This window comes from Oryza glaberrima, chromosome 7 (assembly GCF_000147395.1).
Source record: "Oryza glaberrima chromosome 7, OglaRS2, whole genome shotgun sequence".
Taxonomy (NCBI): domain Eukaryota; kingdom Viridiplantae; phylum Streptophyta; class Magnoliopsida; order Poales; family Poaceae; genus Oryza; species Oryza glaberrima.
Window position 1 is genome coordinate 23,883,368 of NC_068332.1, and position 238,922 is coordinate 24,122,289.

The window sequence follows — 238,922 nt, forward strand, 5'->3', positions numbered from 1 at the left end:
AGGACCACCGTTTGCCGAACAGCAAACAAGTTCAATTATACTTGGAGTATATTCCAACTGCAAAATGTACTATTAGTAGTACGATAATTAGGATTAATACCACCCATGAATATCTTTGCATATATACATGGACTTGGTTAGTTTTTTTTTCATGCGGTTTGACTTCGTGCATCTTCTGCTCAACACACAGTAATGGACGCCTACGGTTAAAAAAGATCTGTAGAAGCAGTCGGTCAAACATGACATCCAACTATCCGAGAAGCAAAGCAATGCTAGTACTCTGCTTTGACCAAAAGAAAAAAGAAAACGAAATAGTGACCATTGATCAAGGCAAAACCAGATGCAAAAATGCTGGAATACCAGTACAGTATATTTCAGTACTATATTATTATACTTCATCTATTTTAAAATATACTAGTAATACAATTAAACATTATCGAGTATAATGAATTCAGATTCGTTGCAATAATAGTTAGGTTGTGTTTAGTTCACGTTAAAATTAAAAGTTTGGTTGAAATTGGAACGATGTGACGGAAAAGATTGAAGTTTATATGTGTAGGAAAATTTTTATGTGATAGAAAGTTGAAAGTTTGAAGAAAAACTTTGAACCGGTGTTAGTGTCTAATACGGTGTTAGATAGGAGTAATTAGGAGTCGTACTACAGTGTTGTATAAATTGATCTTTTTACAGGGAAACGAACCACTGCATGAAAAAGTGGGAGGAGGCCAATTATGGCGAGGAGTAATTACTGCTGCCGGTTGTCAAATTTGGGCCTTTTCTAGGTTGACTGACCGCTAGCAGCTACTCCTACTCCCTACTACTGGTCAGCTCACGCCGTGAACCCAACCAACCTGACGTCATCCCCCGTGCCACCGCCACTGCCACCCCCATCCCCTCCCCACGTCAGAGCCTCAGAAAAATCGAGCGAGAGTGCAGTGGGCCACTCGCTGCAGCTTTTTGGTTGGCCGGCCGCCGGCCCAAGCCCAAACAAAGTGGCGGTGGCGGTGGTTTTTTTCGCCGGGGGAGCAAACAGCAGCAGCCCACATGTCCGTCTCCCTCTCCGTCTCGCTCGCCGCACGCGCACGCGTACGTAGGGCTCGATCGGCTACGCGCTGCTGCTGTGGTGTGCTGTGGCAGACTGGGTCGAGGTCGGCGGAGGCGCGTGCGTGCGTGTGATTCTTGTGACGGTGCGACACCGGGGATGGGGTCAAACAGGGGAGGGGAGGGTCGGAGGGAGACGCGTGTACGGGAGAGTCCCGGCCAGACAGGCTAGGCTGCCATGTTTTCTGTGTCTCCCCGCCTAATGTGTTGGGTGGGTCTACAGTTGCATCAATAGTGTCATGGAGAGAAACCTTGTCACCCGAGGTTTCTCTCCGTGCCTTGGCTGGCCCATATGCTGGCATCACTACTTTCACTACAATAGTGAAGATGGGCTCCTTCTTGTTTACTGCACTTCTTGACAGTGGTAGCACAACTTCCTTTGTGTCCCCTAAAGTGGTCCACAGAGCTCAGTTGAACATTGTTAATCACTCCCCATTTCAAGTCACTATTGCCGATGGTGGAACCTTAATCACTGCAACTCAATGTATTGACCAACCATATGAAATTCAGGGCTATTCTTTTATTACTACCTTTCGAGTTCTTGATATCAAGGGGTATGATATTATCCTTGGTTGCGACTGGATCTGTCAACACAGCCCGGTCACACTGAATTTTCATACAAGAGAGTTAACTCTACACATATGGGGACAGGGAACTTATTCTCTCAGATATTACTCTACCCAAGAGTCACTTTTTGGTGGACTCCTCTCACATGGACAAGCTCATATCACACCAACCAATTGGAGCAGTATTGCTGATATCCCTTGTGCAAGGTGTTACAGTCCAAGTACCCACAGCACCACATCCTGCTCTCTCTTCAGTCTTAGCTGATTTTTCAGACATATTTGTTGAACTAAAACAGCTACCTCCTCAGAGGGACTGTGATCATTCCATTCCATTGATACCGGGCTCCAAACCAATCAATATTCGACCGTATCAACTTCCACATCATAAAAAGAATGCCCTTGAAGAGCTTATCAAACAACTCTTGGAATCCCAAGTGATCCAACCCATTGTCAGTCCTTTCTCCTCCCCTGTAATATTGGTTAAAAAGAAAGATGGCTCCTGGAGATTGTGCATAGATTACCGCCAACTCAATGCTCAAACAATTAAGAATAAGTATCAAATTCTTGTCATAGAGGATCTTTTGGATGAATTGCATGGAGCTCAATATTTTTCCAAGATTGATTTGAAGTCCGGCTATCACCAAATTCGTATGAATCCTGCTGATATTTATAAAACAGCCTTCAGCACCCACATGGGTCATTTTGAGTACATTGTTATGCCTTTTGGCCTCACTAATGCATCGGCTACATTTTAGGTCCATTCCTCCGCAAGTTTGTCCTGGTTTTCTTTGATGATATTCTCATCTTCAGTCCTACTCTTGAGGCTCATGTCACACATGTTCAGACTATACTTCAGTTGCTCTGCACCAATGACTTATTTGCAAAGCCTTCCAAATGTACTTTTGGCCAAGACCAAGTGGATTATTTGGGGTATATTATCTCAGCAGATGGAGTTGCTACGGACCCTGCAAAAATTGTGGCAGTTCAGCAATGGCCTACTCCTGTGAATGTCACACAGTTGTGTGGATTTTTGGGGCTAGCTGGTTATTATAGACAATTCATTAAAGACTTTGGCATTATTTGCCGTCCTATGTTCAATGCTCTCAAGAAGAATGAATTTCAGTGGGGACTGGACCAACAAACAGCCTTTCAAACAATAAAGAATCACTTATCCCAAGTTCTCGTCTTAGCTCTTCCCAACTTTACACTTCCTTTCACCTTGGAAACTGATGCAAGTGGATTTGGTATTGGAGCTGTCTTGATGCAACAGGGCAGACCCTTGGCTTATCTCAGTAAATCTTTGGGACCTAAAGCTGCTGGATTTTCAACTTATGATAAGGAAGCAATAGCTATATTGGAGGCTTTAAAGAAATGGAAGCATTATTTTTTGGGATCTTCTTTGATTATCAAAACTTATCAAGCCAGTCTTAAATATATCAATGAACAACGTATAACTGATGGCATCCAGCACAAGCTGCTGATTAAGTTGATGAGTTTTAATTACAAAATAGAATACAAGAAGGGCAAGGAAAATAGAGCAGCTGATGCTCTTTCTTGCATTCCACAGCAGGTTGAATTGCAGGCAATTCAAGTAATCATTCCCGAGTGGATCACACAAGTCCTAGCCACATCTCCAAACGATGACAAGTGCAAACTTCTCCTCACCAAATTGAGTGTCAATCCTCAGGCTCAACCACCATTCACATTACAAGGGGGCATTATCCGCTACAAAGATAGAATCTATGTAGGTACTGACACAAATCTTCAGCAACAACTCAAGGAGTCCTTTCACTCTTCTGCCTTGGGGGGGTCATTCTGGTGAAAGAGCTACTTATCACCGTTTGAAGCTTCTCTTTTATTGGCCAGGGATGAAGTCCGATATTTCTACCTTTGTCAAACAGTGCCCCACTTGCCAAAAGAACAAGTCTGAAAACAAACTTACCCCGGGTTTCTTGCAACCACTACCCATCCCTGAGACGGCTTGGACCCATATTACAATGGACTTCATTGAGGGCTTACCGAAGTCTGACAACAAGGATGTCATTTGGGTTATTGTTGATCGCTTCACTAAGTACGCTCATTTTATTGCCTTGAGTTATCCTTTTACATCTAAAAATGTGGTCGAACTCTTCAAGACACAATTCTATCTCCTTCATGGGTTACCATCTGTGATAGTCAGTGACCGTGATAGGCTGTTCACCTCTACTGTCTGGAAGAAGGTTTTTGAGGATGCTGGAGTTAAATTACATTTTAGCAGTGCATATCATCCCCAAACAGATGGTCAATCAGTGCCTCGAGACTTATCTCCGCTGTCTTACCTTCACTAAACCCAGGAAGTGGCATTCTTTGCTCTACCAAGCAGAATGGTGGTATAATACCAATTTTCATACATCTCTTAACATGACACCATACCAGGCGCTTTATGGTCAGAAGCCCCCTTTGGTTGGTGAAGCCCTGTTTTACCATCTTCTCTACTGAAAGGAGTCCGAAACAGAGATCAGGCTAAAGCAGCCCTGCTTGATTCAGTAAAAGCAAGTCTAGATAAAGCTCAATCTCACATGAAACACTATGCTGATACCAAGCGTTCTGAACGCACCTTGCAAGTAGGCGATATGGCCTATATTAAGATGCAGCCCTACCGACACAATGCCCTCGGTTTGCACAACTCTCTCAAACTCCATTCTCGTTATTATGGTCCATTTTCGTGTGCTGGAGAAGTTTGGCTCTGTTGCTTATAAGTTATTGATGCTCGCCTCGTCGCAAATTCACCCGGTCTTCCACATCAGCCAACTCAAGCTTCACATTGGCCCAAAAGCTATTCCAGAACCGCGATTGCCCCTGATTGATGCTGATAGTAACATCCTTACTGCCCCAGCTGCTCTTCTTGAAAGACGCATGATACCTCGCAACAACGCTCTAGTCGTTCAGTGGAAAATCTTGTGGGAGAACCTACCACCAGAAGCTGCTACTTGGGAAGATGCTTCATTCATCTCTAAGACCTTTCCTTCTTTTTCCCCATGAGGACATGGGTCTTTTAGGGGGGGGGGGGGGGGGTATTGTCAGATTCCTGATGCCTGACGAAACTGAAGAATGGTGAAGGAAGTATAATGAGATAGGTAACAAGGAGGATGCGGAAATGAAGGGCTCAGATGCACCGATACCGGTTCAGTTATGAAGATCGATCGGTGGAGAGTCACTTTAGTAATTACTGTACCTGTCGAGGTTTTGTCTTAATTCCAAATCATTAGCGCGTGGGGCTGGCTGAGCTGTCCTGACCAGCTACTCTGTATGGCGGCGTACTCCATATAAGCCGGCCGATTCGATGTAAAAGGGGATCGAGAAATATAAACCCTAGTTCTACATTTGCTCTGTCTTGCGGCGCCCTTAAGTTCCTCCATATTTCTTCCTTTCAATTTGCTTTAGGATTCCTAATAGGTAACCACTCAGCTCAAATTGCTTCAATTCCTGCAGATTCTGGAACAATTGGCCCCAGGATCTGACAGAGTCCCGGCCAGGCAGGCTAGGCTGCCAGGTGTTCCGTGTCTCCCCGCCTTATGTGTTGGGTGGGTCTACAGTTGCATCAAGCACCACGAATCTGGGAGTTGCGTTGCGTTGCACAACTGACAAGTTTGTTAACCCATCACGAGTCCCCCCCTCTTACCTGCCCAAGAAAGTTATGACCAGAGAAGAATAATGGAGTGGCAAAACAAGCTACTGAAAGGCCACATTTAGGTCCCTTTGAATCGTAGGAATAAAAAAGACAAAGGAATAGAAAAAACATAGAATTCTGGCAGAAAAGTAAGTGTAAAACAGAGGATTATAAAACACAGGAATGATCATTTGATTGGACCACAGAAAAAACACAGGAATCGGATGAGAGAGATAGACACAAAGGAATTTTTCCAAGAGGTTGGACCTCTTGTTAAGTTTTCTCCAAAACCTATATGTAATAAACCATTCCATAGGAATATTGTAGGATTTGGAAAACTTCAATCCTTTGAATCAAAGGGCTACACAGTAAAATTTTCTATAGGATTTCAATCATATGAAATTCTTTCATATTTCCTTTGATTTAAAGGGACCCTTACGATGCTACTTCTCCGTTTTATAATACAGTAATTTAGAATAGAATAGGATATTTCATAGTAAATAGACATCCTTATGTATTCATTATATTATAAAATGTTTCATCCGGTGTTAGATTACTATAATATGAGACGGATGGAATATATATAAACTGCTCTAGGGAATCACTAGCTCTGTTCTTAGTACTACTTTATTGTGCTTGCCATTAGAGTAAGTTATTCCTGCAGGGGACCGGGCATTGCTTACCTTGGCAAGGAAAACAAAACATGCATGGAACACGTTAGCAAAATGGACCAACCAAAGGACGTGCGTGCGTGTCGCCCACGTGGTTTCCATGGAACCTATCTCTTTCGGTGGAGATGAAAGTCTAGTAGGAGTAGCTATTATTCATTGTCTGCTCCCGCACGAGTACGGCTACCCTAACTCCCTAATACCATTTTTAACCCAATGACTAGGATGGTGTCTATAGCATTAAATAAGTTGTCACCTAAGATAAAAAATGATGTGGCAAGTGAATAAATAAGGAAAGAGAAGAAAACTATGTCTTACGTGAGACTTGGTTTCTACACAACATCCAAGACATCATGTGAGATAAGTAGTATTAAATTTAAGTATGGAATAGTGGTGTTTGTATTAGAAGAGTAGTGTCTAGTACTAGTTTCTTGATGATGTGAAGTTTATAAAAACTATGTCTAGTGTCTTGGGTTGAGAATGACTCAATGTATTCGTGGAATCCGCTACTCCTACGTACCACTGCGCGTGTGATCCGCCGCCGTTTACGCCCAACGGTTCGTTACGCTTACTACGGAGTATAAACAAAACACAAGGAACCACAGTTGCTGAGCTGCTGCGTTCCGTGTACTGCCACTACTGGTCTGCAGTTTTCAGTTTTTCTTTTATAGGGTTTGCAGTTGTAGTTAGTTGAGCGCTTGAGCGACACGGAATTTGCCAATCTTTGACTAAGAGCCAGGATAATGGTGGAGCTTACTTTCTACTATTAATTCATTTTAAAACCAACATATATAATAAATTAGCTATAAGTTTGGCTATAATTTTTTTATCCTTTCTCTATCTCTTACTTGTACATTTAATATACTTTTTTTGTTTCATATATATATATATATATATATATATATATATATATATATATATATATATGTATATATATATATATATATATATGTATGTATGTATGTATGTATGTATGTATGTATGTATGTATGTATGTATGTATGTATGTATGTATGTATGTGGGCAATGCTAGAAAGTCTTACATTATGAAACGGAGGGTGTACGTATTTGTCTTAAAGCTTGTGTTAAGCTAGCTCTTGCATGAGAGCCAACAATTTTAATTTTTTCTCTCTCTTTTCCATATAAACTTATAGTAAGCTTATAGCTCACTATAATACTTGCTCTAAATTTTGCTTACATTCTAGTAAATCATATCCTCTAATATTACAAGTAATAATGTAAGCTGATTTTGTGTCGCAATAAACATAGCAATGCCCCCATTCCCTGAAACGACGCCCAGTCCCGGGGACCAGGCGTAAAAACTCAATTGACATGGACGGTTCGATGCGGTTTTGCCGCCAATCTCCTCGCGCTGCATGAGCAACGCTTCGGCGGCGGAAACGCCCACGGCTCGGCTCGGCTCTGCGGAAACCGGGAAAACTTTCGGTGTTATCAAAGGGGAAAGATGCGGTGGAATCTTTAGCCTGCGGCGGTGGTGTGAGTGTGACCAGGAAGAGAGAATAATCACGATGCGAATGCGATTGGGGGTGGACGAGCCGGAGCCGTGTGTCCATGGGTTCGATTCTTCTATTCAAGGTTTTAGATGGGCCTCATCGAAGCGAGGGCCCAGAGAAAAATTAGGAGTATCATGGGCCGAGAGCCCGAGAGAGCAATGGGCTGGGCTCTTTCGTCCTGTAGATTCAACTGAAAAATTAGGAGTTTAAGTCTGGACGCAAGTTTTTTTTTTCCCTTTTTGCAACTTGAAATTTTCGATGAGTAGATTAGTAGTATAGTTCGCACTTGTCATAGAGTAGGTTCCCTCTGAAATCAAGGTTTACAAAGGTTTACACTTGTCACGAGGAAAAATCTGTATAAGTTAGAACAAGGCCTTAGTACTACACAAACGACGCAAGAACCCAGCCAGTGTTGAAACCTGCTCACCTGGGGCACTCAAGCACATGGTCTCAACCCCAAAGCTCTAATTTTTCTCTTGTCATTTTGTCATTGTTTTGTCTTTACGGTTAGATCAATAGTGGTCCTTGGGTTAGGATGATATAAAGCTTGTCTGCTCTTATTCTGACCATTGGAGCTACTGCTATCCTGCATCAGGTTTCCTTCCAACTTCCCCCTCTCTCTGAAGCTCTGGGACTTTGGATTGCTAAGAGATTGCAGATTTGTACTAGCAGTAAAAACGCAAATTAGTTGTATTGGACAAATTAGGAGTACACACGGTAGGGCATAGGAGTAGAGAAGGTTGTGTTCACTTCCAACCAAAGTTTGGAATTTGGTTGAAATTGGAGACGATGTGATTGAAAAGTTGTGTGTATATGAAATGTTTGATGTGATGGAAAGTTGGAAGTTTGGAAAAAAACTTTAGAACTAAACACACCCGAATACTGGTTCAGAAAAAAAAAACACTCTGCACGGCATTACCGATTATCATGTACCGATTGTCAATTATAGCACTGTAATAGAGAATACTGGTTCATAACACCTGCAAAGGTACTACTACTACTGTACGTCTGTCACATGCATCACCCCTCAGGTGAAAACTGAAAACCATCTTGGTACTACACTGAAAACCCTCTGATAGATTCAGAAATTATCCTTTCACTTTCTTTTGTCCCACATTGATCTGCCTTTGTTGCCATTATTTAGGGGGTGTTTAGATATATGGATGTAAAGTTTTGACGTATCACGTAAAGTATTATATACGGGGTTATATGGGGTGTTCGGGCACTAATAAAGTAAACCGCAAGACAAATTTATTAAACATAATTAATCCGTCATTAGCAAATATATTATATTTTATGCAAGTGTATAAATATTCGATGTGACCGGGTGTAAAATTTTAGGGTGGGATCTAGACACCCCCTTATTTATGTAGTACTACCAAGGTTGGAGTACATGATTTGCTTGAAGTTGAAGTGTTGAATTCAGCTCAGCCAGAAAGATACAGAACCTGAATCACCAAATACTAGTATGTAATTAGAACTTATGATCGTTATCAGTTCAGGACATCGTAGATAATGGACATCCATGACTTTCTCTTCAAGGGATAATCATCCTCTTCTTAAATCCTCGGCCATTTATGCATGATTGCAGACATGACAAGGATTGCTCCTTGATTATTCGACTTGAGTCGTAACATGGCTAATCAGCTAATGTACTAGAGATGTACTCGATTAAAAAAAAAGGGCAAACTGCTATAAATTTGGACAGAGTTTACTTTTTTTTTGATTGAGAGATTACTCGTACTAGAACCTGGAATGCTTGTCTAGTTTTTCTCTAGAATTATACTATTCTTTAGGGGACAAAGAGAGGATATGCTCGTAGATTATAATATTATTGGTAAAAAGCAACTGAAGCATTTTATAGTGATTGGCTACTCTAGTACAGCTAGTAGTAGTTGTATGTCTTGTGTCGAAGAAATGCGTGGTCGCTGTGGTGTGACTGTTAGTGATATGCCCTAAAGGCAATTATAGAGATTATTGTATCACACACTATGTTTACATATTTATCTGACTTTGTTTCTTGAAATAGATAAATTCATTATTGGTTAATGAATATGTGATTCTTTCATGAGACTCTTTATGTTGTGTGTTGCTATTTCTAAAGGATCCCTGATCAAATATCATATGTGTAACAAATATGTTTAGATGATCAGCACACGTATTAATTGATGATTATGTCTCATGGATCATGGTATAGAGATACCAAATTAATAATGTGGGCACATGTTAGTGAACATGTTGTTGGATAGACCCAACATGAGACACTGCAAGAACCATATGTGTTGTGTCATCAGTGATCTCATTTAGTGTTGGTGTTGAATCCTTAGACCTAATATTATCATGGTTCCCAACATGTGTAGTAGCTTACTTAGGGACTGCTAAACGCTACTCCGTAATTGGGTAGTTATAAAAGTAGTTTTCGGGTATGCTATGAAACATGTAGTGAGATATGAATAATCAAGATGGGATTTGCCCCTCCTATGGAGAGATATCTCTGGGCCCCTCGATGTTGTAGATTATGGAAGTGCATGGCCATGCCAAAGATGATTGAGGAGTCAATCACAAGTTATATAATCTATCAACAGGTTCGAGTGAATGATTGAGCTATTAGAGGATTGCACATATCTAGCCTTGAGCTTAATCGATATAGTGAGGCAAAGGGATTCATACAAGTATACACTAGAGGTTCAGCCAATATGATCTTTATGTATGCACGGTGGGTCAATACGTTCTGCTAGGGGCCGCTATTGACGCGTGGACCGAAAAGGAGTTTTCGGATTACAGCCGAGTATACATGAACCTACAGGGTCGCACGCTTAATGGGCCGGAATAAGGGGATTGGATGGAGATCCAATATGAGCTTAATTCGGATAGGGATCCGAATAGGAGTCCTACGAGCCTTGGAGGCCCGAGTGATGGATCTTATATATTCGTGAGGGGTGTGATCGGCGGAGGAATTGCATCACATGAGAAATCCTAGCCGTCACTTCCCTCCCTGAGCAAAACCCTAGCCGCGCGCGGGTGCTAGCACATCTGCACATGGCATTTCGTCCCTATACGTGTGGATACCGGTAGAGGCGCCGTTGGTTTGCAGTGCTGATCGGCGTGGGAGTACGGTGAGGAGAACGCACAAGGAGGAGAAGGTCGAGCCGGTGCAATCGACTACTTCCTCTACATCGACGCGCGCTACTTCGCGAGAATTCCTTCGACTTCTCAGCGTCTTCTTCCGCTGCACAGCGCGTCGAGTGGTAACGATCTATAATCTAATACTTGCATGGTTCCTGGTTTACGCGATAGAAAATTTTGATTTATACTATCGTAGCCTATGCGTATCCCAACAGTGACATGGATGGATCGATCGATTGGATCAACACCAGCAGCTGGCGATTGGCGAGCATGGCGGCTTCATGACCCCGGCGTTTGGATTTATCAGCAGCGACATCTCGAACACATGGTTAATTTCTAAAGAGATATTGTTCATTTACTCTTAAGCTAAATCTATAAGATGTAGTTAAAATTTTAATTTTAAAACTGATTTGATGGTTTTTTAATTATAATTTTTTTCTTTTAATAAGTGTTATAGCTTATAATCGAGTGCAGGCGAAGCGATTGGGCTACCACGGCATTCTCGGAGCGAGTACAATAGCAGGATATAAGTCAGCTGTAAACACATGTAAAGCAGAGAAGGAAAACGAGCTACAGATTTGTAGCCATCTGCACCACAAACTCCAATATATTAATAGTTTATAAATAATTATTATATAAACGAACTATTAAATTAGCTATAGATGATTTAAAACCAGCAGTTGACTATACTATTAAACTTGCTCTTACTTAGGTTAGAGCGAGTACAATATTAGACTGCAAGTTAGCTGTAAGCACATGTGGAAGAGAGAATAGAAGAGAGTGAAGCTACAACACGAACTCCAATAAGTAATGTATATAAATTAATAGTTTATAAATTAATTTATGAAAGGCGGGACTATAAATTAATGGTTTATAGATAACTATTATATAAATGGACTATTAGATTAGCTATTGATGATTTAGAGTAAGTCAAAGCCGAGCACATTTGCAGATACCAACCGCGCTAGCTACATGTATAGCCCGCTGTTCCCGGGATCGATTCAATCAATCCTGCGAAGTCAAAGCCGAGCACATGCGTAGCACCAACGAGATGCAGCTGCTACCCACATCTAGTAGTTTACTCGTGTTTGAAAAAAAAAAGAGGAGAAAAATTTAAAACCATGTGATTGACGATGCTCTCATCAACTTATCCCTTGACGATGCTGAGAGGCGACGCAATGCCCTTCTTATTTTTGGTGAACCCTTCAGCTTTATAATAACCACACATGTGGCTTGTGAAGACTGACAACACAACTGAACAAACAACTTTCTATTAGCAAGTTAGCAGTTAGCACTACACGAGAACCCTGTGAAAAATCATGCGTCCCAAGCGCCCTGAAATCAAATTGAATATTCCAATTTGCAGATGAAGTTCAGCTCCCCTGAAAATTCAATCAAAATGAAAAAAAATAAAGAAGAAGAAAAATTCGAAGTGCAGACAGAAACAGACAAAGATTATCCCAACTGCCTACTCCTACCGGTGGAAGGTGTGGGGTCCACGACGCGCCCCGCGCCATCAACGGAACGGTGGCGAAACCCCTTCCCACTATCCTCCGCCGTCCGATCGAGATCCTACGGCCCGCAGCGCCGCCCGGAGGGAATCTCGGGGGGAGCGGAGTCGTCGTGTCCGGATCGCACTTGCGCCTGTGATGACTCACCTGACCCGCAGATCCTCCGGTGGGCCCACTGACATGTGGGCCCCACATTTCCCGGGTTGGGCCCACCCCCGCGTCGCCACTCGCCACTGCCATTCAAAGCTCGCACCCGCTCGCGAGAGAAGAAGAAGAGAAGGCGAGGAGAGAGAAAAGAAAGGAGAGAGAGAGGCGAACCCGCTCCAAAATCTCTCTCTCTCTCTCCCCCCAGATTTGCGCCACATTTTCCTCGCCGAATCAGCCTCGCCGCCGTGGGTGCAGCTGCCGCGGGATCCCGGCGAGCGAGCGCCATTTGAGCCGGCTGCCGGCGGGTTTGCGTTCTGGAAGCTCCTTGGTAAGACCTCTAGCTCCCTCTCCTGTTTTCTCTGTGCGTTTTTTCTTTTTTAGTTTCTCTCTCTCTTTTTCTTTTGTGTGTGTTTTTTGTTTGTTCATCTTTCTACTTACTGCTTTTGAATGGCTGGACGATTGGGAGGCAGATTGGCAGAAGGTTATATTTTTTTTCTCTCTCTCTGTTTATTTTGCTAGTATGAGTCTGCTATAGTGCATTAATTGATGAAATTTTAAGCAAATTATATATTTTTTTGAAACAAGAATTAGAAGGAAATTAGTACGGAATTGCACTCGCATTTGCGTGGAGTGGCGAGGTGGTTAGCGCATACTCCTACTAGCAATGATTTGCCAACGAACCTAATATAAAACATGTCCCGATAGTGAATTGAATTCATACGCCTTTACTTCAGTTTTAATTTTCGTACGAGTGCCGTGTAGCCAGAAGCCCAGAAGAACTGTGCATGAATTGAATAGCTCTGCTATGTCTAAGCTTAAGTTTACCCATGAATTCTGAACTGTGTTGTTTAGTTTCATTTGTAATAAAATTGCAGAGGTCTTTCAGCTCCAAATTATTTTTGTTGCTCGCAAGATTAGAGCAACTATTTTTTTGGCGGATGCCAGCTACAATGTTTGAAAATTTTCAACTGTACTTGATGCTACCTGGTGATTGGTTAACCTTTTGTTTCCCACCGATCACTTTAATCATACATGAACGTCCTTTTTCCCTATTCCACTGACAAATTTGCACTAGTAGTTTCTAGCTTTACCATCTAGTACTACTAACTGTCCTTCATAGTGGAATTCAAGTGTGACAATTACTTGGTCTGTACCATCCAATACAGATTTGTAACTTGGAGTTTACTGACCAGTATTGTTTATACTTCAATACCTGCGACGCATGAGGTTTGGTTAATCGGTTTGGTGGTAGCACTTGCGTGCAGTTAGATGATACTATGATATCCAGCGCTTTTTTTGTTTGAAACCGACCAGCACTTGCTTTTGTCTTATATTTTTATTATCTATGGACACTGCATTTTATTTATGCTCTTTCCTTTTTTTTTAATGGTGTTGACTTCCCCTAATGATTATGGATGCACATTTTAAACAAACTATAATTATCGAGCATTTCAACTAATGATAATTTACTGTGGCCAGTTGTAAACTATTGAGGGGTAAAGCCTGCTATTTAGTCAAGGTTGAGGGTGCTGTATAAATGACGCGGGCATCCACAATTGATTTTGGGCGGAAGACACATAATGATGTCCTCTGGTCAGGGCCGTTGCGTCCTGCAAACTTCATCAGAAATAAATTCCCTACATACAAGAAGAGTTTGAATGGGATAGTTATCAAATTAACAGATGATCAAGAAATGCCATCGCTGAAAGAGGCTGTTGCCAAGGAAACAGCAGACCTACTTGATCGGAGTCAGCGCCTTTCAGTCCGTGAGCTCGCTATGAAATTTGAGAAGGGTCTTAACACTGCCACATTGTTGTCTAATGAGGTATGGAACTTTTACCTGTTTTAGGTCCTGCCCTCCTGAATGCTCTTGGACGATTGGCCCAATACTTGAATGAATGGAGTTATATAATCAAAGTTGTCTATCTAGCCTCACCTTGAAATCTTGAACTCTCAGGTTAAATGGAGACAAGCTGCTTTATTGGAGCGAGACATCCTTCTGAAAAATCTAAAGAATGTATTAGAATCGCTGAGAAGTCGAGTTGCAGGGAAACATAAGGATGAAATTGAGGAATCCCTTTCTATGGTTTGTTTCTTGTTATGAACCATATTTTGATTTTTCACCAAGGATTGTTGCTACTCAATTTGTAACTTTTCTAATGGTGTTGCTATTTATCTTTAATTGTGTTGCATGTGTTTTAAAAAGAGGCTACTATTCTGTCCTTTTTTTTCCCTCCAAGCTCCATATGCAAAAATGGTGCCTTTTCTGTGGGCTCTTTTAATAGTTTGGTACTTTCTATAGGTGGATATTTTAACAGTTCAGCTGTCTAAAAGAGAAGACGAGTTGCTGCAGCAAAAGGCAGAGGTTGCCAAAATTGCAACCTCATTGAAACTGGTGCGTCCAAAATTCCTTGTAGTTCAGTAGTGTATGCATGCTATGAACATCAGTCAACATACTGCATCTTGTGACATTCACTTTTGATTCTTTATTGTTATAGCAAAATGTCAGGTTCCATTGTTTTAAGTGTTCCCTGTTTCGCTAAATTGCTAGTAAGGAAAGTTGAGTTCTTCCTATGAACAATATGCAGTACTAATGAACAATGGAATGCTTCTTTTGTTGAGACTGTATTATACTATGGAACTGAACTATTGAAGTACTAATGGTTTCCCTTCCAAAATACTGTGTGAAATTTCAGCACATGTAATCACAGCTTATTGAATAACACGTTTTAGGACTTCCACCTGATTTCCTCAATACGGTTCAGATATAAGCATGCTGACAACAATCGCTGCTTTTTTCACCGGCTTCTTGTAGAATCGTGTTTAATATCACCTTGGGTAGATCTGTCCATTGGTATACCTTCATGTGTTCATCCCTTTTCAATCATTGCTTGTTTTTCTGTATTTTCATACAGGCTTCTGAAGATGCCCGGAGAATTGTTGAAGAAGAAAGATCCAACGCTCGCATAGAGATAGATAATGCTAGAGCTGCTGTACAAAAAGTTGAACAATTAGTTAAAGAGCAAGAAATTGATCCTCAAATAAATGGGAAGCAGGTAGGTGGTAGGAACACTATGTTCTTTTATTTTATTGAAATAACTCAGAGATATATGCAACATTAAACATTGATTTTTGATTGTATGAAGTCATAATAAATCATTTTTGTTGGTAGATGTCTTCTTCTTGTTACATTTATTGTCATTTCCTACATGTCCTAGGCACTTTCAACCCTAAACCCCTAATTTCCAGCTGCCTGTGTCTTGTGATTCATTTATGCTGAGAGATTTCCATATTTAGAGTTCCTCTAGTTTCAAGCTGAATTGTGCATTTTTTATTACCATTTCTTTTTGAAACCTTGTTAGGATGAGGATGAACTTAAGGAAAAGGCTCAAGAAGCACGGAGAGTGAAAATGCTGCATTGTCCCAGCAAGGTAGAATGCACTTATTATGTCACTCTACATGTGAAATTGCAAGCCTATGTTGCATACTTGATCGTATGGTATTCTGGTTTCTAAATGACTAATCTCAAGTTTTTAATTATCTTTTAGGCAATGGACATTGAAAATGAGATTGAAGTCCTACGCGAACAATTAGCTGAGAAGTCCTCAAATTGTGTTCATCTTTTGAAAGAGGTATGGTTAACACATGCTGATTTTGGCAATTTCAGTTGTCATTTTTACAATAAGGCCAGATTGAAACCAGCTATTGCAATATGAATTTGCGGTGAATCAGACCGTGCACTGTGGAGCATGTTGAAAACAAAAGACCGCAAGAGCTCACCAATTCTATGTCAAAGTTTGTGAAGATGGAATCATATATGAACTCTGTAGCTTGCTTTCTTTCTTTAAAACTTTTTGTGCAAATAAGCAGAACGATGCCAAAGAGCATGTAGTGGTTTGTTATTGCTGCTTCATGCCTACTTTTAGTGTCATTGTTTTTCTATAGGAGTTATCTTGCTACTTGGATGATCAGCCATAAAAGACAAATAATAGTGTCTTTAGATCGAATCATATTCTATGTTGCTTCTCAAATCTGTGAAGTTCCCAACATGAATAATTTTGGTATGTAGAGATCAAGATCTGGTATTAATTTTGATGCATGATTGGCTGTCCTTTTTATCAGTTACACCTGCATCAAAGCTATGAGAAAAATGATGTGTCCTCGTATGAGCTGGAGGGCCTTGAAAGCTTAGGCTCAATGTTGCGCATAGTTTCCCAGAGTGATGGATTTGTTGATTTATCAAGAAGTACAATACAGTGGTTCCGTGTGCAGCCTGAAGGAAACAAGAAAGAGATAATTTCAGGTGAAACTATTTCCATCAAGCAAAACGATCTTGTTTCTACATATGATGTAACACTGATGGCTGTTGCTACTTGCTACCGATCTTTTATAGGTGCCATAAAGCAAGCATACGCTCCAGAACCACATGATGTTGGGCGGTATTTGCAAGCTGAGATCAACCATTGCGGTGAAATCTCTGTCGTGAAGACTGCTGGCCCTGTAGATCCTGGTTAGTTTTCCTGACTGATAACATTAATGTGCTTTTATGATTATGACATGGCTAATATTATTTTGTCGAGCAGCTGCAGGATTGGTCGATTACGTAGAGACTCTTCTAAGGAATCCTGAAACTGAATATAATGTAATGATTTTCCTTATCCATTTTTGTTTCTGCATAATAATAGTACCTACATAATTTGTTGTAAATCTTGCTATTTACTAAGTCTTGTTGTCAGATATTTTGGTTTTCATGATTTCCCAGTTGGCATGTCATCTGCTGCTTTTATGTCAAGAAATCAGTCTATTGGATGCTTCTACCAAATATTCAGTGTCACTAAAAATAATAAAAGAACTGTGTATTTACTGCTCACGAAGTCAGCTTTATCCACTGTTACTAGTCATTCTTTAAGGACACCTATTTTTGCCCCTTATGGCAGGTTGTTGTTCTTCAAGTGAATGGAATTAAACAACCTACTGATTCAATTCATGTTCTTTCCGTTGGGAAACTGCGGATGAGACTCGCAAAAGGGAAGACAGTAATTGCAAAAGAATTCTACTCCTCAACGATGCAGGTATTCTACACAACACTTTTTAGCGCTCATAAGATGATATAGTTGGTTTAGAAACTTGCTTCCATCTCATTGATGATAGCTTTCATTCCACATCATTGGACTATGATACAGTCTAAAATTTGTGTTGCATTAATGCTCTTCATTTCATCAGCTATGTGGTATGAGAGGCGGTGGAGACGCTGCACCCCAATCAATGTACTGGCAACCGAGGAGAGACCTGAGCCTGGTGCTGGGCTTCGAGACGGCCAGAGAACGCAACTCTGCAATCATGCTCGCTCGCAGATTTGCCATCGATTGCAATGTAAGCAACCTGTCTTGGAGAGAAAAAAAAAAACAAGAAGTTGTCGCACTCTGTTGCTCCAGCTAGAGGAATTTTGTTTCTTCCCCAACGATTTTTTTTGGACTGTGTTATGCGCAATGATCACGGAGTAATTGACTTTGCTTGTCCGAATGCAGATCATACTTGCTGGTCCTGGGGATAAAACTCACTGGTGATTGATGAAGACGAACTGTACCAGCTAACCTCTTGTACGAGCTCAGACCCTGTGTTTGGAATCATTGTACATTTGTGTCGTTGTAGTTAGATACTCTAATACATATCTGATCTGTGAGGTGTATTGTAGTGAGGGGTAGTTTAGTAGTAGTAGGTTCGCCAAGGCATCGTTTTTACTGCCTTGCGGGTCAGTCTAGTTTAGTTGGTAAATTATGAGTATTTCTCATTTCTGAGAGAGAGACACCCACGCATGTTGTAGCTGTGTCAGCACTCCAGTGTATGTAACTATGTTCATGAAACTGTTTACCAAACATAATGGACTATCCCCCTTTCTGCTTATCTTGGCTCTGTGTTTGGAGAGCTTATGGTAGATGGAGCTTCTCATACAATCTCGACCTCTCTTGAATAACTCAGTTTTTTTAATTCTCACCAGCTGTTTTTCGAAATGTAAAGCTCTCTTAAGAGCAGGTACAATAGTAGACTATTAGCCAGCTGTAAATATATTTTAGTGAGATAAAAGATGAGAGATAAGAGCAGCCGGCTACAGATCTGTAGCCGGCTACAGATCTGTAGCCAGCTACAGCACGGACTCCAATACGCAATTTGTGTATGACAGGTGGGACAATATATTAATAGTATATTAAACAACTATTATATGAATTTACTATTAGATTGGCTATAGATGAACTAGAGCTAGTAGTGGGCTATTCTATTAAACTTGCTCTAAAAAGGATCCTTGTGTTCCTCGGGACACTTTTGTGGTGCCGTGCAGCGCAGGGCTCAATACTGGATGAGTTGGCCCTTGGCCCGTCCTCGGCAAGATGCCAAGATGACCTTGGGCGGGCTAGACTGCCACTTTGTTGTGAGTTGTGACTGTACCTTGGAAGCAGCTGCCTTAAGCTGGAAAATAATCCTAGGAGAGCAGGTAAAATCCATACTTGAAAATAAACTGGTCTCATAGGACTATTTTCTCTTTTAAGGCCTCGTTTGAAATAAAGGAATGAAAACATATGAATAGAAAAAAAATGTAGGAATATGATATAGTGTAAAGTTGATAACTAAGAAATTCGAATGAAAACATATGAATAGAAAAAAATGTAGGAATATGATATAGTGTAAAGTTGATAACTAAGAAATTCAAAACACATGATAGAAGTTTAGGCTGTTTACATGAAAAAAAATTGAGAGAGAGAGAGAGAGAGACGGATGGTAGGATGAAGCAAAGGGAATCTTCCTTTGGATCAAAGTAGATATTTTATATTTCCTAAAAAATCATTTAAAAAACTATGTTCCAAACAGGGCCCGCTTATTACTCACTGATCAGCAGGGAGCATCTTCCTTCAGATTGCTCGTCTTCCATGACTCCTCTAGTCCTCTTGAACGCAGAAATTTTACAGGAATTTCGCATAAATTAGTTCTGCACCCACGAAAATCCTCAAAATTTCTACTTTCCGAGCTCACTGACTTATTCCCAGTACAGCCATTTAGTATCAAATAACTTGAACCTCACATCTATCAAGCAAGCAAGTCAAAAGCAGGGGAACCAATTGACTTCCTTTTCCTCCACGGACAGACAAAACTGTCACAAACAAGACAACATGTAATAACAGCAAGCTTTTGGGAGCTTTAAGAAAACACTCAGTGAGCAACAGCCTTTTGAGCCTTGTTTGGGAGGATGTTGTCCGGGAGGATAAGCTCTGGTGGGATCTCACGGATCACCCCGAGCATCGAATCATACTCCTCGTCTTTGTGCGCAAACTTCTTCCTCAGCATCTTCTCGAGCTCAATCTCATCGAAGGTCTTGGCGTTCTCGGCTGCATGGACTTGAGCCAAATTGATATAGTTCGTTGCTGACTGTGCAATGAACGTCATCTCCTCTTCAGTAAGCTTTCTTAGGAACTTGGCAGGATTACCAACCCAGACCTAGCAATGTCAGGAAACCATATGGTTTAATAAAGCCATGTAATATATTAACTTGACCATAAAATATAAATACAAAGCATATTTAACTCTTGCAGCTGTTCACAACAAGTGTGGAACATAAAACATGGACATCAGCATAAACATGCAGCCAGCAGCTTTATTTGGTAATCCTTCAGTCCCCAGTTACAGTTTTATAAATAAGGAAGAAAAACTACATTCAAGATTCATGCAAAATATGTGTGAACACATTATTACTGTAAATTAGGGGGGAAAATGCAGACTAAACCTCTACCTCAGAATCATACAATTGCATTATCTAAAAACAATTAGGTATTTTTCCGAACAAAGAGCATGCCAATTTTGTAATCATATACCAGCATCTCTGAGAATTACCTCATTACAAAATGTTGGCAGTTGAGTGCATATTTCTCATATAGCAAGTGAAAAAAAACTTGCTTAGCAAGAAAATAGGAAGGTAACCTCTCCAGAAGGAATCCTGGTGTTTTGCTTAACAAGGGATCCTGCACCAACCATGCTGTGCTTTTCAACCACCACTCCATCAAGCAGAGTGGCACCCATACCAACAAAAGCTTCATCTTCGACGATGCATGCGTGTAGAACAGCACTGTGACCTGGCAGAAGCTTTATTGTTTAGGTAGGTGCATAGCACAGTGTCGCAGTGAATAGTCCATGCGAAATGAAGCTCAGAATTTTAACTCATAAATCAATCACAAAGCAGCAATGGAAACCATATTTTTACGATTTTATCATGTATAAATGATGCCATGTGGTTAATGTCTTCCAGAAAAGCCAAATCACAACTTCAATAGCATATCAGAGTGTATATTACGAAATAAGATAGGACGTGCTCTACTGACCTATTGTAACACTGTTTCCAATTATGGTTGGGAGAACCTTCCCACTGATATTAGCTTTTGAAACATGTACAAGGGAATTGTCTTGTATATTTGTTCCAGCTCCAATATGAATGCTGTTGACATCACCTGAGGACAAACGAATGAAAAGGAGCTAAAATGGTTATCATCACTGCACCGTGGAAGTATTTAAAGCACAACTTCAACTTCAACACTATAGTTACTGAAATATCAATATGCTTGGGTTAACCCAGTATGTATGACAGCACAAATACCTCACACCATGATAAAAGATCATATGGTGTAGGAGGAACGTTATCATGTGAATGAAGCCGCTTGAATCCTTTTTCTACTTGGATTTGGTTGTAAAAGAGACCATACAGGCATTGGTCAAAACCATTCTCACCATGGTGATGAGCATTGGGTTCCTTTAACAAACCTAATTGTTTTTTTAAGAGCTACTAGTATGTTAGTACTTGATGCTTTATTATCGCATAACATCATCGTTGCAGGTTAAAAACTTAAACTTCATGTGAAAGGTCAGTTGAGAGCCCAACAATGAAAAGATGAGTGTACTAGAGCTGTTTGATAAAACTGTGCATCTCTTTACGACTGGTGGTTGTGTCAGTTGTCTATATAGTACCATTTATCATAACAATGAGTGTAACTGCAGCCAGAAGCAAGTTTATTCCGAAAACAAAAATGTACAGTAAACATGGTGTAACCAAGAAAGAAAGGGGAAATAAATTATCAAGACAAAGCCCATGCTTACTCACATGTGTAGTACTACAGCGTAATATTGACCAAGAGTTTACCTCTTAAAATGGAGCCATACCAGATTGAGGATCCATGTTCAATCTCAACATCACCAATCACAGCTGCACTGGGAGCAACAAAAACATCCTTGTGGATTCTGGGCTCTTTCTCAAATATGTTCATGATTGTGCGATGCCTTGACACTGACAAAGGCATACAAAACGGTAACATGTTAGTCAGGCTCAAGCATGAAGTTTATGTACATTTGCTAAATTCATTGGCTCATGGTTATTCTAAAATGACCTATCAAGACATAATACCAAAAAAAAAAAAAAAGCACACCCTTTTTGATACAGTGTCCAATTTATGCTAATTCAAGGCCCTCTAAAAGATGCAGCATGGTGGAAATCAATCAACACCAGCTACAGCACCACACCTAACTAGAAGGTGGAACAAATGGCATTCTTCATGATGCTAAGCAACGGAAAATAGATACATAACCACGCGAAAATCAGCATGCCAATGTGACCCTCCCAGAATGGGCAGTATGACCGCAATAAACAATATGTGCAATCCTTGATTTACTTGCTGCTGTTTTGACACACGAGATCAAGTCACTAGTTGAAAACCTGAAATGCAGAACTTCACAAATCACTGACGATAAATTAGGCTCATTTCGAGACTCGAATCCCGTAACCCCCCTATCCATTCCTACCATATTCCTTTTCAATAACAATTGTCAATTGTCACGAATGTGCGTGCCTGCCAATCAATCAACCTGATCCGACACTAATAACAGTTGCAAGAGCGACGAGAGAGAGAGAGAGAGAGAGACGGCGGCTGCTGCTGCTTACGCTGCTCCTCGATGCGGAGGCCGCCCTGGATGGTGGATCCGAGGCGGTCCATGGCCTGCCCCGTGCCGCGGATCCACTTCCCCACCGTGTAGATCGCCCGCCCTAGGGTCCCCATGCCTCGTTCTCCCTGCTTGCTCCCTCCTCTGTCCGGAGCTCGCCGCCGGCCGCCGCCGCCGTCGCCGCGCGCGGGAGATGGGGTTTAACGGCGAGGTGAGAGGTGAGGTGAGCGAGGCCAGCGAAAGCGTGGAGGAGGTCAACAGGTTTATGGGCCGTGATGTGGGCCTCGATCCGGCCCTTTCGTAGAGTCCTCACGGCCTATTGAGATTTGGGCCGTAGGTTGGGATTCCCAATGAAAGCACTGTTATTCTTTCCAGTTTTGAATAGGAAAAAAGTACACCCAAGGTCCCTCAACTTGTCATCGAGTCACAAAGTCGTATCCCAACCGCAAAACCAGATATCCGACGTCTCTTAGCTAATTAAAACCGGTCATAATAGATCCTTCGATGGTTTTGATCCCAGTTTTATCCTACGTGACGGCTGAGTCAGCGTGGGACCCACGTGAGCCCCTCATATCAGGCTGAGTCATCTCTCCCCCTCTTTTCTTGGTTCCTCCTCTCTCTCTCTAGGCCGGTCGACAGGCGAGGCGAGACGGGAGAGGAGGAGGGCGGCGCCGCGACGGCAGCCCGGCGGAGCTCCACGGCGCGGGCATGCAGCGGCCGTGCGCGGGAGTCGACGAGGAGGCGCGGGCGTCACGTGTGACGGGAAGGCGCGAGCGTCGTGGGTAAGCCGACCAGCGGTGTACGTTTTCCCTTCGAATTTGATTCCGTTTTCTCAGGGCCTAGCTAGAGTCGGCCCACGGTTTTCTACAGGGGAAACCAAACAACGCGTCGTCTTCTTCCTGAGGGAAACTAGGCGCCCCCAGTGTGAGTCGAGTCGGTGTTGTGCTGGAGTGCTCGTTGGCAACGCAGGCATGGCGGAGGCGAAACCGGCGGCGTTCCCGCGAGCCCTGCGGCGAGGCCATGCCTTTCCTCGCTTACGGCGTGCCGACCTTGTGTGCGCATGTACCAGACCGAGGAGAGCATGTACAACGCGGCGTATCTCTTCGACCCGGACATCTTCGCCGACGGCAGGTTCTCAGTGCGGGGCATTGACGCCGTGCTGTTCCCGCCGGTTGAGACGAAGATGAAGGCGAAGCCGGCCACCGGCGTCAGCAAGATTAAACACCGGAGTGGTTAGCCAATGTCTTTAGATCTGAACTTTGAATTTCCTAATCAGTTTAATCGTACGAAAATTTCCGCAGAAACGGGCGTCGCGCCGCGACTGTTCCTAATCATGTCTGGTAATTTCCTAATCCGGAGCGAGCTAGCTAGCTAGAGTCCCATCGGCTCGGTATTTCATTTGGCTTGGATTGCTTCGCCGCGTCGAGGTCGACGGTTGAGGGGGACGACCGCCGCAGCCATCCGTGCGACGGCAGCCATCAGCGGCGCCGCCCATCGCATCGGCCCTCCTATCCGCCGCGCTTTTCCCCCGCCAGCCGCCGGCCATGCCATCCCTCCTCCCTGCCGCGTCGAAGACGCCGCCACCATCCACGCCTAGGGCAAAAATGAGAGAGGAAGGGAGAGAAGAGGAGGAAAGAGAGAGAGTGTGGTGACGTGGACAACCTTATACGTGGGGTCCACGCTGACTTAGCTGCCACGTCAGACAAAACCAGGGTCAAAACCACCCCAGGACCTAAAGTGAACGGTTTTGTAAGTTGAGGGATACGATATATCTGGTTTTACGGTTGAGGGACGATTTCGTAACTCGATGACAAGTTGAGGGACCCTCGGTGTACTTTTTCCTTTTGAATATGAGCAAAGTTCAATAGAGCGCACTCAACCGTCGATATGATGTCCACATTCGATTGGTTGATGGCCTGGAGAGAAAAATGGAGGGGGGAGAGAGAGAGAGCGCGTGCGTTAATAGACGACAGATTAAGCCCAATGTATAATGTGCATACACATCTTAAGGTGGGACTCATAAATAGCTAGCCTTTGTTATGTTATGATATACAATGTATATGGTTTTTAACATGGGTCTCACTACAAAATAAAAAATTAAGATGACTGCCAACTCCCAACTTCCTTGAGATAGAAGGGAGAGAGAATGTAAAGGAGAAAAAAAATACTTGTTTATTCACTATGGCTAGTTATAAGCTTGAGGTGTATCACAAGAAACTTTTTCCTATTGCTAACTTGTACAATGTATAAGGTGTGTCTAAGAATATATTTATTCCTTAAGGTTACCTTTTTACATTGTGGTTGCCCTAATCGTCTAGCTGCACACATGCTCGAGCATACACTCCCTCTGTCTTTAAAAAAATTAACCTTGTACAAAAATGTATATATCACATCATAATATAAGATCAGTTCTTTTTTAGGAAGAAGTATGTGAGTCAGTGCGCTTCAGGTACGGTTGAGAGGCAGCAAGAGGGACCAAGGGAGTGATAGGCTGTAATAATAAAACAAATACTATATTGTTTTTGCTTGGGTTGCACTAAATATATTTGTATCACATATCATTTGTTTTTTCTTCTATCTATGGTTGTTTGGTTGGCATATCTTGATACCCACGTTGCCAAAGCTTGCCATATTTCTAATATCTAACATGTAGTCAACAAATTAAAACCACACTTCAACCATAAAAAAACAAGTTTGTCTCACTTTTACGTGCCAATGACATATAGAACCCACATCGTGATGAAGCAATCTTGCCATAAGTGTAGCATGAACCAAAGGGACGTCTCGCTTGATTAAACCTGCCTAACTTGAGTTGTGGCATGGTTGTAGAATTTATAGCTGCTATAATTGTCTTTTCACCTTGAATCCTAATAAATCCCTTTGCAAGGCCAGAGACAGTAGCACAGGCAGCACATTGCAAGCCTTTGCATTGGTGAATTCAAAGATAAGGTACTCGATAAATAATAGAGAAAATCTCTTATATGCCACTGAAACTTTATCGGTTTCCCCTTGAAATTGCTCTTCCTTTATATGTCATTATTTCAAATTTACATATACCTCTCATGCCATTACCATCACTCCACCTTGCATTGATTAAAGTTAGGCTTTAGTCAACTGTTAGTTGTTTTTTTTTTGCATAAATAACCAAAATAGCCTTAGTACTAGTATCAGCGAGATGGTTAGGATTATTACGCAACTCTCCTGCTACACGAAGTAGTCCAAGAGGGTCCCGTAATGTCTACAAGAATAGAGACACATGATATAGGGGTAGGACTTTCTTTCTCATTCATTCTCTCCTCTTCTTCTCCACTACAAGTACAAGTACACAATAAGCAGCCCCCCTCCTTCTTATATAGCCATATTGCATATATGGTAGGTTTAGGTGTGGGCCCAACTAATGTATAGAAGGTAGGTTTCTATATTGCTTATATGGAAGGTTTCCTAACACTCCCCCTTGGGCACTCACCGCATGATGTCTATGCCTCATCAAAACTCCACAAAAACCCAGTGGGAAAAATTTGGAGAAAGAGTACATAGCATGCGCTTGCAATGTCGCATGAATTGCCTCGTTAAAACCTTGATAAGAAACTGCTGGGAAAACTTATCAAAGGGAAAAAGAGTACAATTCACCCAATTCTTCGTTCAATCTTTCTAGATTGATTTTGGGTACTTGATTTTCTATTTCAAGATTCTAGCATGAGTCAGCGAAATTATCCCCCTGAATTTTGCATTTATCTAAGTCTCATTATTCCGATTTCTTGGACACACCTATTCAAGATAAGATGTAAATAATGAGTTAGTGGATGAACCTGCAAGACTTCCACATGACTTAGTTCGTTGCTTCTATATAATTCATGTACATAGAAGAGCTTGGGGGTTCATATGCTTAGTGAGTTTGCTTCTCACATAACTCATATGTGAGATATATGCTACTTTAATTTCATAAATGGTGGGGGTTAAGATAGTTTTCAAATCGCGATTGCTGTCGCGGATAACCATCTCTCAAAGCCATACTGAGGCTCTGAATAGTTCAACGATGCTTAGTTCGGTTTAGTTCAATTAGCCAAGTATTCATGTGCTGCTATGACACTCGTTTTTAGGAATTCCGTCCCATTTTGGCGATAATTGACTATTCTAAAGCCATGCACCATGAACATTTCTAAGTGCAGTTGGACTGATGTACTAGGCTTCCATCTGTCGCATGCTTTTAGCTGCAAGCGTAAGCATGATTTGGATTCGGCCAAATATTTCAAATCAAACTCAAATTCAAAACGAACGAATTTGTTTTCTTCAATTCTTTTCTGGTTTATTCTATTCTTTTATATTGGCTCGGGACCTAGTACTTCTTCATGTACTATTATGCAAGTGTCCGATCCAAGCTCCTGAAATGCATTCATTGATTCTATCTTCAATGCTTATCCATATTCAGGTTGAGTTCTTCTTTTCAACTTCTAGTTCATTTATTCAACTCCTGGTTGACTGCCAATGAGTTTTGCTGTCTAAAAGAGACACTACCCATAATAGGTCTCATTGCCAACTTCTATTGGTTGCATGAGGTTCTATGCGAGTATCCATGGATATACGAGGAGATGCATTTTCATATGCTTCTTCTTCTTTTCTTATTTCTTAATACTTCTTGATGTGGGCATGTACCAGCGTTAGTGTGCACTCCAACAGCTGGTTTTCTTCCTTGATGGGAAGGTGCGGTACGCCTATTCTAAGGTTCCGTACCGTTTGCTAGATCTCAACTGGCTCCCCTTCTATTCGGTGGGGGTACTTTTTGTGACTTTGAGTATGATAGTCCCTCTTGCCCTGTTTTCACCAGACGTCTCTGGTTACTTTAGGGGCGTGAGGAGCCGGAGTTTCTTGTCTAATTCTTTTTGTTCGAGGCCTCTAGACAAGATGAGGGGTACCTTTACTTTCTTCGGTATCACCCTACTCCGGTGCATTTCATTCATGCAACTTAGTCAAACTCTTCGAAATCACAAAAGTATTTACAAAGTGATTTGGCAGTTTCAATTCTTTATACAAGCTGCATTCACTAGTGCGGTGTAATATGCATTAGTCCCTTTCTACTATCATATTTCCTGACATTTCCTATCTAGGGGTTCATTCTCTCCCCCTAAATGACTGGAAATAATTCTTATTTGTCAAGGAATTTTAGGCTTCATAACTATCTCCATAAAAGGTTTGTGGCCTTTGGAGAGAGCCTTTTTGCAACGCATTATGATAGTAGGATATGCACTTAAACCAAACAGATGCAATAGCACTAGTTACAGGATGGATGTTCATGCCGATGGTCTGAATTTTCTTTCAGAGTCTGCTTTTCTACTGCGGGTATTACAACAATGATATAGCATATATTGCATTTCATAGCTTTATACTTAGTCCGCTTCTGTGAATATTTGGTACTTCGTGCTGCCAATTCACCAATCATCAAATGCCGGATCAGTCTTGGCAAAGACACGGTGTCTAAGAGACACTGAATGTTTGCTGCTTTGGAAGCGCATTTATCCATACAGTACCAAATGGAACCGCAAATATTCCTCGCAATCCAGTTCAAGGATGCTGGAACTATACCTTCGTGGTATGTGGTTTATGCATTAATCTCCTGTTGGTGCATACTGGCACACAATATGATTTAGGAAAATTATGCATATATGAGCTTCGATCATACGAGTTGTAATATTTATTCTTATAATTCTAAGACCGAAATGGCTGAAAAATCCGTTGCTAAAGGGTGTAGCCCAAATCATCACACTTTTAGAAAGTTCAAGGGGGGGTTGATGGACAATACATGCTTCTGTAATGTGCATAATTGTTCCATAGATAATATAACCGTGGCATTTTCTAGGCCAACAAATTTGGTTGTTGCTCCTAGCGACAGTCATAATATTTCCAATTCTATGAGTCTGGAAATACCTCTTTCGCTTAAAGTGTTATTTGTGGTTATGCAGACCACAATTCATTCTTCTTTTATGTTTGGGCGCTACACAAGATTCAAAGCATTATAACTATGTGCTAGAAAAGAGCAACAAGATAGTAAATGCCTTAAATATGCTATTTTATACTGGAAATAATTCTTTATTGCAAGGAAAATATGTGCTCTACTTGGGCAAGGACCATTTCTTTAATGCAATGTTCTTATTAAAATTGCAACAAGTGATGACGAAGCATATTGATTCAACGAGGTATTCCAGTACTTCGGATTCAATTAACTTCATAACGAGCTTCTTGCTCAACAACTATGGCAATGATATACTATTCTGACATGAATTTTAGGGCTGATCCGATCTAGCATAGGAGATTCTACGTCCATAGCCATGCAAATAGGCAAGGAGTTCTCCCCCTCAATTCATAGTGAGTGTGCTATTAGGATTGTCCTTTTCTTTTATAGTTCTAGATTGTTTCACCTTGACCTGTGTTCTACTCCCCCTTTTCCTCTTCTCCGTTAAGGTAAGTGCACCAGGCTAGCTGCTAGTGTTGAATTCGTTATCAACTGTGCTAGTTAGTTTTGGAAGATAATGCTCTTCTACTGAACACTATCCCGAACGTTACGCAATTCCATTATCAACTGGTTAGGCAAACTTCTAGTATGTGTACTAGTGATACTTGCGTGCGACTTTCGTCGCGTTCGGCTAGAACATTAAGAGTTTCAGTGGTATTCAATGCAAATTCGATGCATCGTGTTACCATACTCTTTCTGGGTCATCTGCTCGGTGAATCTAGTCGAAAATACCCATTCTTGCTTATAATTCTTGCTCTACGAGAGGTAGGGTATGTACCATAATCTTCTAAATGCTAACGCGCTTATTCTTCTAGCCTACTCATTAATGAGAGTAGCTTGGAGGCACTGGTGAGAGTTTGAAATGCTAGATCAAACTCATCGAGTCAATGCTGATGGCGCGATTGGATTAACGGTACCATGGAGCTTCTTGCTCTACTGTAATTTCAACATCAAAATATGTCAGAGTTATTATAGATTCAGTGAATTTTCTAATCCGCGATGCTAGTCATCTTTCGTTATTCAAAAATATGTGCAAATTAAATGCTGGTAAAATGCACAAGTGTTGCAATATAATGGTACACAAAATTCCCGCAAATAATTCTAGTATATACTATGCAATTCTATACATTTTATCGCAACGATATTAATTAAAGTAATAAAAGCATCACAAATAATCAATAATCGTAAATACGATAATTGAATTTCATAATCATAAACATCAGCAATAAAGGTACCTCAAATGCAAAGTCGGGGTCGAAATTCAATGTCCCGTGGCGCTTTTATGCGAGAATATGATTTTGGTGATATTTGCAAATTCCGAGTGCCAAATATCCCAAATGCAGAGGGTTATTTGTGTGTTTTATGGAAAGTTTAGGGTTTAGAACGCAAAGTTTCCAATGCAGAGGAACATATGCTTAATTTCCAAAAATAACAAGGGCATTTTTGCAAAATCACAGGGGAATGTTTCCTTTTCTTTTTCTTTTCTCTTCCCCTTTTCTTCTTCCTTCAATTTCGTAGTTGCCTTGTGCAGGAGGCGCGGTGGCCGGGCGGCGCCGGCGCACAGCGACCAGCGGCGCGGCGGCCACGGCGGCGTGCGGCCGGGTGGCGCGAGCGGCAGTGTGGCGGCGGCCGGTCTGGGCGACGCCGCGGCCGGGCTGCGGTAGGGCGGCAGCGGCGCGGCGGCCGGCCTGGGTGGTGCGGCCGCCGGGCTGAGGTGGCGGGGCGGCGAGGCCATGCGTGGCCGTGGCGGCGCTGCTTGGCGGGGACGCGGCGGCAGCGGCCGTGCGGGCGGCGCCGTGCAGGGCACGTCCGGCAGCGGCGCGCGGCGGCCCGGGCGCGGCCAGCGGTGGCCTTTCGCTGGCGCGGTGACGGCGGCGACCAGCCGTGCGGCGGCGGCGCTCGGTCAGGTGCGAGGTGGCGGCCTGGATCGGCGCGGCGACGCCGACGGCCGGGTGGGCACGGGATGCAGCGAAGCGGCGGCTGGGGCAGCTTCGCGCGGGATGCGGCCGAGCGGCGGCCGGGCGGCTCGGCGCGACACGGTGCTGAGGCCGGCGCACGAGCAGCGAGGCGGCCCTGCGGAGGCCGGTGAGGTGCGGACGGCAGTCCTTTCGTCTGCTCCCCCTTTTTTTTCTTTTCTTTTGCTTTTCTCTCGTGGACGGCGGGGCGCGACCGTGCGGCGTCGTGGAGCTTGGCCGCACGGCGGCGGAGCGCTGCCTTGCATCGGCAGGACGCGATCGGTGCGACGGGATGCAGCCGGACGGAGTCGGCATGGCCGTGTGGCGGCGAGGTCGGGCGGCGGCGGAGTGGCCACTCGGCGCGAGTGCGGCAGCCTCAGCGCCGGTGCGGTGGCCAAGCATATGCGTGATGACGGCGGCCTGCGCTGCCTCTGCTGCTTTCATTTTCTTGTTTTCTCGATTTCCTCTTTTCCTTTCTTACTCTTGCCAGAGTGGTGATGCCATGGCGCACGGTGGTGCGGCCATCGCCGACGTGCAAGTCGTGCGTGAGGCCTTGGTTCGAGATCCGGCTGAAGGACGATGGTGGTGATTCCGGATCGACCACATAGCACGTCATACCCCCAATCGGCTTATTGCCGGCGACTTCAAGTCTGCAGTGGTGGTGTTTGCCGGAAAACCGGATCAAGAACGAACAGAGGAATCCATTTTCGCGATTGGATCAGCGAGATGCAAAATGGATGTGCGAGTTCTTACCTTTCTTCTTCCTCGGTCTCCGGTAGAACGTCGTGATGATAACGTATTACGCAACCCTCCTACTACACGAAGTAGTCCAAGAGAGTCCCGTAATGTCTACAAGAATAGAGACACAGGATATAGGGGTAGGACTTTCTTTCTCATTCATTCTCTCCTCTTCTTCTCCACCACAAGTACAAGTACACAATGAGCAGCCCCATCCTTCTTATATAGCCATATTGCATATATGGTAGGTTTAGGTATGGGTCTAACTAGTATATAGAAGGAAGGTTTCCATATTGCTTATATGGAATGTTTCCTAACAAGGATCTCTACACGCGCTGTGTGGACGAGCGTGGGTGTGGACTATGGAGGTAGTAAACCAAAAACCAGGACACTTAACCTAGTATATACCGAATCATACTGTAATCAAGTATACTGATATGAGAAAGTAGTACGTAGTATATACTTCATTAATTGAAGATTGTAGTATATACTGACCAAACAAAAAAGTTTAGTACAAACTACAAACTCTTTCAACTATGAATGTAGTACTGTACTATATACTTAAAAAAAAAAGGCATACTGCTCCAACGAAGAGCGTAGGAGATACTTGCATCCTAAAAGAAAGGCGCACAGTATAGAACTCACAGTAAAATACTGATTACGAATAAACAATTGCACAGCTACCTTTTTTTAAATTTCCCATGCAGACATGCAAAGATCAATTATTGAATAAATATTTTTCTACCAATTTCAAATTAAATAGCTGTCATATTATTAGGTGGTAAATCTAAATGCGTCTTTTTATTATGGAGGTAACTGCCGCACGGTAGTGACATGAGACTATGCAAATTTGAGACAATGGCATATAAAAAGGAGTTAATTTTGAGTGACATATAAAGAAACCGATAAATTTTCAGTGGAAATAAAAATATAGGATCTTGTGATTCTACACTTACCAATTAAACTTGAGCAGACATATGTCACTCACAGATTTCACACCCATAATATTTACGAGTACAAATTTTGCTGAATAAAAAATAATTAATTAAGTTGAAGGTAAAACTTCCTATAAAAAAGTTAAAGGTAAACCTCTATCAAATGCTTCGGACAACAGTCCTCCCCTGGTTTGCCAAGCTGAGTCCGGCCTTGAGCTCTATGATGTACTCGAACATGGAGAGATATAAAGGACGGACATGACTGTCACCACCTGCCGTCTACATCACTTTCTGTGTAGCACACAACAAACGAAGGTAATTTATAACCTAGACACTACGTCTAAGTTATTAATTATTACTCTAGCCTTGCGCAAAAACTTTTCTTCTTTATCCAGAGTTCTAGTATTAGAGTACTCAGTTGCACATTAAGCGACGAACCCACACCGATGATAATATATCTTATCTCACTTAAATAAACTAATACAAGAATATAAAGAAATTCGAAGACTTACTTAAATAAAGGATGCATCTGTTGAGGTACAAGCGAGAGAAGAAGGCCGACAATCCCGGCTTTCTCTAGCATTCTGTTGGAAGAATCTCAACACTCCGACACTCCTTCGTAAAATTCTCAAATGAACCACGATATTTCGGGGCACTCCTTCCGGAGGTTCCCCTCACACTGTACCAAACTAATATACTAAATATGAAACTACAAGTGGATTGTACTTTACTTGAGCTCAAAGTTGTGTGTAAATGAAGTGTAATGGAATTCTCTTTTGTCCAATGACGGTTGAGAATGGCGGTTTCTAGCCACCCACCTCCCATAACCGCCATCAGGAACCAATCAGGGAACACCACGTGGAAGATGGCAGTTAGTGGAGCCAGCAGGGGTTCGGCCAAACCACCTCCACCGCCTATCTCCATCAAGTTTGGCTGGTGGATGACAGGTGGGCCTCTTAGTCGGTTTCTAGGTGGTTGACCCACTTTAAGTCAGTTTGAGCTGACTTGTAGGTCCCTCAATCCATGTGCTCGCACGTGATTGGTCGAAGGTTTATTTTTGTCGCATGTCGGGTGTATTTTCTCCTTAATTAACCCTCATACATATATTTACCAAAATTAGTGGAAATGGTAGTAGTGAACTCATACCACTAAGTTTTGATAGTATATTTGATATCTTTTATGTAGGAGTTGACAGTTAAAGTTTGCACTTAACGACCATCAACAGTAGCATCGAGTCCAAGACTGTGGTGGTATCAGAGCAAGAGAATTGAACATCGGAGGAAAGATGGGTCCACTTTGACTGATCATCCATGATGAGTAGTAAGTCAGGAACACAAAGCTTGTGTTTAACACTCTATGATATGATAATCATATGGAATAAAAACAAATATTAGGGTGAATTGGTCACTTGTCATAACTTACATGAATTTTTCAATCAAAAAAATTGTCTTGTGACTAGCTAATTACCAAGCAGATGATCGTGATGAGCTTAAGATCACACTTAAGAGCCTCCACTCTACTCAGTTATGAACAAGGAAAACACCCACACAAAGGCTTGAATGCTTCCCAATCATTTCGAGTGTTGGGAAGAGATAAGTGGATCTAGGATATAAATATTGGGGCATTGCCCGCAGTCATTTTATCTTCTTATTTATACCAAGTTTATTGATAAAGGTAGTAACATTTTTTCAAACAAATCAAATGTAGTATCAAGGTATATTCAATCAATGTTAGATTTAACAAAAAATAATTTTGTGTTGTAGATGTTGCTACGTTTCTCTACAAATATGATCAAACTTTTAAGGAATGATTTTAAAAAAGTAAAAATATCGTATAATACGAAACTGAGGTTAGCTAGTGTGCTGTCGTACTTGCTAGGTCCAAACACAGAGAAAAATAATGGTCCTGCGAAACAAATACTAGTACATGTTTTTCTAGCTAGTTGTAATTTATGATAGCTGCGGCAAGATGTGACATGTTGAAGCAAGATATATCTACTCTCTCCGTCTCAATACGTAGCAATCTAGGATGGGATTAGACCCAGCTATATATTGAGACAGAGTGAGTATTTGGTTATAGGAATAGAATGTGTCACATCCAGTACTAACTTGGTTTTTTATGGGACGGGGGAGTATCTACTTGGTTATATATGAATAAATTAGATAATTTGATAAATAAACATAACAAATAAGAGTAGCCAAAGCATTGTGGCAAATTTTTTAAAAAATATATATTTAGCGAAACATGGAGCAAATAATCCATTTTAACCAAGTATATAAGAACTAAGCAACAATGGTTTGGAAAATTGGAATCTTATTATCATAATATTCCTCGCTTAAACTTTTGTGACGTTTGCAGTGTATTGCCTGAATCCGACAATGGCCAAGACCCAAGCCTCTTTCAATTCACCTGCATATATCTACAATGAACAGGACTGGGGAAGCACTGGTTTGACTCTCCCCCGAGCTAGCAAAAATGGAGGAAAATTGGAATGAGGAACATTTTGTGTTTATCAAAATAGATCAGGAGAAATACTAACAGAACAAAAACTACTTTATTCTGAATTCAGTGATGTGTCATTTAAACGCAAGCAGCTACTCCTTCCGTTTCATATTATATAAGACTTTCTAGCATTGCCCATATTCATATATATACATGTCTAGAATCATTAACATATATATGAATGTGTGCAATGCTAGAAAGTCTTATAATATAAAAAAAGGAGAAAGTAGCTTCTACATGGGCAGAAAAGATGCAAATTATTCCAATCTACCGACGTCCAAAATTGTTTTATTTGTGAACCACACATATACCCCTTCCATCCCACAAAAAATCAACCAGACAACGAATCTGGACATGAGGGTAGATTGGTTTTTTTGGACGGAGGGAGTAAGTTAATACAATATGAGGTATGATTACACTAAACTAACTCATATAGTGGTGATACATTCCAATTTTCCTCCACATGTTATAGACACATGATGACCCACATGTCATAGAGAATGAGTGACAAATAATTAATTGCTACATCTTAAATATGGCAAAAAGGTAAATACCCCTATAGTGACAACCAAATGATACCCGAAGTCCATGTGACCATTTTCTGCGCAAAGGACTCAACTTTTGACCTTATTTTCGGCGAGATTTCCGTCTGGGCTATCCATGAAGCGCCCTATCCTGAAATGCCGGACCTCCACTCCGGCCTCCGCCGCCGTTCTGGCCTCGCCGTCCATGGCCATCTCGGCGAGGACCCTCCCAACGGCCGGCCCCATCTTGAAGCCATGGCCGGAGAACCCAGCACCCACGACCACGTCCTTCCCCAACTCCCCGCCGACGAAATCGATGATAAAGTCCACGTCGGGGGTATGGAGTACATGCACGACTGCCGGATGACCGGCCCGCCGGCGGTGTCGACGTGGCCGGGCATGAGCTCGTCGATCCACCGCGCCACCGGCGATGCGCGCCACCGGGTCGACCAGGGCATCGCCGGTGGCGCACCAGTCCCTCCTGTCCGGGTCGCACGGCGCGCCGCCGTGCATGCACACCTTGATCAGGCCCGGGAACTCCATCGACGGCGTGCTGTAGATGCAGGTGTCGCCGTAGCAGCAGAACGCCGGGAAGCCGGCCTCCGGGGTGAGCTCGTGCTCGCGGCCGGGCCTCACCTTCCACTAGCAGATGAGGGTGTGCAGCGGCTGCACCGGCAGGTCGATGCCGGCGACCGACTTGACCAGCTTGCTGGCCCATGCGCCCACCGTGATGATGCACTTGGCGCCATGGAACTCCTCGCCGCTCGATGTCTTCACCACGATAAATCCTTTCCCTGACTATATAGGTTATACATGTAAATATGATTATGATCATAAGGTGCATAGATAAATTTTAATGGAGAATTACAAAAAAAAAGAGAGATTATTTTATAATGCATTAATTAGTCTCAATTATATTAAAAAAAGAGTAAATTTCATAAAACTACATGTTTTGTGGTCTAAGTTGCAGAAAACCACATACACTTTGACACTTGCCATTTAAGTACATATATTTTGGTCGTGTAGTTTCACAAAACCACACTATCAATGAATGGATTCACTTGCGAGATGATGTGGTTGTTTCACATAGTACGAGGACATGGCATCATATTACTAGCCATCGCATAAAATTAACAGGATGCCACGTCTCTATCCTAGATGGAACAACCACGTCATCTCACGGGTGAATCCATTCATCGATAGTGTGGTTTTGTGAAACTAAACTACCAAAATATATGTACTTAAGTGTCAAGTGTCAAAATGTGTGTGGTTTTTTGCAACTTGCACCATAAAATATGTAGTTTTGTGAAATTTACTCTAAAAAAAACAAGACGAGTTGCTAGATCATCGGTTACCTTGCTTGGCGACATCGACTACCTCCATCCTGTCCCTCAGGACGGCGCCGTGCTTGACGGCGAGCGACTGGAACATGGCCACCGCCTTGGTTGCCTTAATCACGCCGCCGAGCTCGCTCGTCGCCGCCGTCCACCCCTGGGGCAGCCTGAACACCCCGGACCACGGCCACGACGCCGAGCCGGAGGCCACCTCGGCGGCGCCGCCGTTCTCGATGGCGGCGCGGAGATCGGGGTCACCGCGCGGGCCCATGTCGAGTTGCGGCGTCGGGGTGAGCACGCGGTAACCCGCGTCGCGCTGGGCGTCGTCCCAGAGGCGCGCGGCGAGGCGGACCATGGGCGGGTAGCGAGCCTGCGGGTACGTGGCGCGGATGCCGCGGGACTCGCCGTGCGACGAGCCCCGGTGGTGGAGCAGGTCGAACTGCTCCAGGAGCAGCACGCGCGCGCCGCCGCGGCGCGCGCCGCCGCGGCGTACGCCGCGCAGCTGCCCATGATACCGCCGCCCACCACGATGACGTCGAAGAGGCCGCCGTTGTCCACCGCCGCCATGGCGCTGCCGTACTGCTCGCTCTGCTGTTTGATGTGTTGACCTGTATTTATTGGAATTATAATTTAGAAGATTTAGAGATGAACTGACCTAGGCGGCGAGGCTGTAGCTCTCCGATTGTTATTAAACGATAAGCGTCATTGATCGGATAAACATTCTTGGTCGAATCCGTTTCTATCCGGATTCCGATCGAATCTGTTCCGCATGCATGCGGATAGGTTTTGCATGGATGAAAGAAAAATCATACTACCACTATATTTTAATGTATGACGCCGTTGATTTTTATCCAACGTTTGACTATCCGTCTTATTAAAAAATTACGAAATTATCATTTATTTTATTGTGACTTGATTCATTATCAAATGTTCTTTAAAAATAGCATAAATATTTTTATATTTTCACAAAAATTTTAAATAAAATAAATGGTCAAACGTTAGTCAAAAAAAATTAACGGTGTTATACATTAAAATACGCAAGGAGTATTATAGCCGGGCTCGTATTTTCATCAATCAAATAACGGCCGGCTTCAAGGAGACATCAAGCTTCCTTGGTAGAGTAGGATATCCTGCACGAGATCGCTAATTAGCTATGGATCGCCTTGTTTTTTTCCACCACTCTCTTTTTTTTTTTACCAACCACATAGTTCTTCTTTTCAGGTAAGTTTATATACCTAAAGTTAATACATCTAAAGTTTACACACCTAAAATCTATAGGTCAAAAATTTATATACTCAATTCAAATTTATATTTAGATTTAAATATTTTTATATATAATATTTATATAAGTCATAGAATGTTTCATTGAAGAATACCGAATTAGGTTATCGTAAATCAGAGCCTGTTCACAATATACATAGGTTCGAGTAGATTCATAAAGCTTATTGTGTAGAATGCTGGAATGTTAGAGTTTATACATACGGAGTTTACGTTATATATTTATAAGTATAAAATCTATGCACATAAATATATTTTTAAGGGTATTAGATTTTTTTTTAATTTTTAACTTGTTTTTTGTTATGAAATTTATGATGCAACAGGAACGTAAGAAGAGGGAGCGGTTAGGGGGAGGGTCCCCTGCACATCGAATAGCTAACACAAGATTGGAATAAGTCCACTTTGACTCTCTTAAAATAGATACGAATCAAAGCAATGACCCTAAACCGCAAAACGGGATATCTCGATCCTGAACTATTGAAACTGGTGTAATTTGACTCCCTTAGTAATTTTGGAGGGCAGTTTCGCTGATGTAGTGCTGACGTGGCGGTGTTGACCTAGTCCGTGGGTTGACGTGGCGCTTAGGTAGCATTTGAATTAAAAAGTATACGTGAGACCCGGTTGTCAATCACACACATAAAAATTGTGCGGCCCACTAACATCTGGGCCCCACATGTCATCCTCTCTCTCTTTCTTCTTCCTCCCATCTCCCTCCCTTCTCTCTTTCTTTCTCTTTGTCTTCTCTCCCCTTCGGCCGGCCGAGGGGAGCACGGGCTGGAGCGGCGGCGGGCGGGGGCCAGAACGGCGGCGCCGGGGACCTGCAGCATCCGCCGGCTCATGCTCCCGCGATACGACGCCGCGTCGGCTGCGCCCACTGGTGATGTCTGGTTATAGCAGCCGCCGCCGCCAGCGCCGGCGTGCGTCGGCGACGTCGTGACGAAGAACACCCGCGCGCTCTTGGGGTCCACGTTGCGCTCCAGCCACCGCGTCACCTGGTGCAGCACCAGCCTGTACGCCTCCTCCGCCTCCATCTCCACGATGTCCTTGCTCATGTCCTCGTCCGCGCCTTTCCTGCCAGCCAAATCACACACAAACAATCTCACGAACGAATCCATCGATCGTTCACGCCATGGATGAATCTGTGTTTGCTAGCTAGCAGCTTACAGGATCTGGATCTTTTCGCCAGTCATCCACCAGAGGTAGGAGTTGAAGGCGAGGATGTCGGCGCCCTTCCAGAAGGTGGAGTGCTTGTTCATGGGGGCGCCGCGGATGAGGCGGCCGTCGGGGACGACGGGGCCGTCGGAGTTGGACTCGGTGAGCATACGCACCTAGTAGAACTTGATGGTGGCGTCGTAGTCCTTGTCCCTGAAGATGATGAGTGAGTCCACAGTTTCGACGGATCTGGACCTGCCGGCGCCGGGAGCGCCACGGTGGAGGAGGTAGAGCAAAGAGGCATACTGCCCCTGGATCGAGCAGCGAGTCCCGAACTTCCAATCTTGCCGCCACCGCTCTGGCCCCCGCCCACCACCACTCCAGCCCGTGCTCCCCGCGACCGGCCGAAGGGGAGAGAAGAGAAAGAGAAAGAAAGAGAGAAGGGAGGAAGAGGGGAGGAAGAAGAGAGAGAGAGTATGACATGTGGGGCCCATATGTTAGTGGACACCACAATTTTTATGTGTGTGAATGACATCGGGTCCCACGTATACGTTTTTAATTCAAATGCCACCTAAGCGCTACGTCAACCCCACAGAGTAGGTCAACACCACCACGTCAGCGAAACCGCCCTCCAAAACCACCAAGGGAGTCAAATTGCACCGATTTCAATAGTTCGAGGGTCGAGATATCCGGTTTTGCGGTTTAGGGTCGGGTCACTTTCAAGGGAGTCAAAGTGGACTTATTCCCACGAGATTTGGTGCAGACACGCTTCCGGCCCATGAGGCCAACCCGAGGTACCCGCGAATAGGAATAAGTTCACCGGAGGTCCCTCAACTTAACAGCGAGATTTTTTGAGATCCCTTAACCACAAAACTAGAAATTTTTACCCCTAAACTTACTCAAACCGTTCACTCCAGGTCCCATGGTAGTATTTTTGCCCGATTTTGCTGACGTGGCATTCTAGTTAGCAAAAAATAAAAAAATAAATATGTGGGACCCACATGTAAGTGACACAAAAAATGTGGGGCCAACCATCCTAGTCAGCAAACTTATTCTCAATCTCTTTTTTCTTTGCCACAGAGGGGGAGCAGCGGTGGCACGCTGCCGGAGGCAGGTGGAGCGGCGCGTCGGCGGGCGAGCGCCGCGGCGGCCAGCGCGTATCTCCTCCCTCGGGAGCAGGTGGCGATGTGGAAATTGTTGTGGTGTCCCGACGAGCCATGGTGGCCACCGCCGTGGCCGGAGAGGGAGAGGAGGCCTCCATGGGTGCCGTCGTGGCCGTGGTGGTGCTTCTAGTGGTGGATGATGCCCTGGACGCGGCGGACGTGGTCGACGCTACAGGGGATGGTGATGGCGCCCTTCTGCTTGAATCCGTACTCCTCACCAGCCTCCTTGAGGAGCCCCTCGAACCTCTCCCCCTCCACTCCTCTGCCACCGCCGTCGGGCCACACCGTGCTCCTCTGCGAGCTCGCCATCGCGCTTGCGCTGGCCGTTGGCGTGCTCCGGGAGGTGTCCCCTCGCTGGAGGTCGCGCATTCGTCACTACATCGCCCACCCTTCTCCCCGTGCCCCGTCGGAGAGGGGAAGAGGAGGCCGGGTGGAGTGGGGGGAGATAAGACCGGCGGGAGTGGGGGAAAGAGGCGATGCCCCGCCACCGATCACTCGCCGGCGCCACGCTCGCCCACTGACGCCGCCGCTCTGCCTGCTCCGGCCGCGCGCTGACGCCACCCCTCTACCTGCTAGCCGCTGCTCGCCCTCCGCCGCAGTCGCGCTCGCCCACTGACGCCGCCCCTCCTCCTGCTCCGGCTGCGCGCCGATGTGTGCTACAGCTCGCCCTCTGCGGCCGCGCTCGCCCGCCGCTCCGCTTTCTGCCGCCTGCCGCCGCCGATGCTCTGCAGCCGTGCTTGCCCGCCGACACCGCCGCTTCGCCTGCCTCGCGCCATGCACCGTTGCCGCTCCTCCTCTCAAAACGAAAGTGAATAAGAGAGAAAGGAAAAAGAGAAGATTGCTTACTAGGATGGTTGGCCCCACATTTTTTTTGTCACTTACATGTGGGTCCCACATATTTATTTTTTTATTTTTTGCTGACTAGGATGCTACGTCAGTAAAATCGGGCAAAAATACTGCCATGGAACTTGGAGTGAACTGTTTAAGTAAGTTTAGGGGTAAACATTTCTAGTTTTGTAGTTAAGAGACCTCAAAAAATCTCGCTGGTAAGTTGAGGGACCTCTGGCGAACTTATTCCCCACGAATACACGATGCCTCGCGTGTGTGGCTTACACCCTCTGTCCAAAAAAAGGGGATGAACCGTGGACGAGTGCTGGTTTACATTCATCCCTAGAAATTATTTTTTTTAAAATAAAGGTTGTATAATAAACCTTTTTCTGACGGGTTAGGTAAAAATACATCAGATGTAGGTGTATTCCTGAGTCAACTTTTTTTTTTTTAAAAAAAAAGAAAAGAGCAAAATTTTTCTACGAGAATTTAAAACTTTGAACTCAAAATTTAGAAAGTTTATTTCAAGTCACATTTTTAAAACTTCCATCTCAAAATTAAAAAAACTTTCAACTCACAATTTAAAACTTTTATCTCAAAATTGAAAACTTTCAAATTTTAAAATCTTTCAACTACAAAATTTAAACTTTCAACTAAATTATGTATGTATTTCTTTTAAAATAATAATGCTAAGCACTATCATTAGTGCTAATAGCGCATACTTGCACGAGTGTCGTTGGGCGTGCCAACTAGGAATCCTCAACATACCCACTAACCCACCCAGTTGTGAGCATCTGACCGCACGCCTCACGAAGGATGATAGATCGAGCAGGAGCATTCCTAGTTAGGGGTGGATAGCGAGTCAGCTCAGTCTAACTCGTTACCATAACGAGCTAGCTCGCGCCTCGCGGCTCAGCTTGTTAAGGCTAACTAGCTGGAATGCTAACTTTGCTCCACTTGCTTGAGCTGGCTCGTTGAGCTCTTTAACAAAATGAACCCATCTATGAATCATTGTGTTATCCAATTCAATATTCCACAACGTCCAGCATAAAAAAGCTAGTAGGTAATGGATGATCAACCGTGGTAAACAAATGTCTAAAGGAATAAAAAATAACATAGGATTACAGATGTACATATCATTAGAATATAGAAAGCACACTACGGATAAAAAAAAAAGGATCACACATCATAGATCACAGATCATATAACCAGCTTAATAGTTTATATTGCATCCACTGATGACTGGTCCATACTTTCCAGCAGCCATTCATAATCCATAATATCCATTGGTCCGTATGTAAGTGCAGGAAACACACGGACATAGTACAACCATCCCAAAATATTACTGATCTGGAAGCTTATATTGAATTGTTAGCACGGTACACACAAAAGAAAACGCCCTTCCAAGTTGCAACTATTCAGTTTTGACAGCCACCCAAAAGATCTTGTCAGCCTCAGAAAATGTCTTGACAGCCAGCACACCGCGCGGCGCGGGGAGGCCCTCTTGCCTCTGATATGAGAATGGCATGGCCACGGCACTAGGCCAAGCCCGCTCGATTTCGCTAGGAGTTTCTCCACGGAATCCCAATCCAAGATCAACCGGCCGGGCGGCCCGGGCCGGCTCACCGTGTATAAATCATGCTTTATAGTGCGGAGAAAGTTCACTTTTTTGTTACTAATGTTTCCGACGAGTTTAAATCATATCCCTAAATCATAATACCGCAAATCTTGACCATTTACTCGTAAAACAAGGTTAAATTAGGTTCCATAGCAGCATGGGTGGCTGATTTTACTGACGTGGTCAGTTGACTGCAGTAGATTTGGCTGAGTCAGCGTGAGATCCACGTAAGCCTCACATGCTAGGTGTCAGGGTTACGGATAAGGCATATCCTCTACTCTTGGATATACGCTATACGGCGATATGGTATATCTGCATGTGTACGGACGTTCTCTGTATATGCTAAGGAATTTCATCACGAAGTCCACCGATGGAAGGATTCCTACCCATATAGGACTGGGTCGTTACTGTATCGTGCAGGGTCCGATGTCTCCGAGTCCTACTTGGAGACCACCTGACCTGCGATATAAAAGGGACCCCCCGGGAGGACCTGAGGATCGAATCTCATAGCCAACACAACCACCACAGCCTACGGAGTCGGAGCCTACAGGAGCCAAGTCGCCGGGTGATCTAGTCGAACCAACCCGACTACGATCTCGTCGGTATCATCGAGTTCTGTTGTTCCCTTTGTAACCTGTGGTTTTCACTATATAATCTCCTATCAACTGGATTAGGGCTATTACCTTCCGAGGGGCCTGAACCAGTATAATCCTTGTCTTTTGTTCTCTTGATGTCGTATTACGTAGATCCTCGTACCAGCGTACCCCAATACCCTCTATATCCGGTCTACGGGTATCCCCCGTCGACACTAGGTTCTTATCTTCTTCCTGGCAAGCCGCTGTCAATGCGATATATAATGATAACGTCCGATCGACCAAGGGCAAAGGGGCTTGTCAATTGGCAATGGTGGTGCAGATCGGGACTCCTCGAGCAGTGGTGGCATAGATCGAGCAGCCGTGGTGTAGGTCGGTCGATGACAGAGCTCCTTGAATAGTGTGGCACAAATCAGTTGATGGCAATGGTAGGCCTCTCATCTCCCTCACCCCACCGCAGTCGTTCTCTTCCCCGTGCCGCACTGTTGCTTTCTTTGCAATCTTCGATTGGGGAAGGTGGGGATTAGGATGGTGGGGGGACCTAAGGGCATGAGTACGGTGGCCCTTCCAAGAGAGAGGAGGAACAGGCCTACCCAGGCCGCCTCCCCGAGTTCAGCGGTGGAGAAGAGAGGAGATGATGTGGCGTCGGTCGAGCCCGATGAAGGCGAACCCGCTGCCCGCTCTGCTCATGAGAGAGGATGGAGTAGAGACAAGGTGGATGCTCGAGCTTGGTGTCAGCATTGCCACCGCTCGGAAGGAGACGAGGTTGCTGACACGTTGGTTTATCTTCCACCGGCTACCACGTTTTAGACCATTGGGCGCCTCCACTCACAGCAAGTTGTCGCTGTTGTTGACGTATCGTACGGTCGCGACACTCTGTGTGTGTGGGGGGGGGGGAGGGGGGAAGGTGGGCACAATCGTGCAAGGTGGCGGGACCGCACCCGCCTTCGTATGGACGCATGCGGGTGAGCTGCTGCAGCCATCTTGTTTCGCAAAGGACAGCGGCACTCCCACCTTCACTACAAGAGGAAAGAGGGGGAGAGATAGAGAGAAAAGAGGGAGGGTGAGAGAGAGGAGGGGAGGAGAGTGAGGATGACATGAGGGGTCCATTTCTTGTTTTTCTCATGTAAACGCCTAGTCAGCATGTGAGGATTGGGTCAATTTGCCACTTCAACGAAACTAGTCATCTTCTATACTGTTAGAGACCTTATTTAACAATTTGCCACTTCAATCAAACCAGTCATCTTCTATACCGTCAGAGACCTTATTTAACCTGGTTTTGCAAGTTGGTAGATCAAAATTTCTAGTATTGTGGTTTGGGAATGCAATTTAAACTCAATGGAAGGTTGAGGGACATAAAATGGACTTATTCATTATAGTGCAATGCAGTGCTAGAAAGTTAATTGGAAAAATGCTCTAGCTGGCCACAGACATTGCGTTTGGCAATAGGATTTGAATTTCCCTACCTTGAAGTGTTTGTGTTAGGTATAGCTTGTAGCAATAGGATTTGGTGTTCCATTCCTAAGTGCTGGGTAGTTTTTCAGTTCCAGGTAATAGTAGGGTGTGCTGTATGAATTATCTGGTTAACAGTTTAACACTCAACATAGTAGACTCAGCAAGAAAGTGTTGGGAGTCTTGGAGAAGAAAAGGTAGTTCTATAGTAGTAGTTGGATGAACTAGTAATCCATCTTCCAGCACACTTTCTTGGTGTTCTGTTAGAACTAGTGGAGGATTCTTACACCGTTGCATATATGCAGTAACAACAAACACACACACACTTGTAGTTGTTGCAAAAGAAAGAAGAACGTGTTGCTAGATGCGCCAATGTATCGAACGACACGATATTAAACTGCCATCACTAGCGTACAACAACATAATGAATCACGGGGACAACGTATATAACAGACAATCAGAAGCTAAATAGAACACAACGTATACCGTAAAAGTCCTCTATTTTGGGTGTGTTTAGTTTACACCAAACTTTCCCCCAACTCCCAACTTTCCATCACATCACATCACATCCAAAACTTTTAACACACATAAACTCCTAACTTTTTTTTAAACTACCAACTTTCCCCAAACTTCTCCCCAATTTCAGAAACTAAACACAGCCTTTACATGGGAGGCACGCACGACTATGACAATGTGTCGGAGGGCACATACAGATTTTTGAAGCCAACCCATCATTTTTTTTTTGCCAAATTTTCTTCCACACCCTCGTTGAGATTCTTCATGGAAGAACTTCAATGATAGACACCGGGCCTATTATCGGCATTATGTTGTAGTCACTCAGTCCGGCTCGTAAGAAAACACTTTCCCATTCCTTCTCCTCCCGCTCAAATCCACTCCCTCGCATCATATACATATCGGTTAATACCTGGGCCTCTTTGGTGGTGTTGTCTGGTGTCCCGTGCCCAATCACTACATTTAAAATTAATATTTTGCCTCCAGCTTGTCTTGTTGGAATTGCTCGCTTGCACTGTTGAAGTATCTTAATGCAGGAGTCATCGTCCCAAGAATTCAAAACGGCCTAAGATATACACATATACATAATATAGGTCATCAACATTAATGTGCCATATATAAGAGAAAATGCAGGGGTAGTGTTATTCTAAAAAATAAACCTAACTAATGCGAACTGAAAGTAGGTAATAACACAGAGTATAGTACCTTTAGTAAAATAGCATCCGCAGTTGGAATAAATTCAAACATGTCACCAACAATATACTTTACCAATTGACTGGTGGGTGCTTTGCTGATTACTTGTTCGAGGTCCAGCACGCTGCAAGTGATGTGCGGATGGCCCCCGCCGACGTCGATCAGCGAGCTTAGCCCGTGGAAGATGCCATGGGCCTCTTTCAACACGATTTCCATGACAAGATTGCTGTCCGCAACGCAAGCATGGCTCATGGCGTCGTTGGTCAAACTCCACGGAGACATGCCGTGCGCCATCTCGAAGGGTGTGGTAGCAGCAGGATCTCTGAACCACGCATCCAGGTTGAAGAATGTGGAGACCGTTGTGTCGGGGGCGTGCGAAGAGGAGCAGCAGCGCGGACGAGTTGTCATCCTGGACAAGGAGGCGAGACGTCGGATTTAGTTTGTAGACGGTCTGAATCTCACCAACAGCCGACGATGACGACGACTGATCGAAGATTCCACAAACGGTAAGCACACGCATGAGCCGACGGAGGTAAGTGAGCTTGGTTGCGTGGAGCCCAGTTTGGGTGATAATGTCCGAGATTGTTGCCACTCCGCCGCAACGGTCGATGGCATTGGGGATGCCTAGTCCAACAGCACACCTGAGTGCCGAGGACTTAAGATGAGCGAGCCCACAGTTGTGGAGCTCTGCATAACCTTGTATCTTCTGCGTGTTCAGGATCACTCCACCTTGTTGCTCCTTCTGTGCAGCCACAGTAGCAGCGAGCTTCAGCTCCTTGCCTTTGCCCCAAAGAAATGCATATAGCCCCAAGACAACTAACACGGTCCCTAATATGCTACATATACAGATATAGAGATTCATCAAGTACTGCTAAACTCAAGTAAAAGTAATAAGTTATTTGCTGATCCCTATAGTTGCATGAGGGTAGTAAATCAAGAGTAGCTTAATTAGCTTGCTCACCTCCCAAGGTAGATGTTTGTGCCGAGTAACAATGAATCCAAGACCATGGTGAGGATCAGAGACAACGAATTGAACATAGAAGGGTAGATGGGTCCGCTTCGACGGATCACCCACGTGATGAGCAGGAACGCAAGGCCCGTATTGAACACGCCCTAATCATCATATAGAATAATTTGGATATTAGAAAGAATTAATTGATCACATCTTGCATGAATTTGTCTATTGAAATGGTCTTGTGACTAGCTAATTACCGAGTAGATGACCGTGAGGAGCTGAAGGTCCCACTTGAGCCTCCATTCTGATCTGTCATGGACGAGAAAGACACCCACCACAAAGGCTTGCAAGCTTCCCAATAGGCTGGTCAGCACCGTCATCAAGTATGTTGATGGGAACACCTTCACAAGCCTTGCCTGAATGTTTCATCCCATCAGTTCGCAAATGAGAAACGAAGACTGTACATTGTGGTAACCACAAAAAATATAACTCCCAAGCAAGTACCTGCACGATGAAGTAAATGGCATAGCTCAAGCAACTACCACACAGCCAAAGTATACCTACGACCATGTCATGGCGAGGGCCGGTAGGGTTCGCTGGTGCCTGGGTATGGGATTTGAGCAGGTTTGTAGGCCATATATGTAGCATCTTACCTTTCACTAGGTTCACCACCATAGTGCCGCCTACGCACAACAACACACCCAACAGCATCAGCTTGCCAGACCAATTTCCCAACGCCAGCTTCTCAGCCCTAAAGCACATTTGCATTTGAAAACATATTAGGGTTAATAGTGGTATGTGCCAATGATATTGCGTGGTCTCAAGTTTCGATCATATACCTTAGCACTATGGCCATCAAGAAGGTGGCAATGGGGATCAAGTTCATGAAGATGGAAGAGTATGTGGCGCTGGTAGTACGCAGCCCATAGAAGTACAACCCCATTGCTAGAACATCTCTGCAATACAAGAGATAATGTTACTATTAGATCAGTGACAAATGTATGTAAATGAAGTAAAAATAGTGAAAACAACAATATAGAAAAGGGGAGTTTTCACAGTATATACTCCCTCCAGTCAACTTTATGACATGTTTTTGAAAGGGGCAATTGCTTATTTGACCCTGTTTTGAAACCTAATTACCAGATTGATCCTATTTTTTTAACTTTGCTTATTTGACCCTGCTTTTCGAAAACGAACATGCTATATGACCCTACTCCGTTAAGGTGAGTTAACAGTGTTAAGTTAGGGACAAATTGTCCCTTTTGCCCTTGCTTATTTGACCATGTTATATATTTTGCCTATTTGATCCTATTATGTTAGAACATATATATATATATTTGGATCTGTCGACAAATTTGTAATAAATTAATTTGACCTATTTTTCACATTTGGATTCAATTTGATAAATTTAACTAAAATTTGATAGAATTTTGATGAATTGAAGTGAACAAGTCAAATTGACAAATTTGACATCAATTTTCACAGATTATTGACACAATTATGGCAGACTTTTTAAAAAAATTTGACAGCATATTATCGTTTTTTGTGATCCCAAATTGCATTCAAGGAAGCATATACACAGTTGTAGCCAAATCCAACAACAAATTCATGTCCAAAAAATTCAACGAAGCAGATACACAGCCACATCCGCCCTCCCACCACAGCCGCCACCACGCGTAGCCGCAGCCGCAGCTGCCTCCCGCCGCCGCCGCCACACGCAGCAGCAGCAGCCGACTCCCACCGCCGGCGCGGATCCCCTCTCTCCACGGCCCGCCGCCGCTACAGCAGCAGATCCGCGCCCCGGCGCCGCCGCAGGTCCCCTCCCTCCACGGCCCGCCGCCGCCGCCACGCACAGCAGCAGCAGCCGCCTCCCGCCGCCGCCACGTGCAGCAGCAGCTGCTGCCACCGCACGCAGTAGCAGCAGCCGACTCCCACCGAAGGCACGGATCCCCTCCTCCCCGGCCCGCCGCCGCTGCAGGTGCTCCCTCCCTCCACTAGCCGGCGTCGCTGCTTACCACCGTGGGCATCGCCGCCGCCATTCGCCGGGAGAAGAAAAGAAATATGAGCCGGGAAAAGAAAGAAGGGATACAGCACATATGTGGATAGGGTTGGAGGGTATTTCGGTCATTACGAAAAGTTGTTACATTTCTTTTTTTAAAAAAATGAATTCTTAACGGTGTTATAGAAACAGGGTCAGACGGAGTGTTCGTTTTAAAAAGCAGGGCCAAATAAGCAAAGTAAAAAAAGTAGGGTCAATTTGGTAGCTAGACTTCAAAACAGGGTCAAATAAGCAATTGTCCCTTTTTGAAATGTCATTTAAATATGACCAGAGGGAATAATTCGTAAGTGTTTATGCATGACAAAGAGGTACTACATCTTTGTACTGCACTAGTTTTGAAATCTAGAAGAGAAAAGTACATTTTACCCCCCTAAACTGTTGTGGTTGATCGAAAAACCCCGGCCCCCCCCGAACTCAAAAACCAGTCATTTCGTACCCTCAACTAATAAAATTGGACACTTAACCCCCTTGACCATACTTTTGGGCGGTTTTAACCGGAGACTTGCGCACGTGGCAGTCCAACGTGGCAAGATGGGCGCGGTTGGGCAAGCAGCGGCGGGCGCAGCTCAGGTAGGCAGCGGGCGCGGTAGGGAGGACGAACTGGTCGGCGGTGAGCGGCGACGGGCACGGATGGGTGCCTCTGGTCGGCTCACCCCTCTCTCTCTCTCTTTTCTCTGTTTGCCGTTGGGGGATGCGGTGGGCGTGGCAGGGAGGGCGCGGTGAGCATGGACGCGACTCACGGGTGTCGGCGGCCAAGCCCGAGATGGAGGTGCTAAGGAGGCGGTCCGGGCGGAGAAGGCGACGGCGTCGGCAGTGGTCCGGACGGACAAGGTCGCGGCGGGGTAGGGCGGCTGGTGGGCGCGGCGGGGAGGGCAGGCGGTGGACGCGGCGGGGAGGACCAAGAGGTCGGAGAGCGCTTTATGCCTCTGCTGCCGGCGGCCCGCTCCGCCTCCGTCTCAGCTGCCCGGGGAGCTCCGCCTCCGCCGCCGGCCGCCCACTCCGCCTCCGTCTCAGTCGCCCGCTGTTGCCGCCAGCGCCCGAGCAGCTCTGCCTCGCCCGCCCGCCACCGGTGAGGGGAGGGAGAGAGAGAGAGAGAGAGAGAGAGAGCAGACGGACCGCCGCTGGACACCCGGGCGAGCTCCGCCTCCGCCGCCCGCCGTACGAGCGAGCACCGCCTGGCCGCCGGCCGTCCAAGTGCGTGCGCCTCCTCCTCCGCAGCCGGCCGCCGCAACTGGCCGTCCAAACGAGTGCCGCCCGCAGCCGCCTCCGCGCCCGCCCACCGGCCTTGGCTCCTCCGCCGTCCCTTCCGCAGCCCCGAGCTCCGCCGCCCCCTTCGTCGCCTCGAGCTCTGCCAGAGAAGAGAGAGGACGCCGTCCTCAAGGTGAGGGAGAGAGAAGAGAGAGGATTTTGGAGAGAGATAGAGAGGTGTGGGGTAAAAGAGAGGGTGAGAGACTGACATGTGGGACACGCTGATTTAAAAAGAAAAGAATTGCTGACTGGGCTACCACGTAGACCAAAACCGCTTGCAAAGCTGCTCAGGGGGGTTTTTCATCCGGTATCGATAGTTGAGGGTGAGAAATGACCGGTTTTTGAGTTCAGGGTGGGGGGAGGGTTTGGTCAACCGCAATAGTTCAGGAAGGTAAAATGTACTTTTCTCAATCTAAAATTAGGTAGTGAAAATGGTATAAACTAAAAGTGGAGAGGATTTCTAGCTAGGTTTAACATCTTTGTACATTGCAGAATGTAGAAGCTAGTATATATTTGATGACAACTGAAAATTTTGTTCAGATTATGACACTAAACTCCTTTTGCCTCAAATTTGGGTTCATAACTTCTTTTCCAGTGCAAACATGCTTAGCTACTCCTATTTATTCTTACTTTTATCCAACATCTAGCGTGTTCTGTAAGAACCAACAAGTAAAACTACCAAAATCCAATGTAGAGAGTGAGTACATACCCAAATGCAGCATTTGCAAAAATCCAGCCCACAACAGTACCAATTCACCTTTTTCCACATTTCCCTGCAACAGATAAAACAAAAGAAAATAGCAAATAAGAAAGACATCTCTAATATCGAATTCAGTGCTAATTCTCGGTCGTCCGATTGAGACTCAATGGTACGGATGGTGCAATGGACCTAAATGTAAAAAATGAACTTCCAATTGGGTCTAATGTAAAATGTGGTATCCTATCGAGAACACCATCGAAGGAATGAATCATTCCCGCCTTCTTTCTAGTACTGTCGTCGCCTCCTCTCCCTTCTCTCAACCATCGCTAGCTGCTCAATTCTTCCCTACCGCTGCCCGTCTCCCCTCCACCACCGCCACCGTCCTCTCCGCCTTCGTCTCGTCCTCGGCCCCCCGCTCCTCTCGCCTCCGCCTTCTCCTCCCTGACATGCCGCCACCACCTCTAGATATGTTTGTGCAAAATCTGGGTTTAAATACTTCCCCCTACATCGTGCTCCTCATATTCTCTCCGATTCTTAACTCCGCTGACGCCATTCCTCCTCCAACAACGACGTGGACGTTGTTGCCGACCTACATATCCCAAGCCAACCCAGCTTCAATGTAGATCGACCTTAATTAGTTATCTGTATTTATGTAGCTGGTTTATGGTTATCTGCACTTCACTCTGACACTTCTATTAACTTCAATCCTATAGATTATGTTCATATAAGGTCAAATTTTGATTGCAGAGCAATTTAGACAGAATGTCTTAGCTTTTGCTCCAAATAATCTGTTGCAAGTTATAGCAAACATTACTTTCTATTTAGATAAATACAAATAAAAACATAATAATGCTATAATCTATATCAGCTGTGACTAAGATTTTGTGTAGTTAGTTATTTATAAATTGCAGTTAGACTGTATATGAAAATTACCAGAATAATATTGTACATTTTTTTAGCATTTTCATCATTGTTTATGTAGATTAATGATTATTCCGAAATTACTACCATTACACTATTATTTCTGAATTAAACTATGGATAAGTGTAAAACTATAGTGCACCATGTGATGGTGTGGAACTCTGTAACTGTTCCATGTATCCATAAAAAAAAGAATCAGAATAATGCACATCCACAATTCAGTGAAGCCTTCAAGATATTCAGAGCATGGAAGTTGAGCCATATAATTTGTACACAACCACTATGTCAGGCAAAAGAGCTTATGAAGATCCTAACAATAATGATCAGGTAAACAACTGCACGTATTGTACCGTTTGTTTTTCAATCATACTATTAACACTTAACAACATATGGGCAATTAATTAGCTTCAAACACATTTTCTAAAGATTAAAATCACTACAAAATTATCATATTTCTTTCTCACAGATACAGTGATTAATAATATCATGTACATATCATGTTCAGCACTACATTCCTATATATGCTGAGTAATTGTACTGAATTCGAATGTACATTCCTATATAAGGTGAATTTATATATTCTAAAGCATATATTTACTTACATAAAGTTTGATTGCGCACTCTATAGTGATAACTATTTTCCCTATATATGCTGAGTAATTGTACTGCATTCGAATGTACATTCCTATATATGGTGAATTTATATATATTCTAAAGCATATATTTACTTACATAAAGTTTGATTGTGCACTCTATAGTGATTATTTTAACAGGAATAAGGAGCATATAGACCAAAGCTGTAATATTATTACTTAATTTGAAATAATTATTCCTACTACCTATACTGTGTTCACACCTAAGCATTACAGTCATTTTTAGAAGTGCCAAACTGAAACAATATTTGTTTCTATGGTTACATTTCTAAGTATTTACTCTCAGTAAGAATGGCACTTCTAACTATTTTATACAAGCGTTATAGTACACAAGATATGCTAATTAATATGACTTGATTTTGCATAACCTCCCAATTTCTATCTTTGCTAATAAATATTTTTGCTCTCATGGCAGCTGTCTTAACTCTGTGAGCTCTTGCTTTTAATGTTGTATAATAAACACATTAATGTTCATTTACATATTTGTACATCAATAAACTTTATTACTACCTCCGTCCCAAAATATAAGCATTTTTAGCATAGTACCAAGTCAAATATTCGTAACTTTGACTATTAATAGCAAAAAAAATAAAAAAGATCAATTATGTAAAATTGATGTTACTAGATTTATCATTAAACAAACTATCACAATATGCAACTCTTTTTATTTAAAATATTTTACTTTTATAGATATCGATGGTCAAAGTAGCATCTCGAAGACCGTATCGAGATCTAAAAGTGCTTATATTTTGGGACGGATTGAATAACTTCCACCTGTTATTATTGCAGCAAATGATAACATTGAACATTGTTTGATTCAAGCAAAGGGTAAAAAGAAGCACGCTACTTGATAACTTGTCCGTCCAAGAATACCTTATCTTGCTGTTATATAACAGCTCCATTATATGTACATGGAGAAAAGCATCACTACACTTCATAACTTATCCGTTCAAGAATACCTTCTTTTGGTATATTTTGTGTGTGTGTACGTGTTAAAAAAACAGCGGTTTAGTACTACATCCATAAGAGAGAGAGAGTGTGTGTGTAATTCAGATAGAGCTCTATCAAAAGCTTTGATCAATTAAGCTCCTGGACAATCTATATATGTTTATATAATGCACATTATGGAACTACTGATCCGAAGACCGAAGGTAATGAACTAGTACTGTCCTATTTCCAAACACGAGCAACATATTCTTTGAACATATTTGGTGAACGTGATAGTGCATCTATTGGGGTTATGCACATGTGGAGAATTCAGATTTTGAGGGCATGAATAAGGAATTCCTGAAATCGTAAACTTGCAAGTGTATAACCTTATATGGGGAACTCTTTTAAAACAATATTGCTTGATAAAACTAGAAATTTATAGTTAGTGTCCGTGTCATCGAATCAATTTTTATTTTTATTTTTTAGTTTTGCTGATTGAAGTTTTGTATTCAGCATAACTGAAATTTCTATGGTTTTCGACCACTAGTGGCAATTAATGAGAATTAATATCCTTCAACTGTTGAACGACCATAAGATCCCAAGAAAAAAAATTATTGATGCTGATATAAACTGGGCTAGTAGCAAACTGAAAGCAGCAGGAAGAACATTTCAAATGAAAAGCTTCATTGTGTTTTTAATTATGTTTTCGTTAGGACAAGAGAGCTTTGTTCCTGTGGCCGTATACATCACCGTTGGTGTAGAAGCTGGGTTTTATAAATAGATTCCCATTATCTAAAGAAAAAGAGAGCTTTGTTCCTTGAGCTTGTTATTGCAGAAAGGGTTGTCAACTGGAAAGCTAGCTGTTGCAAACGTAGGAAGAAGTCTTTTCATCCTCCAATAAAATTCATAGCAAATTGATGTTAGTACGTACATAGTGAGGTTCAAGTGCATGGATTTACAATTTAATTGATTGAAATACAATTATACAAAGTATGTCACGAGAAAAATATTAACTAAGGTTTAAGTGGGTTTACAGTTTAGTGAGGACGTGCTAATACATAGCCTCAAAATGTCTTGATTTGTGGGACATAGTGACATACTTTCAAGAGGCAAAATATATTACAAATTTGCAATTTATATAAGCTCTAAAGTTTTGCGTCGAAAGTATTGAGTGAATGAAGAACAATTGAAGGTGGGCTATGGTCGCATAAGGCGCGACTTAAGTGGCTAATCTTGTTGAAGAAACCTTAAACCTTCAGGTTTATTTTAGTAGTACGTACTCATTAAGTCATTACAACACGGTACTACATGTAGACAAACACCACTTGTCAAAAATGTCTAATCTCAACATACAGAAAACATCAATTCTCCCCGCAAAAAAAAAACAAAAAAAAACATCAATTCTACAGCGCAAGAATAAAGATAGACGACTGCGTCACATATCAGTTGACTGAGACTTTGGAAAACTCAATAGACTGGTCTGGGCGTTAAAATCAAATCCGACGGTCTACTTTTTTTACTTGAAACTACTCTGTTTATCGGCTAAACGTTTCTCTTTCTCGCTCTATCTCCATCTCAACATCTCCAATATATAATATAGTTAAGAAAGCGAAAGCAGTAAGGACGAAGCGATTAATGAAATAATTAAGTGCTAGGTACCTCTCAAAGATGACGGCGAGCGGTGCAACAACGGCGGAAGCGATTAAATTCCGGTAGACGATGATGACGAAGGGGCTCATGCCGTCGTTGAGAGCCAGCTTGGAGAGAAGAAGCGCTCCAACCGTGATCAGCTGCACCAGCAGCATGCTCAGCGGCAGCATGGCCACCTCCCGCGCCGTCGTTGTCTTCGGCGCCACCCTCACCTCGCCCTGATCCCTTGGTTCGTTCGGCATGTCCATCTGCGCCGCGATCGAAGATTGTGTGTGCAGTAGAAAAAAAAAACGCAAATATTAGAAAATGACGTAACATCAAATACTAATTAGAAGGGGATAAGGTTTTAAACTCTGTCATCTAACCCACAACCTTGTGAAGCTAGCCGGAAAATCTCTACACGTTTCTCGTGAGTGCAGTAGACAATCGAGGCATTGTACGTGTTCTCCTCGATCGATCGATCGATCGGGCGCACGGCGCGTTCCTCGCTTAAAATCAGCCGTGCTCAAGAGACCCAGCGGCCTATATATGGTGTCTTTCACAGCTCTTGCTTAATCTTCTCCTCTCACAGTCGTCACACCCTTTCTGTTTCTTGCTAAAGACCAAGGAAAAAGAGCGTGGATTGAGGGAGTCGGTTTGTGAGGGCCTTGCTTGTTTCTCTGCATGCAAATCTCATGATCTCATCCCTGCACTTGCAGCGACGGACGGCCATCTCTTCTGTTCTGCACCGACGAAACCAGCCGCTGCGCATATGCGTCGCAGTACGTGTCCGTGTAAATTCGACGTCGCGTACGTACGCCTCTACTGTTCAATGACAGGTTAGTATGTACATTGTCGCTACACTTACACTAACAACAGCTTTGGAGTTTGGACCCAAATTCTATCTATGGGCCTGTTTCCGTCCAAAGGAATAAGTTCACCGGAGGTCCCTCAACTTAACATCGAGATTTTTAAGGTCCCTTAACCACAAAACCAGAAATCTCCACCCCTAAACTATACAAAACCATTCACTCAAGGTCCCTAGGCAATATATATGGGTGATTTCGCTGACGTGGCATCCTAGTCAGCAAAAAAAATATTAAAATAGTATGTAGGGCCCACATATCAGTGGCACATCTTTTTTCTTTTCTTTTCTTCTCCTCCTCTTCTCTTTTCTCTCTTGTCTCTTCTCTTCTTCTTCGAGTGAGGCCGACGGCAGGTGGGAGCTAGAGAACTCGAGAGCGTTGCCTCCGGAGCAGGCTGCGGCGACAACGCACCGGGGGGGGAGGGGTGGCCGGCTCGTCTTCAACTACCGCCGACACGTCGAGGGAGAAGAAATCCGCCGCGGGGATATCGACGAGCGCGTCCCCAGCCGCCGTGATCTCGTTGCGGAACACGGAGTAGGTCGCGGTGGCGTCCTCCACCTCCTCCACCGCAGCCGAGGCGGAGGTCGACGTGCTGTCCTATCTCTCGCCGGAGCGAGCAGTAGCGCGCGGCCGCCTCTGTCCCCCTCTCCGCGCCGCCTGGTGGATGGACCAGCGCGCCCGCTTCGCGCCGCCCGCCTCTCCCGTCGTCGCGAGCGGTCGCGCCGGCCGCGTCTCTCCCCATCTCCGCGCCGCCCGTCTCTCTCCCCCTCTCCGCGCTGCCCGGCGGATGGTCCGGCGCGCCCGCCTCTCTCGTCGTCGCGTGCGGTCGCGCCGGACGCCTCTCTGCCCCTCTCCGCGTAGCTCGGCGGATGGGCCGGCGCGCCCACCTCTCCCGCCGCTGCTCGGCTGCCGCGCGGACCAGCCGCCGCCCGCCGACCTCACTCGAAGAAGAAGAGAAAGAGAAGAGAGAGAAGAGAAAAGGAGGAGAAGAAAAGAAAAGAAAAAAAAGATGTGCCACTGACATGTGGGCCCTACATACTATTTTATTTTTTTTGCTGACTAGGATGCCACGTCAGTGAAACCACCCATATATACTACCTAGGAACCTTGAGTGAACGGTTTTATATGATTTAGGGGTGGAGATTTCTGGTTTTGTGGTTAAGGGACCTTAAAAAATCTCACTGTTAAGTTAAGGGACCTCTGGTGAACTTATTCCCCGTCCAAATCACACATACATCACACTCACAGCCCATTGAACTTCAGGTTTTATGGGCCGTATTATGGGTCTGTTCAGGCCCAATCACACAGATCTGGCCTTTTTTAGCTTTGCCATCCAAACAGTGGGAAGAAATTTCTCTGTTTCAAAAATAAAAAGAAAAAAAAGTCCCTCAACTATTAGTCAAATTTGATTCGAATGACTTAACCGTAAAACCGAGTATAAATGTGCTCCTAACTTTTTAAACAAGTGTAAATATACTTCCTTAACAGTTTTGAGAATGGTTTCAACTGACATTGCGAGGACGCGGAAGCTTGCCCTCACACGAATGACTTCAGGGGGAACTGGATCCTGCTTCCTTGCGTCGACACAAAAACAGAAGCTTTTAGAGCAGCTATCAATCGTTCACTTTTCTTTCGGCAGGTTCTTTTTGCTATAGCTCTAGATCTTACATCAATAGTACATTTAAAGTTTGTATGTTGAATTACAGAGATTTAAAATTTTATAATTAATCTGAACATATGAAAAAAATTATTTTTTATCTAAATATTACCAATATAATCGTAGATGTAAATACATGGATTTATAGAAATAGTGAAATACCCAACTATATAAAATCTTAGATCCGAAAATGTGTCAGGGAGACCTCCTAGTACAATTTGGAAAGTGCAAAAAAGAAAAAATAAAACAAAATAAAAGAAATTGGGACATACACGAGAGTATACAAGTATACAATTTGTCCTTGAACAACAGAGACGTTACGCAATGTCGCAAGAGTCGCAGATATAAGCAGTTAAGCTACAACGCAGCGGCTGTACTCATTGCGTTGGCAACGAGATTGCCGGCGTTGACATGACGCGCCGCCGCCGCTCGCCGTCGCTGCCGTGCGCGGTGCGCGTGCAGGCGGCCGGCTTCGCGCTCGGGCACCGCCGGGACGGCAGCGTCCGGCGCCTCTTCTTCTCCCTCTTGGACATCCACGTCAGGGCCAAGCGCCGCCGCCCCGACGCCGCTGGCGTCCGCTCCGTCGACGTCACCATCGACGCCTCCCGCGGCCTCTGGGCGCGCGTCTTCTCCCCGTCGCCGACGAAGGGAGAGGCGCTCCCGGTCGTCGTCTTCTTCCACGGCGGCGGCTTCGTGCTCTTCTCCGCCGCGTCCTTCTACTACGACAGGCTCTGCCGCCGCATCTGCCGCGAGCTCCGGGCCGTGGTGGTGTCCGTCAACTACCGCCTCGCCCCCGCCCACCGCTTCCCCGCCGCCTACGACGACGGCCTCGCCGCGCTCCGCTACCTCGACGCCAATGGCCTCCCGGAGGCCGCCGCCGTCGACCTCTCCAGCTGCTTCCTCGCCGGCGACAGCGCGGGGGGGAACATGGTGCACCACGTGGCGCAGCGCTGGGCGGCGTCCGCCTCGCCGTCGTCGACGCTCCGGCTCGCCGGCGCCGTGCTGATCCAGCCATTCTTCGGCGGCGAGGAGCGGACGGAGGAGGAGCTGGAGCTCGACAAGGCGGCGCTCACGCTGTCGCTGGCGAGGACGGACTACTACTGGCGCGAGTTCCTGCCGGAGGGCGCCACCCGGGACCACCCGGCGGCGCACGTGTGCGGCGGCGCCGGCGGCGAGCACGACGTCGAGGTGGCGGAGGCGTTCCCGGCGGCGATGGTGGCGATCGGAGGGTTCGACCTGCTCAAGGGGTGGCAGGCGAGGTACGTGGAGGCGCTGCGCGGGAAGGGGAAGGCGGTGCGGGTGGTGGAGTACCCGGGCGCCATCCATGGCTTCTGCTTGTTCCCGGAACTCGCCGACTCCGGCGAGCTCGTGGAGGAGATGAAGCTGTTCGTCCAGGAGCATAGAACCAAGCGTGTGCAGTAGATGGCTTGTTGGCCCAACGCTGTAATTGATCCAGTGATTATGATGATTCCAGCAGAATTTACGAGATTATTTTTCGATTACACGGAAGACTCATATGTATGCACATGTACTCCCCCGTCCAAAAAAAAAATAAATCTAATTAGAGATGGGATATTACCTAGTCTAGCATATCTAAACAAACATATGTCTGGATACGTTGGACTAGGTAATGTCCCACCTTTATAGGTTGGGTTTTTTTTTTTAACGGGAGGAGTATATGACAACACACATAACACCACAATCATACGCCACCAATACTGTGAAGAGGCACTACACAAGAAATAAATTTTATTATTCATTCATAAGGGAATACTCGATGGGATGATTATTCATGTAATACTTTAGAGGCTGAGAAATAAATAACAACCTTGAAGATGAGTAAATATCATAGAGCAAGTTTTATGTCATTTAAGCGATATGCAAGAAATGAAGACATCCCATGGGAGACAAAAATCCATCTGCGGTTATTTGCTGCCTTTTGTTATCATAATGGTTGCCACCTGCTATTCGTTGCCTTTCGTCGATATACGATTATATTACTATAGTGAAGTGTGTGTCGATGGGTTATACCTCAATCACATGATTCGTTCATATATAAATTGTTTGGAGGACGTAGGAATCGACTATTAGGAGGATACAAACAAATCTGTAAACGGAGCAAGGGGAAAGGGATTTTTATATAGGTAGACCCTTGATGACGAGTAATAGCATTATTTCTGTTGACCGGAGCTGGTGTTGCCATCGTATATCAATCTATCACAAGTACAAAGTAGAGAATAACCTAATCTAGCGTACCAGCATATCAATGTAAAGCTCGAGTATGGTTAGTCGTTGGTTAACTATTTTTGGCTTCCTCGAGAATCCATTCGGCAAGATTGGAGGTTGCTCTATATTTTTTTTATTAGGCTTGTCCTTCACTTTTGGGATCTTGTACTTATACTTTTAGGTGTTTTCTTTTTAAGTACAACTAAGAAGATAAACATAGATACATCGTCGGTTTCGAGGGCTCTGTATTTATTTTATGTGACTCATTTCTTATCTATTTAGGACTTCCGCTATATGCACGAGAGTTGTTTCCGTACAAATGGTATATGATGGTCTTGCAAAGCTAAATACATGTGTATAGGGTACTACATATTTAGAGCACTCACGGTCTAAATTTAAAGTACTTTTGGTTTTGGCATATATATTTATCTATTCATTTTATTTAAAAATTATGTAAATATGCGAATATAATAAATCATACTTAAAACAACTTCAATAAACAATACAAGTCATAACAAAATAAATAATTTTGTAACTTTTTTTTTAAAAAAAGTATCAAACATACATTCAATGTCACTGGCGTCCTAGAGTCTCAAAGGTCACTCTAATCTCAAATATTCTTTTCAGCATAAAATATATAGTAAACTGAGACCGAACATGATGTATCCTTTTACAATGAATACGAATGTGAATAAAAAAAATCTATCCAGATTCATGAAATCATTATGTATCTCATCTAATTTCATGTTGCCATATTTTGAGATCTCCTCTACGTCTTCGTCTCAATCTCCTTGCAAGCGACTACTACCAGAATGGAAAGACTCTACGTAGTCCAGGACACTGCGTGTGATACACTTCTTGTCTATCAGGTGGGTAACTGGGCACGCATGGCAGATAGTTGCTGCCTAGGACTCGCCAAAAACGTGCCACACAGGAGTTCAGAGAAATTCATCTGGAGAAAATGGCAAAACGGTAAAAACAAAAACGAATACGAAACTCACAACTCACAAGGAAAAAGTCTATGGCCTGTTTAGGGGAGCTTGTCCCAGCTACAGCTTTTTCTAAAAGCTGATTCTGCTAGAAGCTGTCCCAAACAGTACACAACTTCTGAGAATCTATAGTTACAGATTCTGAAAAATGAAATAAAAAGTCAGAAGCTGGAGAAGCTGAGTTTTAGAGCTTTTCTAGATTATCAAAAACTAGCTACCAAAAACTAGCTACCAAATAGCTCCCCAAACAGTCCCAGGAGTAGTATCTCTCTCATGATTCATTACTTGACACATACAGAAATCATACAACCCCACTAGTTAGTTTATTTAAGTCTATTGCATACTACTCTGTCAAAAAAAAAAAAATCCTACCTACAAACCTAAAGCATGTGTCCATGTTTATAAGTAGGATTGTTTTTTTTTTGGATGGAGGAGTATGTATCTGTAAATATTTAAAATTTTCTCCAAAATTATGCAGAAGCCAGCATGATAGCGTCGAATTCTGCATGTGATTCGATCAATTGGACACTTAAAAAAAGAACAAATATAATTAAGCCATACGGTTGGAGCTATGCTCCTGGACGAACAGCTTCATCTCCTCCACGAGCTTGCCGGAGTCGGCGAGCTCCGGGAACGCGTGGAAGCCATGGATGGCGTCCGGGTACTCCACCACCCGCACCGCCTTCCCCTTCTCGCGCAGCGCCGCCACGTACCTCGCCTGCCATCCCTTGAGCAGGTCGAACCCGCCGATCACCACCATCGCCGGCGGGAACGCCTCCGCCAGCTCGACGCGCTCGCCGCCGCACACGCGCGCCGCCGCGTGGTCCCGGGTGGCGCCCTCCGGCAGGAACTCCCGCCAGAAGTAGTCCGTCCTCGCCAGCGACAGCGAGAGGCTCGCCTTGTCGAGCCCCACCTCCTCCTCCGTCCGCTCCTCGCCGCCGAAGAAGGGCGATATCAGCACGGCGCCGGCGAGCCGGAGCGACGCGGGCGGGGACGACGGCGACGAAGCCCAGCGCTGCGCCACGTGGTGCGCGATGTTCCCGCCCGCGCTGTCGCCGGCGAGGAAGCAGCGAGAGAGGTCGACGGCGGCGCCGAGCTCGGCGGCGGCCTCCGCGAGGCCGTTGGCGTCGAGGTACCGGAGCGCGGCGAGGCCGTCGTCGTAGGCGGCGGGGAAGCGGTGCTCGGGGGCGAGGCGGTAGTTCACGGACACCACCACGGCTCCGTCCCCGCGGGAGATGCGGCGGCAGAGCGCGTCGTAGGGGCGCGACGCCGCGGAGAAGAGCACGAAGCCGCCGCCGTGGAAGTAGACGACGACCGGGAGCTTCGCCGCCGCCGTGTTCGTGGGCGGGCAGAACACGCGCGCCCAGAGGCCGCGGGAGGCGTCGATGGTGACGTCGACGGAGCGGACGCCGGCCGCGTCGGGACGGGGGCTGGCCGCGGCGTGGAGGTCGCCGAGGTAGAAGAGGAGGCGCCGCGCGCTACCGTCGGAGCGGTGCGCGGCCGAGAGCGCGGCCAGCTGCACGCGCACCGTCCACGGAAGCGGCGGCGGCGACGACGACGACCGGCGGCTGCGGTCAACGCCGGCCATCTCTTGCTGCACCAAGTGTGGAGGAGAGTTTTTTTTTTCTTTTTGAGTGAATTGCAGGAGTGATGTGGTGCTTAGATCTTCGATGTGACCAATGCGACAAATCTGTCGCGTCATTAATTAATGTTTAAGGACAAGTTGTTCGCAAGTTGCACACGGCACAGGGGCTGTGGAGTTATATTTTATTTCAATTTGTTGTTTAGTTTTACTACTAGTATAAATTATTGTTTGATAAAGCTCAAACTGTAATAAGAGTGCCAAAGTACTGAAAGTGCAGATGACTCAAGAGTTGCAAATTTCTGCCATATCTAAAAGCTTATGTTCTTTGTTGTGTAAATAGATTTGGCCCTTCTAGCTCCACATTTTATTTTGCTTTTTTTAATTTGGGTCCTCTCTTCTTTTGTTTAGTGTGTTCAACTTGTCTTGAACTACACTCTCTTCTAGAGTGGATCTTTGTAATAATTGGTTGTAGTTTTTTTTAACAAAGGCCGGGATATTATATTCCATTATCTATAAAAAAAAAAGATAGATTTGGCCCTTGAATATTTGAACCTTGGTAATGGTAATATGATGTAATCCTAGTTGGCCAAAATCATGTCCAATTAGCTCAAATTCTCTGTCCATATTCCGCATATTCTCAAATTTCCTTCGTTTGTTCAGTTGGCTCCTATTCATCTTCTCCATCATCATCGTCATCGTATCCACAGTCGCCGTCCGTTGTACTCACAGCCTTCCTCTTCGTCTTCTCCATGACCGGCGTGTGCGCAGCCGCAGGTGCAAGGGTTGTCGCTGTCATCGTCGATTTCACACTTGACGTAGCCATGGGCGGCGAGCTCCGCCTTGACCCACTCCTGTTGCTCCTTCCGGTACTCGTTCAGGTGCCGTAGGGGTGTAAGTGGGCAAGCCCGCGAACCCACTACTGTAAGTGGGTTCGCGGGCCTGCCCACTTGCATCGTTAAGGTGCTGTATATATGGCCTCCGCACCGTCGACGTCCAGCTGCCGGAGCGCCTCCTTCTCCGCCACGCTCGCCTCCAGATCTTCACTCTGTAACGCGGTCGCGGGGCGGGCAGCGGCGCCCTTGACAGGATGCGCAGTCGATCTGCTCCTACGGCATCCTCCAGCGGCGCCCTTCGGTTTGCGACGACCATCTCCGTCACCAGTAGAATCTGGATTTCCTGGGATTTTTCTGATGGGTTCGTGGATTGCTACGGGACCTCGCCATAAATGGGCCAGAATGCCCGTGTTCTACTCGGCCTCGGGCTCTATTAGTTTTCTTTGCGAATTTTTCGCCGCGCCCACCAAATACTTCTCTGTGACTTGTGAGGAGGAAAAAGTACACCAGAGATACCTCCTCTTATCACCGATTTACAAAATCATCCCTTAATCGAAAAACCAAATACAGCGTATCTTCCAACTTTCAACCAGTGCAAACGAGGTCCCTCGATGTTATTATCCCCAGTTTTAGCTAACAAGGCGCCAACGTGACTCCTTTAACTAGGTTTTCATCCCACGTGGCGCTTATGTGACGGTTTCATCAAGAAACAAATTATAAAATAATAAAAATGGGTGGGCCAATTGATCAGATCCCCTTCTTCCTTTTCTCTCTTCTTCCTCTCTTTCTTGTGTCACACATGGAGGAAGGGCAGATGAGGACGACGGCGAGTGATGCACCTTACCCTTCCCCATTTCTCTCCCAAGCTTCTCTACTCTTCCGCCGATGACGCCGCCCATCTCCTCTGCGCCATCCAGCTCCTATTCGCCGTCGCCGCCCTCCTCATGATATGGTTGTGTGGCTGCCTCCTCTCCTGCCTCACCTCGCCAGCCTCCTTCGCACCCGACGCTTCCCTCTACCCAAAGTCGTTGTGTCACTCGTTGTCGGCCGTCAGACCTCCTTGACTCCGCACCGGCCAGCCGGCCCGCCCAAATGATGACAAGAAAAGTGAGAGAAGGGAGGAAGGGAGAGAAGAGGAGAAAGAGAAAGGGTAATGTCGTGGTCACCTTGACATGTGGGGTTCACGTGGGTTCCATGGTGGCTCAGTCGTCACGTCGGACAAAACCAGGATCAATACTGCCTAAGGATCCAGAATGATCCAGTTTTGTAAGTTGAGGGTTCTTATATATCTAGTTTTTTTAGTTGAGTGATGATTTTGTAATTCGGTGACAAGATGAGGGGCCTTGTATGTACTTTTTCCGTATGAGGAGACCTTGTCTCCATATGGCCCATCAAAAGCCCATCACCGTCGTTCTCTTCCTTCTTCCCACCAACGCATCCTAGCTCCCTATTCTTCCCCAACGTTCTAAGTTCAAAGTTCAAACAAGTAGCCATGGCTACCATGAAACCTCCAATCATGCTGTTTAACTATTAAAATTGGTAGACAGCAGGCTAGTATTAATCACACATAATCATATTAAAAAAATATATAATGCAGAAATTATCAGTGATCGAGGTTCGAGCCGTCTAATTTCCCGAAGAGATTTTCTTCTCTTCAGTTTCGTCTTCATAACAACCGTCGTCTCCTTCTTCCTCTTCTTCTTCTTCTTCTTCTTCTTCATGGTCGGCAGCATAGGCGCAGCCGCAGGTGTTGTCGTCGTCGTCGATCTCGCACTCGACGTAGCCATGGGCGGCGAGCTCGGCCTTGACCTACTCCTGCTGCTCCTTGTGGTACCGGTCTGTTGGATAGTATAGGGAGAGATGTATACTGCGTATATGGACACATTGTATTGAGCCTCAGGGGCCGGTATATATATAGGAGTACATGGGGAGGAGATAAGAAAGGATTAAAAATATGGAAGGAGTCCACACAAATCAATCATATCCTAATATTGACTCTAACTACCATATACTCTAACATCCCCCCGCAGTCCAAGCATGAGCAGCGCGGACACTTGGACTGGAGAAGAAACTGGTAAGAGTACCCAACACAATGATAGCCCTTTGTGCCGTAGTCGATGTAGCCAAAGCGAAGGAGCCGAGAGAGCCGTGGTTGATGAAGCCGTGCGCAGAATAGCTGTGGTCGATGTAGCCGAAGTCGGGGAGTCGATGATGTCGAGGTAGCCGAGCCGCAAGGCGCGCAGGGGGCGTTGTAGAGTGGTTGTGGACGGACGGGAGGTCGTCATGGACCAATGGTACGCGAGGACGCGCTGGAGACGATGACGGTGACACAATCGCAACGGTCGTTGAGGAAGGTGACGCCGAAGAGCCGATGTAGTCGAACCGTGAAGGACGAGATGTCACGCCGGGTTTGCCAGACCTGGGGACAACTCGAGACGAACGCGCGTAACGGTGTTGCCAATACCGCACGAGCGAGGCAGGGGACCACCATGAATCATACGCCAATGTTGGAGGAGAGCAGAGAAGGCCTCCGAGACAGTCGTGGCGCGAGAACGGCATAGAGAGAGAATTGCCGGAGCAGCACACAGTTGCCGGAGAAGAGCGAATTGTAGTCGAGGAAGATACGACGTTGGCGATGAGGCATGCTAGACGAAGAAGAAGGCGAAGTAGCGGGACCAACGGCCTGGACGGCGACGTCAGTAGCTATGTAGAGGTAGCTGGACCACCGGCCTAGAGCGGCGACAGTGGCAGCTTGGAGATGCGGCGGCGATGCTCGAAGTAAATGAAGAAGACCCAAGTGGCTAACGATGACCAGTGCGGACGATGAGGGTGTCGAAGCGCGAACGGTGATGAAGACGACGAGAGGGGCAACACCATGACCCGAAGGGGCGACACAGGTGCAGCTCGATGTCAATGCAGCGGCGAGAAGTTCACCAGTAGGGAGGCCATGCTGAGGAGGGCGCCTCTCAGCGTGCCAACAACCAGTGGAGGTGGACCACGGGCGGCAGCACTGCAGCCCAAGGGGGCGACGCAGCGGCAACCCAAAGCTTAATGGCGTAGACACGTGCTCGATAACGATCGGTTGCAGAAGTCATTGTAGCCGGACGCCTGAACGGGTGATCAAGCTGAAGATGCGCGGGGCTGAACGATGAAGTCGATGCCGATGTCGGAGACGTGTAGAAGTCGACGAGGCAGTGGGCGATGCAAACCCGATCTCTGATCGGGAAAAAAAAACACACAAATACAAGCAGCAGCAGAACAGTAGTATCTTGCCTTCCTCAATGATCCCGATCCATAGACCAAGTCCAGCGACTTCTCTGCCTCAACGGTACCAGCACCAATGACGCATGCACATCTGTCCTCTCCCGACCTCCACAGCCAGAGCCAGCCATCCATGAAACTCCATGCCTACACTTCTCTCTCTCCTCCCTTGCAGTCGAAGCAAGTTCACAGAAGAGAAAAAAACAGGACAGGGTGTCACGTGTCAGGCCCGGCGGTGCTGACGGCCGACGTCAGGAGAGGGCGCAGGTGGTGGAGACGAAAGGCAGAGGAGTCGGAGGGCACGGCGGTGGTCGGCCTCGCCGGCGGCGCGCCGTAGCGGAGGGGCGAGGACGAGGTGCGCCAGGCGGCAGTCGAGGTCGGAGGGGGCCCGGCGACGCCTGCTGTGGACCGTGGCGCGGTGAAGAGGCAGGCCGTCCCACCAGGTGGCGGCGTAGACGGATCCCTGGCCCCCTGGAGCAGCGCCGACGACGGAGGCGGAGGCCACGGACGCCAGCCAGTGGAGGTCGGTGCCGGCCTGCCGGCGGCGGGCAGCGCGCCAGCGGTGCCCGTCGTAGCCGGCGAAGTGGAGTCACAACGTCATCCCCCCGGCAGCGGCAGAGTCCAGACGGTGTCATCGTGGAAGGCGGAGGCGACATCGACGGTAAACTGACGGCATGTTTTTGCTGTGCTTGACTGGACGACGCGAAGACTGACTCGACGATGCCGAGGAGATCGAGATCGATCTCGGCGGCGATGCACGACGAGAAAAAGAAAAACGGGTTGGCCGCCCCCGGGAGATCAAGGCGACGAGTGGAAGCGTGAGCGGCTGCGGCTCTAGGTCGCCTGCTCTGATACCGTATTAGATAGTATTACCATGTTGGATAGTATAGGGAGAGAGGTATACTGCGTATATGGACATATTGTATTGAGTCTCAGGGGCCGGTATATATATATATATATAGAAGTACATGGGGATGAGATAAGGAAGGATTACAGGTATGGAAGGAGTCCGCACAAATTAATTCTATTCTAATATGACTCTAACTACCATATACTCTAACACGGTCCATCTCCCGCTTGGCCACCGCGTCCTCGGCGTCCACCCGCCGCAGCTTCTCCTTGAGCGCGTCGCTGATCTGCAGGCCGCCGATGTCCACGTCGTAGCGCGGCGGCCGGACTGGCTCCGGCGACCACGACAGGATGAGATCGATCTGCTCCTGTGGCATCCTCCACTTCCTCAGCTTCTTCTCCTCCTTCTTCTTCTCTTCGCCGGCGTTGCTGACCTCGTCGGCGGCCATCTCCGTCGTCGCGGCGGTGGTTCGATCGATGCTGGATTAATCTTGGATTGCTTTGGGATTTTTTTTCTGCCATAAATGGGGGCAGAAAGGTCTCCATGTTCTTATCGGGCTCGGGCTCTCGGTTTCCTTTGAGAATTCGGATTCGGCCTCTCGAGCAAATGCTATTATGTGGGCCTTGTGTTGATATGGGCCGGTATCTCGGCCCATTAAGAGCCTGTAATAAAAAGGATTAATGAAACTGTCTGTACGAAATGTTCTTCAAAATGCACTACTGTACTTTTGAATTTAGTTTTTCTATACTCGTGTAAGTCGATCGCGCTCGTCTTAATACTGATTTAATTCTCGTCCGGTTTCCCTTTTTTTCTTTTTTTTTCAAGTCTGAATTGTGCCGCTGTGCTCGTGCTCCACATGAATAGATTTGTGTAGTTTATTTTATCCTTAAGAGTGTCACTTTTAGATGTGACAATTAACTATTTGGTATTGGACCGACATATCATGGAGGGGAGGGGCCACCGCGCACCACTCTCCCCTCTGTTGTTGCCACGCCGCCACCGGCCTCATCCTCTTCGGCCAAATCAAAACGAGGGAGGTGAGGGGAGAGAGTGGGGTAGCCGCCACCCCCGGCCTCCTCCCCTTCGGCCAGATCTGGGAGGGGAGGGGGAGTGGGGCGCTGCCACAGACGCTCCATCTGCTGCCTTGCTGCCGTCAACCTCCCCTCCTTGACTCCACCAGGCCGTCACCCGCGAAATTCACCGCCGCCGAATCCACCGCACGCTTGACTCGCCGTCGCCGGATCCGCCACCCACTTGACTCGTTGCTGCTGGATCCGTCGGTGGGGACGAAGGAGGAGAGGGGTGTGCACCGGTGGGGAAGGAGGAAGGAGGAGGAGGGGTGCACGCCGGTGGGCATCGGCAGGGAAGGAGAAGGAGAAGGGTGGGGAAGGAGTGCGAACCGATAGGGAAGGAGAGGGAGTAAAGAGTTAGGTGCGGTGGAGAGAGTTGATCTTTTAATATGGCGGTCCTCTTCAACCGCCAGCGGAAATCGCTAAAGTGAACCGCCAGCAAAAAGATACACTTTTTCGTTGGCGGCCCTTTTAACTGAGCCGCCAGCAAAGATCCATTTTTGATGGCGGTCTGTAGCCCCCACCCATTGTTACATTGTCGCTGGCAGTTTTCACGTATGGCCGCTGGAGAAAATAATAGGGTGATGCCATGAAAAATCGATTTTGTAGTAGCGTACGTTCCTAAAGCGTTCGACTTTGGCACACGTGAAAAAAAATTCAGTAAACATCTGTTTTATACAAAACGCCCTCTACTTAATTAGAAAATATCATTAAACAAAAGAGTGTGTTTCATTTTGGACCATGAAAAGTGTTCTTCAAAATAGCTTTTGAATTTAATTTTTTTCTATCGACGTGTAATGTGTCGCGTGCGTCTCAAAAGCCAGACTGATTTTACTTGTCTCAAAAGTCTCTCTCTCTCTCTTTCTCTTGTCGCGTCAAAAAGAAGTAAGAAATGTGCAGCTGTGCTCGTGCTCCGCGTGAACAGAATCGTATAGTAATTAGTAGGTTAATGTCTCCGTCAGCATCATGGGATCCATGCGATGAAATCGGAATAAAGAAATATGCTGCTAGTAAAATCTATTTATTAACGTAGTAATTCATCATCGCAGAACTTGGGGCCGTGTTTAGTTCCATTTTAAAAAGTTTACACATGTTTGGTATTAAACGTAAATTAACAAAACAAATTACAGATTCCGTCCGTACACTATGAGACGAATCTATTAAACCTAATTAATATGTAATCAGCAAATGTTTACTGTAGCACTACATTATCAAATCATGGCGTAATTAGGTTCAAAAGATTCGTCTCATAATTTACATGCAAACTGTGTAATTGGTTTTTTTCGTCTATATTTAATGCCCCATGCATGTGTCCAAATATTTAATGTGATAGAAAAGTTGAAAGTTTGAAAAAAACTAAACACACAGTGATCAAATTTCAGCAAAATATATTAAGTAGCAGACTAGCAGTACTTGGGCGGCGCGTTGCGCTCCATGAACGCCTTCATCTCCTTGATGAGCTCGCCGGAGTCGGCGAGCTCCGGGAAGACGTAGAAGGAGTGGATCGCCGCCGGGTACTCCACCACCTGCACTGCCTTCCCCTTCCGCCGCAGCATCCCGGCGTACCGCCGCTGCCAGTCCTGCAGCGTGTCGTACCCTCCGACCACCACCATCGCCGGCGGGAACGCCTCCGCCAGCTCGGCGCTCTCGCCGGTGACGTGCGCCGCCGGGTGGTCGCGGTCGGCGCCCTCCGGCAGGAACGCCCTCCAGCACCAGTCCGCGCGCGCCATGCTCACCACCGGCCCCACGCCGTCCAGCCTCAGCTCCGCCTCCGTCCGCTCCTCGCCGCCGAAGAACGGCTGCAGCAGGACGACGCCGGCGAGGCGGACGCGGCGGCTCGAGGAGGTGGTGGCGGCGGCCCATCGGTGCGCGACGTGGTGGGCGATGTTGCCGCCGGCGCTGTCGCCGACGAGGAAGCAGCGGGTGAGGTCGACGGGGACGGCGGCGGCGACGTCGGCGGGGAGGCCGACGGTGCCGAGGTGGCGGAGCACGTCCATGCCGTCGTCGTAGGCGGCGGGGTAGCGGTGCTCGGGGGCGAGGCGGTAGTTGACGGAGACGACGACGGCGCGGAGCTCGCGGCAGAGCCGGCGGCACAAGGCGTCGTACTGGCTGGAGGCGGCGGTGAGGAGCGCGAAGCCGCCGCCGTGGAAGTAGACGACGACGGGGAGCGGCGGGGACTCCACGGCGCCGCTGCTCGCCGGGGAGAACACGCGCGCCCACAGCCCGCGGGCGGCGTCGACGGTGACGTCGCCGGAGCGGACGCCGTGGGCGTCCGGGCGCGCCGCGGCGGCGCTCTGGCGGTCGGCGAGGGAGAAGAGGAAGCGGTTGACGGTGCCATCGCCGCGCTGCACGAGGTCGACGGCGGTGACGAGAGCGAAGAGCTGGAGCCGCACCGTCCACGGCAACGCCGGCGGCTCGGGCCGCCGGAGCTCGTCGCCGGCCGTTTCTTGCTCCTTCTCGTGCCCCATTTCGCGGGTTTCTGTGCGAGCCAATGTCAGTGTGTAGAGGATACCATATATAGGTGAACCGATCAATTATTTTAGTAGAAAATAAAATTCTCCCTTGATTTTGACGTGAATATTCCAATTTGGTAGAATTTTTGAAATATCATGTACTACTCGTACTAACTACTTTCTCCGTTCCGTACCGTAAGACTTTCTAGTATTACACATATTTATATAAATATTAATGAATCTAGACATATATTAGCATTAACATCTATATAAATATAAACAATGCTAGAAAGTCTTATATTGTGAGAAGGAGGAAGTAGAATTTAAGTCCCCTGCGCAGAATTTAGCCTAAATTGGCATTCATGAGTCTTGACCATATCGTCGATTAACCAGTGAACTCTTGCTGCGTTCAAATTTGACAAATTGGCATTGATAATCTGGCTAGATGTAGATCAGTGTCTCCCACCTCTCATAATCTTATTTACAGGTATTTCAATGCAATTCCAACCGACCATAGCTCCGTTGCTTCTGTTTGTTTTGAGTATAATTAGTTCGTCTTCAACTGAGCTCTGCCTATTCACTGAAGAGGTGCCACAATAGAGAACAAAAGGTAATTACAGCATTTTGGGCATCATCATACACGCTTTGCACATGTTATTAATGGAATAAACCACCTGTGACACCGTGCCATAATCACCATTAAAACTTCTTGTATTTCTTTCAAACCAAATACCCCATACGGTGTACTACTCCGTTTCAAAAAAAAAAATTCCTAGCTACGAAACTCGACACACGTCTAGGTTACGGAGGGGTAGATGATAAGATCATTAAAGTTTCGTCTTTGTTCTTTGATCATTTCTCTTTGGCAAGGTTCCCACCAACCTATCATGTCACAATTGAAGAGGGAAGTTACGGGCATAGGCCCTATTTAGTTTCAGGGGTGAAAAGTTTTTACGTGTCACATTTGATATATGGACACATATTTAAAGTATTAAACGTAGTCTAATAATAACAAAAATTACAGATTCCGCCTGAAAACTGCGTGACGAATTTATTAAGCGTAATTAATCCATCATTAACAGATGTTTACTGTAGCATCATATTATATTGTCAAATCATGACGTAATTAGGCTTAAAAGATTTGTCTCATAATTTACATGCAATCTGAGTAATTAGTTTTTTCTATATTTAATACTCTATGCATGTATCCAAATATTTAATATGATATTGTGAAAAGTTTTTGTTTGGTAATTAAACGGGTCCATATTGAGGCCAAGTTTTGCTTAGATTGTAGACCAGTCCATGAAAAGATGAAGAGTTGTTTTTGGCTCTACTCCGCAGAGGGAGCAGGTTAGGGTGTGTTTAGTTTCATACTAAAATTAAAAAGTTTAAAGAAAAAAGTTGAAAGTTTACGTATGTTTAATGTGATGGAAAAGTTGAAAGTTCGAAGAAAAAGTTAGGAACTATTGCCCCAGCATGAAAGATGAAGCTTATCAGACGCGTCAGGCTGACAAGCTTCAGTGCGACATGTACAACCCAATATCTTCAATGCGATATGATTTTGATCCCATCTTATTACTGTGTACTACACCCTCCGGGAAAAAAAGAAAGATAAAGCCTGGATTTTCATAACCAACGTTTGACTGTTTGTTTTATATAAAATTTTGTTATAATTGGTATTTTTATTATTGTTAAATGATAAAACATGATTAATACTTTATGCGTGACTTGTCTTTTTAATTATTTTTATAAATTTTTCAAATAAGATGGAAGATCAAATGTTGAAACGGAAATGTAGGATTTGTGTTTTTTTTTTGGGGGGGGGGGGGGACGGATGGAGTATTGCTCAACTGATGAGCACGTAGCCACACGTTTGTACTTTGTAGCGATTTTTCTTTGTTTGATTGAAGGATATAATTAATTAATCCAGTAGCCTGATACGTACGTTTGTGGTTGTGGTTAACGTCTCGCAACGTCGCAACGACCAGGCTTACGTTGATGTCGATGGCTGGCTACTGCCTAGTGCCTACTGGCCTACAGCTGAGCTACCATTCTGTGGATGTTTTTGCTGATATAAGCTAAAACATTTTTTTTCATTCACTTTTTTTTAATTATAAAAATTAAAGATGTTTTTGTCAATAATTTCGTACGCCGTTCTTGTAGCGCGCAGATGTTTTTTTTCAATCTGATTTGATCCCTCCCCAAATCGCGTCCTTGTCTTGCAATTTTTCCATATGATTCCATCCGAGATCGCACCCTCCCTGTCCGTATCACAATTTTTCCATTCGATTCCCTCTAGATCGATCACCCTCTCTCCCTAGATCGTGTCAGTTCAGGCCCATGTCACGCTCAGATCCTAATCTGAGCGTTATAAGAACAGACCATATTACATCCGAACAAGTAAAAGAACGTTGCATGCATCTTTATTATATTACCAGCAATATATACCCGTACGCTGCCACAGGTGAAACTAATGTAAATATTAACAATGAATAAATACTACTAATTAAAATTTAAGTACAACAACATAATGATAAGCGAAAAAAAATAAGTTTTTCGCCTAAATTTTTTGTTGGTTCTATTTAGCAAAAAAACGAAATAAGGTGCAAACATATTTCTAAATCAGAACTCCGTTGGGTCGAGACGATAGAGGAACTAATTAAATATTCTAACTCCTGTTGGTTTCATTTTAGTTAGGAATAAATTAAAATGCACAAACAAAATTTACTACAATTTCATAGCTTAAAATGATGGGTCAAGGTGACCAAAATTAATTATTAATTAAGTAAAACAATAAGTGATTTTCAGGTGACGCTGGTGAACCACTCCCCCGCCATGGTTCTCCTCCTTAGTGTAGCGGAAGCCACGGCCATGGCGAGTCTCAGTCTCGCGCGACCAACTTAGGTCCGAGCGACAGAGTCGAGCCGATATGACGTGGATGCGTGATGCAGCATGGCTCGGTCCCAATCTGGTGAGTTAAGCCCCAAGTTCCTTAGGGTTTGCACTGATTTGGGGTCTTGATTCAGGATTTGCTATTTTGGAAATTTAGGGGGTCTCGATTTGGGAAACTGAAAATTAGGGTTTTGAATTTGGGAAATTTGGGGGAAATTGCTTGATTTCAATCCTAATTTGTGATCCCCTCCTTCTAATTTCTACCTAGGCGGTGAATTTGAAGGCAAGATACAACTTAAACAGAGCCGGCTTAACTTTGTTCTACTCTACACCCAACTTTTTATTTAGTTATGCAAGTTCTCCTAGTGTAATACGTGAGAAACTTTGCTGAAACCGATTGGGTGTATACGACATGGTGTGCTACGGTTGAAACCAATCCGGTGTATATGATGTGGAGTGCTAAGATGGGAATACGAAGCGAAGCGCACGATAACGCAAGCAACGGACGAAAAATCAGTGTGACGATCAGAAAGTAACAATTTTTTAAGTAGTTTAAGATATCATATTTTTAAGGTATATACTTTTTAATCAATTTTTAATTATTAAACATACGGTCCGATTAATACAGACATGTGTGCCTAATCTCTTTCATTAGATCAATACAGATCACATATGGGTTCCATATAAGACTATGTGTCTATACCTGTTGCAACGCACTGGTATTTAGCTAGTTTCTTTCTAGTTAAAAAAACAAGTATAGTAATTACTCTGATAATTTCCAACGAGGTATAGTCCCCATTGGTTGGCAAGAGCTTAGCAACAAAAAAAAATAATTAATGATTGTTTTTATATATCCATTATTTATCGACTTAAAGGCTAGAGCTCCACTAGTCACATTTTTCTTCTTTTCTTTTCCATTTTACTTTTCGATAGAAATATGAGTAATGCCAGCGTAATGAATAACCTCTGACCGATCTAGCCGGAAAAAAAATATAAATAACAAAGTTATATCTAATCAATGTATTAGTATAATGTCATCTCTATTGATAGTATAATATCACTACATTAGTATACTGACAGTATAGTACCGGAGCATCACTCAAAAAGCTAAATATAGAAAAAAAACTACATTCAGAAAACTTTAAAATTAACTTTTAAATCAACTTTTAAAATTTTATAGATAGGGCAAATGATGAGGCCCTCATCACTAAGCAGTAGGCTGCTTGGACGCGATGCATTCTTCCACGAACGCCCTGATTTCACCGACGAGCTTCCGGTGATCGTCGGCGAGGAACTCCGGGAAGAAGTAGAAGGCGTGGATGGCCTCCGGGAACTCCACCACCCGCGCCGCCTTCCCCTTCCGCCGCAGCATGGCGGCGTACCGCCGGTCCCAGTCCTGCAGCGGGTCGAGCCCGCCGACGACCACCATCGCCGGCGGGAACGCCTCGTTCAGTTCGGCGTCGTCGTCGTCTCCGGTGACGACGTGCGCCGCCGGGTGGTTCCGGTCGGCCCCCACCGGCAGGAACGCCTTCCACGACAGGTCCGACCGCCGCGCGTTCAGCACCGGCGCCACGCCGTCGAGCGCGCGCTCGGATTCCGTCCGCTCCTCGCCGCTGAAGCACGGCTGTATGAGTATCACGCCGGCGAGGTGGACGACGGGGTTATCGATCGTCGTCGTCGTCGTCGTCGCCGTGGCCGTCCATCGCTGGGCCACGTGGTGCGCGATGTTGCCGCCGGCGCTGTCTCCGACGACGAAGCAGGTGGAGACGTCGACCGGGCCGACGTGGTCGGGGAGGCCGGTGGCGCCGAGGTAGCGGAGGACGGCCTCCCCGTCGTCGTACGCGGCGGGAGCCCGGTGCTCGGGGGCGAGGCGGTAGTCGACGGACACGACGACGGCGCCGGCGGCGGCGACGCAGAGCGTGCGGCAGAGCGCGTCGTAGGCGCGGGAGGCCGCGGAGAACAGCGTGAAGCCGCCGCCGTGGAAGTAGACGACGACGGGGCGCGGCGACGGCGACGGCGAGTAGAAAACGCGCGCCCAGAGGCCGCGGGACGCGTCGACGGTGATGTCCGTCGAGCTGACGCCGGCGGCGTCCGGCCGCGGGTCGGCCGGCGCCCGCCGGTCGAACAGGGAGAAGAGGAAACGGTTGACGCTGCCGTCTCGGCGCTGCGTCGCGTCAATGGCGGCCTCGAAAACGCAGAGCCTGAGCCTCATCGGCCACGGCAGTGCCACCCGGCGGCGCCGCCCGTGCGCCGCCGCCATTTCTTGGCTTCTCTGCTCGGAGCGTTCTACTCCTATTGCCTCCGTTCAGTTTGGGAGACTGATAAAAAATGCATGTTTAGAAACAAAATTCAGGCAGCCACAAAATTCAGAGAAGTTCTGGAAGTGTGTCTTTCGGTGAGTGTTCAGGCAGCCACAAAATTCAGAGAAGATCAGGAAGTGTCTTTCAGTGTTCAGGCAGCCACAAGATTCATAGAAGTTCAGGAATTCAAAGTGATGTCAGTAAGAGACGAAATGATATGAAATTGATGTTCTAATTGAATCGCCAATTCGCCGTTCCTGAAGATAACGCAGACGCTAGCTTTGCGCTCTCACGCCGTAGTATTGTTGTGAGCAAGCAACACATACGACGTGTGACTATATGAGGTCACAATTTGTTTGCATGCTTATCACATCTCACTTCCTTTTCGCAAGGCAAATTCTGGTGATTCTTGACTGAAGTATTGAAAACTGAATCTTTTTTGCTGATCCAATAAGTTCAGTGCGTAATATAGCTTAGTTGACTGAACATTTAGAAGCGTCTGACATGGGATTTTGAAGTTTAACAGGAGCAATATCCTGCAAATTCCCCAATTCCCAGATAGTATTAGGCTGATCTTGAATTACGCTAGGCAGAAGTTGGACTGTTGGATCGCCAATTGCGGTGTGTAACAACAACTCTATTCATCTAATATATTGACGTGCAATCCTTTTATACGTTCGCGAAAAGTTGGACTGTTGGATCGGTATCAAAGATCGCCATAGAAACTTCGGCGAGTATGAGTAAGGATGGGTAACTGTTGATGGTATGTTCTCTTACGAGTCGACTCATACAGAATTTCCATACCAAATGCTTTTTTTTTTCGCTAAACATGGTACAAACATAAGCACTTACATACACACCCACACGAGTACTGGCTCAGTTCGTTTCCCCTTGTTCCCAACTCTCATTTCTCGTTTTTCATGCGCACGCTTTTCAAACAACTATTTTGGTGCGTTTTTTGCAAAAAGTTTTTATATGAAAGTTGTTTAAAAAAATCATATTGTTCCATTTTTGAAAAAAAAAATTAGAGGAGTTTGGTTCCAAACCATCCCAAACGAACACAGCCGTAGAACACAACCACTCCTTACTGTCTTCAAGGACTGCACCAGTATACACTCGCTTCCTATCTCTATGAGCATCTCCGAAGACTAATCCGACATCTTCCACTATAAACGGGTATGACGCCTAACTTAGCTATAAATACGAACACTCTTGTAAGGGTGTGTTCGAAAGTGTAGGATGGGAACCCATCACTCCTGCATGTAAAACGGAGTAGCCTTTTAACACATGATTAATTAAGTATTAGCTATTTTTTTAAAAAAATGGATCAATATGATTTTTTAAAACAACTTTCGTATAGAATTTTTTTTAAAAAAAATGTCCCGTCAAGTAGTTTGAAAAGCGTGCGCGTGGAAAACAAGATAGGTGGGTTGGGAGGATGGATTGCCGAACTCAGCCTAAAGTCTATGACTTGTTAGGGTGAGCATGTTTCCAATACAAGAAACCTAACTAATTGATCTTACACTCGCTTTGTATGAAATGCCAAAATTTTCATCGTCAGTGGCACCGCATGATCATACAACTTTCATCTTAGTTCATACAACTTTCACATGACACTTAGCGACCTCAACTTTTCATTTTGAATTATAAACCGTTCAAATTCAGAATTTAAAACTTTCATATGAAAACTAAAAACCTTCATACTCAAATTATACAGTTTTCAACTCAAAATCATACGAAACTTTTAACTGCGGCCTTAAACTTTCACCTTGAATCACAGAAATCCCAATTCAAAATCTCAAGTATATGAAGTGTAGGACGACGCGTGTACGAAGCAGATCAAACTCTCGAATCTCAATTCAGGCGGTGGCGCGCGCCGCCCTGTTGCTCTGGACGAACACCTTCATGTCCTGCAAGACCTTGCCGGCGTCGGCGAGCTCCGGGAAGCCGTAGAAGCCATGGAAGGCGTCGGGGAACTCCGCCACCTCCACCGCCTTCCCCTTCCGCCGCAGCACGTCGACGTACCTCCACTGCCAATCCTTGAGCGGGTCGAACCCTCCGATCACCACCATCGCCGGCGGGAACGCCTCCGCCAGCTCGGCGTTCTCGTCGGTGACGTGCGCCGCCGGGTGGTCGCGGTCGGCGCCCACCGGCAGGAACGCCTTCCACGAGAAGTCCGACCGCCGGAGGTTCACCACCGGCGCCACGCCGTCGAGCGCCAGCTCGGAGGGCGTCCTCTCCTCGCCGCCGAAGTACGGCTGCACGGGGATTATCCCGGCGAGGCGGAGGTTCTTGGCCGTGGGCTGCCACGTGGCCGCCCAGCGGTTGGCCACGTGGTGCACGATGTTGCCGCCGGCGCTCTCCCCGGCGAGGAAGCAGCTGGCGAGGTCGACGGGGACGTCGTCGCCGTCGAGGCCCGGGATGCCGTTCCCGTCGAGGAAGCGGAGCGCGTCCACGCCGTCGTCGTAGGCGGCGGGGTAGCGGTGCTCGGGGGCGAGGCGGTAGTTGACGGAGACGACGACGACGCCGACGTCGCCGCAGAGCCTGCGGCACACGCCGTCGAACGGCGCCACCGCCGGCGAGAACAACGCGAACCCGCCGCCGTGGTAGTACACCATCACCGGCATCGGCGTCGCCGCCGGCGCCGCCGCCGCGGGCGCGAACACGCGCGCCCAGAGGCCGCGCGCGGCGTCGATGGTGAAGTCGAAGGAGCGGACGGCGCCGGTGGCGGCGTCCGGGGACGGGTCGGCGCGCACGCTCATCAGGTGTTCGACGAGGACGGAGTAGAGCGCGCGGTTGACCGTCCCGTCGCGCCGCTCCACCGCGTCGATCGCCGCCGAGAGCCCGATCAGCTGGAGCCTGAGGCCCAGCGGCATCGGCGGCGGCGGCGGCGGGCGGCGGTTGCTCTCGCCGCCCGCGGCCACGTCCTTGCCCATGTTCCCTCCCATTCGCGAGCTTGACGAACACTCTCGTTTCCTTCTCTCGCTTTTTCGGTTGTGGATTTGTGAGTCGTGATCACGCAACGCTGTTTCCGAAATGGGCACGTTATCGCCGTCCCGAAAATGAGGAGTACAGTGACTGTACTAACGTGTCGCTGTCGGCGATGGGACACGTTCCAAAATAAATTTATTTTTCCATCCATTTCACATGTATCAATACAAATGCAAAATCAAAAGAAAAACTAAAATACTCATCACTTTATCAAATCCTAATACAGTTATTTATCTACTCCTAATACATTTATTCTTTACTCCCTCCATTCCATTTTCAATCTAGCCATGATTTTTTAGTCCAACTTTGATCGTCCGTATTATTGAAATTTTTTTTAAAAAAATAAAAACATAAGTCACGAGTAAAGTGCTATTCATGTTTTATCATCTCATAACTAAAAAATATTAATTACAAAAATTTTTCAAATAAAACGAACGATCAAAGTTAAGCGCGGAAACTTATGGTTGCACTTAAAATGGGACGGAGAGAGTATTTTTCATAAATTTCGGTGTGCTACGGTAAACGGGAAAATTGAAGTTTGGAATTCAGAAAAAAGAACTGAAGCCTTATTTTGGGATAAATGGGAGAGAAAAAAAATTGTCCTCAAACAGTGGAAGTACTAGTAAGAAATTGTTTTAGTAGAAAATTGAACTCGGAATTGTTAGAGGACAGTGGCTGTTTAGGTGCTGAACCTGTCCAGTCAGTCGTGGCTGCGCCTGCGCCGCAAGTTCATCAGTCAATTGCGGCATCTGGAAATCCATGGCAAGAACAGAGCTAACACTGCCAAAAGCCCAAAACACAACTAGAGCATAAAACGGTGGGGTTCGGAGGATGAAACTCCGAGTCCCCTTTGATCTCTCTCTTTCAGCTTATTTTCTGCAGTTTTCTTTTGTTCGTCGTTCAGGTGCCCAGACGCAAAATTCATACCGTTTAAATTAAAGCCGTCTGATACGGATGAAATGATCTGTTAAAAGAAAGAGGAAATGCAATTTTCAGTGTTATTCCAAGATGAGAGTAGATCACTGAACAGAAGAGCAGAGGAATGAACTCAAATATGGATTCTGATTTCAGAAACTATGAGGGCATATGAATCCGTAGAGGGTTTAACTGAAGATCTCTGAATATTAACAGGTGAGTAGGTGACTGACAAGATGACGCCGCCGGCTGTTCTTTTGCGCTGTCGGTGGTGAGCAATCATTTTGTGCATTAGTTTAAAGCTTGCATGTGAATCATTTTCATCTTATATAATACTTCTCCATTATTCTTGGGATAAGATAATCCACTAATAAATTGGTCGTTGAGGATCGTGCCTGCGCCGCAAGTTCATCAGTCAATTGCCCGATAAACTGAGAACCGCATGATCACTTTCAGATAGCACTTTCATTTCGGCAATTTATTTTGGGTGCATCTTTTTTTCTTACTGAAGGACTCAAAACAAACTGAATCAAAGTTCAGTGCAAACTTTGCTGAAAGCTGAACCCAAGTTCAGTGTATAATGCAGAGTAGCATGATTTACTGAACATTTAGAAGCATCTAACATTATATTGTGAAGTTCAACAGGAGCATTCATCCAGCCTGATTCATTACATTGAGAGTGCTCCTGTTGATTTATTGCGAAGAAAATTAACATTCCCCAACAGTGGTACCAGGCAGTTCTGAAACCATGAAACATCATCTGCCATTTACACTTTTGGTCTTGCCATGATTTGAGATTTTAATTCTTTGAACGCTACAGATCAACAAACGAGAGGAAACCATCTGCTGCTATGAATCAATGCTTATCTTTGACAGTTTGATGATTATTTTTAAGATGGATTTCGCTGCTTTGCACTTGGTACCCCTGCAAGGAGACGCAATCACGCAATATGTGATAGGAGTGGGGTCATCTCCTTTTTTTTTTCAAGGTAATGTTCTACAATTTCTTTTCATCATTCTGTGATCAGACGCAAATTGAACATGTTGAAATCCGTCTGATAAGGGTGAAATGATCTAATAAAATAATTTAATAAAATGCAATTTGCAGTTATTCCAACAAACGGAAGGAAAAAATAAATTGATGATTCCTTTTCAGATGGATTTCGCTGCTTTGCACTTGGACAACACCTCCAATCTGAACTTCTCTACAGGATGATTAAGGAACAACGAAAGCTAGGACGGAGTTTGTGATAGGAAAGGGGGTCGGAGTTTCAAACTCCGACACCCTTTGGTCTCCCTTTTTTTCAGTTAATGTTCTGCATTTTTTTTCTTCGTTCATTATTTTCATCAGACGCAAATTAATCCTGTTCAAAGCCGTACGATCTGTTAAAACAGAAAACTTTTTTTCCAAGTCATTCCAGATGAGGCTAAGCAACAAACTTCGAGGAGTGAGGAATAGAGGAATGAACTCAAATATCGATTCTGATTTCAGGAACCATGAGAGGGCTAAAGGTACAGGGAATAGTTTGCATGGATCAGTAGAGGGTTTAACTGAAAATCTCAGAACTTAATGGCCAAATATTTCAAGTGAAATGCTGTTAAGTACCAAAAACTACAAGTTTCAGAATTTAATTTGTTTGTCAATTGTAATTGGTAGTTGAAATTGAACTCGCCTCACAGGAGAGGGTGATACTTTGCACGGAACTCTTGTAATCTTTTACTTTGCTTTAGATGACGTAGCACCTCTAAAATTACTTCTTTTTGGGGAATACGCTAGAAGTGTATTTTTGCATTAAGAGGAGTATAAAACAGACATTTACAACCAAAGGCAAAAGCAGCAGGGGACAGGGGAACCGGACAAGAGAAAACACACCCCGCCACGTGCCTACACACCACCACACCGAGAGGAACACACGACCACCTCCAAAACGATGCCTTCAAGAAGGTCACGACATTTAAAACGCCGCCATCGCCCATCCCGAAAGGATGAGGTTTTCACATAGAGGATCCTTGAAGAGGGGGAGGGAGGCACCTCAACAACACCCTCAAGAGGGTTGCAACTCCCAAAGACGTCGCCATTGCCGCCCAAGAATTGGGACGGCTTTCGCCTAGCACCTGCCAATGCCCCTCTTGCCGCTACCTCACCGACTCCCAAGCAATGTCAACACGTGGCCTCTACAGCAACGACGCCCCTCTGTCGGCTAGACTCCAAGCGACCTAACCTGCTGCCAGCGCGACCCCCACAGCTACACGTTGGAACGAGCACGACCAAACCACCGCTGCACTTCGGTGACCAGCTAGCCTTCCTCCCATGCCGTCACCTCCAAAGAGAGTGCCCGCCACCGCCCATCACTATCGATAACAACCTGGGGCAACTTTGCCGCCGCCTTCACCGTCTCGCAAAGGAGCTCCCCACGACCAGGCGGTCAAGAAGGGGAGGAGCTCCAAGGAGATGAGAAGGCACCCACATGGCGTCCCCTCGTCATCGCCGGTCGTGATGGCAGTGCTGTGCGGCTGAATCCGAGCTCGACCCCAGATCCGGCGGCATCTCCATTGGCCAACACCTGCAGCGCCGCCACACGAGCGACGCGCAACGACCCCGCCGCCGCCATGCAAGCCGGCGTCCTAGTCGGGTCCCCCACAACGCAGCCATCCATCTGGCAGCAGCCCCCACCGGCGGTCATCCACGAGGTCCGGCGGCAAGCATCGCCGGCGCCAGCCACTGCCGCGTTGGCCTACTGCACGGCGCCGTACGCATCGACCTCGACGCCGGCGTCCTCCCGTCACACATGCGCCGTCCTCCCATCGCCGGCGACGCCGGCCATAACGACCCTGGCCATCCGGGAGTTGGATCCGGCCGTGGGGATGCCGGATCTGGGCGGGGCGCCGCCGGAGCCGCCGCCGCCTTGCCAGGTGCCGCTCCCAGCCGCCGGGCCGCCGCCGCCGCCCCCAGCCGCATCGCGCCGCCGGGCCACCGTCGCCGCCCCCAGCCGCGCACCACCGCCGGGCCGCGCTGCCGCTACCGCGCCAGATCCGGCCATGGGGGTGCCGGATCCGCCGCCACCCCACACCGCCCCGCCGCCTCCACTTCTCCCAGCGGTGGGGTACCTCATCGGCGTCGCCCCGTCCACGTCACGCCGGGAGGGAGCTGCCAAGAGGAAGAAGGACCTCGCCGCCGCCTTCCCTGCTCGTTGCCGGCTTTGCCGCCGGCGAGCTCCGGCGGCGGCGAGGCGGGGGAGAGGGGGAGGAGGCGTGGGCGGCTAGGGTTTTCGCCCCCCGAGCCGCCCGCGCGAGAGTGACGCGGGGTCGTCCCCCCTTCTAAAATTACTTCTTACAATTTATGTGGTTTGTTTTAACTTTTAATTCAGCTGGCCATCTTTTTTAAGGAGTTGGGGACCTGTCCCATCACACGATACTTTTTTGTCGAGCAATTTTGTAGTCCTTGAGGGAGCCAGGTACCGAATCTCAGCCGTTGATCGGGCTTGATCGGATGGCTGAGATTTCTCAGTACCTGGTGGTACCGGGACCCCAGTCCGCGCAGTACCTTGAGTCCTGAGGGCAAAAAAGAACTTTCGCGTGTGAGCAGATGGCGTCAAGTACGTCCGTCCTTCCAGCAAGTTTCTCATTGAAAAAAGTCCACTTTAACTCCCTTAAAAATATGTCGAATCTAATTCGTAACCACGAAACCGCCATGCGAGTGGTTCGTCTGCGACGAGCCGACGAGGCCGACACGTACTCGCTGCTTCGTAGGCTTCGACTTGTCGTCTCCTGGCAAACCAACCTTCTCTTCGATGAGGTATTCTTCTCCTCGAACTCTCGAACAGATTAATTAGCAAGAGAGAAGTAAAGCTAATTTTGATAACGTCTCCATCAATCTTGTTCAGGATACAAGGTGCTGGTGCACAGGGGCATCTATAGGCAGCGAAGGGCATGGCATCGAGATGAGCAGCTGATGCCGCGAAGATTGTGGCGCCCCTAGCGGCGGCGCACGGCGAGCGTGCATGGCTGCGACTGAGTACTGACGGGCCACTCCCTCGATCGGCAGCAGGCAGATTAAATAAAATGTCTAGGAAGAAGACGATCGAGCTCCCATGGCTGGAGCCAGCTCCCGGTGCGACGCGGCGGCGAGCGTCATGGTGCACTCGAACTCCTCCCACGGCAGCATCTCCAGCGCCTGCGGCTGCCTCCGCCTCCCGCGTACGGTTGCGCCGCACCGCGCGGCGCAGCGAGCTGAGGGGGCCGACGCCTTGGGCCCCTTCTAGCCTCCACTATTCCCATCACAAGGCCCCAAAGTTGGAATGAAGCCGCCTGTAGATTGCACCCCTGGCGAGGAGGTGCGCGAGCTTCGTTAGAGCGGCACGCGCGCCCCCAGAGTCGCAGACTGGGATGAAATCGTTTGGGATGGCGTGATGCGGAGAGAAAAGAAACGAGAAAGAGGCGCGGGGAGAGAACAGAGCGTGTGGGAGCATAAGGGTATCCACACGCCCAATTCCGATCGTACCCTCCGCGAATGAACGGCCAGACGAAGTTGGTACCTCCCAATCTCCTCAAGGACCATAAAAAATCTTTTTTTTTCAACTCTAAAACTTATTATTGGTTGTGTGCGTGTATGCAGATATCTGACATGTAAATAATTTTCATTATTAAAAAAAATTTAACCACCCCCTAATAATTGAACAGTACTAGGCAGTTCTGAAACCCTCAAACACTATCTGTAATTTACACTTGTCTTGCCATGGTTTGAAAATTTTGATTCTTTTAAATCCTACAGACCAACAAGCGAGAGAAAATCATCTGCTGCTATGAAACATGAATCAACACTTCGCTCTTCCAGTTTGATGATTCTTTTTCAGATGGATTTTTGCAGCTTTGCACTTGGAGTGGGGGTCGGAGGACTCCGACCCCCTTTGATCTCTTTTTTTTTCAGGCCATGTTCTGCATTTTGTTCGTCGTTCATGTGAGCAGACGCAAATTTATACCTGTTGAAAGCCATCTGATACGAGCGAAATGATCTGCTAAAGAAAACAATTTGCTGCATGTAACTGAAGAGCAGAGGAATGAACTCAAATATGGATTCTGATTTCAGAAACCATGACTGGGCTAAAGTGTAGGGTGGTGAGGTCAAATAAACCAATAGTGGGTTGAACTGAACTTTGTGACCAAATATTATCAGTTGAAATATACTGATTAATATCGGAAATTAGAAATTTCAGGGTCAAAATTACTGTTAATAATAAGGCAACATATCAGGTGCACTCAGCACATGCTGTGCACTCCTGTACTCCTGCAATCAGGTCCTTCCGATCTCAATCTGATGGCTAGGATCCAGGTAGGGTAATTTTACAAAAAAATCGCCCGCCTCTTACCTTATACATTTGCAAAAATCTCCCTGGCTTGGGGTTCCTGTTCTTTCGCCTTAGCCACCCCCAAATCTCTTCGTCTCTCCCACAAAGACGGCGACATGAAGCTGCTCGATGAGGACGATGGCGGCACCCACCCGCAAGAAGGCTGATACAAAGCGACAAATTAGGCCATAGAAATAAGGAATTAAGCGCTAGATATCCACTCTTACATTCCTAAAATTCTTCCTAGTCCTATTTGTTTTCTCTAAAACCCAAATCTTTAATTCCTCTCTGCTACATAGAATGGGAGATAAGGTCCTGTTGAGGGATCAACTCACACGAACAACATTAAGCACCTCCAAAATCACCGTTTTGCTTTAATCAGAAGGAATCGAGGGAAACAAAAGTTTGGTTCAGAGGGAATTTTTGGATTTGTCGCAGCGTCATGCTCTGAGCCTCTAACGGAGTCAGGAGGATGAAGACGGACAACCAGGGGTTAGGGGGATTTCAGCAAGAGTACAGGGTAGGAGGCGGGCGGTTTTTTTGTAAAATTACCTTACCCAGATCCTAGTCATCGGATTGAGATCAGAAGGACCGGATTGCAGGAGTGCATGAGTGCACGGGATGTGCTAAGTGCACATGATACGTTGCCTAATAGTAATTGGTACTGTTGAACTTATTAGCGTGCTCCCCCAAAAAATCCATTAGACCCCTCCCCCTGATGAAGCAAATCAGATTGATTGGTCCGCAACAAGGAAGAAATTAAGGCCTGATCTCACTAATGATTTCGACTGCATGGGCTTTTGTGGAAGCACGTGTGTGGCGTTTTGCAGAAATTAACCAATCAAGCACTTGCTAGGATAATTCCTTTGTTGTTTTCTTCCTTTAGGTGATCCATCTTCTTTGTAACATTTCTTATCTTTCATGTAATTCACCAACTCTTCTTATAATATATATATTTTTTTGGTAACCCTCCATTGAAGCCTCTTGCAACCTCTATGTTCATAAAAGTACGTACAGTAATTAACCTGTATGAGCATCAGCATCAGATCATCATCGGAATCAAAGCAATTTTCAAGCAACAACCCCAAGAAAAGCGAAGGGAATAACAATATTATAGTGGTGCCTCAGCCCCTCTAAGGTTTGCCTCTCAGCCACCCTAAAATTTAAATATTAAAATTTAATTTTGAAGTTGATTTTAGAGTTTGTCATAGTAGTTTATTTTTGACACCGGCTTTCAAATTATTAAACATGCATATATATAAAAAATGTATTCATAAACTATTTTTTTCTTTAATAAATAGTTGTAGGTGAAATGATGGTAGTCTCACTATCCCTCTTGATCCAAACAACTCCAGCTTGCAAAGACATTTTGCCAGATAATAGGCATGCATGCATGTATCATTTTCAATGTTTTAAATAGCGGGATAAGACATTTAGCGGTTAGCTTCTAAAACAGCTATAGCGGGCTAAATGGAGTTATAGCGGCTAAATTTTACATGAAAGAAAATAGCTAAAACCCTCTCAAACAGGTATAGCGGAAGATTTAAAACCCTGACCATTTCTCATCTCTATAAATAGAAGTGCAAATCTCGAGCTCCTAATCACAGGCAGCTGCAGCTAGCTAAGCTTGGATAACAGTGCAAGGCCGGACGGCTACTCGGTCCATGGCGTCTCTGACGATCGTCTTCGCCGCCATCTTCCTGCTCAGCCTCACCTCGGCGAGCGTCGTCCATGGCCGGAGCAGCAGGAGGAGGTTCGTCAGGAGCTACGACGAGCCGTGCATGGAGATGAGGCTGTACCTCCACGACATCCTCTACGACTACAGCAACAGCACCTCCAACTCCACGTCGGCGGCGGCCACCAAGCCGACGGCGCTGGCCACCGCCGTGCCGTCGACCGGCGGCACCTTCTTCGGGCAGGTGGTGGTGTTCAACGACCCGATGACGGAGGGGAGGGCGCTGCCGCCGTCGCTGGAGGAGACGGCGGTGCGCGCGCAGGGGGTCTACCTCTACAACAGCAAGGAGGCGTTCAACGCGTGGTTCGCCTTCTCCATCGTGTTCAACTCCACGGGGCGCCGCGGCACGCTCAACCTCATGGGCGCCGACATCATCGCCGAGAAGACGAGGGACATCTCCGTCGTGGGCGGCACCGGCGACTTCTTCATGTCGCGCGGCGTCGCCACCCTCCGCACCGACGCTTTCGAGGGCTTCACCTACTTCAGGCTGCAGATGGACATCAAGCTCTACGAGTGCTACGTATGATGCATCCATCCAGGTCGTATAATATATACTCCATCCGTTCTAAAATATAAGTATTTCTAGCTATGAACGCTTATATTTTAAGACGGAGGGAGTACCAAACACTATTCATTATTGTCGATGCAAATTTCAGTGAAGATGTGACATCTTTGGTCAGGGAGACAAATGATCAGCCAATTGACAAGGTGATCTGATGCTCCTAGCTTCGTCTACCTATAGATTTCTTTGTTGCTGCTCCCATCATCAGATCAGACCACCAGCTGTATGAGTATATACACAGTTTGTATGCTAAATTCTTTCTAAATAAACATCCTTATGCAAATGTGTTGATAATGAATCTATTATATACTAAAAGTCCATTAAACTCCCTATAAACACTCTAAAGCCGCCACGTGAGACTCCTACAAACGCTCCTAGATTGCCACATGGCGCTTTAATAAATCTTACAAATTCTAAGAAAAAAGCAAAACATCTAGCCGTTAATTTTCATTTAATTTGGTGGACCCACCACCAACTGCAGCCGCCGCCCCACCACCTTCAATCCTTGCCGCCACCACCACCAACTGCCGCTAGGGGTGAAAACGGTAACGGTAATTACCGGCCGACCGGCGTTCGTTTTCGACTTTCTACCGGCCGAGCCATATGAAAAAGGTAATCGACTGAAACAAAAATGGAAATGGTAAAAAATATGGAAATGGTTTTGCTGTTATACCGATCATTTCCGTATTTATCGTATTCTTGTGGAAATTACCGTTTCTTATAATGTGGTAATTACCGTATTCTAAATATGTCGATATTTATAGAGCATGTCTATACTTGACCTACAACTTACAGATTGACTGACTCTTCAATCAAATCTCTAAATTTTGTACATGGCTAAAATGAAGTTAATTTATATTTTATATAGTATAAGCTTGAATTTATGTATACATATAACATACTTATGTAAAGTTAAATATATATTTTTATAGTTTAATATTTTCGTATTTGTTACCGGCTTCCGATCTGTACCGACATGTTTCCGTCCGTATTGTTCCGTTTCCGGTTTTCCGATATCTTCGATATCGTTTTTGTTTCCAACTTTACCGTTTCTGATATTGTTTCCGAGAAAAATATGGTTACGGAAATGGTTGAGGTTGTTTTCCGATCGTTTCCGACCATTTTCATCCCTAACTGCCGCTGCCACCTCACGCCGACCCTCCGCCGGTGGCCTCCCCACCAGATCCGGCCGCGGCGGCCCGGATCTGGGCGGTCTTCACTGTCTACCGCGCGGCCCCCCACCGCCGATGGGAGAGGGAGACGAAGATGACGAAGCCCCGCCGCCGCCGTCCTTGCGGCCACGCGGCTTTGCCGATGGCCGCTCGGGCGGCGGCGATGCGGCGGAAGGAGGAAGGGGGGGGGGAGCGGGCGGCGCCGGCGGTTTCTGCCTCCCGTGTCGCCCGTGAGGGAGGACGACGCGGGAGCGGGCGACGCTTTTTGAACTACGCCTTCTTGGTAGCATGTTTAATCAAAATAAAAATCTTCTTTTCATTAAACAATAAAAGTTGACAAGAACATTGTATATAAAAAGGAGAGATTTAATTAGATTGTTTATGAGATAGGATTTTGTAGGATTATTGCAGGAATGACTCCAATTTTCTCCTAAACAGTTAATTTATGCCATTGGAATGATTTTGAAAATAACATATTATAATAGTATATGTCTTACGATTGCAAATTTTGTTCCCATTTCTACTTTTAGAATTTCTTATATACAAAACATAATTGTATCTATGAAAATAAAAATTATAGTTAATTATATACATATTATTATATTCTGTTTTTAAATCTGGTTTGGCGCAAATTAAATTGCATGGGGAAAAACTTGCTAATCTCATCAATGATTTTTGACTGCTCAGATTTGCTAATCTTCTAGACAAGCTCTCCTCCGGGATCCGGCGATTATGCCGGGGTTGCAGGAGATTAAGCGATTGGCTAGGCGTAGATCACTTTTCTTCCTTTACGACTTTAAGCACTCCCTCTTCTATAGATACATGTAACATCGATCTCATTAATTCACCCACTCTAATTTCTTATAATATCTTAATAGACATGCGACCAGATCTGTCAGAATTTTTTTTTTCTGGTAACCCTCCCTTGAAGCCTTTGCAAACCTCCATACTGCTCATAATAACATGTTACAATACCCTGCATCAGCATCAGAAATTCAGAATCAAGCATTCGAGCAAACAGTCCAAAGTAAAGAGAAGGGAATAACAATATAAATATATAAATATAATAGAGTAGCCTTTGCTTATATCTCACTTACTCTTGATCCAACCAACTATAGGATATGAGATTTGCTCCGACCAAATATAGGATATGAGATTTGCTCCGGTCCAACAAAAAGTACTTTGAGTTACCGGTACCTCACGATACCAAATTATTTTCGATCATTGGATCTAACAATATCCATTCTGTCTAGCTAGATTCAACCTATAACAACACATTTTGCCAGGCATGCACATGCATATATTATTCCATTTCACACCTCTATAAATAGAGATGCAAAACTCGAGCTCCATCACAGCTGCAGCAAATTAAGCCAGCAACACTTGCTAAGTGGAGTGGAGTAGCTAGCTTCTCCAGCTAGTTAGTGAATTAAGCTCATTAAGCTGAGCTAATTGCACTAACTCACTACTCCAAGCTAGATAGCAATGGCGACTTGGTACTCCAAGGCGTCTCTGATCGCCGCCGCCATCTTCCTCGTCATCAGCCTCCTCAGCTCGGCGACCTTCGCCAATGGCGGCCGCAGCGGCAGGAGGCTCGTCAGGAGCTACGACGAGCCGTGCAAGAAGATGACGCTCTACTTCCACGACATCCTCTACGACTACAGCAACAGCACGACCAACTCCACGTCGGCGGCGGCCGCCAAGCCGACGGCGCTGGCCACCGCCGTGTCGCCGAACGGCACCTTCTTCGGCGAGGTGGTGGTGTTCGACGACCCGATGACGGAGGAGACGAGGGCGCTGCCGCCGCCGTCGCTGAGGGAGACGGCGGCGGCGCGCGCGCAGGGGGTCTACCTCTACGACAGCAAGGAGGTGTACGACGCGTGGTTCGCCTTCTCCGTCGTGTTCAACTCCACGGGGCGCCGCGGCACGCTCAACCTCATGGGCGCCGACCTCATGTCGGAGAAGACGAGGGACATCTCCGTCGTCGGCGGCACCGGCGACTTCTTCATGTCCCGCGGCGTCGCCACGCTCCGCACCGACGCCGTCGAGGGATTGGTGTACTTCAGGCTGCAGATGGACATCAAGCTCTATGAATGCTACATCTGATCATTACATGCATGTTTTTTTAAAAAAAAAACAAATTGAATTTCCATTTTTTTTTTAAAAAAAGGTGAATTTCCATCTCGGTATATAGTTGCTTGATTTGCGTGACGAGTTATATGCACCGACGAGTGTGCAAAATGTATCCCAAACACAGTTTTATTTCCCCCCTAATTTGTGTGTAGAATGTATCAAACTATTATCGCACTTTTATTTCATTCAATAAAGACTAACCACATAATCGTGTTTTGCGCGACTTTTTATCCTGTTTAAGAACTTTTGTATGTGGTCTATTAGTTTACCTTAGCTCTTAATAAGGTTTTGATATAAGTTAATTTATTTATAATGTATCTATTATCCTAGCCAACAATAGAACTTCCTCCGTCCCATGATATAAGGGAATTTGGGTGGATGTGACACATCCTAGTACCTCTCGAGGGTCGGCGCCGACCCTGGGTGCCACATCGGTGCACCAGATCGACCAAGAGGCCAGGGTGGCAGCGGGGCAGATGCCAGCATTCGTTGCTGCTTGCAAAAATAGTTCCACAAAAAAAATGATAAGTATTCCACAGGTTGAGTTTTTATATCTTAACAAACATACTGTTTGAAACACCAGAATCCAACAGATTAAATTCTGGAGCTCTGTCTCCCTATTAACCATCTGCAGGGAAGTCTTATTCTACCAGTCGTCACAAAAGTTGATACAAGCTCGAAAGTCGAGATCAAACAAAAAAGAACCAACCGGTCCGTAGATTCGCTACATAAGTAACTATAGTTGCCATGAAAGTAAAAGAAACACAACAGCAGAGGACATTTGCACTTTGAGATCGGCAATATCAACATCATGACCTCCTTCAACCAAGCCCCATCTATCAACCTGGGGGAATTAAATACCATAAGACAAGAGAAAAGTAAATAGCCTTAATAAAGAGAAACAATGGTTGCAGAATAACCTGGTGATCTTCTTCAAGTCTGATCAATTCAATTGCCTGTTCAATTCCCAGCTTCCCTCTGAATATTGCGAGAGGGATTACCAGGGAATGGGCTGCTGCTGCCATAGCATCAATAGATGCCAACTCAAAGTCAGTGGTATTCTTCAAAACAGTTTCTACAGCATTAGCTAACCCTTCATCTTGCTTTCCACCAAAAAAGCTTGTGTATACAACAGGCTTGAACCCAAACTCAGTGTTTACCCAGTCTAGTATAGGGTCAATTTTCTCCTTCTGTCTTTCTGCACGCACACACACACACACACACACACAAGAAGCATAAGAAAGACATTGCTGGAGGGAAATGAAGAGAAGACATCGCTAACCAAAATGTATGGAGTTATATGCTCACAACACTATGAATTCATATGGACGTCATTGCATACACAGTCAAGAGGAAACAACTTACGATAAACTCCTACAGTCAGCTCATTATCATCAGGTGAACGGCAGAATACCAAATCCTGGTGGAATTTCTTCATCAAATTATCAATTATTTTTTTTCGTGTCAATGGAACTCGTTCCAGTGCAGTGCAAGCAAGCTTCATAAGAGGCATTGTAAAAGGCCGGATTCCATCTGCTTCCTATGATGTCAAGAAAGTTTGGTATCAGTATATGTTGCATAAGAAACTAGAAAATCAAATACATAAAGAAGAGGCTTGCAAAGAAGTTAAATTCAAATATAATTCTGGGCTGTGTAGATGAGAAGCACATCAAGTAAACAGAATTCGTTGTAACATCTCCGGTCACTTGTAAAATAGATGAAGTTTGATTGCAGCAATTCAGCCATGAACATATGTTACAGTTGAAGGCAGTAATCAATATTAATTGGATGCACACCCGTGATGCTAATATAACCAAAGAACAAACAAAATCGATTACTTATGACATGACAGATCTTTTAATTCACATATGCAATATGGAAGTATAGAGCAGCTGACTACTTCCTAAGTTTACCCACCGCAACATATAAGTACAGACATACATACATTTTAAGGGTTGCCATGTGAATATGTGATGCAAATGCAAAGGCGCAATTGCCTTATGAAGTTTGCTTTTACTTAGCTGCTGGAATCAACCTGATAAATTTGAATACAGTCCATCTTGTGGTAGTACTATTATAGGGATGATAAGATAAGAACCAGACAAGAAAACAACTCTAAATGCTTCATTCTTCATATCCTACTGAAACAATAACTCTATAATACCAGTATCCGAATTAATTAGAAGTCCTGGTCATCTTCTTTGCTACTTTCTCCGTTTCACAATGTAAGACTTTCTAGCATTTCCTACATTCATATAGATGTTAATGAATCTAGGTATGTATATGTGTCTGGATTCATTAACATCTATATGAATATAGACAATGCTAGAAAGTCTTACAATATGAAACGGAGACTATTCTTTAAAGCTGAACAATATTTGTAGTTATTCTAGCTGCTCTAGCCGCAACAGGGAGAAAGAAAAGAAATGTAATGCCAAAACCACCTCTAATTGCACGATCTAAATCATCGAAGCCACTGCCACTGAATAGTACAGTATGACAAGCGAGATTCACTGATTGAATAGATTTAAATTGCACAAAATCCTTCCGCAACTCATTACAGTTCTGGGTTAAACTGAACTTACAAGATTAAGATCGACCTAAGCGCTACTAGTCACCCAATTTCCATTTCGAATCATTTGATTTACCATCTTCCATCCGAATTTGAGTAATCTTACACTACAGTTGAGCAGCATAACCAATCGAGGGCCAATCAAACAGAAGATGGGGATCATGACCTGGTACTCCCACTCGGCGGCGATGGCCATGGCGAGCGTCCGCGACTGCAGCTTGAGCGGCCGCTTCGCCGGCGACTTGAGGGTGCGGTAGTCGAGCATCACCGACCACCCGTTGCCGTCGTCGGCGCGCCGCACGGTGGCCTCGCGGTAGAACCGCTTCCCCACCACCGACCCCGTCATGAACGACATCGGCATCGCCACCGACGTCTCGTCCCGCGTCGTCACCGCCGCCGCCGCCGCAGGCTTCTTCAGGTAGATCTCATCTCCCCCTCCCCCGCCCGCCTCTTCCCTCCCTCCCGGAGAGGAGGACGCCTCCGCCGTCGTCCCCAGCAGCCGCCACCTCCCCCCCGCCGCCGCCGCCGCCGCGCATCGCTGCAGGATGAGGCGGCGGCCTGCGAGTGTCGCCGCCATGACTGGTCTCGCTCCGCTGTTTGGGCCTAAGCTGCTGGTCTAGTGGAGACAAATAAGTTTGTTTTGTCTCCCTCATCTATTACTACTGTTAAATCGTCTCCCTCACCTATAGAACCGGGTATAGGGTCACTCCCGGAAAGCTTCTCTGTCTTTGAAAATCAGTGAAAATCAATACCTTTGATCGTTTTAGAAGTGGTTTCTACTGATATGACAGTTTGACCACGGTTTAACTTGCTAAGTCAGTAGATAGGATCTACGTGTCAGCGACTTCAATGTCACCTCATCTTCTTCATCACCTCTGCCCCCCTTCTCTTGTCTTTCGGGCTCATTCGGTTTAATAAAGGGCTTTATATGATTATTGTAGGAATTCAAACATTAGGATTTTTTTTCCTTATGCCTCATTCCTTCCATTCCTATGAAATCCTATCAAATACCTAAGGATTATAGCCTTACAAGGTTATTCCATATGATTCTTATTATCATGAGATAAGACCTCTTAGAAAAATTCCTAAGAAATGAGATGCATCTAACATCCTAGTAATTCTTTACCTTCCCTGTACCTTTGATTTGGGAATCCTATAAACCGAATAGGGACCACCTATACATTTGTCGACAAATTTTCTTCTAAAAATTTGACAGATGTAATTATAGTACAATCGTAGTATAATTATACTGTAACTTGTATGTAATTACACTGTAACTTGCATGTAAGTACAGTGTAACTTCGAATAAGCCTTCCGTCTGTCCCTCTCTCTCTCTCTCTCTCATCAGGCCCAATACTAGGCCCATCTGCAAGTTTGGCCCAATGTTTGAGGCCCAACTAGGCCCAGAGAAGGTTCGAGACGCGTGGAGCAGCTTCGTCTCCGCGGCGACCTAAAATCGCGAGGACTACGACCAAATCACGCATCTTCTGCCTCTTCTTCCATTGCAGAGCCCGCACGCTTCCGCAACCACCACCGCGTCCGTGATCCCATCCACCTCCATCGCCGCCGCCGCCGCCGCGTATGCGCCGCCGGTGACCGGGATCCATGGCGGAGCCGGACCTACTCGCGCCCTTCGCCGACCTCCCCTTCCCCCCCGGCGACGACTTCCCCGACTTCCCGGCCCTCGGGGATGACGCCTTCGCGCTGGAGGATTTCGATCTCGAGGATCTGGACTTCGACTTCGATGTGGATCTCTTCCCGCCGGATGCGCCGCCGCCGGTGACGACGTCTTCGTCCTCGGCCGCCGGATCGCCGGAAGCGGGGACGTCGTCGACCGGCGACGGGGGTTCCAAGAACGAGGAGTCCGCGGATTCGTCGTCGCCGTCGAGGAGCGGGAGTGACGGCGGCGGCGGCGGCAGCGGCAAGGATGGGAAAGATGATGAGGCGAAGCGGCGCGCGCGGCTGGTGCGCAACCGGGAGAGCGCGCACCAGTCGCGGCAGAGGAAGAAGCAGTACGTTGAGGAGCTGGAGGGGAAGGTGAAGGTGATGCAGGCCACCATCGCCGACCTCACCGCCAGGATCTCCTGCGTCACGGCCGAGAACGCCGCCCTCAAGCAGCAATTGAGTGGCACCGCCGGTGCCGGTGCCGCCGCGCTGCCGCCGCCAATGCCCATGTACCCTGCGGTTTACCCATTGCCGATGCCATGGATCCACCCAGCCTACGCAATGCGTGGCTCGCAGGTGCCGCTCGTGCCGATACCCCGGCTGAAGACGCAGCTTCCTGCGTCCACACCGGAGCCACCGGCCAAGAAGGCCCGGAAGACCAAGAAGGTTGCAGGTGTTAGCCTACTCGGATTGCTGTTCTTGATGATGGTCTGCGGGTGTTTGGTTCCTGCGGTAAATCGGATGTATGGTGCAGCTTACACTGGGGAAGGCGCTGCGATTGTTCCGTCACATCATGGGAGAATTCTGGCTGTTGAAGGGCCACAAAATAGTGTCTCAAATGGTGTTGATCCGAAGGTACCGCAGAATGGTAGCGAAACGCTACCAGCATTGTTATATCTACCAAGGAATGGGAAACATGTGAAGATCAATGGAAATCTGGTTATTAAGTCCATTGTTGCGAGTGAGAAAGCCTCTTCCCGTTTGTCTAACTATGGTGGGAAGGGTTCTGGAAACCAAGAAAAGGAGGAGACTAGCTTAGCAATCCCTGGCTATGTAGCTCCGTTAGAAGCTGGAGAAGTCATGGATTCTGCTTTTAATGAACTGATGGCTCTGGCTCCTGGAGATGGAAGCATATACAGGGAGGATGATGGGATGCTGCCACAGTGGTTTAGTGAAGCAATGTCAGGTAAGAATGCTGCATAATGTCGCACCACACACCCTATTTAATTTAAATGAACAATACTGTATATGCCTTGTTGGTGTTTGTATGACAATGTGGCACTTAGTGCGATGAATTGTTTGGAGTATAACACTTACTATCTGCTAGAGCTAGCGATCTTAATAGATGAATGTAGTGCTTATTCAGTGCTGGAAGTAGAAGATATCTGCATATATTACATGTTCTTTGCAGTGGTAAAGGTGTAAACTTATTGTGGGTTTAGTATGCCACTCGGGTAGATGATTACCAATATACCATGATACATAGGAGGCGATCATAGACTTTTGGGTCAGTGGTTCATTGTTTAGTCACCATTGTGAAAAGCTCAATGTTGTAGTTTTTTCCGTTGCGGTATGCTATTGGAGAAGTTGCCATTGCAGCATATATAATTAACTGCTCAATGCATATATTTTGTTGACTGGAATGTTATGTTCTGAATTACTGCTAATTCTGTATATTTTATGATATTTAATTTACTATTGTACAGTATACTATTTATGTACATTAGTTTGACGAGTAAATTGCATTGCCAGTACACGAACTTGTAAAATGCTCGTTTTGGTGCTTGAATTTGTCTGGTGCATGCGGAGGAAGGCAAAAAGGACACAACATGGCTAATCTTATTAATTTAGGGGCTCATTAGGATATTATGTAAACATATATCTGAGAAGGTTTGCTATTAGACATACACCTCTTCAATAAAAATAGAATGGATATAGTGATCGTAGAAAAAGATAAAAAAAACGAACAATGATATAAGGGTTAGAAATATATGAAATTCATCACTTTCATGATGAAGGATAAAGTAGAGACCACATTTATAAATATTGCATGTCTTATATACACTCACTACACGTATGCACGTCACATCCTAATCAACATTAGCTTCGTAAAATTAACATTGCCAAGCTATTTTGGTCCTCATTCGCACGAACTAGACAAGTTTGTGTATCGAAACAAGCATTTCACAAGTTTATGTACTAAATTGCACCCACCTAACAAGTTTGTGTACTACCAATGCAATTTACTCTTAGTTTGACCTTATAAACTTCCTCTGGACAAAAAGTCACTGATCGAATGAATTGATTATATCCTTAGCTGCCTCTGTATAGTTGAATTCAACCTTACATGTATAACCATCACAAGTAGGTATTTCCTTTGTTTGCTGAAATTCTTCCATTACACATGTCCTGTTTAAGGACATATGGCACAATTGAATAATATACTGGTTTTTCTAAATTGTGTAGTGAGGTAGTACTTAGATTTGTGCATATGTGAAGCACTTATTCTCTTATTTGTTGATGGATTAGTAGAGTGATGAAACATTTGTGCCTTGTGATGTAGCTTTGACCCTAACCTTTTAATTCCTCGGCTGATAGTTGTTATAAGTAGTTTGATGACTTGGTCCTTCATTTACTGAAGTTAACCCTGTCTATTGATTACTTTCCAGGTCCCATGTTGAACTCCGGGATGTGCACTGAAGTATTCCAATTTGATTTATCTCCAACGACAGCTGATGCAAATGGCATTGTGCCTGTCTACTCTGGGTCGGTGACTAACACGTCACAAAATTATACTGAAAATCTTCCTTCTGGCCCTGTTCAGAAGGTGAAGAACAGAAGGATTTCGTACTCAGAAGCCATCCCTTTACGAGGTTTGATATCCAATGACACGGATCATTTCAAAGCACCCCCCAAGAACCATAGTCAGAGCCATGCTGGTCGTAAGCCAGTTTCGTCCGTTGTAGTCTCTGTCCTGGCTGATCCAAGGGAAGCGAGCGATAGGGATGGTGAGGGGAGGATCTCCTCAAATTCTGTGTCCCGCATCTTCGTTGTCGTTCTTATAGATAGTGTAAAGTATGTAACATACTCTTGCGTCCTTCCTTTCAAAAGCCATAGCCCTCACCTGTAATGTAAGCTAGTTTTACAACGTAGTCTGTAACAGAACGGATCTCCAAATGAGCTGACTTTATTGTGCGATGTTGATAGAGACATATAGAGCCTTTTATTTTTCTTTTTACTGGATTACCAGTTTATTGACAGGAATGAGTGTTGGTTCCTTGTCTCTGTGCTTGTGTCTCCATGCCTTTGTGATACATGGTCTTGTTTGGAATGATGGGACGTTGAAATTTCTCTGAGGTTTTCGCGTTCCAAGGAGGCATAATTCATTGTTGCATCACCACATGGCTCTCTGGTTCTTGTAGATTGCTGCCAGTTGGCAGTAAAAAGTACTTTCTTTTTATTACTACAACATAACTTACATGTACTCCTTTTCCTTTTGTTATCTGTCTTTCAGGTAGGTGATTTGCGTATTTTGTTCTCATGCCATGCTACTCTTAGCAAGATGTCAGGGATATCATTTTCATGTCGATGTTTATGATCACTACCAATTGTTTGTTTCACAGATGTCCTCACCACTTACTTTTGTTGGCTTGTTTCTGTTAGTTTTTGCTTGTACATATCGTAGACCTGTTTTCATTGATAGGAAGCAAAACCTACAGAAAATTGTTGCTTCCTAAGAGGATTTAAGCATTCGCAGTTTTTGTAATCCCGAGTCTGAATAAAGCAAAGGTAACCTTTCTACTTCCATCATGGACTCCCTTGAGGTGTGGTTAGAGAGTCTCGACCAATGCAACCCAGGCCCTAGAGCTGCTGACATTATCCATCCTGTCAAGTCCTGAATACACTTTTATCTGCTCCTTTTCATCAGAGGCCTGGTTTAGTTCTAACTTTTTCTTCAAACTTTCAACTTTTTCATCACATCAAAGCTTTCCTGCACACATAAACTTTCAACTTTTCCGTCACATCGTTCCAATTTCAATCAAACTTTTAATTTTAACGTGAACTAAACACACGTATTACCTACATACTCCCTCCGTCCCATAATATAAGGGATTTTGAGTTTTTGCTTGTAACGTTTGACCATTCGTCTTATTCAAAAATTTTTGAAATTATTATTTATTTTATTTGTGACTTACTTTATTATTTACCGTACTTTAAGCACAACTTTTCGTTTTTTATATTTAAAAAAAAATTGAATAAGACGAGTGGTCAAACGTTGCAATTAAAAACTCAAAATTCCTTATATCGTAGGACGGATGGAGTATTTTCTGTGGCTTCTCCAAAAAGAGTATCATGTTGCTTGATCTGTGTGTAGCGTGTGTTGCTCACTTGTGTCTGCTATTAAAGACACTAAACAACCATTGAAGATAGCATTAAGTTGTGATTTGACATTCCAACTGATGATTCATTGGCGCCCTCGTTACCTACTGGACTACTGTGGAGCCTTCCTGTGATCATGTCCTGGTCGTTCTGATCATGCACACCTACTTGTCTTTTGTACCGGCTTATGAATGGATTGGTGAGATCCGTTGTTGATTGGGATTCCATCACCTAATTCGTACGTAGACCACTTTGATCTCGTCAGTGAGACCTTTGTTGATTTTGTCAGTGTTTTTGCTGGATGGAACACTCTGTTGTCGGTCAGATTATTGGAAGAAATAGCAGCGCTCCTGGTTCAGGCTGCTGTCATAGTGCTGCCTGAACTTGCAACATTTAGGCCCGGATGCAAATCGTCCGCTGGACTGCACCTGCAGAAGGTGTCACTGACATGTGGGTCCCACCTACTTTGGGCCCACATGTAAGCGGCACCTACTGCATATGCATTACAGCATATGATCCCCCACTCTTAGGCCCCCTTTGATTTGCGAGATAGAGAAAACATTGGATTGGAGAAAACACGTTATTTCAAATTTTGATTTGCGTGATAGAGAAAACAAAATTTGAAACCCATGATTTAAAATGGTACCCTTCTCTAATCATATAGAAATGAAACCCATGCAAAAATAATAGAAGGCCCCTTTAATGCCATAGGAAAAATGAAGAAAAATAATAAAGAAAAGGTGAGACCTCTAGGTAATTTTCCGATAAAAGTGAAATGTATAAATATAATACTATGGAAAGTTTTCTTCCTTTTCCAAGGTTAATGTAAGAAAAAATATTTTCACTGGAATGTGAATTCTATGAAAATCCTTTGCCAATCCTTAGTAGCTTCAGATCAAGCAAGTTTTGTTTAACTATAACATTTTTAGAACAGAAGGCTTATCAATTGAATGATCAAGTAATAAATAATAAATTTGGGAAGCACCCGTGGTGACTTCATGACAACCAAGGTTCAAATCCTGATGCACGAGTCAGGGTGTGCATTTACAAGTATATGAGTGAGGTACTCCTTCCTTCCCATAACATAAGGGAGTTTAAGTTTTTCTTACAATGTTTGACCACTCGTCTTATTCAAAATATTTGTGCAAATATAAAAAATAAAAAGTTATGCTTAAAGTACTTTGGATAATAATTCTATTTTTTTAATAAGACGAATGATCAAACAGTGCAAGCAAAAACTCAAAATCCCTTATATTATGGGATGGAGGGAGTATGGTTGTGTTTAGTTCAGCGCAAAGTTTAGATTTTGGTTGAAATTAGAGATGATATGACTGAAAAGTTATGTGTGCATGACAGGTTGATGTGATGAAAAAGAACTGAAGTTTAGATCTAAACTTTGAAACTAAACACAGCTTATGTGTCTTTGATGATATACACGTGCGTCTATGTCTACCGTACAATAACAATAAAAAAGAGAGTAAATAACAAAATCCTTCCGCGAAATTCAGTTGAACAGCATCGCCATCTCTGCACAAAATTCAGCAAATCAGCGAGAGAAGGACCAGTTCCAACTTCCAACTCCGAAGTTTACTCGGTCCACAAAGACCAAGTGCAGCGAAATATGTCCCCCCATGCTGACTTCGTGCTCTTCTTTTACTTCGTCTGCATCTTGAGTTCAAAGCTGCCTCTGTGTTAGCCCTTTGCTTAGCTACTAATCATCCCACATATTTCAAACCATTTTAAATCCAAATAGTCCTAATAACCTACTGCATTAACGTCACTACTAGAGATAGTGAGAGAGAACAAAGTGTGTTCTCGCTGACGAACCAAGGTGATTTCTTCTATATATATTTTGCGTTTTTATATGATTTTTTAAGTTCGTTGCTAGGTTGCATCTGCTATTTTTTTGCCCCCATTTCTTGATGGTTCTACCAATATCCGAAGCCTCAAAAAACCCTATCTTTGTCATTCTCCTGCTTGATTCTGCCTACGCATCCGAATCTTGGCCGCTTTGTAAGCTAAATCTCGCCTGGGTTTTCTCGAGCGGAGTAACTGGGTTTGGATCTTTGTTCTTCTTTTGGTCACCATTTTGGAGTTGAATCTATTCACCGCCTCGGACTTCTTCCCTCTCCTGGGGATTCTTGGTGCCGCAAGTTCTTGGTGAGCCATTGTTTGAGCATTTCAGGGTTTTCTCGTCTGCGCCTTCCTTTTCCCCCCATTTTTGGTGCTCATTGCTCAATCCTGCTTGAGGTTTTTATTTCCCCTCTATTTAGGGTTCTTGATTTCCATCCAATTGTTGTTTGCTGCTCTTTTTGAAGCGTTTCGGTGAACAGATTGTTGTCATTAGCACTACGTTAGTAGGTTCACTAAGTTTCTTTTTTTTGTTTCATTTTGCAAGTTGTTGCTAACTGCAAGAATCTGTAACTTACCAGAATGCAGTGTCACTCATCCACAAATGGTGATGCTTGTTTGCTGCGGACAACCAGAAGAAGCAGAATTCGGCCGATATAGTACCAAATTGCAATAAGAAAATGGTACTGCATGATTCTAGTTTTGTATCTCTGATATCTGATAGCAACAATATTTGATCATAGTTTCCGTATTCACAGCATCCATATTCACTTAAAAGTTCCAAGGGAGCACCGTTTCCGCCACGGCTGATTCTTGTCTTCCTCATTGCAATATTTGGATTCTATGTATGCTACATCTCCTTTAACCAGATAACACTAGAGTATAGATCTGAGGAGAACAGTGGAGAAGTGCAGGCAGAAATTCATTGCCGAAAGCCTCGTCTTCCTCATGAGGAGCTGCGTTATGTGCACTTTCCGAAACCTGAGAGTTATAGCAGGTAATTTTCCTCTAGAGTAGAAATATTATCTTTTGGTACGCCCCTGTTATGGATGTGCATTTTCTGATTCATGTTGCTTCAAATTTTCCTTCTTCCATAGGGGAGAGTGTTCCTGCAATCCGGTTCGATTCTTTGTGCTTGTATCTATGCAACGATCGGGAAGTGGATGGTTTGAGACTTTGCTGAACAGCCACCCTAACATCAGCTCAAATGGTGAAATATTTAACAGGGTGGATAGAAGAGAGAATATCTCATCTATCTTACAGACACTTGACAAATTGTATAATTTGGATTGGTTCACCAGTGCAGCAAAGAATGAGTGCACGGCTGCATTTGGATTAAAGTGGATGCTAAATCAGGTATATTTCAGCTTTTCTTGGTCCATGTGAATATTAGAGGGTTAGCTCTCCGGTACATTGAACTTCAGAAATCTCACACTTTTCTCTGAAACTTACCATAGTCCATAGTTACCAACAGTGTGCACTAGTCTTGTTCTTGGGCAATCCAGTTCATATAGTCTATTCGCTTGCTAAAATTTTAGAGGTATAGCTAGAACTTTTAACAGAACTACAGGGTAATATGCTTGCAATTACCAATGATATGTTCTGGCTGCTCTTTGTAGTTGTACAACACAAACTGGTCAGCTATGATTATTGATGTTGGCATTTGTGTGTTCAATCTCATTCGTCAAGCATGACTGCATGGGTAAAATTATACCTACAGCTAACAAAGATATGCATGGCATTGACTGCCATCATTGTGTTTTCCAGGGGTTTATGGACCATCATGATGATATAGCTAGTTATTTCAACAAGAAGGGTGTTTCCGTGATATTTCTCTTCAGGAGAAATACATTGCGCAGGCTTATCTCTGTTTTGGCTAATGACTATGACAGAGATGCGAAGCAGCTGAATGGAACCCACAAATCCCATGTACACTCAAAAGAAGAGGTGATTTTCCATGCAACAGTTGTGTTATGTCCTCTGCTTACTATTTTCAGTTCATATTTTTCACATTGAACATGGTTTCATACTAGGTGCAATTTTGATGAAATGTGACCATAGTTTATTTGAGTACATATGGGAAATATTGTATCAGTATTGGAGGAATGACTATATTGCATTTGGAAGGAGCCATTTTCTTTACATATAAAAGGGCTCCACCTTTCCTAACTTGTACCCTTAGGTTATATTATAGAATATATAAATTACTGGACTTCTGGTATAGATATTTTGGTGCAACTTAAATCCTACATATTTCCATTCCAAGAGAAATGTAACATCACTATCAATCATATTGGCAAGGAGAAAAAAAATTGAAATGCTTATATTTTTTTTCTGAGCAGGCTGAGATATTAGCGAAATTCAAGCCGGTGCTGGATGTGTCAAATCTGATTCCAAACATCAGAAATGCCGAGAAGTACATCAGAGATTGCTTGGACCACTTCAACACCACACGGCACATGATCCTCTACTACGAGGATATTGTCCGCAACAGAAATGTACTAAAACATATTCAAATGCTGTAACGAAGGATCAACGATAACCCTCACTTTGCTAAAATATCATCTCTATGAATGCAGGCATTGTTCCAGGTACAAGAATTCCTCGGGGTTCCGGTGAGAAAGCTGGTCAGCAGGCAGGTGAAAATTCACACTAGTCCTCTTCCAGGCCTTGTCAGCAACTGGGATGATGTGAGCAACAAACTGAATGGGACACAGTATGCTCATTTTCTTGACGGTGCAGATTATGTCAGGTGATCTACACTGATGTGAGCGACATGATATTTTTTTCTTTTTTCATATGGGGGTTTTAGTTGCCATATGATTGATTCTTTTTGTACAAATGAGTTGGTAAAAGAAAGGGATAACGATAAATAGATCAAGATGAGAGACCTTGTGATCAAATTGTACATGCTTTCCACTATTCATTACCTTCAGAGCTCAAATTGCAAATATATGCTCAAAATTGCTGACAGTTTTGCGATGGTTATTTTGTTATCAAAGGAATACACCATTTTGGTTTCACTTCGAAGAATCCAAGTTAACGAAATTTTTAGTTTTGTTTACTATCACCATCACTATATTACTCGGTTTATAAGCCGTAGCTCAACCAATAACTTTGCAAATGAAAGGCTACACCACAGGAGACAATAACAGAAAGGCAGTCTCCTAGTTCCATTTTTCAGGTTTCAACACTCCAGTAGCAGTGTACACTTTCGAAATCAAATAATGTTTCCTCGCAAAAAAGAAAAAGAATTGAATAATGCATCATGCATGATTGCCTTCTAGCCTAAAAGAGGGAATGTACCCAATAGTTAGTATACGAAAAAATGGTCGCAGATCAACAACGGATTAATAACTTCCGTAAATTCTTGTACAAGAGCAAAAACACCACTCAGAATCATGTTTACAAGTTGTTACAGCTACAACATCGTTAAGGGCACCAGCTAATGGTGTGGGCATCTTGACAGTGGCAGATCATTGACGCCTTCGCTTGATCCTCTCAAGGGCGCCAAGCTGCTCATTCTCCTGGGCACCAGAGCTTTCCTCCTCCCTGTTCTCTGCAGCTCTCTTGCCGAGCTCTCCAAACACCGCAGCGGGAACACTCTTCTCCGCAATTTGGACACCGTCTTCCTCCTCGTCGCTCTCATCGGGCAGCTCAATGTCCTCATTGTTAGCAGCAGCAGCCTGTTGTTGCCTGCTGCTGCTCTCAGCCTGTGCCTGCACTCCAGCACTGACAAAGTTCATCATCCGGTTAACAGGAGCAGTAGCAGTGCTTGGAGCTGGTGGAGCCGTGGAAGGTCCTGGCGCTAGTTGCCTTTCTAGGTTAGCCATCTCATCCTCAGGAACACCGGCTCGTTTCAGAGTGTCAACTGCCTCATCGAGGTTCAGCCTCTGGTCCCTCTGCATCAAGTACTCCGGGAGTATGAAATGAGTCTGCACATGACACGAAATACATCATTATTAGTTTATTAACTCACAAGATGATCATTGATAATACCAAACTGCCTATAAGGTTGACCCGACATACCTGACTGCGGCTAGCAGCCACAGTTCGCTTGATGCGAAGCATCTCCCTGAATGTATCTTCGTTACCATGCTGAATCTCAAATTCATTCCATTTATTCCAAAATTCAGGATGAGAGTTTGGATCGGCATAGTTGGATGCGTGGACATAAATGGCACGGGCACGATCAATTTCTCCAAGGTTTCTTTCAAGTTCTGCAAATTTCATGCACATTGTCATGACATCTCTGTCTGGGAGTCCAGATTCAATTGCTTGCTGCAGCACAAAGGAATAAAGTTAGAATCATTTACAGTTGTGCATACCTAAAGTGTGACTCAACTAAAATCTAGAACATACTATACAGAAAAATAGTATCTGGATTTTTCATAAGCAGGTTGTTTGATTCATACGAACAGTTAGCAAAAAAAAAGAAAAAGAAAAAGAGGCAAGGCTGTTGGAATGTAATAAATCCCACATTAATTTTGTCTTAAAACAGCAAAATGTAAAACTGGATCTCAAAACAAGCACATGATATAACCAGTATATCAAGTAAGAACCAAGATAACACACTCACCTCATATATCTGTCTTGTTCTTGGAACACCAAATAGCTCCGCAGCCCGTGCAATATATATTTCGTACATACTCATCTTTTCGCTGTTAGGAACAGCCCTTACAGCTTCGTCGTATACATTCATTGCACGTTTTGCAAGGCCATAGTCTTCCTCCAGCTTAGCATACTGCAAATACAACACCTTCTTTTCTTGTGGAGGAGCCTGATCAAACAAAACAAAATGTAAGTACTGAAGCAATATAGGAAAAACATCATTTTCAAACCAGCATCGATGCAGGAAAAAGGAACATGAAATAATCAACCAAAGGTTTGGAGTCTAAACAAGCAAGCAAGCAAATGCAAAATATCACGACATGATATCAGCAAGCAGAGACAAGGTTCTTAAAGGAAGAAGAAAACAGGTGCAACAAGAATCGCCCTGAACTTATTCGTATGAAGCAAGGACAAAATTTCTGATTGCCAGTTATACCCAAAAAGCATTTGGTAACATGTTAACTAAAACAAGTCCCAACTCCAACTAGATTAAACATGATTCAACTTAGCACATTTTATCCAGTGAAAAAGAACAGTACTTAGGGACACATGCATTCAGTGTTTCAAAAGTTAAATGTAGATATATTCATAACTACTTTCATGATTTTACAAATTTAGTGTGTTGTGGAGATGGTGTCTCTATCCAAACTGTTACTCTTTTGTGACTACAGCAGCATGCCACAAATATTGCTTACATGCAAGCATTGCATACAACTATATGTAAGAAACATGTGGGTGAAATTCTAGTTACCTGTTTGACAGCTTCATCGAACAGTTCTCTTGCCCGCTCTAACTTGCTTCTCTGATACCTTCTTACAAACTTTGTGAGGTAGGTCACCCAAATGTCTTTAACATGGGGATATTTAAAAATTTTCACACCACGCTCATACACTTTAAACGCATCTTCAAAATACTTGTTTTCCTGTGGAAAGAGGAAATGTCGTGATATTAGCATATGCACGATAAAATAGTTTACTCGAATTTTGGAAATGCGGAGTTAACAAATAATCCTACCTCAAGAAGATATGCATAATTGAGAACTATTTGGGGAGTGGCAATTCGTAAATCCAATATTCTCTCATAAACTGCACGAGTTGATTCCAATGTTCCAAGACTTTCCTCCAGGTCCACATAGAAGCTCCACAGTTTCAGAGATTTATGTACTTTCAATTGGACAGGTTCATCCCCCTCAGCAGCAGCTGCACAGGACATATTGCATTACTGTTCGAAAATATGAACAGTAAAACACACAACAAAAATTAAGATGGTAAAAATATATATATACCTCGCCTCTTAACCTCAACAGAGGGTTCTGCAGTAGCTTGCCTCATCAGCTCAATAGCCTTGTCAAAATTATTGTGCCTCAGCTCCATCTCTGCCCACTCACACCAAATACTGGCTAAGTGGTCAACTGCCTTGTAGTTCACCTGTGTTGCTTTTTTAAAGATCTCTTCAGCACTATCTAGACGATTATGTTTCTCATACATCTTTGCGAATGCCACCCATAGAGTATGTGGTTTTCCAGCTGCCTTCATAGGGTCTACGGTTTTCACAGCTTCAACATATGTGGCTACTTGCCTTGTAGGATCCTTCTCAAAAAGTTTCACCCTCCTGCAAACATAATCGTATTGTTAGCCAATTCCATCAAGTATGAGAATGGAAAACACAAAAGGGAACTGCCAATATACTAGTACATTTCTAGGCTGAGAAATGAAAACACCTGCCACTAGATTGATACATTCCACAGTATACATGTTTTGAATTAAAATTTACCACAGCAACTTACTGCACTAAAGTAAAGAATCCAAAACTTCTCGCTGGAAAGAAATATGTACTACAAAAACAGTAAATTGCAACTACAATAAAACAGTAAAATACATAGACCGTATACTTACAATCATATGTAATAGTCCAGTGGGGTCTTGCATTAGTCATTTAATATCACCTAAAATATTAGAAGGGACCAAACTTTTTGCAATAACAGTACATTTGGTTTGCTGGTTTAACATGAATCATCCAAATCAAAATTGCTCTACTAGGCTGGAATATTGAGATGCTACTAAGTTAAGATGTTGATGTTGAAAAAATAAACAGCATGTATATGAAGTGAACTAAAAAGCAAATTAGTGTTTACTATAGTCAAAACACATGAAAGAATAAATCAATGTGATCAATCAAGTGAGTCTCACCTGTGCCATTCCTCCACATTATGTGGATTCTGTCGCAACAGGACACTGCTGAGGAGCTCTGGCCGGCGATCCAACAGCCGCTCAAACCTTGCCAGCCTCAAATCAGTATCATCCTCATCATTCAGCCAGCAATCTGCGAGGAATTTCTTCGACAGCTTGTCCATCCCATTCTTCCTGCCCGCTTCCTCTTCCCCTTCACTCCCTGCACCCTCCTCCTCGGCTGCCTCCAGCTTCGCCGCAAGCATACTCTGCTCGAATTGTGTGTACGCCTCAAACACCACGCTGAACTCCTGCACCGTCATCACCGAAGCAACCCCCTCCTCGAAGACATCCCTCGCCTTCTCATACAAGGTTCTTCTGACATAGTAATCGGCCAGGGAGGTCCACAGCTTGCCAACCTCATCGGTGAACTTGCGTATGCCGCCCCGCAGTATAGCGTCCACCTTGAGCCCCGCAACCTCATCGGCATGCTTGGTGAGGATTTCGCATAGCTCGAGCCAGAGCTGGTGCCGGGTCTTACCCTTGACGGAGCGGAAGCCATCATCGTTGAGCACGGACGCGAGGCGGTCGGCGGCCTCCTGCCAGCGGTTTGCCGAGATGAGGAAATCGATGAAGTCCTCGGCGTGGGAGGGGTCGTACTGGAGGTATCGGCGGAAGACGCGGAGCGAGGTCTCGACGGGGCAGGCCGGGAGCGAGGCGAGGCGGAGGTAGAGCGGCCAGATGCGGTCGTGCTGCGTGACGGGGAGCGCGCGCAGCGCGCGGTCGAAGGCGCGGCGCGCGCGCGTGAGCAGGCGCTGGTCGAGCAGCGAGGTGAGGTAGAGCACCCAGACGCGGGGCATCTTGTGCATGGTGGCGAGGGCGCGCTCGAAGGTGTTGTTGAGGGAGGCGTAGGCGTGGTGGGAGATGGGGTGCGGGCGGGCGTGGTCGAGGCGCTCGCGGAGGTAGGCGTGCCACAGCTTGTAGCTCCCCGGGAGCGCCTTGAGCGCGCGCTCGTAGATGACGGCGCGCTTGGCGAACGGCGCGGCGGCGCGGGCGACGAGGTAGCGCCACCACCCCTTGAGCTTGAACGGCTCGCGCAGGATCTCCTCCTCGTACGCCAGGTCGTCCTCCGTCGGGTACATATCCGGCGAGATCCCCAGCGCCGGCGCCGCCGCCGCAGACGCCGCCGCCACGGCCACCGGACCCCCCGCAGGCGACGGCATATCTCGCTAGGGTTTAGTGCTCCGCCGCGGCGAGGAGGATTTGCGCCGGAGAGAGAGAGAAAGAGATCGACTCGGCTCGACGAGGCCGACGCGTCGTTTTGTTGGGCCGATGAGTTGGAACCCGAGTAGGCAAGGGCTTGAGTGGTTTTGGTGGGCCTTCAGGGATTCTGGGCTGAACTTTTTTACGGAAGAATTGGGCCGGTTTTGTCTGCACCAGAGCCCAAGCGTTACTCATCTGCTTCTGCTACTCAAATATTTTTGTCCCCGATTTGGGTATTACTCTATCCATCCATAAAAGTTATACCTATTTCACATTTAAACTTGTCTAAATAAGTTGTTCCTATTTGTAGTCTTTATGTACTAAGACTTCAATGAAAAGATAAATTAAATTTTCGATTAGAACCTAAGGAATTATCTAAATACTCATTGGTTACATGCTTGTATTCACTTCTTGATTCATCTATGGAAAAAAAAAGGAGCCATTAGCTCGTAAGTCGTAAGTCCAGATCATTTAATCAATAATATGAAAAACTATATGATTGACGATGACCAACAAAATCAATGGAAAGCGTCTATCAGATTCAGAGAGCTCACATCATTCTTGTGCTTTTCACCTTGCTCCTGACCAAACCTCCATTCCAGGAGTCTATCAGAATTCAGAGAGCTCACATCACTTTTGTGCTTTCACCTTGCTCTCGACCAAACCTCCATTCCAGGAGGCGCACGTGCATCTGCATAATCTGCATATTGCCGAACCAACTGAGCACGATTTCAGGTGAGCTTAACAGATTCTGTTCTTGAACAAGAAAACCAAGAAATGTCACTGCCAAACTTGCCAGGTCCTGATGAAGGCAACAGAGGAGGAACCCCTGCCTTTTGCCTGTCCACACAGCGATACACACCCAAATCGTCTCTGCTTCTTGCTCTCCACAGAGAAGGGAGATCATCGGCGCTTCCACGAGTTGCTCCTCGCCGGCTCGCCGCTGGTCGCCTCGGCCGCCGCCGCCGCTGCAGTTCGCGAGAAGCGCTTGGGGTGCTAGTGTTTGGGCCCAAATGGAAACGACTGCAGGAGGCCCATGTAGTCCGGCCCAATATGTATAGCCAGTATAATTCGATCCTTTATATTTGTGGTCGGAGGTGGTAAGGTTAAGCTGCACCGCCATTTTAGATTAGTACGTTGTCAGCATCGGTAGCGCCTTCACTTTTAATACTTACCCCGTGTCTCCGTCGCAAAATATAATAAATTTTGGTTAAATAAGATACATCATAATATTATAAATCTGGATAGATCGTTTATCCGATTCGTGGTATTAGAATATGTCCTATCTAATCAGAACTTCTTATATATTTTGGGCAGAGGAAGTACTTGCTCTATCCACTCCAAAGAAAAGCTTAGGGCCTGTTCAATTTGATGCCATTTTCAACCTTACCAAATTTTAGTAAATTTGTCAAAAAAAAAGTGGTTACATTTAGTTTGCTGCTAAATTTTGGTAACTATACAAGAAATCTTGTCAAGATATTAGCAATTTGCCAAAATTTTGGTAACTTTTTGGTAAGGTTTTTTTAGCATCAAAGTAAACAGGCCTTTAATTCTAATTATAGAACTGGATAGGTGCTTATCAAGTTCATAGATAGAACTAAATTATTATTGTTTTTATAATAACGGGTCACTCCCTTCATATCAAAATAACTCAATTTGTGATAGTAATGTAACATAAACTAGATTCATTGTTCGAGTCACTTGGGAAGGAGGAAGTATAGCTCAGGAACGGGAGAAATTCTTGGCGTGCGGCAGAGGAAAGCTGTCATTGCCTTCGTCGATGGTGTGTGCTGCTAATGTCCATTGCACAACACTGAATAATTTATCAGCTCATTGACTTCAATACATTCAAGTATTCAATCACATCCTAAATTAATGGATACAAGGGCACGTGTCCTGCTGTCGTTCGTTCAGGAGTCGATGGCCTGATGATGCTGATCGAGACGCTAGCTCAGCTGCAACTGCAGGAATGTAAAACAATTAATTAGCCAAGCTGACTGTAATCACTGGTTCAGAAACTGATCATGAAGATCTATTCACATCTCAAATAGGTACTCCCTCGGTCCCAAAATAAGTGTAGCCATGGTTTTCAGCGTTCAACTTTGATCATTCGTCTTATTTAAAAAAAATTTAAAAAATTAAAAACATAGGTCACGAGTAAAGTACTATTCATGTTTTATCATCTTATAACAACAAAATTGCTAATTACAAAAAAATTTTAAATAAGACGGACGATCAAAGTTGGATGCGGAAACTCATGGCTGCACTTATTTTGGGACGGAGGTAGTACTACTACGTACTACTTTAATTAGTCAGATAATTCAGAGCTGCTGCTCGAGATCGTCGTTGATGTCGGCCAGGGTGATGTGCCCAGCCGGAGATAGGTCGTACATCGCCGGTGAACCACCTGATGACCTGAATGGTGATGCTGCTGTCCAGCTTCTCCGACTTCCGCATCCGTGTCATCTCGACCCATATTTGCTGTGTGCAGCGCATTGCCAAAAAAGAAAAAAAAAAAGAGAGACCAATTGACGGATATGTGCAGCCTGAGCTGATTTGAGTTCTAAACTAACAATATTCAGTTCAATTCAATCTCTTATTCGAAAAAATATTCAGTTCAATCAGATGGTTTTATTTTGTGAGTTGTGCTAGCTACCTGATTGCGGTTGATCTCCTCGAGTCGTCAATAGTGAGTACTCGTGACGGTTTAGTACTGATCAATGGTCGAAGACTTGAATTTTACAACTTAATTTAAGTTAATTTTAGAGGTTTATTGTTGTACTCTATTTCTAATATTATCTTTCAAATCACGAATAATACATGAGTAAAAATTTGTACCGTCGTTTTCTTCTTCGTTTATATTTCTATAGCTTATTAGCCACCATAAAAATTTCTCCTTTTGAATGGGATAGATGATTTTAAAGGTGCAAATTGCGCGGCAAGGACTGATTCATCAACCTACCACCTACCTGTGTCACGTATTTATCATTTTCTCATACAAACTACTCATACTATTTTGTCATGCGAAATCTCAGAATAAAGTTCACATCTTCTCTCATCTCTCCCTTAAAAAAAGAATGATCAGGATTTTAGTGAGATTGAAGATGTACCGCTGATTTGTCTTATACTCCCTCCGTCCTATTTTGCTTGACGTTTTACCACCCCCCCTCCCGCCTAACATTTTGCCCCTGAATACTTGACGTTTTAACGTATTGATTGTATAAGTACCACCACTTAATTCTATGCTTAAAATATTCCTTATGCCCGCTTACTTCCTTCGCCCCCCCCCCCCCCCCCCCCCGCGGGGAAAATAAGACGGCCTAGAATGAGATGTGAACCTACTATAACGAATCAGATTGTACCACATCTCATTCTAGGTCTTTTTTTGGATAAAGAGAGTACGTGGTTGGTGTCATTTGTGATAATTCTATTATTGAAATGACCAACTGCAACTAGTAGCAGTAATAATTTAGAGCAACTTAGTAATTTTCACCTTCCGCTAATGTAGCTCGCCAATCCTAGAAGGACCAACATATTAGGATAATGGAAGTATAACATATATTAGGGAGCATATTCGTAAGGGTACCATTATGATGTTGTATTGTGTAGCAACTTGTGCGCATATAAGTTTATCATGTAATCGAAAAAAAAATTGTGTTTGCGTGTGTAGTGAATGTGAGTTTACCATGAATAAAATAATTTTCATCTTGAAAAAAGAAAAAAAAAAGCAAAACGCTGCATAATTAAACTACTCCATAAACTAAAGATGTGGACATCACGGAGAGGTGGGTCCCACGGTTCAATCAGGGAGGCCAACACGCACATGGCCACATGGGCCATGGCCGCTGGGGTTAGCTCACGGCACTCGTCTGCGCGCAACACGTGTCCCCTCCCCCCGCTGATCTGTTGCTTGGCGGTCTCCATGTGGGCCCCACGCCCTTCCTTTTCGTGTCTCGGATAAGTGGGCCCACGTCACTCGTCCCACCACCACCTCTAACCCACACAGGGCCCCACGCAGACTAGACAAAACACAAACAAGCAAGCACTGTAGCAGCTAATACCTTGGGCCGGCCAACTGCTCAAAAGAAAAGAAAAAGAAAAGGAAAAACTGATATTGGTAGTCAAAGTTTATTGTTCATGCTGTCTTGTTCATAATTGGTGCTATTACGAGAGAAGATTTGCAAGTGTTTGCCCATTGGCACGGATGCTTTGGACAGTCTGAGGGGCTGAGGGGCTGTTTAGTTCCCAAAACTTTTCTTAAAAACATCACATCGAATCTTTAACACATATATAAAGTATTAAATATAAATAAAAAAAACTAATTGTATAGTTGGTATGTAAATCGTGTGACGAATCTTTTAAACCTAATTAGTCCATGATTAACCATAAGTGCTATAGTAACCTACATGTGCTAATGATAGATTAATTAAGCTCAAAAGATTCGTATCGCGGTTTTCCAGGCGAGTTATGAAATTAGTATTTTTATTCGTGTCCAAAAATCCCTTCCGATATCCGGTTAAACGTCCGATGTGACACTTAAAAATTTTCATTTTATCAACTAAAACAGACCCTTTGTCTGACGAAAAACAGCTGCAGCTTTGCCTGTTTTGCGAGCTGAGCTTTCTATGTATTATTCGTCACATTTATATATATGCTATGCTGCATTTCTCTCTGCATTATGTGTTCGTTCCCTGATTTCCATGTCGGAAATGCCAGTGACACTTGCATTCATCTGCCATCGGTTTTCGGAACAACCATTGCTGTCTGTCTGAAAAATGCAGATGCAGAGCTTATCCTGAACGAAACGACGCAGCAGTTTTTGGGTTTCCAGCCGCTGTTTCATCAAGTGGCCGAGCAAGCAGGGCAAGCAGAAGCAGCGGTTTGTGAATGAAATCCACGCGCCACTCATATTCATGGCTGATCCTGAACTGAATTCAATGTGTCCCACAGCTTAGCACTAGCTTATCATGCACCGATCCATCCAGTCAGTGGCGGAGCCAATGATGCCATCGAGCCTAAACGATAATGTGTATTTCTTACTCATTAGCAATGGCGGAGCCACGTTCAACTCAGGTGGTGCACACGAACCCCCCAGATCCAAAATTTTTTACTTAAGAGCACTAAAATGTGCAGTGCTATATTGATTTTTTTCTAGGCTTTTAATGATAGTGCACCACCTCTGTTTGGACGCTAGCTTCGTCCCTGCTCATTAGTAACATTTTACAAGTATTTTCGATAATTAACAATGGTGATCTCACTAAGATATCTGAACTGTAAAAGGCTTTAGTTAGTTAGTTAGTTAGTAATCTGTTCTTGTCCCACTACAGGCGCTGACAAAAAAAAAATCAGCTTTTGGTTACCGTCCAGACTGAGTGGATTAAGTAGGTCGGATGCGATTAACAATTTACTAATTGGATATCTGAAGAGAGCGATCATGAGTGAGCATATCGCGGTGCAGTGCAGTTTGCATCTTTGTTCAGGTCGCTGTCCATCGGTTTTAATTTCGCACAAGTCAAACCCTTTTAAAACAATGCAGTATAGTGATCGCCGAAAGAGAGCCATGCTGCCTTTACTGCCAAGTTAATTGTGATATATTATTAGCACTAAAGTTCATGCTAGTTGACTTGAGGTTGTCAGATTTAATCGATTTGGTTCTGATTTGTGGCACGGATCATCGCAGCAAGTCAAAGCAAAAATCGAAAAGTAAGTTTTTTTTAAAAAAATTCAAAGTTCAGTAGAGTAATGGGTGGGCTGGGATCACAGGGGACACATAATCGCGTGGGAAAATCCTTGAATATTCGGCGCGAAATAAGGGATCCATCGATCAGTAGTCGCATGATCTTCATGAGCTTGCTTTGAAGCAACTGGATGCTGCCCAAAAGCAACATTTCCGGTGCATGATCTCCAGTTAATTTGATGCATGGGTTTCTTGATCTGACTGTTTTTTTCATAAAAAATTTGGAAGAGAACTGGATCTGATGATATGTGTCCCTATCTTGAGATGATGTGTATGTGTCTGTCAATTTCTTGAAAGAAATTTTTTTTGCCTTTTTTACATTCACAGAGGCATTGACTTGGTGTGTACAATTAGCTGCATCTGAAAAGAGAGGCAAGAAATGTGTGAAAATCTTTTTTTTTATCTACCTGATAGTTACACTTGCGTTGCTGTCTGAATTGATAATTGCCTAAAAGTCAGGTCATGTGTGCTGAAACTAGGCCCGTTTGGTTGTTCTCGAGCTCACAAATTAGTACGATTTCTTTAAAAATAACTTTTTTTAATTATAAAACAACATATCAACTTTGTAGTGGGTGATTTGTTGATGTCCTCAAAATTATCATAAACTTAGAGTAATCCATCATCCAAAAAATTATTCGTTTCAGCTATAGCTAAGCGTATCAATGAGAAAATGATTCATGGGTAAAAATTTTATATACGTATTCTTACCAACATATAAAACCAATACAGAGTAATAAACAACGGTAAAAATCAGCTCTAAAATTAAATTTAGTAAAGGATGGCGTTAGGATGTGTTACATACTTCGCTTTACCAACTTCACTCATATTATTTTTTCGCGCGCTTACCAAACAGTTAAGGGATACTTTTTTTTTTTGAAAATTTGATAGCAACATTGTTTGAAAAAAAAATATTTTCTCATCGTTTGACTTTTCTCTTAATTAAACTCATTTAGATTTGATCATTTAGATTTAACCAAGTTTATACGAAATATAGTAACATTTTTAATAAAAAATAAATATTGTATCAAAATATATTCAAAGTCAAATTTTAGAATTTGGACTAAGAGAAAAGTTAAATGATTTATAATATAAAACGCAGGAGTATTAATCTTTTTTCTTAACATTTTAGCTAATAATAATTAAGTAATACGTTAATCCGCTGTTTCGTTTTGCGGGAAGGAGCGTTGATAAGTCCTTACCGAGGGATAGATTTGCAATTTTCCGAGAAATAGTTGGACCAGATGAGAAATAGTACCAGGTCTGAGGCCTGTGGTGCGCAGATCTTTTTCTCCAGGGAGCCGTAGGCGAATGTTCCATCTCTCCTCTCCTCCTCTCCTCTCTCTCTCTCTTTATTACTACACGGAGAGAGCTCCAGCTCGCGCTGCTCCGACCACCGCCGCGCCGCTCGCCGCCTCCGCCACCGCCTCCGCCGGAAAACCACCCCTCCCCATGGCCTCCCCCTGCGAGCACCACGTCCCGTACACCCTCCTGGGCGCGCTCCTCAGCGGCGGCGGGCCCCACGCCGCCGCGTGCGGCGGCGCCGCCTTCCTCCGCGACTACGCGGAGCGGGGCACCAACGCGCTGCTGTGGGCGGCCCTCCTCGCCGTCACGTGGCTGCTCGTCCTCCGCCTCGCCGCGCTGCTCCGCCTCTGGGCCCTCGGCGCCCGCCTCCCCGGCCCGCCCGCCTTCCCCGCCGACCCTGGCCTCGCCGCCGGTGACATCACCGGTAGGTTTCCGTCGTCCTCCTCCTTCCTCCCTTCTCCTCCCTGTTCGTGCGAGTAGCGGTTGGTTTGGTGGTAGTTCCGGTGGGTACGGATGCGGAGCTACTGTGGAATTGGATTTGGCGCGAGTTCGGCGCCTTCGCAGGGTAGAATTATTGTGCATATGGCCTTCTTTTTTTATGCGTGTGCTCGGGTCTCCGTGGGAACTGTTCGATTGAGAGGAACTTTGGTTGCCGCAGTTTGATTCGAGATTTAGCAATTCATTCTCCTCCCAGTTGCTACGCGAGCTCCTGAGTACGGTGATTTGGGAATCTGGTCTTGTTTTGATTAATTGATGTGGGATTTGATTTAGTTGGGCGCTGATCTGGGTGGAGTTCGATTAGAATGTCAAATCGGCTGACTTGGACCGTATCGAATTATTTGATCTGTTTCACGACAGATTCGTGCCCAAATTTGTAGCTTCAGTGGCTGTAAGCCTGTAATATTTCCATTCCTATTTGAGAAAGTGGAACCTGCTGGTATGAGGTAGGGGAAGACAAAAAAAAAAGAGCTAATGATTGAGGTATGAACTGTTTTTGGCGGATCTGTCTTCCAGCAACTGAGCGTGACCTGTAAATTATTGCTTAATTTGTTTTGCCGTTTAGATTCTAGAGTACTTTTTATTTTTGATGTGAGGTTGTTTTTGCTGAACTTTCATATTTTGTCAAGTCAGCAAGGGAACTGAATTATTACCAAGTTGACCTTGATTTGGGGTATATTTCCAAAGGATTGGATGGTGTAGAGATCTGCTACGTATTACATTGAGGTTTGTCTGATTATATGAATATAGTAGGATTCCCAGTAGAATTAATACTCTGTTTCCCAAGAAAAAAAACCCAACACATTTCTCATGGGCTCATGGCAATCGGATCAAATCAAATCTGTCATCAGTGTATGCTGATCTTCATGTCAATTGTCTAGATCTAATCCTCTGCTCTTCAATACCTCTTGGCTATTGGTGCTAGAGAACAATATCGGTGCATCATGTACCCTCTCAAAAACACCTGCAAATGGTCATTAAAAAGTGTGAGATAATTTGAAAACAATGATACTGCATGGATATATGCTGCCACAAAGTTTCTAAATTAGTTTAACACAGGGCAGAAAATTGAATAGACAGATTTTAGTAAACAATAGTATAGTACCATCCTCTTTTCTTTTTTTTTTCAATTATCCTCTTTCAGTTGATTTTGCTTCCTTATTTCACCTCCCATGACAAAGTTCGTTTTTAAACTATGCATAACGAATTTGGATTATAAACAGATTTTCTTTAAAATAAACATTTACACCTTATTTTGAATACGATGTACATGAAGGTAGAATGAACCGTCCTACCCTGATCTGCGCCAAACTATGAGTTAGGAAATATTGGACAAAAATTGCTGAAATAACCTATCTGGATGAAAAAGAAAACATCTCCCTTGTATAAATAAGTTGTTTGTTACAATTTTGCCAGAAGAGGATTGAGTTACTAACAGGATTCACTAAGCATAAGATAGGTGTTTTGCATATAAATATAGGAATAGATAGGTATCATGCGAGTATTTTACTAACTTTAATACGGATAACTTTTTTATACCATGCTGTCCTATGTTTGTGGCATCGTATTGTATTTCTCATTTTTCCTGTTTAGTCAAACAAACATGTGTGCAGACTGGCCTAGCTCAACTCTGTAGTCTTTAGGGCCGGATTATACAATGCTCTAGCACATGGTGCATCAAATACTATATATAACAAATAGTCGGTTGTACATTGTTACGCATAAAAATTCTGGAAAGAAATAGCTAATGCAGATTTTGAGCAGATTCATAATTGTGATCTTCCAGTATTTGTCGAGTAAAACACTAAAACTGTGGATGGTTTGATTTCTGATCGTATTCCCCTGACCTGCTGTATTTCACCACTGATCATTTGTTCCTTTCAACTGGATTATTAAACAGGCTACCTATCGAAGTTACATGGCAGTTATGGCCCAGTTGTTCGACTGTGGCTCGGACCCTCTCAACTGCTTGTCTCAGTTAAAGATTCTAGGGTGATTAAAGAGTTGCTAACAAAGGCTGAAGATAAGTTACCGTTGACTGGGAAGACATATAATTTGGCTTGTGGAAAACTTGGTCTGTTCATTTCCTCGTTCGAGAAGGTTTGTGTCTCAAATGTGATAAAATACCATATGCAGTCTGCTGTATTAATTTGTCTCGTTTGCCTTGCATATTTTTTGTGATAGTTATCATTCAGATGGCACATACAATTTTTGGTTCATCTCCGCTATTCTTTTAATGTTTTCTCCTGCATTTTCAGGTCAAAAGTAGGAGGGAATCACTGAAGTCATTCTTGGATGAAAAACTTAGTGTTGGTGCTAGTGGAAGTTCCTTCAAGATCATTCAAATTGTCCTTGATAGAATTGACTCCATTATGGCCAGGGATTTTCTGGACTGCAGATATTTTTCCCAACACATGGCATTTAACATTGTTGGCTCGGCTCTTTTTGGTGATGCCTTCTTTGATTGGTCTGATGCTTCTGCCTATGAGGAGCTGATGATGACGGTTGCAAAGGATGCTTGTTTCTGGGCTTCTTATGCAGTTCCCCCATTTTGGAAACCTGATTATAGGAGGTACAGAACACTATGTGCTCAATTGAAGATATTAACACAAGGCATCGTCGCAAAATCGAGAAACCAAAATGGCGTACTTAGCCTTATTGATCTGAGTTCCAGTCAGAGAAGTGAAAGGATGATAAAAGATCCATGTAGAGGCGTTTCTCTGCTCGATGGTGTGATTTCAAGTCGTTGTCTCAACGAGGCAGCTGAAGGGCCTCTCAGCTCAGAAGAAATATGTGGTAACATTATGGGTTTAATGTTGCATGGAATTTCCACGTGTGCTAACCTAATTGGCAACATCCTAACAAGGCTTGCCTTGTACCCAAACTTGCAATGCCAGGTACGCATTATTTGCTTTATTTCTCTGTTGCAAACAATCCTTGTTGCTCTTTATGTGATGATTGGTGCTTGTTACTGCTTTTTTGTTTAAATAGGTAGCTCCTTTCCCTAAACAAATATCTCCCAGTTATATATATCAATATATGTTACTATGTTGCATATTGTCCAGTATTGCTCCTCGTTCTTTGCTTATGCAATTTATTTCTGCCCTTCATGTAGTATCATGATAGTCTCAAGTTATTCTGGTTTGGTTATAGCATTCCTTTGTTAATTTGACAAGGCTGAACTTGTTTCTTCTTCATTGATCTTTGTTGACATGGAAACTGCTACTGCTTCTTTCAGGCGGTTGCATTGTATTTATGCTGTTTCTCTGACTTACATGTGCTGTTTTCCTACAGCTGCATTCGGAGATAGTTTCAGGTCACAGTGAATCATCGGAGCTTAAGATAGATGATGTGCTTAGGATGAAATTCCTACTTGCTACTGTATGTGAATCTGCTCGACTTTTGCCTGCTGGACCTCTTCTCCAGAGATGTTCTTTGCAACAAGGTATACATATCTTTTCAATAAAACTTAAAAAGTACCGATCATTGAAAAATGAAAAAAATATTACATAGCACCACGTTTCATACGCTGTATATCTTGAGGCCATTTTTATTAATATATATTTTTTCTTATATGTCCTGAAATGTCATCCATATCATATTATCATATGATTTTAAATGGAGATGTCTTTTCTTCGTCCCGATCTTGCTGTAAGGTTCCTTAATATATCCATTATCCAGTTGTAGGAGAAATCAGGTGCAATTTTATTTCATTTATTTTTAGCATGTGTGACAGTGTGAGCTCTAGACCTTTTGGAATACCTGCTGTACATTATTGATCTCCTTACAATTTCCTTGAGTGCAGATGTTAATCTCAATTCCAGCATTACAATACCAGCTGGAGCAATATTGGTTATTCCTTTGCATCTCGTGCAAATGGAAGCTTCTACATGGGGTAATGATGCTTGCCAGTTCAACCCTAATCGTTTCCTCAAAAAGGACATTAATTTTGAAGGTCTCTCCCTCTGCTCCCTTCATTTTCCTTTCCGCTTGTCCATTTGTGCATTATCTCAATATGTTTTCTTCTTTTACTTGTTTTACTGCAGAGATATTAGCGGCAGCACATAAAGGCTCAAATGGGATCAACCTCTTCACTGACGAGTGTGATAAGACTGAATCATTCCTTCCATTTGGCTCTGGGAGTCGAGCATGTGTTGGGCAGAAGTTTGCGGTTCTTGGGATCGCAATGTTGATTGCTTCTCTGCTTCGCAGTTACGAGGTTAGATGTGATAATTTTTTCTGTATCTTGGCATATGGCCATGTGAAGAGACACGGCCATGAACTCTGTTATTTATTACCCTAAAAAAACTGTTATTTATTTCTATTCACTATGAGTTCGAGTTTCTTTAGAACAATTCCTGACTAAATTATGGTTACACCCCCCTTGAGTTATAAAATTTGTCCCTTATTAAGGTTGTATTCTAAACTTGTGATGTTGCTTGGAATTCGAACCTGCAGGTACAACCTCATCCAGCTTTATCCAAAGAAATGGAATCATTAGTTGACAGCAACAGCCTTCACCATATTCCGAACCCAAAGATCATCCTCAAGAAAAGAAGCATCTGAAGCAGCACCTTGACAAATTAAAGCTTGACGCATTTACCCTTGATTACAATATATGTTTTTTTACTGGTGGCATGCCAGGATATGGTCTCTGTTTTTTTTTTTTTCAGAAGCAATATGGTCTCCAAGCTTGCTTTCTTTCCATCCCGTTCAACCGCGCAGAAACCGCGACGTGGATGGTTTTTTCCTCCAGATTTTTAACGGCCCCAGTGAGCTTTTCTAGACCTAGTTTCCATTAATTAGCGTTTTGAGGCACTTGTGGGCAGTTAAATCACAGGAGGTGTGTACCGATGTGCATAAACCAATAGTAGCTTCTTTTTTTCTTATTTTTTTCCGGTTGGTGTTTTCTTCTCCTTCTGGAGGAATGTAATGTTTTATGATGCACTGTATGGTTGTATCGTGCGCGGGAGCGCAGAATCTGTTAATGAGTTTAGTGTACCATGTACCTATATATATGGTCACATTGTATTATTGTTGATTGTTCTTCCACCGTAACTGGTGAAGTTTCTCAAAAAGAACATTGGAATTTGTATTGCCTGGTTTGTGGACAAAACATCAACAAAAAAAAGAGAAGAAAAAACATGGTGACTGAGTAGTACGTTATCGAATTATTATGATATTTTACCATCGTCGTCGTCTCGAAGTAGCGGTAGACTGGTACTCCCTCTCTTAAAATGTTTGATGCTATTGACCTTTTTAAAAATATTTAACCATTCATCTTATTTATAAAATTTAAGTAATTATTAATTATTTTTCTATCATTTGATTTATTATTAAATATACTTTTATGTATATATATATAGTTTTACACATTTCACAAAAGTTTTTGAATAAGACGAACGGTTAAATGTGTTTAAAAAAGTCAACGGCGTCAAACATTGAGGGAAGGGGGGAGTAGTATACTACTAGTAGTGTGAGTGTGTATTATTTTACAGAGACAGTCTGTGCTTGGATTGCATAGGCGCTGTTTTTGGCTTCGTCTCGAGCTGCATTTGCCTGCATCCTCTTCAAATCTTCAGGGATGAGAGAGGCAACGGCGCAGAGCAGCCAAGCATGGACGGAACCAGTCGGTGGTGTATACGTCCAAGCCGAAAGCTGCCTCACCATCTTCCTATACTAACTGCTTTGATTTTTTTTTTTTTGGTTTTTGGGATGCAACCTGCACTGTGGCAGTGGCAGTGGCACCGGCAGTCCGGCCGGCACGGTGCGTTACGACGTTGGCTGTTGATAGAGAGATTCTCCGGTCAGAATTTTCTCTTGAGAAAAAGAAATCTGAGGATACCCAGCCCAATATATATGGGGCCTAAAACAAGCGAGCTTTTATGGGCCGTGACGAGTAGCCATCGGCCCATCTCCGCTTTCCCTTGTTCAGGTCAGGAGGCCGTGGCCCGTGTGTGCGACATGGTCGCACTACGTGAAGGAAGGAATTTTTTTTAATTTTTTATTAAAATATTTACAAAACTAATTTTGTGTTTTAAAAATTTACAAAACTAGTCGCCCATCGCCCTCTCGAAGAGTGATTTTTAAAAAATCGCCATCCCAAAGAGCGATCTATCCTACGTGGCAGACAATCGTTGGCTCATGCCTAACGGCCGGCTAAGGAGGGCCTGCCATTTTTACAGACAGCCCCTTTGCCGCCCTCCAAAAGGACGATTTTTGGCTTGGAGCCGCCTGCAGAGGAGAAGGGAGGGCAGCATGGCCTTTTTGCAGGCAGCCCCCTTGTCGCCCTCCGAGGGGGCCGCTTGCAAAGGGGAAGGGAGGGTAGCATGGCTTTTTTACAGGTGCCCTCCCCCCGGCTCTCCCAGAGGGTGTTTTTAAATTGTGCTGGGGCCGCCAACTTTAAGGGCAACCACCAGGCGATTTACTCCGTTCATTTAGGAAATTAAGTAAACCATCGCTTTAGAAATTGTAAAAATTTTAGAATTGAATGATATATTGTTGAGGCGGTTTGGAGCCTAATGAGAGGTGTTTTACTTCAAAATATTTAATTATTACTTTAAAAACTACATAAATCATCGTTTCGAAATCGAACAAAATAGGAGGAATAATTTCAAATTATTAATTACATAAACTTAACTGTTTTGCACTTAAAATTTAAGAAAATATGTATTTTACATAAACATAATTATTTTGCACTTAAAATTAGGTAAAGTATCGTTTTGAAATGAACAAAACAGGTAAAAAAATTTAAAATTTCAATCATGCATTTTTCACATAGATTGGAGCCCGAGGAGGGGGTATGTTACCTATAAATTGTAAGTTACTTAAGTTTCGTATAATTCTCGCGTATGTTGAATCATGTGCACAATTGAAGGTAGAAGTTACAAAAATATAAGCAGGTACTTATAAATTATAAGGATACAATGTATCGTGGCGTCAAAGGAACTTTGGAAATCGAAACGATACAATCCTATCAATTTATAATTCGTGACGCATACAAGAACACACCATAATAATGAAACATTATAATGACAAGATAGTTAAGAAGTGCAATGGATAAACGATACAAATTTGTCAGTCCTGACGAATCGAGCCTGAGCTTATCTACCGACCCCTTCTGCATCGTTCAACATGTATTGCATTTTCATGCTCCTTCAATTGCTGGTACTCTACCTGTGTTTCAGACTCAGTTTCAGAGGGCGATGGACGACTAGTTTTGTAAATTTTTGAAACATGAAATTAGTTTTGTAAATATTTTAATAAAAAAATGAAAATAAAAAAAATTCGTGAAGGAAGGCCAGTGCCCTTTCCATGAATAGTCCATGCTGGATTCTCGCATTTGTTTCTTAGATGCAGATTTATGGATTTGTAGAAAAAAATGAATTTTCTGAACTTTCATAGTTTTCCCTATATTACCTTTTTTTTTTGCATTTACTTCCTTACCTATATTTTCAAGTCCAACTATGATTTTACCCATATTTTTTCAGTTCGTGATTTTCCTTTTCTTTTTCTTTTAAAAACAAGCCTAAAGCCTGTCCTTGGCCCCATTCCATCAAATAATTTAATGGTCTTAAAATTCATGTCAAAACAGGGCAAAAATTTTATGTCAGCAATGTGCTTGCCCTCATTTTTCTGAACTAACGGAACAAATGAGAATTTATTTTAAAATAAGGACATATTTCATTCCAAAATGGTTGATGTGAAAGCGGTGACAAAGTCACAAAGTCCTCATCAAGGTAGAAGCAAATTTTACAAGGACATATGCAAATTTTAATACCGAAGTCATCTGAACTGATTTTTTTTTTTAGGGGGGGGGGGGGGGGGGGGGGCAAATACAAACGCAAGCTTCAGTAAAAAAAATATAAACAAAATAAGTACTCCCTCCGTCCAAAAATGTAAGCATTTTTAGATCTCGACATAGTCTCCGAGATGCTACTTTAACCAACAATATCTACAAAAGTAAATATTTTAAAAAAAGAATTTTATATTATGATAGTTCGTTTAATGATAAATATAGTAACATCACATTTACATAATTAATATTTTTAAATTTTTTACTATTAATAGTTAAAATTTAAAAAGTTTGATTTGGCACTATTTAAAAAAATGCCTCTATTTTGGAACGGAGGGAGTAACTGATCGGATGAAACATCTTCTTGTTTCCCATATAAAAAGGCCAATCCACATAAAAAAAAGAGTAAATTTCACAAAACTACACATACCATGACCAAACTATCACAAAACTACAGATTTAACTTGGTTTATCACAAAACTAAACATTTAACACCAAATTTATCATAAAACTACACATTTAAGATGAAGTGTCACAAAACTACATGTTTAGTAACTAAATTATTACAAAACTATAGGTTTAGAACCAATTTAGTCACAAAACAATAATGTTTATAGCTCCAGCATAATAATGGTGCTAGGGATTTAAACTCTAAAAGCTATATTTTTGTGATAATTTCAATTTTAAATATGCAGTTTTATTTAACCTTAAATCTGTAATTTTGTGATATATATGGTGTTAAATATGTAGTTTTGTGATACAACGGCTTAAATCTGTAGTTCTACGATAGTTTGATCAAAGTACTCCCTCCGTTTCACAATGTAAAACTTTCTAGCATTGCCCATATTTATATAGATGTTAATGAATCTAGACACATATATGCGTATAGATACATTAACATCTATATGAATATGAGTATTGCTAGAAAGTCTTACATTGTGAAACGGAGGAAGTACCTATAGTTTTGTGAAATTTACTCTAAAAAAAACATCCCACCCAATAAAATAATGTCCCACGCGAAATCAACCCATCAGAATACTAGATAGAGAAAAACTGAACCCTATAAAACCATTCATTCGTCTAGATTCATCCTTAGTTCGTATTTCTTCAGATCTTGTTGCAACGCCTATGCACAGCACGGGTTAGAGCCTTAGGGCAGTCCCAACCCTCCACCTAGGATGGTGTCTATAGCATTAACTATATTGCCATGTAGGACTTTTAGCTTATGTGACACTATATTAATTAAGAGAGAGAGAGAGAGTGAAGAGAGAAAGAAACTAGGTCTCATGCAAGACACAGCTTCAACACGAGAACCTATGCACTAGACACTATTAAGTTTGCATTGGGAGAGAATAGTGTCTTCATAATAGATGAAGAATAAATATGATTGGTAGAGAAGAGAGATGATGTTTTTTTTAATGGCCCACTTTAAGAAACCATGAGTTGTGAAGTGTAGTTTCTATTGTGATGTCTTTTTGACATGGCACCATGGACACTGCTTATGGACACTATGGGTTGGGACTGTCCTTAGAGGTAAGATCCTGATCGAAATTAAAAATAAGAGTAAAATCATACTTTGTCTCTCCCAAAATATAGTATTTTTTTATATGTATGATGGAAAAAAAATACTTCCTCCATTCTAAATTAGTTGTGTTATTACAATACTATATTTGTCCTAAAATATTTTTCACTTTTGAGTTCTAGTAGTCCCATCAGTCAACTCCCATTCAAATTTACAATTTTTTATTCTTACTAATCAACCTCGAAATATAAGGGTGTATTTAGTTCACATCAAAATTGGAAGTTTGGTTGAAATTGTAACGATGTGATGGAAAAATTGGAAGTTTGTGTGTGTATAAAAGTTTTGATGTGATGGAAAAGTTGGAAGTTTGAAGAAAAAGTTTATAACTAAACTCAACCTAAGTATAGTGGGATGGAGAGCACTATATATTGTGGATGGAGGTAATAATTATCGTACTTTTAATGCATGGGGATTCTCCCCATGTCCCCTCCTCCCGATTCCTACACGAACTAAGAGCAAGTGTAATAGTATAGGCCACTACTAACTCTAATTCTTCTATAGCTAATCTAATAGCCAATTCATATAATAGTTGCTTACTATATTCTTAATATATGGTCCCACCCGTCATACACACATTACGTCTTGAAGTCCGCGCTGCAGCTGGCTACAGATCTGTAGCTCACTGCTATTCTCTCTCTCATCTTTTATCTCATTAAAATATGTTTACAGTTGACTAATAGCTTGCTATTGTACCTGCTCTAATTATTCTACCAAGCATACCTATACTATTACTCCGTACGAATACGAAGGACAATATGTCATCACAGGAATTGGGAAAAGTGATTTCATCTCTCGATAGGATATCCCCTTTGTTTTGTTTATGCTACCTAAATAGTTATAAAAAATATGAAAAAAATATCAATATAGATTAATATGAAATACATCACTCCACAAACATGCAAGTTTAAATTCAACATTTACAAGTTGTAATAAAAATGACAAATATAGCTGTGAATGTGCGATAACTATTTTCAGTTTAAGTTTTTACTTTTGTTGTAACTTGTAGAAGTTGAATTTGGTCTTGCATGTTTGTGGAGTGATATATTTCGTATTAATCTATATTGTCAATTTTTTTTAATTTTTTTTATAACTATTTAGATAGCAATGCAAACATCGAGGAGATGTCTCCTCAACAAATGAAAATCCACATACTAGAAATTGTTGCTTTTTTTATATGCTACAAACATAGCCGCCATGCACTTCTCTATAACATCGCTAATGAGTATTTCTTAATGCATCTATTCAATTTTACTTGGTCATTTTGAGACATCGACATTCATCATTGATTTTTTTATCATTATATGTATGAAACTTATTAAGAACATATAACAATATGAAAGTGTTTTTTCATGATAGATCTATTAATATTATTTTTACACATTAGATTCTGATTTTTCATAATCTATTAGTGATTTGGAGATACACTTTCAAGTGCAGGGACAAGAAATGTATGGTTTTAACCCCAAGATCATGTGTTCAATCCCACAAATTCTTCTTAAAAAACGTATGGAGAGATGTCTCCCTCTCCAAATCTCTTTTTTTTCTATTAGTGATTTGATGAAAAGATCGGGGTTTGACCTGCACATTTTAGAATATTATTTTTTAAAAAGAACGGAGTTACGGAGGTAGTAATATCTTCTATGACTCATTTCATTAAGTCAATCTGGATAGATATGTAGTCTATGCATAATAATATATGTGAACATATTCTATGCACACAAGCTTTTCGTACACACTCTGTGCACACCAACTAGAAAATATCATGAAAATTTTTTTAAAAAATTGAATGCATACTTTCAATAGTATACACCTTTTTATGAAATCTCATGTTCAAATTCAATATAATTTAGCAGTAACAAAAAAGACAAAATTCTGACAGCTTTTTACTCTTAAAACTGTCAGATTTTTTTTTACTTTTTTATACTGCTAAAATACAATGAATTTGAATATAAGACTTTGTAGATACGTGTAATACTATTAAGAGTACATGTCATATTTTTTTCTAAAATTATTCGTGATATTTGCTAGTTGGTGTGCACGAAAGCTTATGTGGATAGAATATATTCCCATAATATATACCTCCGCCCCTAAATATAAGGTTATCAAAATCTCTTACATTTTCGGAGGAAGCCGGTATTGGGCTGTACTAATAGCAAGCACATGGTTCTGATAGGCTCAATGCGGTGATGATCTGATGCCTTATGGTTTACTTTTTATCTTTGGAAAGGTACGGCTGCAAAGACAAATGTCTTGTCAAGACAAGGCAAACTGGACATGAATGTCGCGGAATTTTGTTACTACTATTGCGGTGTTGCAAACTCCGTTGTTCCAGTAACCATGATATGAAGCAATGGCAGCGTTAATCAAAGCAACCAGCACTTGATTAATTGGCACTTGATTAATTGGCAGATTAGAATTGGCAAGTAATTAATGTTTCCAGTTAGTTAATGCACGAAAATGGTGCTCATAAATACTGCATTTACATCTAAAGTAACTTCTATATTTACTTTTGTTCGAGCCACCTTGAATCCAGTTCAAATGTCACGCTCAATAATTCAATATTAATTTGCGTTAAACACTACTGTACTAGAGTGCTGCATGCGCTTGGAGCCTCAAAATTTCTGACGTGGAAATGGTCAAATGGATGTGTTGTGGTGCTGTAGTCAAATGCAAAACAGGCATGGCAAGAAATTTATTGATTACATACTACTATATCATGCATGGATAATTGGTGGTAACAGTTCCTAGTGACCTAGTACAAGAGGAACTCCACACCCAGCAGTAACTAGTTAATTTATAGGACATTGCAATATTGCTATATATGAGAACAACAACAATGTTATATTTGATGAATCAAACACATGTCTCATGTGGTCTTTACTCAAGCAACAGTAATCATATCATCACCAAACATTTTTGGAAGATGCAGTCTCCGAGTAACATGGTTGTACACATATATCAACCAAGACATACTTGTAAGTTCTATACTTCTATATATACTGGCATCGCCATCCTACAGAATGGACGAGACAGTCTCACTTAACATGATCAAAGGAGCAGTAGGTTTTGAAGTCGCGGCATCATATACTTGGCGAACTAGTATCACAGAGTTACCCCCCTCAATTCATCTCTAGCTCCGCCACTGACAGAGTATAGTACTATAGGACCGGATGATGTGGTGCCTGCGCCGGAGCTGGAATGATGATGATGCCTGCCTCATGCTGTGGCACAGGCACAGGCACAGCGAGCTGTGGCTGGGGGGCGCATTCGCTGTGCCAGTGAAGTCGATCAGGTCGACGAGGGGATCCTCATGGTCTTCCAGGTCGATCCAGCGAGACCACGCCTCGTTCTCCAGCTCAGGGTCAAAACCCATGGTCTCGACGTTGCGCTTCTGCCTCTCCTTTTTCTTCAGGCCTTCCCACCAGGGGACCTGCTTAACCTTCCTGAAAGAGAATATGAATCTTATAAGTATGGAAAACAGTGTAGGCGTACAAATTTCTAAGGCTTCTTGTAGAGCAAAGATCTCAATCACATAAACATTATTGACTCAAGTTTCAGGCAATTCATATTCTACAATGTAGAATATAACAAGTAGAGGTCCTAGGCATCTTTAATATATAACAAGATATATGATCATTGCTAATCAACTTATGAAACTTAATACATAACAGTAATATAATCAGTTTCCCCGCAAAAAAAAAAGTAATATAATCAGTTGATCCCATTTGAAACTTGCGGTGATGCTTAAACTAAGAAGAATGCAAGTTCTACAATGGCATTATTCACCTAAAGCTCCTACTATCAGCTTTACTTCTGCACCATGTACTGATGTACATACATCAAACTCAAAAATATGCAAGGCAACATTAATGGACATCTCTATGAAGCAAAAATTAGAGGACGTGCAGGAGCTAAACCAAACCAAACCAACTGAGGCCAGTACTGTGCAGAAGGGCATGTGCACATGTAGATGTAATATTTATGAATACCACAACTCAAATCACACGAACATGCTAAATCACATCCGTAATTAATTTCGTATATGCCTCAATCAAATCAAACTCAAATATATGCAAATCGCACAGCAACAACGATAGTAGAGAACTAGTGATCATCTCTATATGATGCAAAAACCGAGGTGAGGACATGCATGATCGAGCGGAACCCAATCTCAAATCAACTAACCAAATCACTGATACTACAACTAAAATCACACAAACAGACCACAAATCATACCGCACTAAGCATTTCCAGCAAATTAATTAAGCATTCATGGTTACGGCCACAAAGCAATCATGCATGAAGAAACCCTAGATCGTCTCCCATTCTCCATCCCCTTGACGGCGAACCTCCAAGCGGCAACAACCCAAGTTCCCCCTCCCCCACACAGCGCTCTCGGTGTCGGACTCTCGGTTGCGCTTGCGCCGCGCCCCGGCTGCCTACCTCAACCTCCGGCAAGCTCGTACACCGCGCCGCTTACAATCCTCGTCTCCACAGAGGCAATCCGTCACCGCTCGCCCTCGCCGCCGCCGACGATCTCCGCACGCGACCAAGCCGCGGCACCGGCCCGCACCTCCTCTAGCTACCGGGGCGGGCTCTCCACACCGAACCCTAGCCATTTCTGAGCGCCATGAGAGTAAGACTCGAGGGAGGCTCACCTCCCCATGTGGATGGATACGGGGCGAGGGCTGGTCGGTGACGGCGCTCTGAGCTGAGGCGAAGAAGTCGGCGGCGACGAGACGCGAACAAGCTCGGAGGTGGTGGGTTTTGGGTTTCTCTCTCCTTTCTCTCGGTTCGAGGCAACCACGAAGACGAGACGCTCGCGGTCGCGGGCTATGTTGTGCTCCCCTGCGCTGCGGCTGCTTCGTTTCAAGGCCCAGCACAACACAGCCCACTTGGGTTTGCCAGCTGTTACGTGCTCCATCTCGACCGTTCAGATTCCGAACCTGCGGCAGCGATGCTACTCCAACCGCCACCACGGGCCACGCCACGTCATTTTAGGTCGCTGTGTTAGTGCAACTGCTAGCTCCAAATCACCTATAGTCAATTTAATAGCTAATACATATAATATAGTACTACAATATTGATATCTGGTCCCATGTCATACATATATTGCGTCTTGCAGTCTGTGTTGCAGCCGGCTATAAATCAGTAGCCCGCTACTCTTATCTCTTCTCTTTTATTTGTTCGATATGTATTTATAGCTGACTTATAGTATCGGCTCTTAATCAAACTCTGGCGCATCCGAGTACATTCCATGCACATCGATTAATAAATATCACAATAAATTATAGAAAAAATTGTACATACACTTTCAATGGTGTTATATATTATCTGTAATGTACTAACTTCAAATTCATTGTATTTTAGCCATAATTAAAGGAAAAAAACTAACAGTTTGAAGAATATATAAGTACAATTCACGCGTTCTAAACTACTCCCTTCGTACTCATAAAGAAAGTCGTTTAGGACAATGTTTAAGTCAAACCTTAGGAATATATATCATGAATAACTATTAAGTTGTTGAGTTTGAAAATGTAAAAGTTATATGAATAGATTTGTCTTGAAAAATACTTTGAAAAATACTTTCATAAAAGTATACATATATTACTTTTCAATAAATATTTTTATAGAAATAATAAGTCAAAGTTGTGTTTTGCAGACCGTGTCGCTGTCCAAAACGACTTCCTTTACGAGTATGGAGGGAGTATTCCTTAAGTTAACTTCTCGAATATACTCCCTCCGAACATGGCAATTATCTGTTTCAATGCTAACTTTTTATTGTTAATGTTTAAACTAAAAAACACGCACATTTAATGTTTAAGTCATTCTTAAATCGGCTTAAATGCTACAATTATTATATTTTGTATAATAAATTAAAGGGACTACCTATTAATCTTTTGAGATGATTTTTCATTCAATGTATATAGCCCGTTTTAAATAAAATAAAATAGAGAAAAACATATTAATATCGTAAAGCTAAAGAAAAAACTATTGTACAATCTAATATTGATGCATTGTAACTGAGCGTAAACGTTCTGTAAGTGCATTGGTAATTACAAGTTGGATATAAAGAATGCGAATCTTGATGCAAGATCCCACTAACGAAAAAATAAATAATAGAAGTTCAAAAATATGTTGCAAGTAAAATAGCAAATCCGTAAATTAAATGCCTCAATTGTGTCGGGACGGAGAAATTGGAAATACAAAAGGTACTCATTGTTCTTTGTTGTCGTTGTACGGGCCAAGAGATGCGACTAGTAAGCCTGTTCGCAGCTGCAGCCGCTGCTGTGTTGGTGTTGGCAGCCGAAAGTATTTTTAAGAATAAGTTCACGTTTCATCCCTCAATTTTACATCAAGTTTGTTTAATATCTATTCTCTTATCTTCAATACCAGAGATCTTCATCCCTAAAATATATAAAATCGTGCAATTCAAATCCCATAGCAATATAGATGTCTGATTTCACTGACGTGGCAACCTAATTAACAAATAAAGAATAAAAAAAAATATGCGACCCACATGTTAGCCACCCTTTTTTTTTCTTCTCTTTTCTTCCCAAGCCTGGACGCGGCCGGCCGGAGAGGGCGAGAGAGGCGGCCGGCGGGAGATGGGGGACAAGAGAGGTGGCCAACGAGGCAATGGTGCCAGGGGCGGAGGATTACGAGCCATACTACTACGGTGGCAAGCCAGCATGGCGATGGCGGTGAGCCGCAACACAGGGTGCTGCTGCTGGCGGTGGTGCTGGTGTTAGTGGTCGCGGGGCCATGGTTGCTCGGCACCGCCTTCGTCTTCACATCCGCCACTCCCGAGAGGAGGGGGGGTCGATTGGATCTGTGCGCCGATGGTGCCCGCCCCCTCAACCGTCGTCGCTCCCGTGAGTGGGGGCACTGGATCCACACACCGTCGTCGCTCCTGAGGACGGGGGAGCCGGATCTGTCTGCCCCTGAGGTTGCCTCCGCCTTCGCCTCCGCTAAGCCTGCTATCATTGCTCTCGGGACGAGGGCGCTGAATCCATGCACTGCCCTCTCCTAGGCTCGCCGACCACCTTTCTGTCGACGAGTGATACTTGCGAACCGGAAGAATAAGGTATTGGGGTATGTTGGAACAGGGATCTACGTAGTACGACATCAAAACAAACAAAAGACAATGATTATACTGGTTCAGGCCCCTTATCAGGTAATAGCCCTAGTCCAGTTTATATGGGATTGATGATAATGAGAACAGATTACAAAGAGAGTAACCGAACAGACGATACCGATGAGATCGTAGTCGAGGGATTCGACGAGATCTCCTGGCGAGTTGGCTCCGTGGACTCCGGCTTCGTAAACTTTGGTGGGTGTGTTGGCGATGAGGTGCGATACCCTTAGCTTCTCCCGCGGGGGGGGGGGGGGGGGGGGGGGGGGGGTTGCTAGTTGTCGCGCGCGTCGCCGGCGTGCGCGCCAACTGCTTCCGGCCCAAGGCCCATAACAATTTGTTTTTTCTTTTTCTTTTGCGATTTTTTTCGTGTTTTTTTTCGTTTTTTCTGATTACTTTTTTTAATCTTTAGCACACTTATTTTTTAAAAAAATGTTTTGAGTTGAAAGTTTTTAAATCTTAACTTGAAAGTTTTTAAATCTGATTTGAAAATATTCAAATCTCGAGTTGAAAGTTTTCGAATCTGAATTGAAAGTGTTCAAATCTCGAGTCGAAAGTTTTCGAATCGGAGTCGAAAGTTTTCAAATCTCAAGTTGAAAGTTTTTAAATCTGAGTCGAAAGTTTTCAGATTTCCAAGGAGAAACGGTAATTGCATAATCATTTGTTATGGTCTGCTTTTATTATTGGTACAACTGTAAGTTGCGGCATGTTATTCAGAACGAGGATCTAGCATTAAAATGCTGTGATAGTTTCAGCTGGCTCAGTTCAACCACTTAGGTGTATTTACCTTCAATTTAAAAATGAAAAAACCTGTGAGGTGGTCAAGTGTGCAACCACACCCTCCTAAATTTTGGTTTAACCCCTCTTTTGCTTGTAATTGCCCGCAAGGATTTTATTATTTAGGAGTAATCTTGTTTGTGCAATGGATTCATATATATTTGGCAATCACTCACGTGCTTCATTTCTGCCTTTTGTTTTTTCAGTTATGGATGCAACCTGAACAAAAACAGCTCTGCCCTGCATTCAACAATCTAAAGAAGTTATCTATTCTTTGCATTCATGTTGAATTTGACCTGTTATGGACTATAAACCTCCTTGAAGCTGCACCATCCGTTGAGCTCCTTTGTATTGATGTAAGTTTCCTTTTTTTTTTTAATAGAGCGCAACAATAGCATGACAGTAACTGCAACTGGACTATCATTATGTGCACAAATTAACATAACCAAATGCTCATACTAAATGTAGACCTGGGAACATGTATGCTTGGTAAACAAAGAGGATGAAGATGGAAGAAAGCTTGTTTATGGAGAAACAACACATCCTTCATGGGAGATATCTGAGTTCACTGGCACCAGAAATTGGCAATTGAAAGAACTCCAGTTCACTGGCTTTAGGCCACTCAAGCAACAATTGGTCTTTTTAAAGGCCATCATGGAGCAAGCTCGCAACCTGCAGACTGTTATTCTGAAAGAGGAAGAGCCAAGCGAGGACTGTGAGGCGATAGGCACGCCTCTTTCTTGTATAAAAGATTATGACTTTCCAAAGTCGAAGGATGAGCAAGACAATGTAGTTGAGCAGCTCAGAGAGAAGATTTCTTCGGATTCGCAAATAATTTTCCTGTGTTTGTAACATCCCCTTCCCAAATTATTTTCCTATAGTTTTGGAAAATGAATATATCATATGTACATCCCGGATAATTTGTATTACTGTGCCCTATACTCCCCGTGTACTTGCTACTTGCAACGGAGGAGTTGTTTGGCACTGAATAAATATAGTACCCCTCATATATCTGGAATTTCTTATTTAGCTTCATCCTGATATCCAAATACGTGTGGACTGTGGAGTAGTTCAATGCCACACGTATTGGTAGCATTAAGAACCATCGTAAATCTAACCAAAGATAGTAACAGATAAAAATATATGGTTTCATCCAAATCCATAATTACGTTTATATGTTGCCAATGGATCTCTCTCTAGTACTTTTCATCGGCAAACATAAAATGCCTACCAACAAAATTATCTAAAGAAAATAGACGGTGTACTACGGCCTTCTTTGTTTAGACTTATAAGCTAACTTATAAGCCGAAAAGTCTAAGTCTAAACAAACAAGCGGCTTTTTTGTTTGACTTTTTTAAGTCATAAGCCACTCTAACACTACCTAAAGCTAAGTCGGAGAAGCTTTTTTTTGGTTTATGTGAGGTAGATGCATAACTCCACCATTAAACTGAGGATATTAAGGCTCTCTTTGTTTAGGCTTAGGCTTATTGGCTTAGGCTTTTAAGTCAGCTTATTGGCTTATATGATTTATAAGCTGGTGGAATTAATGTCCTAATTTTAGTGGTGGAGTCATATATATATATACCTTACATGAGCAAAAAAGTTTCTCCAACCTAGCTTTTGGCTTAGGGCAAAGCCCTAGCAGTATTCTTGGTAAAAAAAATACTGTTAGAGTGGCTTATGGCTTCAAAAAAAGCCAACTAAAAAAGGCTTGTTTGTTTAGATTTAGAATTTTCGACTTATAAGTTGGCTTATAAACCTAAACAAAGAGGACCTAAATCCACCGGCTTATAAATAATATAAGCCAATAAGCTGACTTAAAAATCTAAGCAAATAAGCCTATGCCTAAACAAAGGGGCCGGCACATACTACTAGGAATGGGCTGGGCAGTCCGGCCAGTTGGGGTGGGCAGAAAAAAACCGAACCGAAAAGATCGAAACCGAGAAATTCGGTCCTAGACAACGAAAGATCATAGTTTGTTCGGTTGATTCGGTTAGTCTCTTCGGCTAACCGAATAGACCGAATTAATAAAAAAATGTCTAAATACAACATACAATCCACTAAGTTCAATAGGATTAAACTCTAGTTTTCACATCCATGCTTTTAGGCATGCAATCTAATAAGAGTCTTTACTCATACGTGGTTAAGAATTTTTTTTTCTTTTTTTGTGTTGAAAAATTTCCACTATTGTTTGCATGTACGAAAATATTGTTGAATTTCGGTTAGAATCGAGGCCGAGATCGAATTTGTCGGTACTGACATTTTTTCGCTGAAATTCGGTCTTCACTTTTTAAACACCGGAATTTTACGGATCGATTTAATCTAGAAGTAAGTTAACCATTTATTTAATCTGCTAGAAGTGGATTTACGGATCGATTCACTTACACAGTGTATGTCTCATTTGGTTTAGAAGGGGATTGAAGAGCATTGGAGGGACATGGAAAGAGGAAAAAAGGCCGAGCCCACGCTACGGAAAACCCCACAAGTTGAGCCCGTGGGTCGGTGTTCCTGACGTCCCACATCATCTTGTCACGGCCTTTCTCGTGGGTGCGCCCAGATGCGAATTCTCCTCCCCATTCCGCGTCTTCCCCGACGCTCTAACGCCGCCGCCTGATCTCCTGCCCCGATGCACCGCCTCATCTCTTCTCCCTCTTTCATGGCATCTGCAGCGGCTAGCTGGTGCTGGTGGTCACCATTGCTTGCTCGAGGAGGACCTGTCCGTCGTGTTTCCCGGTGTGTTTTCTTGTGCTGATGCTAAAGTCTGCGATTTCAGGGTTAAAAAAAAAATAGAAATCGCGATTATCGATTTCATTCAGGGTTAGATCATAATTCACGATCTCAATCCTGACTGATGGTACCGTCTTATTTATTTTAGTTGTTGATATTGGTTTTTCATTCTCTCAATTAATGATAGATTTCCTTGGGAACCTCGGAACATGACCACCATCAGTCGAGTAAAAGGCGACGAGTCATACAGGCGACTTCCATCCCAGGAAAAGAAGCATACTGCGATCACTCAAGGTATGAAAACCATTGACACCAGGGGCACAATCTTGGAGGCTAGAGCTGGAGATGAGAAAAGTAATAGAGATGCGGCGTCCTCAGAGGTTTCATACATCAAATACGATGTACTGGGGCAAAGTGCGAAGCAGGATGGCTGTGATGAGGATGATCGAAGGAGTGAAACGGAGGAACATGTTGAGGAGGACGAAGTTCTTGATCCTGAAGAATATACTGTGAACAATATACTTCCGAAAAGTAGACACCGTGATGGCTCTATATATATGGACATCATGGATACACCGTGGAAAAGGGAGTTTCATATTGCAGACCGTAATGAGAGTAAGCTATCTTTTCTCTATCTTTATTTGCTATAGTATTTTTTATTAGAGATAATTTGTTTCCTTGAACATAGCGAATCTCTTTCCATATCTATAAATATTTTATTGCGATCCTAGAGATCATTGTATATGTGGTGCTATGCAGCACTGCCATAATTTTACCCGCCTTACACTCTTTTCAGCTATGAGATAATTGTACTGGAGGTCCTTATACGTGGATGAGAGTAACACTTCCACCCCAAGCCTTGTACTTTACTTTTACTGGCCCTTCAGCTTAGCACCATTTGCACACATAGCAATCTGCGCCACAGCCTGATGGGAGGGACTGAGGTTGCATGCAGAGTTCTGATGACATGGACTAGGACCTTATTCCATGCCATTTAGTTACATAAATGTCCAAAGTACTTTATCCCTGAACTTTGCAACACGGTGATCACACAGCCTTTGAGCATGTATTTCAATAGCAGAATACACAAGAAAATGACAACTATAAGTGCAAATAATAATCTAAATATGGCATCCACACTGTTGTAATTGCCATTAGGTTTAAATTCTCCATACATGCAGCCACAAACTGTCAGTAATAGTACAAGTTTTCGAAGCATGCAAGGAGCAACAACAAGCAATAACAGAAAGTACTCAGGCAGTTCACATACTATATATAAGAGTAAAATACATGGCCGGTCCTTAAAGTTGAGCGTGGGTGTCACTTAGGTCCATAATCTTGTAAATTACACATCTAGGTCCACCATCTTGTTTAAGTGACTCATTGAGGTCCAAACCTCACTTGACCGGCTCTGACCGCCGACGTGGCACGCCACACAAGCACCAATTTTGCAAACAAACCCCTCCGCAACAGTAGTGCCATGGACAACACAAAAATCCCCAAATCCTCCTCCTCCGCGCACGCTCGCCACCGGCCAACCCCCTCCTCATCGCGCACCACGGCTACGGGCGGCGGACGGCGGCGTCACGGCAACGCCGGGATCCGTAACATCGCGGCGGCGGCGAGATCCTACTGCCGCACCGCCCCTCACCAGCTCACCAGCACGGCGGCATTGAGAATGGCGATGGAGGAGTGGAGGACGACGACGAGGACGACGCTCGTGCGCTGGCGGCGGCGGCTGAGGCGGAGGTTGCTCTGGCGGCAGTCGGCAGAGCGGAGGAGGAGGTAGCGCGAGCGCCCGGCGGGGGAGGCAGGGCTCGCTCGGGCGCCGGGTGCGCGCATGTGCAGCCAGCAGCGGAGGCGGAGGCAAAGGCGGGTAGCCACGCGCGGGGGCGGGTCGGCAGTCGGCGCGCACGGTGGTGGCCATGGCGGAGAGGCGGAAGTGTCGGCGAGGTGGGCGTGGCGGAGAGGCGCACCAACCAGCGCACGCCGCTGGCGGCGACGGCGGCCACCGGATCTCCCTGCCACCGACGCCTCCTCTCTCGCCGCCCGCCACCGACGCCTCCTCTCCCGCCCCACCGACGCCTCCTCTCTCGCCACTCGCCACTGACGCCTCCTCTCCCGCCCGCCACCGACTCCTCTTCTCTCGCCGCCCGCCACCAACGCCATCCTCCGCGCCCCCAGGTTGAAGACGACAACGACGAGCTCGGCACGGTGGCAACGATGGAGTCTGGGAGCCTCAGAGCGGAAGGGCGGAGTCAGCGACACCGCGTGGGAGGGCACCAGGGCCATCCCGTGCGCCACCGTCTGCCGTCCGCCGCCCGCCCCTCCGCATTGCCGTTCGCCGCTCGCCCCCGACGCCTCGCCGTGCGCACCTGCTGACCTGCGTCCGTGAGAGAGAGAGAGAGAGATTTAGGATGAGGGGATGCAAAATAGGGGCAAAATGCAAATGTGTTGCCACGCTGGACCGCCACGTAAGCCAGTCAACCCGGTCAGAGGTCCTTTGGACCTCAATGAGTCACTTAAACAAGATGGTGGATCTAAGTGATACCCGCGCTCAACTTTAAGGACCGGCCGTGTATTTTACTCTATATATAATCTAAAGGACTACTAGGTGCTCAAGGGGCCAACCAAACATTCAAATGCCCCTGTTTAACATGAGTGAGTTGCCAGTTTCCAAAATGTAGACCACTTCCCAAAACATGTATTACTACTTAGCTAGCAAAATTGTAAGTGGTTTTCTGTAGAGGTAAAAGGCTGGTACAGGAAACAATATACCTGGTTTTCTGTAGAGGTAGTCTGCCCTTGAGTTTTTTTTTCTTGTAGTTGATACTGGGATAGATGTTGCTCTCCTAGTAAAAAGAACATAGGTTTTTCTACTTTGTAGATGAAAAGGAAAAAAAATTCCAATAAGGCCATATAATCATCAAATATCACATGTACTTTTCAAATGTCAAGTGTTTGTTCACTGTATTAATTTCCAGTTACAAACTTACATTATGACTTTACTTTTTTTGAAGCTCGGTTGGAGGCAATGAAGTTTTCGAATCCCACAAATTGTGTCATTCGCAGAAATGGAACTTGCATGTCACATTATCATCGCCGCATGCTGCAAATTTTATCATTGGAGTTGGCTAAAATTACACTGGATGATGGTTCAATAGAGTTGTATGGATACATAGCTGTGCGGGATGATCTGGATCCGTTGCTTAATTATATCGTCAATTGTAGCAGGGATGATCCCATCATTGTGGAGCAGGTACACATCCATATTCGTCTAGAAATATTCCAAGGAATAAGTCTATCTGACACCCTTTAATATTGAGGTTTGCCCACTTAGCCCCCTCAAGTATAGAACCACCTTGGGGCTGTTTTGGTGGTGGTTTCACCCACATGGCTTGTTATATTGACTATGCCATTTGGGCAAACCAGCACCGAAACCGCACCAAGAGAATCATTTAGGAGGTAGATCTAAATGTAATGGGAAAAAAAATTGGTTGGGGGGTGGGGGGGGTTTTGAACCTTGATACTTGATGGGGTCGAGTGGTCTTATTTCTTATTTCGAATTACATTACTCATTTCATAATGTAAGGCACACTAAAACTGCTATTCTCTTTTACATCATTAAAGTTGGGGTAGATTGTGAATGTTTTATCAACCTCTTGAATTATTTAGTATATATACAAAAAAATAAGTTTGATCTCTTGATTTCTGTAATAACTAGAAATAGGATTAGTTTATTGTTGTTGTTCCATGGATATATATTGTTTTATAGCTCCCATGTGATATTTTGCTGCAAAAAAATGTTTCATGTGATTAATCTGTCGAAAAGTAGCAGACTGTACAATACTTTGGATTGTATAAGCCACTACTACCTTCATCCAAGGTGTATTTTGATTTGGAAAATTCATACTTCATGAGTTTTGGCAAAAATTCGTCAAATTATTGGTACTCGAATTACTTTTAAGATGTTAATTTTATTGCAATTGGCGATATATTGATAGAGGAATTAAAGGTCAAAATCTACTTTTGAAGAATTTCACCTTCCAAAACGCAGCTTACATAGGGAGTGTTATCTATATTATGAAATGATGATTTACTATGAGAACAGATTTAAATTATGAAACTAAGGAACACATGTATTCCAAAGAAAAATCATGTTAAATAGTTTTGGACACTTTGTTGCTGCTTAGTACCCTACATAAATTGTTTTTTTTCTTTTGTTTGATACATGATGAAGATCTTGGTAGTTATAAAATATTCCTTTTAAGTAAATGTTGTTACAAGTGAAACAACATAAGCAAGCATCCACCTTTAGATATTTCTTACTTTTATAAGAAGAGCAACTAAATAAAATAATTTTGTAGGGTTCGCTCATCAACATAGAAGGCCCTAAGCGGGGAATAGACATGAGGGACTATGCTCTAATTGAATATGACATGAGGATCAAGACAGGAGAACAAGAACAAGATGACCTACAGCTAATTGATGGTGCATTAATGATAGGCCCTGCAGGCCTATGGAATCGGCCAGATACAATTTGCATCCCTGGCGATTACGGTGCAGTTGACATAACTCTATCACGTTTTTATTGTTCAGCTGAGGCCACCGTAGAGATTCTTATATCAGAAGTGCAAAGCAGTTTCCATTTGTTGCTCGGTTGTTTAACCAGTGACTTGGATAAGGAAATCCGTCTCTTTGATGGTGTCATCAGTGAGTCACGTGATTTAAAGAGGTCGGTGGTTGCTGTAATGAGGGATTCTTTCATAGATTTGAAGTTCAAAGTGGGCGCGTTTCCATCCAGTTTCGACCAGCATTATGTTTCCTTCAAGGAGAAAATCCATGGCTATGATACTCAAGAAATAAAGACTGATTTTGCGTTAATCTCAGTAAAGGTGATTTGGTCGACTTTGCTGCCGGACTAAAGTGATAACTCTTCTGTTTTATCGAGTGGGCCAAGAGGGACTAAAAACCTGTGGCTTACTAAACTTGGATAGTAAAGTATTGTAATAAGTCGGTCATTGTAAACTCTCCGTCCCTGAATAAAGGGTGTGTTTAGTTGCTGAAAAAAAGTTGAAAGTTTAAAAAAAGTTGGAAGTTTGGAAAAAAAAGTTGGAAGTTTATGTGTGTAGAAAAGTTTTTGATGTGATATGATGTGATGGAAAGTTAGGAATAGGGGGGAAACTAAACACGGCCAAAGATAATATAAGTATTCTGGAGAGTCGACATTCGTACGGCTACAGAGATAACCTACCTTGGCAGTTAACTGAACTGGACATGGATGTCACAGAATTCCTACATGCACAGGGCTCCAAGAGCTTAACGGCCAAGCAAATCGTTGAAGCTATGTCATATCTAACCAAAGCAGCTAAGAGTTTGCTGACTGCGCCCCAGAGAGAAATCTCCGTCAGAAGCTTCTGCCTTAAGCTCTACTTGATGGAAAATTACTCAAGCAATATAGGGTTGCTATTAAGGCCTTGTTTAGTTGGGGAAAAGAAAATTTTTGGGTGTCACATCGGATGTTTGATCGAACGGAAGGGGTTTTCGGACACGAATGAAAAAACTAATTTCATAACTCGCCTGGAAACCGCGAGACAATCTTTTGAGCCTAATTAAGCTGTCATTAGCACATGTGTATTACTGTAGCACTTATGGCTAATCATGGACTAGTTAGTCTCAAAGAATTCGTCTTGCGATTTCCCCTAATTGTGCAATTAGTTTTTATTTTTATCTATATTTAATGCTCTATGCATATGTCTAAAGATTAAATGTGATGTTTTTTGGAAAAAGTTTTTGGAAACTAAACTAGGCCTAACTTAAACGATTGATGGTGGAATAGTAAAAGATTTGGACCCTGCTATTTTGAACGAGAAGGAACCTGAAGATTGCGATGACAAAGATATGTTTTGTCAGGCCAGTACAATGCTGTACAACGTGTATCTTCACCGAGACATTCATCATATTCTGTTTTGACTGTTACACTCAGCTGGACTCTGTAAGGCTTAGAAATTGTGATGCTGGGGCCAATGCTGTATGGAAAATAGATGCGCCAAACTCGAAACTCCGACATTTTGGAGCTTTCTTTGTGCAGCTTTTGGAGACTCGAGTTAGCCTGCCTCCCAAAGCTTGAGGAGGTCCATTGGGAGATTTGGTTCTGCTCCTATGCCCCCCTTGTCATTCGGCTTCGTCCCAAGCCTCAGGGAACTATTTCTTGCATGTGGTGCCCAATTGGGCTTCGAAGGCTTCAAGTTAAGCGAAGTTTTACAAGGCACCAGAGATTTGCATACTTTGACAATAGATTTCCAAGGAGAAAAAGGTAATTGAGTATGTCATTTTGATGAATCATTATTATTTTTTTATACTATAACTGCTACAGTGAGTACATGCTTTTCATTACTATGAATCTGTTAATTCAGTTGTGTTGGACTTTTGCACAAGTCATGAGGATCTAGCAGTAGAATGCTGTCATAGTTTCAGTTGGTTCAGTTCTAGTACTACTTAGGTGCATTCACCTTCAGTTTTTATTTTAATAAAGAAACAACCTACTTAGGAGCATGCATTCTTCATTAAGAAGAGAAAGACATCTGAATTTGAGTTAAAAGGACACCAACCTAGGTGGTGTGCTGTGCATCTACACCTCTCAGTTTTGGTTTTAATTCCTCTTCACTCAGGACTTGTAATTGTCCAGAAGGATTTTATTATTAGGAACAAACTGAGACTAACCCTTGTTTGTGCAATCGTTTGAACTCATCGGTGTGCTTTGTTTCTGTTTTTTTTTTTCTTTTCAGCTTTGGGTACAACCTGAACAAAAACAATTCTGCCCTGCATTCAACAATCTAAAGACTTTATCTATTCTTTATGTTTATGTTGAATTTGACCTGTTATGGGCTTTAAACCTCCTTGAAGCTGCGCCATCCGTTGAGCTACTTTTCATTGATGTAAGTTTTCCTTTCGTTTTTTCAAAATGTAACAACATGACAGTAAATGTAGCTGGAAATTCTCACTATTTGCAAAAGATTTACACAAACCAATTTCTCACACTAAATGCAGACCTGGGAACATGTATGCTTGGTGGACCAAATGGATGAAGAGGGAAGAAAGGATATCTATGGAGAAAGAACACATCCTTCATGGGAGATATCCGAGTTTACTGGCACCAGAAAATGGCGATTGAAAAAACTCCAGTTTGCCGGCTTTAGGCCACTCAAGCAACAGCTGGTATTTTTAAAAGACATCATGGATCTTAGGGACAATATTTCATCGCCATCTCAGATAATTTTCCTGTGAATCAGTAGAAGTTGTGTTCTATAGCCGCTTCAGAGTTCTATATGTAAAAATTTTACTGTGCAGCAATGATCAGCTCTTGCATGTTAATATTATATTTTAATTTTGAGTAAATTGTATGCGATCTAGTGCAAAAAAATTGAAAAATGAGCAATACCAGTACAAAAACTTGTTCGCTTTGATAAGCACATCTACAAAGCATGCAAGTCATTGTTCAACTGCATTGGTTCTCCAATGATCACAAGCTGAATACACACCGGCAGCCAACTGCCAACCTAAATATCCAAAGACATACTTCAAATGCATACACTTCTTTTGAACACATTGCGTAAGGACCATTATATATTGTAGTCAAAGGTTTAAGAAAAAACAGTCAAAAGAATACGTTCCGATCCATATCCTCATAGCAAATACTAGCAAGTTGTCAATGAGACAAAGTTCAATTCAAATATGGACGATCCAAAAAAGGATTACATCAAAAGGTAAGGTACACTCTCTGCAGTATGATCAAATCTCTCAAATCATCAGCAAACATACAATGCCTACCAACAAAAGAATCAGTTGGTTGAAGGGATGAACTGAAGGAGCCCAGTTGGAGCCAGGGGGAGCAGGGGAGTAATCACCTGAACCCGAGCTCGTGCTGAGGACAACGACCACCCAATCTCCCTCATTCGCGATCCCAACACCAGAGAACTTGGTGTCATTCAGATACTGGTTGTACTGTGACTTGGTGTAGTTGGTCAGAACCACATCAGGTACAAGTCCGGGAACGCAGGCCGGCATCACCTGACCGTCTCCGGTCACCGACGCGTTGAGATGGCAATGGTCGAGGTACTTTGGGTAGTCGGGGAACTGCTGCTCGGTGCCAGGGACAGTGTTTGCTCCGGTGGTGTTGGTGCAAGGTTGGTCTTTGAATTGCTGTGCTAGCTGCTCAGCCAAGCAGGCAGCATTCTTGTTCTCGGATAGCGCAGGGACTTTGAGGGAAGCTCTGTAGCTGTTGATGCCCTTGAGAAGCTGTGAATCACTTCCTGGAAATGGGAAGCAGTGTCAAACAAACAATGTAAAACAATGATTGTATCTCCAAGTTTTCCTGATTTAACAGTGGAATAGTTTGCATGCATATCAGATCTCGACCAGCAAAAGGTAGAATTTTATCGTTCGATCTTCAGCAAATGATAATCGTAATAAGTACTGTTAACAAATGACAAGTGTATGAATAAATGCATCTCAATAAACTATGATACTTCATATGTCACCAAAAATTTTCACTTGAAAGAATTTTCATTCGAAACCATATGCATAAAAACTGTGCCATATGTACCTAAACACATCAACTCCAATACATAGCAATTGTGACTTAAGTTACTGAAAAATTTTCTCCTTAGCAGTCTACCACTGAGTCCTCCCCGCAAAAAAAAAAAAAAAAAAAAAAAAAAAAAAAAAAAAATCTACCACTGAGTCCTAAACATCAGATCTTGCACATCAAAAGCTGGATTTGTACGAAAACAGCTTCCCAAACAAGATTTTAACTCAAAAAAGAGGACCAAGCAAACCTCGAAAGTGGCTCACAAATCATGACCATGTGACTAGTTACATCAAAATGTATAGAACACCAGTGACCAGATCTCTGACCAGCACAAATGCCCAGTGCAACCGCTTGAGCGTTTTCTAAGCGATCGAACAGAGACAAACTAATTCGTACGGATTGAAACAAGAATCATCTTCTGCAGACTCCCAGATCCCATGAACCAATTAAAACTCCCAGAGTAATTCTCAATTGAATTTGAGCAACAGGGCAGCTAAATCATTGCACTACTACACAGCAGCCAAGAACACGCACTCCAGCGAATCAGATCCAGACACACTACAACAAACAAATAATCAAAACAAAACTACAACAATTCTAACCATCGAAGCCCGAATCAGATTGCAGGAAGAGCAGCGAGAGCCAATAAGCCATTTTTACCATCAGATCTGGCGCAATGCAGCAAGGAGGAAGCGAGGACGAGGAAGCAGACGAGGGAGATCCTGGAATCCATTCTCGCCGACACAATTCCTCGCTGCTGCAGCGGTGTTACTGTTGCCTCGGCCGGGGAGGAAGAAGAGTGAGGTGCGAGGCAGGCAAGAAGTAGGAGAGGAGTGAGGAGGAAGGAGGCGAGTTGCTGTCACCAACCACTTCTTTTTAATTTTACTCTTTATTGAATCTTGATTAATCTTTACTCTTCCTTCCGGTCTGTCCTAAAAACTTTTTAGTAAAAAGTGGTGATAAATGTTTTTATTAGGGTCCTTATTGTATATTTACACTGGCAAGATAATTCGATTACTTTTGTATCTTGTACCTTCTGGGCCATTTTTCACTGGCAAGTGGTAACTTTTTGGGTTACAGCCTAGCTTTAGCAGTTGTAGTTAATTTGCTTAAAAATTATTGTGGTCACATAACTTCAATAAATTCTGAAAGGAACTTTATAACAGTTTTTATTTATTATATATCCAAGTCACCTTCATTACATTTTTTATATATTTATAAATAAATAGTGCCTAAAGAAGGTCTAGAAATAGTTTTGTTCCTCATGTGAAAAATAATTATCCCAAGGAGGCATTAGATGCTTTAGTAGTCATAAATTTCCCTGTATAAAATCACGGAAAAATTGTGAATGATGCATAAATAACGGTAATGATGCATGCGCTGAGTACATTTTATTTATTTATACATACAGGTCGATATTCATATGAAGGAAATACAAATTCAATAATGTGGATTCTGAGAAAAAATAGCCCCTTATTTCACCTGACTATAACTCTATAAGTTATAACACTTATTAGCGATAATATATATATATTCTTAACATATATATATATATATATATATATATATATATATATATATATTCTTAACTATTTAAAAGGTAGTATTGAAAAGTAAACTACGATGAAAAATATCAAAATCAATTTAAAATTAAATTTTAAAATTTAATTTTTGGTTATGGCTACGAGCTATTTGTGTTTTAAGTTAATACATGTTTATGGCATGGTGGTCGTATAGTACTCCCTCCGTCCCAAAAATACTCAATGAGAGGTGGCAATGAATCTGGACTATGTCCAGATTTGTTGTTCTAGTAGGAGTCACATCCCCTCGCTCGAGTTTTTTTCGGACGAAGAGAGTATGACCCTGTTTAGATTCTAATTTTTTTTCTTCAAATTTTCAATTTTTTTCGTCACATCGAATTTTCTTACATGCACAAACTTCCAACTTTTCTGTCACATCGTTCCAATTTCTTCAAACTTCAAATTTTAGCGTGGAACTAAACCCAACCTATATTTGCATGGGCCCACCCCCCCCCCCCCCCCCCCCCCCATTATATTCTCTGTGCTTATAAAACAAACTTCATATACTCTACGAAACCCCAAGCTATCGGTGTTTCTCAAGTAGTTGCTACAACGTGATCATCTGAGATGCGGCCACAAATAACAAATTTATTCTTATCAGGAAAAGAAAAAAGAAGCATTAGTTGAATTAAGCCATGGACAACGTGAAACAAATAAAAGAAGAAAGGTGCTTGGTCGATGCTTTTCATCATCAAATAATTAATTTCGCTGCGTGTGCGTGTGCGTCTTCTCTGGTTGGTCCTGCACCGACGTTAAAAAGGTTGGTGTAGATGATGATGATCTGTGCAGCGAGCGAGCGAACGGCGGGACAGAGAGACAGCTCACCGTGTGGCGACGGCGATGGTGGAACCGACACAGCGTACGCCAACACTCAACACGACGCGGCGGTGGGTAATACGCAGCGCCAGTGCACTACGTACGTACCTTACCTCATCGTTTGCTAAATTTTAATTTCAGAATTGATTTTAAAAAAAAATTTAATGTAGTTTTAAAATATTAGTTTCCTAGCCACATATTTACCCCTATATTATAACTTATAATCAGCTCTTAATAACTAACCAATGGAAGAGTGAATCACTGTGCAGTCGCATTTGAGTCACTTACCCAGGACATTTAAACTATTTGCCACCTTTAGTATGTGATGTTTAATAATTTATTACTCACAATCTATAACGTGCCCTTTTACATATCTACAATATGTGGGTACGTAGTAAATTGTTAAATGTCCACTTACATAGAAGCCCGGTCTAACTTTTGTGCAGTTTTCGACATTTAACCCCTACTTTGGTATGACCTTCGTGTGAATATTGTAACTGTAAACTGTGTATCTCTATAACTGTGTACAAGGAAGCCTCACCCAACCAATGGAGTTGTGGTTCATTTTAGCAATGAAGGGCTTTTAGTACTTCCAATTCTAATGCAACATATTGAACGCACTTAGCTATATGAATATATCGGACGCACTCCTACATCCCGCTGCGATGCAAGTCGACCACGGATCCACGACCCAGAGATCCTTTTAACCCCTGACTACAATTTTTTGCCAAGATTTTCCTGACTCGTATTTGCATACACTCGAAAAACAATCGCACTGGTTCCAAGGCTAAACATCTGCATTCATGCTCTGAAACTAAATCTCTTTATAAATATCAAATAGAGCACTAATACGAGTAAAGCTAAAAGCCGATATTTCTTATCTACATGATGAGACTACGACTAGTTCACGGTTGTTGCCAAATAAGGTTAATATTTACATCACCTACGAGCAATCTCGGTCAGGCTACAAAAGGCTATGGTAAATATTTGGCCAGGCGACAATAGGCTGAGTTTGTTTTCACTTTTCAGAACCACGGGTGCCATGTCGGATCCATCATGCACAGGTTCCTCGAAGATAATGCCGCTTCCACGAGATCCGTGACGCCTCTTTGGACCGACTGAGGTGGCTCAGATGAATTCTCCTCCTGAAATAGGCAGAGAAAATGCTCCCAGATGTGAATATAAGACCAGGTACAATAGCAGGCTATAAGCTAGCTATAAACATATTTATATTTTAAAGAGATAAAGGAAGAGAAGAGCAGCGGGCTACAGATCTGTAGCAGCCAGCTGCAGCACAGACTCCAAGACGTAATGTGTGTATGACAGATAGAATCAGGTATTAATAGTATAGTAAGCAACTAATGTATGAATTGGCTATTACATTGGCTATAGATGATTTGGAGCTAGCAGTTGGCTATACTATTAAACTTGCTCTGACTTGAATGACTTGATAATGAATTTGGACTTGCTAATGTTACTATCCAAAATGGTTTTCCAGTTGATTGAAGATAGCAATCCTAAAACATAGTACTAACTGATAGTAGGTGCGCAACAAGGTGAAATCAGTAGGGAATATAGTGCAGTATTGGAGCATTGCTATCATGTGAAATTGTCTAACTAGGAACAAACGAGTGAAACACCTCGGCTTGCTGAATATTTCACTTTGTGCATAAGTGGCCTCTCCAAATAACAATAACTAAGTAAAGAAAGGATTAGCAGTGATAGCATTATCATTTTAAAAGTTAACGGCCAGCTAGGGAAATAAGCATGACTGAAATCGGAAAAAATGATATATCCAGAGAAACAAAAATCAAGTTTAAAGAAATAGTTTTACCTCATCAGCAAGATAATGCGGTGATATTAATTTGATACGGGTAATGACATGCTCCACATTGTTTATCACCTTTTGCTGGAAATCCAACGGGTTAATCATTCCAGCAGCAACTGGAACAGAAGGAATGCCAAGTGGCCTCCTCCATGACCAAGATAACAGTTCATCACGGAAAAACATAGCCAAATGGTGCCATATATGCTGGCTTTGCTGAAAATCACAAAGAAAACAATCCGATTACGTAGGAAAAATAGAAAGATGAACCACAAGGGACAATCCTAATATTAACCAAGACGGAAAACAATTAACAGTAGGAGTACTATCATTAGCGCATCCTACTATAATTCACTCTTTAAAGAATGATACTCACTTTTGGTGAAACCACAGACTGGGCAGCAGAACACATGGCAGACACAATGAGACCTTCAACACCGAAATTTGAGAAGAAAGCTTGCATATTGCGTGTCAGCCTAAAGGGAACTAGCTCATTGAACTCAATCATTCCATTTGGATCATAAGCTGCAGATAAGCAAATGTGAGTAATAATAATTTCACGTGCCTTATTTACAATTACTGGTAATAATCAAGAAGAGTACCTGGATGGAAATCAGTCTGGAAGATCTTGCCAGTATTTTTAGCAAATAATATTTTGTTAGGAGCCCTACCACCAATCTGCAACATGTACGACATGAAACAGGACAGAGCCACTTGGATTGCAAACTGTTTCTTGAAGGTCCAGAGGTGATTCCCAGTTGGTAGAATCTTATGCATGTATTGAGAGAAGATATTATCATTAACGATATTTTTAGTAATTTCATTATAGGCTTGCAAGCGTAATTCCACCACTGCTTCAGGGGACACCTGCCCTGAGATGGCTTGATTTAGCTGTTCTTTGAAAATTGTAATAGGTGAATCAGCTTCTCTATTATGTCGGGCACAGTTAATTTCATACACCTCCAGGAAAGTGCTGTACATCAAATCATCCTCTACCATCCGAACCTGGAACAAGGGAAATTAAACATAAGGCCAGGATATTACCTTGGAAGCTGAAATAAAACAGCTAAACATGATTATTATCAGGTATGGAAGAATGGAAGGTATTTCACCTGTGACCAAACAGGAATAATGATTGGGGTGTGAATAGCAAGATGGCGCTGCCTCGACTCTTTATGTTTGTCAAACATTTTGTTTAGTACACGGAATAGCTGCAGCATTCTCTCATCACTCCGGGCATTTGGAGTCAATGATGTCTGAACAATAAAATGGCGCTGTGAACCATCAGAGCCAATAAGTGTCAGACGTCGGAAGCTACTACCATGCCTCCGGACAATAGGAATATCAGGTCCAACTCTGTCCAACTTGACAGTATGATCAGGTGCAACCTCCTGCAAAAGACAAGTAAAACTTAAAACTAGCACATAGAGAGGTGAGGAACCGTGCGAGAAGCATAAAACTTTCACAAGACTGGCTAACCATCCATATGGTAAGAGATAATGATGAGTGACATATTGACTTCAATACTGAGGATAAAAGGTAATCACTGTGACCAACCTGATCTGTGAAGTACTGCCCGGGAAGTTCTATATCAACAACATGGAAGTCCCTGAGAATTTTACTTTCTTCCTCTAGCTTTAAAATTGCAGGGAACCGATCCTCAACATTACTCTGAAGAACATTCTTCCAGTGCTTCAATCTCTCAGTGAGTTCAGCAAGTGTTGCTGGAAAAGTAGTAGCACTTTCTGGGTCAAGATCACGTTCAAAATCTTGCTTGTACTCCTTGACAAAATCAACATGCTTGTTAACAGCATCTTGTGAAAAGCAAGCTCGGCATACACCAGAAAGTTCCTTCTTGAGAGATTGTGGAACCTCGCCTGTAGTTGCAGTTGGATACTTGTAGCAGCGGTGAAGCAATGCATTAACCACAGCAAGAAGTCTTTCCTCGGGAAGAGTAACAAATCTTGATCCAATTTCAGACAGTAAAACCTGAAACCAGCAAAAATAAAAATATTAGCATACTTAGAAACACAAACAACGAAAGTTCTAGCACTAGATTGTTGTTTCTTCATGTAGATTTCTTCAAGCTTCTGTAATCCCAACAATTCAAATCAAATAGTCCCTCCAGTCCCATTACAAACAATATTAGATTTGTTGTCTTGTTTGAAAATATAAGGCATACATTTAAATTTAGTGCAAGCCTTTCCCCCAAGTCTAAAAGTATCCCATCCTCTCTTGGACTCCTTTAAACATTTATGCTTGACAACCAACACATACCACCATTTTCGAAGCACTTAATGGAAGGGCAATAAAGTCACTCTCTTATGGATTCCTACTTCACTTTTTGTCCCTGGCCAAAATATGCCTTACTATAGGAACCAAAGGGCACTGAATATGCATGGAATTCTGTTCTCTTAAATGCCAGCTTTGCTACAAAATAAAATTCCTGGCAAGCATGCTAAAAATTTCTATTGAAAAAAAGGAATGGGCAAAGAAAGAAATGGCTTATTCTATACCATTGTAATACACGTTGGCCTGTATGTATGGTAAGACTCTAATTTAATAAAAAAGTAATGGCCGTAGTCATCTCCAATTTCCTAAAGGTTTATAAACCACTTTGTTATTACTTCTTACCTCAAGCTCATTGGCTAGATTGGTATGCTTGCTCCTAAGAGCTTCCATTATATCCTTTGCAGCATCAAATGCACTTGCTGCAGAAGTTACCCAGCCAAGTCCATTATTGCGTCTTGCTGGCATTTGCGAACCATCTGCACCAGTTGAACTCGGTTGACCTTGATCATGGCCAGCGCTTGTACCACCCTCAACATTAGATCTGTCTGACTCTTGTCCTTGGAGATTACCCCCATCATGAGAAACTGCTGCACCACCTGACTGGGTAGCTTGATGAACTTGGTTGTCAGAAGTCATGTTCCCACCCCCAATATTAGATGTCCTCGCGTTCCCTTCAGATAAGTTATTGGCAGCATTGTTTGCCAGCATAGCCTGCTGCATACGCTGCTGAGCTATTCTTCCCATTTCAGTTTTTGTAGCAACATCACGACGTTCCATCAAGTATGTCCGAAGCCAATAATACAATGCCTGCAAGAAAACCTCTCAGATATGCACATATACGAGACAAGAATATGCATCGTCAAGTTCAAGAAATCGATATGACAAAATGACATCACAATCACCTGTGGATAAACTTGGGCTATTTTCAGCAAAACTAATTTGCAGTGTTGGGCTTCACTTCTCTGTAATGATAGCAATAACTGAGGTATCCACGAAAGCCAAACCCAATGGGGCAACTGCTCAAGATATTTATCCAAAGCCCTTCCAGCAGGTTCATTTTGTGTATCGAAGCTCAGAAGGTAGAGAATTCGTGCAAGATGGCTCCTTGAGTTTGAAACTCCATATTTGATGCCTTGGAAGAAACAACTTACGGCATACTCAAGCCAAATCTCATCTTTTGTCTCCTTGAAAACCTGGCAACACACACACATCAGATCTGGATGATGAAGGGATATTATTAAGAGCATAAAGGATAACATGCATACCATATCGCAGTAATTCCCCCAGCTAATCCATGCTTTTGGCAAATGCTTAAAAAGTGTTATAGCATTTGAATAAGCAACATTTGCATTCTCGCAGTCATTCATTTTTAGCAGGAAGTCACCTCTCAGACGAAATATTTCTGCTTTGTTCTTCACAGGGAAAAATTCCAAATTGGTGTTATTGATTAAGTTAAGACCACTGACTAGTTCGCCTTTCATCTCTAAGTATGCCTTGGCTTGTTCACATATCTTCACAAATGCTTCCTGTAATCAGATTAGAATGCAAACAGGTAAATAAGATGATATTGAACGCACACTATGCAGTACTAAAAATTTGATCACAAAGGCAGTCACCTGAACTTCCATGGTAGCATGACCATACATCTTATCGAGTATAGTTACACAAACGTCAGGAAGACCTTGTTTGCGAGCTATGTGAGCAAGCTTGTTCACATTCCAAGCTTTGTCTCGGTAACCAAGATGATGAAGTTGAGGATTTGTTTGGCCAAAATCTTTGAATGCATCTATTACTGAATTGTACATCTCATTCCTCCACTGGAGGAGGTCATACCAAACAGTCATATTATCCCATTCATTAGGAGTTCGAAGTCTCCATGTCTCAAGAATATCCTTGAGATCAGCAAAGGAGTTGTGATGATTGGAATTGGCACCAGAATTTCCTGATGCTGGTTTGTTCCCATTTGCAATGTCAAGCAGAATTTTAGAGGATTCTTTCACTTCAACCAACTGCTGAAACTGCTGCAGCAGAGGCATTCGGGACTGCACAGACATTTCAGGTAACTGCCACCATTGTTCTAGTGCAAGTTCAACACCTTTGCTGACAAGGTTCTCAGCTTCACCAACACCATTAGTACCTTTGTCATGAAGAGTGAAAAATGATTGAATAAGGCGTAACTTTGGTGTCTCTTCTACCTGAGCTTTTGGAATAACATTCTCCTTCATATATGTCCAGTCAGGCGCCTTCCAAAGGCAGTCTAAGAGAATCTCGTAATTCTCCACACCTTTTCCAAAATCAGCCAATACTTCCCACTGACCTAATTGAGTGGCACAAGACAACCACTGTTCTTCCCAAAGACACATTTCAGCCTTAGGGACTGTGTTATTATATGTACCTTGAGTTGCTTTTATCATTGCCTGGTAAAAGAGATTTTGTGCCTGCTGCCAGTAACCGTGTTGGACAAGTGATAGCCCAGCTCTAGTTTCTGCTGTGATTGATCTTCTCTTCCATAATCCATATCTCATGTCATCCTCATTGAGAAGCCTGTATAATTCAGCCAGTGACTCTGAGCATTTGGCCTCATTCATATGCATCATATGGCTCTCGAGTAACGCGATCGAAGTATGCCATGCATTGCAGGTCTTTCCGATATATTTGATAAGCTCACTAGGCATGCGCGGTTGAGGATGGCTCAAGTGAAGACCTTCAAGGAGTGCCTGGGCTACATTAGGTCTGCATCCTTGCTGCCTCTTATGATAATCTTTTGACAGAAGCGCAATTATTGGCTTAGCAAGAGCAACTTGCTCCTCTTTGTGTAAGGTTACCCAAACAATTGGGAATACAAGAACCCACAAATGATATGCGACGTTGGGATCAGCAAATGCAAGTTCCCTCAATGGAGCCATGACATCTGCCACCTACATTATTAACAAAGAGTACATATGGGTTATCAGGTCAAAGATTTCATACAAGGAGATTTGTCATGAGGAACCAGGTTATTCCATTTCTCATGAGCAAAACTCTAACAAATTATCCATATGCAGCAGTAAAATGAAAAGGCAACAAACATATATGGTATGAGGCAGAAAATACTAACAGCAAAGTAGTTTTGAGCACAGGTATTTACCACAAGCTTGCTTGCCTCATTTAAAAACTGAGCATGTCTTGTAGTCAGAGAATCAAACGATAAAGATGTACCATCCAAGCTTTCCTGAGCATCAGGAGCCTGTTGTGGCATAATCATGCGATCTGAAACTGGCCCAGATGTCATAAGTGCAGGAACTCGAGCAGAATTTGCAGCGAGTGTAATTGGCTCATTTTCAACTAATATTGCCAAAATAAGATCCAGGCCTTGCTTCAACCAGAAAACATCACTCACTGCTTCCCAGTCCTGGGTCTGTATTATAAACTGCAATCTAGCAAATAATGTTTTTCCGACATAGTCATGGTAAAGTTTGAAGAATCGCTTCCTCATTTCTGGGTCTTTAGCTCTAAGTCCAAGCATGTATTGCCTCTCCACCTTATGAAAATACTCTTGCCTCAAAGCCATTTGATACCTGCATAAAAAGACCGTCAGGAACACTACAAGATACTAATAAGAGCTTGCTGTATGTATGTACTTACTTAGCTGTATCTCCACAGAGTGAGTAAAGAAGTTGCAAATATTTTGCATCCCATTCTTCTTGTACAGATGGGGGAAAGCTTTTTCTGTCAACTACTGATAACTTCTGAAGATAAGCTATTATCTCCTTTGGATTAAGTGAACTGACAGAGCCAGTAGATGAAGCAAGTCTGTAGTCATCCTCAATCCAAGCTTTTATCATGTCCAGTATGCATAGAAGAACGCTAGGATCTGTGCCTTTTTCTGAAAGGAGTGCTTGAAGTATTTGGCCCATAGATCGCCTGAACTCAGAAGAGGCCATCACCCTCTCACTTATAAGTTTTAAGACGGTCTTCATGTTAGATATGACCGTAGGGTCTACTGTGGGGCGTGAATTAACTGATGAATCCTGTTCAGGCCTCTGTCCCTGAGATTATGCCAGGTCAATGCCAAGGTAAATGGACCATCATGCCAAATGGAATCTTGCCAAAACATTTACTCATAGTGTTGATGATCAAATCAGATAGTTAAACACTAACAAAAAAAACATCCTAGATGTATCTGTGGATTTTTCATCTTAAAAATAGTAAACAGTTCAAAATGATAACTTCACATAAGAACCTAACTTACCTATAGATACTAAGACAGAACACCAGGTTAATAATAATCAGCACAGTGAAAACTAGTCAACTATACGGATCAACAAAGTTAAATAATATAGAAATACTGCGCAAACATACTTGTCGAACATGGTTGCCAGCAGAAGATCCCATGTCACGTGCAAGACGTTGCAGGACTCGAAGAAGCAAACCTATGAACGGATCAATAAAATTCTTCTGTACTTCTGCGAGTGCGTTGAGGACAAACAGTGCAAAGCTTATGATAGAGTTAGCATTGCTAGGTTCAAGTGATATCTGGGGAGTGGTTACAGCAGCAAGATGCTTTTGAATGAGATCTTGAACTCTTTGGTACAACAACTTTATATCTTGTGGTGTTGTAGCTGCTTCAAGGGGAAACGCGCTGAATACCATCTTTAGCAATGAACAAAGAGACTTGCCAGCATCCAACATTTTGTTATTGAAGCAAGGTTCCAGTATCTAAGGAAAAGAGATCCCAGAATGTATCAAAGAGTCAACGTAAGAAATATCTGCATTGATCTCCATAAAATACAAATATAGCAAAAAGACTAATCCAGAGAATAAGGTTCATTCAAGTAACTTACTTGAGAAATATGGTTGATGTTATTCCGGATGAAGAGGCGGGGTTGCTTTTCTAAGACTTTGTTCATAACATCTAGGCCCTGAGCAAGTGCTGTTGCAGGATCCTTGGACTGAGAAGGTGTCAAATTCCCAAGCAATTTCTCAAGATAATTAAATTTAACATTGGCATTTGGCCAGACTTCCAAAGCTTGAGTCAGTAGATCAAGAGCTTGCTTGTACATTGAGCTAGATTCCTTATCCTTTGGTTCAATCACCAGCGACACCTGTTCAATCAACAAAACTATATGAGTATTCAAGACCTCAGATCAAAAAAGTTCTGCTGAAGACACTAGTAAGGTGGCACAAAGTGATCAACATTCTCATTATATCACAAAGGTTCACATGAGAGGATGGAACCACTAATAGGAATGCCTTGTCAATCCACTACTGCAATCAAATGTTACACTGTGCTTTGTCTCTTTTCAGGAGAAAAGGCAAGCCAGGCCGCATGCCTCAAAAGCAATCACAATGAATTAGGCAATGAGGCACCAACAACAAAAGCAAGTACCATCAGAATGTCCAGTATTAATTTTTTTTACGAACATTATCATGAAATCTAATGAAGCAACTTGTAAAATTTAGAGCATAAAAGGTAAACATAAAAAGGATAATCACCCTTATAAGGAACGTAATGATCATCTCCTCCATAGCAGCGTTAGGTTTGTACTCCTCATCTGGTTGCCCGGAAGACCCAGGTGTCTCGATATTAGGTATTGATGCCCCCCCAGGCGACATCACGCAAAGGGGTTGCAACCCTGGTTCAACTTTCACCCTCTTACTCAAATCATCGCCAAATGTGGGGACATCCGATGAGCGTTTTGGATCACCGCCAATAACAGGACTAAGCATATCACCAATTTGACTCGGGTTCTCACTTTCCTGCACAACTTTCATCTCACTTTGTCTCTGTCTTTCCCACGCCACCACCAGTCCAGCAAGTTCAATTGCCAGTCGTCTATTTTCTGCTGTTGTGTTGTATGGTAGTCCAAGACGGCTAAGGGAGTTGACCATCTGGGGAACAAAATGGGCTCTGCAACTGTAGAAGAGGTCCGCATGACGAACAATAAGCTGGAATATGTGAATCATGTTGGGAATTGAATGGCCTTCCTCCACAAGGATTTTCTTGGTGTATCTAATCCATATTGGCATGCGGCTGTCCCCTGGAGGGAGTCTTCTAGGAAGGGCAGGCATGAGGATGTCAAGAGCTTGCTTCACCAGCAGCTTATTTTCTGGTTGGCATGTCCGCAGTAGAGCAATAAAAACCTGGGGAAATAATTCATCATATTGGCTAGCTCGGTGCAATGACCTGGTTAAATGCACAATTACTCAGGAAGAATTTAATGTTATACTACCTGCAGAATAATCTTTTCAGGAGCTTGATAGGCCTCTAAGAAATGACACACGTTCACAAAAGCCCATTGCTTGCTGGAATTATCTTCACGTTTGAGATGGTTCCAACCGAACTTTATGAGTTCCTTTCGATGGTGAACAAGATCGCTCTGTAGATACTTCAGAAGTAATGTTGCAAGCTGAAGGAGTTCTATCCTCAAGGGTTCATCATATTCAGCACTGACCTAAAAATATATACATATAAAAAAGCATTGCTGTCATGGGGAAGTAACAAAGAGAAGGCTGACAGGTGTTAAGGTAGAGTGGTTCACTTCCCACCTCTTCCGGAGGATCAAGAAGCTTGTCAACAATAGTTTTAATAATAGATGGATCAACAACTTCCCAACTTTGCCCATTTTGGAAAGAATGAGCTAGCATTGGAAGGATAAGTATCTGCATAGCAACGACTAAATGATCTTGTCCATAATGCTTTGACTGGAATATGTTCAGAAAGTGATTAAGAATAATTTTCTTCAAATTTGGTGCATAGCCTTCAGCAACCTATATGGAAAATGTAAAAATGGTAAGAAACAGAAAGAACTGGAGAGCGACACAAGTAACTGTCATGAATTAGAAAAAGAAATGGTGTCACCTCTATAACATAAAATTCCTTAAGAAAACTATAATCAATGCGGCTACGGTACAAGAATATTGATAGCATATCAAATAGCGCACCAACTTCCGTACGATCATGCCTTAGATAATTTAGGAAGCATTTTATGAGCCGCTTGCTTTCCATCACCTGTTCAGAAAGTAAGATTGTTAAGATCCAAAGGTCTAGACACTTGATTAGTGCAGTATGGAACGATGCAAGGATGCTAAGAAACTTTAATAAAGCAATTTATTGAGATGTAAAGCACATATAACATGTACGCATCATGTCAGCAAAACCTAAATCATTGAATTCAAAGAAATCAAGCGCATAAGAGAAAATAAGCACCCATACTACCGGACAGTGTTTGCCCATTGAACAGAACATCATAAAATCCAGAATGATAATCCTACAAGTAGCATGGCAGAGATAACAGTATATAACAGATAGTAGCAGTAGTAAACAAAGATGCCAAAATTTAAATATCATGATTCCCCGAAATAAGTCTTTATATAAAGAACCAAGTATGCAACTTGTCCATCAACTCTAAATATCGCATCATGAATTTAACATGGCAATTAAACAGTGAAAGAAGATAAAAATTACGTAATCGGAACAGGGTAGCAATAGAAATACGTAAATCTACGTAATTGGAAGTAACCAATTAGGTTAACTACGGAACCCAGAAATCGATCACCGATCAAGTAAGTTATTCAGCTTGAGAACTACTATAATTTGTTACCCGGATAAAGGTCACTAGCAATTGAAGAGCAGCAACAAGAGACAATACAAAAACACAAATAAACGGGCAATTTACAAAGGCACCCAAAGAGAAAATGCAAAATGAGAAAAATAAAAGGTAAGTAGGAACATCAATGACTACCTGCGGTAAACTCAATTCCTGCTCATTTTGCAGGCGATCAATTCTTGAGGGTGATTTCCAAGCAAGCAACAAAGTGTCAAAGACAACCCGGTTGTTACAGAGCCATTCAGGCATCAATTTTACAAGGGTTGAAATAAGTTCCAGTCCATTAAAGTAACTGTCAGAACCAGTAGCCATGTTTGATGATGATTGGCCTGTAAAACCTTCAGTTATGGCACCAGTAAGTCCCTCATCCTTCACTGAGGAAGATTGATTACCAGCAGCTTCAGTTTGTGAATAGAACTGTGAAAAGGCGCTAGCAAGTATTTTTTGAGGCGATTTTGCAAGCTGGTCCCTTAACTCCCCAGTATCAGAGCAGATTATGTACATGAACCTGAAATTTTAAAAGGGAAGTATAATCAGTCTCTGGACATGTGTAGATCTGGGTGTTCACATGTTCATTAAAGTATAACTTTACAGAACAAGAAGAGCAAGCTAGTGTGCCACTTATACTACAGTATGCATCAAAAATAATAACAGCAGGGCTCAATAGCTAGTATCATAAATCCCAAGGTATATGTTAAAAACATAACCAGAATAGCAGTAATGATCTAATACAGACTAAAAGGGAAGTACACTAATGTAAATGAACAGCATGTGAGGCTAACTGAACCTTTTTGTAAGTCTTGCACAAAAGTTTCACAAAGTTGCAGCTAAACAAATAAGACTAATTTTGGTGAAGTGCGTACCTTCTGAAATACTTTGGATGGCTTAATCGAGCAAGAAAATAGTCAACAGCCTCCACGGCATAGCGATTCAAAAATTTTGCAAGTGGAGCACGATAAGGACTGTTGATTTCACTATAAAATTGATCTTCAGGAAGTGCCCTCTCTAAATCAATTACCAACGTAACAAGGTCATCCAAAAATTTGCTCGCCGCCGGGGGAAGAAGGTGAAAAAGCTCAATCATAGCTGCCCAAAAAAAATAGACATTAGTTATATAAACTCCTGACTCCAACCAAAGGCAACATACAAAGACGACAGCAATTGGTCATTTTGATGTCTGTAAACAAGAGAAAAATTGGACATTTTGAACCACTTTACAACAAGGCAAGACTTGATCCATTTCATATTATCTAGCTCCTATAAATATAAGTTGGAGGAGATGGTACATCCACCTAGATCTTTTTGCGAATGGATATGTGCATGCATATGTAAATCCACCTAGATCTTCTATGAAGCATTTCTACAATAAAATTGGAAGATACCGAGAGCACAAGCATCATTTGGTACACATTTGCGAAAAAAGGTTTAAGTTCTGTGTATCAAATTAGTACAATAATATATGAAAAGAATGAAGATCTGGTTTCTAAATCTCGTGTGATGTGTCCTCTTTCAAACAAAATATTGATAGTTAGAGAGGAAAATGCAATAAAATTATGACAGACCTGCAGCTATTTTTGGCTCATCTCCAGCTTTCCAAGATTTTTGACTCTGGGCAAGCTTTTCTGGCTCCAGCCATTTTTTCAAGTGATCCAATAACTTAGCACCTAAAGTGACATTAAACCAGTTTGATAGTAATTCAAGCAGACGAGCCAATCCCTGGAGCAACGGCATGGTAAGACTCCTTGTATGTGCTAAGTTAACTAAGATGGGCCTTAAACTGCTTTGCAGAAGATCTTTTGGCATCCTTTGCTGCTGAACGACCTGTAAAATGCAAATCATCAATGAGAACATGCTAGATGCTGCAAGCGCAATCTAGAATTTGAATTTTTAAAGCAAAACAAAATAAATTAGAAAAGGAAGAAAATAAATATTCTCTGAAATTCCATGTCAATATAAGAAAGCAATTGCAGTAAACACCACCTGACGAAGTCCCTCCTTGGCAACATTGACAATCTCTGTAGTCCTGCATGTCAGAGATTTGAAGAACATTGAGATAATCTTTGCACGTAAGTCGCTATGATTTGGAGCTTTCAGATCTCCCCATGCCATTGCAGTACAGAGTAGTTCAATGCATGCCGTCCTCAATTTGTTCCATGTCATAATTATTTTTGCATTCATCATCTTGGTGACCCAAACAGTCTCATCAGCCTCAGCAATTTGCAGTGCTTCTTGCAAAAAGTTCACGAGCTCAGGAGACAACTTCAGAAGAGGTGGTCTTAGTGCTAAACAGAAATTCAATGCTGTAACAGTACCCACCTGAGATAGAAAAAAAAAATAAGTAAAGGATCCATCACTTATATCATGAACATAGAAATCCTCAGAAGTTAAAACATAAAATATATATCTTACCTGCTGCTCAATGTTCTTGGAACGCAAAGATCGTGAAATCAGAGGCTGGAGCAACGGGAGGTACAGAGGCTCCAGCAATTCAGAGACCTCACTGCCAGTTCTACTTGCAAGCAGTGATAAGCATGCCTGCACATTCTTCCTCACAACAATTGAGGTATTTGGGTTAAACAGTTCCACTGCAAGAAACTCCACAACTCCCTGAAAACTTTGTCGGCGATGTTCACTGTTTGCTTCATCTGCATTGTTTACTACCCGTAGAACTTGTGTTAGGACATGGTTTGTCTCCTCCTGCTCTTTGTTTGCATGCATCGGGAGCCTCTTAAGAACATGTATAAGCCCGCGTACAACTCTAACCTGGAAAATGCATAGGGTATCCACAGACACTTTACCAACCAGTGCTCCAAGGCCCATTACACCACCCATCTGAGCTTGCCATGTGCTACCATAACAACAATGCAACAGGCGTGGCAATAATTCCTCAAATACTGCAACCCGCACACTTGGAGGAGGAGAATAAACTGGATTCAAAGATGGACTAGAAACTAACATGGGGGTACTAGGACCACCTCTTAGCATACCAGTATGCTTCATGCGAGCAAGAAAGAGTAGTGTCTCAGCAAAAGTATTTAAAGCAGACAGAGCAGCTTTTGCATGTTGACGATTTTCACTTGAGAGTACTTCAACCAATGAATCCATAAATATTAAAGGATCCAACTCACGGAGATTAGATGAAGTGTTGTTCCTTGATCTAGATCCCATGCTAGATGAAAGGGACGAACCAACAGGTTGTACATATCCAGACTGACTGGAGGATGAAGAATCGATATGGAAAAGCATAGCAAAATGTCGACATAAATCAACAACGAAGTCATCATTCTCGTCTGTAAGGCTGGTGTCAGAATTAGCTGCAATGATAGCTACAAGCAGAACCTTGAAAACAGATTTCTCTGCCAGTAGTTGTGTCTTTGTCTTCACACCTAAATCTCCCTAAAGATCAAGTAGAAAATAAAGGGAAAAATCAACAAAACACACTCAAGTTAGATTAGGCAAAAGATACTCCCTCCATTCCAAATTGATCTACATATAGTTTTTTTGAGGGTATTCCTAAATGATCTACATATTTGTGTTCATTTATTAGGTCTATTCGTTATTTGTGCATTGGAGTAAATGGACATTGATGCATGCATCCATGCACACATGTATTTATAACCCACATGTAATAGTGGGGATGGTGCATGCATTGAGTTTGTTGCTAGAGTAAATATAGTATGAGAGAGTTATTAGCTTTTCTTGGTCTTGATGTACCTATGAAATATGTAGATCAATTTGGAATGGAGGGAGTACAACACAAATACCAGAAAGAACTGCTGCTCCAGTCAAATATTAATATACATAAATACAGGTCATCATTTTGGTATGAATAAAAATCCAAATTTTTAAATAATAAAAAGGAGGTAAGAGGCAAAAGTTTCAAACAATAATGGCATCTAAATGCAGCTGGACATAATTATTCCAAAAAAGGCAACCTACAGATTTTAGAGAGTATACGATCACACCGTTTATTGAACAATAATGCGGAAGTTTAGCATTGCTATTTGTGGTAATACCTGATTTACCACTTTTATGCATTACCAATTAGACATCAAGAGATTGAATGGACCACAAGAAGGCTGTCACTACTTAATAAAAATAAAGGTCCATTTGGAACAAGAAACCAACTATAGTCCAAAGAATGGACATGACTATGATTGTAGGTTAGTTTGGGGAAAAGGGTTAAATGAATACAGAAAAATCATAATGTGACATGTTGTCATTAGTTTACAAGATAACATGGCATGCTGAATAATAAGCATTAATTAATTTCTGAAATCATGCAATGCGGTACTCCCTCCGTCCCAAAATAAGTCCAATTTTCACCGATTCCACACATACCAATACACAACCAAAACGACTAGAATGCCCCTACTCTCTCAAATACCAATGAAACTATTCTTCACTTTATCTACTCCCAATACAATTATTCCCTACTTTCACGAACTCTGATGCAATGATTACTCTAATAATGAACTTATTTATTTTGGGACAAATGAAAGGAGCTAAAAATGAACTTATTACGGGACAGAGGGAGTAAAATGTATCAATTATGGGAGCTACTGGACAATCCCATAACTGCAATTGAATGCTAATCAATAGTCAATACAAGCCTACGTTGATCAATTTCGATCACGACAAATAACTTTGGGACTATGTAAGATCGATGATGTCAAATGTCAGAAGATGATCAAGCAGCGTGAGCAAAATACATAACAAGTAATATTAACAATATCAATACTCAACATATATTCAAACCAACCTTCATATCAGAAGCATCATTGCGACGCCTTGATGGATCCAAAGAAGATATTAGCAGTGTCCCAAGAACTCCAGGGCTCACACCCTCACCGGGTACATTTTCCCGTAAGTTTAACAAAGAATCCAAGCACACTCGAATAAACTGAAGAGCCTGTTTCCTGTAGAAAGCTTCCATACTATTACCTTGCATAACTGCACTGACTGCAAAGTGTATGCATCTGTCCAGTGGAACTAGAAACGGTGTTGCAGGCTCAAAAGTCAGAACTAAACGAAGTCCATGTTCCGGGTTTTCCTTGCATTCAAGTGTGAGGGGCTCCTTCAAAAATCGCCTATTTCGACCCCCTAGCTTACCTAACAGTTCCAAGGACTTTGTACCCCATGTGTAGGGAGGAGGCCTCAAGTGAGACCATAAAGCAAGAATGACATCAGACATTAAATTGGCCATGCTAGGTTCCAAAAAATCAGGGTTGAGACTATCAATCCAAAATTCTAGTGTACGAAGAGCTAAGCTCACAAGGTCATCACTCCCTTTCAGAGCAAGAACGAGAGGTTTCATCAAACGAGGAATGTGAGGCAGCAAAGAACTCAAGCGAGCAGGTAATATCAGGCAAAGCTCCAAAATCAAGTCTCGCATATCTTCACTAGTTGGCCCATCAAGCATGGAGAGCAACATATTGAGGCAAGGCTGTAAAGACGGTATAAGATCACGCATCAATGAATCAAATTTAGCAATGTTCAATGCACGGAACATGCTACGGAGAAGGTGCATGTAACCAAGAGGTTTCTCAACTTCAGTGGCACTCTTCATGCAAACTTCCATTATTACTGGGACATGTGGCTGAAGAGTGCGCTCACAACTTTCTGGGGCCTTTGCTGCAGCAACAAACAAAAAGCGAAAGAGTTGCAAGACAAGCTTTGCTGCAGGCGAATCTGGCTGCTTCAGCGCGTCAAGTTTTGAGCTAACAAGGAAATTAATCAATACATCTGTGAATGGCCGAAGAACCTTGGGAGCTTGCAAAAGGCTAGAAAATATGTGTAACAGCTGGTTGTTTGTTATCATGCAATCAAAGAGGTCTGGCATGCAAAAGGAAAACATGTCCATTATATCCCGAGCTTCCATTATAGCTAGCATTTGGGAAAAACATTGCAGAATGTCTCTCTCCTCATCCTTTTCCTTAAAAAGAGCCAAACAGTGAACCCCAGATTTTAGAACACCCGAAGTCTTCCGCACCTATAACATATCACATAATTTTATTAGCAACAGTTCAGTTTAACCAAAAGAATAAAGGTGCATGGTGATGGTTTAATGGACCTCATCCTCCCGCAGTCCCCTGAATGGTTGTACTGATAAATTTGATGATTGTTGACTTTGTTGCTGCAGAATACATGATTGGATTATAAGAGCTCAAGGATGATAACATACTGAATAAGATAGTACCCACAAACTTGGGATGTCAATAATACCTGTGGGCGTGGCCAATGAGCATGGGTTATGCTCCAGATTATTGTCTTCATTCCTGGTATGTGTTTAACATGAAAACATTGGAGTTATAAATGCTTAAACACTTTGTATATGTAAATATTTTATTAAAAATAAATCATACCTAGTACGAGTGTCCTTATCAGACTTTTGTAATCATTAATCTCCTTTGTGTACTCCAAGGGTGGTTGCAAATTCAGCACAGTCTGTAAAATTGTTGGAGAGATTTAAATAACCCATAAGTACAAATAAACAGTAGCTTGTCTCTGGTTTCACCACAGGTCCCTCATTTTGCTGCATGGCCCTATCTTATTTTATAGGCCGGATGCAACTAGCCAACAATAATAACTACCAGCATATGATGAAAAAATTGCTATATTTGTGGTTTCGTGTAGAGCAGACAGGGGCATAAATCTTTTATACTCGGCATTTGCCTTGAAAGGCTTGAGTATAATCAAGTTATTCACTTACTCATAGTAAGTAACACATTAAATGTCTGGAGTGAATGCACAGGTTAATAGACTAACACATGCCCTATTATTTTGTTTTGAGAAACTCAGCTAGACAACTCACTGTTTTAAGTAAATGCAATTACATAAATGCAAAGCATCTGTGAATTGCCTCCATAAAGAGGGCCTATGACATACCTGTAATGGGACTTCAAGTTTCATTCTCAAATTTTGGTGTTCCTTCCCTTCCTCACCTTCTTCAAGCAACTGGAGAAAAAGAGAGCAAGTTGACTATACAGTGTAACAAACCAAAAAGGAGATAGCATTGATCTTTCTGTTGAGAAAAGTCTAAAATACACAATAGTTGGGAGCTCCAGAGAATATTTAATGCTATACAATTAAAGTCGATCATTAGACACATATCCTTAAGCACCAATCATCAAAATCTGGCATTAAATTTTCGTTGGATATAAACTGAGGCCAACCACAGTTTGCCAGAATAAAAAAGGCACGATAGCCAGCTTTTACCGTTGTCGATTATGCAGAACTGTCCCACTGTTTTAGAAATAGTACCATATTATAAAATAGACTAACAGGCTCTGTTTTATTTCTTATGCATGTACATTGCAGTACACCAGTGCCCAATGCATCTGTCCTCCCATGTGTACAACATGTGCCAGTGAACTGTGCAAGGTTATATTATGCCATAGCATACACTATAAAATATCATTAAAAGCATGCCATATACCTGAGGAATTGTGCGCTTCAATGTCCTGAACTTCCCAACAAATGCATCCAGTATACGCCCCTAGTCATTTCTAAAAATCAGTACCAACAAAAGAAACTAACTAGCGTATCGGAACAGGAAAGCAGTTCTTTTTACCAACAAAATCCGTGCTTCATCCATGCTTGGCTGATCAATACCTTTTTCATATATAGGCTCAACCTTGAAGAGTTCACCAAAGAGTAGCAGTTCAGTTCAGTATAAAAAAATTAATTCACCATTAGTACTATAATTAAGTATGAAGTTCTTTGTGCACACACAAAATCGTAAAAGTAAAAGCTGAACAAAACACAATATGTAGATCCTATTATTACTACTAAAAACAAATAGAACAATAGGGCATAAGCATACCAGATTCAACATCAAACGAGCCGATGTCGTATGAATGACAAGGGTTAGCGAAGAATCATGCATATTCCGGGAGAACAAATAAATGATCCGCGATAGCTGCACAAAAATGAGGTCACTACGTTAATGACATCTGAACATAGAAGATCAACCTCCAAGAGTGGAGTTTGTACTGGTGATAGTGATATCACCCCCAATGAAGTGCCTAGTTTTCATAATCTTGCAGAATGCTGGATCAAGAAAAACTACAGTATATTTCTGCGTCTGAATAAGCAAAAGAGAGATGTGGCACCTACTCAAACTAATGAACTAATTGTTTGAGCCATGCATTGTTCATATTGAATTACAGATGGTGTTTGCCTGTTTGGCAGTTCCCCGTGCAAAAAGAATATAATAAATTGCCTTCCTAAACTTCAACAATGCAAGTGTTGACATTCTTACATAGCAACACCAGACTAACAAAAAATGAGCATCTATAAAAAAAAATACATGGTTCACAAATTACACAAACTAAGGAATTCTGCAAGAATCAAGATTAACCTGCGGAAGAGAAAGGTCTCCACGAACATAATGCACCAGCTCGGCAAGAAGGGTATAGGCAAGAGGTCTCAATGTCTCGATGCAAACTCGGCCTGTGCCTATCAAAACCCTGATAAACAAGCAAAATGTTTGGAACAAAGAGTAAGAGAATGTGTATGTACTCAACATCTCCACAGAGACAAAAGGGACGAAAATAATATGCACCGAGTTGGTTTGAGTAGTACACAGTTATCATAATCAAACAAGAAAAGGAGCAGCTTGACAGACACTTTTCTCTGCGTACTTTCTAGCACAATAAACAGCCAGTGTCTTATTAATAGTTATAGTTTCTCTATTTACAACTTTACAACATTTTTTAAGAACTAGGAGCTGTTTGATCTCGAATTAAGGATAAGTGCTGTCTCTTTTTTTCTGATGACCCCAAGAGGGAAATTAACTGCTTTGAATTGCCCTTGTCTCTTAGCAATAAATAGCTTGTGGCCATGGGTTAGGCGCATTTTGTTTTAAAAACAAGTTAACTTATCAAAAGTGCTTAAATAGAATACCAATGAGTTCAGACATCAGGACTAGCAAGAACTCTCTGCATACTAAACCATGTTACACCCTTATTTACAGAACATGGAACAAGAACTTGCCAGCAAGCATTCGACATATTAGTAATCAAGAACAACTATGCATCAGATCCCAGTAAGGCAACATTCAAATCAAACATGAATAAATTGGGTAATCATATAAATGAAAAGTGTACCTCTCATCAAGAAGTGTGTCAATCAAGGGAAATAAACCGCGCCTGTACTCAGTGTTGAGAACTTGCTTCAAGCCAACTAGCAGCTCCTGCAATTCCATACACAAAAGTTTATAAAAATGCATTTCAACACAATGTATAGTTCATTAACTTTGAGAAAGATTTAGATAATAACTTGCCTTCCTTATGGAAACAGAGTCCGGGGGGCATGTAACAAGCAAGTTCACAATGCTCTTGCATATGCTTTCCTCATATGACTTTATATGATCCGCGTTGCTCTTCAGAAGGTACGTCAGGAATGACAATGTCTGCAACACAAAAATGGTTAACCAATCATGACCTCCACAGACAAGGAAACAAAATTGACAGAACCTGCAGTACCTTGACTTGTGCACCCTTTAACTCAACAAAGGGCGTCTTCAGGTGTGGTGGCACTTTGTCTGGCCCCTTAATAGAGATTGCAGACACCATGAGTGGTAGCAAGTATGGGATATTTGTCTGCACAAGCTTAGCATACAACTGGAACAAAAACATCACTACTAGAGGGCTCTCTGTGACTATCTTGAATGACCGTGCACTTGGATTGAGTTGTCCACCGCCTGGCACTGCCACCGTGCCTGGGGCATCAGCAGTGGGGTCCAAATGCTGGTTGGGCACGGCAGCAGCAATATTGGCACTGACATTGGGATTATCGAAGAAATGGGTGACAGTATTGGGAAAGTTGCGGTATATGGTAACAACAAAATCAAGGAACGGCTGCACCTCTGCCTCGACAGTAGGGCGAAAGTTACGGAGGAGATCAAATACAATCCTGATGGCAAGAAGTGCATTGTCCTCATTGTCCTGTGTCAATACACGAAGAGAGAGCTTGAGCAGGTCTTGCACAAAGGGTCGGAGCACCTCACTGTGGGGTAGCCGATTGAGGATCTCAATCACCACATTCCGCAGCTTGTGCTCCGCATTCTCAGTGCCCTGTGGTGCGGTGAAGTTGCTGAGGATGGCCGAGAATGCTCTGAAGTAGCATCTAAGAAAGTTAAGATAGTCTGGAGTATGGGTCATCTCCAGGCTGTCCCGAACTTCCATGGCAAGCTGCAGTCGGACTTGCACAGCTGCAGAGTAATAGGGCAAAGGATCAGATTATTGTGTCAAAACAAAATGGCACTCCACCACAAAGACTATGTCTACAAGACAGACTGTAACAGGTTTACACAGTTCAAAAGGTCAAAATGAAACCGATGAAAAACCATGCGGTGGTGTTGTGAGATAGACTGGTACAATCCAACCATTGAACAGAAAAATAGAAGCTTGATATGGTGTTCAGTTCAGACAAAAAGGTAAATTTGAAGGCACCGAGCCTGTTCTCAAAAGAGGCAGAAAATTATATTTTAAAAAAATGAAAGGATAAAAATAGAAATTCGGGATGGAAAGGTGAACAGCTGCAGAAAGTTGAATGAGGAATTGGACGCAAAAACCAAAATGGTTATGAATAGGAGATGTGCATATAAAATAGTGAAGCATCAAACACTTGTGAGTAAGACTTAACCATGAAATTCGTACAAAAATACAAACAAAATTATATTACATAGTGTGTATGAGGATGGAAGGCTGAAACGCTCGTTGCGGAGAACTGCAATGTCAAAGACAAATCCAAAAATTCCAGCAAGAGAAACACAGAATTCTCAAATCCGACCCAGACCACAAATCCAAAAAAATTCCACCAGGTTAGAATTCTCAAATCCAACCCAAACCCAGAATTCTCAAATCCAACCCAAACCCCGGGCAAAATCGGGGGCAGTGCGACAAACTCAACCGAAAATTCAGAAAGTAACCGAACCAACCAACCAAACAAATGGACGAGAGCAAATGGGGTCCGTACGAAGGTCCGGCTCGAGGAGCTTCTGCGAGTGCTGCTCCATGTTGGAGCTGTTGATGGGCGCCATGGCAGCCCCCCACCCCACCACCGCCCAAACCCTACCGCCGCGCCCGCGCCAGGGCTTTTAGGGTTTTTGGAGATCGCGCGGCGGCGACCACCACCACCACCACCACGCCCCCCGCGCCGCGGGGCACGCGAAGCGGGCGACGAAGGGAAGGGCGCGCGCGCGCTCCGGTTCTCCTCCGCCGCGAGACGCGAAATCGCGCGGCCTCGCGCTCGCGCTCGCGACCGAAGCCGAGGGTTTGGAGAGGGGGAAGAAGGAGGGGGGAGAGAGAGAGGAGAGAGAGGGCGAATGGTAGGGGGGGACTCGGGATCGCGGTATTATGAGGGGGGGCGTGTTTCGGTCAGGTCGGTTTGGGTTTGGGGTTGCGTTGCATCGGGTTCGCCCGGGTCAACCGCGGTGGATCGGGTGGAGGGAGTTGGGCCGTGTACCTACACGCGGCGGCGGCCCAATTTTGTACTGGAGATGGGCCACCGGCATTTGGTGAGTCCAGCTACGTCTCTAGATCGGCCTGTGGGTGTACTGGGACCGAAACTATCTTTGTTGGGTTAGATGGGCTTCAATAGTCACTAGGAATAAGTCTATTTTTTGTCTATCCTATCTTGCTGAGTACTGGGACCGAAACTATCTTTCTTGGGTTAGATGGGCTTCAATAGTCACTAGGAGCAAGTCTACTTTGCGTTCATCATCTCTTGCTCCTGATTGAATTGTCTCCCTCTATCGTAAAACTAGATATAACGCTTTCCACGTCTTGGGAAACCGGTGCAAATCGATTTCTATGGTGGTTTTTGGAAACGGTTTCTACCGACGTGACAAATTGACCACAATTGACTCATTGAGTGAGTTAGCAGGGGTTAGTTTTTCCTTCCTTCCAATTTTACGTCGGCCTATAAGTACGGGACCGAAACAAATATTGTCAATGGGCTTCAATAGCCGCTATGAAGGCACATTGAGGTGAACACTAAAGCCCGTTCCTCCGTCAGGGCAATTTACCACTCCTTCCGTTTAATACTTTAAGACGTAACTTTTTCCTTGCAAGTCTAGCTAGTTTTAGAGAAATATAGCAACTTTTATAACATCAAAATAGTTTTTCGCTACATCAAAAATTAAATATATTTTATACTTTATTTGTCTGGTGTTGAAAATATTACTACTATGTTTTCTATAATTCGGTCATACTTAAAGAACATTGATTAAGAACAAAGTTAAAGTCTTATAATATATAACGGATGGAGTAATTATCATCGCGAAAAATCACGTCAATTAGACCTAGACTTTAACATAGTACCATTTTTTACAGGCAACGGTGTTTTGTATTTTTTTTATTGCGATACTTTTAAATTTTCTCTACTCCTAATAATTATATGTCTGGTTACTCACCCACCTTACAATGCTCGTATTATTTGCTTCTTAGCAGTGTAAACTAATGTTGCTTCTTATGAGTTTCACCGTCTTTACCACTACACCAGTCCTTCGTCCTAATAGTCATCTCCACCACGTTGGTATTGTTTACACCACCTTAAGCTGGCGGCAAACCATCGCCTACCAATATTATCCCCTACAACCATTACCCCACACCCCTAGAAGCAATCTCAACCTTACCGACCCCATTTCGCCTACCTTTCCCTAGGAGATCCATTACTAGCTTCTTACATATTCATCACGCTGTCATTAATCGCTTGCCTAAACTAGCGGAATAATCAGTTCCCAATCTCCTATTGATATCTTTGACCTTATAAGTTATTTGTCATCACCATTAATAACTTGGAGGTAAAGGATACCTTACAATAGTTAATTGTTTTCAAATTGAGATTTGCTTAGACATTCCCTAAACATATAGGCTGCGTTCGATACTCCAACAAGAATTGGATGAAATTTTGAATACTCGTAGCATGCTTTTCAAACTGCTAAACAGTGTGTTTTCGTGTGAAAACTTTACATATGAAAGTTGCTCTAAAATATCGAATTAATCGAATTTTCAAGTTTGTAATAATTAAAACTCAATTAATCACATGTTATTACCACCTCGTTTTACGTGAAGCACTTAATCTTTATCTTTATATTTATTTTCATTTTCAGGAGATTCAAACAGCCATTCCCGTCGCATATGAGATTAAGATCATAGGTTTGCCTCAAGTTACAACCGATAAATCTAACACTTCTTTGGGGGGAAAAACTGCATATGGTACATGAAGAGATATATGTTCTTTTATTTATTTTGCTCACTCCTTCGCTTTCCGAGATGCCTTCGTCAGTAAAAAAGGGAAACAATGCCTTGAGCGCCCGGCGTGCAACGGTGTTTGTGAACTTCACTCTACGGCTTCAAATCCGGCGTTTTCCACACAACACCCTGTGTGATCTGACGGCATCCAACGTTTTCCATTCGGCTGGATGAAAACGAACTGGTCAGTTCATCCTGACAGATACATTTGCACCAATCGATGCCTGGGTCACTCAAGTCTCTCTTCAGATTAAGTACCTTCGAAGATTGCCAACTCGGTTGCTTCTCATATATCCTTTCGATGTTGTTCACACGTATTCCTTGCCCATGTCACCAAAATCTCAAAACAATTCGAATTAGTGTACATAATAACTGCAGTTTATCTAACAAAAAATGCAACTAGATTTTATAACTGTACATGTACTTCGCTATCAACAAACAGTGCACGCTTCGGTTCTTGTCTGTTGGAATAGAGAAATCAGAACTGCAGAAAGCCAATCGGTTTGCACTAACCTGGGCTACATGATTTTCCAAGTCAGCACTTAGTATATACTGTTAATATAACCGGGTCAAGATGGCACGAGGCGGCTGCATTGATCAGCAATACAGTGACCGTTGAGATGATTGTTTTTTTTAATAAAAAAAACAGATATAGTTATTAAGATGATAATTTCATCCTTACAAGAAACTGTCTAACCAATCGGGATTTCGTGAGCTGAGAAGTTGCTGCACTGATTTAAACAAATTGAGTCTACATCTTCGAGTCATGAACAAGCAAACAGCATAGACCAAAAAACTCACAGGAAACTATAACCCATATGGATCACTATCAAAATCTCCCTGCTAATAAATTTCATGCTTATCATAGGGATAATGTGCCTTCGTGTTAAGTAGCCAGGCACGTACATGTGTGTCGATCTCCTTAATTAATTGCCACATTTCAATCGAAACAAGCTACTATTCTCTTCAAGCAACTAACCTCCAAATTCATCATGGATTTCTTTATACCCAAGTGGCCTATAAAATCACGAGAATTCGATCAGCTTAGAACCATTTAAAAGGAGGGGGTAGCCAATGGAAGAAGGCATCAAGGAGGAGACGAAGGCAGCAGCAGCAGCGAGCTCAGGTCAGACGACGGCGGCGGCGGCGACGAGCAAGAGCAACAGCACCACCGTGGGCGACATGGCGGACACGACGTTCAAGAGCATCGGCGACGTGCTGAAGCTGCTGCCGACGGCGACGGTGATCGTGTACGAGGTGCTGACCCCGATCGTCACCAACACCGGCGACTGCCACGTGGCGAACAAGGTCGTCACGCCGGTGATCCTGGTGCTCTGCGCCTTCTTCTGCGCGTTCTCGCAGTTCACGGACAGCTACGTCGGCGCCGACGGCAAGGTGAGGTACGGGCTGGTGACGGCGAGGGGGCTGCTGCCGTTCAGCGGCGGCGGCGGCGCCGACGGCGGGGACGCCGCCGGCAGGGACTTCTCCAAGTACAGGCTGCGGTTCGGCGACTTCGTCCACGCCTTCTTCTCCGTGGCGGTGTTCGCCGCGGTGGCGCTGCTCGCCGACGCCAACACGGTGTCGTGCTTCTACCCGTCGCTCAAGGACCAGCAGAAGAAGGTGGTCATGGCGCTCCCCGTCGTCGTCGGCGCGCTCGCCAGCGTCGTCTTCGTCGTGTTCCCGTCCACCCGCCACGGGATCGGCTACCCGCCGGCGAAGCCCGCCGCGGCGTCGCTGGCGTCGCTGTAGGCGGCGAGCCCGATTAGTCGATTTGCATTGCCATGCAGGCATGTGCTTCCTTTTTATGGGTTGTGTTTTTTTAAATATTTGCACGTGTGCATATGTGTTCTGTCTGATGCTTTTGTTCGCATTTGTTCATCTGTCTGTTTGTGACCTAATAAGGCCAAGAGCTAGTTTGATCTCGTTGATTTGCCTCATCTTTGTGCAGTTTATGACTTGTTATATTCCATCGCAATGGATGAATCCGTGGGGAACTAGATGATAAACTTGGCAAACATTTATGAGTTTTTCATCTGAATTGAATGTCCGCACGATTATATTAGCGAAAATGTTCAGTAAGAACTCTATGAATGCTGTAGTTAGCATTCGTGCTTAGAGCATGAAAAATGGTAGTTCGATCTTGTTGATTTGCCTCATATTGCGCAGTTCATGACTTATAGGGATGGTTTGGTTTGGTTTGGGGTCTAAATTAGCCTTACCAATATTTGACAATTTTAATAGCGTTTAGTGTTTATTTGGTTTGGAATCAAATTTTGGCATGCCTAAGAAAATAAGCCATTTGAATAGTTAACTTAGGCTATTTTGACTTCAATCCAAACACAACTTTACCTTACCAAAATTATCCATGCCAAAATTTGCTAAAATTTAGCATTGACAAAAATTGGTAAGGCTAATTTAGGCCACAAAACAAACCAGCCTATATTGATGTGGAAATCTTTAATTGAATTGTATGAATCAGTGGGAAAGCAGATGATAAATTTGGCAAACATATATAAATTCATCTGAATATTGCAAGGTAGTTAGCATGCATGCTTACTAGAGCATGACAAAATGGTAGCACCAAGAATAAAATTATTTGCAACGAGGTCCGTCCTCGCCGCCGGCGGCCGGTGAGCTCGAACACGCGGTGGCCGCGGAGCTCCGGCAGTTTTGTCTGCTCCGACGAGACGATCTGGCCGGTGGAGACGTTCGGGACGCCGTGGCGCCTGTGGCCGACCAACGCCGGGGTTGGAAACCGGACGTAGCCGGTGAGGCGGTGACGTCACCCGTTGAGGCCCAACTAATAATATGGGCCGGAAGTTCGCCACAGCACCGTCCCGGCCCAACTAGCATTACGGGCCTCATATGGGCCAATACCAAACTACGGCAGGCCGCACCGTCACGGCCCAACTAATAATACGGGCTGGAAGTTCCCCACAACGGCCCAACTAGTATTATGGGCCAAGCTCCGCTCCGGCCCAATAGCTAGCACTCCAGGTCGGAGGGAGCAGCGCGTCCGTGTGTTGGCCTCACGCTCGCTGCCTCTCCTCTTGGCCCGGAGCTCACCCACGCACGCAGCCGTCTCGTCTCCCTTCTTCTCTCTCCTCTCCTCTCTTCTCCGGCACACCACACCCCAATCCTCCCCCGATCTCCCCAATCCGAGAGCTCCGGAGGAGCAGCGCGGAGGCGGAGATGGCGCTGCGGCGAGCGCTGCTCAGATCTGCCGAGATCTCCCCCGATCGCAAGGTCCGAATCCCCGCCCTTCTCCACTCTCCTCCTTCCCCCCCATCTCTCTCCGGTCTGGATCCCCCAACCACGAGGGGCGCGAACGCTGTTACCGCCTTTGCGAGAATCTGAGAGGAGTGCGCGTAGCGGGTTTGAGCTGTGGGAGGGTGGAGGAGGGTTTGCACCAGTCGATGTGTGTTGGTGGGGCGCGCATGGCGACGAATCTCTTCTTCTTCCGGGAGTAGAGGATAGGTCGAGGGGAGAGGAGTAACCGATGTAGAGCATGGAATGCCGATGGACAGTTAGGAGGGGCTCCATGTCCGTCTCTTTTGCATTTCGTATTAGTTCTGTAGGGATTTCTGGCTGTAAAGTGTTTACGACTTGATGCTTAGGATCGAGTTTCAGTTTGTTGCGATGTGGTTTCTTGTTATGTCGTGGATACTCGGAGCATGCCGTAAATTGCTTGGATAGGCCATTCAAAATCTCATTTGTGAAAACCGAAAATGACCATGCAGTTGCAGACTAGTTACTACCTCTTTGTATTCGGTATTGCTGATGAAAACATGTGCTACACTCCTTTGCTTGATTGAAATAGAGAACAATAATTCAAAAGCTCGTTTTTGAACTGAAGATGACCATTCAGTTACAGGCTTGTTGCTACCTCTTTGTATTCAATATTGCTGATGAAAACATGTGCTGCACTCCTTTACTTGATTGAAACGCAAAACGATCTTTACTCTTTCTACTATATTAGTGTTTCCCTGATGCCCCGAGCGGAATACCAGTATTGTGGTTATCTCATTTCAATAGATTAAACAAACATGGTGCATTTATGAATATGCTACATTCTGTAGGGATATAAATGTGTTTGATATTGGTATTTCGTGGCTTCTCCTTTGGGTACAACTAAGAACACAACAAATGATACTTCACCTTAAAGTGATACTATCTTTTATGCCTTTCGTAGGCTTACTTAGTTTTTACTTTGCATATAAAACCACTACTACAAATAGGAAAATCGTATTGCAGATACTGAAAACCTGTCCTTTATCAGGACAGGTATGCTCTATGCTGCAATGAGATTATCGAAAACACCAACTTGCTGCCAACTGAGCATTTGATCTTTTCTCTTGTTACTTAGATACTTCTAAAATAATGCTCCAACATTGTAGGCACCTGCTGGGCTTATATATAATTCATGTTTCATTTATGGGCTGATATATTTGAACTTGATGTATTTATTTTGGTTTCTAAATCTGCAAAATTGTTCCCACTCTATTCGTTGATTTACCATTTACCTGCAGCAGCAAGTTTGAGTTGAAAGTAGAGATCCTTGTCACCATGTTCTAATTACTCTATTCTAGTTCACTTAACTAGTTAAAAACTGAAGGCAAGAGCATCAGAATTCTGTATTTCTGATCATTTCTTGATGTTCATGTTGTTCTTAATTTTGCTTCTTTCAACACTTGCTTGGATACTTAGTCAGCTTTCAAATGAAGATTACTTTAGTCTTTTGCTTTTGACAAGTATTGGCGTATTGTAGTAAAGTAACTACAAACTTTTTTTTTGTCCTGAATCACATCTCATGGATCAAGCTATGATAACAAATTGGTTTTTTTTTTTCTTGTCAGGCTGCACTTGAGTACCTCCATTCTCTATCGAGAGCACAGCCTACTCGTTCTCTAACAGGTGCTGGCCTTTATTCTGCTGGCAAATCATTCAGCACTCAGGCTGCTACTACATCAAGCACACCACAACCTCCACCACCACCTCCACCTCCGGAGAAGACTCACTTTGGTGACCTCAAAGATGAGGACCGCATTTTTACCAACCTCTATGGTCAGCATGACCCTTTCCTGAAAGGTGCAATGAAGAGGGGTGACTGGCATAGAACCAAGGATTTGGTGCTTAAAGGGGCAGACTGGATAGTGAATGAAATGAAGAAATCGGGACTTCGAGGGCGTGGAGGTGCAGGATTCCCTTCTGGGCTTAAATGGTCCTTCATGCCAAAGGTATCTGATGGACGCCCTTCTTATCTTGTTGTTAATGCTGATGAGAGTGAGCCAGGAACTTGCAAGGACAGAGAAATCATGCGTCATGACCCCCACAAGCTTCTGGAAGGCTGTTTGATTGCTGGAGTTGGGATGAGGGCATCGGCTGCTTACATCTACATTAGAGGTGAATATGTGAATGAGCGTCTCAACCTTTTGAAAGCTCGGGAGGAAGCATACGCAGCAGGTCTTCTTGGTAAGAATGCTTGTGGATCTGGTTATGACTTTGATGTGCATATACATTTTGGTGCTGGTGCCTACATTTGTGGTGAAGAGACTGCCCTACTGGAAAGTCTCGAAGGCAAGCAAGGTAAACCAAGGTTGAAGCCTCCTTTCCCTGCCAATGCTGGCCTATATGGCTGCCCCACAACTGTCACAAATGTTGAAACAGTGGCTGTGTCTCCAACAATTCTCAGGCGTGGTCCAGAATGGTTTGCAAGCTTTGGACGCAAGAATAACTCGGGAACTAAACTCTTCTGTGTCTCAGGTCATGTGAACAAACCTTGCACTGTCGAGGAGGAAATGAGCATACCTCTTAAGGAATTGATTGAAAAGCACTGTGGAGGTGTGAGAGGAGGATGGGACAACCTGCTTGCAATTATTCCTGGTGGTTCATCTGTTCCCTTGTTACCGAAGCATATATGTGATGATGTGTTGATGGACTATGATGCACTCAAGGCTGTGCAATCTGGATTGGGTACTGCAGCAGTTATTGTGATGGACAAGTCCACAGATGTTGTTGATGCAATTGCTAGGCTATCGTACTTCTACAAGCATGAGAGTTGTGGGCAGTGCACACCTTGCAGGGAGGGAACAGGGTGGCTGTGGATGATCATGGAGAGGCTCAAAGTAGGTAACGCCAAGCTTGAGGAGATTGATATGCTTCAGGAGGTCACTAAGCAGATTGAAGGGCATACTATTTGTGCCCTTGGGGATGCTGCTGCATGGCCTGTGCAGGGACTTATCAGGCACTTCAGGCCAGAACTGGAAAGGAGAATCCGTGAGCGAGCCGAAAGGGAGCTACTGGCAGCTTCGGCTTAGGACACTGTCAACGACGATCCTGCACTAGTTTCCTGATTTCTTTCACAGAAATAATGCAAACTGATGGAGCTCATCTCTGTATACGAAATGCAGCTCCCCTGATTTGTTTAAACCTTTATGTGGATGTTTATTTAATGCACTCAGAAGCTGGTGAATTTTGATGGACTGATGAAAACTTTTTTAAGTAGAAACAAAATGCAGTTACTGTACCATGTATGTCACATGAGCCAGCAAAATATGATGGTGGATGTGGACGTGTACCCTGCTTGTTTTTTTTTTCACTGTTAAACTATGTATTGTTTGAAATTGTCTAGAGTTCGTATGAGCTGGTTGAAACCATGTCTACATCTGGGGCCTATGTTTGCATCTAATGAGCCAGCATAATCTCATCTGCATGGCATATTGTTGATCTGCATACTTCTATAGGGCCACCGGCCCTGGCATGCATCTGTTCGTGATTAACCACCGGATGCTTCATGGTGGTTGGGATATCTACAAATGTATTCTGGACCTGTGTTTATTGTACTGTTTGGTACAGCACGTATCCATCAGCTGGTATGCCGTGCCGTATCCAGTAGTTGCCACCGTCAGATATCTCTGGAATAGTTGGGCTTGCCGGTTACTGTTCTTCCATTTTGTCTCCAGGAATCTGAATTTGCAATGGAACAGTTGAGTTGACTGTGTCCAGAAGATGTGTAATACCAAACTATTTTATAATCTCTGTTAAGTAAAACATGAGCATTAAGCAATGACAATTCAACTAAGGCCTTGTTTAGATTCAAACTTTTTCCTTCAAACTTTCAACTTTTCCATCACATCAAATGTTTGGACAACTTTTCTATCACATCAAATGTTTTAAATCAATTGCACAGTTTGCATGTAAATCGCGAGACAAATCTTTTAGTCTAATTATGCCATGATTTGATAATATGGTGCTACATTAAACATTTGCAAATGACAGATTAATTAGGCTTAATAGATTCGTCTCACAATTTACAGGCGGAATCTGTAATTTGTTTTGTTATTAGTCTACATTTAATACTTCAAATGTGTATCCGTATACTTCAACAAAATTTTGGCACACGAACTAAACACAACCTAAGCAACCAAAGCTTCAGCCACTCATCACAGATACGAGTAGAAGATATGCTGATTTCAGGGTTTAACACTGAGAGTGTGTTTAGTTCACGCTAAAATTGGAAGTTTGGATGAAATTGGAACGTTCTGACGGAAAAGTTGAAAGTTTGTGTGTAGGAAAGTTTTGATGTGATAGAAAAGTTGGAAATTTGAAAAAAAAGTTGGGAACTGAACCAGACCTGAGAGCCTAAGTTACTACTGCATCTCACTTCCACTTCTCCTTTACGGCAAACAGCTCACTCTCTGTAAGTAGAACCAGATGTAAGGTAGTAACCACAAAAATGGGAAGCCAGGCCAAAATACATTACTTCCACTTCTTGGTCATACATCACATCCTTCAACCTCATTCCAAATATTAGCTGTATACACAATTAAAAGCAACCCACAAAGACCTTTTGGCACCAACAAAGATTAAAAAAAAAACCCCTGAAATTTACTCAATCAGAATGTCATTTAGCTGCCCATAATCCCTTTTTTGAACACTTCTTGTTTATCTTGACTACTCTCTGTCTCTGGTTGCCGCTTTCTTCATCAGTTTCTTTCTTGTCCTGTATTGTTACATCAACTTTAACGATGTGATGATCAGATGTTCCTTTTGAGGATATGACCGTGTAAGATCCTGGCACGAACTTGTAGGGAGAGTTTGGTGAGGCCAGTATGTAATCCACCCTTGTGCCATACTTGCATGTCCCTTGTACATCTGAAGTTCATAAAAAGTTCAGATATTCAGTAACCACTATACAGCAACAGCGAGTAACTGAAAAACTAACAAAGATCTTGTGTTTCATAAGGTAGCTGAAATTGGTTGTGCAATGTGATAAATGCACCTTAGGTCATCAATTTTTAGAGGAAATCATCTAAAAATGAGGAGCTGCAGTCCATCATATACATCATAGGTTCAGTAAAGAGCAGATTAACTGAAATGAAACTACTTTGTTGGCCATATGGTATCTGAACAAGCTGAGAAATGTAACCTCTCACCTTGCCCTTTAGCAACAACCACCACAGCCTCACATTCTCCTGCAAAATCCTTAGCATCAACATACTGCTTCCCCTTCAGGTACTTCATCACCTCCGCCTTCGGCGTCGGCTTCCCGATCTCCTCATAGTACTACAAAACCATCAAAATTTTGCACAACTCCTCGAGTTACTCATCAGTGTTTCCAGTTTCAGGGACACAAATTCTTGATACTTGAACACTGACTGACTGCTGCTACCTTGACGATGTCGGCCCATCGCTCGTCGGAGTAGTCAGTGCCATCGAGCGCATTGAGCCCTCCGGTGAGGATGTGAGGGCCATCGCTGGAGCGAAGTATGGCGTTCATCTGCTTCATCCTCCAGCTCTCATCAAGGTGGTCGAGATGTGTGCAGTGGAAGTTGACCTCCCCGGCTCTCGGAACCTCAATGGTGGCCCTCAGCACATTCCTGCATGATTTGGAAAACAAAATTAACGCTTAATAATCACGTGGAGGGACCATGGATGGGAAGCAGAGGCAAGAGGAGTTATGTTCACTGTTCAGATGACCAGGCACAATCGGATATGTTGCTGTCATGAATTCATGGTGTGTTTTTTTTTTTTTTGCTCCCGTTTTATAGGCTCATAGCTCGTTGAAAGGTGACGGTTTTCTGTTTATGATAGCAACATAGAGTGTAATTGCAGAGCAAGTTTCTCTAAGGCTTCTGGTTTAAAAACTTTTTTTTCAAAGGAGGAAGAGGAACGGGTTAGTGTTGAATACTTAAGAAGAAGAAATTGCCACGAAAAAGAAAAGAACTTTTCTTTCAAAGGAGAAAGAGGAACGTGTTAGTGTTGAATAATTAAGAAATTGTGAATATATTGGGAGTCGAACACATGACCTCAAGGTCAGAGTCAAAACCAGCCACACTTGCCACTACGCTAGCAAGCGCATCTAAGATTTTCCTTTCCGAACAATATAATCGGAAATGTTTGTCCAGGAGAATGATGGGTAATTCTTACCAGCTTTCTGGGTGAAACAGAAGTTAAGATGATGCTACATGTACCATCCAAAAACTTCTCTTCTTTTTCCCTGAAATACTAGCTATACAGACCTATGGTAGCATATGAGTTTGTTCTTTGTTTCTCTTCACTAGTTACACTATACAACAGGATGATTATCACAAGGAAGCAGCAGTCCTTGTTGTGCAATTACTTGCCAAGGCGCCGCTGCGTGGCCAGATGTTGCTATCCATCAAAGCCATTGCCCCGCTAATTGTCTCGCCAAGAAAGGCCCTGCCTAGCTACTACTTCTACCAGTACCCTTTCTCGATGGCGACTGCTCGGAGGACGCACGGATTTCAGATTTTCAGATCTCTCAGTTCTCACGAGATTATGTGGCATCAGCACTTTGCTTTTCATTGACCACATTATGTCAGCATTAGGATAGTATAATTAATATTGGCTATATATCTTTTTCGATAATGAAAATAAATCTAGTTTCTACATCAAGATGTATGATCATGTCCGAGACGAGTGTGACCAGGGTTCACCTTTTCTTATTGAGATCCGGGATCTCGACCCCTGACGGTACGACAGTTTTGGCCAACTTTTGGTCAAATTTTACTGTTTCAAATTTGAATTCTTGAAAACCATTTGAAATTTAACTCCAGAATCCGTTTTTCTCCCGAAAACGCTTCGTATCGAACGTCCGGAGCGGAGAAAAATATCGGACGGAAGCATCTGCGTGGGGTCCACCATGCATTTAACCCATTCTTCGCATCTCCTCAAATCCCACACCCAAAAACCTATCCATTTCCTCCTCGCTCTATGCAGACGACGACGCCGACGCGGATGACCACTCCGACGACGGCGACTTCACCAGCGCCCACCTCATCGATCCCTCCGATCCCACCTTCCCCAACCCGACCTCCTCCGCTGCTGTCGCCATGGCTCCCGCTGCGGGGGGCGGGAGCGGGAGTGTGGAAGGGATCGGCTCCTCCTCCAACTGCGGTGGCGATGAGAGGCGGTGCGGCTCCCCCATCCTTCTACGACGACGACGACGACGACCAGGCCCGCGCCTCCTCGGGCCCCTCCCTCTCCATCTCCGCTCGGCCGATCTGGTCGGCTCCTCCGGCGGCGAGGCGGCACGGCTCCCCCTCCTTCTACGACGACGACGATGACTAAGCCCGCGCCTCCTCGTGCCTCTCCCTCTCCCTCTCCGCTCGGCCGATCCAAAATAGAAGAAGACAAAGGTGGGTTTTGTTGGGAATTTTAGTAAAGTTGCAGACTATTTGTATTTTTGTTGCATTTTGTTCTATTAAGTTGTTTCATTCCATTTTGATTTATTGTTGCATACATCGATTTTTGGTGTTGCAATCAGTATGTTCGACTATTGATTTGGTTGAAACAATTTTGCTCAAACACTGAAACATTCTCTCTGCTAGTGAAACTTTTTGACTCATTGCATACATTGATTTTTAGTGTTGCAATCAGTATGTTCGATTATTGATTTGGTTGAAACAATTTTGCACAAGCACTGAAACAATTTTCTCTGCTAGTGAAACATTTGGAACATTTTTATTGGAACAATTTTTTAACAAGAGATGAAACATGTGAAACATCTCTCAACAACACAGTGCAACACTGTCCGACGATTTTCACAAGATCGGACGTCCGATCCGTAGCAGCCTCCTTTTTCTCCTGCATCGAAACCTCGAAATTCCGCGGTTTTCAATTGGACCCTGAGTATGATATATACATGGAGACCTACCATTCCTTGTCACACAACTTCCACTGCCCTTCAACTGCATCTAGCTATCAACTAGTAGTAGTAGTAATTGAGCACACCTAAACCTGTACTCCAATCACATGTGAACGCGGTCCTTTTCGCTTAAACCTAACCAAAGCGTCACGCGTAACCAATTTTATAGGTAATAATCAAGCAAAACAAGCCAAATTAAGCTACAATTGGGGTGCCCATTTTGGCCTTGGATTTATGGGATCCGTATGCATATGCATTTCCCAGGGTTTTGATCTGCCAAAGGAGCAGCTCACCTAATCCTCATTATTATTATTCTTACCTTTCTAAGAAAGGAGTATTAGTTGCTAAAAATCTAAATTAAACTACGCATCTGCCATACTTACCCAGTAATCATGTTGCCTCTTGTCGGATTGTGTAACAAACTCCTAATCCCAACTGCTACTGTCACCGCAATCTGCTCACTCGCTTATAATTAACTAACTAATTAATTAATCGATCGCTTTGTATTATAGCAGGAGACCAGGAGCTTAGCTAGTGAAGTGAGGCCTTGACTAAACTTCACTCTTTTTGTCCTAAAAAATTAAGAAAAAACTGGACTAATAACTACTCTCTCCGTCCCAAAATAAACGCAGTCATGAGTTTATGTGTCCAACTTTAATTGTTTGTTTTATTTATTTTGTTTGAAAAAACTAAAATACATAAGTCATGTATAAAGTACTATTAATGTTTTATAGTCTAATAACAATAAAAATACTAACTATAAAAAAATCAAATAAGACGAACGATTAAAATTGAACACGGAAATTTATGGCTACGTTTATTTCGGTACGAAGGTAGTAACTCGAACAATCGATCATTGCCATGTGGTAAAAGAAGCTGGACGACGGCGACTCTCTCACCGAACCGACCACCTGCGTCGTCGTCATCGTCGTCGCTAGTCCCTCGTCGGATTCCTCCGGCGACGGGACAAAACCCAACGGCAGGCGTGCGTACGGTACGGCCCAATAATTGGGCGGCGACCGCGACGCGTCCAGGAAAGCACGAGACAACGGGGGCAGCTAGATACCAAGCTGGAGAAGAAGCAGAAGCAGAAGCAGCAGCAGCAAAGCTAGCTAGCGGCCGGACGACATGGTGGTTGTGCGTGCCTGAGTGCCTGACCGACGGCAGCTAGCGCCGACGGCCGACGGGGTTCCGACCGTGTCACTGGCGAAGTGGGGCCCACGCGTGCATGCGTGGGGCCCCCTGTACGCATGTGACATGTCACGAGCCGCGGTCGGACAAAGGAGTGTATAGTACAGTACAGCAGTATGAGTGATGTACAGATGTAGTGGTGGTAGCAATCTGTCTGCTGTTTTACAGTGTTACTCCCTTCGAAAACAATCTATAATTAATGAGATATTGAATGGTGTTTTCTAGTATAATAAATCTGAACAAGCTTTTATCTAAATTTATTATTCTAGAAAATATCTTATTTTATCGTAGGACACGGAGAGAGGATGTTATTGGGTGAGAATGTGAGATGCAAGCATGGCTTGGCAGCTCATGCGCATCTGAGGCAGAGGATGGAACATTCAGATTCAGAGAGTATGGCGTGGCGTGGCCTGCCAGCTCTGAATCCCATTATTATGGCAGTAGTCTGTACTGGCAATTTGCAAGTGTGCAACTAGGAGGAGTACTATCTAGTATTGTCGTGTAGAAAATAAGAGATATATACATATACTGAATCCAATGAAAAGCTTTTCTTGCTACTAATCGAGTGCTCAGTTGGTAGGAATTGTACTGAATTTTCTGGAAATTTACTTAACCTGTTTCTACACTTTTCACCCTTTGGCTTCTTTAAATATCAAAATGGTTCAAACTTATATTAAGAAAATTACTGATCCATCGCGGAATAAGCGAAACGGCATATTTACACACGAAAAGTAATTTGTGAATAAAAATTTTATATACGTGTTCTAAGCGATATAAAAGCAAAGGCTCAAAATAAACTTCGATGAAAAACCTTAAAATCAACTCCAAATTTTACGTTGAAAGTCAAATTTTGGCTGATAAACATAAAAATAAGCGAAAAAGACGAGGCCTTAACCGTTTGCAACCACTGTCCACCGTAAAGTGAAAAATCCATGCAAGAAATGTGATGGTTGATGCGAGGAAATTAAATTACGGCGAGGGAAAAGGAGACGATCGGACTGACCGGAAGTCGGAGTGGTCGGCGACGCGCTGCGACTTCCAGCGCTTGATGGGCCACCGGGAGAGCACGGCGTTGCCGTACTCCGGCGCCCAGCTCTCGGCGAACACGTACCGCATGCCCAGCCCCTCGGCGAGCTCCGACAGCGGGCTCATCCCGCGCTCCTCCTCCGCGCGCACGTTCTGCAGCCCGATGATGTCGGCGCCCACCTCCCGGAGCACCTCCTCCACGCTCCGCCGCCGCCCTTCCGCGCCGCCGTTCAGCTGCTGCGTCGCCGCCGCCGTGGTTGTGGTGCTGCCTAGCTTGCTCCTCTCCCGGGAGATCTCGTTGTCCTGGAGGTTGATGGACACCCGCGCCTTGCTCGCCGTTCGTGCCAGGCTCGCCTGCGCCTTCAGGATGCCCTTGGGTCGCCGCCCGCCGGCGGCGGCGGCGACGACGACACGCCGCGCGGTCACGTTCTCCCCTCCGGTAGCTGTCTCCGCCACCGCCGGCGCCATGGAGAACATCGCGGCGTTGAACGTCGCCACGCGGATGGTCACCGCCTCCCCCGTCGCGCCATCGCCGCGATTATCCCTACGCGCTCCCGCCGCCACCGCCGCCGCCGCCTCCTTCCTCCCGTTCGACCCCAACCGCCGCACGGTCACCCTCGCCTTGCCCTCCACGCCGCCGTGGCGGCGCCGGCGCGGCCGCGGGTGCAGCGCCCGGAACCCGGCGAGCACGCGTCGCAGCATTCGCCCCAGCGCGCCCGCCACAGCTAGCTCGCTCGCTTGCGTGTGCGTGTGCGTGCGCGTGCGCGGGGGGGCGCCCAGAGCGGGGCTCCGCGGCGAGGGGGATAGCGTAATAATATACCGCTGCGTGAGCGTGTCGCCGTCGCGCGCGCGCGCGCCCGCGTCGTGACACGCGTGGCGACGACGGCGACGCGACGGATCGCGTCCACTCTACTTTGCTTGGGCGCTGGATCGAGCAGAGGTAGATACACGGCGAAATTTTTCTTGTTTATTTTGGGTATATTCGTACGCGTGTACGCAGCAATTATAAACTACCTAGGAGTACGTGGCTATACGTATGTCTGCATCTGTCACAAGTGAGATTTGTTGCTTCCTGTACCTATGCGTACACCGACCTCTACCTCACGGTATCTTGTCATCTTGTCTTCTCCATGTCCAAATTGCCGTTGTATTGCATTGTCTTACTATAATATTTTAGGAACAATAACAAAGCAAAGTTCACAGCCATTATTTAGGCCCCTTGATTCGCAGGATTTGAACAGCACGAAAATCGAAGTCGTATGGTTCTCAAATCCTACCAGAATCCAGAACATAGGGAAAGATATATAAGAGCCCTTTGATGGTACCATGGAAAAAACAAAGAAAAATCTATTATATACTAAAAGTCCATTAAACTTCCTACAAACGCTCGTAAACCGTCACGTGGCACTCCTACAAACGCTCCTAAGTCGCCACATGGCACTATCTAATCTCAACGTTGATTTTCACTTAAATTGGTGGACCCGTTATTTTACACCATTAGATTAGATCTAATATTAAAAAAATAATATCCTCATGTACGTATGAGTTAGAGTTTGTACGTTACAAATGCCGCTACTTTCTTTCCATACGTACAAACGTTGTACATGATTGAAAACAAAACTTTCCTAATCTTCAATGAAAAAAAAACATATACATGTACAGAAAAAACATACATACATAAAAATCAACGGTATTTAAAATATGATTTTCTACCATATAAAGATAAAATATATTACTTTACAAATATAAATATATTTAATTAAATTAAGATCTATAATAAATATGCAATCAATGTTCTTATCTATTATATAATAAAAGTACATTAAACTTTCTCTCAAATAAATTAGAGAATCCCTAGAAATCTATTATATACTAAAAGTCTATTAAATGTCCTGTAAACACTTCTACATTGTCACGTGACACTCTAATAAAATTAGAGAAATCCTAGAAATTTAGAGTAAAAAAAGAAAACCATCCAACCTTCAATTTTCACTTAAATTAGTGGACCCACTATTTTAAACATTGGATTAGAGCTCTTAAAATTCCCATGCTGCTAATCTCCATCACGGAAAAAACATAACTTGCTTACGTCGTACGATCGCCTCCTTCCCGGGAAAAACAAAACTTAAATACCTACATCATATACGATCGAAAAAAGATAAAGCCAAAAAAATAAAAAGAAAACATGCACACGTACATAATAGTATCGGGAAGAAATACTAATTATGAAAAATCATCAGAGTCAGCACTGATTTGTTGTCAACAACCTTTAATCTATGATTATATTATAAATAATACTACACTATGCACAGCTCAACTTAATCGTAAACTTATTATAGTGATAAATATATCATGACAAATGATGCCAACATGTAATAGTTAATGCGTACATAATGTTTTAAATAATTTCATATCGTATTTTATGGTGTAAAATATCACTTGACAAATATACAATGTTAATTTGAATCTACATATGTAAAAATTAAAATAACAAAACCTAGCATTGTTTTTTGAGTATATCTATTTAGGTTTATTTAATTTTGGAAGAGTTTGGGATTCTCAAAGTATTTGGAATTTTTCAAAACTTTTCTTATTTGAGGTGTGAGAAGCACAATTAATAGATTGATGAGAGAAATTAAATTAAATTTTAGCCAGCGATAATAAAACAATAGAATTCAGCTTCGGTTTTTAAGTGGATATTTTTAGGTTTATTTTGGGTGATATTGAGATTCTAAAGGTATCTGAAATTTTTCAAATCTTCTTGATTGTTATTTGAGGAGTGAGAAGCATACGTGATAGATAGATGTGAAAAAAATAAATTAATGAGATTTTAGACAATTATTTTGCTAGAATACAACTCTTGATTCATCACGAGAATTATGTATTATCTTTGCCAAGTAGTATTGGCAAAACATGAATAATCCAATAAAATACGCATAAAACTACTTATGTTATATTTTTTTATAGTTGATAGAAATTCTAATATACCGGGTATATAATTGACGAATGTTATACACTACAGAACCCAACTGTAAGTGCACTCTAGCGAATTAGTTAGTGTAAATAAGTTTGTGAAAATAAGCACATTCTTTTCGAATGAAAAAAATAAGTACATTCTTAGAATTAGTAAATGAGTCTCATATAATTATAAACAACATATGGTGGAAACAAATTTGGCGCTAAAGTATAAATATTTATCAAAATATAAATAGTGATATGGTGTTTTGCAGATTTTCATGGTGGTACGTCACTTTAGCTTTTTTTTTTTTTTGTAGTGGTGAATGATTAACCCCACTCATTTGAAAAACATGATATTGTATGTATTCCATTAAAATTTGATAAGTACTTATTACTAACTTCATATACACATTTTGTCTATTCTCTACCACAAATCGACTCAAAAATTTTTTAAAAAAATGTTTTCATCACCTCCTCCTTCTTTCTGTCCTCTTTGTCGTTCAATGCAGGGTGCAGTACTTGCTATGCCATCATATATATTGCATGGGCATGTACATGGTTGAGTTAAGGTGGTGTCCATGAAAGGCTATTGTAGGCAATGTAACTAAAGTGACATAGTTACCAATATAATCATTTGTGAGTGTACCGATAGTGTATTAAGTGTTATAATTGTACTGTATGATGGTTTTTAGGGGCATGGCTACATCGATGCGGGACCTATATGTTTTAAGGCATTACATACTTCATCCATTAGAGAGGCATTCATGTTTATTTTTAACGGTGTTATCATATTATTCGGTAGATATGGTATATTTATACTATTTATACATGGATGTGAAAATAAGTGATGAATACCGGGTTATTTAGTGTAGATGAATTTTTTAGTGTATTAATAATGTATTATTTGATTTAGTGGTACTAATACAGCTTTATTTATTAAAAGTGACTCTTAAAACAATGATAGTAAACAACGATAGTAAGTAGTGATGACAAACATCCAGTTTATATATGACCAGGATAAAGTGATTTTTATTTAAATCTAAGAGACATTTTTATCACATTAGTAGTATATTAAAATCTACCATCTATTTTATGTTAAATATATTTCTTTTTTATTGTAGGATGATCTAAATTCTCTTACACTACATATACAGTGATGCATGATTCCTTTTAGCATTCTTTTTTTAATAACAAATAAGATGCCTGTGCATTTATGCGAAATTCCTTTCCGATTTATATTCCGAAAATGTTCTACAGTTTATATTCCGTTGTTATAGTATTTGAAACACAAACTATAATACATGCCCGCGCGATTGTGCGGGCTACCTTTCTAGTTTATTAAAAAAATCACACCTCTCGATAATTTTCCTATGAAATGTTAAAGCATAGGAATACAATCATATATAAAGTTTCGTTCATTTTCTATGAACCAAAGAAACATTTAGGGAAAAAACCATATAAATTTAAATCCTAACAAAATTCTTTGCCCCTCCTATAAATTTTTAGTTTCAAAATTTTTCTTCAAACTTCCAACTTTTCCATCACATCAAAATTTTTCTACACACACAAACTTCCAACTTTTCCGTCACATCGTTCCAATTTCAACCAAACTTTTAATTTTAGCGTGAACTAAACACACCCAAAGGAGCCCTTATCCATAATTGTGCAGTGGAATGCTCTGAACCTAGGAACAAGACCACATTCTGACACAGCGGCCGGAGTTTATCCATCACTAAAAAAAGCCGTATAACACACCGCATGAAACACATTTCAGAAGATAAAAAAAAAAGAGAGCAAAGAGAACAAAGACACAATATGCTGGAAAGCATTAAGCATAATGGCACTACAGTTGCAAAGTGTTACAGCTGATTTTGGACAGGCAAGAAGCAGTCTTAACGGAACGTTCGAACGGAGGCAACCTGGCTGGCTGGCTCAGTGGCTCATCTCCAACTACTCCCAAGTCCAATCCCAATTCATGCAGATGCATTGCATTGCCTCTTTGCTTCCTTTCTGCTTTCCAGTTTCAGCATCGCATAGAGACCAGGTCACAGCAGAAATGTGTACTCCAGCTCACTTCTGCAGTTGTGTGCCAGTGAACGAACCTGTCATTTCTGCAGTTGTGTTGAGAGGCAGTTGGGACCTGACGTTGACGATGATGGAGAATCGATAGGTTTCTTACATGATTCAATATCATTATGGAGTATGAGATATAATTGATTAAGTACTAGCCTTGTTGATGTTGAAGGATTGTGATAATTATTGGCTTTGACCCAAATAGATGCAATTTAACTTTTTTGTTTTAAGCAATTTAAAAGTTAATAGATTTGTATATAAGATATTACTAAAGTACTTTAGATTACGTGCTTGTTTAGATTGATGTCATTTCAAACTATACCATTTTTTATAAAATTGTCAAATAGGTGCATCCGTTTAGTTTTTTTTTTTTGTCAAACTTTGGTAAATACATAAGAAATCCTACCAAAATTTTGGTAATATTGCCAAATTATCAAAATTTTGGCATTGCTAAAATTTGGTAAGGTTTATTTTGGTTACAATCTAAACAACCCCGTCTAATGATATAGTTTTGATGCTAGATATTTAGATTATTCAAATACTATTGGTCGACAACTCAAAGTCAAAACCAACAGTTTATTTGGAATCGAACGAAGTAATAATTTTGGTTATAGTAAAATAAATAGGATTTTATTGGCAATATATTTTGATTGTAAAATGAATTCATGCTCTGCATATATACACCAAAACCCGGTTATCCTAGACATTTTCCGTATTTAATTGTGATTTCAAAATTAAGGCCAATATAGGTTTAAGTAACTTGTACATTGATACAACAAACATTTTTCAGCATTAATCACGAGTAGCTGAAGCATGTACCAAAATCTACATTTAGAATAGCATGGACCGATACAAGAAATCTTTACAAAGAAAAAAAAAGAGAGCAGATCTTCTACTGGTATGATATTTGGGACAGTTCAGGTACTACTGTAGTCTTTGATATTATGGATCAACGCACTAACTGCACAAGCACGTGGATGATTGGATGCCCTTACCTTTTCTACTCGTACTCTACTGTCAATTCATTTATGGTTCATTTTTTTACTGAACTTTAAATCATTAATAGTTTCATATTTTTTTTACCGAACTAATGGTCTCTTTTACTTTCTACTACTAGCAATCTCCCTGTCAATATGGGGTTGACCACACCTACCTCCGGTTTCTGATGCAAGCAATCGAAAAGCTCTCTTGCCGTGTTTCTTGTCTCTGCAACTTTGAATGAGCGGTAGGTGTAATGGACTAATGGTGTACAGTTCACTACGGAATCCTCATTAGTTTCAGCTCAATTTTGGCTCTTCATTTAATTTCTCTTTGAAAGTTAGTTTGGCTCATCGCAATTTGCAACTTTTTTTTTAAACAAAAAAACCTTCGTTGTCATGTGTTTTCTGAAGCTACTAGCTTTGGAAGATGGAGTATATCTTTGCAACACTTTTCAGACACAGCCACAAAAGCAAAGAATCGAAAGTTAATCAGTGGCAATCATAGATACATAGGAATCAAACCCCCTTTCAGGTTTCAGAGTAACTTTCATAAGATCATAAAGCCATCATTAAGCTAGTTTTTTTTTTATGTATTAAAAAAGATGAACTTTTTCGATGATTGGTCAGAGTGGGAGAGTTGTTTTCACTCCACTGATCGTGTTCTCTGAATTTTCGTTGAAAGGCACGAGCTCGGAAAAAAAGATAAAGAAGCTTGGTGGCCCTCTCGATAAATCGATCGTCAATGGTGAACAGAACAGAACATGATGCATGCATGGACAGGAGGAAGGAGACAAGGCCATAGGATCATTAGGATGAGAAAGAGGAGAGCAATGCATGTGAAGAAGCTACAATGCCGTCAGAGAAAAAGAGGCGCAGTGATGAAGTGATCAAAGTGAGCTGAGCACACAACTACTGAAAGTGGAGCTAGTTGTGTAGCTTCTTTAGTGCGTTCTGCTCGCCGGAGCCCCACCACCACCACCACCACCGACGGCGTCGCTAGCTCCGGCGACCACCGGAGATTGCAAGGTTGCAATCTTTGAGATGTTGAATTGGAGGACGAGTGATTCTGACTTTGCTCGGTCATTGAGTTGGATTTGGTGTGACCACAGTGAGGTCTTGTTAGTTCCCAATTTTTTTTTCTAAAAAACATCACATCGAATCTTTGACACATGTATAGAGCATTAAATATAAATTAAAAAAACTAGTTGCACAGTTTGCATGGAAATAGCGAGACGAATCTTTTGAGCCTAATTAGTCTATGATTAGCTATAAGTGTTACAGTAACCCACATATGCTAATGGCGGATTAATTAGGCTTAATAAATTCGTCACACGGTTTCCAGACGAGTTATGAAATTAGTTTTTTCATTTGTGTCCGTAAACTACTTCCAATATCCGGTCAAACATCCGATATGATACATAAAAATTTTCTTTTCACGAGCTAAACATACCATGAGTGAGTGACACTGTCATGTCTGAACCTCCAGAGACAGAAAATTCAGAGATGGTGCCGAAGATGCCAGATAATCAATCACAAGCCGCGGTTACCAAATGGAGATCGCGGATCCCTGACGTGATTGATGAGTTTGTATGATAATTTGGACAGAGAGCAAGTGACGCTGTACTTGCTGAAGATATAATTTGGGCGATTGGTTGATGAACATCTCAGTATGCATGAGTTCATCCTTCTCGGCACGGATTGTTTGTTTAATGAATTATTGCAATCTTAATAATTATTTCAGCATCGTAGCAGTTGCAGTTTTGCTTTTCTAGTATGCCAAATCAGGATAACCTAAACCACTATTTCGTAGATCATTTACACTTCACAATTTTAAATGTCTTTTCCGACAAACCAATAGCTAAGTCCAAAGAAGCTAGTACTAATACTAATTATTCCTACTATGACATGGCCGGTTTTGCAGATCATAGATACGAATAAGATTCGGCGGCCAATGGTTGAGGGAGTCAAATCAGACTTTTTTATTTTCATGAAGTTGTGATATACCACAGCCAGCCCAGCCCATATAAGCTTGCCTATGTATGACCCACCGGAAAACCGAGTGGCAGATCCGTAAATAATATCTAACGTAAGGTCACTAATCCAATTGCCTTTTCGGATTCTCCTCCATTGCCGGCGAGAGCTCGCCGCGGCGGCCGCCGGCGCCGCTCTCCTCAACACCGGCGCCTGCCAACCACCCGCCGCCGCCGCCGCTCTTATCAGCCTCAAGGCGCCCTCCGGGTCTCGCCGTCGCCGAGCGATCGAGGAGGCTATCTCTTTCTGCGCCCATCCCCCACCTGCTCCGCCTCGACTCCATCACACGGGGAGGCGAATCAGACCAAGGCTGGATTATCCATGGAGCTCGATAACAGCCACAACAATGTGAGTTTCTTCTGACCCGATTCGCCACTAGGCACCAGTATTATCTGCTCACCGATTTTGTTACAGTAACAACTCCCGCGTGATCTCAACTAGAACATGATTAGGAACCCAAGCAGCAAGCCTCTATTTAGGATTTCGCCTTTTATTTTGGTGAAATTCCCTGAACTTCTTGGTTGGTGCTGCCTGTCGTTTGTGAGTTGTGACTGTATTAGCTTAGTTTCCAGTGGTTGGTGACTGTAACAAAACTATATACTCCTATGTGTTTGTTCTTTTGTGTAGATGAACGGAAGCTGGGTACCCTCTCATATGGAAAAAAAAAATTAGAGCACAATATTTCATTATAATGTAAAAAATCCTGGTAAACATACCGTAGAATCAAGAAAAGTTGTACTAGCTCTTGTTGCTTATTATGTTATAATGTCTATTCTGTTGGCTCCTTTGACAAATGTGTGCTCTGATGTTTGTTTTGTTGTAGGATATGGATCATGAGGATCGGCTGTCAATGCTAACTGATGACATTTTACTGTCTATCTTGGGGAGAGTGGACATAATCTCGGCTGTAAGGACAAGTGTCGTGTCAACACGCTGGAAACATCTGCCTTGGTTGCTCCCTGAGTTCACCATTGATGTCAAGGATTTTCTACCTGTCCCACAACCGAACTGCATCAAGGCTGAACATATGGATGAAGCAATGGCATCTCTAACCAAAGGGATCAGGAGCTTATTGACCATACCTCGGAGTGAATTTCCTATCAATAGGTTTCAACTAAAGCTTTACCTGATAAAAAATTACTCACGTGTTGTTGGTCCTATGCTTGATAAGGCAATTGAGGTTGGCATTTTAAAGGATATGGACCTTTCTGTTCTGGACGAGGAGGAGATTGTAGATTGCACCGATAAGCACATGCTACAGCAAGCTTCATCTGTGAAAGACCTTTTCAGTGGCTATCCTAGTGTGCTTACTCGCCTCACAAGGCTCTCTCTTTACAATCTATGTTTTGCCCGTTGGGACTTACACCATCATCTGTTTGAATGCTGCAATCAACTACGATACCTGAGTCTCTCCAATTGTGATGTGGGGAAGAATGCTATATGGAAAATAAATGCACCAAATTCGAACATCACTGTTCTTGAACTTGATGCATGCTGCTTCGGGAAACTTGAGGTGCTCTGCCTTCCAAAATTAGAGCGACTGAATTGGGACACTTGGCTTTGCCCTTATGCCCCGCTGTCATTCGATGTTGTCCCAAATCTTCAGGAAGTATCTCTTATCTGCGGTGCAACAAATAAACATGAAGGATTTACTTTAAGTGAGGTTCTAAGTGGTACTACAAATATACATACTCTAACATTAGATTTCCAAGGAGAAAAGGTAAGTCCATCCTTTTTCATGGACTGCTGTTATCATTAGCATACAGTTGTTCCTGATGTACTACTAGTATATTTTCACATGAGCAAGAACAAATGTTTAATGTTAAGTAGCAATACTTCAATGATTATATGCATTTCTAAAGCTGATAATTCAAATGTACGCTTATCCTTGCATAACATTAATTCTCATGTTTCTTTTTTCATTTTTGACGTGAATGTTTCTTTTTTTTTTTGACGTGAATGTTTCTTGTTTTAGCTATGGATGAAGCCAGAAGGAAAACAACTCTTCTGTGCATTCAGCAATCTAAGGAAGCTATCTATACATAGCATCTTTTCTGAATTTGACTTGTTATGGACAACAAACCTCCTTGAAGCTGCACCATCACTTGAGATGTTTGATATTGAGGTACTTTGGTGCTTTTCTTACATTAGGTTAATTTGTCTTTTTTTGTGAACTCTAAGACACTCGTTTAATCATCTACATCCTGTCTCATTCTCCAGGATTTTTAACTAGGTTATTTTGTTTATTGTAGATATGGGAGCACGCATGCGATGTTGACCGGGAACCAAAAGTTTTTGGGGAGAGACCGAATCCTGCATGGAAAGCGCCTGATGTTACAAGCTTCAGGAATTCTCTTCTGAAAGAGCTCCAAATTGTTGCTTTTAGACCACTAAAACAACAGTTAGAGTTCATCAGGGTTGTGATGCAGCAAGCTCCCAACCTGGGGACAATCATTCTGAAATACGACGATCCTTGTGAATACTGCGAAGCATTAGGTATTTTTCCACCTCGTTCTTCAACAGAATGTGTATTCCCTAAGAGCAAGGATGAGCAAGATAGGGTGATCAATCTTCTCAAAGATGGGGTCTGCTCCCCTGCACAAATAGTTTTTCGGTAATTGGGGAGCTGTTCAAAAGTTCCATGCTCTTTCCCTGCAGTATTCTGAGCTTATTAAGCGTAAGGAAGGAAAAGTTCCCTATCCTCATTATTTTTTTAATATAAAAGGCCCTGCTTGTTTGAAAGTAAGTTCTTGTATCACTCTCAATAAAATCAAGTTCTTATGGTCATAATGTACTAGCATATTTTCAAATATTTATACAAATTGCACAGAGTCAATCATCATATATATGTTTGTCTCCGCAAATACCTTTTCAGAATAGTGTACAACCTTACTAGATTTTGTAGGCGTGTTACGACCGCAATTTTGTCGTCTAAATTGTACTTTTTCCGGAACGACAAAAAGGAAAAAAAAACTAATCTCGTATAAAAAAAGAGAAAAAAAGAGAGGATACATTGCTATTTCCAGGTTCTTCATGGCCCATCAACGCGTGTCTGTCTTGGGTTCGGTTAGACGGTCCAGTAAACCACAAGTGCCCAGTCTGAGAAGGCATAAGATTTCAGTACGCACTTTGGTGAACCATAGCATCAACCAAAATCTGTGAAAATCGTGTACTCCTAGCCTATATAACTGATGATGTGCATTAATTGGTCTTGCTCCTATGGCATTGTGACATTGCACAATTTTTAATCTTGTTATGACTGGCCAAGTTTATGGACGATCTGTTTTGTTGCAGGAAGCCGACGATGACGATATGCTCTCTATGTTGAATGATGATATTTCGTTGTCTATCTTAGAAAGAGTTGATATAAAAACGGCCGTAAGGACAATTGTCCTATCAACACGCTGGAAACGTCTCCCCTGGATGCTTCCTGAGCTCTCAATTGATGTCAAGGATTTCTTTCTGTACCACAGCCGAACCGTATTGAAGATCTCGAATTAAAGCTTTACTTGATCAATAGTTACTCGAGTGTCATTGGTCCTCTTGTCAGTGAGGCAATTGATATTGGCATCTTAAAAGATTTGAACCTTGCCATCCCTGAAGAGAAGCCGATGGCTGATTGCACTACGAAATAGTATATGCTGCTCCAAGCTTCAGTCGTGGATAACTTCTTTAGTGCCTATTCTAGGATGCTTGATTGTCTCACAAGGCTGGACCTATGCAATGTGTGCTTTGCTGAATGGGACCTGCATCATCTCATATTTGAATGCTGCAAGCAACTGCACCATCTAAGTTTCTACAACTGTGGTGCGGGGAAGGATGTGGGATGGGAGATAAATGCACCGAACTCAAAACTCAGTGTTCTTGAACTCACTCTGACCTACATGAATTGGCAATTGATGTGATTTGCCTTCCAAACCTGGAGCTAGTATTGCCACAGATACCGAGATAGACAATTAGCGCATGATTGATTAATACTAACTATTATAAACTTGAAAATTCGATTTATTTGATTTTGAAAGAAACTTATATATAAATTTTTGTGTTACATAAAACACACCATTTAGCTGATCCTAATAAGCTGATAAGAACTCGATCCTTCTATTTTGGTGAGGTATGTCTTCTCTTCATTTGCCTTCAGCAATGTCTTTCTTATGCCTTTTTGTGTGCTAGTGCACGCGCAGAAAGATAGAAGGAGAAAATTGACCCAATACTAGACTGGGCAAACACTGAGACTGTTAGTATACACAAGCTTTTTTTGGTGGAAACCAAGATGGAAGGGTTAGCTATGGCAGCAGCAGCCCATTCAATTCCCTGGTAATCCCTCTCAAAATATTCAGAGGGGAGCTGGAAATTGCGCAGGCAATTGAATTGACCAGACTTGAAGATCACCAGGTTATTCCGCAGCCATTATCTATCATAACATGAACTGAGAAACAGTGAGGAATTGAGGACTGAATCTAATGGTGGACTATAAACGGTGCATATCATATGTGAAAATGGCACAAAAGTTTAAAATATGAACAAAAAATCATTTGAAAAACATACGTTAAATGTTATGAAAATTTTGAAACTATGCACATCCATGGTTCATGTTATGATGCATTTTTGTAGCAAAAGTGTGATAAAATGAGAACTTTTGGATGCGTATGCACTAGTACCAAAACCATAACTATAACCGCAAAGCATACAATTCAGAAATAAACAGAGAATTCACTGTATGTTTGCGCTTGGAAAATTCCTCCATAATATTAAATCCAACCCCTAGTGCTGAAATAATATAGAGACCAAACAACTGCACTGCTATCTCCATGGCAACTGGGTCGAAACAAATGCAAGTAGGACTACCACGGTCCCTAAAAGACCTTATTTCTAATTATGCATCTCAACAAGTACTTATTCAGATGCATAACTAAAAGTACTTATTTTAGGGACGGGGGGCTTAATTACAATGACAGATTTATTACAAAACTTTACTATCCAAGTTTACCACACCTACGTTTACTAAGCTGCAAGTTTTTTAGTCACTCTTGGCCCACTCTGTTATAGAAACAGAGCTATCAATCAAGTCCAGTAGGCAACAAAGTCGACCAAGTCACCTTCACTGAGATTAATGCAAAATCAGTCTTTATTTCTTGAGTATCATGGCCATGGATTTTTGCCTTGAAGGAAACACAATGTTGGTAGAAACTGGATGGAGATGCGCCCACTTTGAACTTCAAATCTATAGAAGATTTCCAATTTACAGCAACCACCGACCTCTTCAGGAAACGCGACTCAACGATGGCACCATCAAAAAGCCGCATTTCCTTATTCAAGTCACTGGTTAAACAACCAGGCAGCAAATTGAAACCGCTTTGCACTTCTGATATGACAACCTCTACAGTGGCCTCAACTGCATTATTAAGGTGTGCTACAGTTATGTCAACTGCGCCGTAATCGCCTGGGATCTCAATTGAATATGGCAGATACCATAGGCCTAGAGTCCATATGAGTGTTGCACCATCAATTAGCTGTAGGTCATCTTTTTCTTGTTTGCATGTCTTGATCCTCATGTCAAATTCAATTAGAGCAAAGTCCATCAAATCTATCCCTCGCTTAGGGCCCATCATGTTGATGAGCGAACCCTACAAAGTTATTATATTTAGTTACTCTTCATATGAAATTATGAAATATCTAAAGCTAGATGCTTCCCTTCTGTTGTTTCACTTGTAACAACATTTACTTAAAAAGGAATATTCTACAACTGCCAAGATCTTCATCATGTACCAAACAAACTGTTTACAAAATGCATAATGGTGGTAGAGAGGGGATACTGGACCCTGTTGTTCATTTGATTTTATTTCAAATCCCAAAAAAACATAAAGCATGTGTAAATGAAAAGACAAGACTTATGTAGTGATGGATCATTAATGCTATGCATCTTCATATGCCTATAAACAAAAGAAAATCAATTTGTGCAGTGTACTAAGCAGCAACCAAGTGTCCAAAACTATTCAACATGGCCGGAGCGGCAGCGGTGCCCCCCCTCACTCGCTCGGCCTGGCCGCCCGGCGCCAGCCCATGGCGTGGTGGGTCGTCCAGGCCTCGGTGGCGGCTCGGCGTGGTGGCCAGGCAGCCGGGATGCCGTCGCGGTGGCTAGGTGAGGCGTGGCGGCCGGACTTCAGGGGCGCCGGCGGGTGGCGCCGGTCCGGAGCAGCAGCACCACCGGCGGCCAGATGGCAGTGCAAAGGGAGCTGGCGGCGATGGGCCGTCTTCCTCGTTGCCGGTCGGCACCCTCGGCCTTCGTGGAGCTCCTCCCCTTCTTTGCGGGGAGTTTCTAGGTTGGATTGAGGCGGCAGCTCGTCAGTGGGGGAAGCTCAGGTTGCCGAAGCAATGCCACCTAGTCCCGGGTTCTCCTTCAGCCAAATCTGGCGAGGCGGCCGGCGGGTGGTGGAACGGAGGAGTCCTGGGCCAGCTTTCAGGAGTGGTGGTTCGTTGAAGTCGACCGACGGAGGGGCGTCGGTGCGGTGTGGTGGATGCCACGTGCTGCCATTTGTCTGTGTGGTGGTTCTGAGTTGGTGGACGGCAATCTGCAGTCAAGGTTGTAGGGTCCCAGGCGAAAGCCTAGTCCGGTGGTTCACCGGGCCGTCAGCGGCTACGTCTTCGGGCGTCGTAATCTCCTTGGAGCGTTGTCGAGGGTTACCCTCTCCTTTTCTTGGCGAGCTTCTCTGGGTGAAAACCACATCTTTTTTGATGGGCGATGGCGGCATCCTGGATGTCGTGACCACCATGGTGGCATCGTTTTCGGAGCCTCGTCTCTGTGGTGTTGTTGTAGGCCTAGCGGCATTCGGCCACGCTCAGTGGGGGTCGTTTGGTGCTAGGTTTCACCCTCAGCGGTTTGTGCTTGGGTGGTAGCGCGTGGTGTGTAGCAATGCACCTTGGTGCATTTTGTTGTTTTTTCTCTTGTAACTTTTATTCCTTCTTAATATACTCGGTTGGCCTCCTTTGGCCTTCCCGGCGAAAAAAAAAACTATTCAACATGTTATTTTTTTAATACATGTTACACCCTTAGTTTCAAATTTTAAATTTGTTCTGATAGTTAACTATTCATCATAGTTCATCAATGTCAGGCGCATTTTGGAAGAAGTCTTCGAAAGTAGGTTTTGACATTTGATTTCTGAAACAATATATTGCCAATTGCTACAAACTTAACTCCTTAAAAGTATTGTTTTTTTTTCAAAAATTCACCTTGGGTAAAGGTACTAGTGGCTTATACAATTCAAGGTATTTTAATATTATTCTGCTACTTTTGGACAGATTACTCAAATGAAGCAGTTTGTTTGCATATAAGACAAAATATTACAATGGAGCTATAAAACAATATACATCTATGGAACAACAACAATAAACTAATCATGTTTCTAGTTATTAAGGAAATTAAGACTCAAACTTAACTTTATGTATACTAAAAAATTCAAGAGCTACAGTTGATAAAACATTCACAATCTATCCCAACTTTAATGATGTAAAAAGAGATTAGTAGTTGTACTATGCCATCAAGAATATATAGTGATCCAATCTCATATGTATTATGCATGTGAGAAGTTTAGCCTTATATTATGAATGAAATGAATAATGTAATTAAAAATAAGGAATAAGTCTACTTAACCCCATCAAGTATCGAGATTCGTCTACTTAACCCTCATAGGTAAAAAAATGGATATTTGGCCTCCCAAAAGATCTACACCAGATGATTCTCTTGGGCGGTTTTCGGTGGTGGTTTTGCCCATGTGGCAACATCAACCTAACGAGCGAGGAGGGTGAAACCACCACCAAAGCTACCCCAAGGTGGTTTTATACTTGAGGGGGCTAAGCGGACAAACCTCAATATTAAGGGGTGTAGCTAGACTTATTCCTTGAAATAATTGTGGATAAGTATGGATGTGTACCTGCTCCACAATGATGGGATCATCCCTACTAAAATTGATGATATAATTAAGCAATGGATCCAGATCATCCCGCACTGCTATGTATCCATACAACTCTACTAAGCCACCATCATTATGAATTTTAGTAAACTCTAATGATAAAATTTGCAGCATGCAACTACGATGATGTTTCCAGCAACCTCCATCGTCCTCGATACAGTTAGTGGGATTTGAAAACCTCATTGCCTCCAACCGAGCTTCATAAAAAGTAAAGTCGTAATGTAAGTTTGTACTGGAAATTAATGCAGTAAACAAATACTTGCCATTTGAAAAGTACAAGTGCTATTTGATGATTATATGGTCTTATTGGAAAATTTTCCTATTATCTACAAAGTACAAATAACCTATGTTCTTTTTACTAGGAACTGTGCTCCTCCAGAAAATTTTTTCTTTAGGAACACCCAAAGAAGTATTGCCTCGAAATGCATACCAAATGCTTCCAATGAAAGCATTGAGCACAGGGCTTTGAAGGGGATATTGGCACAAATTGTACGGCATCTTTTGTCCCGAAGCATACAATACGCAACACATGCCATCTATTTAGATGAGATCAGTGTGGTAGGAGTTGACCAGGATGGTTTCCAATCCATTGGTGATACAAATCAATAGTACCATCTAGTATCACTGCAGAAGAGTAAGGGAGGAGAGCAACCTCTATCCTTCTAATGGGATAAGACTCCTAGTATCACCTACAAGCAGATGTCAATAGAATTATTCCACATAACAGATTCTAATGAATGTGATAAGAATACTGGGCCTCCAGGAAACCCACCTTTGTATGACAAAAAGTCATGTAAACCCATAAGGTCAGCAAAAAGGAAACCTCATGAGGTGCAGGGAAAAACAAGATGTCCAAACATGGAGTCATAATACACTGCAGCTATTGCAACGAACCAAACCACAACTAGAAGGGATGCAAGATCAGAAAAACTGGTATCAAACCTACAAAGCCAAGGAAGAGAAGCTACGAAGATGCTTTTTTTTCGCCGGGCCGGCGAATAGCCGGCCGATGTATATTAAGAGTAAGAAAGGGAATGTACAAGGTAGCGCGGTGCGTCAATGCACCACCATTACAAACATAAAAAGAAAGCTACGAAGATGCTTGAAGACCAACAGGGTGAGAAGAAACCAATAAAAAAACTCAAGGGCAGACTACCTCAACAGCCTTTATACCAGCCTCCTAGACTATAGAAACTCACTTCTAAATGCCCACCTCGTCACAGCTAAGGCTTCCTGCATGTCCATTCATCACACAAAACTACAACCAAACAATTACTGAGAAGCAGAAAAACACTTCTTTCACATTCCACTTTCATATCCAACATGAGGTCAGAAGCAGTTGATGTTCCACACACAACAGCAAGCAAGTGGGTTAATCAAGCACTGAAGAGGATTAAGGTGGACAACAACTACCAAGACGAAATGATATCAATCAGTGAGTCAAAGCCTCCTTTTGTGCAGGAAATACTTATGTGCATCAGCAAAAAAACACTTATAGTTTTGCTAGCTAGATGCTTCCCTTCTGTTGTTTCACTTGTAACAACATTTACTTAAAAAGGAATATTCTACAACCACCAAGATCTTCGTCATGTATCAAACAGAATGGTTACAAAATGCATAATGGTAGAGATGGGATTCTGGACCCAGTTGTTCATTTGATTTTGTTTCAAAACCCATAAAAACATAAAGCATATGTAAATGAAAATACAAGACTTATGTAGTGATGGGGGTCATCAAAGCTATGCATCTTCATATGCCTATAAACAAAAGAAAATCAATTTGTGCAGTGCAAGTGCTATTTGATGATTATATGGCCTTATTGGAAACTTTTCCTTTCATCTACAAAGTACAAATAACCCATGTTCTTTTTACTAGGAACTGTGCTCCTCCCTGAAAAAAATTTCTTTAGGAACACCCAAAAAAAAGCATTGCCTCGAAATGCATATCAATTGCTTCCAATGAAAGCATTTGAGCACGGGGCTAGTGAGGATTGAAGGGGATATTGGCACAAACCGTACGCCATCTTTTGTCCCAAAGCATACAATACGCAACACATGCCATCTATTTAGATGAGATCAGTGTGGTAGGAGTTGACTGGGATGGTTTCCAGTCCATTGGTGATACAACTCGATACCATCTAGAATCACTTGAGAAGAGTAAGGGAGGATAATAACAAACCAAAAATAGAAAAAAAAAAGAGATATAATCGCTTACTCTCATTACGGTCTGCAATACGCAATTCCTTTTTCCACCATGTATCCATGATGCCCCTGTATATAGAACCATCACTGTGTCTACTTTTTGGAAGTACAATGTCCAGAGAATAATCTTCATCATCAGTGACATCCTTGTCATCGTCATTGACATCGATTCCTCCCCTCTGTTCCTGCATTTCGCTCCTTCGGTCTTCCTCTTGCCCTGGTGATTGCAGGTTGAAGCTTGGTCTCGGAAGCACAATCTTCTCCATGGACTGATTATTGTTCTTCAGTTCGTTTCCATCTCCGATCAGTGGCAACAGAGTAGGTTTTGTTGTGTTGAACAACTTGTTGCTTGCCAGTTTGACGCAGTGCAGAGATTTGGCTCTAGGGATGCCGTTGTCCACGAGCAGATTCAGAAACTGACGCGAGAGGCCCATCTCCGATTCTTCGATATTGTCAACTTCAAAAACAGGGCATCGTCATAAAATATATACAACTAATAGGATGGGTTAATTATTGATTAACTGCAAAGAAGACCTAATTTCAGGAACGAAGAAGAAGAGTACGTACAACTAGCAGCAACAATTAGCTTGTGTCTTGTGTCTTGTGTCTTTCAATTAACTCGATTCGACTCCCAGAAAGCCAACCGCACTCTCCTTATTCTTTCTTGTGTCTTTCCTTGCGATCGATCAAAATTCAAACGGCAGGGATGGCTTTGAAGACGGAGGGGATGGGCATCACAGAAGCCTAACAAAGGAAGGTGAGGAGATAAGAAATTGGGTTTGGATCAAAGCAAAGAAAAGAAAAGAGGGTGAAGAACTGAAGATTAAGCAGGCGGCTGACCTGAGGCGCATTGGAGAGTGGAAGCTCCTCAGCGCCGGAGCCCGGAAGCGGAGCAGAACGGCGGCGGCCGGCGGGGGTGGGCGTTGTCGTCGGCGTCGCTAGATTTGAGGGTGGATGGGCGTGGCGGCGTGGGCTGTCCGTGGGCTCTATTTTCTGAGGACATGGGCTGCTTTTTCAGGAGTCTTCACATGTAGTTAGGCCTGCCTGAGTTTGTAAATTAAACATGTGATTTTGTGTTACAGCAGCCCTGATTTTTTAAATCAAATTTGCTCATCTAATAAATTTACCTACTTAAAAATCTAAGTCACTTCTATCAAAAAAAAGAGAGAGAAAGCTATAACTATTTTGCAGAACTCTCAATTTGCCACGACTTTAGCTAAGTGTTTAAGAGAATTACAACAATAATATACAATTTTTATGTTGTATAAACTCTATCAAAATTTTGGTAATGCCATAAGTTTTTGGCACCACCAAATTTGGCACTATAAAATTTGAATTAGGGTGGGTAAAAATTGTTAGCAAACCAAACATACGTTCAGTACTATTGAAATTGTCAAAATTTTGGTAGGTCCAAAATTGGCTTCAATCTAAACAAACCCTTGGAAAAATCAAATTATGATGTACTCCCTCCTTCCTGTAATATAAGACATGTTGGTACAGTCTTTAAAACTAATATTTGACTTATAATTTCTCACATACTATAAGGTTTATTGTAACAAAATTATAACCATCTTATAGTAAATTTAAATGTCAATCCAATGATATTAATTTTAGCAAAAAAATAATTTATATTATAATAATTGTTGGTTAAATGTTTTTAAAGTTAAATCTTGAAATATGTGCACGCCTTATATTATGGGATTGTTAACAACCAAATTTGGTAAATATTCGTATCAGGAAAGGGGATCTGGTTGAAGAAGAGTTGGAGGCAGAGATCGAGTTCTGGAACAGAGCAAGAATCGGCTGGAGTCTGGATCGGCTACGGTTAGGATCGACTACGGCTAGGATCGACTAAGGTTGAGTTAAGCTAAATAAGCTGGTATAGCCGATTCTGACAATATAACTTGTGTGCGACGTCGGACTCGGGTTGATGTGCTTCAAGATGATTGCCACGCATGGATGGAGTCCTGGGAAGGCAATTGTATCTATTAATTAGGATTATTTATGTAAATTCCTTAGAGATAAGTGTGGGCAAGAGTCTGCCGCAAAGACTTGAGATATTTTAGAGTTTGTTAGAGATAATGGTCGTGGCCGGTACGGGCATATCTTGTAATCCTCGGGTATAAATAGACCCCGAGCCCTATGTAATAAGACATACACATTCAATACAATCCCGGCGCATCGCCACCTTTCGTTTTTATTTTATTTCGACGAGTTCTTGCTTTCGGGTTGAGCTGCATCGGTTTCGATCTTCAACAAGAGGTAAAACTCGTTATGACGAATTATGTTCTTAGGGATTAATGCTTACATCTTCATGATACTCTAATCTCATTTATATAATTCGCCGAGTTATCATATATCTTACATAATCTTCAACAATATCTCTATCTAATCTATTATCGGCTAACACTTGCATGCAAAAGACAGCCAATTAGGTTAGATCTCGACGTTGATTTAGATTATATAAGATATCTACCATTCTATGAATCTTCTAGCGGCTTGATTGTCTAGATATTGTTCTTCTTTTCATACTTAATGCTGCATCAATTGAGTTTGATCTATTGAGTCGTGCTTAGAATATTGATCTCTAGCCTGCCATCTAGTTGTCGATTAGAATAGCATCGGAGTTTCAGCCGATCTTATCTTATTTAACCGTACTTATTCTATTTATTCTATCTGCCCTTTATATTGGGACATTGCTATATTCAAATGTGTTAAACTATTGTTCAACATATCATTACTGTTTCAACGTCTTAATACAAAGTAGTATCGGAGTATTAGCCGATACATGCTAGATCTATCTGATCGGCTATGCTATTAATATATATAGCCTTGTTATGGATGTATATTTCGATCTGAGTGATTTATACTGTCTCGGTGTGATAATCGATCTATCCCAATCACTTGATTTAAGTAAACATCAATATAAGGATTATATACCGTTAATATCTACAGCCGATCAAGTAAATTTAGTTTTTCCTTACTTATCTATGATTGCCGATCGATACACAGATGACATCGGCTCGAATATAAATGATATGTCATCGGTATCTGGCCGATCGGCTATCATTTATAGATTTAACCACGGTTTCTTTGTCTTTATTTCTTGTTGATTACAGGATCAAATCAACTGGCACGCTCACACATCCGAAAGCGAGTTTTGGACCTGCACTAGAGTTAAGCAGATCTCCCCAGGCCTCGTGTTTTCTGTCAACAGGGATAGATGGAGTATATAGCTACAAATGAAAAAAATCATCGTTATCATGATTTCTTCCCAACCAAATGGTCAAATCCAAATGCAAAAAAAAAAGGAAAGAAAAGAAAAAAGAGTTTCAAAAAAAAAGCAAAAAAAAAAGCACATTAAGCTGCTCTCTGACGAGACGGTCCCACAAGGCAGTCGGACTATCGCTGGCTCGCCGAGGCGCTCGGCTTAACCCATCGTCGGCTTCTCCTGTACTCCTCTCCCCTCCGATCTCTCGAGTTCAAAACACTCGCCGCCGACGAGCTCGCCTGCCGGGCTAGGGCTAGGGTTTCGCGCCGCCGCAAAGGGCGGAGCCCCCATGAGCGCATCCGGCTTCGGCCGCGACGCCGGCCCCCTCAACCGGGGCCCGGGCACCGCCCCCTTCGCCTTCGGCGCCGGCGCCGGCGCCGCCTCCACCCCGCCCGCCCCTGCTCCCTTCCCATCCGCTCGCCCCGTCGCCCCTATCGGGCCCCCCGCCGCCGCCGCTCGCTTCCCGAGCCCTCGTCCCCAGCTCGCTGCCACCCCCCGCCCACCCGCCACTTCCCCCGTTCCCGTACCCTCATCCTCCGCGCCGCGCGGCCCGGCCTTTGCTCACGGCGCCGCCAATCCCGTGCGCTTCCCTAGCTCTCGCCCGGCCATCGATCCTGGCGTGCCCGCCGCCACTGCTCGCCACGTTGGTCGGCATCTCCAGCCCCAGCCGAGGTGAAGTTCTGTGCATTATTTAGTGATGGTTTGCTTTGGTTATTTTTTTCTGTGACTTTTGGTATCAAGCTGATTAGTAGTGATTAGGTCTCAGTACTTGCTTTTGCATCTAATTCTAAGTAGAAGCAATCTATTACACATAGTTAAGCACAAAACCTGTAGCTGTGCGCTGTACAGAGCTGTAGTTTATCTACACTAGTTTTGCACATGAGATGATTGAATAATGCGGATGATATCCTTATTAGAGATTTTTGGGATGCAGACAACAAATTTTGTCTGGTCTGTTGTACGTAGGTATGCCAACATCGTCAATCATATTACTCTGTTTTTCCAATACAACCTGTGTAAATTTGACCATTGAAATCATATCATGGTCTTACAAACTACACACATCAACTTTCTAGCTCATTCCCAAGCTCTATGCACACTGGTGAATCAAGTGACTGATTTGGAGCAGTGCACAGATCTAAATTGCATGTCCAGGTTAATACAGCATGGGTGAAAATAAGGTCTCAATAATTGATAGGATGCAATTCCCATCCCATCTTGATGTAGTTATACTTAGTATCCATGTTTTTGATGATTGCATTTGCATTCTTTGCAGGCCAGCTGCATCATCAATACGCAGCCCTGTGCGTCCTGTTATCTCCTCAAGGAGCAGGTCCACATCTCCTCTATCAAATCAGCGTATTGATTCTCCTGCAGACTATGATAATGGTATGGGAAAAAGAAGGTAAAACTGCCTTTTGATGTGCCTCTTGTTTGTTCTATAAAGGGATTAAGTTTGTTCTGGTGTCCTATATATGTTTGTATCCATGGTATAAATACTTATAACTTAAAGATGTCTAGGAAGTTATAACTGGAAAGTTGGCAAAACATATTTCTCACTTGGGCTTATTTGTTGTGCTTTTTTTTTGGTTGCTTGCCGCACATACAAGTTTGAAATTGCATTCAATGACTTTGGTTCAAATATACCTCAATATAATATGTATGTAGTTGGTGCACGTGCTCTTGTGGAAGTGTTTGCAATGAATGGAGAACCAAACTACACTACTTATGTCTGTTAGCTTTCAGTCATTTACTACAATGTTGCAGTCATATTTTATTCACTGCTAATTGTTAGACAGAAAACTACATGCACTACAATCTATTCGTGGAGTGCACATCATGGTGTACTCTTGATGTTGGTGCTGCCATGTTTGGCATGCTATTCATCATTTGGAACACCCTGTGGGATGAGTATAAGCATGGTCGTACAGATCTGTAAAATATCTCTTTACTATGCATTAGTTCACTCGAGATCTTCCTGGAGTTTGCTGCTAGCAGGCTGGGTGCTGTCCACTACTTCAAAACCTAATGTTTCTTCCATTGATAGGGTGGTAAACTATGCGGACCCATTGTTTGAAAATGGAAGTGCACCTATAGAGGAAATGAGGACACAACATTCAGAATTTGGGAAAACAGCACGATCACCAACTTCAAACATTACCAGCAAGTTTAGACCACCATCAGGCTTCCAAAATTATCACCCTGTGCAGGCTGCCGATCCTCTTGAATACAAGTAAGTTTCTTTCAAACAATCTTCCCAATAGTATGTACTGTATTTCATTTTAACCTCTGCTTCTCTTATAGTACAGACTAAATCAAAAGATTGTATAGAACTAGTTATCTAGCTAGTACATGCAGTATTTTACTACTGAATTAGTGAATTTGTTTATGGTCATACTTTGCTTCTTATCTCTCTACTGCTTATGATTTTTCAGACCTAATGTAACACCTGCGATGTTCGGAAATCAGAACCTCCATGATGTACGAGCAGCTCCCTCTCCTGCTTTGAACAACAACCGTTTAGTTCCTGGAAGTGGCAGACTGCGTCCTGCCTTAGGGGGTGGTGCATCTCCCACGGTGTTTGGTGATGCAAGTCAGTATGATAATTCAACACAATCAGTTATGGCTCGACAAGAGATGAGCGAACATATGCGACCGGTATCACAAAGGTGCTGTATGTTAGAACTGTTGATCTGATTTCTGTGCTTATAGTTCTACAATTTTCTTTTGGGGCTTCTTTTGTACCCAGCCAGTATGATCCTCAATATAATAGCATTTTCTCTTTATGGAGTATGGCAGTTAAAAAGCCTTAGGTAGATAACTGTTCCTTAGGTAGATGACCGTTTCTATGTTATCCTTTTGAGTTCGATTAAATTTCTACTACATACATGCTGGTAGCTGATAGATGTCACATGGGGCAAAATTGTGTCGGTACATCCAAAATGGAGAATTATTTCTGTGGACACTTTATTGCAAAATTATGTTACTTCTTTGCCTCCCGTTTGCTTGCTGGGACGGATTCTCTATTGATGATGAAACCATATTTCATGATTTGATTTGATATTTTGAATAGAAAAGGTAAAGCTGCTGTGTGATGTCCATTCCCTTATATCTATGTTTGTGTACATTCAATATCTTCTTTTATGTGTGTACGTGTGCGTGTTTGCACATACGTGCTGCTGTAATGTGTTTTTTCTTTATTTTTTTAGGTTTCCTGCTTCATTTCAAAGCCGATCATTGGATCATAATATTTCGAAAAGGTCTAGGTCACCTACTTTGTCCCAACAGGATGCTGATGGTGCTGAAGCTCATCAAGATGCTGGTGTAAATGCTAGAAGGTATCTCAGATGTTCATTTCTCCATATGGTGGTGAAAGTTTTTCTAGGAATATTTGGTGCACAATATGCACCCTTTTTATCTATTGTTTTGACACCAACCAACATTTGCTCATCTATCGGTTTTTACGTACCAAAACATCTGTTTGCTATTTAATGATTTGGAAATAGATAATTATGAAGATCTATTGGAAATCATTTCGCTAGTATTATCTGTTTATGAGAGTAAGAAATGCTGTCTACATCATTTTGGCTACGGTTACCAATGCAACACTAGTTCCTTTTGTTACCAAACTGACTAAGGCTGTGTTCGTTTCTGTGGTTGGGAACTCTACCCTCCGGCACGGAAAACGGAGCGGTCCATTAGCGTGTGATTAATTAAGTATCTGCTATATTTTTTTTCAAAAATGGATCAATATGATTTTTTTAAGCAACTTTCATATATAAACTTTTTGCAAAAAAACGCACCGTTTAGCAGTTTGAAAAGCTTGCGCGCGGAAAACGAGGGAGAGGGGTTGGGAACAAGGTAGAACGAACGCAGCCTAAGAATAGTACCTGGACATGACCAAAACATTTTGAACATGCTTTTTTGGTAAATTTGTTTCATTTTAAGTTTACTTTTCTTGAAGTAATATATATTATTTTCCTTGTAAACTTCACTCTTGCTAAAATTGTTATTTAGAAAACTTATGATTTTTAAGCTTCTAAATGCATAACCCCTGCACTTAAGTTGCCAGTAAGAATTAGCCTGATGTTAATCCATCTTTTGTACTTTCATTTTTAGAACAACCTAAAATTCTTTGGGAAATCTGTTAGTATGAAATTATTGTGTACTTATTTTCATAATCTCATCAGTTGTAGTAAGGTTGTGGTTATTATCTTAATTTTGCCTAGTTCTCTTAGATTTTAAAGGGGCTTAACTTTGTAGTGGTCTAAAACCGACATCAGTACATCACAGTTCCACTCAGTTTTGTTACTGGCATTCTATCGTACAGTTAACATGGTTCTTTTTTGTTGTGCTTCCTTTACAGACTGATAGACTATACGGATTCCTTGTTTGATGATGGAATGGCTGAAACTTCCAAACGAATGAAATCACCTTCATTAGAATTCACAAGCATGGTCAAATCTCCATCTTCAGATATTAGAGGCGATACTAGACCATCATCTGCAGGTTTACGCAGCAATAGTGCAGCCCAGAATCTACGTTCAAGTGTTGATATCCAAAAGTAAATGCTTCTTCTATGATTCTCTTTTTTGTTTATGCCAATTTTGGTTATTATATATTGGTTCAAATAAGTGGTAAGCAGTGAGGGTGAAAATGGATTGTAATTAGGAAAGGCATATTTTTACGCATCATTTGTATTTGTCCCTACGAATAAATAATAATTATGTCCTGCTAATCCATTATTGGGCATGCTGAAGCGTTTACACTCAACATTTAATAGTTGTATTTGTTGATATTTTTACAGGGCTAGTTCATCTGTTCCCAAGGTTGGAAATCAAGTGCAATTTCGTATCGGTGATGTGCGTTCACCACCATATCAGATTGACCCTTATTCCAATGAACAGAACACAGCTGCTGTTTCTCCACCAAAGCCTTCTATTCTTGGTGCTAGCAAAAGAATTGGGACCCCTCTGCTGGACTTTACTGATGATGATAACATGATCCCTTCAACTGAAAGTGAGAGGTGCTTATGATTCAGCTTATTATAACCCATCCCTTTCCCACCTCGAAACAGTGCTTTGATCAAACATGCTACCTGCTGGTATTGATTCGTGATATTTCCTGTAGAGAAAAACAAGCAAAAGCGAAGCGTTTGACTCGTTTCAGTGTTGAATTAAGCAGACCGGTCGATAATATTAATGATTTTGCAAAAGCGCAGAAGGGCTCTGCAGACAAGCAAAAACAAGCCTCTTCAATGGGAAAAGTTCCAACTGGATCGAAAGATGATATCGATGAAAGATCTATGGCTGATGCAGATTCCCCAGGGTTAGCTGCAATTATTGGGCTTTGTCCTGATATGTGCCCAGGTGTTTCCTGCTGTAGATCATAGATCATACCACTTCTGTGCAATATTTTCTTAAACTAGCTACTAATAACAGATTCATGTTCATTGTTTTTTATTAGAACCGGAAAGGGCGGAGCGTGAAAGAAAAGGAGATCTTGATAAGTATGAGAGATTAGATGGAGACAGAAACCAAACTACTGAGCTTCTGGCTGTTAAAAAGGCATGTGATGCTATCCTTATCACCTAGCAGTATGGCAAAAATTTATCTGAAACTATCTGTGATCACCTATCACAGGAAGCATGATTGAAAGTTTTCATCTGATTGATACAGTATAATAGGACCGCTGAGAGAGATGCAGACTTGATAAGGCCTCTGCCAGTTCTGCAGAAGACAATGGATTACCTTCTTAGTTTACTGGACCACACATACGATGACAACTTCTTGGGCTTATACAACTTCTTATGGGACCGGATGCGAGCGATAAGAATGGATCTTAGAATGCAACATTTTTTCAATCAAGATGCTATTTCTATGCTGGAACAAATGGTAGTTACATTTATTTCTTGGTGTCATTACATGTTTATTTATTTCGACACCTTAAGTTCCCAAAAAATTTCATCCTCAAGCCACCTTTTCTTTTCTGCCCAGATAAGGCTCCACATTATAGCAATGCATGAATTATGCGAGTACAACAAGGGAGAAGGGTTTTCAGAAGGTTTTGATGCACATCTTAACATCGAGCAGATGAATAAAACATCAGTTGAGCTATTTCAAATGTATGATGACCACAGGAGAAAGGGTGTATTGTTCCCAACAGAAAAGGAGTTTCGGGGTTATTATGCACTGCTCAAGTTAGACAAGCATCCTGGTTACAAGGTGAGGTGAACTGAGTGGCTCTCGTTGTTTTCTGATATTTTCTGACTTGTACATACTACATACACCTGAATTTTAGGTTGAACCTGCTGAGTTATCTCTAGACCTTGCTAAGATGTCCCGTGAAATCAGAGGCAGTCCAGACATCTTGTTTGCAAGGGAAGTTGCAAGGTAGTCATACTATCTACTTTTGTTTGCACTTATCAATTTCATTGATTTGTGATTTAACACCTTTTTTCCCCTATGCAATTCAGAGCTTGCCGAATGGGGAACTTTATTGCCTTCTTTCGTCTTGCAAGGAAAGCAACATACTTGCAGGCTTGTTTGATGCATGCTCACTTTGCAAAGGTAGAATTATTGCCTGTGAAGGATGCTTCTTCTGGTATCATTTTAGTGAAAATTATGGCTCCAAAGATAGCCAACATTTGCTCGTTCCCATTGTGTGGCAACAAAGTAGCCTTTATAATAATAAAAATCAAAACTGTAATACTTTTGATTACTATACATGTTTTGCTAAAACTGTTATTGCAGTTGTTAGGATAACCTTACTTTTGTTTTTCATGAGGCAAAAGCTGCTTGATTGCACAGAGTTATTTCATTTATTTGTGACATGGTGCCATTATTTCATAAACTGTTGTGACTGTCTCTCCCTTCACATTATTTACTTCTCAGATTTAGGATGTACATTATTGAAGTACTATCCTTTTTATGTTATGACAGGTTTTCTGCATGATGCTCTGTTCTATGTTGACGTACTGAGTACCTAATTTTAGATATATTTTGTGGTTCTAGGCATCGGATTATTCTACTGTAATATTGCTTTTCACTGCTCACATCTTAATGCACTTCTAGTTTTCATGTCGTAGGCTATTTGTTCTTCAGTCTTCACTTTTGAAAACTTAACATTTTTTTCTCTACCCAGCTAAGAAGGCAAGCACTGGCTTCCTTGCACAGTGGTCTTCAGAATACCCAAGGCATCCCTATTTCCCAAGCTGTTGAGTGGCTTGCTATGGAGGTAACTGCTCTCTCACTTGTGTAGTGGAGTAATAAATAGGAGTAATAACTTCTTTAAAAACAAGGAAAATGATTGTCCTTTTATGACTTCTTTTTTCAGGACGAAGACATTGAAAGTCTTTTAGAATACCATGGTTTTGGATTGAGGCAGTATGAAGAATTGTACTTAGTGAAAGAAGGGCCTTTTCTTAACAGTGAGACTGATTTCCCATCTGGCTCTTCTCAACTTGTGCACTTGAAGAAATCACAGAGAATCATCAATGATGTTTCTTCCGGTCCAGTTTGTGCTCCTACTAGCCAAAAAGAGGCTGTTGCATCAAATTCTGGTGGGTTCGCTCTAACACGAGGGCATGTTCACCCACAGCCTTCTCTTCTGGTAAAAAGAGAATTTGGTCTGTCCTTTCCTGGACCTGTTTCTCCCACTTCTGGGAGACAGACTACCTCCCTGTATTCTGGTTCCTTTTCCCCAAAAGCTGGCAACAAGCAATTCAGTTTGCCATCTTCAAGTCCTATGTCCCCAACTTCTGGCAAAAAGGAGAGTGTTCCTGTACTTTTTAGTACTCCTCCACATACTAGCAAGCAAGCTATATTACCGCGCACAGGATGGATAGATGAACAAAAGGTAGCTTCACTAAAAGCAGAAAGCAACACAAAGGCAGCTGATGATTTTATACCTGAAGATCAGGATGGTGGTCTTGTAGGGTTCCCTAGAGGGCAACCTGATGTACCGTGGACACAAGCTAACATTCAACAGGACAGTGCTTTGGAAGAAACCAAATTTTCACCTCCTCTCGCAGATGGTGTGTCCTTAGATTACTCCAATATGCATGGAGAGGAAAATGAGTTCAGGCCAGATGGTTCCAGCATTGATGCGGATATGGATGAGGAGAGTCCATCACACAGAGAAGTCAACTTCATACAACCTGAGTCATTTGTGGGTTCACATTTATCTGATTCAGATCACGAGGAATATGATGATCCCAACATTGGTGACAGGGCAGCAGATAACATGTTACCAGTAGTTGTATCTCCAAAGAAAATTATTTCCAATGAAAGGTTGATGATAATACTGAGGTTAGTCCTTGATCTATTGGTATTCCAACCATTAAAATGCTCCACTGGCCGCAACCAACCAATGTTCCCTATTATGATTTTGTAGGAAATGGAGGCACCGTGCTATGGACAAGAGATTTATTAGAGAGCAGAAAAATGCTCTTGCTATTGCAGCATTGAGTTCTCTGTCACTTGGTCCACCAGTTCACCAAACTGCAGTGGTGAGTCTACCTTAGACATTTTATTTTTATTTCATTACCTTTTAACTTCAAATGTGTTTGGGTACATAAATGTTGGGTTTTTTAGGCTTTTAGTACATAACTCATGTTTTGAGTTATACCAGTTTTTATGAGTTGAAAATGTTTAACCAGATGAAACTATCGAGCAGTTCATCTTTAATTGTGGAATAAACATCTTAGCTCTCGTGGAATGTGGTTTGTGGGAGTCATGCCATTTTCTGTGATCTTTTCTGTTGTGAAAACATGATGACAATTTGTTGACTTGTCTACATTGAAGGTGCCGGTGCACGCGGTTCATGATCTAGACATCAGTCAAGCATTTAAAGAGAGACACTCAAGACAACAACTATCGCTGTCACCTCTAAATGTCTCGGAGTTGGTTGGTCCCATTTTAACAGAAAGGAACCCTGATGCTAGATGCATCTGCTGGAAGCTGCTCGTACTTGTCCCCCCTGGTACCATGGAATTCAAGACCAGCAATTATGCCTCAAAGTGGTTACTCAAAAAGCTCATGGGCTCTGGAAATGAAGATGCTGGATTGCTTTTTTCTTCAGCAGACCTATCAATTTGGACAAAGTGGAACAGTTCTCCAGACGCATGCTGTCTATCTATTGCTAGGGCCATTGACCAGCAAGTCATTGGTAACGACATAGCCAATGGCACAAACTGTATAATATTCCTGGTATCTGAAACCATTCCGTGGGAAATGCAGAAGGCATGGTTTAGCAGTCTGTTAGCATCTATACCTGCTAAATCCAATCTTCCTCTTCTGATTTTGAGTGGCGACACATACAATGAAGAGTATGATTATGCGTCACAGAGTGTCATTGACAGGCTTGGCCTCGGTTGTTTGAGCGAAGAAAAGATCGCATCATGCTTGGTTATTTTTCTAGTTGCAGACGACATGGAAGGTTATGCCAATGGGTTCTTTGATGATGAGAAGTTACGTGGGGGCCTGAAGTGGCTGACAAAAAACTTGCCTCCACAGCCTGATGTCACTCTTGTGAAGACCCGTGAGTTGCTTTTGAACTACTTGAACCCATCACTTGAGTTGCTTAACAGCCGTGCTGCACCTGAAGTTTGTCCCGAGCATTGCATTTCAGTATTCAACAAATCTGTCAACCAGCTTGCAGAGGAGATTTCTGCAGCAGCATACACAGCTTCTAACCAATGGCCAGCTCCTGAGATTAATCTTCTGGAGAGATCAAGCAGTGAGAGAATATTTGCAGAAATGTTTCTACCTAGCATTGGATGGTCACTGCCATCGAGAATTCAGCCACTGGTTGCAGCCATAAAGAGTTGCAAGCTTCCAGAATTCAGTTACGACATGTCTTGGCTAAACAAAGGCTCTTATATGGGCAGTCAAATCCAAGACCAGAAGTTATACCTTGAGGAGTGCTTAACAAAATACGTGACAAAATCAGCTCATTTGCTAAATGAAGCCCAGGCGGCTACCGAAGTGAAGGTTATGGTGCAGAAAGGCGTCAGTCTCGAGCTCCGTGGCTCGCACTATCACCTTGTGCCAAGATGGGTGACTATCTTCCGCCGAATTTTCAACTGGAGGCTAGCCAAGCTTTCCACAGGAGAGTTCTCAGAAGCTTATGTCCTGAGTCAGCATCTTTATCAGACACCGGGAGCTGATTCACTTCCAAATGGAGGAACCCAGCATGATCTCTCTGCCAGCAGCAACACTACGGATGAGGCGGCACCCACTCTGGAGGATCGCGGCATGGCGCCTTCCGTGTCGTCCCGCCTCTCCCTAGATGAGATCATCGAGATCAGCTGCGATCTCGATGCCGTCAGCGCCCCGCCACCGGCGAAACCGTTGCCACCCCAACCGCCCACCCAGGTTCACTATGAACCTCAACCACCGGCGGATACCACCGGTGGGGTGAACGGTGTGCTTGGAGCTGGTGATGGCGTGCGGATGCCGAGAAGGCCGGAGCTTAGAGAATTGGTGTCCATTGAGAGGGACGACAAGCTTGCGAGGCTACTGGAGCAGTGCGGCAAGCTGCAAGACAGGATCGACGGCACGCTCTCCATATACTTCTGAGTCCTGAGCCTTCTTTTTTGTTTGAAGGCCACATATACTTCCTGAAGGTTTGAAGGGGCAACTAGAACTAGCTGTAGCTGTTACGCTCCTGCCTTCTTTGTTGTAAGCTGCTGTAACATTAGTATCATGCTGTGAAAAACCATTTTTACGGCCATATGAGTGGGCCCAGAGAATAGTAGGGTCTACATGTAAGAGATTCCAACCGTACTAAAGAGATTTTTTTTAAAATTTGGCGTGATCCCGCATCATCAGCTTTTCCATAGTCCAAGATATCTTTGGTCGGTGTAACCATCGCTATTACACCTGTCGGGCTTACGGGAGTGGATTAAGTTAAGAATTAAGAAGAGGATGAAGGTACGATTCGTTTCTTCAGATATGATATGGTTTAAAATAAACGTAAAAAATTAGCTGTCTCTTCTCAAAGGAAGATTAAGAGTCACGCGTCGCATCTCCAGATTGGCAGTGCTCCTCGAATCACACATTACGGCAAGCATCAACTTTAAGACATCTTTTTCAAGTTGTTATTGGTAAATACAGACACGACGACGCGTTGGTCGTCACACGAACAAAGTCAACCAATCCCAAGTTAAACGCGACCCAGTTTGGGTCAGGAACCCTTTTTTTGCGTCGTCAGTCAGCAGGTGCTCTAAGAAAACACGAGCAACAGCACCGAGAGGATTTGCCACCGGTGCATGACGGACACTCTGCAAAGCCAGCACCACAGCCATCGCACAGCAACAGCTCCCTGCAGAAGGAATCCGCTTTGTATAATAATTTATCTGAAAATTCGACAAAAATGTTGATTATGGCAAAGATCTTACGGAGGAGAGTGATGTGGTATCATGCTGCTTTTCTTGTGTCATTTAAGTTTAGATACTGTAAAGCAACAGATGAACCGATGAGAGTTTGTTTGCATTCACTCGATTCATCGATGACAAGATTGACAGTTTTACCTCATCAAGTTTAGCAGGAGGCTGTTGGGATGCTGCGCTGCACTGATCGATCCATGTCAATGCCATCTTGCTTTTGATGCCATGATGCTTCCGCTGGTTGCGATACAGCTCTCTCGCTTTCTATCAGCTTGGCGGTTTCTGATGTTCTCCCAACCCCAAGCAAAGGGTGTGTCGGAGAAGGAGCGACGCAGGAGAGGTGTTGTTCTGTTGGAGAGCCTGAAGAGGACGACGGCATTTCAGTAGCAGCATCTCTGTTCAGATGGCTGGCCTCTGACGGTACATATACAGGTAGCTCTGGTTGCCCCGTGCGCAGAGCTATTGGCGCTCCCAGGCTGCTGCCGTTCATTTTCTGGCTCCCTGCAGGACCTGGCTGAGTAAATTTAGGAAAGAACAATAAATCTCTGCAGGCCAATTAATAGTGTGGTTTTGTGCCTAAAGAAATTTGAATGTTGTGCACCAACATTTTCGGAATCCCGGATGTGCACAATGATTATCGTAATGTCATCCGTCCTGTTTTCATGCTCCAGCCATAGTTTGTACGACTCTGCAGCAATTGCTGAGCAAGCTTCCCGGGGATCTTCATATGCAGCCACCTGTTGGGATCAGAAAAGGAGGTTCGCAATTAGTAGCATGCAGTCAATAGAGAGAATATCAAGGTCAACCAAGTAATCAAAAGCACACACAATTCAACATGAAATTGTTACTCAAATTTGCATGGTGATGGGTACAAGGCATAAAAACAATAGTTCATTATCGCATTACTTTAATAGTAACAAAAGGCAACATACAATCACAAGTAGCCAATCTACACCATTATAATCTAAACCCGCCATGATCAACAACATATATATCTCTTTTCCCTGATTGACAGGGTAATTTATAGGCCTTTGAGAGAAAACATAGTAGTCCCTTCTAGCCTTCTGTTAATAGTATTATAGGCATTTACACAGTTCAAAAAAATAGGATAACATATATTCTGACCGATCCAATACTGAAAAGTCATGCACTTTCTATGTAGATATTCACAGTGCAAGGCAAAAGGTAGAAAACAATGTAAATGAAATAAGCCATGGAAAGCAAAAAAGGCTGTTACCAGCCTGGCTTCCTTACACACGTAGTTGTAGTACATTCAGTTAAGGAAAGTGGTGGGAAGGAAAAGAGGTTCATGAGGGGACCGCCCATTATAAACACCACTCCATGTTAGGGCCTAATCAAAACACATTTGACAGCATGCAGGCACATCCATAGTGAACTAGCAATCAGCAGTCAATTCTAAAGTGACATTTCAGTTTTGAGTCCAATAAGATGTTTCCATCAGCAATACTTTTGGAAAAGTGTTAGATTATTCCTGATTCACAAAGCCCATTTTGAGATGTTCTTACAGTGATTTACCTGTCATGCCCCTCGTTTCCGGTCAGACTTCCGATTAGTCAATTTGCTGTTACAAATCAAACGCTAATCCACTATTCTTCTACTACTCAATAGAAAGTACATCCACTTATGCATAACTTTATTCAGAGTGACAGCTTTCATGATGCCAACATCAATCAACCTCAAAACCCAAACCATTTTGTAATCATTACACCTTCCTGCAGTTCCAACTTTTTTTACAAAGCTAAAGGTTGATGGATTATTTTTACATGCATTTATGCAACAACAGATGGAGCAAAAATTTATATCCATGACCATATGCATTTATGACAAAATTGGCCTATTGAAATTCACGAGTGCGGCTAGTAGGCTAACTGTAACTTGTTAGCAACCATTAATATCCATCTCACCATAAATCGTGATATCGCATGTACTAAGCTCACATCCTAACATAACTAGATGACTCCACAGATAGCCTCCCCTTCACTGTAATCCGTGAAACGTTGATGATGTTCCGTAATCCACAGGGAATAAACATCACGGTACATAGAGGTTTTGCACACCATAGCATGCAACACTATGCTAACCAAAATCCTAATTGGAACTAACATATACCACTTTGTCTTTGTTTGTATCGGTGATCTTAACAAAAGCATTAAGCTGTAGAAGCAAATGCTGTGTCCCACTGGAGCACTTTCGTGCTTCCCCTGAACAGAGCATATGTCAAAGTCATACTCTGGTTGGGTTTTTGGCTGTGTACATCTAGTTTGGATGTAGAGGCCGGGCTTACCCATTTTCAAAAAAAAAAAAAAAAAAAAAAAAAAAAAAAAAAAAAAAAAAAAAAAAAACTCTGGTTGGGTTTAAATGTCTCCAGAATGACACACTGGATGAAACCTATTAACTCACACATGCAGAATATAAATCACACTGCAAGGGCTGTTCTAGAATATATTATACCATTCAAACATTTCATAAGCTTAGCTGAAACACCAGTTCTTGGAACATCGGATGCTTCATATAAGCCAAAGGCTGACAAGTTGACACACTGCATCAAGTTCTACAGAAAGAAGAAAAGGCTGAAGCAAAAAAAATCTTTTACTTCCATTATCAACCATGTTGGCTAGTTAACTATGTGTGGTAGTGATGAATTCATGGTGAGCGGTGCAGTGGAGTAAAAATATTTCAATATTATATCTCGTCTATTCCCAAAATGAAGCTCTGCACAAAGAGTCCAGTTTCCATGAAGCAAATGCACTGGCTAAATGCTAATTACTACTACCTGAGTCACCACTCACCACACCACAGTTCACTAGTATCCTATGTGTGCAAAACAAACATCGAAATGGATTGGTTCAGAAAATATCAAAATATTATGGGCATGAATTAGAGTGGAGAGAGAGAGGGGGAAATCACCATGTCCACGACATCCTGGCTGGAGAGAAACTCAAACACGCCATCGCTTGCGACGACGAAGAATAGGTGGGCTGGAGTGATCTCTACACTTTTCACCTCAGGTTCGGCGATGACACCAACAGCCTCGGCGGCTTGGTCACCGAGGCTGCGCGTGAAGGCCGTGCCGGGGTAGAGCCCATCGCGCGCCCACACGCGAGGCGGGTCCCCCTCGTCGGCGACCCAGCCCTCCGCCTCCGGGTCGCGCACGCCCTCCACCTGCTCGACCGACATCACCCGCGCGCCGCACGCCTTCACGCGGGCGCGCTCGTCGGCGCGGAACGGCGTCTGGTCCCACGAGAGCTCCTCCGCCGCCACGCGCCCCTCCCGCCACACCCCGGCCACGGCGCGGGAGTCCCCCACGTTGGCCACGTGGAGCGCACCCCCCGCCACCAGCGCCGCCACGGCGGTGGTCCCGCTCATCGAGTCGTCCACCTCGTCCGCCGCGTGCATCTCCGCGTTCGCCGCCGGGAGCGCCTCCCGGAACGCCGCCGCGGGGTCCTCCACCACCACCATCCTCCCCCCTCCCTCCTCCCCCTCCCCCATCCCCACCCCCGCGAGCAGCCGCGGGAGCGCGTCGCGCGCGAACCCGGCGCACGCGGCGCCGCACGCGCCGTGCCCGTCGAACACCGCGAACAGGTGGAGGTCGGGGTGCCCCGCGAACCGCGTCGCCACCAGGTGCGCGTCCTGCGACTCCCTCCCGGGCGAGTCCGGGTACAGCCCCGCCACCGCCAGCGTCGCGTACTCCAGCACCAGCCCCGCCGCCGGCACCGCCACCCGCCCCAGCGTCGCGCCGCCGCGTCCACCAACCGCTCCGCCGCCTCCGCCGCCGCGCCCCCTCTGCCGCCGCGGCACGCAGCACTTCCCCTGCGCGCACCCCATCGCCGGGCTAGGGTTCGCCGAGTGCGCGATTGCTTTTTGGGAGTTCACAAATCGGAAGGGGAATTCGGAGGAGAGAGAGATCGAATGATTCAAATGGCACTGTGCTTGTGTGAGAAGAAGAAAGATAAATTAATAAATGCAACGAATAAAATAGAATTTAAATTAAAAAAAAAGGAGGCGTCAAGTGTGGAATTCGTGTGGGGGTTTTGGCGTGTGCTATGCTACCGCTGCGGTTTGAGAGTGACGCGAATAAAATTCGTTGAATTTTTTTTCTCTCTCTTTTTTTTTGCGTGGAAAAATTAGGAGAATGTTGGCATGATGCATTATTGCGTTAAGTACAGTGGAAAATGTGGCTAAATGCTTTTTGGTCTTCCTTTTTTTTTTCTTTCTCTATAGTGACAATCTAGTTAGCAGCAGCATGCAGCCGCCTTCATGTTTTAATCATGACCCAGTAGCTTTAAAATGTTTGGTGCCAGTCAATTTTGGTCGATTTGGTGGTAATAATACTACTCCCTCCGTCCCACAATATAAGGGATTTTGAGTTTTTGTTTGCAACGTTTGACCACTCGTCTTATTCAAATTTTTTTTGCAAATATAAAAAACGAAAAAGTGTGCTTAAAGTATTATAGATAATAAAGTAAGTCACAAATAAAATAAATAATAATTTCAAAAAAAATGAATAAAACGAGTGGTCAAACGTTACAAGCAAAAACTCAAAATCCCTTATATTATAGGACGGTAGGAGTAATTTGGAAGAAGCACACCCATCACAGATGTTTTTTTTTAAATAAATGATTACATGCTTGTGCTGTGACTTGTGTTGTAACTTGTGACGTTGCTTTCGAATAAGTGTCAGATCATTTTCGAAGCTGTCCTTGCCAATCTTGTCTTCTAGGACTAGACCAAGACATCCTCACAAATCACAAGAAAAGTGCCAAAATTCTAAAATAAATCGAAACCAAACCGCATAAAAATGACTTGTTTTTTTAAGGTGAGTTGTAGATGAGAATGGAGTGCCAGTGACTCAAGTGAGAGGCCCACGAAGCTAGTGTCCAACAGACCAACACTGAACAAATCGAGGAGAAAGGGACCAAGCTTAAATAATTTGGGATTATTAAACCTTCGAGGTTTAATTACCTCTTTAATTGTGTACTCTGTAGTTCTCCAAGGCCAACTTGCCTACATGCATCAACCCGATCCATTGTTCTCTCTTGGATGTGGTTTTGGCATGATATTTTGCTGCAAAACATTTTAGAGCGAAAATAATTTGTTTTAGGCCAGTTCTAAGCTGATATATGCAGCTGTGTTATCAGCGCAAAAATAATTTGTTTTTGATAGTTCTAAGCTGATATATGCAGCTGTGTTATCACTATCAGATGAGTTTAGGTTTTTTATTAGAACCACACCTTTATATTTTCCGAAATAGCATGCTTTCAGGTACTTTAGAATCGACATATGACGAGATAGAAACAGTTCTCACTATTATATTATTTTTTGGGGGAGAAAACAAGTCTTATTATTATATACAGGTACAAATGAGTAAGATCAATATAATAAATAGAAATGATGGATTCATTGATTAGGAGAGATGCGCAAGATGGCGGCGAGAAATGCCCATAATTCGTATTAAATGCAAACGATAATTTTAGCGGTACAATCCACATAAATCCACTCTTGGGTTGATCTGCCTGACGATAGCATAGACAACAACAACCGTAAGAATGAAAAGAAAATCAATCGAAGATGGAGGTCATTTTCTTTTCTGATTTTGGATTTTTGTTCGCATGCTTCTTAAATTTCTAAACGATATGTTTCTGTAAAAAAAATATATGTATATAATATTTTCTTCAAATATTTTTTATAAAAGAAAACAATACCGTTATGGTGTAATATTTATCAAATAGAGACCACTTCCAGCTAAAGAGAGAATATAAACCACTTGGATGTAACTAGGCACCTAATGACCTAAACAACATTAAAAACCACATTCCAGTGTAGAATTTGCAACCATTTTACTATCAATCGACAGACGAGTTGGGTGCTATCACCATTCACCGGTGATCGGTTCCTCCTATCACAATGCGTAGCGTCGCGTACAGTAGCACGCATACTCGTGCGGCTCGCCTGTCCGTTTCATTCCATCGTGATGGCGATTATTATTATTTTTAATTCGAAGTACTCCCTCCATTCCACAATGTAGCAATCTAAAATAAAATAGGATATGTCTTGTCTAGATTCGTAGCTCTAGGATGTGTCTTATCTCATTCTAGATTGCTACACTGTGGGAGGGAGGGAGTAGTTAACTTCATCTCTTGAGGCAAAAAAAAAAACAATAATGAACTTATCTCTCCATATACTTACTATCTCCGTCCCATATTACTTGTCGTTTTGAGTTTTTGTTTGTAATGTTTGATCATTCGTCTTATTCAAAAAAAATTTAAAATTATTATTTGTTTTGTTTGTGACTTGTTTTATTATAAAAATACTTTAAGTTTGACTTATTATTTTTTATATTTGCACTAGTTTTTCAAATAAAACAAATGATCAAACGTCGCAAAAAAAAAGTCAAAGCGACAAGTAATATGGGACCCAAAGAGTATCACACATGAGCCTGAGCCATGATTGGATAGATGACTATACGAGTATCTCCTCCGTTTCACGATGTAAGTCATTCTAGCATTTCTCATATTTATATTGATAGATGTCTAGATTCATTAGCATCAATATGAATATAGGAAATGCTAGAATGACTTACATCGTGAACGGAGGGAGTATTTCGCTAAAACAACGCTTATAGTTCCACGGTAGGAGTACTTATCAGCATTTGTGACACACTAATGGCTTTTTAGTGCCTTCAGTACTGTTGATACGGTGATACCCAATTATATAACGTACTCCCTCCCTAAATCTCATGTTATAATAAGATATTTTAGGTTTGTCATAAAAAAAATTTCTCCAGATTTAACTAAATTTATATAAAAATATAAAAAAATTAATATAAATTATGATGTTATAGATGTTATTTTTTTACATATAAATTAAACCAAACATCAAGAAGTTTATAACTTAAGAAAACCAAAACGTTCTATAATACCAAAAAAAAAAAAGAACGGCAGAATCTGCAAGAATTAGAAAATTTTTAGGGAATGCGTATTGTACAATACGTATACGTGTATATGAGTATATCGATTCGATGTGCGCGCGCATATACGGTATACGTCGCGTGTCGTCAAGTCTATGTATGCAAAGTCTATAAATGCATACACGGTATACGTCGTGTGTACGCAGCGAATTGCGCCTATGTATGCAGTCTCGCTTTTGATGGAGGCGGATTGCGGGAATGCACGTCGCGTCGCCGCCTACTAGCCGGCTGGGCGCATCAAGTGCATCACTATCTACTCGTGAAAAAAAAAGGTAAAAGATGTACTTTATTTGTCACATATTAAGTTTATTTTTAACTGCTTTTATTTGTCTTAAAAATAAATTTATCTTCAGAGTAATCATTACATCGGAGTTTATAAAAATATAAAATAATTGTATCGGGAGTAGATAAAATGATGAATAGTTTTATTGAGATTTGATAAGGTAGGGGTATGCTATTTTTTTTCTTTTATATTGGTACGTGTGTGATTAGTGAAAAATAAATTTATGTTATGATGGAGGTAGTAATGCTACATGCGAGAGGAACCGAACTACACGTACAAGAGAATAAAAGAAAACTGTGCCGTTTGGTTGATGCTACCGACCCGCGTCCGTATCGTCCAATAAGGCACTCCACTCGGGGGTGGTGTCACGCTGTCGCGACAAATGCTGGCTCGTATGTTCGAGCAGGGACAAGTATCAGACTATTAGCCATCTATAAATATATTTTAATGAGATAAAAAAAAATAAAAGAGAAGAGTAGCGAGCTACAAATCTATAGCCACCTACACCACGAACTTCAAGACACAATATATTAATAGTATAGTACTACCTCTGTCCTATAATAATTGTATTTATAGGACTTGAATTTGTCCCAAAATAATTGTCACAATAGAGTACTAATGGTCCTATTAATCACTTCTCATTCAAATTTCTCCCTATTTTACCCTCAACTTCTCTTCCACTCTTACCTATACACCATTTAATAAGGGATATTATAGTCTTTCTTCTCAAAGCTTAATATACAGTAAACAATCTAGAATTACAATTATTTTGGGACGGAGGTAGTAAGCAACTATTGTATGAATTGACTATTACATTGACTATAGATGAATTGAAGTTAGTAGTGGGATATACTATTAAACTTGCTCTTAGGGAGAATCTGAATGGTTGAGTTTCAGCTAGTGATAATCTTACGGCTCTCTTTCATTTACAAGAAAAACATAAAAAGCTTGGAAAATTATAACCCTATAGAAAAAGGGGTTGTTCATTTGTGCTACTTGTGACTGTGTTACATCTGTAGCAACAATACTCACAATAAAAATAAATAAACTATGGTTTGTGCTGCCCAAGCTAGCACAAACAATCGGAAACAAACGATTTCCTTTGAATTTTTCATGGAACGAAGAATCATATAAAGATTTAGAGGAAAGTTAGCAAATGTTCTAATCTCTTAGAAAATTTCTTATGAGTTTATCCCTCTTATTTGATTCCTGTATTTTTTCTACTGTTTATTCAAACAATCACTACTATATTTTTCTTGTGTTTTACTGATCTCTATTTTTTCTTGAGTTCATGTAGAAATCCTGTGTTCTTCCTATTTCCTCCATTTTCTCAATCCTACATTTCAAAGGAGCCCAAACCAAATTTCCTAGCTTTCGGTTTTTATCAATTTTCTAAATTTTGTAAGTACATATAACATATCCTCATAATTAAGTCTAAAGAGGCTGGAATTTTATTTATTTATTTAAAAGTTTTGCAAAAATATACTTCTCTACCCGACAGGACATATAAATCGCTATATAGCAGGAAATCTATATGAGAGAGAGAGTGCGCCATGTAAATTTTGTAGACGGCCCCCTCCAAGGATAAATTGCTTTAGGGGAGGGTAAATTAATTGCCGAGAGGCCCCACTCGGGAACAGTAAAATAAATATTTCAAAAATAAGTTAAAAAAAATCAAAGAAGTTGTACCTGCATATTACCTGAGAAAATAACGGAGCGGCCCATGTAACGTTGAGCTAAAGCCCATGTGGAACCAGCCCACGGCCCGGTTGATAGATGCGGAGGGAGGCGGAGCCCACCACCCTGCGGAAATGGAGGGAAAGCGAGCGCCACATGGCGGGAAGCGAGAGCGTCCCCCTCCCCGACTCCCGAGGCGCACGACGACACACGACACCCACGACACGCACAGTGCGAGAGCTCTCGTCGAGACCAGCGCCGCCGCCGCCGCCGATCATGTCGGAGCGCGAGGGCCCGCCGTCCTCCGGCCCCGCGGCGGCCGTGGCGCCGCCTCCCCTCGCCGCCGAACCCGTGCGTTCGATCTCCTCGCCGCGCTATCTCTCTCTCTCCGCTTGCTTCCTCTACGGCGGCGGCGGAGGGAGGAAGCGGAAGGGCGCGGCGGCCGGAGCCGGAGCCGCGGCCGCGCGGAAGCCTCGAAAGGTAGCCACTCTTGTTCGATTCGTTTGAGTATGGAGCAAAGTGCCACTTCAACAACAGTAGATTTCCCCAACAAAATCTCTGCATCTACTGTTCTTTCCCCAAACACAACATCACAATGACGCATCCGTACTACCATGGTTTCATGTAGGATTACAGGACAAATCAGGCTTATGTGTTCTACGGACATTCGCGAGATTTCCAGTACGTGGGCGTAGAAGATTTGCCTAAATGTGCACACGTGATTGCGGAGCTTCCACCGCAGTCGCAGTCAATGTCACTGGTGGATGTGCAGATCTGGATCATCAAATTGTTTCGGCTCCATCCTGAAACTCAAGATCTCTCAATCAAGGGTTTCTACTCGGATTATTGCCCCTCTGTCCTAATTCCAGAGTGGTATTTTGGGTACTGGATAACCTATGATTGTCTACGTGATGAATCATGGGCTTCCTTTGCCAAGAAAGTTAGGGGGAGAAGAAATGGGATGGAAATGTTCGTCTTATATGTGGACTCCTCTGAAATCAAGCACTCCAGCAGTTTGATCAAAGCCATACCTGATGATTATTCTCAGTTGGAAACGGCTGTGCTGCCTGACCGAAAATCCCTGTCGTCATTTTTCCCTTTGAATTGCACTTCCAAACGCCTCACCGAAGACCTGACGATGACAACCACGGAGATCGCCGCATATCTTGCTCAATACTACGGCGATCAGTACAGTCGTGCTGGGGCATGGAGGGCAAAAATGAAGGCTTTGGAGCTGCGCTATGGTACCTTCTATGATTCACACAACTATGCGCCGAGGTTACTTAAGGACATAAAACATAAGCACCCTTACAGTTTTGTGGACATCAAGGATACAGAGGTTGCAGGCTGTAAAGATTTCAGAGTTCTCCACCGGATATTTTGGGCATTCGACCAGTGCAGAAGGTCCTTTATGCATTGTCGTCCTGTGATCTGCATTAAGGGCACACCACTCTGTGGTAAATATCAAGGAGTGCTGATGACTGCTCTAGCATTTGATGCTAATGATTACTGCATTCCAGTCGCATTTGCTGTGGTCGAAGGTGAGAGCAAGGAAAGCTGGTTGTGGTTTCTGAGGAATGTGAATCATTCTGTTGTGAATGGGCGTTCTAATGTATGCCTCATACATGATTACAAAAGAGAGTTGCTTGATGCTGTAGAGGACCTGCAGGATAGTCCTGAAGAAGCATATCCATGGAGAGGCATACAGAGCCGGTGGTGCGTCGAACACCTTGCTGAAAGCTTCTTTGCACATTTTGGTGACAGGAAGCTGGTGATGTTATTCAAGAAACTCTGTCAGCAAAGCCGACCATGTAAGTTTGGCAAAATTTGGAAGGAGCTAGATGAGTTGACACTGAAATATACGCAGGAGAAAGAAAGTGGTGCTAGTGGGGAAATTCAACAGGAGTCAGTTGAGCATGGCGAAACAGAGTTTGTGGCACAAAGCCCACACATCCATCTTGATTCAGTGGGAGAGGAGGTGGAAAGGAATTGCGCTGGTGGCACAGAGAGCAAAATAACAAGGTTCTCCGAGTGGATCGGTCCAAAACCAATGGAGAAATGGTCATTGTTGTACGATAAAAACGACGCAAGATATGGCATCATGGGCACCAGTATAGCTGATTTATACAAAGATAACCATGTAATGAAGGGGATAAGGTGCCTTCCGCTCTCTGGATTACTGGACCTGACATACCGTCGCATGGCAGAATGTTACGATACCAGAAGTGCTGCTGCAAAGAAATCAACTGGCAACCCTTTAATTAACTTCCCTGAATGCATCCAGGATGAGATGAAGGCCAAATTGCAGAAAGCCGAGACACATCACGTAACTTGTATAAACAGTGGGAATAAAAACGCTTTCTTTGAGGAAGGACACGGAATATTTAAGGTCCAATCAAAGAACAAGTATGTGATTGTTGAGCTGACACAGAGAGAGACACAAACGCACAAACATCCTAAAGTTCGAACCGTAATCAGCGGAAATATCATCCACAATACTTTAGTTCGAGAGCCAGTGATAAGAAAAGCTCACTGTTCTTGCAACAAGCTGAAGCTGCTTCGCAAGCCCTGCTCCCATGTCATCGCCGTCTGCTGTCAGGTTGGAGTTAGCCCTGATACATACATGTCCCCTTACTACACTCTGGCTTATCTTGCTGACACTTGGAGGGGCAAATTCGATGCATCGGAGGCCTTAGGAGAACACTACACATTAGGAGACTTTTGCAGAGATCCTTGCTATTCAACACTTATGTTAGGAAATCCGCCAACATGGATCCCTGATAAAAGGATGGAGTGCGGTCTTCCTGCCTTCCTAACATCGGACGGGACACAAAATGGCGTTGATGAGGAAGAGCAACAATGCAACATTGAGAGTGAATCATCAGCTGCTGACAATCAAGGCACTGAAAATCATTCATCAAGAGAAACTGACCAGGTCTGAATTCTGTTGTAAGGTATCACCTTATGTTGTATCCTGAATCTGTAATGCCCATTGTACTTGACCTATCCTAAGTTACCCTGAATTTTGCCGTTATCATTTGCAATGCTATTGTTCTCTCTTGATAGTGTTGACTCTTGAGAATAGTACGTACTGCCTTGTTCATAGCAAAATGCACCTAACACTGATAATGCTGATATATCCTGTTATCTGGACGCCAGACTGTTTATTGGATCAGGTATTTCAAGTGTGCTGTTATGCTTACATCTTTCCCCTTTTTTCCTTTAAAGTTGGAACTATATTGATTATCGTGAATAATCAGCCTTTTAACATAATGACTATTACGTGAAATCAACCACAAACTATTTCTTCTTTGCTATTGACAACTTCTACAGCTGTGTTAGATGCTAACAATAAGTTCTCTTATCTTAAACTAACAGTTGGCATAGTGTGCTGATTTTAGTATGGTCGTGTTACTCGTGTAACCATGTACTGTTAGGACTGTAAATATCACAGGCTGAAAACACGAAAGGCCATTAACACAAGAATGCCAAAACGAGAAAAGGTTCACTTTAGATCCCTCGTCTTGTCGTCGAGTTTCAAAAACATCATAAACCATAAAACCGGATTCAAGTATCCCCTCACTTAAAAAATATCAGTGCACACGAGATACATGCCTTGGGGACCTCGTGTGCACTAGTTTCCGAGTGTGGACGTAAAGTGAACTTTTTTCCCGAAACGATGATCACAAGGGCCCATGGGCCTATGTACTTTGCTTCCACGGCCCAGGACATCACGGTCTACTACCATCATCAATGGCGGGAAAAGCATGGGAGAAATGGAGGGAAAACGAGCTCCCATTCCCCACCCAGAGGCCGCCGCCGCCACTGCGGAGCGGAGCTTTTTTTTCGCGTACACGCAGAAGGATTGCATGTTAATATATTAGAAGAAAAGAGTTATAGTTACACGACGCAATCAGCCAGACCGGCTTATGCTAGGGGAAAGGAAAAAAAACAAAATAAAAATACTGAAGCTTAGAAAAAACTACGGCGGCTAAACACAAACTCTAAGTAATGGGAAGGGGCCAAGCCACGCTACACTAGTTTCCGTGTGTGGACGTAAAGTGACGATGTCCTCGCCGTCTCCCGCCGCCGCTGGCGCCTACGCGTCCCTGTCCTTCCCAATGGAGCTCTGCTGCCAAGCACAAGAATCTCTACAAGAGCACAGGCTCATATATGCAGGGAATTTTCCTTCCTTTTTGTTTTTTTTTTTCAGTTTCTTCAGAAAGGTTAACAGGTTTTGTAGCGGATCTATCGTTGCTTTCTGACTTACTGTTTCTCTGAACAGTGAACACTGAAGCTTTGGTTCCTCTGCTGGATTTCATGTAGATGAAGGTGTGAAGGCGAGATATTGGATCAACCCCGATAAGAAGGTACTGGAGATCCTGCATGCTGAATTCAGGTCCAAGCAGGAAATGGCTCTGCTGCTTTGCCAAAACCTCATCACTATTTAAGCTCTCCACTCTAGATGTTCAGGGTTACAGAGGCGCGTTGTGGCAATCTAGTTTGGCACATGAGAGCACCGACAAAGGTTAAGTTCTTTATGTGGTTGGCAGAAAAAGGCCGTTGCCTAACGGCCGACAACCTGAGCAAGCGCGGATGGCCACACCATCAAACATGCTCACTATGCACCAGCAGCGACGAGGACTGTGAGCATCTCTTTGTTTCCTGCCCGTACACCACCAGAGTATGGAGGATGATCAAGGGTTGGGCTGGAATTGGCATCCAACTGCCGGCTGAAGCAGGGTTGGAACTAGGGGAATGGTGGCTCTTGGCACGGCAAGGAGTTCAGACTAGCTGCAGGGACGCTTTTGACACGCTAGTTTTGCTTGTCTGTTGGATGGTTTGGAAGGAGAGAAACGCACGTGTTTTCCAGAGTCAGAGTCGGACAGCGGGTAGCCTCTTTGCTTTGATTAAAGAGGAGGTTGTGGTCTGGAAAGAAGCCGGGGTTTTCAAAGTTTTAGGAGAGTAACAACAGCATGATGTAATTGTTTTTTCTTTCGGGAAGTTGCCCTTGTGACAACATCCTTTTACTTCGATAGCCTCTTGTCGAAGTTGGAACCTTGTAAATATGTACATACCCCTTTCTTAAGTAAATTTGGTCCGCCTATCTTAGGCCGGCCCGGCTAAAAAAAAGATGTTCAGGGTTCTGCAGATATCTAGCGCTGGAAAGCAAAGAATATACCAAGTAGTACAATCCTAACATGCTACATTGTGTTAAAAACAAAAACTATATCTGTAGAATTGAATTGTATAGCAGAATTTACATAAATTATAATCTTAGTTCAAACTAAATATTAATACCAAGGGATATTGTCCAAACTGATCAAAATGTTCATTATAGTAACGCCTGATTTTCAGTACGACTTGCCTGAACCTCACACTAACTGATCAAAATGTGCATTCATGACTAAACAAAGAAGAGGCTGCTCTCTGTTGCTCAGCCATTCAACAAAGAGGTCGGCTGATCAAGAGTTGTCTTATTGCAACCAGCCAATCTTATAGATATTCTCTTATCGTTTTATGCATATATATGTACGGCACAAAGTTATTTAGTGAGGTAAAATCTGATCCTAGAAATTGGGGAAGATAGTTTTTAGATGAGTTGATGTTATAGTTTTTATATGAGTTGATGTCACTATATCATATACAATTTGAAACCATAACTGAATGTAATATTTCAATCCGTAATTAATTGTCCTTCTATGCTCTTTTTGTTTGAGAATTTGAGAAGTCAGATTCCTTTGGGTGTGCGCAAACGCGCCTCATAATCTAATGTTGACCAGTAGGCAGTATTCATGTTAATCAATATATAATAGGCTGGTTGGGCTCATATGTTTGCACTTTTGGCTAGCAGCTTTTTTTTTCTAGAGAAGGGTATGTTTTACCCCGCCTCTACATCCAACCGGATATATACGGCCATCAAAATAGGAAACTTAGCCTCGCAAACAACCCAATCTGAAATTCGCTCATATGGAGATTTAAACTCAGAATCTTGGGGACTATTCAGGTCACTGTAACCACTAGGCTACATGCCTTTTCGTCCGCTGTCGATAATATCATGAGTAAAGCAGCACCATCAATGCCCAGTACAAGCCTACAAGGTAATTTTATCGTCAATACAAGTGTCAGAAACCATATAATGCTCACCAATTTGTGGTTTTTCCTTTTAGACAAACTGATATTTTGGTTTCTTACCGCAGAAATGGGGCAGACCAATATCCTCTGCAAATTTTATTCACAATCTGCCTAATTTCTATATCCACTGTTCATTCATTCTTCTTACTGCACAATAATCATTTATACAAATAAATATGTAGTAGCTTTTTTATGTTCCTGCAATATTTGAATAGATGAGTGTAAAGGAATATGTTTATTCTTTGCAGCAGGCAGCTAACCACCGTTACATCTTGATTAGTAAAAAATATTGCTTTGTGCGCATTTAGCATATTTTTTTTTGAAATCTATGAGCCATTTATTAGGTTTTTGGGCAGCACATGCTTTTCATGTTAGATTTCAGAGCAAAATTGATGGAATGCTACAGGTTGAAAAATAAATAAGGAGTGGAACAGACTGCATGGGATGGAGGTCACCAATGTTGGCATCAATTGAAGCTGCCTAACAAATAAGTAAAAATATGTAGTGCAAACCTTATATAATGTAAACCTGAAAATTACTGTAGAATTAAAAATTGAATGTCCGGTTCACGTCACCCTGAGTAAACTTTTACTCCCAGTTTTAACCATGAGTAAAGGTTTTGTTGGGATTAAAAGTTTTACTCAGGATGACGTGGATACATCACAGACGTCCATTTTTGGATCCTACGAGAGTTTCCCGGTTTGCACTACATATAAGGTTGCAATACATATTTTTCCAACAAATAATTTGTTGTATTTCACAACAGTTATGAACTGGTCTATTGTGACATAGTTCTAGCAATTTTAAAGATTTCTTTTGCTATGGTGTAACCTGTAATTTTTTATTTTATCTTCTCAACTAAATGCTATTCCATTAGAGGATTTGTTTATTCAAATATCTTAAATATATATTTTTTCATCATATACTCTACAAATGGTGTTATTGATGAAGCAATAGAAAAACATTAAGTGATGTTTGTTTATGCATGTAGAAAAATAAGAACCATCTTACAAAGTATTCACATCAACAAGGTACAGAAATTACTCCCTCTTGATCGAGAATTGAACTACACAACTAAAAGCTACCCAAGTTTGTGACAGTTATAATAATAATAAAATGAACATGGATGTTGACATATATAAACATTTTTATGCATGCTTACTAAATATCGCCGTAGCGTTAGCACGGCCCTGCTACTAGTAACTAAAAGTACTTTTTTTAGGGACAAAGGGCTTAATTACAATGACAGATTTATTACAATACTTTACTATCCAAGTTTGCCGTACCTAGGTTTAGTAAGCCACAGGTTTTTAGTCACTCTTGGCCGACTCGATAAAACAGAAGAGTTATCACTTTAGTCCGGCAGGCAAAGTCGACCAAGTCACATTTACTGAGATTAACGCAAAATCAGTCTTTATTTCTTGAGTATCATAGCCATGGATTTTCTCCTTGAAGGAAACATAATGCTGGTCGAAACTGGATGGAAACGCACCCACTTTGAACTTCAAATCTATGAAAGAATCCCTCATTACAGCAACCACCGACCTCTTTAAATCACGTGACTCACTGATGACACCATCAAAGAGACGGATTTCCTTATCCAAGTCACTGGTTAAACAACCGAGCAACAAATTGAAACTGCTTTGCACTTCTGATATAAGAATCTCTACGGTGGCCTCAGCTGAACAATAAAAACGTGATAAAGTTATGTCAACTGCACCGTAATCGCCAGGGATGCAAATTGTATCTGGCCGATTCCATAGGCCTGCAGGGCCTATCATTGATGCACCATCAATCAGCTGTAGGTCATCTTTTTCTTGTTCACCTGTCTTGATCCTCATGTCATATTCAATTAGAGCATAGTCCATCATGTCTATTCCTCGGTTAGGGCCTTCCATGTTGATGAGCGAACCCTACAAAATTATTATATTTAGTTGCTCTTCTTATAAAAGTAAGAAATATCTAAAGGTGGATGCTTCCTTATGTTGTTTCACTTGTAACAGCATTTACTTGAAAGGAATATTTTTACAACTACCAAGATCTTCATCATGTATCAAACAAAAGAAAAAAAAATTTATGTAGGGTACTAAGCAACAACAACGTGTCCAAAACTATTTAACATGATTTTTCTTTGGAATACATGTGTTCCTTAGTTTCATAATTTAAACCTGTTCTCATAGTAAATCATCATTTCATAATATAGAGTACACTCCCTATGTAAGGTGCGTTTTGGAAGGAGAAATTCTTGAAAAGTAGAATTTTGACCTTTAATTTCTCTATCAATATATCACCAATTGCAATAAAATTAACATCTTAAAAGTAATTCGAGTACCAATAATTTGACGATTTTTGCCAAAACTCATGAAGTATGAATTTTCCAAATCAAAATACACAATGATATTTCTAGATAAGTCGGATGTGTACCTGCTCCACAATGATGGGATCATCCCTGCTACAGTTGACAATATAATTAAGCAACGGATCCAGATCATCCCGCACAGCTATGTATCCATACAACTCTACTGAACCACCATCCAGTGTAATTTTAGCCAACTCCAATGATAAAATTTGCAGCATGCGGCAATGAACATGTGACATGCAAGTTCCATTACTGCGAATGACACAATTTGTGGGATTCGAAAACCTCATTGCCTCCAACCGAGCTTCAAAAAAAGTAAAGTCATAATGTAAGTTTGTGACCGGAAATTAATACAGTGAACAAACACTTGACATTTGAAAAGTACATGTGATATTTGATGATTATATGGCCTTATTGGATTTTTTTTTCCTTTTCATCTACAAAATAGAAACAACCTATGTTCTTTTTACTAGGAGAGCAACATCTATCCTAGTATCAACTACAAGAAAAAAAAAAACTCAAGGGCAGACTACCTCTTCAGAAAGCCAGGTATATTCTTTCCTGTACCAGCCTTTTACCTCTACAGAAAACCACGTGTTTTGGGAAGTGGTCTACATTTTGGAAACTGGCAACCCGCTCCTCATATTAAACAGGGGCATTTGAATGTTTGGTTGGCCCCTTGAACACCTAGTAGTCCTTTAGGTTATATATAGTATGTGAACTGCCTGAGTACTTTCTGTTATTGCTTGTTGTTGCTCCCTGCATGCTTGGAAAACTTGTACTATTACTGACAGTTTGTGGCTGCATGTATGGAGAATTTAAACCTAATGGCAATTACAACAGTGTGGATGCCATATTTAGATTATTATTTGCACTTATAGTTGTCATTTTCTTGTGTATTCTGCTATTGAAATACATGCTCAAAGGCTGTGTGATCACCGTGTTGCAAAGTTCAGGGATAAAGTACTTTGGACATTTATGTAATTATAAATGGCATGGAATAAGGTCCTAGTCCATGTCATCAGAACTCTGCATGCAACCTCAGTCCCTCCCATCAGGCTGTGGCGCAGATTGCTATGTATGCAAATGGTGCTAAGCTGAAGGGCCAGTAAAAGTAAAGTACAAGGCTTGGGGTGGAAGTGTTACTCTCATCCACGTTTAAGGACCTCCAGTACAATTATCTCATAGCTGAAAAGAGTGTAAGGCGGGTAAAATTTTGGCAGTGCTGCATAGCATCACATATACAATGATCTCAAGGATCACAATAAAATATGTATAGTTACAAGATATGGAAAGAGATTCGTTATGTTCAAGGAAACAAATTATCTCTAATAAAAAATACTATAGCAAATAAAGATAGAGAAAAGATAGCTTACTCTCATTACGGTCTGCAATATGAAACTCCTTTTTCCACGGTGTATCCATGATGTCCCTATATATAGAGCCATCACGGTGTCTACTTTTTGGAAGTATGTTGTTCACAGTATATTCTTCAGGATCAAGAACTTCGTCCTCCTCAACATGTTCCTCCGTTTCACTCCTTCGATCATCCTCATCACAGCCATCCTGCTTCGCACTTTGCCCCAGTACATCGTATTTGATGTATGAAACCTCTGAGGACGCCGCATCTCTATTACTTTTCTCATCTCCAGCTCTAGCCTCCAAGATTGTGCCCCTGGTGTCAATGGTTTTCATACCTTGAGTGATCGCAGTATGCTTCTTTTCCTGGGATGGAAGTCGCCTGTATGACTCGTCGCCTTTTACTCGACTGATGGTGGTCATGTTCCGAGGTTCCCAAGGAAATCTATCATTAATTGAGAGAATGAAAAACCAATATCAACAACTAAAATAAATAAGACGGTACCATCAGTCAGGATTGAGATCGATTATCTAACCCTGAAATCGATAATCGATTTCTAAATTTTTTTTCTCGATCTCCTTTGTCTTTGTTTCGAGTTAGTTTAAAGAAACTTATTTTCCACATCTACCTTCAAACAAATGAAAACAAAACCCAAAGTTTTTTTTTTTTTTTTGCGAGGAAAACAAAACCCAAAGTTGATCGCAGATCCAAAAACTGTGGCAAAAGACGCAAACTTTAGCATCAGAACAAGGAAAAAAAACACATGCCCAAAAAATCTGTCTATGAAAATCATGCCAAAACTGTAGTAATAACCACGTAAAGGCGCAGACTTTAGCATCGATCAGCACAAGAAAACACACCGGGAAACACGACGGACGACAGGTCCTCCTCGAGCAAGCAATGGTGACCACCACCACCAGCTAGCCGCTGCAGATGCCATGAGAGAGGGAGAAGAGATGAGGCGGTGCATCGGGGCAGGAGATAAGGTGGCGGCGTTAGAGCGTCGGAGCAGACGCGGAAAGCGGCGGAGAATTCGCATCTGGGCGGCGGCGGGGGTTAGGGGGAATAGCCGTGCTGTGGCTGCGTGGGGGATTTCTGTCATCATCAGAAACGGGCATCATGTGGATGGACATAATTGCCCCTGGTTGGACGTGGTAAGTTAAGTCTATTTTACCTCTCTCAACTCTTGCCCTTGGTGGTATGACGTCCCTGAAAAGGTGGTTCGAGGATGTTTTTTATCCCGACGACAAGTTGAGGAACCTTCGATGTACTTTTTCCTAGAAGATAGAGCAAATCAATCTGATGGGCCGAATTGGAGGCCCATATCCGTGCAAACCCAAGGTGACGATATTATCAGCCCAATATTGTACACGA

General features: G+C 42.9%; 28 protein-coding genes and 3 pseudogenes across 37 annotated transcripts; 14 read left to right on the forward strand and 17 right to left on the reverse strand.

The window, feature by feature from the left end:
* The first annotated feature begins 12,401 nt into the window (after positions 1-12,401).
* LOC127778352 (stomatal closure-related actin-binding protein 1-like) lies at positions 12,402-18,186 on the forward strand. The gene is made up of 13 exons (XM_052304934.1): positions 12,402-12,610; positions 13,762-14,107; positions 14,240-14,368; positions 14,585-14,677; positions 15,198-15,338; positions 15,645-15,713; positions 15,831-15,914; positions 16,405-16,585; positions 16,676-16,792; positions 16,866-16,924; positions 17,220-17,354; positions 17,506-17,655; positions 17,811-18,186. The coding sequence occupies exons 2-13, from the start codon at positions 13,820-13,822 to the stop codon at positions 17,847-17,849; spliced, it is 1,485 nt and encodes a 494-aa protein (XP_052160894.1). The 5' UTR covers positions 12,402-12,610; positions 13,762-13,819; the 3' UTR covers positions 17,850-18,186.
* A 1,072-nt stretch (positions 18,187-19,258) lies between these two features.
* Positions 19,259-22,495, reverse strand: LOC127778689 (gamma carbonic anhydrase 2, mitochondrial-like). The gene is made up of 5 exons (XM_052305310.1): positions 22,256-22,495; positions 21,461-21,604; positions 20,649-20,774; positions 20,251-20,402; positions 19,259-19,770 (listed from the first exon to the last, which is right to left on the reverse strand). Exons 1-5 carry the CDS (start codon positions 22,368-22,370, stop codon positions 19,486-19,488), a joined length of 822 nt encoding a protein of 273 aa, XP_052161270.1. The 5' UTR covers positions 22,371-22,495; the 3' UTR covers positions 19,259-19,485.
* A 12,510-nt stretch (positions 22,496-35,005) lies between these two features.
* LOC127780322 (probable sarcosine oxidase) lies at positions 35,006-37,020 on the reverse strand (annotated as a pseudogene).
* An 833-nt stretch (positions 37,021-37,853) lies between these two features.
* On the reverse strand, positions 37,854-39,118 carry LOC127780445 (probable xylan O-acetyltransferase 11). Its single transcript, XM_052307350.1, has 2 exons — positions 38,692-39,118; positions 37,854-38,598 (listed from the first exon to the last, which is right to left on the reverse strand). Exons 1-2 carry the CDS (start codon positions 38,847-38,849, stop codon positions 38,109-38,111), a joined length of 648 nt encoding a protein of 215 aa, XP_052163310.1. The 5' UTR covers positions 38,850-39,118; the 3' UTR covers positions 37,854-38,108.
* A 5,565-nt stretch (positions 39,119-44,683) lies between these two features.
* LOC127780051 (uncharacterized) lies at positions 44,684-55,148 on the reverse strand (annotated as a pseudogene).
* Positions 55,149-57,500: 2,352 nt separating this feature from the next.
* LOC127780038 (probable carboxylesterase 18) lies at positions 57,501-58,659 on the forward strand. Its single transcript, XM_052306997.1, has one exon. It carries the CDS (start codon positions 57,569-57,571, stop codon positions 58,577-58,579), a length of 1,011 nt encoding a protein of 336 aa, XP_052162957.1. The 5' UTR covers positions 57,501-57,568; the 3' UTR covers positions 58,580-58,659.
* Positions 58,660-59,982: 1,323 nt separating this feature from the next.
* On the reverse strand, positions 59,983-62,074 carry LOC127778910 (probable carboxylesterase 18). The gene is made up of 2 exons (XM_052305558.1): positions 60,934-62,074; positions 59,983-60,335 (listed from the first exon to the last, which is right to left on the reverse strand). The coding sequence occupies exons 1-2, from the start codon at positions 62,072-62,074 to the stop codon at positions 60,322-60,324; spliced, it is 1,155 nt and encodes a 384-aa protein (XP_052161518.1). The 3' UTR covers positions 59,983-60,321.
* A 6,906-nt stretch (positions 62,075-68,980) lies between these two features.
* Positions 68,981-70,447, reverse strand: LOC127779842 (probable carboxylesterase 18). Its single transcript, XM_052306757.1, has one exon. The coding sequence runs from the start codon at positions 70,437-70,439 to the stop codon at positions 69,375-69,377; it is 1,065 nt and encodes a 354-aa protein (XP_052162717.1). The 5' UTR covers positions 70,440-70,447; the 3' UTR covers positions 68,981-69,374.
* A 3,960-nt stretch (positions 70,448-74,407) lies between these two features.
* Positions 74,408-75,696, reverse strand: LOC127780095 (probable carboxylesterase 18). The gene has a single exon (XM_052307046.1). It carries the CDS (start codon positions 75,574-75,576, stop codon positions 74,524-74,526), a length of 1,053 nt encoding a protein of 350 aa, XP_052163006.1. The 5' UTR covers positions 75,577-75,696; the 3' UTR covers positions 74,408-74,523.
* A 1,355-nt stretch (positions 75,697-77,051) lies between these two features.
* LOC127779946 (probable carboxylesterase 18) lies at positions 77,052-78,617 on the reverse strand. The gene has a single exon (XM_052306879.1). The coding sequence runs from the start codon at positions 78,562-78,564 to the stop codon at positions 77,476-77,478; it is 1,089 nt and encodes a 362-aa protein (XP_052162839.1). The 5' UTR covers positions 78,565-78,617; the 3' UTR covers positions 77,052-77,475.
* A 3,515-nt stretch (positions 78,618-82,132) lies between these two features.
* Positions 82,133-83,501, forward strand: LOC127780323 (formin-like protein 16). Its single transcript, XM_052307226.1, has 2 exons — positions 82,133-82,712; positions 83,407-83,501. The coding sequence occupies exons 1-2, from the start codon at positions 82,133-82,135 to the stop codon at positions 83,499-83,501; spliced, it is 675 nt and encodes a 224-aa protein (XP_052163186.1).
* Positions 83,502-86,470: 2,969 nt separating this feature from the next.
* On the forward strand, positions 86,471-87,472 carry LOC127780442 (dirigent protein 5-like). Its single transcript, XM_052307347.1, has one exon. It carries the CDS (start codon positions 86,532-86,534, stop codon positions 87,126-87,128), a length of 597 nt encoding a protein of 198 aa, XP_052163307.1. The 5' UTR covers positions 86,471-86,531; the 3' UTR covers positions 87,129-87,472.
* A 2,264-nt stretch (positions 87,473-89,736) lies between these two features.
* Positions 89,737-90,626, forward strand: LOC127778573 (dirigent protein 5-like). The gene has a single exon (XM_052305189.1). It carries the CDS (start codon positions 89,822-89,824, stop codon positions 90,440-90,442), a length of 621 nt encoding a protein of 206 aa, XP_052161149.1. The 5' UTR covers positions 89,737-89,821; the 3' UTR covers positions 90,443-90,626.
* Positions 90,627-90,991: 365 nt separating this feature from the next.
* LOC127778572 (uncharacterized) lies at positions 90,992-93,654 on the reverse strand. The gene is made up of 4 exons (XM_052305188.1): positions 93,208-93,654; positions 91,835-92,009; positions 91,390-91,667; positions 90,992-91,313 (listed from the first exon to the last, which is right to left on the reverse strand). The coding sequence occupies exons 1-4, from the start codon at positions 93,616-93,618 to the stop codon at positions 91,206-91,208; spliced, it is 972 nt and encodes a 323-aa protein (XP_052161148.1). The 5' UTR covers positions 93,619-93,654; the 3' UTR covers positions 90,992-91,205.
* Positions 93,655-94,514: 860 nt separating this feature from the next.
* Positions 94,515-97,993, forward strand: LOC127780109 (bZIP transcription factor 60). The gene is made up of 2 exons (XM_052307059.1): positions 94,515-95,892; positions 97,376-97,993. Exons 1-2 carry the CDS (start codon positions 94,647-94,649, stop codon positions 97,834-97,836), a joined length of 1,707 nt encoding a protein of 568 aa, XP_052163019.1. The 5' UTR covers positions 94,515-94,646; the 3' UTR covers positions 97,837-97,993.
* Positions 97,994-100,739: 2,746 nt separating this feature from the next.
* Positions 100,740-103,910, forward strand: LOC127779186 (uncharacterized). 3 transcript variants are annotated; one of them, XM_052305908.1, is made up of 7 exons: positions 100,740-100,917; positions 101,519-101,620; positions 101,696-101,934; positions 102,035-102,293; positions 102,705-102,884; positions 103,280-103,435; positions 103,517-103,910. In XM_052305908.1, the coding sequence occupies exons 2-7, from the start codon at positions 101,618-101,620 to the stop codon at positions 103,691-103,693; spliced, it is 1,014 nt and encodes a 337-aa protein (XP_052161868.1). In that variant the 5' UTR covers positions 100,740-100,917; positions 101,519-101,617; the 3' UTR covers positions 103,694-103,910. The 3 variants fall into 3 exon arrangements, with proteins under 3 accessions (XP_052161868.1, XP_052161869.1, XP_052161867.1); XM_052305909.1 differs by lacking the exon at positions 100,740-100,917 and adding an exon at positions 100,945-101,246 and having other exon boundaries at positions 101,485-101,620; XM_052305907.1 differs by lacking the exon at positions 100,740-100,917 and adding an exon at positions 100,945-101,246.
* Positions 103,911-104,091: 181 nt separating this feature from the next.
* Positions 104,092-109,011, reverse strand: LOC127779185 (uncharacterized). Its single transcript, XM_052305906.1, has 7 exons — positions 107,738-109,011; positions 106,834-107,159; positions 106,563-106,747; positions 106,300-106,470; positions 105,517-105,717; positions 104,967-105,218; positions 104,092-104,872 (listed from the first exon to the last, which is right to left on the reverse strand). The coding sequence occupies exons 1-7, from the start codon at positions 108,937-108,939 to the stop codon at positions 104,414-104,416; spliced, it is 2,796 nt and encodes a 931-aa protein (XP_052161866.1). The 5' UTR covers positions 108,940-109,011; the 3' UTR covers positions 104,092-104,413.
* Positions 109,012-116,058: 7,047 nt separating this feature from the next.
* Positions 116,059-121,532, forward strand: LOC127780099 (uncharacterized). The gene is made up of 7 exons (XM_052307049.1): positions 116,059-116,442; positions 118,417-118,616; positions 118,775-119,413; positions 119,811-119,961; positions 120,322-120,471; positions 120,563-120,735; positions 120,975-121,532. Exons 1-7 carry the CDS (start codon positions 116,166-116,168, stop codon positions 121,080-121,082), a joined length of 1,698 nt encoding a protein of 565 aa, XP_052163009.1. The 5' UTR covers positions 116,059-116,165; the 3' UTR covers positions 121,083-121,532.
* A 14,838-nt stretch (positions 121,533-136,370) lies between these two features.
* On the forward strand, positions 136,371-141,629 carry LOC127778257 (uncharacterized). The gene is made up of 4 exons (XM_052304830.1): positions 136,371-136,538; positions 136,720-137,147; positions 139,553-139,791; positions 140,900-141,629. The coding sequence occupies exons 1-4, from the start codon at positions 136,432-136,434 to the stop codon at positions 141,455-141,457; spliced, it is 1,332 nt and encodes a 443-aa protein (XP_052160790.1). The 5' UTR covers positions 136,371-136,431; the 3' UTR covers positions 141,458-141,629.
* Positions 137,591-138,999, reverse strand: LOC127778258 (uncharacterized; annotated as a pseudogene).
* Positions 141,630-144,180: 2,551 nt separating the features above from the next.
* On the reverse strand, positions 144,181-145,973 carry LOC127778259 (uncharacterized GPI-anchored protein At5g19250-like). Its single transcript, XM_052304831.1, has 2 exons — positions 145,783-145,973; positions 144,181-144,844 (listed from the first exon to the last, which is right to left on the reverse strand). The coding sequence occupies exons 1-2, from the start codon at positions 145,853-145,855 to the stop codon at positions 144,333-144,335; spliced, it is 585 nt and encodes a 194-aa protein (XP_052160791.1). The 5' UTR covers positions 145,856-145,973; the 3' UTR covers positions 144,181-144,332.
* A 2,341-nt stretch (positions 145,974-148,314) lies between these two features.
* Positions 148,315-170,548, reverse strand: LOC127778256 (uncharacterized). The gene is made up of 36 exons (XM_052304829.1): positions 170,208-170,548; positions 168,713-169,440; positions 168,511-168,639; positions 168,335-168,420; positions 167,587-167,695; positions 167,050-167,145; positions 166,798-166,860; positions 166,663-166,722; positions 166,113-166,181; positions 165,590-165,671; positions 165,450-165,502; positions 165,298-165,360; positions 163,987-165,216; positions 161,634-162,620; positions 161,205-161,540; positions 160,787-161,045; positions 160,088-160,310; positions 159,360-159,732; positions 158,477-158,626; positions 158,164-158,385; positions 157,848-158,069; positions 157,111-157,758; positions 156,459-156,719; positions 155,977-156,333; positions 155,260-155,663; positions 154,763-155,192; positions 153,252-154,553; positions 152,901-153,161; positions 152,538-152,828; positions 151,978-152,442; positions 150,901-151,332; positions 150,456-150,734; positions 149,946-150,348; positions 149,720-149,868; positions 149,353-149,559; positions 148,315-148,663 (listed from the first exon to the last, which is right to left on the reverse strand). The coding sequence occupies exons 1-36, from the start codon at positions 170,269-170,271 to the stop codon at positions 148,544-148,546; spliced, it is 11,613 nt and encodes a 3,870-aa protein (XP_052160789.1). The 5' UTR covers positions 170,272-170,548; the 3' UTR covers positions 148,315-148,543.
* A 2,993-nt stretch (positions 170,549-173,541) lies between these two features.
* On the forward strand, positions 173,542-174,490 carry LOC127780346 (protein DMP2-like). Its single transcript, XM_052307243.1, has one exon. The coding sequence runs from the start codon at positions 173,561-173,563 to the stop codon at positions 174,233-174,235; it is 675 nt and encodes a 224-aa protein (XP_052163203.1). The 5' UTR covers positions 173,542-173,560; the 3' UTR covers positions 174,236-174,490.
* A 1,049-nt stretch (positions 174,491-175,539) lies between these two features.
* Positions 175,540-178,978, forward strand: LOC127778794 (NADH dehydrogenase [ubiquinone] flavoprotein 1, mitochondrial). The gene is made up of 2 exons (XM_052305418.1): positions 175,540-175,732; positions 177,343-178,978. Exons 1-2 carry the CDS (start codon positions 175,679-175,681, stop codon positions 178,801-178,803), a joined length of 1,515 nt encoding a protein of 504 aa, XP_052161378.1. The 5' UTR covers positions 175,540-175,678; the 3' UTR covers positions 178,804-178,978.
* A 1,039-nt stretch (positions 178,979-180,017) lies between these two features.
* Positions 180,018-186,641, reverse strand: LOC127778795 (uncharacterized). Its single transcript, XM_052305419.1, has 4 exons — positions 185,851-186,641; positions 181,158-181,365; positions 180,922-181,051; positions 180,018-180,640 (listed from the first exon to the last, which is right to left on the reverse strand). The coding sequence occupies exons 1-4, from the start codon at positions 186,573-186,575 to the stop codon at positions 180,390-180,392; spliced, it is 1,314 nt and encodes a 437-aa protein (XP_052161379.1). The 5' UTR covers positions 186,576-186,641; the 3' UTR covers positions 180,018-180,389.
* A 7,330-nt stretch (positions 186,642-193,971) lies between these two features.
* Positions 193,972-198,325, forward strand: LOC127778565 (uncharacterized). 4 transcript variants are annotated; one of them, XR_008018527.1, is made up of 5 exons: positions 193,972-194,263; positions 194,739-195,635; positions 195,891-196,040; positions 196,168-196,657; positions 197,210-198,325. XR_008018527.1 is itself a non-coding variant. In XM_052305182.1 (5 exons), exons 1-5 carry the CDS (start codon positions 194,237-194,239, stop codon positions 197,241-197,243), a joined length of 1,470 nt encoding a protein of 489 aa, XP_052161142.1. In that variant the 5' UTR covers positions 193,972-194,236; the 3' UTR covers positions 197,244-198,325. The 4 variants fall into 4 exon arrangements, 2 of the variants coding, with proteins under 2 accessions (XP_052161142.1, XP_052161143.1); XR_008018528.1 differs by having other exon boundaries at positions 196,168-196,592; XM_052305182.1 differs by having other exon boundaries at positions 196,168-196,529.
* A 326-nt stretch (positions 198,326-198,651) lies between these two features.
* On the reverse strand, positions 198,652-204,998 carry LOC127779181 (uncharacterized). The gene is made up of 5 exons (XM_052305902.1): positions 204,927-204,998; positions 204,654-204,830; positions 204,100-204,543; positions 201,847-202,082; positions 198,652-199,542 (listed from the first exon to the last, which is right to left on the reverse strand). The coding sequence occupies exons 3-5, from the start codon at positions 204,518-204,520 to the stop codon at positions 198,976-198,978; spliced, it is 1,224 nt and encodes a 407-aa protein (XP_052161862.1). The 5' UTR covers positions 204,521-204,543; positions 204,654-204,830; positions 204,927-204,998; the 3' UTR covers positions 198,652-198,975.
* A 2,544-nt stretch (positions 204,999-207,542) lies between these two features.
* LOC127779176 (SAC3 family protein B) lies at positions 207,543-218,165 on the forward strand. 2 transcript variants are annotated; one of them, XM_052305894.1, is made up of 17 exons: positions 207,543-208,029; positions 208,634-208,762; positions 209,405-209,590; positions 209,793-210,026; positions 210,567-210,695; positions 211,724-211,921; positions 212,165-212,383; positions 212,488-212,726; positions 212,824-212,924; positions 213,036-213,251; positions 213,354-213,581; positions 213,658-213,749; positions 213,833-213,926; positions 214,501-214,593; positions 214,693-215,666; positions 215,752-215,866; positions 216,162-218,165. In XM_052305894.1, the coding sequence occupies exons 1-17, from the start codon at positions 207,647-207,649 to the stop codon at positions 217,935-217,937; spliced, it is 5,406 nt and encodes a 1,801-aa protein (XP_052161854.1). In that variant the 5' UTR covers positions 207,543-207,646; the 3' UTR covers positions 217,938-218,165. The 2 variants fall into 2 exon arrangements, with proteins under 2 accessions (XP_052161854.1, XP_052161855.1); XM_052305895.1 differs by lacking the exon at positions 207,543-208,029 and having other exon boundaries at positions 208,640-208,746.
* Positions 218,046-222,721, reverse strand: LOC127779180 (probable protein phosphatase 2C 65). 4 transcript variants are annotated; one of them, XR_008018628.1, is made up of 5 exons: positions 221,675-222,715; positions 219,352-219,483; positions 218,891-219,260; positions 218,759-218,813; positions 218,046-218,682 (listed from the first exon to the last, which is right to left on the reverse strand). XR_008018628.1 is itself a non-coding variant. In XM_052305899.1 (4 exons), exons 1-3 carry the CDS (start codon positions 222,590-222,592, stop codon positions 218,901-218,903), a joined length of 1,410 nt encoding a protein of 469 aa, XP_052161859.1. In that variant the 5' UTR covers positions 222,593-222,715; the 3' UTR covers positions 218,046-218,716; positions 218,891-218,900. The 4 variants fall into 4 exon arrangements, 3 of the variants coding, with proteins under 3 accessions (XP_052161859.1, XP_052161861.1, XP_052161860.1); XM_052305899.1 differs by lacking the exon at positions 218,759-218,813 and having other exon boundaries at positions 218,046-218,716; XM_052305901.1 differs by lacking the exons at positions 218,046-218,682; positions 218,759-218,813 and having other exon boundaries at positions 219,103-219,247; positions 221,675-222,721.
* Positions 222,722-227,874: 5,153 nt separating this feature from the next.
* Positions 227,875-230,946, forward strand: LOC127779178 (uncharacterized). The gene is made up of 2 exons (XM_052305896.1): positions 227,875-228,174; positions 228,323-230,946. Exons 1-2 carry the CDS (start codon positions 227,971-227,973, stop codon positions 230,633-230,635), a joined length of 2,517 nt encoding a protein of 838 aa, XP_052161856.1. The 5' UTR covers positions 227,875-227,970; the 3' UTR covers positions 230,636-230,946.
* A 3,950-nt stretch (positions 230,947-234,896) lies between these two features.
* Positions 234,897-238,653, reverse strand: LOC127779179 (uncharacterized). The gene is made up of 4 exons (XM_052305897.1): positions 238,409-238,653; positions 237,565-237,992; positions 236,254-236,492; positions 234,897-235,742 (listed from the first exon to the last, which is right to left on the reverse strand). Exons 1-4 carry the CDS (start codon positions 238,651-238,653, stop codon positions 235,179-235,181), a joined length of 1,476 nt encoding a protein of 491 aa, XP_052161857.1. The 3' UTR covers positions 234,897-235,178.
* Positions 238,654-238,922: the final 269 nt, after the last annotated feature.

Bases quoted from the DNA above. Each gene is read 5' to 3' on its own strand.
- LOC127778352 (XM_052304934.1), top strand. From the start codon at position 13,820: ATGACGCGGGCATCCACAATTGATTTTGGGCGGAAGACACATAATGAT. The intron at 14,108-14,239 runs GTATGGAACTTT...TTGAACTCTCAG, and splicing joins CCACATTGTTGTCTAATGAG to GTTAAATGGAGACAAGCTGC. The intron at 15,915-16,404 runs GTATGGTTAACA...CCTTTTTATCAG, and splicing joins GTGTTCATCTTTTGAAAGAG to TTACACCTGCATCAAAGCTA.
- LOC127778689 (XM_052305310.1), bottom strand. From the start codon at position 22,370: ATGGGGACCCTAGGGCGGGCGATCTACACGGTGGGGAAGTGGATCCGC. The intron at 20,775-21,460 runs GTAAACTCTTGG...GTTTGTCCTCAG, and splicing joins GTATGGCTCCATTTTAAGAG to GTGATGTCAACAGCATTCAT. The intron at 20,403-20,648 runs GTCAGTAGAGCA...AGCTTCTGCCAG, and splicing joins TGGAAACAGTGTTACAATAG to GTCACAGTGCTGTTCTACAC.
- LOC127780445 (XM_052307350.1), bottom strand. From the start codon at position 38,849: ATGCTCACCGAGTCCAACTCCGACGGCCCCGTCGTCCCCGACGGCCGC. The intron at 38,599-38,691 runs GTAAGCTGCTAG...TTTGGCTGGCAG, and splicing joins GGCGAAAAGATCCAGATCCT to GAAAGGCGCGGACGAGGACA.
- LOC127780038 (XM_052306997.1), top strand. From the start codon at position 57,569: ATGACGCGCCGCCGCCGCTCGCCGTCGCTGCCGTGCGCGGTGCGCGTG.
- LOC127778910 (XM_052305558.1), bottom strand. From the start codon at position 62,074: ATGACGCGACAGATTTGTCGCATTGGTCACATCGAAGATCTAAGCACC.
- LOC127779842 (XM_052306757.1), bottom strand. From the start codon at position 70,439: ATGGGGCACGAGAAGGAGCAAGAAACGGCCGGCGACGAGCTCCGGCGG.
- LOC127780095 (XM_052307046.1), bottom strand. From the start codon at position 75,576: ATGGCGGCGGCGCACGGGCGGCGCCGCCGGGTGGCACTGCCGTGGCCG.
- LOC127779946 (XM_052306879.1), bottom strand. From the start codon at position 78,564: ATGGGAGGGAACATGGGCAAGGACGTGGCCGCGGGCGGCGAGAGCAAC.
- LOC127780323 (XM_052307226.1), top strand. From the start codon at position 82,133: ATGCAAGCCGGCGTCCTAGTCGGGTCCCCCACAACGCAGCCATCCATC. The intron at 82,713-83,406 runs GTTGCCGGCTTT...AATCTTGTTCAG, and splicing joins CGCCGCCGCCTTCCCTGCTC to GATACAAGGTGCTGGTGCAC.
- LOC127780442 (XM_052307347.1), top strand. From the start codon at position 86,532: ATGGCGTCTCTGACGATCGTCTTCGCCGCCATCTTCCTGCTCAGCCTC.
- LOC127778573 (XM_052305189.1), top strand. From the start codon at position 89,822: ATGGCGACTTGGTACTCCAAGGCGTCTCTGATCGCCGCCGCCATCTTC.
- LOC127778572 (XM_052305188.1), bottom strand. From the start codon at position 93,618: ATGGCGGCGACACTCGCAGGCCGCCGCCTCATCCTGCAGCGATGCGCG. The intron at 92,010-93,207 runs GTCATGATCCCC...TTGACATCATAG, and splicing joins CCGCCGAGTGGGAGTACCAG to GAAGCAGATGGAATCCGGCC. The intron at 91,314-91,389 runs GTTATTCTGCAA...TAATTCCCCCAG, and splicing joins GACTTGAAGAAGATCACCAG to GTTGATAGATGGGGCTTGGT.
- LOC127780109 (XM_052307059.1), top strand. From the start codon at position 94,647: ATGGCGGAGCCGGACCTACTCGCGCCCTTCGCCGACCTCCCCTTCCCC. The intron at 95,893-97,375 runs GTAAGAATGCTG...ATTACTTTCCAG, and splicing joins GTTTAGTGAAGCAATGTCAG to GTCCCATGTTGAACTCCGGG.
- LOC127779186 (XM_052305908.1), top strand. The intron at 102,294-102,704 runs GTATATTTCAGC...TGTGTTTTCCAG, and splicing joins TAAAGTGGATGCTAAATCAG to GGGTTTATGGACCATCATGA. The intron at 102,885-103,279 runs GTGATTTTCCAT...TTTTCTGAGCAG, and splicing joins ATGTACACTCAAAAGAAGAG to GCTGAGATATTAGCGAAATT.
- LOC127779185 (XM_052305906.1), bottom strand. From the start codon at position 108,939: ATGCCGTCGCCTGCGGGGGGTCCGGTGGCCGTGGCGGCGGCGTCTGCG. The intron at 107,160-107,737 runs GTGAGACTCACT...TTATGTTTGCAG, and splicing joins AATGTGGAGGAATGGCACAG to GAGGGTGAAACTTTTTGAGA. The intron at 105,718-106,299 runs GTAACTAGAATT...TTGTTTGATCAG, and splicing joins TCGATGAAGCTGTCAAACAG to GCTCCTCCACAAGAAAAGAA.
- LOC127780099 (XM_052307049.1), top strand. From the start codon at position 116,166: ATGGCCTCCCCCTGCGAGCACCACGTCCCGTACACCCTCCTGGGCGCG. The intron at 119,962-120,321 runs GTATACATATCT...CCTTGAGTGCAG, and splicing joins GAGATGTTCTTTGCAACAAG to ATGTTAATCTCAATTCCAGC. The intron at 120,472-120,562 runs GTCTCTCCCTCT...GTTTTACTGCAG, and splicing joins AAAGGACATTAATTTTGAAG to AGATATTAGCGGCAGCACAT.
- LOC127778257 (XM_052304830.1), top strand. From the start codon at position 136,432: ATGCACCGCCTCATCTCTTCTCCCTCTTTCATGGCATCTGCAGCGGCT. The intron at 137,148-139,552 runs GTAAGCTATCTT...CTTTTTTTGAAG, and splicing joins TATTGCAGACCGTAATGAGA to CTCGGTTGGAGGCAATGAAG. The intron at 139,792-140,899 runs GTACACATCCAT...ATAATTTTGTAG, and splicing joins ATCCCATCATTGTGGAGCAG to GGTTCGCTCATCAACATAGA.
- LOC127778259 (XM_052304831.1), bottom strand. From the start codon at position 145,855: ATGGATTCCAGGATCTCCCTCGTCTGCTTCCTCGTCCTCGCTTCCTCC. The intron at 144,845-145,782 runs GTAAAAATGGCT...TCCCATTTCCAG, and splicing joins GCATTGCGCCAGATCTGATG to GAAGTGATTCACAGCTTCTC.
- LOC127778256 (XM_052304829.1), bottom strand. From the start codon at position 170,271: ATGGCGCCCATCAACAGCTCCAACATGGAGCAGCACTCGCAGAAGCTC. The intron at 162,621-163,986 runs GTTGGTTTGAAT...CTTGATCTTTAG, and splicing joins ATGATGCTTCTGATATGAAG to GGAGATTTAGGTGTGAAGAC. The intron at 149,869-149,945 runs GTACTCTTCTTG...GCTTATCTGCAG, and splicing joins CCAGACTGATTTCCATCCAG to CTTATGATCCAAATGGAATG.
- LOC127780346 (XM_052307243.1), top strand. From the start codon at position 173,561: ATGGAAGAAGGCATCAAGGAGGAGACGAAGGCAGCAGCAGCAGCGAGC.
- LOC127778794 (XM_052305418.1), top strand. From the start codon at position 175,679: ATGGCGCTGCGGCGAGCGCTGCTCAGATCTGCCGAGATCTCCCCCGAT. The intron at 175,733-177,342 runs GTCCGAATCCCC...TTTTCTTGTCAG, and splicing joins AGATCTCCCCCGATCGCAAG to GCTGCACTTGAGTACCTCCA.
- LOC127778795 (XM_052305419.1), bottom strand. From the start codon at position 186,575: ATGCTGCGACGCGTGCTCGCCGGGTTCCGGGCGCTGCACCCGCGGCCG. The intron at 181,366-185,850 runs GTCAGTCCGATC...CAAATCATGCAG, and splicing joins GCCGACCACTCCGACTTCCG to GAATGTGCTGAGGGCCACCA. The intron at 181,052-181,157 runs GTAGCAGCAGTC...ATGGTTTTGTAG, and splicing joins GATGGGCCGACATCGTCAAG to TACTATGAGGAGATCGGGAA.
- LOC127778565 (XM_052305182.1), top strand. From the start codon at position 194,237: ATGGAGCTCGATAACAGCCACAACAAT. The intron at 194,264-194,738 runs GTGAGTTTCTTC...GTTTTGTTGTAG, and splicing joins TCGATAACAGCCACAACAAT to GATATGGATCATGAGGATCG. The intron at 196,530-197,209 runs GTAATTGGGGAG...GTTTTGTTGCAG, and splicing joins CCTGCACAAATAGTTTTTCG to GAAGCCGACGATGACGATAT.
- LOC127779181 (XM_052305902.1), bottom strand. From the start codon at position 204,520: ATGGGCCTCTCGCGTCAGTTTCTGAATCTGCTCGTGGACAACGGCATC. The intron at 202,083-204,099 runs GTAAGCGATTAT...CTTTTTATGAAG, and splicing joins TATTGCAGACCGTAATGAGA to CTCGGTTGGAGGCAATGAGG. The intron at 199,543-201,846 runs GTACACATCCAT...ATAACTTTGTAG, and splicing joins ATCCCATCATTGTGGAGCAG to GGTTCGCTCATCAACATGAT.
- LOC127779176 (XM_052305894.1), top strand. From the start codon at position 207,647: ATGAGCGCATCCGGCTTCGGCCGCGACGCCGGCCCCCTCAACCGGGGC. The intron at 210,027-210,566 runs GTGCTGTATGTT...TTATTTTTTTAG, and splicing joins ATGCGACCGGTATCACAAAG to GTTTCCTGCTTCATTTCAAA. The intron at 211,922-212,164 runs GTAAATGCTTCT...ATATTTTTACAG, and splicing joins TCAAGTGTTGATATCCAAAA to GGCTAGTTCATCTGTTCCCA.
- LOC127779180 (XM_052305899.1), bottom strand. From the start codon at position 222,592: ATGGGGTGCGCGCAGGGGAAGTGCTGCGTGCCGCGGCGGCAGAGGGGG. The intron at 219,484-221,674 runs GTGATTTCCCCC...TGATCCCAACAG, and splicing joins GCCAGGATGTCGTGGACATG to GTGGCTGCATATGAAGATCC. The intron at 219,261-219,351 runs GTTGGTGCACAA...AAATTTACTCAG, and splicing joins ACATCCGGGATTCCGAAAAT to CCAGGTCCTGCAGGGAGCCA.
- LOC127779178 (XM_052305896.1), top strand. From the start codon at position 227,971: ATGTCGGAGCGCGAGGGCCCGCCGTCCTCCGGCCCCGCGGCGGCCGTG. The intron at 228,175-228,322 runs GTAGCCACTCTT...GGTTTCATGTAG, and splicing joins CCGCGCGGAAGCCTCGAAAG to GATTACAGGACAAATCAGGC.
- LOC127779179 (XM_052305897.1), bottom strand. From the start codon at position 238,653: ATGATGACAGAAATCCCCCACGCAGCCACAGCACGGCTATTCCCCCTA. The intron at 237,993-238,408 runs GTGTGTTTTCTT...AATTAATGATAG, and splicing joins GTCGTCCGTCGTGTTTCCCG to ATTTCCTTGGGAACCTCGGA. The intron at 235,743-236,253 runs GTACACATCCGA...ATAATTTTGTAG, and splicing joins ATCCCATCATTGTGGAGCAG to GGTTCGCTCATCAACATGGA.